This window comes from Tyto alba, unplaced genomic scaffold (assembly GCF_018691265.1).
Source record: "Tyto alba isolate M040663 unplaced genomic scaffold, T.alba_DEE_v4.0 Super-Scaffold_1000006, whole genome shotgun sequence".
In the NCBI taxonomy this organism is placed as follows: domain Eukaryota; kingdom Metazoa; phylum Chordata; class Aves; order Strigiformes; family Tytonidae; genus Tyto; species Tyto alba.
The window spans coordinates 8,204,260-8,437,832 of record NW_024881272.1 but is presented as its reverse complement, the minus strand read 5'-3'; the positions used below and the strand labels follow the sequence as shown (position 1 = coordinate 8,437,832).

Genomic DNA, 233,573 nt, shown 5'->3' with positions numbered 1-233,573 from the left:
GAAACCTCCACTGATGTTGTTTTGGCCAATTACCCAGTTCATAACCCATTTAATGTGCTATCTAAAATGATGCTTTTCCCTTTATTTTCCCCAACATCTGAACTCCATGAAGCAACACATGAAATTCCTTCTGGTATGGAATGGCCTCTTGCAGCCAAACGGCTGCTCACAATGAGGAGAGAAATCGCACTGGTCCAACGAGACCTTCGGCAAAACCACTCTTGCTAATGTGAACTGCATTTGCACTCTTTCCCTCTGGTTGCTGCCTCTCCTGCCCCCCACCCCCGTGCTGGGGAGCACGGCCCTTCCCGACGCCGAGTGCTGCATTAGTGTTCTCCCAGTCCCGCGGATCCTGGCTGCTGCTCCAGCCGGCCCTGAAAGGACCCCTGGGTTTGAGTTATCCAGGCTTAAGGATTTTTAAAATATCTTCTCTAGCAGCTGTTGTCTCACATCCTCCTTTGTTCCTAACGGCCTGGAAACCATTTTCCTTATCCCTCATCCAGCTTTAGCTCAGCAATCTCTATCCAATTCTTTGCTCTCCATCCTAACAGGTTTGGCATCTCAACACAGTTCTATGCCTTTGGTTCCCGACAGCCCACAAAGTCCTTTTTTATTGCTCAGAGTCTTATCGGACCTGGATAATCCTCTGCTGTCTTTGGCATCCTTCTCAACTTTCCATACCTTGCTGCTATCGGACTCTGTCTGGTCCCTCCATGACACATCGCTTGTCTATTTTCCTGTCCCCGCTGCAGTCTCTGGGCAGGAGGACCTTCAGCTGGAGCCAATTTCCTGTGTTTTCTTGACCACTCCATAAACCCCGCTCAAAGCCATCCCTGTCCCCACACACATTCCTCTGTCTAGGCCTTTCTTCCCCAGGGCAGCTGCCTGCTTTGCCGCTGCTGAGACAAGGGTTCTCCTGCAGCATCATGCACACACCAGTGGGTGGTCCTGCCCATCACCCCTTCTCTGGGCTCCTGTCCCCTGGGCCAAAATGCCAAACCCTAGCCAGCGAGCATCATCACCCATCGCAGGAGCGGCAGCTGGGGCGCACGCCACCCCAACACGCCAAGTGCCCCCATGCCGCCTCTCCATCCTGCCCCATCTCCAGCCCCACGGCGCCCTGGAGCCGGGCTGGCCGCCGTCCCGGCCAGTGGCCCCCGGTCCCTGTCCCCACGGCTCCCCCGGCACGCAGCTCCATGGGCGCAGCTGACACAAGACGCCTGGCGCTGCCGGGGGGTTGGCACCCAGCCACGGGCGAGTCGGACGCCAGGCGACAAATCCCAGCCTCTCCGGCGCGGCACAGCATGGCGGGGGGCTCAGTCCCGGCCTGCGAGGCCCCACTTATCTGCTCTGCCGGCTGCCTGGGCGGTTTTCCCAGGGTGGGAGAAGCCAATGGTTTCCTGCTGCAGGGACGGTCCTTGTGCTGTGGACAGATGAAGGAGGTGACGGAGTGACACCCCCCGGCGCGCTGTCTCGGGAGGGATGGCGATGCCACCCCCTGGGAGCAGAGCCCCTGCCCCGCTGCATCCAGGCCACCCTCACCTCCCCCGTCCCCAGCCCTGGTCTGGCGGGGACCCACAGAGGCAAACAAGCAATGGCTGGCGTGATGTCAGCACACCACACTGATGTCACCGCGTGCGGGAGGCCACAGGAGATGGGTGGGAGCCTCCTGGATCCTCCGTATGGCAGGGGGGAAGCGGGACGGAGCTGGCTCATCAGCTGCTCCTCTGGGCCCCCCCAGCTCTGCCCGGCACCGCGGCAGTTTTGGGAGGAGCCGAGCTGCGGGGTGCCCCAGCGGCGAGCGTGGCGGTGGGGACCCCAATGGGAAGGGACGTCCCGGGTGGATAGCGAGAGGCCGGGGATGGTCCCGCTGGGGAGAGGCCACCGGGCTTCGCCCTCTCGGTTCCCGGGGCTCACGTGGTGCGGCGAGCCCGCCGTTCGGCACCGTGTGTCAGCTGGGGACATTTCCGCCCCGGGTGACTCAGCCGGGGCCGAGGGCGCCTGTTTGCACCCACGCCATGGCAACCCGCCGCCGCGGACCGCTGTTTGCGGCCGTTGCCAGAGATGACGGCCGCGTCCCATTGCCTCATGCAGATCGTATGCGATAACGGCGATCTCCGTTCACGCCGGCAGCAGCACAGCTTCCTGATATCACCTCAGTCTGCCCTGCCAAGGGGAAGGTGTGAGCTCTCCTCCTGGAAAAACAACTCCTTTACTCTCTTTTTTTTTTTTTTTTTTTTTTTTTTTAAATGCTTTTATCCCCATGAAGGTGCAAGCAGGAGCCAGCCTGTCTCTCAGCCAGGTCCCCAGGCTGCACATCGGTGCTTCCCACGCTCCACCGCCAGCTCGGGGCAGCCGGAGCTCCTCTCCACGCTCCTCTCCGCTCCTCCCTGCAGCAGCGGCGGTGGCTGAACAACAGGCATCAGAGCAGAGAGCAGCTGCTCTCCCTGCCTGTGCAAGGGAGGCTTTGGGCAGCCGTAGCAATTCACACCCTGAGCAGATCCAGCAGGCTGCACCGTTTCCGATCGCAAATGTTTCCAGCTCCTTCCCAACACTCTCCTGGCTCTTTTATACATGCACTCTCCCCCCTCAATGGGATGCTGCGTTAACCCGAGTTGGAAAAGGCACGGCTAGACAGCAGGGAAAACATCACGCCAGGAAGAAGGAGCAGGGCAGCACGGGGGCTGTGAACACAGGCTGCCCGCGCTGCTGGGCTGATCCTGCAGCGATGCTTGACCCCAGGCAAGAGTCAGGGATCACAGCTCCCACTGGGAAGGAGCAGCCCCAGCATCTGCTGCTGCTGCTGACCCGTTGTGGGCTCGTGTCTCCATCAGCCGAGCAGCCCTCCCTGGCTGGGGAGAGGATGGTGCTTTTCAAACTGGCCGCCCTGGGATCTCTGCTGATGGAGTCCAGCCCTCAGCATGCTCAGAGCAGCCACGTCAGGTTGCAAACAGGCATCTCCTTGCCAAAGAGCAACGAGCTGCCTTCTGGCACCATCCTCACCGGTGGGTGCAAGAGGTGCTGATATTGCTGGCATGGCCAGCACATGTTTAGCATGTCACGTAACAGTTACAGATCACCGGGTCCCCGAGAGGGACCATAACAGCGACACAAATCCTCTAGTGCAGATTTTCCTGAGCACAGTGAATTAGTCTGCATCAGGCCTGCATGGGCTGTAGCGCCAAAATTCAAGCTCCTCTCAGTTGGATGAATATGATAGGCATTGGCATTTCAAGCCCTCTGATGCAGGGTCTGCACTTTCAGTATGATAAGTGAATTGGGAAGGATTAGGAAAAAAAGAGATCTGAGACCTCGCAATTCTCTGTTCTTAGGGGTTTCACCCTTTCCTTTTTGCTGAAATAGCCAAGTTGACATTCCTCTGCATCAAGGGAAACTCCCTCTGCCTTCTTCCCCTCCTGGGCTTTTAACACAAGGCTCACCAAAGAGGGAGGCTTTGGTGGGAAGCTCTTACACCCTTCCCTCTTGAAACCCTCCCTGTTTCCTTGAAAATAACACAAGAGGCATGAAAGTCAAATGCAGCTCTAGTGCCTGATGCCAGCTTTTCTTCTTGGGTTCCCTGCTGGGGAAGGTCACCCAGGACCTGGCAAATGTTGCCAGGGCTCTTCGCACCCAGCTCCTCTGCAACACCAACACTGGATCATCAGCACCAGGGACGGGTGATGGTGGAGCAGCCTGTCCCCTCCCCTCCTTCCTCCCTGGTTATACCTCACTCTCCAGTACCATGATTCATGGTCCCATCCACTACTTGATACACCCCTGGCCCTCTCCCTTTCCCACAGCCCCTCTCCCTTCAGTATCTTCAGCAGCCTCACTATTTGCTGGAGATGTTGTTCCCCATCAGAAACAGGTTTTGACCCCCTTTTTGCCACCCCTGAAAAGTTGTTTCCGCTGGTGGGACGGGGCTTCCCCAACTCACTGCTTTGCAGAGCTGGGCTGGGAAGTCCCGTCTCACCACATGAGCTTGCAGAGCTCCTGCCGCCCAACATCAGCTGCACGGTCCCTCTTACCGTTGCCCAGACAAGAAGGAGATTTCTGAGGTGTTAGGAGATGGGCAAACACTTCCTCGACCTGAAAAATATCGAAGCTCTTTGACCTTAATACAAATCAGTCTTTAAAATACCCAAAGCGGTGGTGAACTGGGTACCAGCCAGTTACAGAGCAGCTTCATCCCCACAAGCCCCAAGCAGCAAAGAGCAGGAACCCCTGCAGCCACAGCCCCGGTGCCACACTCCCCCGGCCCTGCCTGCGCCCTGCCTGTCCCTGAAGGGGACACAGCTGTAATTGCAGAAACATGGGCAGGGAAACAAGTCACTCACCACCCCACGGCAAGTGCCTGGTCCCACCCATGCCTCAAGGGCTGCCGTGGCCCAGAGGGGATGGATCCTGCACGGATGAGACACAAAACCACCACACTGGAGGTGTCACATCGGTGTCCCCATCAGAGCTGGCAGGGGAGGGTCGGTGGCCCCGCCAGTGTCCCAGTGAGGCAGCGTTGAAGCAGACCCCCAGCTCCCCAGGACGTGTCAGCCCAGATGTGAGCTGCAGCTGTGTCCCACGGCCACGCTGGCAGGACACAGCCCTGTCCCTGGGCTGTGGATGCTGCTTTTGCTAAGGACAGCCCTGGGGAGCAATGCTGAGGGCAGCATCCTGCTGTAAGTCTTCCAGCCTCAGCCATCCCCATTGCCAGCTGCAGGCTCAGGGACACATCTGTTCCCTCCTTCAGATTAAGGTCTGACACATCTATGCTGGGAGGAAGATGCAGGGCCAGGCGACCCACACCGGCCCCTCCTGCCTGCATTCTGCCTTCACTGGGGGCTGAAGCAACACCCCCACCTCTTATAGATCAGCTAAAGGAGCTCCCAGCCCCCTTCGTGCTCCTCTCTCCTTTTTTCTTCTCTACAGAAAGCCGCAGAGCCAGGGCGGGGAACAGCAGCAGTTGAGCTTTTGAACCCATCCTGTTTCCTGTCCTCTGCCAAAAACCTCTTCTGCTTCCCTACCCAGGGCGTTGGGGCTCACCCACACCCAGCTGCCAGAGGAACGGGTGATGTTGTTTGGTATTTTTTGCCACAGTGATGAAGTGTTTATAGCAACCATCGCTCTGCAATCCACAAACTTCCGAAACAATGGCAGAGGAAGCACAGCCTCTTCTTCCAGGGTCAGCAATGGTGATGTTTCAGGTCACCGAAGTGGGAGACCTTCATGCTGGGCATCACCGCGCTGGAGATCACCCAACACCTTTTGCTGTCCCGGATGAGCACCCTGGGGCTGGGGCTGTGCCCTGACCCCACCTACGATGGCAGCGATATCCCCGTGGCTGCTGGCTGGTGACCAGGCGGGATGTGGGGGCTGCCAGACATCTCCTGAGGCTCCGCTCCCTGCCTCGAGCGGTGGGAGCAGCTGGTAGGGCACACGGAGCCGTCATCCCTTGGCTGCTCCCCAATAACGCTGGGATTTGCCCTGAGGATCCTGCTCTCAGCAGCTCCCCTGCTGCAGGAGCAGCACAGCCAGGGCATCGCCGCACCAGGAGGGGAGGGACCGTCCCTGCCTGTCCCCAGCTCCCATGGGGGCTCAGAGCCAAGAGCATCGCAGATGAGCTGCGCTGGAAGGCGTGCTGATGCCTGTCTGTGCAGCTCACGCTCCAGGACACAGAGATTTACTGTTCAACGGAGAAAAGATGGTGTCTGCTGACAGCCCACCTCCCCGGCGCGCCGGCTGCTGCCGAGCCTCACTGCGCATCGGATGGAGGCGCTTGGCTCGGGCGCGGATTTCCTATCCAAATGCAATACAGCTGTTTCTGCTTCCTCTCCAAAGACCGATGCGAGTTTTAAAAAATCAATTTATCATGTATTTTCTTTGACCAAGGCTCCCTGTGGATGTGACCCCTGCCTGAACTGCCCAACCTCACAGCATCAAGGCTGGAGCAGGCGGAGAGCGTGGCTTGTACAAGCACAGCACTGGGAGGGGAGGATCCTGACAGCAAGTCCTGGGGCTAAACACCATCTCAGTGGAAGTGCCTGTTGCAGGGCAGGCGGAGAAATAGGATAGTCAGAGGGAGCTTTTGGGGAATCAATACCCAAGGGCTTGTCTCCAGAGCTTGCCTGAGGGACTCCCAGGTTTTACCGCCCCAATCCCGACGCAGCATGAAACAAGGCAGCTGCAGGATTGGGTTTCGCTTCTTTGCAGGTTTCCTGAGGCTGCACAAACCTTGCACAACTGAGTTCCCATGTCCCTTCGTGCACCCAGAGCAGGGAGAGCTGTCGCCAGCCACCACACTCACACTGCAAATCATAGAATGTGTTGGAAGAGACCTTAAAGACCACCTAGTTCCAGCCCCCCTGCCATATGCCTCACCACCCCCACAGTAAAGTATTTCTTCCTTATATATATATATAATCTAAATCCATATAACCTAATATAATCTAAATCTACCCTCCTTCAGTTTAAAATCATTACCCCTCATCCTATCCCCACACCCCCTGATCAAGAGTCCCTCCCCACCTTCCCTGTCCCCCCTTTAAGCCCTGGGAGGCCGCTCGAAGGTCTCCCCGGAGCCTTCTCTTCTCCAGGCTGAACCCCCCCAACTCTCTCAGCCCGGCCTCCCAGGGGAGCTGCTCCAGCCCCCTCAGCATCCTCTTGGCCTCCTCTGGACCTGCTCAAGCAGGTCCGTGTCCTTCTGATGGGGGTCCCAGAGCTGGACACAGCACTGCAGGGGGGTGTCACAAGAGCAGAGGGGGAGAATCCCCTCCCTTGACCTGCTGGCCACGCTGCTCTGGATGCAGCCCAGGACGCGGTTGGCTTTCTGGGCTGCGAGCGCACATCACTGGCTCACAGTCAGTTTTCCATTCACTACTACCCCAAAGTTCTTCTCCGCAGGGCTGCTCTCAAGCCACTCATCACCCAGCCTGGATTTGTGCTTGGGATTGCTCCAACCCATGGGCAGGACCTTGCACTTGGCCTTGTTGAACTTCACGAGGGCCTCATCTTCTTGATCTTCCTGGTCGGGTGGCCTGTAGCAGACCCCCACTATAACATCACTTGTCCCTGCTCTCCCTTTAATACAAAGCAAAGGGCAGCCCCAGGCAGCACACTGCAAACAGCAACACACTGCTTCCTGCCCCAGCTGTGGCCACTGCCCATGGAAAGGGCTTTCAGCTGGAGGCCTGCATTGCCCCAGCCTCTCCCTGTGCAGCACTTGCTTTTCCATACCTCTCACTGGTTCCCTGCTCATCCCCGTTGACCTGGCCCCTTGCACCTGGAATTAGCTGCTCCTGAAAAGTTTTGATGCAGGGCCCTGTTGGGAAAGACCAGGAACCCAATTCACAGGTCCCTTTCCCAGCTGGACATATTTACGCAAATCCAGAGGATGACGAGGCTTGTGTTTGCCATTATTTACACTATCTCACTGGCAAGGTCAAGGCTGCCAAGATTATATCACTAGTTTGCTTTGAAGCAGAGGAAGCCCATGTCCCAGTGCCCCAGGGGTGGGCTGGGTGCCAGCAGTGGTGTCTCACTGGCTGGGAGCCGTGGGTGCTGGCACCCTTGGAGCGAGGGTACTGGTGGGAATGGGAGGGCAGGGGGCCCTAGGAGCCCTGGCTGGCTGAGAGGCGTGGTGGTGGCCAAACAGCCGGGGTTTGCCTTTGACACAGAGGCCTGTGTTTGTTGTGCTGAGTGGGAGGCGAGGCAGCGCCGGCTGGTCGGGTTTGTCCCACTGAAGCGTGCCTAGGGGGTGCAGAGCCTTAGAGCCTTTTGACATCAAGCACATGGCAAGATTTAAGATGCTTATCAGATCGGGTTGCTTTTGTCACCAAGGGTTTTGACATTGGACATGTACCTCTGACCCCTGAGGGTTTTGGCCAAGTCCCAGGAAGGCTGACGTGACAGTAAGATGCAGAGCAGTCTCTAAGGAAATGCATGCATAAACTGCAGACAAAAATATCCCAGTGCGTTATGAAGTATCTCTGAATATGTAAATGGGGTGGTTCAGGTTAGGAAAAGACATGGTTAAGAAACCATTTTAGAAACATCCCTCAAGTCAGTATCTTTTACATCAGTCAGTGCTGTTCTTCTAGAGGGGCAAAGAGGTTGAAACACAAAAGAGCAAAGCACTTGCGAGCCAGCTCTCGGTTTGTAACACTGCACCTTTGTTTTCCCACCGAGGGAGGCTGGCCCTGCCTCGCCGGTAATCTCCACCTTGTCTGGACTTTTCGTTTGGCTGCTCAGAGTGAAAGCGGCAAATATCGGGTTTTCCTGATGTGACAGTCAACTGCCTCCCAGCAAAACACCTCTCTGCTCCAACTGAGGGCTGCAAAGCGCCATCTCAGATCCACGAGCAACGAGCTGGGGGCTGCCCACGGGCATGGCTTTCCAGCGGGCCCTGCCAGGGGCTGGGACACGGCCAGGAGGCTGCTGAATGCCACCGACACCTCAGGCCAGCAGTCTCAGACCCTCCTCGTCCAGCAGCACTCTCATGACTCTGCTTTAACCTTGTGACAGCCACAGGCAACAAGAGGTGACTCACACAGACCCAGGGAGACCCCAACCCTGTCAAGCACTGGCATGACACCCACCACCCCTTCCCTTGGGGCACACTCAGCCCCAGTGCCCACAGCACCCAGGGGCTGGTCTTACCCCCCCCAGGGCTCAGGCAGCTCCTGGGGTGGGCAGCCAAGGGCAGGACCCCACACACACCAGGAGCAAAAGCACACAGAGCCATTACATGGTGTGGGGCTTGATCCAGAGGCCACGTGGGGTCCTTAAGCAAGCGGCAAGTGCTTCACAAGCGAGTCCTGTGGGACCCCCGTTACAGAGAACACAGCTGCTACACAGGGGAAGCATCTTTCGGTTTGGGTTTATTAAAGATTGGGAACACAACTGTGGGCCCAGCCACGAGAGCTGGGTGTCAGAAGCAGGGCTGGGTTTTAGCTGGAAGGGTGCGGCCTCCTCCCCAGGTGGCCTTCAGCAATACTGGCCAAATTTCCTATCTGCCAGGGGATCCCAACACCCCCACCCTGGCAGCGCTCTATCTGGAGCAGAGCCCCTCTCCGCACCAGCCCCAGCCTCAGTTACTTATTGCTTTTAATGCGCTAGTCTAGTACAGAGTGAATTAAAAACAAAAATGCATGTCTGTCGCGGTGCGTTTGTGCTGTCTTCGGGCTGTGCTGGGAACCCTGGCCGTCAGACCTGGAGAGGGATGGAAGAGAGGGGCGGGTGAAATCAGGCTGGGCTGGGAGCGGAGACATCCCAGGGGCAGCCGTGCTTCAGGACAGACCCTGTCTTTGCCGACAGGCCACAAAGCAAAAGCCTTTGGTGCCTGCTGCCGGAGCTAAGCGGGTGCTGACGGTCACTTGGGGTGGCAGAGAGGAGGAGCTGGCACCCAACAGGTTGCTCCCAAGCACCGGCACAAGGGCTGGGAGTCACAGCCAGCCCGGAGAGATGCTGCCGCCGTGTGCCTGCCTTCCCCGTGTGCCTGGAGGGGGACAGCCCCCGCCAGCCCACGGAGCCGGAGGCAGGAAGAGAGCTCCGAGGGGAGGCACCAACCTGGGGTTTACTTGAACGTGTGGCTCTCGGCTCCTCCCCGGCCGAACCCTGGAAGAGAGACAGAGCAGGGTCAGCATCGCCATGGGATGGCGAGCGCACCAGGGAATGCACCTCGCCGATATGGGAGCCCCGAGACCCCTTCCCCTCCCTCCCACAACCCCAGCCATGGCGACCCTACCTTTGGGCCCAAACAAGGCGGCATAACAGGGGTGGTTGCAGTATGGCTTGCCGTCATGCTGCAAGGAGAGAGAAAGAGCATCAGCCCCAACCGCCCTTCAGCCCCACCTCTGCCCGTCCCACTCCTCCTACAGCCCCTAGCTGCAAGGGACAGGGACCTCCTGGGCAGCAAACCTCACCTCTGCATGGCCTCCAGACGTCAGGGTCTTGTTGCACTTCTCACATCTCAAGCAGGGCCGGTGCCAGTCCTTCCCCAGAGAAGTCACCTTCTCAGCTGCCATGGAAATGGGATGGGTTAGTTGAAGCACTGAACAGGGACAAGAAGTCGATTTTGGCAGGTTGTCCTCCCTTTCGTCAACCCTAAGGAGGACATTTTTGGGCATTTTCTCAAGTTTATTTGCCCAGAACAGAGAGCACTGTGTTTCAAACCCAAGCGCTCACTGTGCACACACATCACCGTGCGCATCCAGGCGCCTGGATCTGAATCAGCGGTGCCATGCCCAGGGTGAACATCATTGCATCCACGCAGATGGACCGACTTCTATCCATCTCCCAAAGATCTGGGGACCTTCCCGCTTTCAACATCAGCCTTCAAGGGGTTGAATTTCTCCCCAGCCAGCTGGAGTCCAAGCGATCACTAGAGTTGGCAGAGGTGAAAGGGGGATGCTGGCGAGGACCGGGGAGGCAAAGCCGTGGCTGCACCCTGCCAACGCAAACCAGTCCCCTCCCACAACCAGCACTCTGGCCACAGCTCCAGTTCTGCGTGCACCATGGCAAACTGGAGTGGGGCTGGAACTTGGCTGGGGTTCAGGCGGCTGCGGGGGACGAGGGACAACATGCTGCTTGCTGGAGCCGGGACATGTTTACAGAGAGAAGGGGGAATACAGGGTGGCTTTTAATTGTGGCATGGAGGGGGAGGAGGGTATTTTCTGCAGACACATGTGCTCTTCATATTGGCAGCTGCGCTCCTGAGGATTTATTAAGTGATAAAGCAGAGCTTTCCACAGGAACCCTGTCAGAGCCAGGTCTGAGCACTCTCCCCATGCCTGCAAAAGGAGGTCGAGCAACAGGACTGAGCCGCTGCTGGCAGCGTGTGCACCAGGGGGGGGCCTCGGCAGCCTGAAGCACCTCTTCTTTGGAGTCCAAATATGCCCACAACAGCTTACGCAAGGAGCAAGCTGGCGGCTGCAGAGGTGGGAGCGGGGGCAGTGCCCAAATGTCACGAGGCAACCCCGCTGCCATCCCCCAGTGGCACAAAGAGCCTCCTGTGCCCGCAGCCCGGCGGGGGCTGCAGTGTCCTCCCCCCCCAGCAGCCGAAGGAGCCCGAGCCTGGCCTGCAGCAGGGCCCTCCCATCACAGGGTTTCTGGAAGGAGCTCAGCCTCCCCACCTCTTGCACAAGCATTTGCACCAACACTTGGGCAGGAGCTCTGCCAAGGCTTGCTGCAGCAGGGCCCTCCCAGCTCTCAGCCACGCAGGTGAGATTCCCCTGGAAAACTGGTGGCAGCCCTGCAAACCCCATCCCCAGTCCTCGTGGTATCATCTCCTCCTCACCCCTGCTTTCCACAGAGACGATCTGGCCCAAAGCAGCCCAAGGCACGCCCAAGGAGGACCACCGGGCTCCGAGAGCCCCGGGGTGCCCTGAAGCAGGGATTGCTCTGCCTCTTCTGCAAGCACTCCTTATCTCCAGGGTCTGAAATCAGGCAGCAAGCTCGGTCCTCCAGCAGCATTTGAACCCTCCTCAGTCTTTGTATCAACAGAGACTGTTTCATAAGAGCAGTCTGATAAGGACAGGGCCAAACCTCTCCTTGGTCAAACGGCCCCGTCTGGCACCTCCGCAGCCACACCAGCGGGCATGGCAAACCCAGTTCACCCCGACTGGCATCAAAGCAGATCCGCAGGGACATGGGAAAGGCAGACACTGGAACCAGCACCTTGGAAGCTCATAGTATCAAGCCATATGGATAAATGAGGTGCCCTGGGACCCTTGGTTGTAGGAGAGACCCTTGAACTGTATTGCGCCAAAACTCCACCTCAAAGCCTGGCTGCAAGCAGTGAGTTCAAGTTTAGGCAGAGATGTTCCCGAACCATAGGAACCATATCCCGAGCAGCCCTCCAGGCAGCACCCACGCCAGCCCCAGCACATGTCCCCAGGGTGGGCAACACTAACAGGCACAGCTGTTTGGCAGGGAGAGCAGCCCCCGTGTTTGAGCCTCCAATTTCTTTGGCAGAGCAGAAGTGGCAGTTGGGGCACGCACAGAAGCAGAGCAGAAATAAGGCAGAGAGAGCAGAAGTCAGTGATGGCACTCAGGTCCTAGATCCCTCATCTCTAGTAAATTAAAAAGCAGGTACTGTGTATAAGCTGCTCCCAGCAAACCCCCCTCAAGTTCAGCTAAACTGGGGAAGTGGGGAGGTCTGGCAGCCAGAGCTTGCCTGTTCCAGCAGCTGCTGCCAGCAGGGCAAGAGGCTCAAACCCCCCCAAATTTCCTCAGGTGGGACGGTGGGACCACGGCACCAGAAGGGGCAGGAACCTGGAGCTTCTGTGCCCCAGCTCAGAGGGAGGACACCCGCCTGAAGCCCAGTGAGATACAGCAGCACGACAAGGCTTGTGGCTTGCCTGCAACAGCAGCTTAAAAATAACACCCCAGGGCTGTCATCTCATGGTGCTAAACCACACAGGACAACATGTGGGCAACCCACTGGCCCAGGAACGTGCCCGAGGGCAGGATTTGCCCTTGGGAAGGTGCTTGCTTGCCTGCCCAGGCTTTCAGAGCAGCGGGCTGCTCTGGCTGGGCCTTTGGGCTCCAAGGTGGCCCAGGGCTGCGGGCGATGCTGGGAAGGGGCCAGCGCTGAGCTCCTGCGCTGCGCCGCGGCCCCGTCTGCAGGCTGGGGGTACCCACCGCAGCCCCACCCTGCAGCGGGGCACCTGCTTGGGTGGATTTACAGGGCCACCCACCCGGGGAAACCCAGGGACCCACAGCGCAGGGGCGAGCAACTTTGGGGCACCCTAAGAATCTGCGTTGCTGGAGCGCATAACATTGGGGCACCCAGGACCCACGGCGCTGGGGCACATGGGGACCTGAAAGCAACAGGGTGCCCCGGAGACGTGCAGTGCCGGGGTCCCCTGAGACCCAAAGCCCGGTGGGGTGCAGCATGGGGGCACCCCGGCTTAAGCAGCCCGACAGCCCTGGGGTCCCCGCGGGGTGGAGGCGGCCGGGGGGGGGGGGGGGGGGGGGGCGGGGGGAAAGCAGGAAGCCCTTACCGAAGTAGACCTCCTTCTGGCAGCGGGGGCACTTGGGCATGGTGTCGGCTGGGCTGGGCTCAGCTGGGCTCGGCTCAGCTGGGCTCGGCTCGCCGCTCGGACCGGCTGTGGGATGCTCCGCGCCGGCCCCGCCGGAGTCATTGCCCGGCCGCCCCGCCCAGATGTGCGGCCCCGCCCGCAGCTGGAGGCAGCCGCCCGGGGCACAGCCCTGCAGGGGCTCCCAGGGCGGGGCCCCGCACCCATTCCACTCTTTGCACCCCTTGCAGCCCTACACACACACCCCCCCCCCCGCACCCCTTGCCCCTGCAACCCCTCCACCTCTTTCTCCCTTTGCACCCCTGTGCCCTTTGCATCCTGCAGCCCTACACCCCTTGAGCCCCTATATCCACTGCGCCCCACACCCCCTGCACACCCCACACTCTGCAGCTCTGCCCCCCGAGTTGCTGCCTGCTCCCTGCCCATGCTCGTGCTGTGTGGGTGGCAGAGAGCCCCACTCTGAGTGGGGCTGGAGGGGTGATTGGCACCTGTCAATTAACCCCGCTCCGATAGAGATTCACAAGGCACTGACCATCAGGGCTCACCCCCTCAGAGCACAGATCCATTTCTCCCGAGGGAGCGTAAAGGTCGACCCTCAGGCAGTGTCTTCTGCCCATGGGGAAGTTTGGGGTATGAGATGAAGCAGGAAGGAGCTATGGGGCTGTAACCCACCTCTTGCAGGACCTCGGGAATGGCATGGGTGTGGGACGTGGCTCTGCTCACCATGGAGAGCCAGCCCATCTGCATCACCCAACTGTTGTCATCTTATTAGGAGCAAGGACTTGTTGTTCCTTAGTGCTTGGCTGCGAAGGAAATGAAAAGCCTATCCAAAGGTCTGTTTTGTATGAAACAATCCTCCCCAGGGCACGTTGCTGTGCTGCAAAGGTCACGAGGGCTTGTGAAACCCAGCACCAGGACGCCTAGCGTCTGCCTCCCAAAATGCAGGGCACCCCTCGCCCTCTCGCTGGCACGAACAGGGCTCTGTTGACACCGGAGCCCACCCGTGGGTGCAGGAGGAGGGGCAGCAAGCTGAGCCTGGAAGTGCTGCTCACGGTTCAGCTGGGGTTGCTTTACCACCCAGCCTGGTTCCAGCCTCCCTTCCCAGCAGGAGCCCTCGTCCCACTGCTGCCCGTGGTCCCGGGCTCACCCCACCTTCTGGCAGCCCCAACACAGGCTGGGGAGCCCCTTTGGCACGCTGCTGCAAGGGACATCACTGGGAAGCACCGGCTAAGGCGTGAGTCACACTGAGACGGTGCCTAACAGCATGGGAGGAGAGAGGTTTTGTGTGAGGGCTGCTGCCTCCACCGTGCCTCTTCCCTGTCCTTCCCACCCCGAGGCACCACACACATCCAAGCACCGTATTTCAGCCACACCACGTCCCCCTGCACTGAGCCGCAGCACCCCTACAAGTGCCCGGCTGCACTGCCCGGACCAAGACCCCCTCCCTGCACCATGCGGGGTGCAGCTGACACCCTGATGAAATATGGGTGGCAGGGCATGTCCTCTCCCCTCTCCAGCGGCCCTGCTTCCCCTCCCACATGGTGCCAGGCTGCTTTGAGGCCACTGCCCGGCTAGGATGGCCGTCTTCAGCTGCGCTCCCTTTTAAGGCAGGTTTTGTGCCAGCGGGCAGCTGAAAACTGGCTTCTCACAGGTCTCCTCTAACTGGCCCGGCCCTGCAGCCGGTCCCCACAGACTGCTCAGCCTGTGGCAGGAATGCTCCAGGGCAGCCCGTGTCCCCTCACGGCACCGCACGCTGACTGACCCAGCTGAAGCACAGCCCCGCCGCCCCCCTCCCCTGGGTTCCCCCATGCACTTACCGGAGACTTGCTCACACAACAGAGCGGGCACAAAACCGGCGGCAGCTCCCACGAAGCCGGCACCGCCGAGCCGCGCGCTGCTCCCTGCCAGCCCTGCCTGAACGGGGCTTTACGCCTGGCAGCCACCCCCCCACACCCCCCCCCCCCCCAGGCCCCCCCTGGTTTAGCCTGGCCAGCCCTGCTGCGGGGCCGTGCAAACCTTGGGCTACCTCCAGATCTCCTTCACGGAGGGGTGAGCCAAACCCTGGTGTCAGCGCGTGGTGCGCCGTGCAAACCTATGGGAATTATGGACAGCCAGTATCGGGGTGAAGGCTGCCATGGGGCAGTAGCCCCAGTTTCTATGTCCCACTGGGGCTGTCCGTGCATCCTGCTCGTCACCGCTACCCAGCTCTCACCCCAGCGATCGGTGGGCGCGCACGGGAGCAGGGCAGCACAGCAAAGCCATATGGCAGAGGCCCCTGGCAGGGAGGGAGGGCTGCAGGTGCTCCTGGAGCACGGCAGCACCTCAGGAGCCTGCGGGATGCAGCCTCTTGCTCATTTTACAGGGAGCAAGTCCATAAACACTCCTAATGCCGGTGTATGAAACCCATCGGCACGCCGCGGCAGGGCAATAAACCTGTGCAGGAGGGAGCTGGCTGGAAACGCTGCGGCAGCCCAACGTTTGGGGCCACCGCTCCTCCTGCCATTCAGGGCCCCCCCAGGAGCCGAAACCATACCGCAACCATCTGTGAGCTGTTTTGGGGTGGCAGTGAGCAGCAGCCAGCTTGTCCCTCTGTGGTGGGACACTGGCGACGGACAAATGGGCAAGGTCTGGCCCTGGGCAGACAGCCCCCGGGAGCAGCAGGAGAGGGGCAGGGGTGGCATCTTCAGCAAAGCCAGGTCCCAGCCAGAGCACCCCTTCAAAGCAAGGATCATTGCCTGCCAGGGAAACAATCCAGCCAACACCAAGGGGGAACAGCCTCCTCAGCAAACCACAGCGTTATCTTATCTGGAGACCTTGTTCCAGCTAATTTAACCATTAGAGCAGAGCACGCCTCAGCCGTCTGTGCCCTCTGATAGGAATCTGTGGGTGAGGCTCCATCACGGAGCATCAGGCGCCAGCGCTCCCCCATGGCATAGCAACGGCCCTCGGAAAAATCTGGGCTGTCCCACTTGTTTGTTTGGGTGGCGTTGTTATGGCCAGGGTCCCCTCCCCAGTGCCTCAGCGAGCGCCGGCAAGAGCCGGCACCGGCATCCCCAGGTCCATCTGCGGCATATTTGGTCCAAGGTCCTCACAGCCCGCCAAGGACCCCTTAAGTTTCCCAAGGTCTTGGGGCAGGGTTGCAAGGAGAGAGCTCCCAGGCACGCCAGAGCTGCGGGCACACGCTGCCTGCCCAAATATGCCCCTCAAGCAACTTGGCCCCTGGTGATTACACCGGAGTAATGACTGGAAAAGTCCCTGACATTTTAGCAGGCAGGGCGGGTAACATAAGCTGATTTGGGTTTGTTTTGCTAACACAGCGAGAAAAAACAGCTATTTCCGTGTAGCATACCAGCCGATCTGCCAGGGCTGCAGCTCCCGGCTCCCCTCCTGCCCCCCTCACAGGAGCAGGGCAGGGGCTCCCACGCCTCTCATGTCACGGCCCCCCAGCATGCTTGCACAGCAGGGAGATGATGCACTGGTGAAGGCACCACCCCGGGACTGGTGGCACCCTGGCCCAGCGTCTTCCAAGCACTCGCACAACTGCAAGTCCTGCAAAATATCCCTCCCTGGACATATTTCAGCCCGCGCTTGTGCAAGTCAAGGGCCCGCTCAGCCAGGATGATTTGTTGTAAAATATGCAATGCCCAGCTCTGCGTGGGACTCTAATTTGACAAGAAAATTACAGGGTGGCTTAAAAAAGGCCCGGCAGAGGCTAGGGGGAGCTGCCAGATGTGTGATCCCATCAAAAGGCCCACAAGGTGCCAGCACCGTGGCTCTGAGAAGTGGGACAGGGTGCATGCGCCACGGCGGGGGGGCTGGCACACACCCCCCACCCCCCCCAAACTCACCTTCCATCACCTCTGGATTTTCAGGCAGCTAATCCCATTACTGGCCAGCCAGGAAAACAACAGCACGAAGGCGGCTGTCAGAGCAAATTACACCCTGAGGAAAAACTCTGGGGTACGTCTTCATAAAGCTGACAGGCGGCCGACGGCTGGGAGTAATTGGGAACAGGACGGCAGGGAGAAAGGGAGTGCGGGAGCGGGGGGGCTTGGGGAAGGGGCTCGGAAAGCTGGGGGATGCTGTCAGGGGAGCCCAGCACACCTGCCAACACGCTGCCACGAGCACTGTAAAGCCCCGAAGGGTTTGAGCCTGCGAAACAGGCTCACTGCCATGCCAAAAGCTGTGCTCGCTGCCCTCCTGAATGTGGTGCAGGGTCCGTCCCCGCCGCAGGCCCCGGCAATCACACGGCTGTTTCTAGCAGAAACTGTAAAAATATTTCCAGCCCGGTTAAGGGAGCTGGCTGCCCGCAACAGTCACTTGTCAGGTCAGCTCTCAGCCTCAAGAGCCAGGGCGTAAATGATTATCACGCGGTTAATATTACACTGCACGAGCAACAGCAAACAGGGGAGCCCCCGGCCAGCTCCCGGCTCGGCGCAGGGACTCGGTGGGGACGGGGTGAGCCCTGCTGCCAGGAGAGCGTGGGGCTGCCCACGCAGGGCCCTGCCGGGGATGCATCTGGGATTTCCATCTGTGGGACAGAGTACGGTAGCCCTCACCCGCCTCTCCAACCCCTCCAAGTCCCGGCTACATGGAAAATGTCCTCTGATTTCATCCAGGCACCGTTCCCTCGGACTCCCTGCGTACAGTCTGGCCAAAGTCTCCGCTACCATCTGCTCTTTTCTTCAAGCTTTCCATTAGCGGCAGCACAAGGAAACCTCCTGGCTAAATCCTGCCGGGGAGGGTTTGGTGCATTTTCCTGGCACGGCCCCAGCTGTTTCTGTTGTGGCTATCGAATCCAGCCAGGATCGCTGAGGAAGCAACGCCCGCCGCTTTGGGAAGCTGCCCAGCACCCGTGAGGCATCGTCTCTGCCTGCCAGGGAGATGAGATGCACATCCGTGATGGGGGCTGGTGGGGAGCGTGGGCGCTGCTCAGGGGCTGCTGGTGGGGGACCAGCACCAGGGATCACCTCCCCAGCCCTGCCCTGGCACCGGGCACTCGCCCAGTGGCACCATTTGCCCTGGGCTGGGTCTCGGCTGTCGACACCACACCTTTTATTCCTGGTTAAACATTCACTGGAGGCGAGGTGAAAGGGAAGGGGTGCAACGGTGTTTGTTCTCTCTGTCAGCACGCTGCTCAGCGTGGCCGTGACGTGGTGGTGGCGCAGGGAGGGGAGAGGGGTACAGCTGCTCCGCTCTGCCTTACCCAAGCAAGATGAAGGGTCGGGACAGAGCAAGAGAGAGGAGCTGCAGGTTTGCACACCTCTGTCCCACCAGCACAGGTATCCTTCCCCCAGCAAGCAGCCCCAGGGCACGCCGGCACCTTCCTCACCAGTGCCATGGCCGGAGCCTGCACCAGCAGCTCTCGCTGCACGACAGCCCGGTACGCTGCACTGGCAGGGGGATTTACAGCCCAAATGCTCCTCTGCTTGCTTTCCTGCTGTTCCTCCTCCCTCCAGTATTTACACCCTCTCCAATATTTACACCCTCTCCAATATTTACACCTAGTACCTTAACCTCCCCCCGGGGCCAAGCCAGGGAGAGCCACATGACTGACTTCAGGGAATATCGGAGCCGGTTCTTGGCCCTCGTGGAAACAAGCTGTGCTCACCGCGTCGCTTTTAATATCCCATTTTAAATCACATCTTCCAGCACTTCATCCCTCTTGGCTCCTATTCATTGACTTCCCAGCAAATGCTTTAAATCTGTCTTGCTTCGCTGCCCAGCTGTGCTGCTCCAGCCGCCGGCATGTCAGAGCTGTGCTGCCAGCCACAGCCCTGCTGTCCTGCCACCTCCCTGCATTTTGGGAGCCCCTCCACACTGTGACGGTTGCATCTCCCTTCCCTGCAGGGACTAGCTCAGATGTTGCAGCACAGGGCTGCCCTCACCCTTCCTACCCCCAGCAAGGCCCTCCCCGGTGTTTTTCGTGTGTGCAGCCCGCCGTGCCCCGCTCTTTGTACACTCACCGGTCCCTTTTCTGACTCACTAACGACAGCGCAAGTGATGCGGCCCCGTTTCTGGTGGCATGGGGGCCCTCAGCCTTCTGCTGAGAAGTACCACTGGGTGACAATCCTGCTCCTCCCACAGCTCAGGGCACCCATCACCCAGACTGCCCTCAGAACAGGCTGACCACTGGCACCTCCTGGCAGCTGGTGGGATCTCTGCCCTGCGCCCAGCGAGGAGCAGCAAGGCACGGCTCCCAGGAAAGCCCGCAAGGGTAATTGCCCAGGACAAGTTCACAGGGTTTGGGGGATTTCCAAGCAAAGCTGCATCCACTTTGTTCTCTATTTTCCTCTGTACCCTGGAGAGCATGTCTGCAATCACCAGAGCCCTCCAAGTTTTTTATCCCACTAGCAAGTCCGATCTCAAAAAAAAAAAAAAAAAAAAAATTGACATCCCCAAGGGGAAGGATTTTTTCTGAGACTCAAGTAAAGAAGCATTTTCAGCTCACATACGCCTCCCAAAAATAAATACAAAAATGCAGCAAGGATTAGAGGCCAGAGATGCTCCCTCTGCTCAAACAAAGTGCCACACTGCTGCGTCGGTGTCCCGGTCTCCACACCGACCTGGCTGTGCAGGGACAGCCCTGACGCCTCAGCACACACACAGATAACTCCACATGGGATCCCAAAGCCCTGCTACATCCTTCAGCTTCCCGGACTTAACACCTGACCTGTGGGTACCCACTGTACCTGAGGGGCCACCTTCAGCCTTGAGGGGTGCCCAGCCCCCCCATCACATCGAGGAGGGGGACAGTGAAGAGACATGACTCACCTGGAGCCTGAGCAGCCCGGCTGCCCACTTTGGGGTAGCAGGAAGCTGTGATGGATGCAGGCTTCCCAGCACGCCCATGCACAGCAGAGCTGAATTTTGTCTATTTTTAATTTCATTGCATTCCCCCAATAAAACTCTCATGAGGAAACGAAAATGTAAGCAAAAAAAGAAAGGAGGGGGAAGAAAAAAAAAAAGCCAACCCGAAACCAAAATAAAATCTGGTGGTTGATGGCTGCTGCCTGGGAGCGGGCAGCAGCTGAGGTGCTGTACCCGTATCCCTTCACACCCAGAACTAACCCAGGTATGAGCCATCAGGGCACCGTCTCCCACCCCTGCCACCCCAAATTGCCTCCCTCCCTGTCTCAAGGCCACTGGCTTAACTAGTCCCAGCAGCCCTGCACCAGCTCCCCACCATCCCACCCCGGCCACGTTCTCGGTCTCAGGTGAGGCCCCGGCTGTGCCCGGGTCCCCCCTGCAGCGAGCATCCTGCCCGGGGGCCTGGGGGAGGGAGCCAGCTGCTTGGCCCCCCCCTGCCCCGCATCGAGGGACCGGTGCCCACGGCAGGGATGCTGTTTGGGCTGCTGGGCCAGTCGGGGTGCACGGCACAGGGCCGGAGGAGTGCTGGGGAGGATAATCAACCTGTGCAGACTGTCAGGGAAATTCCCTGCTGCAGGAGATTGCTACAGGCTAGCAAAAAAGCTGGCACATTAATCTCGTTAATTAATCATGGTAAATAAGGGTTGCAAGGAGAGCTGGATTCATGCCCAGGGCTTTGCTGGCAGCTGTGCCAGATCCCAGATGGGCGATGGGGGGACCCCCACCCCCCCCTCCCCCCAGCACTGCTGCTGCTATGTGGGGCAAAGTTTGGCTGCGAGGGCCCAGCTCTCTGCTGCGGCTCAGGGAAGGAGCTGGCAGAGTGACCCCGCTCTGATTTACACAGCGGCCTCGTCCCCTACAGCATCAGAGGGGTCAAGTCTCTATAGAAACCCTGCCAAAACACAAACACAGAGCCCGTTCCCCAACCCCAGGAGCTGCGTGGCCGAGCCCTCCATGTCTGGGAAAAGGCTGCATGTCGCTGGGATCGCTGCCGGGAGAGGGAAAACCAGCAGCTCCTGAGCCCGGAGGATGCCACTGCGGCCCAACGCTGCCCGCGATGCTGCGCAGTGCCCGGGCGAGGGGCGAGGCCGGCGGCTGTGGCCGGTGCCCACCCACCCCACTCCTGCACCGTGACAAGCAGCTCTGGGGCTGAGGCTGCTACAAGGACGTTGCAGCGGGCACCAGGTCCCTGTTTTCCCCAGCAAACGGGGCAGGCGGGGGTGCCTGCGTCCCCAGGGGGGGGGGCCCAGCCATCAGGCAGCCCAAGGGGGCTCTTGCAAGAACCTGCCAGAGGGGATGAGCCAGAGCAGCGGTTCCCAGAACTGGTGTTTGCCTTGGCAGCCCCAGCCCTCGTGCTTTGCTTTCCAGACGCCGAGCTCCTAGGGGGAATATCTGGATGTCTAAAACTAGGCCTGGCAGCGGGGCTGGTATCTGGCTGGGGACATGGCAGCTCCCAGGGGTTGGGCAGGGGGGTGGCCCATGCCCCTGCACTGCATTCCAGCCCCACTGCCACCGGGCTGGGCTTATCCCACTGACAGCCCCGTGGCTGCTCAGCAAGCCCTGGCTGGGGGGAACAGCGTCACCTGCTACGTGACATCCCTCCCTTAGTTTTCCATCCTGCAAAGCTGGGGAGATTCCCATCCCATCCCGTCCCACCCAGTCCTGTCCCATCCCAGCTGCAGGGCCAGCACAGCCTCCTACAAGCCCATCCTGCTCAGAGCCCGGGGAGCAGCCGCGGCTTGTGCTGCACCAAGAGCAGCTCTGGCCTGGGCAGCTCAGGCTCAGCTGGGGCTAAGGCTGCTCTGCCCTGCCCCAGGAGGAGCCAAGCTGGGGCAGGACCATAGCGGCAGGGTCCCCGCACTGTCCCAGGACCAGAGGGATGCTGCGCGGCGCACACAGCTTCCCCCACCTCCTCCCAGAACTGAGCCACTCAACGCATCTCTCAAAACCTTTATTGTCAGCAAATAACAAAAGTCAGCCCCGCAGCAGCACAGGAAGCCTAGAGAGAGCAGGGTGCTGGCACCCCAGGGCTCACCGCCCCAGGGGGTCCCCTGCACCAGCCCCCTCCTTGGCCTCCTGGGCAGCAGTGGGGCTGGGAGTGCACGGGGGGGATGGGTGAGACTGGGGGGGCACATGTCATTCTCCAAAGCGAGGGGAACATTTACAACTGCTTATAAATAAACAACAACACTGAGAAACCTCTGGCTCTGGGAAGCAGGCGGGAGTCCCACTGCCGAGCCCCCAGCCCAATGCGCTCTGCCCTCCAAAGATGGGGGAGCAGCTCGCTCCCCCAGGGCTGTGGCCACCAGGTACCCCCCGCCCCCAGCACAGGCTCCTCCACCGTGGGGGGACCAGGCTGGGAGAGGGGGGACACACCACCAACCCAAACCAGCTGTCAGAGCCGGTTGGGCACCTGCCCGGGTGAACGTACGGGGATGCCCTAGGGGAGCAAGGATGGGGATGCAGTGTGATGCCAGACACTGCAACCCCGGCCCCGGGGAGAGCGAGAGCCAGGGCAGGAAGGGCCAGGAGAAGGGCAGCGCTGCCAGATGGGCCAGAGCCCTCAGGGGACCCACACCATCCCCAGCAGCTGGTGAGGAACAGGACTGGGTGCCCTGACCACCAGCCCCCAGTGCCGTGGGATGCCTGCCTGACTCTATCACCCACCGTGTGTGTGTGGGGGGAAAGCAGGGAGCACCCGCCCGTGGTGGGACTCCTGCCATCACCTTCCCCCCCACTCTCAGCCCCTTCGGGTGCCACCGTCCGTCCCCTGCACATGGTGACATCCCCACACCCGCCCCGCTGCCTCCCGCACTCGGGGGGGGCCGGTGGGGAGGGCTGGGGTGGGCAGAGCGCATTGGGAACTACCAGAGACACCTTCTACCTTTGCCTTTAAACACTGAAGCTTATATTAGAGACTATGATATATAACCTGGGGGAGGGCAAGGCCGTCCTGCCCGAAGTAGAGACAGCAGAGAGAGCACAGCTCCATGGCCAGCCTGGCGAAGGTCTGCTCCGGCCGTGAGCAGGTTAGTACGGGGGCACAGAGCAGGCAGGCGGGCGGGCAGGGGGACGCTGTCTAGGGCTGGTTCTTTGCCTCGGGGTCTTTGTCGTAGATGTAGCTTCCCACAGCTCCGGTGTTCACGCCTGCAATGTGGAGAGGGGGGTGGAGATGGGGGGAAGGTGAGGAGCTGGGCAGGAAGGTGGTATGCTCCGAGGAGATGTCCCCCCAGGCACTCACCCTTTGGCCCGAAGAGGATCCCGTAGCAGGGCTTGTGGCAGTACGGCTGTCCATCGTGCTGTGTGGGGCAGAGAGAGGAGAGAGTGTCACCCGGGGTGGGGGGGCCAGGGACATCGCCCTGGCTGGGCACCTCTCCTGCTCTGCTCATCCCTTGCAGACACCCCAGCACCCCCCCAGGCTGGGAGCCCTGCCCTGCCGTGCTTGCTTCCCCGGGGCTGGGACATCCTTACCTCGGCGTGGCCCCCCGGGGTCAGCGTCTTGCTGCAGCGCTCGCAGCGTAGGCAGGGACGGTGCCAGTCCTTCCCCAGCGAAGTCACCTTCTCAGCTAGAGGGGGGACAAGGAGGGAGGGTCACGCTGGCCCCCCTGAGCACACGCCGAGGGGGAGCGCACCCCGTGGGGACATCACCTCTGCGCACAAAATCCCAAGGCAACCCCACTCAACCCCAGCCTCCCACGTCTCTACTGCCCCACAGGTGACAGAGGGTGGCCGAGGACAGCTATTAAACCCACAGCACCCACCTGGGAGGTGACAGCAGGGGACACGATGCACATGAAGCCCTGCACCCTGGAGCTCCTCCAAGAGGACCCACCCCTGCCGGCTCCTCGGGGGGGCACATCCCTCTGTGCCCCCCAACACCATTTCTGAGCCAAATCCCACTCCCAGCCCCTTTGGACGCCCCAGGGGTCCTGTACAGAACCCCAGCACCACGGGGCCGTGCACACACCCGCTGCCCACTCACCACCTTACCAAAGTAGACTCTCTTGCCGCAGCGTGGACACATGTTGGGCTCCCCGGTGAAGGTGGTGACACTGGAGGCTGGAAGGAGAGAGGGCATGGGTGTGGGAAGCAGAGGGACATCTCAGCCAGGACACGTGGGTGCAGAGGACACCCCCCCTCCAGACACCCTGCACCCCACACCATCACCCAACGCGGTGGGCTCTGGACCGGCTGAACGCCACGGCGGAGGGCCGGGCTGCCCATCCTGCCCTGTCCCTCACCTTTGCTGGGTCCCTTGGGAGGTGCAGAGTTCACCTTCCTCTCCTCCACCTTCACCGGGTGCTCGATGGGTCCCGGAGCCGTCTGCCCCTCGATCTGTGGCTTCTCATAGATGTAGGACCCGGCCCCACCAATGTTCACCCCTGCAGTGGGGCAGAGAGAGGCTGTGATGGCCTGGGAATACTCGGGGTCTCCATCCTCCCCCCAGCCCCCTGTCCCACCTCACCCAGCCCCGCTGAGACACAGGGCCACTGCAGCACCACTGCATCTTGGCCCCGGCTTGCTTTCTCCTGACCCAGGCTTTCCCCAGCTACATCTGTGATAGGAGAGTGACACCACCTTCCGTTTGAATGGGAATTTGTTTTTTAAATATTAAAAAAAAAAAAAAGACAGCTGTCAGGATGAATCACTCCCTCCTTCCCTCTACCAGCTCTCCTCTCCCTCTGCACAAGGAGATGGCAGGGTTGGGATTGCAAAGTGCTGGCTTGATGCTCAGCCCCATGCTAGCCTGGCTCCTGGGGTGCTTTTGGGGCCACAGCTCGCTGCCAGTGGGGATGGGGGTACCTGGCCTCTCCTGCAGCCCTGAGCACGGCCGCACAGGCATGGGTGGAGCACGGACGTACCTTTAGGACCAAACAGCGTGGCGTAGCAGGGCTTGTGGCAGAAGGGTTTCCCATCGTGCTGGGGAGAGAGGGGAGTGTTAGGAAACCGAGCGGTGATTGCAGCTCCCTTGGGATCGCTTCCATCCCCACCGATGTTCAGAGACCACCGTGGCCGTGCCCACACCCCAAAACGCACCCACCGGACACCCTCAGCCTCCGGGTCTGCCAGCGACAGCCTAACCCAGCCTGAGCACTCGAGGGATGTGCCTCCATCGGACCCCCCAGCCACTCCACGCTCTCCGTATCGCTGGGGCCACCGGCATCCCGCGGCTGCTCAGCCGAGAGGCACCTCCGAGCCCCAACCCGGCCTGGCGAGGCATCGCTCTGCCCGTCACGCACCCTCTGCGCTGTCGGGCCATTCCTGGGTGCACAGAGCGCTGCGGCTTTCACTGAGCTTCGCCTCCCCACCCTTCGTCTCCCCCCTTGTCTTGGCCTGAGATCAGAGGCCTCGCGCGGGCACTGGTCCAGCGCAGCTGCTATCGGCCCCGCTATCGGCCAGGGGTGATTATCACAGGAAGGCATGAAGCGGGCGATAAGCCCTAGGACTCTCCACAGCTGTTTCTCACGGGCCAGCGGGAACGGAGTCCACGAGAAAAGCAAGAGTGTTTGTGGCTGGGGCAGGGGGCCAGCGAGGCTCCCACGCACGCCATCCAGCGTGGAAAACACACTGGGACCTCATCCTCGGGCACCAAACCACCCCATCGCCCGCTCGGCTCCACTGAGCATCTCAGCCTCGCTTCACGCCCCGTGCTCCTGCCCTCCATCCCCTCTGCTGCAGGGCAGGGACACCTTGCCCAAAATGGGCAGGGCGGCAGCTGAGCAGGAGCCACGTCCCTTCCCTCGCCCCCCCGAGTGGTGCCGTGCCGAAGGCGAGGGCTGGGGGCGGCGGGGGGAGCGGGCAGGCAGCGGGCTGGCAGCAGGCCACTGCGAGGTATCTCAAGGCATAAATATCAGTTGCGCTCGCAGTGTTACCGTGCCAGAGGGGAGGGTAAACATTTAGCTGGTCTCCCCGTGACACCTTTCCAGCCCAACTGAACACTCTGGCTTGAAAGGAGGGAGAAAAAGCAGAGAAGGGCCAAATCCTGCCATCGGCACAGTCGGTGGGGGCTTGGCTGCTGTCCCCCATGGGAGCAGAATCCGGCCTTATATGGAGAAGCAGCAAATCCCCTGGGCTTAACCCAGCCCGAAGCACAGATCCACCCGCGCAGCCCCATCCTCCCCATCAGGACCAGCCCCATTCCCCCCACAGGCTGGTGGCAACCAGCACGGCTGTCCCTGCCGCCCGCTCCCCAGCTGTGCTGGGTGCTAAAACCACGCTAAAGAGCTGGTGACACTCTGGCGTGACAGGCGCTGCGCAAAACCCAGGGCACCGGGTGTCACGCTGGGGCATTGCACCAGAAAAACACGGTTGCTCCCGGGCCTGAGCACCTCCCACTGCCAGCACAGCACCCTCGTGCACCCAAGTGCTGGGCGGCCGCGGTGGCACCGAGCTCCAGCGCAAGCCCCAGGGCACCGAAAGCATCAGTGCCAAGCTAGCATCTCCACGGCAACCCGCACATCCCCGGTTTTTGGTGTTTTCAACCACAAGCCGGCACAGGCTCTTGGCACCCACACGCCTTCAAAGTCAGCGTGATGCCCAAACAAGCCTGCCCGGTGCACGGAGCTGCTTCAAGTGCTTCCAGGGGTGCGTCGAGCCCTGCCACAGGCTCCCCGGGAGCCCACGCCGGGGTGGCACGGCTGGGGCACCGTGCGTGGTGCCGGCACCTCTCTGTGTCTTGCCCCGGCCTGCGCGCGAGAGCTCTCGAGCACCACAGGTTGCAGCAGCAACAGTATTTGAAGCCACACTGCACTCTCCTGGGCTTGCGTGCCGCAGGGAGAGCCCATCTGCATGGCATCAGGTACCTGCCCCGGCTCGACGGGTGCTGGAGAGCCCACCCCGGCACGGCAGCACAGCACCTCCCACCCCGTCTGCCCCAGCGGCTCTTACCTCGGCGTGCCCACCCGGGGTCAGGGTCTTGTTGCAGCGCTCGCACTTCAGGCAGAACTTGTGCCAGTCCTTGCCCAGGGAGGACACCTTCTCCGCTGCGGGGAACACGAGAGGGGGGTGAGCGACTGCCCCAGTACCTGCTAAATCCCCCGGGGAAGCCAGGCGCCGGGCACCCGGGGGGGGGGGGGGGGCGCTGCACATTGGCGTGCCATGCAGATCAGCCACGCTGCAGGGACGCAGCCCACAGGGTCCCCAGGGCCGCTCAGGCCATGGGCACGGGCCCCCCCCCCAGCCACTGACCCCCCCCAGCACCAGCTCTGCCATCGCACAGACGCCCTTTCCCACGCGCCAGTCCAGCAATGGCAGCGTTTTCCTTTCTACTCTCTGTGCCTATTTTTACCCGCCACGTTACCTGGAATGACCCCGCTCCCAGTTCAAATATTGGGTGTTACCATGCCCACCCCACTCATTTAATCATTACCCCCACACACACACCCAGCCTCTTGGGCTCCCCAGGGAGCCTCGGCCACAGTTCCAGCCCCCAGGACACCCGCCTGCCCCCGGCTGGGATGACAGGCAGCCTCCAGCATCACCAAGGATGGATGCTTGGCCCTGGAAAACATCTATTTCTTGGGTGTGCAGGTGCTCCCCCCTCACCCCCCTGCCCAAGAGCAGGCGTGACGTGCAGGCAGGTACGTGGGCACCATCCCTGCATTGCCCTGGAGCGCCACGAACCTGCAGAGCAACTCACCACCAGCACCAAAAACAGTTTCAAAGCATCAGTGGGCAAATTTAGGGAAGCAAAAATGCTTTGAGACCGGTTACACGAACGCACCTCCTCCAGCTGGCCCCGAGCTGTACGTCTCCAGGAGCACCTCCAGAGGTAGCACAGTCTGCCAGTCCTCATCCTGCATCCCCAGCCTCACACTGTCCCCCCCCTCCCTCCCAGCTCCTGGGGGGCCAGGCGCTGCCCTGTGCCCCCCACCGATTCCTGTTCACCCTCCCTCTCGCCTGCACATGTGCGGAGACAGCTGGAAAACAGTGTGATCCCGTTAAAGCCACCGTAAAACTAAATCAGAAGAGCCAAATAAAATATTTAACAAGCAAATAAAAGCGTAACCGGAGCCTGGCCCTGCTTTACAAGAAGACCTCCTCTGCGGTGGCGGGTTCCGCCCCCCAGGACCTCAGCAAATGTCACCTGTTTGCATCAGGTCAAGACGGGGGTCAAGAGCTCCCCAAGGGCAGGTCCTGGCTTCCAGAGCCACCCTCCTCCCAAGGCAAACAGCTGTGTCCGGGGCATGCCGCAGGGCCAAGACAACTGCCATCACCAGCCAAAAAACCAGCCCCGGAGCAAAGCAGGGTGGTGGGTGGCAAAGGCAGCACGAGGGGGCAGAGCTGGAGCCGTCGCACCAGGGTGCAGGGGAGAGCCCCGAGGCATCCCCAAGCAAGCAGGCGGAACGCAGGCTTGGGGGACCAGCATCAGCTGGAATCAGCTCCGAACCGACCTCCCAGTGATGCCACGCACGAGTCCAGGCTGTTGGGCCAGACCCCAGGCGGGAGCGGATGGCAGGGTGATGGGGTGCCCTGCCGCAGGCAGGGGTCTGTGCCTGCCTGCTCAAACCTGCCAGGACAAATCCCTGCTGCCCCGGGGCTCAGGAGGGCTCGTGCTTCCCCAGCCCCTCGCAGCGGGCAGCCCACGGGGAAGGGGCCAGGGCCTGACCCTGCCCTCCCCTTCCCCTGTGGCCACCCCTGGGGGCAGAGGACCAGCCCCCAGGGCACACAGCCCCCTCAAGCGCTCCCCAAAAGTGAGGGGGACACAGAGGTCTCAGCACCCTGCTGCCTTGGGGGTGTTGCTGGAGCCCTGCATACCCCCCCCCAGCCCTCCCCAGAAGGAGCGGGTGCCTCCCCGGGGCGACCAGGGAGGGAAATAGAGCGTGATGGGCTGAAAGCTGAGCCAGGGGCTTGGGGCCAAAGAGCCGCTGGGCTTTGTCACAGCGGATGCACAGCCAGGCCAGGCTGTGCTTCGGCTGCGTCACCCCCCGGCTCCCCCCCCGCTGCCCCGGCCCCGGGTACAAAGCAAGGAGGAAACTCCCGGCGGATGTTTTCCAGAGGCCATTGCAATTACAGCAGGCCATGGCCCACACCAGCTCCTTCCTGCCCCGACGAGAGGAGACGCTCCCCCAATGTTCCCCCCCGCACTGTAATATTTCAGGCAGCTCTAAATCCCTGCTGCTCCCTGATGAATGCACCCCCCCACCATGCAGAGCAAGAGCGACCTCGCTGACACCCGCAGCCCCTGGCAGGAGGTGGCCCGGTGCAGTGTCCCGCTCCCAGGGCAGGGGGACAGCCCAGGAACCGTGGGGGCTGCCCCTTGCCCATGGGTGGAAATGCCACGCAGAGGCTGATCAGGCATCCTCTGGCCGCAAACAAGGGCTCCCAGGGGCCGCGGCCGGGGCCGGCACAGCTTTCCAGGCAGCATTGTTCACGCTGAGCGGAGGAAGCAGCTTGGAGCCACCCCAGCCCATTTCCAGGGCAGCGGCGTCCCGCCCGGGGCCACGCTTGCCCCATAAATCACTGCGGAGGGAGAGCACCAGCGCCCAGATTTCCTGTCACCCGGCCACATCTGCTCCCCCGTCGCATCAGCTCCAGAGGAGAAGTCTCTGGCCACGTCCTCCCGCCGCGGCAGAGAGCCCCGGGGAGCCCCTGCTCTGCACCCCCCCCCGATTCTGGGAGGGCACCCCCACCATGAGCACTGCAAGAGCAGCCGGGGCAGAAGCGGTGCCTGGGAACCATCCAGCCCTGTGCAGGGAGTGCGGGATGGCGCAGGGCTCCGGCTTTGCTCGGCCAGACATCACACTGCACCCAGCCCCTGCCACCGAGCGCCGTGCCCCGCCGCGCTGGGAGGGGACCGGGCAGAGCCAGCGTCCCCCCTCAAACATAAACCGGCTGTGCAGCACCCTCCAGGAAGGGCAGAGTTAAGGGTACTCGGCTGCAGGAATTCGGCCTCTGCTAAACGTGCGTGACATGAGGTTTGCCTGTCCTGGGTTACCCTCCTCGCTGTGGGTGGGCACCAGGTGCCCATCGATAATTTCCAAGGGGAAATGCCCCCGCAGAGGAGAGGCGGAGGCAGGGCTGGGTACAAGGCCAGCTGCAGGACGTAGCCGCGGGGTGGATCTGCACCGCGCAGGGGGTTGCGGCCCATGCTGACGAGGGATGCAGCCAGAGCCAGGGAAAATCAGAGCCCAGGAGCCTGAAAGCACCCAAGGGGGCTGCCGAGGCAGCCTGCTCCCCGCGGCAGCCCCACCCCAGAGACAACGCGGCTCACCCCTTAATTACCCGCCGTGCCTGGGCAAGGCAGCTGGCACGGGCCAGAGGTGGGTGCATCTTTTTGGGGTGGGGAGGGAGCATCCCTCCTCCCAACCTCAGCGTCGGGGGCCGTGCCAAGCCGGCTCTGGGCCCTCGCACAGGTATTTCCACGGCCTGACGTCAGCGCTGCTTCCAGCCGGAGGCTTATTCAGCAAAAGCAACCATAGCTGCAGCCGCGTCTCTGCAAAGGGCTGGGCTGTGCCCCATCCATCCCACTGCAGCCCTGGGAGGACGCGGGGAAGGGCTGACAAAGCCCAATCAGGTGATAAAGATGGCAAATCCCCCCAGGGAGCCAGTGACAGGCATCTCTGGAGGAAAGGGATGCTGTGGGACCGACCGCAGATGCGCTTCAAAGCAGTCGCAGGCACAAAGGAGTGAATAAAAGGGATGAACACAGGGAAAGGAGCCTGGTAAATGGCTGGAAACAAAGCTGAGAGCCCAGGCAGCCGGCAGCTCGTCCCCTCCCCAGCTCCTCACAGTGTGGCCAGGAGCTGGAAAAGGCGGAGGGGCAGCTGGAGGATTTCCTGCCGTGCCGTGCCGGGTGGTGCCACCAGCCGTGGTGCCCCGTCGGTCCCCCGGGAAGGCTCTGCGCTGCCTTCCCACGTCCCCCACCCCATCCCCTCCTGCCCTCCCTGGGCATGGCCAGGCAGCTCCTCTCCCCCATCTCACAGCTGGTGCCGACGGTTACGCCGCACTGTGATTTTGTGGCCAAGATGTATATATTTAGCTCCCCCGCAGCAAGGCGAGGCAAGCCCTCCAGGCCTGAGCCGCTCGCTTGCTGGGCTCCCTCCAAGCGCACAACAAAGCCAGCTCAGAACCGCCTCGCCAGGGAGTGCAGCCGGGGTGGGGGAACGAGGAATACCCCAGGCAGGGGGTCCCACTTCCCAGGGCCTTGCTTCCAGCCGAGCAGGGAGGCAAGATCTTCCCCAAAACCCGAGCCCCCACGTAGGCGAGCCACTCGGGCACGAGCGAGGGTTGTTTGATTTCCAGCTGCAGCCCTAACGCACGGTGTGGCTCCCATCCACCCCGCCGCTCCCTCCCGACAAAACTTCACCTACTGCAGGCACTTTCCTGGCCGCGAGCCTTCAACCTCCCGCTCTGGTTCACGAGGCCAGGGGAGCCCTCCAGCAAGTCCCTCTCCATTTTCCACAGGGCTGCAGTACTTCACCAAGCAGAGCCCCCGTGGGACGCCTCCCCCCAGCCCCCAGGCCAGGTGGCCTGACCGTGGCTGCGCTGGGAGAGCATCACCAGTGCTTCTTGCCCGAGCTGAGCCCAAGAAACCAGCTGCTTCCTTGCTGCGGCGCAGACCCACAGGCGAGGCGTTGCAGGCAGGACACCCAGCCAGCCCGCAGCCCTCCTCTCGCCCTGCAGCACGGTGAGGGGCAGAGCGGCCAGCGGAGAGCCCTTTGGCGAGAGCCAAACCCCTCCCTGGGTAATCGCTGGTCCAAGAGCCGTGCTGCTCCTGTGCGCTGAGATGCCATCTCCGGCGGGCAGCGCTGGGAGGATGAGACAGTTTCCTGGCCCGTGGCGGCGAGGGCAGGACTCAGAGACGTGCTGGAGCAGCCAAGCCTGTCTCAGTGCCCCTCCGGCCCCACGGCTCCTCACCTCCCCACCCTCCCGGCTCCCCGCAGCCACGGGGCACAACCAGCTCCAAGCAAGTTTTGGCCCAGGGCTGTGGGCAACACAATTGTGAACAGAGATGGAGAGGGTGCTTGGCACCTCCCTGGGGGGCAGCAGCACCAGGGCTCCCCACCAGCAAGCGCACGGCAGGCTGGTGGGAGAGCTCTCCCCACCCACATGCCAGGACTTGCCCCCCACCATCATCGCCCCCCTGGTTGCTTCAAGGGCTCCCAGCCCACTGGCAGGAGTGATGGGTACCACCGCCCCCTCAGAGCCCAAAGCAGCACCCCAGCACACGCTCCAGGCTCCGTATTTGATTGCAACATCAGAGTGACAGATTTTCCATTACCTCTCGCTTGGGCGTTCCTGCTCAACCTTTCCTTTCCAGTCCCACCACCTCACCTCTCCCCATCCCCATGCTCCTGCCAGGGACAGTGCGGGAGGATGGAAACACAAGGAGCTCTGCCCGAGACCTGCCTGGGACCTGAGATACGGGTGCAGAGCTCCACAAACCAGGCACCAAATGGAGTCACTCAGGACCAGCCGGGCTTGCAGAGCGCTGCCTGCCAGCCCCAAGCCTCCAGCACCCACGGCCCCGGCAGCGGGCTGGCGGCACCGGGAGAGCAGGGCACCGGGGCTGGCCAGCACAAAACCCCAGCACAAGCCCTGTGGGCACATCCACGCAGACCCCTGTGTTCCACAGCAGCTGAGCCCCAGCTCCCTGCAAGGCAGGCAAACCGCCCATGGACGTACACACGAGATGTTGGTGCCGCACCGTGCGGGCGCCCCGGCAGCTCCAGCAAAGCGTGTGTGCTTCACAGCGTGCGGGAGCAAGGAGGCCGAGACCTCACACCGTCCCATCCCACCCTCCCACAGATAATTTTCTATAGCTCACTCTATTTTCCTGCAGGAAAAGTTAATGCTAATCAGCCGGTCCTTCAGCTCCCCACAGAGGCATTCCTCCCCCCCCCCCCCCCGGCAAGGCCCTGCGTGGGGAGCAGGGAACTGGTGCATCCTTAGTTACTGTTCTACGAGGTCCCCGCACGCCGCCCCGAGCCATCGGAGCAGGCAGTTATCCACAGAGCCCAGCCAGCCTTCGTGCTGGCAAGCCAGGGGCCGCGCCGATGCTACGCTGGCTGCACTTGGAGAGCTGCTTCCCCTTTGTGAGGGACAGTCGTAATCGAAATCAAGCCCGCCCGCCTCTCCTGCCCGGCCGCTGGCCGGCCACAGTCTCCCAACAGCCAGTGCCCAGAGCCAAGGACAGCGGTTACTTATTAATTGCAGAGCGGCTTCTGCAGCTTGAATTGCTGCTGGGCTGACCCACCGGCGCGGTGCTCGGCAGGGAGAGCACCCCACACCTCGCTGCACCCCGGGTCTTGCTGCACCCCTCTCCTCTGGCACGCCTGGGACGTCAGTGTGACGGTGGGGTCTGGCACCTGCCGCGGGCCCCCCCGAGCGTGCGAGGCTTGGATCCTCCTTGCTTCCCGGCTGGATGCGCCCATGTCCTTAATGCCCCCCCCCAGCTTTGCTGCTCCGGTTGCAGACACAGCCGGGACAAGCCCCGGGGCTACTGGGGGACTCCTACATGCTTTTAGGAGGCCCCTTCCCAAACAAACAGTGCAGCAGCCTCTCACGGGCCCTCCGACACCCCAGCACGTGCTGAGAGCTCCCCGAAAGCCGCCCGCCGGCAGGCCCCGCCGCGCGCGTGCTTGCCGCATCCCCCGGGGCTTTCTCCTGCCTCGCGCCTGGGATGGGAAAAACAGGAAACCTCCCGCCGCTGCCTCCGCGATCCCCCGCAGTTCCCTGGGAAAAGAGTTCGGGAGGCAGGAAGGCTTGGCCAGGGCTCCCGGAGACCCTGCAAAACTCATTTAAGGCTAGTGATGCAACAGGGTGCTGCGGGAACGTGCGGCTGCTTGGCTTCGGGTGACTCTGGTCCCTCTGGCGCTTCCTGCCTGAAGAGATAACGCAACCCCAACCCCAACCCCAACCCCAACCCCAACCCCAACCCCAACCCCAACCCCAACCCAACCTCAACCCCAACCCCAACCCCAACCCAACCCCAACCTGCCAGCGCGGGATGGGAACCAGCCCCGGCAGCCGCCCTCAGTGCTGCCTCGCCGGTTAAACATTCACTTCATCCCTCCAACCTCCCCAAAGCAGGAAAGTTAGCCCCAGCTGGTCCTGGAAACAATGTCACAGACCTCAGCCTGCTTTAGAAATAAAAATAGAAAAAAAAAGCCAGAAAACTATTTTTATATTTCCCTGTGCTTTTTAAAGGAAAAAAGCTCATTCTGTAGCTCAGGAAACGCCCACATCCTCCTGACTGCGCAGGGAGGAGCCCGTTGGATTTTTCCAGGGAGCATGAAGCAACAGGCAGGCTAGAAATGAGTTTTCCATCGGTACCCACGACTGTTGGCGCTGGTCAGCCGCTCAGGCACTGCGCGGAGCCGGGAACGGAACGCGGTGGCATTTCTCACACATGACCCACGGCTGCAATCCCAGGCATTCGAGAAGTTATAGTTGACAGCGTTCATTCAGCACAGGCGGGGAGCGCTCCCGAACAAGCGGGGCTTTATGAACCACCTCCCCGTCAAGCTTCGGGCCAGCCGAGGAATTCAGAAGCGTTCCCAAACCCCAGGCACAGCGTTCCCACCGCCTTCCCGCCCAACCACGCGGTCCGTCGGGAGGAAACCCCGGGAGCTGCGTCCCGGAAAGGCGGCTCAGAGGTTGCATCCAGTTCCTGTGCATTAAATAAACGGAGCCCGGTTTGTTCTGCCAGAGCCTGGGTGGCTCCTCGAGGAAAAGTTTGAGGCGTCAGCAAGGACACGCTCCTGCCTATCTTGGCTCCAGGCACAGAGAAGCTTTTGGCTCGCTCCCGTTTCAGCTCACCCCCTCCTCCCCGTCTCTCTTCGGGGCAGCGTGGTCCCTGCGAGGTGTGTGATGGGGGCTGCCACCCCTCCCCTGCTTCAGGGCACCTGCCTCCTCCTTGCCTGCAAGGCAAGGCGTCCCCCAGGGGGGCAGGAACGGGGAAGCCAAGGAGCAGCAGGGACCTGGACACAGACCACTACCCCTACAGAAACCCACCAGGGAGAGAGCGCCAGCACGAAGGTGGGGACATGGGGGACAGCACTGTCGTGTCCCCCCCTGCCAGACCACATTCCTGAGAGACCCACAAATCCCCCAGCACACGGGGAGAGAGAAAGAGCGTGGGCACTGCTGGCTGCTGGCACTTCACCTCCTGGTACAGCCTGGCCTCCTCCGGCAGCAAGGTGGGGGTCCCTGAGCCCAGCCCCAGCCCCCCCTGCACAGAGCAGGCTCGTCCCCGGGACAACTCTGACCCCGGGCCAGTGCCCAGCTGGCTGGCCGGACAGGCTATTTTCTGCTTAAAAAGGAAAAGATTCACACAGGGAAAGACATCCAAGGGGCCAAGCCCTTCCCACCCCCACACAAATAGATTTATTTAAAGGAGGAAGACAGCAAATTCCTATTTCTCCGTGTTTACTTGGAGATGGCCGGAAAGGAATGAAAGCACCAAAGCCTCAAACACTCAGGCACCATTAGGACCCCTTGGTTTTCCTCCACCAAACAAACACGCTGAGGCAGCAGAGGCTGGACCCTGGAGCACGGGAGGGAGACGGGCAGGGAGGGGGGGCGGGCAGGCAGTGCTGGGCAAGGCCAGCCAGCCCCCATGGCCAGCAGGTCCCAGGGGGCAGCTTGGGATGGAGTGCAGGGTCTGTCCCCAGAGCCACCCTGAGCCTGCACTGCGGCCCCGAGGGTGCCCACCCCGAGGGTGCCCACCCCGAGAGATGCCCACCCCGAGGGTGCCCACCCCAGGGCCAAGGGGGTCAGGTCACTCCCCGGGAGGCACAGGGGTGAAGCGGGCCGCGGCAGGCTGCTCGGGGAGCGGCGGCGAAACACCGAGGTAGGGGATCAGCCCTCGCTCCCACCTCCGCCCCCGGCATTTTCTGCAACCTGGGAGGCGGCGACACCCCGGGCTGCCCGACGGGAGACACCCCAACCCCGGTTCCCAGAGATCCTGACCAGCCACAACGCCAAGCAGAGCCCTCGGGGACCTGCAGGGACTCGTCGCTGCCCAAACCCAGCCCAGGCACGCCAAGGTGGACCACGGAGCCCAGACGCTGCCCTTTGAAAAAGTCCCGTAGGAACCCCAAAGCATTCATTAGCTCCCCGAGCCGGGAAGAGCCCGCAGAGGGCTGGGAGAGAGGCGAGATGGGGCGGGGTGAGCGGCACACCTGGAGCGAGGTTTGCAGGGAATGGGAACAAATTGGCTGGGAGAAGGTTTTGTTTGCACCTGCCACCGCCTGCTCCTCCGCACCGGGAGACCCCCCCCCCCGGCTCATAGGAGCCCCCTGCCCAGCACGCCGTCCGTGTCAGATGGGTTGGGTTCCCCTATGACCCAAGGACATTAACCCCCCCCTCCCCTCCCCAGCACCAAAGCAGGCTGTGGGCACGCACCCCAGCCCAGGCTCCTCACCCCCTGCTTCACCTCCTCAGCCCACGGAGCAGGAGGGGGTGCCCCAGACCCCATCACACTCCCTCCACCCACAGCCCACCTCCTTCCCCCGTGTCCCCTGCCCCAGGGTCAGCCGGCAGCATCCCCCGGCCCAGCCTGGGGTGGAGGGGGGGGGGGGGATCGGGGGGCAGAGCAGGGGGGTGACGGCCGCTGCGAGGGGGGCCCGGGGGGAGCCGCAGCCGCTGCCGGGCAGGTCTCCCAGGGCAGCGGGGCCCCGGGGATGATGTCCCGGGCTTGGGGACACAGCCCGGCGCCGGGCGGGAGAAGCGGAGCCGGAGATGCAGCGGGGACTTGGGGAAGGAGAGGGGGGGGGGATCCCGGGGACGCGCCCCGGCTCGGGGAAGGGGGATGAAGGGGCCGGGCCGGCGGGGGATGCGCTCACCGAAATACACGGTCTTGTCGCACTTGGGGCACTTGGATGCCATGGCGGGAGAGCGGAGCCGAGCCGTGCCGTGCCGTGCCGAGCCGTGCGCCCCGCTCCGCCCGGCCCCCGCCCACTGGCCCCGCCGCCGCCCCGGGGGGGGCCGGGGCGGGGCTGGGCGGAGCGGGGAGTCTGCCCAGTATGGCACGGCACGGCACGGCTCGGTATGGCACGGCTCGGCTCGGTATGGCACGGCTCGGCTCGGTATGGCACGGCTCGGCTCGGCAGGTGCACGGTGCCGGCCGGCGGGGTCCCCGCCCGGGGCTGCTGTTCCCCATCTCCGAAAGCCCAAAGGATGCAAGCGCTCACGCAACCCCTTTCCTGGGAAAAAGAGAAAAAGGAAAAAAATAAAAATATATAATAATAAAAAAAAATAATAAAGAAAAAGGTTGCAATTAAGCACTGCGAGCTGGGGGGTTTTAGCAGCTCCGTGCCCGGTCCCCTCCCAGCTCATGCCCAAGCAGTCCCGCATCCCTGTGGGCTGGCACCGACCCCCGGGGCCAGCAGGTCCCATGGCCACCGACCCCCAGCCCCAGAGCCCGGGTGAGAAGAGGAGCAAGTGCAACAGCCATCGTGCCTGCTCTTCTAGGGACAGCTAAGGGACACTTAGGCCCCACTTTTAGGGACAGGGGAGCACCTCGCGGGGGTCCTTTCAAACTCTGCACGCACGCACACAGGGCTGGCCAAGGAGATGGACTGTGCAGCTGCAGCGGGGCGCACGGCCGGGTGCCCTGGTCATTCGTGGTGGCAGACCCGTGTCTGAGGAAGCCCAGCACCAAAGGCACTGGCCGAGTGACCACCGGCTCATCCTGACAGCAGCAGCCGCCCGCAGAGAGCCCGGCCCCCCCGGAGCGCTCACGGCCACGGCCATGCAGGAGCTGGCTTGGTGGGCTGGCGGCACGACCGGAGGGGGTGGGCAGCAGCCCCCCGCCCCGGGAAGCATCGTGCCTGCGCTGGGTATTCTTAGACACATTTTTTCCAGATGGGGTAACTGAGAAACCCAGATTAAGTAGCCAGGACAACAGGCCTGATATGGGAGACCTTGGCGGGGGGACGAGGGCGAGAGGCTCTGGGGGAGCAGCGATAACAGTGATGGCCGGTGGGTGAGTGGAGGGAGGAAGACACATCTCCTGGCAGCCTTGCTAGCGCGGCACGGCACAGCAAGGCACGGCTCGGCACAGGCACGCCATGGCCCTGGGGTGTTGAGGGTGCTGGTCCTGGTGCCAGCCCCAGCAGAGGGGCTCCGGCATCTCCCATCCCAGCCGCAGGGTGAGCCCCGGCACCCTCAGCCCTTTCCCCCCATGACCCCGCTCCGGCAGCGCAGCGCAGGCTGCCTTGCCACAGCGCCCAGCAGCACCCCCCCCCGCCCCGGTTCCCGGCGCCATTTTGCTCCGTTGCCATGGAAACGCCCATGTCAAAAATCCCTCCGGCTGCAAAGGGATGCTCGGGGAGCCGTGAAGCAATGCCGAGACGGGAGCGCCGGCTTCGCCCACTCCAAAACGTACCCCATGGTGGGGAGCAGGCCCCCGGCACCAGGGGAAGCCCCCCTGTGCTCGGATGGCCGGATCCTGCACCACAGGCCTGCAGCGGGTGCACGGGAGGGGGCTGTCCAGGGGAAGGGAGGGGGGCGGCAGGGCCCTTGGCTGGGGTGCTCCAGGGGCTGCACCCCTGCACCGCCACCCCGCAGGCTCAGGCCCGGCGTTGGTAAACAGGAAATCTGCTTCTCCCGAAAGCGAAGCTGTTGCATTATTCATCAGCCGGCAGCCCAGCTCTCCTCCGTCGCCATTGTCATCTAATTCCTCCTTTCTCTGGCTGGCAGCTGGCACGGCTGCCAAGCGCCCGCCCGGCCCCGGGCATGGGGACACCCCTGGGAAGGGAACCCAGGGCCCTGGCACGGGACGGGGTGACCCCAGCCCTGGGGCTGGACGGGACGGGGACGCTTGACAGCAAGTTTCTCCATCGGCCGCGCCACCCCGCTGGGTCGGGAGGACCCAGGCGTCCCCGTCACTCCGCGTCCAGCTGCTGTCACAACAATGTGGCCCTTTGTGGGGTCCCCGTGCAGGGGGCAGGTGCTGGTGGTGCCCCCGGGACGCCCCGGCCCCGCACGGAGTCCTGCGAGCCCCAGGATGGAGCCGGCGCGCCCAGGCCCCGGCCGGCAGCCACCCCCGGCGCCGGCAGCGCCAGGGCAAGGCAGGACCTGGGGATTTGTGGAGCTATTGATTTCTGGGAGGCCAGCTGCCTCCGCCGGCACAGCCCCACGGGTGCTCCTGTGGGTGCCTCTGCAGTGCCCCGTGTGTCTGTTGCCCCAAAGCACCCCGTGGCAGCAGGCAGGTGCCGGCACAGCATCAGTAGCATCATCGCTGCACCCGCAGCGGCTCCTCTCCCGTTCTGCGAGGGACATCCTGAAAAGGGGCTGCTGTCTAAATCCTCTGGACCCATAGCAAATCTCAGCTGGTGTCCCAACCTTGGGGGCTGGGGGGGAAGGAGGAGGAGGAAGGAGGCTGCATCCACCTGAGAGTGCGTGGAACAGCCATGGGTGAAACCCCCAGCTCGGCCGTGCTGAGGAACCAGCACCCAGCCAGGCTCTCGCCTGCCAAGGGGCCTCACGCATAGAGGCTGGGGGGAATTCAGACAAATCACCTCAAGGCGTGAATCCCTGCCTGCAAACACGCTAAACCCCAAGCAGATACGCTCGTTCGGGAGCAAAGTGGCTTTAACTGGGTTGTGTCTTAATGTTCTCCGGTTCGGGCTTGGCGTGCTCCCGCACCGAGGGCAGGGCTGTCCCAGGGCCACGGGGACAGTGGCAGGGGTGACTCAGGTGGCAGCGGCTGAGCCAGCGGGGATGGCAGAGCTTCTCTGGGGGGCACGCAGGATGCGTGCAGCGGCACAGTGGCAGGGGGGACATCCCTGACCCCGCTGTGCCGCATCCCCAGGCAGCCGCATTAACGCCCAGCCTGGAGACACATCTGCCACCACACTGAGACCAGGAGGCACAGGCTGGGGGCCGGCCTGGGGTGCTGTCACTGGCGTCGCCTTTGGCGAATTATTCATTTTACGTCAGGAATTTGGGGGCTGAGCAGGGGTTTTGCTGGCAGTGGGCACCAAAGCCGCCTTTCAGCAGCCGGGGCAGAGGACAGCAGCGTAGCCCACAGCAACGCCGGGGGATGTCCCCACTGAGGGCACTGTCCCCTTGGCCCTCGCCCCGCAGCAGCGTGTGACCCGTTTTCCTCCAGTGGAGCCCAGCCCCACGCAGCCTCGGGGTTTCCTGAGCCGCTGTGACCAGCTGGCTGCCCTGGCCCCGCACATACCACATCGCAGGGCGCTGCTGTTTGAGCTTCGCTGCTCTGGCCAAGCCTGTAATTACCCACTTAGGGGTCTCGGGGGCCTGGTGGGGCTTTCCCCCACGGGGCACCTGGCAGCCTGGCATCCCCCTCCTTAATAAAGTGGGGACCATGCAGTCAGGGCTTTATAACGCCCTACACGGAGCTGAGCAGGAGCTGAGTCCCTGCAGCACCCCCCTTCCTGGGTGGGACTGAGACCGTAGCAAGCCCAGATCCTAAAGCTGGTGCCAGCACACACAGCCAGCCCCTGGGCAGCAGCAACTGCCCCTGGGCCCAAGGGGGGCTGCGAGATGGGGGGCTGGGGGTGTCTTTTGCTGAGTGTGCCAGGCTGGCCCCGGCCCTGAAGCAGGGATCCCCTCCAGCAGGAGCCTCCAAAAGGCTCAAGGCTGTTTGGGACCTCTGCCTAGGGCAGGTCAACCAGAGAGCTTTGCAGGGAGATTAAGGGAAAGTAAAGAATAAATAAGGAATAACTCCCCGCCAGGGTGCTTCTCCTTTGGCTCACCTCCCTCCCCCTCCCCATGGCTCCTTCTTCTTCCTTCAGACGCAAATACCACAAAAACTCACACACCCAGACAGGGCTGCTCACACGGAGAGCTGGGACTGGAAAGCCTCCCCCTGCTCACCTCTGCTTGCGTCTCATGTTTTGCGGCACCTAGGATCAGTCAGATTTGTTATAGGTCAAGAAGAGACTCAGGGCGGAAAATATCCAATAAAGAAGGTTAAGGGAAAAAACCCCATTGCTGGCTGGGTTTGCCCCGAGGACGGTTGTCCGTGCACGGCCTGCAGACCCTCGGCTGGTGCATCATGTGCACCCATACACCCACCCTCTCCGCCCCCCGTGTGAAGGTCCCCCCAGGGTGACACGCTGGGTCTTTCTGTCACCCCTAAAGCTTCCCGACCCCCGGATGCAGCCCGCGGCCGGGTGCTCGTGGTGACAAACGGCAGAGCAGCCGGCTGCTGCCACCGGCCATGGTGAGCGACGGCCGCCCCAGCGCTGCCTCGCTCCTCGCCGTTTGGCAGGAGCTTCGTGGCAAAACTGGTCGGGCTCCCATCCGTGCCCTGGGAGCGGTTCCTGGCAGGTGCTCAGGGATGTGACAGAAGAGCCTTTCACAAAACCAGGCAAAATATTTCTTTTTTTTTTTTTTTTTTAATTTTCCTTCTTTCTGCACTGCTCACCTGGATGTGCGGCGCCCACCGGCCCGGAGCTGGCCACGCAAAGCCGGGCTGTGCAAGAGGGCGAGCAGGACAGCACACTGCCTGGAGCAGGGGGAAACCTGCTCCCCAACACGGGGACCCGCGGGGCTGGCAGCCACATGCAGCGGGGACACAGCCTTGGTGCCGAAGGGTGGCCGCAGGATAAGCACGCAGCTCGGAAAGGGGACCCTCAGAAAGGATTAGCAAGAGAGGGGAAGACGGAGGATCAGAGCAAGAGCGTGCCGAGGAGCTGGCAGGAGCTGGGTCTCGTCAGGCAGCACATGCCGCTGGCCAGGGCTTGGCACGTCACCGCCTGGCCCCGGCGCCCACTATCGGGAGCTCCAACCATCCACTTGTTGCTCTTCTCCTTTAAAAGGCATCCGAACCCCCCGCCGTTATCAGGCAGGGCAGATAGCACTGTCACGCCTACGATAAGCGGGTTTACGGACATCTCGCTTGTCCTTGCAAGCGGGAACGGGTGTCCCCATCGTCCCCACATCCCCTTCCCCAGGGGCCGGGGCTGCCAGGCTGCCCAGGGCCGCTGAGCATCCCGGCAGGCTGCACGCGGGCACCGAGGAGTCAGATAATTGGGGTGGAGGCAAGTGAATCTCCACCACGAGGCTCCTGAAAAGAGGTGCTCCAACCAAAACCAGGCAGCAAGCCAGGTGGAGAGAGGGGAGCACGGCTCCGAACCCCTCCAGGGGAAGCTGTGGGAAGGGTGGCCAGGGGCAGGGACACTGGTGGCAGGACAGGGTGCCCCAGGGGACAGGCTGTGCTCAGAGCAGGTGGCAAAGTTCAGCTCCTGGCTGTGCAAGGCACCGCAGGGCAGTTGGTCATTAAGCTCTCCCTGTCCCGTGGCTCCTCCCGGACACCCTGCGGCCAGAGGTTGGGCCAGTTCTGGTGCAACACGGTTTGGGGGGGCTGGCATGGTGGCAGGATGTGTGTGGGCAGTGGCTGTCCAGTTTTCCGTGCTCCACCTGCACACCGCTTCCAGGACACAGCTCTCTCTGAGCTCCAGGGGTGGGGACAGGGCTGGACGCACGTAACCCAGCACCTCGTGGGAGCGGCGCCGTCCCCACGGCCCCATCTGCTCCTTCAGCAGCACCGGGGGGGATGACCCCCCCAGCAGGATGCATTTCCCCCCCCCCCCGGTCCCCACCAGACATTGTGGGTATCTCCCCGGGGGATGCAGGGAAATGAGTGAGCAAACACACCCAGCTCGGCTCCACGTCCACACCCTCCCCTCTCGCCTGTCCTGCACGGGGGCAGCCGAGGCGCAGGCACCGGGGAACAAACTCGCTCCCGCTCAGGCGGAAAAAATCTCTGAACGAGCGCGACTTGGCCGACCCCCTCTGTCGAGAACCTGGAAATCTGCTCGCTGCGACGCTGCCAGCATCCCGCGGAGCACGGGATCCAGGTGGAGAGTCCCCTTGCAGGCGGGAGGGGAGGAAGCTGTCTGCAGAAAGATGCTGAATTTATGTTACTCACGCTCGCTCCAGGAATGCGGTGAATGAACTCACAAAGCCCCCGGCAGGAATCAAGTGTGCTTCAGCCCTGCCTGTGCCTTTCTTCCAGGCTGAGGAGGAGATGGGGACAAGCCCCCAGCCCCACAGCCCATCTGAATTTACCCCGTGCCTTTTCTTGCAACAGCTTTCCTCCTCCTCGGAGCCTGCGTGGATGAAACGTGATCATCAGAGGCCGAGTCTTTCACCGGGTCTCAAACCTGACTGAGCAGAGGAAAACCCTCCGGTTTGGTCCCCGGGAAGGGAGGGCAGCAGGAACATGGGGCACACCAGCCCCTTCCCTCGGGGAGGGCAGTGGAGACCACACAGGCTCGAGATGTGTTCACATCTTGAAGACGGGGATCGCGGCAGATCCCATCACTGTGGGCTCTTGCAGGCTCTCCTAGAAAAGCATTGACTAAAAAGCACATTTACAGGAAAAAAAAAAAAACAAAACAACCAAACAAACGCTCACTAGCTAGAGAGGCCTGTCGTGCCAGGGCTTGTCTTTCTGCAGCGATGTCTCCTTTCTCCCTCTAGCACTGCTGCCAAGGCTTATTTTAAATTAAAGGTTCTTTTAAGCCTGTGCTCTCTTGATGGATCGAGAAAACCAGAAAAGATGCAGGGCCCAGTTTCTATGACTGTATGAAAATCCTTCCTCCTCCTCGCAGTCAAAATCTCCTAGAAGATTTTATTCTTGGTCTTCTCTAAATCCCCCAGGCTTGCACACCTCCCCTACTAGTCAGCACAGCCGGGCCCACGCTGTTGTTTGAGCAGGTAACTGCCCCCTCCTACCTCAGTGGAGGGAAGCAGCTCCACCCTGACACAAACTGACCATCCGAAGGAGACTCTCAGGCTTCCCAAGGTCTGGCTTGTGTAACGCTGCTCACACTGAGAGCCAGAGCCCGCAGCAGAGCTGGCACGGGCTCCAAATTTCCATTTCAAAGGGAATTTCAGTGTGTATTTTGCTTTACAACTCTCCAGTGGTGTCCCGGTTACAGCCCACCTCCCACGGCAGGAATGCCAGGTTCGGAATTGTTTGTTTTGGTCATGCTTTGCTTTTTTTTTCACACTATTTCAACAGTGCTGTTACAGACCATGTGCTGCTTTCATGCTACAGCATCAAAAGCAGAGATCAGAGGGAGCTGCTACTGACAAGCTGGTAAAATGCAAAATGCAAAGGAAAAAAAAAAATAATCTGTAACAAAAACGTTTTGTCATAAAGTATTGTAGGAATGTTTGGATTTTTGTTTTGTTTCTAAAAGACTTTCCTGACCAGGTCCCTGTTACTTTTAAGTCTGTAAAATCACAAGTGCCGTGATGAGTGTGGAGGCCAGCGCGCTCCATCCACGTGAGCACGAGGCACAGCCTTCTCCAAGGGACGGGAGCTGAGCCTGCGACATGTCTGCTCCCACGTCTGCAAGGCAGAAAAGCGAGCGAAGGAGGGGGGTTCCAAGGCCGCACGGCTACGGGGAACCCCCCAAATGCATGTGGCAAAACTCACGACAGGCTGGGGACACGTGCAGTGGCAATGACCTGCTCCGGGCAGGCGAGCGCGTCCACACGCCAGGCTCTGCACTGAGCTAAAGTGCCCAAGTGCCAGCCCAGCATCCCTCACTGTGACTCCCATCAGGATTTGTCCCCTGCAATCCCAAGGGCTCTTTAGGACGTGGGAGGGATGCTGAAAATGGACCACCACCCCAGCTGTACGTACCTTTAATTTTTTTTTTACGAGGTTCTACAGCAGGAGGGGGAATAATCAAAGTTAATCCCCGCAGAAACAACATCAGCATATGAATATGGAAGAGAGATCGGTGTAGGAGAGGCTCAGCGACAGCAGCTGGTTTAGGAGAGTAACGGCTTAAGAGTGTACAGCTCAGGCTTGGACAGGTCAGCCGTGGGACCTACCGTTCGCTCTGCACTTCCCAAGAGCCAGCATTTTTCCTTGGTTGCTAAAGGTATTTTCCAACCCGTCCTCCCAAGCTGGTACAAACACAAGACAGCGAAACACAGGGGAGTGAATTCTGCTACCACACGCCGACAAACGGCATCCCTATTAAAGGACACGCAAGGGATCCTTCAAAGTCAGGGCAGCAGAGTATACTCTCTCTACTTGCCTGGACTCATTCCCAGAGTAAGGTCTGGAGCTGCTCCAAGAAAGCTTTTAAGTTGCTGGAAACTGCAGGGCTGGCACCCCCAAGTGGTTACGGAGCTCTCTGTGCAGCCTGAACAGCTCCTCTCAAGTCTCACCGGCGGCTCATCCACCGCTAACCCAAGCGCCGTCCCCAGCACGCGGGGGTTTCAGAGCTCCCCCAGCACCCAGGCAGAGTTCGGCCGAGGCATCGGCTCCAAATGCCACTGCAGAGGGGCTGAAACCAATTCGAACCCAGATTTTTCAAAGTGATCTCTTCAGATTTCGTTTTGCAACAGGAAGGAATCTCTCCGAGACCTTTCTCTCACAGAGGGAAATCAAGTGTTACAAAACCTTCCCGCAGTCGGCAGTATTTCTTACGCACGTGGGGTTAACCCTACCGATTGGTAGGAGCAAAGTAAAACTGGCAACATCCCGCACCGCTGCAGGCAGCCCGGAGGCTTTCTGTCTAGTAAGCCTGGTGTCCTTCCTACAGAGCATATCCTTCAGGAATGGCTGTCCCCTCCTGCCTTTAGGTTATGGATAGGAAAACGTGACCAACAGTATGGGACACGCTCACAACTTCTGCCAAGTTGCACAGATACTCACAGCCACAGAGTCAATCTTACCACTCCCCAGCAGCAAATGAGGCCCAACAGTGAGCCTGCCCTGCTTGTCCCCGTAAGGAGCGAATGTAGAAATGAAGAAGTGCTTGAACGCCAGCGGGTTCGGTTGCTAACCCCCCGGGGGATTTCACTCTGCCACAAGCCAGCACCATGCCCCTCACCACGGACAAAAGGCTCATTCAGAGCTCCGGCGTTGCATCTGCTGCCGCCTTTGAGAGGAGGGAGGGAGGGAGGCTCGGCCTGAGGCGCCCGAAACGTTCCAACTGCCGAGGAGGGGAGTCAAACCACGAGCGACTCCGGCCCCGGGAGCACAGGGGCTGACACGGGCGGGCGGGCGGGCGGGAGGGAGGGAGGGAGCTGTGGGATGCGAGGGGAGCGCAGGGGCGCGTGCGCCAGCCAGGCGGCCCCCGGCCGGGGCCCTGGCAGCCGGCTCAGAAGAGACAAAAAGCAGATGTGTCACAAAAGCTCACTTTCCAGGTTTATTAAGTAAAGTTAACTGAGTTGTTTTCATTTTGTGGGGATTCCTTTCCGCCTAACCCGGTGGGTTAGCAGAGTTGCACAGAATCACGGTTGGACTGTGATAACCCAAATACAACTTTGGCTCATCTCACCGCTGACACATATGGAATGACTTGGGGGTTATTACATGCTGTGTCTGCTTGAGGCAGGTACAGGTACAGATCAGCACAAGTTGCAAATGATAGTTTACATCCTTTCAAAACAGAGCAGGGCATTCAACAAATGCACTGCAATGAGAAGACATATGAAAAAGAAATTGTACAGACTTGCAAATACATAAGAAGTTCAAGAGATGCAAGAAACCTCAAACACAAGAAATGTCAAGGGGGGAAAAAAACACTTAAATTTCAGACACAATGTGTTCAAATGATAAACCGAGCTGTAATTTAAATTCCCTTCAAAATGGGAAACATACAGGAACGCAATTAAAGAGAAACCAGGTCTCGTCCTGGAAGAGATGTGTCCAAAAACACTGATGCACAAACAGGTTCAGAGTTCTAAGCAAAATGTCCCTGGGCATTGGTGTACTTGACTCTTGGAGCCAGAGCAAAGCAATTCATTACACTTGCTGGACTGCTGGGCCTACTGCTGGGTCTTGGTGGTATAACAGCAGGTAGGATTCCAGAGAGAAGGCAGCACGCAAACTGCTGGTTACCGGGAGAAATGCACCGGGCCAGATCTCCCAGGACTGACTAGAGTAAGGACACCTAATTCGGGTAGCCTGGCCTCCACTGCACACAACGTTAGTGTAATGTTCTGCAGGGTTCTTCAGTTCTTAGCTCACTCCTTTCTCAGCCTGAGTTGTTTCTGTCTAGTGCATGAGCACAACTGGCCGTGCAAAATGATCCAAAAAACATAAGGGACAGGACCAAAGAAAACTGGCTGAACCTGGGGCTGGCTTTCAGCTCCTATTTCCAAATATCAGTTAAAGGTTGGAAATTTATCTACAAAAAAAAATAATATAAATGAAATAAAAAATGGCACCGTCCACAAAATTTAAAAAAAAAAAAAAAAAAAAAAGAGAGAGAGAGAGAAAAATGTTACAACACAGCCTTGTAAAAATGGCTTTGCAACGAGAGCTCAGTCACAAAATGAAGGGTTCTAGCTCTTCGTACATCGGAAGAGGAAACAAAGCTAAAAAGTACTAGTCCACATTCTCTTAATAAGTTAAACTTACTTTCCCTCCCCCTGTCTACAAAAGGGGTAGAAGCAAAGGGAAAAAGAGGCTACCAAAAATGAAAGAAAAACCAAAAATAAAAAGAAAAAAAAGAAAAGAAAAAAAGAAAGGAGAGAGAAGGAGAGAGCGCGCGCGAGAGAGAGCAGTCTGTGGTCAGAGGCTCAGAGCAGGGCTGAGTTCCTTTTAAGGGTTTAAAAGATGCAAAACAGTTCCTCAAAAGTTTCCTCTCTTCAACAGTTAGTTCAATGCTGTAGCCATAGAAACTCAAGTATATATTGGAGGAGAGATTCTTTCAGGCAGATCCACTGTCATCTGGAGAGCTGCTCGGCGTGTGTTAATCCTCAATGATTATGGGTTCATCATTCATGGGCTGGCGTAGCTGCACTGCCTGGATGGGCCGGAGGATAATAGGCTTGTAAGGGCGTCTGGCGGCTCGCTTGGCTTCGGAGGAGGAAAGCAGCTTGCGGATTTTCCTGCAGACAGTGAGGAAGAAAGGAACCCATTACAGAGGCTGGATGCTAAGGCACGGCAGGTTTCTTGATTTCCCCAAGGGAAACCAGGCCTGCACATGCCGAGGCTGCTTGCTAAGGGGATGGGCTGACACTGCTTATTTCAGCAACGTCTTCCCTGGGGAACTTTTGTTTTCTGATATATAAACCAAACAGTGGAGAGGAAAATTGCATTCTCTGTTCCAGAATCCTTCCCCTGCCGAGTAGAAGGCATTCTGGTCCAGCCTCATTGGACCAGGGTCCACCGCTGTAAATGTAACATGTGAAATGGTTATGACAGCCAGTTTCCCTAGCGCTGATTTCGATGCACGCAGGCACACCAGTTGGACATGCTGCAGGCAGCTCTGTGGGAATTCACAACTCCAAGTTACAACCCAACCTATCCTGGCCAACCTCGGCGACTTCCCCGCCCGCTAATCCAGCTCTCGCAGAGCTCCCTGGCATTCCCCAGCCCCAAGCAGGTGCACACAGCTGCCTCTTCAAAAGAAACCTGCCGCAGCCCAAGCCAGCGACATTTGGTCTCCCACGGGGCTGCGCCTCAAGGCTGAGCTGCTGCAGGGGAGCTCCATGACGGCCACTAACCAGTGCACCAACACTGGAGCCCTTCCCCTCGCACTGGGAACACTGACGGGGTGTCTCCCCCCTCCTGTTTCTCCTACACTGTGCGTGCCCAACCCAGAAATGGGTAATATTCATGTCGTGCATTTGTTAAGAGTTTCCCTACGTGTTACAAGACTAGCAACAAGTCTTATCAGATGCAGGAAGCAATTTTCCATATGGAAAGAAAGTAAAAGAGAGAGAGAATGGAGAGGTGACACGCCAAAGTTTTAAAATTAGCGAAGTAAGGTAGAAGGAGGCAATACAAAATGATCACATGGGTTCTTTTTGTCAATACCAGGCCTAGAGCTAAAGGAAGTACCCTAAAAAAACCCCTATCAAAACAAAAAACCCCATCAACAATGAAAAATGTACTATGCGGCTAAAATGAGGAATTAATTTCCAGAGGATGTTGCGGTGGTCAAAGGCGTACAGAGATTAGAAAGGGAAGTGATAAATACTCACAAGAGTAGTCCACCAGCACCCACTGTACACAGCCTTAGGCTCAGGAACCGGGGCAACAAGTGGGGTCTGATAAGGAAGCAGTGCCTACCCTTACAGCCTCCCACCTTAACGATTTTTTAACTTACTGTGAGACGCGCGATACTGCACTAGCGGAAGGGCAGCCACATGGCTTTACGATCCACAACTCAACCGTCTATCCCCCAAAGGTAACTTTCACATTTTTGGTTAGTTGACACTGCTGGGGCCAAACAACCCCTTTTTTGGGGGTGTGCTGGTTTTTTGTTTGGTTGGTTATTGTGGGTTTTTGGTGGTGGTGGGGTTTTTTTGTTGGCTTTTTGTTGCTGCTGTTTGTTTTTTTTTTAGTGGAAGAGATAAAAGTCTTACTGAGCTGATGTCTATCACAGTGTTATGATTTCTCTGTTTGAGATGTGCTGAGTGCTGAAGAACCTGGTCAAAACACATTCTCCCCCCTAAAATTTACCCATACCACCACCAGCACTGACAAATCAACAGCTTCAGGTGAAGACTTTGAATCGGCTCTGGTCAGATTTGGTCATCTCTTCACTTGCTTTTTTTGCCCACTGAGCAGAACAAGCCTGCTACATGGCACTTATGCACACAGAGACACGTCTTTTGTTTGCTCAGTGTCCCCATTTCTCCAGCGCCTTCTGAAGTCAAAAGGCCACAGGGTAGGGAGAGGAAAGAACAGGGTGGAAAAGTGGTGGTGGTGGGAAAAAACTAAAATCTCGATGTGATGCTTCTTCCAAGACTCGTTTAGCTGAAGTTAATCTACTTTTAGCCAGTGGAGCTTCACTGTATCTGCGTGTGCTCAATTAGACACGCCGCCATCGGAAACGCGTCTCGTAGCAGTTCTAGATTCTGATCAGGTCACTCCCTGCCTCCACTTGCATAAATTATAAATGCCAAGTTCCTTACTGTGAGGCTTGAATTCAGAAACTTACTCCTTTCAAGCAACCAACTTTTCTAACTGCTCCCTCAAAGATATCCAGTTTTCCAGCACCGTCCTCAACAGTGTTACACAAAAAGGGGAGGAGAGGGGGGATATAAAACTTTAGGAAAACCTACTTTCTGTGACTGAAAACACAGCCTGACCCTCAGCTGGAGGATAATATGCAGATATCGCTGCTAGATCGATTGCTATGGAGCTAACACAAAGCTCAAATTGTTTCAGAGCTCACAAACAAGTCTTACATTCTTGACACTGGAATGCAGCAGATGGTTCAGGGAAAAGTTAGAGGTGAAACGCCCGACAGAAAACCCGTGCCTCTTACAATGCTACATCGCTCAGGCTTCCCTGCTTTTCAGCAGGCTGCCAACCATTTCCTTTCAGCACTCATCAGTCAGCTAAGCAGAAAGGCTGTCAGACAAAGGCGGCCGTTCTTCTTTTTTTTTTTTTTTTTTTTTTTTCCCCCCCTTTAAATGGGAGAGATAAGGTCTTACTGAGCTGATGTCTATCACTGCGCTACAGTTTCTGTGTTAGAGATACGCTGGTTGCTGTGGGACTGATCTTTCCTGCCTCGGTCACCGGTTCTGTATGACCAGATGATTCTGTGCTTTTACAGTAAATTGTTCTTATGACCAACATCACACTTGATGAATATTCTCACTGTTCTGTACAGATCAAAGGGCAAGACCTTGTAGTAGTACTGACACATTACTACCACGGACCCGCAGTATTTCTTGTGGGTTGGGTGATAAAGATGTCAAGAAGTGCTTTGTAGATGCAGGATTATGAAATTAGCCTTGAGCATCTAAGGATTGAATTACAGACTGTGTACCCCGCATCCACAGTAGCACACGAATTCGCCAGAGCTGCAGGTCTCTAATGGGATCCCAGTAGCTCTTCACCAGACCAAGACACCAACAGGAAAAAGGAAACTGCTTCCCCTGAAAATTTTATACTTCTCTCACTTCAGTTTCAATTATATACAGGATACAACTACATACTTTCACAGCTTCTCACAGGAACAGAAAAGGTGAAGGAAAATACAAGGTAAAGATATGAGCTGGTGTAAAATGCACAGTTACATTAAAGGTGTCCATAGGAACAAGTCTGACAAGGAAATGAATTTCATGTTTCTTCTGCATTCTAACTGGGGGGTTTCCTGCACTGATATCCAATGAACCAATAGATCAGTGGCGTTAGTAACTTGAACGTTACCAGACTCATCATGTCTACGAAGCCCATCTTTGATACTAGGCCCACAGAACAGTCACTTGACACTTGAAATGCTCTGCAGGCTAAGGAGGAGGTTGAGGGTGTCAGGACTCTGACTATGCACTTCATGCTGAACAAGTGAATACTCGAGAGTAGTGCCAAATTTAGTAGCACCAGAGGAGATGAAGTACTCAAAACTCCTGACCTCCTTGGTCACGTGTAAGGGCTCAGACATCCAGTAATTCCCATGCCCATCTCTGGTAAGTACTGGAGGGAAAGGTAAGTGCTTCTCTGCCTGTTAGGACACTGATACTGAAGGTGTTGATAACTCCAGGCTTCAGAAAGACAAAAACCACAGAGCACCCCTGCTTGCAGAGAGGGCTGCAAAGCAGGGCTGCAGCTTTGCTCTGACCTTCTTTGAGGCTACCCAGGAAAGAGGCATCAAGTTCTTGGGAGGTAACCATACAAGCTCTGTCTCCAGCTTTCTCACCACACCTAGGAGCAGTCCTCCCTTCCTAAGAATAACACAGGACTGGGAACACACACACAAAAGCTTTGCTTTAGGGATCAGGCCACGTAGCTTCTACCGCTCCGTCAGCAGACTGTGAAGAGAGTTTAAAGTGAAACTCATGCAAGGAAAGTTTCTTTTACTATTTTTATCCTGTGGGCTGACTAAAAAGACGGACTAGCAGAAGCAGTACCACCAGAAGAGGAACGTGGACACTGAAGGGCTAAATCTCACTGCTACTGGTGGCAAATATAAACCACCAAAGAAAGGAGGCAAATCAGCCCCCAGAAACCGTCTGTCATTTGCAGGTTTCAGTACTCAGACACACGAGGAGATGTTCTGAGAGGTAATACAAGAGACTTCGGCATGCAAGAGAGCATGCAAGGCGCTATGTGTAGGTGGCTCTGTTCCTCGGCATCACCTGTGCACCAGAAGGCCCCTATCCTGTTATGAGACACTGCAGTGGGACCTCCAAAGGCATTTATGGGTCTGAAGCAGGTGAACTTCCCACCTTGGTCTTCCTGTCCTTTCTCCCCATCTCCTACAGGAACTGGAACTCTGGAAGAAGAAAACTCTGCTTTCTCTTAAATGCAAGTGCATGATCAGGCACATCAGACATGATTAGGTAAATCACAGCCTCTATCCACCTTGACACCAGCAGTGGTCTCTGTGTTCAGCTGGTAGAAACAGATCTGCTGAAGAGATCCCTGTCTAACCACAAAATCAGCTGCAGCACCCACAAGGAACACAAACCAAAAGATCTCCCCCTTAAATCCTCTGAAAGACCAAGTTTCCTACCTGGTTTCTTCAGTGGCCATGTAAAAAACATCATCTGGTGCATCAATCCAGTTCATCCTCCTCCTTTTCACTGGAGGCATGGATCCACCACGAATTAATCGGACTTTTGTTGGGTATGATTTCCCATTGAGCAGCAAGTTTCGGCTTGGTCCCTAACATGATATATAAAAAGGTACAATTATGGACTGCAACAAACCTGCAGTAGCATGTGATAAGCACTCAAAGGAAAAGAGATTTAAAGTTTTCATATCAATTGTTGAGAGATTACGGCAAATATTTCCCTTCTTGCCCATGACTGAACACAGAATTCACATAAAAGCAACTGTTCACAAGCAGTAGAAGTTAGGCACCTTCAATATACGATAGGACAGCAATACTTCAGCGACAGGACAAATATTAAATGGAAGGCTTTACCAATAATCTGTTGCTTGTGTCTGAAAGATGACATCTAGTTCGAAAGATTGAGCATAAGACTTAGATTTCAGCTACTACTGTAAACTCTACTGATTTCAGGGAAGAAAATCTAGCTACACAGTAAATCAAATAAAAAATAAGAATTTACAGTTATTTTGGGGTACCAAACTTACCCATATCCTTTTTGTTCTAGGGAGGTTTTTAATGAGGATGGTATATAATTACATCTGTTGTTGAAAACAAATCTAGTACTACAAAGCTTAGCAGCTTCCATAGTAAAATCCTTTTAGCATTTAACACCACAGATTTCCCATATATAACACATTTGCTTAGCAAATCAACACAGGTATAATTTTCCAGACCCACAGCAGCCCCCTTCCACTCAACTGGAAAAACATGAGCTGTTACTAAGAGAGGTGCAGATGAAAAGGAGCAAAGTATTAAGCTTCTCAAATGCAGCTGTCCTTGATCATTTGAAGTCCAGTTCTGCTGCCCCTCTTCCTGCTGATTAGCACATTGAGAAATCCCACTGAAATCAGTAACACTGGACAGTCAGGAAAAATGAAAAATAAAAGGCCCAGAAAAATTTGATATGAGTAAATTAAAGCTGGTCAGAAAATGCCCCAGTGGACATTTAATTCTGGTATTCTGCAGGCCATTGTCCGAGGTCAGGCCATCTCCCCAGATGCACCAAGGCTTCCCCTTCTGCCCACAGAATGGGAAACTGAGCGTGTAACATGAGGGTGTCTGGCCTGGGAGATCCACTTCAAAAGGAAAGGTGGGGACATGTGTTGGGTTATGGCAAAAGCTCAACCAAATTTTAAACATTTTGATTTAGAAAGGGAAGATTTCAATCTGTCAACCAAGGGAAAAAAATCCAACAATACCCTCTGTCTATCTCATTTTTATCTGAAGAGAAAACAAAAAATGATAGATGACTTTTTTTTTGACCAGCCTTAATCAACTGTGCTAGCAAGATCTACTTCCCGTAGAAAATTAGGGCTTTAGAGCTAAACAAACAAAATCCCACCTTTTAAAATCCTAAGCTCTTTAAAGCTCTTGTATACAAGTGCAATAACAATTTAATTTCTTGGTTGCCCAGCTCCATGTTACACAAGACAAATTCGGCACCACAGCAGACCACTGAAATACTTCAAGAATTGCTTTTGTATTTGATATTTATTAAGGAAAAGGTTTCAAATAAAAAGCTTTTCTGTTTTTTGTTTTGGTTTGTTTTTTTTTTTTGTTTTGGTTTGTTTTTTTTCCCCCCACCCCCCCCCATCCCCTCCAGATTTCTCCAAGAAAATCCTTTCATTAGTGTTGTGAAGGATATTTTCTCTGCATGTGCTACATACACAGGAAAACGACTCTGAAGAAAGTTCTTGGAAATACCTAGAAGGGGCACTCCCCTGTGCTTAGAAGGTTGCCTTTTCTCTACCTGCACAGAGCAACCTGTTTCAAATTGTACATCCTGAAACGTGGACCTTTAAATTTCAGGTTCAGTAGCACACTTTATCAAGCAACAAGAAATCAAGGCAGTTCAGGGATTTCACCCTAAAGCACCTACAAAGTGTTAGGTCATCACAGATTTCTCCCACTGCACTGAGTTGGTTTATTCAGCAGACACAAACAAGTAGCCAGTCTCCTCAGCGACAAGAAATGAAGCTGAATTCATGGAGGAATAGAATTTACCACTTTGGATCAGATGCTCAAGTGACAAACCAAAGGAATGCTTCGTTATTACAAGCAGACTAGCATGCTCTAGTCATAGCCTACCCTCACCACCCTGCACACTATCCGAGAACATTACTGGATTCGATAATGCTTGTGATCACCATTCAGTGACCATCAGCCGGCCCTGCCGCTGACTGACCCATGTCAGAGTGACTCTGCTGACACTAATACATTGTGGCAGTTCACCTAATGAGGCAAGCTCCACTTTATCAACACCAGAAGATCATTTCTGGGGAAAAGAAATTTATGCTAGAAGTTTTCTCCCACGAGTCTCCTCTAAGCCATGCGTGAGGGGGAGAAAATGATGCACGGCCTTTGCACTGGCCCCTTCAAACCAAGGTGGATTCCATGAAAAAGCATTTTGCCAGAGATGCATCAATCAGACTGGCTATTTGCTTCTGTCCTTTGATAAAACTCAGCATAATGGATGAAAGGCTAGGAATAATTTTTACTCAAAAAAAAAAAAAAAAAGGAACATAAACCAAGCATTCTCAGCAGACAACTTGCACACCAACTTCCTAAAAAAAAAAAAAAATAAAAAGGAAACTGTTTTCCACACAAACCCTTCCATCATTTAAACCTTCCTCCTCCAGGGAAACACATTCCAACTAGACACATCCCAGAACTTTGCTATAAACAGCTACTCAGTTTCTGTATGAGCAGAAACAAAATGTTCCATTCAAAACAGAATCTCATTTATATATACATAGGTAAGACAGATTTGAGGTTTAAATTGTATTTAACCACTTGGATGTTTCATATGCCCCAAAATAATTTTCTTTTTAAAAAATTTTTCAGTTAATTGGTAAATATGACCAGCTGCAAACAGCAAAGGTGGAAGTGAAACACTACAGTTTAATGGGGTATTCTATCTAGCGTGGGTTAATAATTCTTCTTTTCCCTGTTTTGGTTAAATGAACATTCTCTTACCATTTGTCTGGTTTGTCCGTGGTTAGGCAGACCTAACAAACAGGAAAGAGAATAGAGCTGGTAAGACCATTGCTTTTCCAAGACAGAAAAAAGTACAAAATCAAAACACACGCAGCTATGATTGCAACTGTGTTGTTTTGCTAAAACAAGAGTTGTCTACCAAACTAACTTCCTAGACAGGTAACTAAGAAGAGAGCTGCCTTAACAACATGGTTTGAAGAGCAGAGCCCCCAAGATAAAACACGTTCCATTTGCCCAGTCTTTCCTCCGTTTACTCATACCTTTCTTCAAGCTACCGCTAAACGTACACCTCCTCTTTCACATCTGAGGTTTTCCTCAAGTCTTGGGAAAAATGTGGCATTCTGTTTTAGTTTCAGAGGAATTTACTGACATCAAGAAGGAGAAAGTGGAAGGTATTATACACTGTCAAGACAGCAACAAATAAAATCTTTCCTATCGTCCTTGGATTCCCAGGGAACTCTTCAGCTCAGATGTCAGCTACAAGCTGTTAGCAAACAGACTGTATCTGCTGAACCTACCACAAGTAAATACTTCCAGAGGGGTAGCTCCTTCAGTCACAGAGCACAGTGACTCCAGCTATCACACAAAGCCCTTCCCCAGCAGCACAAACAGCACCGTAAAGCACTGAGCACAATGGCTTGATCTTACTAGCTTATTTGCTATACTATCAGCTACCCTATCGTTCTGCCATAGCATATGTACTGAACTGTACTTTACATATATGAGACCTTGTAGGTCACACAAAGGTCTTGGGACATAAGAGAATGACGTGTTGCTATAAGGCAGCACGTTATGGCACAAAATGGACTGGGAGACCTAAAAAAACCTTTTAGTTTTAGTTTTCTATGATGCATGCTCCCAGAAAATACCATTTCATTCACGTCAGCGCACCGAATCATCTTTCTCAGCCCCTTCTGGCTGAGAACCAAAACGTCAGTACATCAAATCCAACAGGTACTACAGGACAGGCATCAGCAAATGCTGTCGCTGGCTGCAGAAATTACCAGTGTGAATTCTGCTTTCACACTTATAGCAAGCTTCCCAGCTTGACTTTTGAAACTTCCCATTGCTAGTGAGTTAAGCTGTGATGAAACAGCAAAGCTTTTTAAAGCACTGGGCAAAAATGAACTTTTACAGCTCATGGTCCATATGCCAACAGATTCCTTGAGGTTCTCCTTGGTAAAACCAAACGCAGTGTACTGATAGCAAGTATGACACAAAACACATGGCACAGCAATGTATCAGGAGGGAGGAAGGCGGAACAGGGGACATTTTCTGAGCATTAAGTATCAACCACCACATTAAAATCAGCAATTTATATCAAGGGTAATTTCCATTCTGCATAGATGTATGATGTTAGCTATTTCAAACATGAGACACACAGTTTCAATTTTTTCGCCTAAGCATCCACAGAGATGAACAAATAGCTGTCAAAAAATTTCCATCCAATCTGTAGAACAGATGTACTAGGCACCAAGAAGCCCAGGAACAACCTTTGGATGTTGACAATGCCAGTGTAGGCGCCAGATAATCATTCCTTTTTACATGGGAGCTGCAATCGCATCCAAGACACAGCTGTGAGCAGCCGCTTGAGATGGATGGACAAAGGGCTCCACGGATGCTGGGAAAGAGCACAGCCAGCAGGACACAACCCGAATCTGTTGGTTTCAGAGCTAAGCTCTCGCACTTGTTTCTTCTTCCCCTTCCATAACAGAAAGATAACATTCTTTCCATTCACAGGAGCTCCGAGAGATATAAATCAACTGATGCAAGTCCCTGGACTGAAGCCACACATTTCATTTTAACCACGCTCCAGATCAGCTCTTTTCTTGTACCAAGAACATTCTTGATGCCAGAAAAGACTAGCTTGCAAGAGCAGCTGATATGTGGCTGCTGCCATGACTATTGCTAGGTGTACAACAGACAGTAAACAGGGCTGTTCCCAAGCACCAGAATTAACCCAAAATATTCCACGGTGAGATGCTGAGACTGATACAAACTGAGCGAAGGCTGAGCAGAACTGCCATTTAAATTATAGTTTCAATACCATTTATACTCTTGCTATCACAGTAATAAGATATCAATTAGCACATTACTCTTGGCTATCTGTGAATTTTCCCTTTAGTCACACTTTGGTAACTGGAGTTTGAAAGAATGAAAGCAGACACTAAAAAGACTAGCTTCAGTTTGCAATTAAGAAAAAAAAAAAAAATCACACTAAAAGCAGATACAGCTGAAGAACTGCTATTAAGGGAGCAACTTTTATCCGCAGTGGTCACCAAAGAGATGTGGAAAGACAGCGTAACATCTGTAACCCACTGCAGAACAGCTGTTAAGTCAACAGGATCCATCTGTACTGGAAACAACAGATTCTCACCCAAAAGTTTTTGGTGGCTTCTGTGCAAGAGATGTGGTCTGCGAGACAGGCACCTCTAAGAACTAAACCAACCCTCCGTCTCTGGGTAAGGAGTGGCACAGACAGGTAGCTCATCATATGAAACTTAGTTCTCCCCAAGGTGCTTGCTCCATTTTCACAGATCAAGGTTTGAAAGAGACTTCTCACACATGCATCCATAAGCAGGTTAAAAATATAAGACAGCATATGAACATAAACCAGAAGCAAAATGCCACAGGGTTCTGGCAGCTACTCTCCAGGAAAAAAAACTGCCTTTAACTTTATTTTAGGGAGGGATGTCTAGAGAAGCCACAGGGTAGAAAGCATGATTATTCCTTTCAGTGATATCTAAGGTCCAACTGCTTGGATTTACACAGATTCACATCAGAAGCATCACTAACCTCCTCCAAATGAGATGAAAAAAACAAACAAAACAAACAAAAAAAAGATGTTTTCAGCATTCACCAAATCTTTAAAGCCACTAAGTGTAAAGGTCTACAATGATGAATCTAAACAGGTCTTCCACTCCCTTGAAGCCAAAGAAATTGAAATATACTCTGAAAATTCAAGATTAAATGTTTTTTTTTTTTTTTTTTTTTCCACAGCACTGAAACCCCTCCCCACCCAGAAAATCTCCTAACATTCAATTCCTCTTGCCAGTCTCCTCTATACACTGAAATAAAGAAGTCCCAGAAGATAAAATTAAGACAAGGTAAATCGAAGGTCTATCTGCAGATCGGCATACATGTCCTTTGCCAGATGAGTCTACAATGTTTCTGAAATGGCAATAAAACACCTAATCACAGTACAGAGATTAATTGACACCCTCAGAGCATGCCTCCACTCCCCACAACTTAGTGACAAAGACCTCAGAACTGTTCCTCAATCAGAAACACAATTACAGAGATTTTGGCTCAAAACCAGTCACAGCAGGTTACTATATCCTAATGATCCTTTCATTCTTAAGTATCAAAGCTGCAGATGAATATACTTTCACCCAAAGAAATGCAGATGGGGAAGGACTATTACAAACAGCAAAACAAGTCTCCTATGACTGTTAACTTTGCAGCTTTGTTTTATCTTTTGGGCGATGGGGGGAACCACCCCAAGTTAACCAACCTGTTTCTGTTCCAACAATCTCTTATCATTTCAATCTAATGCCTTCTGATTTGTTAAAAAAAAAAAATAAAATGAGAGAATAGCTGTATTTCCAGCAGCGACTAGAGCACCGCCCCAAGAGCCTGCTGTGGGAGTAGAGATAGCTGGCACCTGACAACACAGAGAGGCGTGGGGGAATCTAATTTCCCAATGGGAAGCAAACCAGCACGTCTGGTCCCACTGGAAGCCTGAGAACAGACATGCCTGCTCTTTCCTGATCCAGTCCCATCCCCTGCAAGTCCAGCGAGAGGACCCCAGCGTCTGAATGGTAGCATTCAAAAATTTCTCCCACTGCTCAAACCCAGCCTGCTTTTTCGCCGACTCCCCACAATACACAACTGCCACGTCGAGGAGGAGCAGAGCCCAACCCCTCAGCAGCATGTCCAGTGCAGACACACGTGCAGGGATATTGCCACGAAGTTAATACAGCAAGCATCAAGAAGCTGCAGCGTAAGCACCAACCATGGCCAGTTTTCTACTTGGGCAGAAACCTTCCAGTGCTTCCCCATGCCTGAATGTACACACCGTTGCCTGTATATTTACAGACCATTTCACAGTTTGGCACAAGGAGTCTATACAGAGCTGATCCTACTACCAAGGAGGAAGAGGAGCCCAGCTTCCAGCTGCTGGACGTGACTTGGAGTTGTTGAATTTATACTCAGACTTACTAAATCCAATCTTCAGTATATCCACCACACACACAAAAATATAGGTTCTTCATCTCACGTTAACATAATTCATATTTTCTTTTCTTTTTTTAAACCAATCAGGACATCAAGCGATTAGTCACAGATGGCATTTTGTTTTTAACTTCTGTTTACCAAAAAGAAGTACCATGCAGAACATGCAATATGCAGTAACATTCATAAACACATCTTCGGTCACAATGAACATAGAGAATTTAACACACATTTCCACAACCAGCAAGTTTACTATACTAAAATACATTGCTTTCAAAAATCCATACACTCCTTTCATATGCATTTTCTTTTTCCAAAAGTAATTCACCTCCTGGGATTCCATCCTTCCCAGCAGTTACAAAAACATCAATAATACCACATTTGTGAGCAAGCTAGAAAAAAAAATACAAAAATTCATGCATGAATGAGGCTTGATGAACAAGGATTTCACTTCCAAGTTACTGGTTCACTTGAAGTAGTCTCTGTGTGTTGACATATACACAAATACAGTTTTTGCAAGCCTGTAAGAACGTTTTAGTACCCCTCTCTTTCTTAAACTGCCAAGAGTGTGTTACCACTGTTGGCAGATTGAGTGTCCACCTTCTAACAATCGAAGGCTGTAAACTTTCAGGAATGCATGTGCAACAAGCAGAACAGAGCATAAATTGTATCAAACTCCACCTAGACTAACATTTTCTTAACATTCTGTTGTACATAAAAACAATGTTAAAATCGCAATTTACTTACCTAAGTAAGTTCCTACCAAGATTGGCAAAAGAAAAGGAAAAAAAAGATTCGAGGTTAAAAAAAAAGGAAAGATTCACATAGGTCAGAATACAGTAGCCCGGCCCCATGCAACAAATACAGAAACACAGACTGTTTTGGTGGTAATGAAACACAGAAGTGATCACAGTTCTCTGTTGGACAGATAAACTCAAGACGATGTCAAACAAACAGCAACTCTAAAGGAGAGATTCCACAAAGAGGAGTTCTAATTCTGGACGATTAAGTAGTGGTTCATTACCCACCTCCTTCCACTAATCCCTGCACATTAACCACACTGGATTCAGAGAGTACTTCCTAAAATGCTTGGTCTAACAGTTCACATTAATTTGCTTCACAGTACCTCAGATGATGTGTTTGTTCATGCAAAGCTCTACCTCCTGCTAAGAGTACTTCAAGGACCCTACCAATACTTTCTGGGCAGTGACATCCAACTACAGTGAGTCAGTAGCTACTCTTGGACAAGAATGTTGACAATGGAGAGCTATCCATCTATCTTGGTGTTAAGCCAACCAATACTATACATCCACATTCCTAAAAGAGTATCACTGTATATTCTGTCTGGCTATAACACGCTTTTTAACTGGTTAAAACCAGAGGCAACAAAACCATGCACCTCAGTGCTTTAGGATTTGCTGATCCAAGCTATGTAAACTAGAAACCACTGACTTATTCACTGTTCTTAGAATTGGGAGTATTATAAATCACATACATATATGTGTGTGTGTGTGTATATATGGCATGTATCACACATGTAGATTCCACTTAATTACAAACTCAGGCTTTGTACTATTCAGGGCATTTGCAATTCTGCCCTTGCTTTGTTATACATTCATTTCCTCTCATACTAATTACACCTGCTCCCTATTATTGCCTTGGGATATGCACTCTCCTCTCACTCACTCAACATTTGCATCTTACTCCATGCCATCCCTCATAAATGAAATGGTTTTCACTAGTTGATCCGTAGAGCATGGTGCCCGTCTCCTGATTTAACTTCCAGATCTTTCTCCACAACACCACCAAAAGAAACTAATCACAGTATCATGGCTAAGGTGATGGCAAGTAAAAAAAGTTTCACTTAACATCTGAACACAAAATCATAAGTAAAATTCCCCCAAATATTCTGCACTTTTGCCCCATAATCTAAAGCAAGGAAGTTGCACAGGCGCACGGTTCTTGGGGGTCTCCAAAAAGCATTTCAAGCAACTTGCCATTCTTCCCAGCTGTGCTGCTGCTAGCAAGAAACAGTCATTCTTTTAAGTACCACTGAACATTTTTTCTCTTGATACTAGTCAGCATTACTCTGGTCTGGATATCAACAGCTGAAGCCAATACTTTTCCCCAGTACCCCACGTATCCCATTATTCATTAAAGGACCAATACTCCTTGGTTTCTACAGTCACTCCTGGATGGGTAGATTTCCTTTGGCTGGTTATTCTCAGCTTTGGAAGGGCAGCCAGGGCCACTGCTGATAAAGGCAGATTTTAAATGCAATTTATGCATACATTTAAATCCAAATTTTCTGCAAGGTCTAAGTCAGCCAGAAAAAAAACCTCTGAGGTAAGTCTGGTCACCTACATAGCTGATGTCAGAAAACCTCCTTATATTCCCACTTTGATAGTTGCTTTTGACCAAGAACAGTATTTCTACTTTCATGCTCATCTCTTGATAATTAAACTAGTGCCATGTTAGGCTGATGGATGCTTCCAGTTCTGGGAGTTCATTCACATTTCTCCAAATGGAGGAGAGAAACAATAAACCAGAACATGCTAAATTAGACTGACATTCCATTTTGGTTTAGAAACCCCCAGTAGCAGAAGCAAGGTATTCCAACAGTTAATTAACCTCACTCAAAAATTTGCAGCTTGTTTCCAGCCAAAGTTTTTCTACTGTACCTTCTGGCTACTGCAGCTCATTATTCCATTCCCAGCTAAACTAAAAAGCCCTCTATTATTACACTTCTGCTGCTCCTGTCAGCAGAGACAAACATCTACAACTTCCACTTTGATAAAAGCATTTTCCATTACACAGTGTGTTTTCCAGTCCCTTCACCGTTTTCATGGCTCTTCTGTAAACCCTCTCCAATTTTCAGCATTCGATCTGCTGCCATTTTAGCAACACAAGTTTGTTGCTGGCAAAAGCCTTCCCTTTATTTCAGCTACTCATTCATGTTCTTTCTCTTTCTGCCAATTTTAGAGTGCATGTGATGACCCTGAAAAACAAATCTGATTAGATGAAAGCTAACATGGTGTAAAAAAAAAAAGGGGGGGGGGTAGGAAAAAAAATCTAACAATGCTCCCCCTCCCTTCCCCCAGTAGGAATTTGCATAGACAAGTATCACAGACTCCATACTGGATAGCTGTAAGGAAGAAAGTAAACAGGGTCCGGAACATAAAACATCCTCTCTACCTCTCTAGAGGAAGTTTCATGGCAAATATCATCAGTCAAGCTCCAGAACATTAGTGAAAAACAATAAAATAATAATTTTTTAACATCTCACTGTATTTGACAGCTTATGAGACTCCATGTACTTTTCATGCTCCAAAAATAGGATCCTGCAGCAATTTGTCCATGCTAATCTAACGTTGAAGGAGAGCTGGGAATGACACTGTATGCCTAATGATACCTTCAATGCAATTTAAAGAAGAGGAAAACAAAATAGATGAAAGGATTATGCTCTTATAAAATAAAGTGGAGGTAGTGAGGGGAGATGAGATTAAGAATATTTTCCTGTTCTTGGAATTCAAGCACCAGTCAAAACTCTAGATGCCTGGCCAGACAAATTATATTCGAAGCTTGAAAAAGTTCAGCTCTCTAGGGTTAAACAGGGTTGAGTCAGAAAAGAAAAGTTAAACATACTTAGCTGGAGTTACAAGTAGCAAGAGAAAAAACAAACAAACAACAAAATTCCAAAGGACAAATCTGAAGTACTCTTAAATTCAGCAATTTCCAACATTTCCATAATTAGTTTTAACTAGTTCTGGCTGCAGCCCACTAACAGACTCCTTTTCTTTCCTGCCTTGATCTCCCACCGCCAAGGCTCCCCCCTTTTCCCAGCCTTTCCTCACTTCCCGTTACTACTTCTCTTCACAGAGTTCAACCTGACCAACCTGCATCTGCCCACAGACTAGGTGGTCTTCCACCTCTAACCCCTCCACCCTCAGTCATTGTTTGGGGACATTTAGGTATAGTGTTTCCATTTATCCAGAAATGTTCATCAAGGTGTTTCACTGATTAACTTTTATGATGGCTGAATTCTAACCACCAACTACCCATCTTCCTAAATACCAAGGGGTGGTAGAGACTCGGATGAAAATCTTCCAGCAGTGTTGCCTGAAGGAACACCCAAAAACCTACATGAACAGTTAAATTTTCATCAATGTTAAACAACATAATTCTAAATGATGGCAGCAGGATCCATGAGAATTTAAATGCCTTAGAAACCGGACCACCAATATATATGTATAAACACGGATCTTGCTTTATACTACGCAAAAATACAAGCTGTTACTTGGCTCATTCCCTGCAAAGCAATCTCTTGATTTTATATTGCTTTACAATCGGGCCATGAGGAAAGTCTTACAAACTCATCACACACAATCAGCTCAGCAACCAGCCATAATTTACCGTATACATATTTCTCCCATGAGTTTGGAAGTAATAGCCCAGCACCAAAACACTTTTATCACCACCAAAGAGACTTCAGCTAAAGCCCACAGTAATAGCTGTCCACTGCCTTATGTCAGAGACTTTCACACGGTGACCTGTCCGTCCAAACCATAAGATACCTTCCAGGTGCCACCAATGCAGCACATCAGCAAGAAGCAGAAAAAAACCCAGATAAGTCATATAACACTGAGGTTGGTTAACATTTCCTTGAAAACTATTTCAACACAGGTGAAGAAAGTGTCTTCCTGCATCTAAATTTGTGCAGAAATAATATTCTTCAGCCTCTGTGCAGTCATCTTAACAACAGCTTTTCTGTGCAGTACACTCCTACAATGACCCAAACCAGCCAGTATGCCACCATGTATCACTAAGGGGAAAGAAGAACATAAAAACAACAAAGAAACCACCCACAATTTCCAGTAGTATCTATAGAAGCTATATAAATGAAGAATCTGACTGGTTATAACAATTCAGTTTTACTCCATTAATCTTTTTCTTCTATTTTACATCAGTTATAATCAAAAAATCAGTCATTCTGGATAGGTGGGTTTATTTCAGTCTGTTTACATTAACTCACTGGCTCCTAAATTCCACTCACAAGGCTTCATCACTCTCACTGCCGTTCACCCCTTCTTCACAATGGTTCCAACTGGTGCTCTTCTTCTCTGACCTCCTCCTCTCCCTTCCAACCAGCAGCCCCCCCAACCTAGCAAGCCTGTATGACTCCATCCAGATCCAAGGAGAAGTCTCAGCACTACTTCCCAGTTCTGGCATGGCACAGGAAACCAGTGTTAGCCATGCCCAGAGCCAGCAAAGCTTACCACCTCCCATGCAAGGCAACTGGGAACCAGTGCAAAGTGGCACTGGCATATAAACTGGCTCCAGGCCAGAAATAGATCCAAACTTCCACCATCTGCTTCCCTGTTCCAAGTTCTTTAAACCTTGTTTCCCTGCAGATGGTTTCCTTCCCTCTCTGTCTTGGCAAAGCTTCTAGCAAACCGAGGTCAGAAAACATTCCAGATGTTGAAACTGAAGTGTGGCAAACATTTTCCATTCACAAATAAATATCAACCAACAAGTTTAAGCTGAACTGCTCGCAGAAATATCTAGTTAACACTCACTACCCCAGCAGGTAAACAGATTCTGGGACTGAATCGTACTCCGCTAGCTAGCGGTTATAGGAACAAATACTACTCCAAGTATTTCAGTGGCTGGCTGAGAACAGATCGAGCAGATAAAGTAGCAGGCGCTTGGTGAGAGCCAGTCCCTGGCAGAACTATGCACATATGCTTCAGAGAAACACGTATTCCTAAGAGACTGAACAGGTACTTCACCAAAATCTTCTTTTTGCAAACTGCTCCAGCAAGAGTTATGACTGAAATGTATCTAATCAAATCTGTGTACCAGCTGACAGACATTTTAAAACTCTAAAATAAGAATCCTCCATTTCCAGCAAGCAAATGGTCTCAGGTTATCAAGTCCAGTGCTCTATGCAGAGAGTACCTTCCTGAGGGAAGGATCAGTTCTTCTTTTACTTCCTTCCTTTAGGCCACAACATCTCAGAGCTTCAGAAGTGTGTCATCTGCTGAGTGACTCAGCAGTCCCCTTGATGATGAGGACATTTAGCAGGGAGCAGCAGGCATGCCTGTAAGCAGGTAGTCTCTAGGAGCTATGGAAATTCAGTGAGCTACTACTCCACTTCTACATCCCTCATTAGTGGACAAAGCTCCTGAGGAAGCCAAACTGACTCAGGCAGCAGGGTTTTGTTATTCTTCCCCAAACAGAAAAGTTAAAAAGCACATGAAAAACTCAGCAACACAATATCAAGGTATAAATTCCCCAAGACAGCAAGACAATAGAATGATCACTGCCCTCATTCTTACTGTATTCTCCACATGCACTTATACCTGCATGCATGTAAATACTGGTAACAGTCATCCACTGTCTCAGCCATTAAACACAAAGCTTAACATCAGGGCATGCAGTGTCAGCCATTTCATGGTAACACATAAGCTTAAGTTTTCATGTTTGCTTGTCTCACGAAGACATTGGTATATCCTAACTATTCAAAATCGGTCTGTTCCATTGAATTTGGTTAAGTGACATCATATGTATGTTTCCTGTATTATCACAAACTAAAGCTTCTGAGGTCCATTCAGTAGTCAGATTAATTTTAAACCTGTGGAAATTCCAAAAACCATTTCTACTGCAAGTAGAGAACGTGCAGACAGTGTCTCACCAGTGAGACTGTCCACTCACAGTGGAAAATAGAGAGGCTTGAACCTGGGACTCGATGTGAATACTGTCTTCTATTTCTTTCAGTTGAAGCATATTTGAAGTAGCTCAGGACGCGTGAAACTGATTTCTTCGAAGTCAAAGAGTGAAACAACCCCTAGTTTCAAACTAACCACCACAGCAGCTTTCAGCAGTTCCACAAAACTGCTGGAAAACTGTTCTGTCAACTTGAGGAATTAGTAATCAATTCTGAACACAGAACTTCGTGTCTTCAGTATGGTTGTATGACTTGTCTGCATGTGAAAAGCCTGGAAGGTGAGCAGCATAACCATGGGTGGAAATGGTTACCCAAGGAACACTTAGACATTACACAGAAGGTGCACACAGACTCATTAGCCACAAAGCACAGACAAGCCAGCAGATGAAACTAAGAATCAACTCTCCTAGCATAAGCTGAGCGCAGCTTCAAGGTCTTACCCCTGCTAGGCATCAACAGGCGCTTCTTCATGTTGCCTGATAGAGCACAAGTGAACAGAAAAGAGAAAAACATCACATCAGCAACCTGAACAGCAGCAATTTAAAAAGTTCTTAATGTTAAAACACAAATAATAAGATATCAAATGTCTGTAATTATACTTCAGATAAGCCACATAGAAAGTTAAAATTAAAGGTAAAAAATGAGAAGGATGCTCTGTATCTCCCTCCCTGCTCAGAGTCACCATTAAACCAACTGTTCTTTCCCCTGTTGAGGAGAGCTACCCTCCATGTTCTCACTCCTGTTAAGACCATTTGAACAGACCCTTTTATCCTCATCTGAGAAAAAGACTGCACTTTCTCTTCCCTGACACTCTCAGGCAAGAGCAACTCTTCAGAACAGAGCCCTGAAGTCCGTGGCAGGAACATCCCGCAACTATCTCCCACTTCAAACACCTTCCCCTTGCCTTTTATTCTTGAGGAGATGAAGTCCAAACTCCACTGCACAGAGGTGCTCAGTGACAGGGCCAACAAAAGTGAATGCCCTGGTTCTGCACAAGGCAAGAGCAGGTTTATGCCACGCCAGATCTGGCACGTTTGCCTCCCTTCGCTAAGCAGCAGCCTGCCTTTCTCAATGGCATGCAGCCTCTGGCAGCTTTGCTGAAAGCCAGGTGATCCACATGTTACAAAGCCACCTGGGAACGGCACGGCTACTACCTACAGGTTAAAAAGCTGTAAACCTCAACAGAAAAAGGAGACATGACTGGAAAAAACTATAAAGGTTTTCTTCATACTACTCACTTAAAATTTGAAGGGAAGTTTCTCCTTCACTATCCCATATGCAAGGTTGGTCAAGCTAGGCAGAGTTCCACTAGCACAGCAGCTTTACGTGCATGCACCACCCAGGCAGTACACATCATGTGTGTCACCCAGGAGAAGGAATGGGACAAGTGACTTTTGCAAAAGGAAAAAATTAGCCTCCCTCAAGAATAAGAAACTCGGACTTTATATAAAGGACTATACTTTTAAATAATCTCCTTGTATACCAAGAGGACAGAAGAAAAAGCCTATACAGACAATATACATTGCAGAAAAATACTTACCATCCATTCCATTGTGTTGTTCGTAACTTCTTTTTCCCAGGATAGTTGGGGACCCATTATTAATGACAGGCGTAAACTTAGCAGGAGTCAGATTGTTGAGAGAACTGGATAAGCTCTTTGCAGGATCTGGTTTCGGAGGACATGGATGAGACTCTGTTGTAAAACAGCAAGGTGTTGGGGTTTTTTTTTGTTAGAGAAGGTACTGGAATTGTAAATCTAAAAACAACCTGCAAACTTCCAAGGTGACTAAGTATATATCCCCTTATAGACAAACTATCTCAGTCGATAATTTTGACTGGAGATTGCTATTTATATAAAGCATTTTAAGTATATTTATGAATTCACCTCTACTGAAGATGTTAAAACCAATGTCACAATATTATCCTAAAATAAAAATTGATAACAAAAGCACTCTGTATCTATTTCCAAAAAGCTCTTCTCCAACAATCTGGGATCATTTTGGGGTGCTCTTTATTAAAAGCCATCTCTGAGCAGTCATGCAACATTTCTACACTCCTTACAGTTACAACTTTGCCAGTTTTGCAAGGTTTGTAAAAAATACAATTTCTAAACTGGCCAAACAAGTGAGGATTCAAAGCATCACCATAAGGAACAGACAGAGTCTGAATTCAAACTTTTGGCCAAGGCTGAGATCAAGCACACACTGTTCAACTTAAAAGATTGTGAGAAAGTTACAAGCAACAGCAAATGGGAGCTTCAATTGAGTTTTTCTCTCACAGCCTCAACAGCCGAGAAACATAAAACTTAAAGCACACTGAGCACATCACCTCCAAAAATACTTTCTCACCAGTCTATCAGCCTCCCTCCATTCCTTTCCCTCTTCTCCCAGCTCAACAGTTAAATGGTGACCCTGACACAGTGCTAATGAAATCTCAAAATCTACTGCTACATTCTGTACAACTATTAATTGGATTTTATCCAATAGCAAAACTTCTCCCTTTACTGGCTTTCTTTGATTGTACTATATGTATCCAAAGGTTTCTCAAACTGTGTATCTCATTAGTATACAGTAGAAGTACAAGGCTCAAAGAAGCAGTAAATATTCTCTAAATCCTGAGTCTTACAATATTTCATCAACAAAAATGTTCAAAGAAACATAAAATCAGCTCCAGCGTTTCTGATCATAGCAAAAAGGCAATTTCCTTGTTAATCTGGAAGCCTTCAAAGTACCACTGTCCAAGCTAGCTTCCTGTGGTTAGACTCAGACTGCTGTAACAACCTGAGACGTGTCTTCAGGGTATCCCTAGCAATTGGCAACACTAGGGAAAATGATTTTGCATTCATTTGTAGTCAGAGATGGCATGTCATGTAGCATCACTTTAGATGCTTCTAGAACCTAAAATTTACACCAAGGACCTGGACAGAGCTACTCAGTACTCCCCCATCATCGATCAGCTGATGAAGCCCAAGTCTTCAAGAAAACCATAACAACAACAAAAGTAAAGAATGGGAGTATAGTCCCCTTATTTAGATCCAGCACAGAACAGCCAGCAACTGATTCACAAGCTGTGGAACACAGAGCTGTCCTAAACCCAAGAGGCTTCTTAGAGGACCCAACTGTAAGAACTGGCTTCAGACAGCCCAAAATTTGCAACAACAGGCTGACCAATTGTTCCCAAAACATTATGTTCATGCCTCCATTAGCAGATGGTAACTCGTCTCCACATACATCAGAAGCCACAGCAAACACATCCCTCCCTTCTCTTGAAAAAAAGTTTCTGACACAGAGCCATGAACTTGGAGTAGACCGCTGAGCCACTAGGTCTGTCAAATTAAGTAGGAAAAGGAAAAAGGACAAGTTCATGGAAAGGTTTTCATGTTTTTTTTTTAATCCAGAACCAGCATCTAAATCCAGAACCAAATGGAAAAATAAATGGTTAGCAGAATTAGCTAGTAGCACTTTTTGTTTGGTTGGGTTTTTTTGTGTTTGGTGGTGTTTGTTTTTTTTTAATACCTAAATACCGGAGTACTGCTTCTAAAGGCTTTCGAACCACTTGCTTTAATAGCAATGGGTTTTCTGATGCCTCAGGTAAACGTGCTGTGCCTGTAAAACAAAGAAAAATAATTAGAGGGTAAAGACATTTAGACATTAGAGCAAAACTAAACGAATTGCTCAAGTGCCCTGAAAGAGCTTTCCAATTAAAAGAAAGTTTGCAGGTTGCAATGACAATAGGACACAAATTCAAGAGAACGTTGAATATAATAGCAAACATGAATATTTTAAATCAAACAAGTCATGAATTTTCAAAGTTATTTGTCTGGCCTACAATCAGAATGTTCTGTAAGTATAGCTAGATTTTGTGAAACCACTAGCTACAAGCAAGAGAGCATCTCAAGAAGCTGCAACTCAAATTTTATAGGAAAGGAATCTCAAAGGGCTCCTTTGCAAGTAGGTCCCAGCTGCATCACCACTCACATTCTGCTTTGATTGCTGCGCTGTTAATAGGCAGATAGGGATGTCTTGCAGCATGCCAAGGGCGCAAGATATCTCGACATAAACGTCTGGCAATTCTTGTCAGTTTTGTTGTATGGAGATAGAAAGCTTGTCGTGTCTTCATAGCAAACTTGGGACTCCCACTGTTTCGTACTGGCACACCATGAGGGCTCTAAAAGAAAGAAAAATATATATGGTTTCTAAAAAATAATTATTAGAAAGTATAGTGTTAAAGAAGATAAATAATATAAAAACACTTTCAACTACTGATTCACAGACATAAGAACTGAAGCAGTATTGCAGATGAAAATAGTTTCAGCCCAGTTACTCCCCATTTCCCAAATCTTACCCATCAACATTTGGAATTTTCTTCCAAAATATCTCAAAGGATAAAACCAAGGTAAACATTTTCTCTTCACATTTATTTCTGTGCTGTCCCAAATTTTAAAGCACTGACCCAAAAGCCAGACCTGGAGCAGTTACTGATGCTATCACATGATTTAATACTTAAGAGTCAACAGAAAAACTCTCCAACTTTGGGTGCTAAGAGTTGCTCTGGATATACAATTCTTTACTTCTTACAAATGATATAAATAGTTTGCAACATCAGAAAGTATCTGCACAGCTAAAATATACATCACACATGAACTTCCCAAAGCAAACTTACAGCATGCAAGAATGTTTTTGCCCCAAAGTTGCAAGAATATCTGTCTTAAATCTTACCCTGAACAATGAAAGCATTTACAGAGTTGTCAATTAGAGAGTTATTCACTTCATGTAATAAATAATACTACTGAAAGACATGTATTGACTACAGAGAGCCAAAGCAGTATTTTCTTCATGAAAAGTCAACCAATAGAATAAAAAGAGTAGTAGTACCTGATTATTTCACACCTGCTCATGGTTGGAAAACAGGAAGAAATTTCAGTTTGGGGAGAACAAGGCTTTCCCCTCTCTGACTTTTTGCATACTTTTTAATTAACAAATACGAGGTATAAGGCTTATAAAACCTGGCAGTTATCTCAAAAATCAAGTAGCTTCAAAGGGCAAAGAAAAGCCTAGAGAGAACAGAGGTTGAACGAAAGAAAAAGAAAGGGAATGACAGCAAAGACTAGGAAAGAGGAAAGACATAGTAATCTAAGACCAAAGTACAGTGTGCACTAACTATCCTTCTGCCCATTTAATGCAGCCACTTTTTCCAATCAGCTCAATGTAGGATGCTTCCAGATTGAACTTCCACCAAATTCAGAAAAATTCTGAGAATTTTGTTTTTTAAATAAAAGAGGAAAAATTAAACAGAAGCTGATACAGTGCTTACTCAAACCTATCCAAAAGAAAAGAGGATGAATTAAAAGGAAAAAAAAAAAAAAGATTAAGTAGAAAAACAAGATAAGGGATCTCTAAAAAGCCACTAGCTATTTGGGGTATCTAATTTTGAATGTGCCTTGGGAAAGGAAACAGGTTTCAGGAAATAATAAATTCCTTTATGGAAAAAAAAAAAAAAAAAGTTCTCTTCCCCCTACAGCAAAAATCATGGAAACTGAATACCAGAAACACTGGCTGGCATTATAGTTTTTTCCATCTTCATTAAGTTATCCCATGCATCTGATGGCTAGTTTGCTAAACAAATGATGGTTTTTTTTTTTTCTCAGGGCAGTACTTGGCAACAAATTACTCATAGCCAAAGTTAACATGCCAAATTTTGCAAGACATGAAATCCCAAACGCAAGGACAACAATGGAGGCTGAGGGCATTCTTCTTCTTGTTAAATATTTAAGAACAGCAAACAAGTAGTTAGATATCATGGCATCTAGCTTCCTCGGCAAGAGCACCGAGCAGTCTGTTTTGCAGATACCTACCAAATTATTGCGGTTTGGTCCTGGTCTCTCCCCATCTAACCGTGTTGGCATTTTCAAGCCACCGTATTTCTTCCAGTAGGTCCAACAGGATGCACAGAGGCGACACTGCATGTTAGGGGGACCCCAAGAATACCACTGGTAAGACTGTGTGGCTAGAGATAACAAAGGTGGAAATTATATATATCCTTAAACAGGATCACTTTTCAGAGCTTATTCTCTTTAGAACCATCACAAAAAACCACTCACACAAAGCCAGTGCAAAGCTCAAGCAGACCTTAAACACCTGATGATGGCTTCAATGTCATCACCACTGTTAAATATACATGTGGTTTCAACAGAATTAATTACAAATATAAACACCTTTTAAAATACAAACAGAAATAAACAACTAGTAGGATGGGAAAATTCCCTGCCGATGAAACTGAAAGCTCTCATTTTGCAAGACTGGTAGACAACAATTTCTGCAGAGCATGGGAGAGCAGGAAGATTGTCTTCAGGAACTCCCCCTACATTAATAAGAGTGTACAAAATCTGTGACTACTTCTCGTACAGTCCTACATTCCAGCATCTCTAAGGGCTCCCCATAAAGGAGCACAATCATTAGAACTCAGTATATTAGTATCAGGGAGCAGACCAAATGCAAGGATATTATATATTTTGAAATCTACGAAAAAATTATGAAAAAACTGTCAAATTCACACCTTGGCGATTTCAGTCTTTGCTCAGTAGCTACTTGCAATTACACAGGACATTTACTAACTCCCCCTTTAGTATTTCATAATTCTATTTACAAATGTAACACCAGTAACTAAAAAAAAAAAAACCCAAACTTTGCTTAAATGCTGCTATGTCAAATTCTGTCCCTCCACCCTTCCAAGGCTGCCTCTCCCACCTCCCACCACAACACAGCTTTTACTTTACTGTTCACAACGCAGCACTCACGCTCTCTCTGCACAACTGCCATACTGGCATGTCACTTACTATAACAGCTTTCACAGGCCCGTCCTGCTCCCGTGTTCTGTGCCTGCACTCCAGTACCATTTACCACTCCTGGTTTGACATTATTTACATTGATCTGGTTGGGGTTTGGCTTGTTACTTAAAACACAAAGCAAAAAGGAGGACAAACATTAATCAAGGCATGCAACTTCCTACTTGACTTTCAAAAGTACGGCCCAAAATGTTTGAAGATTCAAGTTTTGTTCATCGTGTGGCTTCCAGAATGAGCTGTACTTACCAGAAATCTGACTTCCATGAACACACGGTCTCCAATAATATTTAAATAACACTGATAATAAAAATAACTATAGTAACTGTTAGATGCCATTTTCAAGAGTCCAAACCCATTTAAAAACAATAAACCAGTGAGGCCAGACATTCTATCTAGGTGACAAAAAGATCTCACCTGCAGATCTAAGTCCACAACATGAGGCATATGTTACTTAAATCTCCAAACAGCAGGCTGGGGGGCAGAGCAGGAGACGTAGGCAGAGGAAGGGCAACCCCTGCCTTATTCAGGGAAATATAACTCTAGACTGCAGTCACAAATATTTCCACATTGCCTTACTGCAAAGGTTTGTATCATGTAGCCACAATTCACACAAACACACCTGACACATTGAACAAAATCTCTGGACAGTAGCGCCTATACAGAGATTTTCATGAAGATGAGACTTCTGACAAGTCTCTAACTATACTCTGTGCTTCTAGTAGAAAGCATTTAGGTTTCTACTAAATGGAAAAAGTCTGAAAGCCTAGCATCTGTAGAGGAAGAAATGCACTGATGGCTGTCACTAATACATTCTAATATATCGACATCTGAATCACCTCAGCTCACCCGTATACTCTTAAAAATGTTGACTCGGGGAAAGGAGAGGGGGAAGCTACTGTCAGGAGCTGAGAATGCAAGGGCAAACAAAACCTTGGCATAGGGAGTAGTATGGAATAGTACAAAATTGCTGCAGAGGAAGAGGTATCTGAGGGGGAAAAGGAGGCATTCAAAAAAATCCTTGGCATGGGAAGGAACAAGAAGGATAAAGAATCAGTATTGCAGGGCCAGAACTTCTGGGGAATGGAGGAAAATGGGAGAAGTCACACAAGAAGTTTCAAAGAAGAATACACCCAGAGCTTATAAAACATGCAAAGGCTCCTAGGTGCTGTTAGGAGCTCAGCTTACAAAAGCAACAAAAAGCAGGCAGACTTGTGCCAGTTACATTTCACCCATGTTCTCTTACCTGAAGACTGAAGAGAGTTGGCATATTCCTTTTATTTCCAACTAATAAACTCATGACTTGGAATCCACTTATTCAAGCAGAAATATCTTAAAATGGGCTTTACAAAACAGCTTTCCGAAAATGCATTTACTTACATATCACTTGCACACTGACACAGGAGTCACACTGATTTCAGTGACCCAGAATATTTATTACTTATCACTCCGGCTAGCGCTGCAAAAACAGCATTGTGGGAATATGGCCAAATTAATTTATTTCTAATGAAGCATCAATATTAAGTTTCATGTTCTCAGCAATGACCCCTGAAAGCAAAGGGGTTCCAAGTGACTGAACTGTGAAGAAAACTGGCCTTTGTAGCTCCAGAACAAACCCAAACGCCACTGGAAAGCTTATACTGTCCTCAAAGCCAGGAGGTCATCTTTCTCCTCAGCTGAAAATGTCTGATCAGGTATCGAGATACAGAGCTTGGTAAAGCCCCGTTTCTAAAGAAACAAAGTAGATTCTGCTGTGAATGACCTACAAGGACCACATACACATTGCATAAGGAGGTAAGAGTATTTGCTCAGTCCAAGAAAATCTTTGGATAGCATTCTGATGGTGCTCCTTGCTGTAAGTTCAGGGCTCTTCTGCAGAAGAGAAAGGCTAGGAGACTAAGCAGCACAGAAATACTGTAAATAGTTTGTTCCTTCAGTATGCTTAGCAGCCCATATGCAACCCAAAAGAAGCAGAGAAGAGGGGGGAAAAAAAAAACCCAAGGCATTTAGATTAACAAGCCTGATTAGGTTTTCTTCTTTTGCTTATTAATTTGCCTTGCTCTTAACAAGGATTAAAGTGTTTCGTGGTGTTTATCAGAACAGCACGAAGTTCTGACACCACAGATGGCAGGAGATCTGCACACACATTTAACAAAAGGAAAGTTGAAAGAAGGTACATTCATGCTACCCAGCATTTCACTCTGGGATGTCACTATAGTAACCTACTGCAAAAGAACTTTTGCCAATGATTCACTAGCAAACTCCATGTGCAAACATTACCAAGATGCTGCAAAACAAACAGTCCTCACAGATGCACACTGTTACAAGCAGTGTTGCTCAACAGACAGAAGTAAAGAAAACTAAGTCTCCACTCCAGGTCTTATGGCTCAATATCATGTATATTGTTTCCCTTCTATATGTCGGTTTATTCTCTGAAAAAGGCAGTAAAGCAGTCTGAAAATCCATCAGTAAGGCACACAAAAAGGTTTTGTTTCCTCTGAGCAGCATGCCAGGGAGCCCTGACGTGTCTGGTTGTAAACAGTTAGCTGAGAACAAGACTGCGTGCACTGGCACGCGCATCCAAAGTACTAAGATCATGTGCAGAAAGGAGGGTGATGGCCTGACTCTGCTGTCCTCTCTACAACTTTATTAAACTTGTATTTTATACACAAGTGAAAGGGATGCACGGGTGAGAGCTGATCACCACACCACACTGATCACAAAATTGTCATGCTACATTTGTGTCAGTAACTTCACTTCAGGATTCTGGAACAGTACAATTAACGTAGCTGCAACAAGCACCAGAACGTGCCCTGCTCCAAACCTAAGGTCGAGTGTCACAGGGGCAGTAACAATAAAATTTAGGCAGCTAATGCTTTCATCATATGAGAAGCAAAAAGCTCTTCATTGTTGATGATATGTTAATTAAACTTGTTTGATATCACCAAAGCCTACTACAGCTATTAAAAAGAGAATTAGATGAATAATTGGATGAATCATTAAGCAATTAATGAAGCTGAAGTCAAAGATGTAAGTAAGGTAGTGAGGATACTGATGGTGCTGTAAGATATCATTTCCAGTTCTTATATCAGCAGTGGAAGTCTTTTCAATGGGTCTCAACTGCGCTCGAGCAGTCAGTTATGCTGGAACAGGGATCATGAAGCACAGGTTTCTGGGCTGTATTCTTCAGGAGATCACTCTCAACTGAAGAGATTAAGTTGATAAAGCACATGCACAAAGGCGGCACGGGAAGCCAGCCATCATGGACTGAAGCCCCTGCCCAACCCGAAGTTAATCCTGAGCCACGCAAAACACTTTCAAAATCCCCTCGCTATAGACTGGCTAGCATTTGGACCGCACATAGCACAAGGGTAAAATTTTAGTTGTTAAAAATAACTATAAACTGAACACAATTGGTGAATGTTTCCTGTTATTGAAGAAACCATAGTGGTGCTAGATGCAGCAGAACAATTAAGAAATAAAGCCTCAGAAATACGAACAATTTTAAGCCTTTGTAAGGAACATTTATGCCATCTACCTCTAGTGCAAGTGTCCGGATTCCTTATTCAGACAACAGACAGGTGAGTTCTCCTCACAACTCTCCAGGCTACTGTAAATATCCACTTATTAGAAGAGGTCTAATGACTGCTAAACAATTCTTTTTGAAAATTAGAAGCCTTCTTCAACAAAATGTTGAAGATCGCTATTTTAGCTAGCACAGCTACAAAAGAAAGAACTGCATTGAACCTTTAAGTTTTCCACAGTGCAATGGACCTCTGCACAATTCAACAGAGAAGGCAAAGAGTCTTGCTCCTCAGGCAGAGGACAACCAAGAAACAGATAAAGGAATTATCTTCAGCTTGTTAAGCAGTCACCCCTTGTAATCATCCAAAGCTTTGTCCTATTCATTCAGTTTCCCTATTCACTTAAAAAAAGAGGCAGGGTAGACAGAATATTTCCCTACAAGTGTTTGTGAGGCAGCTTTTGCAGCTTTAAAAGTGCTTCAAGATTCTCAGATAAAATGCTGTAAGTAGAATGTATCAATTTACATTTACAGATATAATTTAAAATTTACATTTTACATCAATACATTTTGGAGACTGGGGATTGTGTGGAGCACTTCATTCTTCCCTTTCTATTCTTACCCCTTCTGATATCACTTGGATCAAAGCAAAAGAGAGAAAAGCCACACAACATTTTATGTCTCAGCCTTTATGATTTGCAGATGTCCTAATCCCAAAAAGCACCATCTATACAAGCAGATTGTAATCAAAAAAAGCAAGTAACTAGTACATATGATGGCTGTAAGACAAGTAAAACCAGAAAGTAACATCCACAACAGCCTGAAGAATATGCTTGGGTATGCACTAGAAGGAGAAAGAGACTGAGACTACATCTGCAACAAGAAAGGTCTCCGCATTCACACTGGCGGATGGCATGAAGTCTGCAAGAACATGGAATCTCTTCGTGCGTTCAGGCTTCCGCTGCTGCTTTATTTAACACCATTCCCACTGACAGCGTAATTGCTACAGAAAACAATGGAAAGACTTTTTTCAGTAATTCCTTAATGCAGAATTCAACTGATTTCACTTTTTCCTTTCACCAGGAAAGCACATTAGAGCTCTTCAACCTAAGGGTTGCATACAAACATTGGATTCAGTCGCATCAACTACAGACGTCTGTCCCGAAAGAAGGGCTGGTCTTGGAAGGAGCACATAAATATTTGTCCAATATCTAGGACGGAAATATTTTTCCAATATATAGAATGTTGGTTTAGGACTTGATAACCTCACATCAGTTACCTGTATGACTCTGCATGCCTCATTTATCCACTTACGAAATTCTGGGCACAGTCTCAAGTTAAAAAAAATACCAACTATAAAGCTTCATGCAGAGCTGTTATTTTTCACTGTATAATATGTCCACAACATGAGAAATAACCTTTGAAGATCACTTCTATTGTTTTTCTTATTATTTTCCTCCCTTCTCCCTAGATTTTCCTATTAACATCACAGAACAAACGAGAGTCCTAACAGTGGAAGGCTGCCAGAGACCCAAAAAAAAAAAAAAAAAAAAAAAAAGTTTTAGTCTGATATCCTCCCGGGTCTCTCTTTGCAAACAATTTTACACCGGTTATTGTTAGAATAGGCTTCACTCAATCAGCTGATATGCTTCTGCATAGGTCTTGTGACAGCCTACATCAAGTAATTTATTTTCGAGGTGACAAGTGGATCATTATGGTTCAAGCCTCGAAACAGGAATGGGCTCAGTAACATGATAAGGGCAAATCAATAACATCGATATTTAGATCCTTACACCATGTATTGCTATTACAAGCCAAGAACATAATCTTCTAGGTCACAAGATAATGCAGATGCAATACATTCCCTATGTGCCAGACCTTGTACTGAAACTGGAGTAGAAACAATCCAAAAATCTTAGAATAATTAATTGTTGCCACATTTGGAGGTATTAATAGCAAAAAAAGCTGCAGAAGCATTTATGTAGGATTAAATAAGTCACGTATGCAATTGCTACTTTTGCTGATTGAAGAAGGAAGAAAATTTGACACTCATTTTATCAATTAAACAATATGTAAGTTAAGGTATAACATACAAAAATCAACTGTGACTGGAAATCAAAGCCAGAGATAAAAATAGCAACCACACGGATGGAGACAGAAGTCTTTTCCTGAAGTAGAGAGGTAAATTGCTGATTTCATTATATTCTCTAGATAGCAACAAGAATTATCTTGCTGAGATACAGTGTTGAGGGATAAGATACCACTCCAGACAGCCATTATCAAGCGAGTACCACAACCTTTCAAATACAAAGCACAGCCTACACACATTATAATCCAAGAGCAACAGCAAGACTACCAGGCTCTCGTCTGCAATATCCTTTTGCATTTGCAGTCTAAATTACACTGGATTTTGCTTTACAAGCTTATCATATTGTGAATTCATGTTTAATTTGATGTCCAGTGTCCCCCTGCAGAGTAACACCATCCACAGAAAGCAATACTATTGAAAATTGCACGACAGGAAATCTATTTCGTTTCCCTCTAAATATTACACCTAATTTTTAGTAAATTCACCTGAGAGATATCTACATATTGCAAAGCAAAAAAGAAATCAGGGATCCACTATTTTCACAAGAAATAAGGGACTGTCTTGCAAGCTAAGTATGTAAAACTTAGTTTTGCGTTAAGTAATAGAATGCATGGTAGAAGTTCTAAATATTTGAAAGGAGATAGCATAAAAGAGTAAGAGTTATTTGGGGTAATACACATGGGAATGCATCCGGGAGTGAAAGTTGAAAAGAAAAAGGACAGGGGAGATTTGATGTTCCATACTGTAACAACTGTTGACTGGGTTATGCAGAAAAAATGCAAGAGAAGAAACACATTTTACTAAGATTTTAAAAAATATATATACACACACGTATTATATATCATTATATACTACTTTTAATGTACTTCTATATATACATTTTTACATATATCAAAATGACATGGGGAAACAACCGTGCACTGATGATCCACTGATGACAAAAATTAATAAAAACATATATTACTGAGCAGTTAATTAGCTACCCTTTTGTTCATGACTGTGCTGACCCGCTACCAAGTCCCCAACTCCCAGTCCGTATAAAAATAAAATTAGAAGATAAGTAACAGTTGCTGCAGGATGGGAACATTATACAGGATGAAGGAAATGAGCTACATGACAGCACAGCATCCTAACCAGGAAAGCCCCAAAGGGAAAGTCCTCTGCTGCCCATGGATGAAATACCCTGTGTTGGAGAAGCGGAAGGTCAGGGTGTGGGAACAGCTTTGTCTTCTGCACACCCATAAGCAGCAGCATAAGCAGACTGGGAGGAGTGCTGCTTTGTTCTAGCCATCTTTGAACTACTAAAGCTATTGTGCTTTCTTCCACAGGGCTCCTAGTTGTTTATTAGCATCAGGGAGGTTAGCGTTAACTTGGCTAAAACACAAAGGAATTCAAGCATCAGCACAAGGTTTGTTACATTGGTAACCTAATTTAATAGTTCTCTGACATGTTTGTTCAACTATGTCTCTCATTTTCTAATTAAAGCAAATATATAATACTGGCAGACCATGGATATTGCTACACCAGACCCTCTACAATGAAATAGAAAACAAAACAATACAAAAATATACTTACTAGTTGGGTATATACACTTGTTTTAGCTTGCTTTCTGCTTCTGCTGCTTTCAATCGTTTCTTTAAAAAGAAAAGAAGAAAGAAAGGAGTTAGAACAAAAAGAAAATAAGGGCTATTTCATCTAGGAGACAAGTAATACACCTGTAAAAACTTTATTGCTTTTCAACAAACAATGAAGTTTTCCTTTCACAGAGCAGCCACCACAGAATCCTTTCTCAACAGGAAGATATCCACTGAAAACAATTGCAGGCATCAAATGACTATGTACACAGCTTTCCAAAAAAGTCAAAGAGATGACAATCTATTTATATGGACAAACTTAAATTCCCATTCAATACAAATTCATGCATTGTTCCTCTCTCAGTCTTCTTTTTTTTTTTTTTCTTCCTGCAGAGGAAGATCTGGCACACCAGTCTGTGTTTGTTCTCCATGATAATATTCACCAATTGGAGAGTAACAGGTATAGTAAGGCACCCTCCTCTCCACCCTATTTCCTCAGCAGCCGAACCAATTCAAAGGGTTTGAATGAAAACTTTTATGTTGATAGTCCACACTTCCGAAGACTGAGTGACACTGTAGACCTTTAAAAGTTAAAAAGGCCAAGAGTTCAACTCAAAACCAATGCAGAATCACCCAATAGATTTTTTTAACTATGCTTCATCATCACTTCTGACTAAACATCGGCCATGGGCAACCTGTACATTTGCACTTTCTAAAGGTGAGCAGCTCTAGGTACACAAGCACTACACATTTATTCCCTTTTGAGACAAAAAGGAAATAAACCCCAGGCAGATGTACGACTCTCAGGGGACAGGTAGCAAAGAACATGAAGGAAGTGGGGTAAAAAGGGGAGAAGCTAACTAGATCAACCAACCAGTCCCTAATGAAAAACACCATTGCCAGGAGATATTAAGAAACACAACAGAGATGCAGTTCAAGGGAAAATACATACAAAAAGCAGACTTTCAGAGCACAGGGATGCATGTTTAGAAGTACATGCCATTTGTCTCTTCACATGGCACTACTTCAGTAAAACCATCCATTGACTTCTGACCACATTTCTGGAGTAAATAGATTACAGGATCCTTTCAATGGGATGTATGGAGTAAACTCCCCCAGAACAGAACTACTCCTTTTTTTTTTTTTTCCCCAGCTACATCTGTGAACTTGCCAATAGCCCACAAGAACATGGCAGAGGTAAGCAATTAGCATGAGCTTTACTAACTGGCCAAGAATTCCTATTGTAACTCAAACCTTCACACCATTTAAAAAGTAAAAGAGACATTCTGAAGTTCAAGTTTTCTCTTTATTACATAAACTAAATCGATTTAGGGTGAAATCTCTGGAGGCCTCTAGTCCAACCTTCTACTCAAAGCTGGGCCCACACCAAAATCCATGCCGGTAACAGCAGTCGGCACAATGTTTTCCAAACAAACCAGCAGCATAACGATATTCTAGACAGATTAACTTAACATTTTCTACACAGCAGCCTCAAGGCACAGTTGAAGAAAATAATTATAAAGCTAAAGTCAGTATCTTCATAGACACAGGAAGCACCAGAAAATGTAATAAAACTGAAGAGTGTCACGGAGGAACTAGACAAACATAAAGTTCTTTTTTACAGGAACACAACAGGCATATGTAGAAACAGTGAAGCAAAAGTTTCCCATAAGCATAAAGCTTCCTTTGATCAGAGGGACAGTCTTAAGCAACAGTTTTCCATTTGACAGTCTGACAGTTCCTCACCAAAGCTCTCTCTAGACTCCTGAAGAATTCCCCTCTTACCTTTTCCTGCAAATAAAAGTCAACTGATCTTAGAAATCAAAGAATGAAGTTGTCAGACTAGAGAAGGACTGAGAAAACAGAATTTCTTTAAGTTATCCAGAGACTGCAGGTACACCTTCAGAGAGCTGCATCCAAAAGCTGACTTGTTTCTGCTGGTGTAAGCAAGTTTTCCAGATTGCTTCTGTTAAATCTCATCTAGGGCAAGAACAGCTACCTGAAAACTGTCCTCAAGAATACCCAAGTAAAGATTTTGTGGAGACAATCCTCATCATCATCTCAAAGACTTGGAGGAATCAATAATACACATTTGTACAAGCAGTCAATGATGGAACTCAAGAGCTTCTCCCTCTGAATACAAACAGCAAATTCGAAGTTCCTTTTTAAACTACCCTGTCCAAGTCTTTTTACATAATAAACCAAAGCATCCAATGGTGGCCCTCAAAAAGTGCTGTAACAATGGTTCTCCACCAGCATCAGAAACCCTCCCGTACCTTTCAGAGAGACACTACCCCAAAAATTGCCCTTCAACAAAATGCACGCTCTCAGGTGCATTTCTGCTCATGAAGTGAAGGCTGTTCCACCCACAGCCTGGACTGAAAAAGACGTCTTCTTTCCCCAGGCACTGACAACCACGGGCAGTCATGTCAGCCAACAAACAGCCACAGAGCTCAGGCTCTCCCCAGGAATTACGAGGATGTCCAACATCAGATACTGATAAATAGCTTAAAATACTGCTTGATGAACTTTGTACAAGAGTCGTATTTCCTTGAGACTTAAGAAGGAAATTCAGGGAACTTCCACTGATAGAGAACTATTTGTTGGGGTTTTTTGGTTTTGTAGGTTGGTTTTGTTTTTTGTTTTTTTTTTTTGGTTTGGGTTTTGTTTGGGGTTTTTTGTTTGTTTTTGGTTTTTTTTTTGTTTTTGTTTTGTTTTGTTTGTTTGTTTTTGGTTTTTTTTTCCCAATTTCCACTAGATTTCTAGATTGTGGGAGAAAAAAGCTGATGTTTTCTTGTCAAAAGTTCCCAAGGGGACTATCTACAGTCATTATGACAGTTTTGGAAATCTATGAATGGAAAAAGCTTCATGCAAGCACAACACATTCCTAACAGCTGAAATACTCTACTATCCACAATGTAAAGTTATTTGCCCTGGTGAGATATGGTTAATTTAGGGTATTAAGCAACATTTTAGTAAACTGGTGATGAATATCAACCTCACACCACAGATACTCTTTGTGACTGATGACTGTGGTGCAAGCTGAGCTAACAACTGCCGTGAGTCACCTGGACCTAGCAGCACCCTCCTCTCCTACAGCCTGGGGATCAGCACAGAGCATGACATACAGCTTACACCTTTATTACAAACTAGTATACCAGAAAAACTGAAGATTTTCAGGAGGTACCACAATGTACTGGATACGAAGAAGTTGGTTTTGCACTAAGTACTTGAGGCTGTGGACAATCAATAGACCAGATATGATGAGTTTCCTATTTTCTGACAGTGACTGATACCAGAAGGTACAAAAGAAAGGTGCCTGAAACGTAGCCATGCAGAATTTCAGAATAATCCCTTCACAGAGAAAGTGCTTTGCTAGGTCCTTTGCCAGTTATTAATTGACTTGTGTCTGACGCATATTTATGCTATAAATTCTTAATGTTGTCTGATGTAGTTATCAAAGCCCTCATCCACAAAAAAGGCCCTGATCATTTGTAACTTTTTATTGTATTTTGGCCTAAATGAAATCTTTTGTCTTTGAGTTATTTATATATGCACATCTTAAGTGTATCCTCTTATTTACCTCATCATATTTTCCCCATCTATAAACGGAAGATATTACCAACTTGTCTACCCCGCAGGGACCAAGGGATTAAAATACTAAGCACTGTACATTCGAGTTGGTGCAAACATTTGTCCTTTATATATCCTCTCCATAGATTTGACATCTTTCATTCTACCCACTGAGCTTGAAAGTTTTATAATATGTGACATATAAGAGCAAATGTTTGCAGTCATTTTCTAAAGAGTGAACATTTAAAGAGGAAGCAATGGAAGAAATCCAAGAACACTGGGGCTATTTCAAGGTCCACAATGTAAGAGTTGGGTTGGTAGACAGCACAGGGACACCTCAAACATCCTCTTTACTAGTTGATGATAGGGAAAATAAATTGTATGTTCTGGATTTAGAGGAGAACTCTCACACTGCTTATTCTTCTTCAAAACTCTGAACATGCAAGTGCTGCTGGGAGGTAGGGCAGATGGGATGGAAAAGGTAATCAGTCCATGATGCATTTGGGAGAAGTGTTTCCAGCTGCTTGCGCTCCAGCAACACATCTCAATGCTGATGTGTGGTACCTACGGTCTCCATCACTTGCTTGCCAAAACTGCCCTAGTTCCACGTTACTGTAGGCTTAACAGGAGGTGTTTGGGGATAAATGTCCTACACATGCAGAAAAACATTTATTTGATGTTATTTCTACTTTGCTACCACACAGTACTTTATGAAGGCTAGTGCATTAAGATCTCACTCACAGGTCTTGGCTAGGTACAAAGAAGGCTTGCTTTCCCTTAACAGAGATGTTTTCTGTCCACATCAAGATTTGCCCAGAGCTCTCTCCTTTCAGCTCCCCACCTCATGTAGTCAAATATAAAGGCATTTTCACTTTCTCCAGTATCTTCTCAACACTGTGCACGTCATTGGCCACTGCCATGTCCCTAGCTCTTCTCAGCTGCATCTCAACAGTTGGAAAGTGTTATTTATGTTTGAAAGTTTTCAGGACTTCCCCTCATGATATGCAAAACAGTAGAAGCATTTAAACATCTTTAAACAAAAAATCACCCTGGAATTCACAACTATTTAAGATCCTCAACCTTTAGTTTGAATGAAAATGTAGGCATACCCAAACATCACACCAGAATAGTTTTGAAATCACTGGGGGAAGCCACCACTCAGTGGATGCCATTTCAAACCTTTCTGAATCAGAAATAGATGCTCTTGTGATCTGACACAGGAAATCTGTCTCAAGAAAAGGATGCATTCAAAGGAGACCTGGGATACTGAATTTGGAATGCATCTCCCTCATTTTCTTCAGGACAACTCTGAAAGGGTGTCTTTGACAGGACTACTCTTGGGATCACTTTGGACAGACATTCAGGAGCCTGCATCAAACCACAAATTCTGCATTGACATTGCAGTAGAATTACTCCTAGCAGCTCTGTTCTTGAAGGGTCAAGTCTTCCTCTTGAAATGATTGAACTGCTAATTATGATGATAACCTTCAAAAGCATAGTATAGCTGAAGCCAAATTAAAATTACTGGATAAGAGATCCAAGTGCATGCTCCAAAACAAGTCCATTTGCTTCTGTCTCAACCACAGTATGCTACTCACAGGTGCCTTTCAATCTTAGGTATATCAAACATAACTATACCATATTGTTCAGTTCTGAGAAAGGGTCTTTTGTTAAGTCAACTCAAAACTTAGCTTCTTTGATGACAAAAAACAGATGGATTCTGCTTCAGGATTATGACAGTGCTTTCCTTCTCCAAGAAAATCTCCAAGGAAATACAGAAGGATGTAAACAGTTCCCAACTAACTGTTTTTCATCAAAGCAGGCAATTGGCTGATGACAAAAAACTTCATTACTATGTTGTGTAACTTGCAGAAATAGACAGTTTAAATGGACATTTTTATGTTCATTCAGCCAAAGATTCTGCAAGAATGAACAAGTTACCAATAGTTTTTTTAAATACAATAACATACAGTCTTGGAATATAAATTAATCACTCTCTTAGAAGGAGGGCAAGTGAAACAACTTGGGATACACACTTTTCATATCCTTACTTAGCACATTTTCAATATCTTATAAACAAAAATGCTATTAGCCCCAGAATAATCTTGTGGTATTAGACCGAGGAAAGAATCTACACAGGCAAAACACTATGAAGAAACAGCCAGAAAAAGTGGTGAGGGATGTGCTTTGCCAAAGACTTTGCACACATCAAGTAAAATATAAACGCAATACACCATTATTTCAACTACAACTTCCTATGCTTTCTTTGTGGTTATATATAGATAGTTCTCCTAGGCTTTTTATAAATGTTTAATACTATTATTTGCTTGTACAAGCTGAGAATTTGAGATGTCTTCAGCCCAGTTCAGACTTAATTGATGTGGTATCTCTGTACTGCAATTTCTACCTGTTTGGCTTATACTCATGCTGTTTCCTAAGTGCAGAGCCTCTAATTAGAAGTTTTCCCCAAATCCCACTCCTTGGTACGCTGCTGGGCAGCACATGTAAGGTACAGTATAACCATGACAGAAAATCCACTGCAGAGAAATATAGCAAAACAGTACAAGAAACTGTAGGCTTGTTGGGCTTTTTAATTGCTGCAAGAACAAATAATCAAAGTCTTTCATGTAACTATTCCCTCTGCAATTTTGTCTATGTAATAAGAAAGTTCAAGAAAGTGGAAAAAGAAAAAGAATTTAATCACTTCCTAATCAAGGCACAGTTTCTCCAGTTGTTTTGCCTTCCCAGCACATCGGCCTAGAAGCAAACACCCAGGACACTATTCTGATTGATCTCCTAGGATATCCAAGAATAAACACCCAAGAAACTGCTTCCTGGCCCTTATTCCCACCATCACCATCACTGTTACATACCTCACGAGGGGCAGAAATAGAACTTCACCATTGCAAATGTATCGTGGACTTTTTGAGTAGTATAGAGGTGCTTTTTGCTTTATTTTTTCCCAAGACTTCCTACTGTAGTTTGCTGTTCTGACTGCACATGGATGACATTTTCATGCAACAGCCTAAGATTCTAGTTTTCACTGACTGATAAAATAACTTTCCTCACTTTTTCTGATACCTACCATATTACTAGATGGATTTCTATCACTGAAGGAAGTGAGGTGAGGTAAGATGCAGGGAAGAAGATAATTAGATTCCTCTCAGGGCAAATATTGAGAATAGTACAGGCTGAGTACACTCAGTTATCATCTCCTGAACAGCTGTCAGACAGTAAAGTAGCACTCACTATATCAATGATAGACACAGTTCAGTGGGGAAGGAAAGACCACAACCTCACTTCTCCAGCACCTTTTTTCCCTGCTATGCCAGCTTCCATCACCATCCCACTTTCCTACCACCCATTTCCTTAATGGAAGGAAAAGTTTCAATGAAAGAATGAGCCTGCAGAAATATTGGGATGAGGATGCAGTTAATAATATAAAAAAGTAATACCGAATTGATGCAAAAAAGAGTTCTCATTTGTCCTGAGGATCCCTCTGTAACTTAAACAGTGTTTCGATCAGAGAGAAAGTGGTAAAAAAAAATAAAAATTAAAAAAAAAAAAAATCACATTACAGACCAAGGTGCCCAAATATAGCACATGCCAAATATTGGTCAATGCCTCAGGCATCTAGTCTTTATCCCAGGCTGAATTTCCTATGAAGCAAGTTAAAGCAAGACATTTTTATAACTCCACTTCTTCTAATACTTCAAATAGGTGCCTAAGCATAATACTGATAATTATAATGAAAAATCAATTATATATTTCTCTCTTATTTTAATTAATTTTCCCATTAAATATTGTAAGTAGCTTTCAGCAACTGATACTCTGCAACATTTTGCATGCTGCTTGCATTGTGCTTTCTTTATTTAAGGGAACAAGCAGCCTTGGTATTTAAACAAGTAGAGATAAAAAAATGATTGTAAACACTAGTCAAAGCTGATTCTCAAGTATAAGGAGTCTGGGAATTTGAGCCATCAACACTTCCCAGAAAAACACTTTACTAGCCTCCATGCATCTGCAGTTGAAGTCATGGGCAGGCAGAGGTGGAGAATTAGCATGGGTGCCTGCTGTACAGCAACTGCCAAACCCTGCCATAAAAAGTAAAAACTGAACATAATGCTGACCTTGAACTCTACAGGCAGAAATTAACTGTATTACCTTCCTCAAGCTACTGAATTCCAAACCAGACATTTGAAAGCTCCAAACAAATAAAGTAGCAGCGACATGAGGAGAAAGCACAATGCCAATGTTACATGTTTCTATCTACAGAATGGCTGATGAGTTCAGTAACAAGAGATTGTTCAGTGCTTCAGATCATTACAGAACCCACCTATTGGAAAGGCTGAACCCCAAGAGGGAGAATAAAGCAACAATGCTTGGTTTCAAAGGCAAGAAAAACATCTTTTGTTAGAATAAAAGAGGTGATTCTGACTCTCTTACCTGCTGAACGTATCTGTCTGTAGTTTTCCACATATAGTAATATTCTATTATGCTTGTTAAGGACTTCCATGGGAGCTAGGGACATAAAGGAAAAGCAGCAGTCATTGCATGGAGCTGGCACACAGCCTCACTGAAACTCACAGGATTCCTTTGACAGACGGTTTATAGCAGAGACTTGCAACTACTAACCCTCCTAACAAAAAAAGACAGTCAGTGTCTGAATCTCCTGAGGGCATTAGATGCACATGGGACCCATGTTAAATTAAATGCCCTTTCAAAAAATAGTGCTTTCAGTGTAGAAGTAGAGCAGGTTGCAGGTAAATCTTCACGCTGCATTGGCTCCACAGTAAACCATTCAAGAGAAGCACAATGTGGGAGGAAGCCCACTGGCTCAGACCCTCTCCACTTGAGCAGCGAAGACTCAAGCAAGAGCCACAACTACAGTATCACAGCTCTGATTTGCTTGGCTTCTATGGAGCTAGCCCATTTAAAAAAAAAAAAAAAAAAAAAAAAAAAAGTAGCGGCTACTAACAGAATTGTGCCCTGCCAGCTCTGTTCTCTGCGTGAGAAGCACAAGGATTTCAGCAGGACCACAAAGAGTGTTGTGCTGTTTCCAAATCCCTCTGTCTAAAAGATTAGAACACGGGACAAGCAACACTGAAACTACTTGTTTTGTTCCAGAGGACTCGAACAGCGATACAGTGAAACTTGGCTCTCTTTACAGTGCTCCATTCAATCTGCAGGCTGAGCACCTAGGGTGGAGCTTTGGCCAAACTACAGGACACTTCCCTTGGATGCCCAAGAGTCCATTTAAAACTTTCAATCAAAAGGCCCTTTCTGAAATCGCATTATAGAAGTGACTAAATTTTCATGTTTTAGAAGGCCCAATACTTATTTTCCTTCAAACACAAATTAATCTACAGCAGCTAGGCTGTCACAACACTTTCCTAAATCCTCCCTCAGCTGTAGTGGAGCAGATGATTTTGAATTAACATCTCTAAAGGAAAAGCTATCATCTGTGATTTGAAATTCTAACTGTACAACAGGCTGTCATCAGTATGAGGTCTGCGTTTCCCCAATTTACAGCAAGACACATGCTCCAGTTCAAAGCCCTCTTCTTCAACATGAAGGAAAACAGCAGTTTAGACAAGCTGTGAACCAGCTCTGTCTCTGATCAGAACTGGTCACCATGTGGGCCCTCATTTTATATACTTACAAAATCTTGCTGAATGTCAGTGAAATCTTTTCCATATTTTTCTAGCGCTTCCTCAAAGAGGTTTGCCTCTGAAGCAGACCACTCCTCCATCTCATCTCTGCACAGGACTGGCCCGCCTTGTGGCACAAGCGCAGAGATTGCCTTGGAAATGTCATAGACATTTTTGTGCAAAGTGTCCATAGCATGGAACTACAGGGTTGTAAAAAAGAAAGATAAATGTAAGGACAAGCATCTAGGGGGGAAAAAATACTTAACGGTGAAACAGCAATAACAAGAACTCTGCACCAAGATTTGAGGGTGCAGTATTCTATCTATACCTAACACAAAGTCAGTAAAAACTTGTTCCAACCTCAGACTCACTGTGACTGTCAGCATACAAGTCTAACGTTCACTAACAATAGTGGGGTTTGTGGAACACAATCCCTTGCATATCAATAATTCCTATTTAGCTACTCACCATCACCACCACTGTAGCAATACTGTTAAGAAAATGCACAGGATAGAGACCCACTCACCCCAGCAGTGAGCAGCCCTGTTAGGTACCATCCACAGATGGGCCTTGAACATAGACAAAGGTCCAAGGGCATATTTTCTAATAAACTTAGCCATTCACTTTCTTTGTCAAACGATTCATAAAAACTGCATATAAGAAACATATTTAAGAGCAGCAACACACGCATACAGTCCTCCCAAAGGCCAGAAATCCCCCAAAAAGATTCAAGTTAAGTCACACATCACAGCTGAGTAGGAAAAAAAAATTACTCCCCCGAGCAATTACTCCTCGGAAAGCTGAGCTACGAGTGTCTGCAACTTGTGATTTACAAGGGCTGAGAGCACACTGTGATGGAGGAATTGATATTAGTAAATGAAAGCTTGGCTTTATTTCCTTATTTCTGTAGTTTTAATCAGGATATTTTTTGCCTTTCATCATACCAGTCTTGTGCACATGCATAATTTATTGACAGTGTTCTATCCTAGAATTTGTTTTATATATGATTTCACATTATTTCAGTTATAAGGTGAGGCTTTGGTAACAGTTCTCTGGAGACTTCATAAATTTTATTCAAACTTTCATTAAACTTTCTCTAGCATAGAAGTTTGAGTTTTCCCTTTCCTCTATCTACTCAGAATCATTTACGATTATAAAATATTAACAATGTCACCACTCCTCAGGTACGCTAAAGTGGAGCTCGTCACAGACAAGAAATGGATCGACTCAAATTTCTTATCTGACCACAAGTTTTTTGCCCAGATGATCTTGCCCAAGGATGCCAATGACAGTCTGGTGTTGGAGAAGTGATGAGGAATGGCACTCTGACGTTATAACACTGCAGACAGGCAGATAATCATTTGCATTCTTCTCAAGACAGTTACTAAGCCCATGCAAGAGATGGGCTGTGAAGCATGTCATCAAAACATTGTAATAAAGCAAAACAAAGATAAAATTATCTCATAGATTTATCCATGATGGATCACAGGAGGCACAGGGCCAGAAAAACTTACTTCATATGTAAATAAAGGCTTCTTTTACAAAGGCAGGATCTGCTTCACAGCAGGCCACAATTACAATCCATCTGCCCCTCTCTCTTTGCCAACTGTTATTGCTGAGGTGAGTATTTTGCATCTCTCAAAACCTTAAGGTCCTCTTAAAAATCTTACCAGTGTGATGTCCCTAGAGGCTGCTGCAGCACTCATGTGCAAACTTGGCTGTCTGACAGAACTACTGCAATCTAGCGCTCGGGCAAAAGTACCAACAGACCTGAAAGAAATTAAACAGAGCATTAACTTTGCATGCAAAACAAGCATAAATATAAACACCCAACCAACACTTTTTGAGATCAGCAGACTCCATTTCTCAGTAACAAGATTACATGGTTTGGCACTAGTTCTGAGCCAGAGACCGCTCTCTTCAGATGTGGTTTGTTATTATGAACACTCTACTCTACTTAGTTCATACGACCAAAGAGGCTTAGGCATAGGAGGGGAAACAGTACAAGATGCAAGGATCACAAGCAAGGAGTTTTGAACGATTCTCTTACCCCTTATAGAATCACAGAATGGTTTGGGATGGAAGGGACCTTAAAGATCATCTAGTTCCACCCCCCTGCCATGGGCAGGGCCCCCTTCCCCCAGCCCAGGGGGCTCCCAGCCCCGTCCAACCTGGCCTGGAACCCTGCCAGGGAGGGGGCAGCCACAGCTGCTCTGGGCACCCTGGGCCAGTGCCTCACCACCCTCACAGGGAAGAATTTCTTCCTTATATCTAATCTAAATCTGCCTTCTTTCAGTTTAAAACCATTACCCCTCATCTTACCCCTACACCTCCTGATACACAGTCCCTCCCCACCTTCCCTGTACCCCCTCTTTAAGCCCTGGGAGGCCGCTCTAAGGTCTCCCTGGAGCCTTCTCCAGGCTGAACCCCCCCAACTCTCTCAGCCTGGCCTCCCAGGGGAGCTGCTCCAGCCCCCCCAGCATCTTCAAGGCCTCCTCTGGATCCGCTCAAGCACCTCTATGTCATTCTGATGTTGGGGACCCCAGAGCTGGACACAGCACTGCAGGGGGGTGTCACAAGAGCAGAGGGGGAGAATCCCCTCCCTTGACCTGCTGGCCACGCTGCTCTGGATGCAGCCCAGGACGCGGTTGGCTTTCTGGGCTGCGAGCGCACATCACTGGCTCACAGTCAGTTTTCCATCTACTAATACCTCAGAGATCTTCTCCGCAGGGCTGCTCTCAATCCACTCATCACCCAGCCTGGATTTGTACATGGGATTGCCCCAACCCATGTGCAGGGTCTCTCAACAGACTTAAGCTTTAACAGAAACTGAGCACAAGCAAGCTTTATGAATGGCAAGTCTCCTCCACAACAGCAAGAGCAGTGCTGCATTGTCCAAAGGTAGAGACAGATGCCAAGACCAGACAGAAAAAATGCAGTAATACAACCATTTTTCTAAAAGTTTTGGTAAAATAAAAAAGAATCTTTATTTTATAACTTAATATTGTACAACACGTACGTATTATATAGCCTGCCTAAGAATATAGCAATTCTCAAATACTTCCCAATGCCAGCCATTCCTGCATCTGAGGCCACAATCCCCCACGCTTCTCATTTTACTCCTAAAGAAATTAGTTGGCGAAACTTTTAACAGGAACATCGGTTCCAGCAATTCCTACTCCCCTTGCTGCTTGCTACATCACATGGATGAAACGCTTGTGCTCCTGCACAGTGAACTGGAGCTGAACTCCTCTGGGCAACTACAACAACAAAAAAAAACAGTGGGGTGTCTTCCCCATGAGTGGGGGGCCTCCACTCAGATCACTTCCAGAACTGGTTGAGCACACAGGGGAACAAACTAGTGCCAAGCAGTGCAGGAGTAGGATAGGTAGATGCTTAAGCAGTAGTTGTCACCAAATATGTAATTGTGGCCAAAATCCAAAACAGCCACCCCCACCCAAGTTTCTGTGGCGATTCACACTTCACCCTCCTCCCGGCCTCCCAGTCACTGTCCCCATCCCTGCTTCACAACTCCCACGTCCCCAGCTTTAGCTGAACGGATACTTTTTGTGTGTGTGTGTGTGTGATCTAATTATAAACTGGATCACTTTACTGATTTCAGACAAAGCAATTTTCATATTGATCTTTTCAGTGATTCTCGTTACATCACACAACCTCAAGCAGCTGTATCAGCAGTGAATAGCCAGGAAGAACCACTGAAACCACCTTCGCCACCAAAAGCCTACACAAGGTGGAAACCCCCATCACAAAGCAGCTCTATGGTCACTCAAAACCAGCTCACATGCAAACCCCCTTCTGCCGGAGCACTTCTACCCTCTCTCTTCTTGTTGGGTCTTCCTGACACCAACACCAGAGCACTTTGTGGCTGAGTGGCAATTTGAATCAATCCTGCTGAAAATTAACCCAGAAAACAAAGTTCTTAGCTTTTTGGTAGTGTCCTGTACTACGCTTGGTTAGAAGCAACTGTGAAACTGCAGCCTTGTCAAGAAGGATCCCCTATAGAAGCAGGAATACCCTTTGCTGGAGATACTCCAGCTCTCCCCATCACTCCTTCATCTGTTCTGCACCATCGCTGGTGGAGATTATCCTCTCCTCATTTTCATCCATTTCCCTATGTCCCTCTGATCAAGCAGAATTAATCTTCTACACATAAATCACTTAGCCAGTTAGATTGTAATGTTGGCACAGGTCAAGGGTAACAGCAATATATCATGTAAGCAGCACAGCGAAACTTCCAAGAGCCTAAATTTTATGGTGATTCTTTAGTGTAGTCAGAACACTATGAACTTTATGAACCTTAAAAAAGTCTATATAACAAAAAACACATGCTTAACCAAAGCCAAAAATGTATTAATGGATTCTGAACTGTGATATTTTCGTCAGTCTGGACTGCAGTTAACATTTTCAACTTTAACCAACCTAGTTTCACTCTTGGCTACCTGTTACTGGACTCACACACAAGGCCCAAGCAGCCATGCAAAGGTTTTTAAGGTGCTGCAATTCAGAATAGCCGTTTTCAAAAATTTTGGCCAAAGTTCGTAATAATGGCAAATTCTATCTTCAAAGTACATAGAAAAATTGATTTGGGTTTATTTCTGAGTATGCACACTTTTCATCTTGGGTACTTAAAGCACTGCATTTCATCATCATCTTCGTTTTTCTGACCAATTCAACAGAGCGTCTGAAACATGGGCATAACTCCCTTTTGGCAGGGCAAAACCCCACAGCTGGAGCAGGCTGCCCTGCAAGTCAAGGTCCACGTTTATCAGATACCATGGCCAATGAGCAGAACTCTCAAGACAAGCAGACCAGATACCACTAGCAGCTTGTAACTTTACACACCCCTTTCCTAACCATATCCAATGATAACTTGCTTCACTGATTGAAAACATCAACTATCCATCTACTCACGCCACATTCCTCCCATAGAGTCCTATAAACTTACCTAAAAGACAGAATTTGGAGAGTATTATCTTTTTGTTTTTCCCCAAAATTATCCAGTCACCAGTTGCTATGAGAGCCCAAAATTTAGCACAGACTTCTGTTCATATAAATGCATACAAATGAAAAAAATTCAAGAACATTTTAAAAAGCAAAAGTTGATCAAAGATTGCTTTGGACTTAAATAAAAGCATGTATTTCACCATCTGTACAGACCTGCAGTGTTTTACTTTATTGTGCCTACCTATTGGAATCTAGGTATTAGAAAGCATCCACACTCCATCAAAAACACTTTACCAGCCTTCTTAGCAAACTATTAATGGATGCTAAAATGTCACTGGATTTGAAAATGGGAGAAAACAGAGTAATGAACTGTCAAGAACTGAGTTCATTCACTAAGCCTTCTGCGTTCTGGCCGAAGAATCTGAAAAACCTCACCAATTACAGGATAGTTTTTACATGTCATTTGCTTTTGTTTTATGGAAGTGATTAATTAGGTTGTAAATCTGAGAAGCTGTTCCTAAAGTCATGCAATTCCCAGGAAGGCATATAGAATGTTCATCATTTCAAAACAGAGCAGATGAATCAAGCAACCAAATACTAGTAAAGCAAAAAGAACATAAAAGGCACTTGGAAAAGAAGAGTTATTAACATTTACTTATTCTAGAAGAGGTAAAATGCTCTTACCGTGCTACTACCAGGAACTGGTCTATCTGCTTGTCTACTAGTGGGTTAAAGGCTTCCCAGACTTTTGTCTCAAGTTTTGACTGATCTCTTCCATCATCCTCACCTGGTTGAAAAACACATTAGAAATGCTCAGTATGGTCATTTTAAAAATAAATTAATAGTTTAGATTTTTTTAGCTCACAATAAGTTAACTGCCAACCCATCTCAGTTACTCTAACAGGCCTTTGTGAAAATGTCATTCACTCATTTATCTGTAGCAATTTCAGCTCGACAGACACAGCAACACAGCTCATCTGAATCAAGGAATCGGATTTTGAAGAACTGGTTTCAAAGGACACATGTAATGGGAAACAGTACATCCTTCTCCCAACCAGGCAGTCTCTCTTTAGCACCCAGCTTCCTTCTCTCCTTTATCTTGCAGCAGTTCCAAGAAAACAGACACACTCCCAGCTGCTCTGAGCAGGCAAAGAATAGCTGGTTCAACTTGCATCAGCTGCTTTCTAAGGGGAAAATCATGGCATGAGACTCTCTTGCTTTTATTTTCCTGACTCTACACAAACCAAAATACCCTGGAAAAATACAGGAGCTACTGAGAGGTTTTTTTTCTTTTTTCTGCTCCCTTTAAAGCATCTGGAAATTATCCTTCTATGAAGCCCTGTGTTGGCCAGCTGAGGGAAGAGAATGCCTTTCAAATTAGTTCATCCTTGCTTAGGAGGCTTGCCCAGCTGCTGAATAAATACCAGTTTCATAGACAAATTAAACAAAAGTCCTGACCAATTTGTTTGCCTGTTCAAACATGAGGCTAACACTATCAGCAAAGCTGCTAAGCAAAGATAGAAGCATCTCACTGCTTTCACATCTCTGTCCATACAGTCTGCAGAAGGTCCTTCCAACATAGGTCACAACCCCTGTTCTCTTAGAAGAAGCATACCAACAGACATTTCCCCATGCATGACAAGGGTCTCAGAAAGGAGCAATTAAGATGCCAATGTTCCCCATCCCTCTCAGTTTTTCCACCCACTTTTGGATCTGGAGGGTAGCACAAAGACAAATCTAAAGTCAGTTCCTCTTTGGTAACTAGTATCGATTACGGCTTCCACTCCCTTTTCTTTGGACCAGGGTCCTCATGGTTCTACTGCTCCATGACACAGTGAGTGCAGGTTGAGGCCTCGCAACTGTTTCAGGCCAGCAAATTCTTCCTCCTGCCTGTTCTGCAGGTGAGAAGTCTAGGCTGGCTGGCAGCCAGCACTTGGGATGGGGAAAGGGCTCCGAGGAAAAGGCACCCAGCAATAATGGGCAAATTGATGAGGGGAGACAGCACTTAACTGGCAGTAATTTGGGAGGGGTTCTCACAGGGAAGTGAGGCTTGATTAAAAACACAAAAGGCTTTGCAGGAGTGATGGAAATTTGTGTTACCCATGGAAAGTCTGAATTCTCTTAAAAAAAAGAGTGCAAGCTCTGAGAGCACCAATTAATTCAATTTGTTTCAACAACTTTTATGATTTGGACAAATGCCCATTTAAAGACTGGTTTGAGACATAACTAATTGTGTTCAGCAGGCAACAGTTTCGGTCACCAACAAACCAGACCGTTGTTGTACACATGTCCTGTCAGTTGAAACCTCCACTTCCCACACCTCTGCAGGCCACACACATAAAAGTGGCCACATTTGACACAACTTCTTGACAATTTAAATAAATTATGGAAATTACCCTCTTTTAGTAAGTCTGTTATATCTGCCTGGTATCTGTTTCCAACTCGAATCTCTCCTTTATCAGCAAGTAGGGTCTTTTGTTGAGGATCATATACTAGTGAATAAAAGAAGAAATCCTAAAAATAAAACAAAAGCAAAAAAGTAAACAGTGTTATTTTTTACTTTCAACTTTGCATACACACTAGCAAGCATTTACATTCTAAATCTGGCTTTATTACCTATATATATATTTTTAAATTGGGTGAACAAACAATAAATGAACCACCAGTTTTAAAACCCTATGTTAAATGCTGCCACTTTCTTTTATATTGTAAGTGTGATAGCTCTCCTCAAAAGCAGACCATTCCCTCAATACACAGTCTTTGAAGTTGAAGAGAACAAAGCTCTTCTTGCACAAATAAGGCTCAGAAGGGCCAGGAGGTATTTTTTTAGTAGTATCAGCTGTTTCAGAACACAAAATTGCACTTTCTCATATACCAAAATAGCAGACTAGATGCTAGTGACTTATCTACACAAAAATATTGGTACTAACTAAAGCATAACTGCAGAGTGTTACAGCCATACCAACAAAACACTCCATAGAGACATGAAGTCCCAGACAACCTCCACGGCCTCTGCTGGACTTGTGCCAGTATGTCAACATCTCTTTCGTGCTGGGAGGCCCAAAGCTGGACACAGCACTCCAGAAGTGGTCTCACAAGTGATGAATTGAGGGGATGAATCCCTTCCCTCCATCTGTTCACTACACTCCTGCTAATATAGACCAGGATGTCCTTGGCTTTCTTTGTCCTAGGGATGTACAGCTGACCAACTTCTTGTCTGCTACCACCTAAGCTTAAATGACCATGTTTCCTTCTGCTCATTATTGGGAGATGGGTAGCAGATTTGGCAGAGGCAGTAATTAGCTGCAGGTGGCAATACATTAATTTGTTGCTTTTGTTCAAGTAGATTAGAAAAGGGCTAAAAAGCTGCTTGGCTTCCTTTACCTGGGTGTGTAAAATTAAAGCAAGAAGTTTTACCAGAATGAGAATGTCCTGTCAGGGTGGAGAAAGAACACAGCCAAATTTTAGCTACTTAAAACTGCACAGTGGAAGTAATTAAACTTTTCTGCATGGATAAGTACTTAGCTATAACTATTGAGTGACACATGGGATACCAGGTATGCTCCATCAAAGTATTGTGTGGGATATGGGGCAGGAAGAGAGCTATGGTAGGACATGAAATAACAGACCTTTCCTTTCATAACCTCCCTCCACAGCAACACCGTCACAAAGAAAGAGGAGTGTTTCTGAACAGAAACACAGGGTGTGCGATGCACCATTTTTCACATCTCAGGTTTCTGGCTCATTTTCCCTTTCCCCATATTTCTCTGTCAATAGCAGGCACCCTGCTTAAATAAATCTCATTTCATGCTCACCTCATTTTCCCTTTCCCTATACTTGTATGTGTCAACAGCATGCAACAAAAATTAGGACAAAACCAGCATCAGTTTCAAGCCCTGTTCATCTTCATGAAGAGGTGGCAAGGGAAAAGAGTCTCCCAATCTGTCATACAATCCCAAAAAAGGAAGAATCACTGTGAGTTTCCCCAGTAACATGGCAAAATTTCTGTGGGCTAGGGCTTCAAAGGTACATACTATTTCTGTTTCCCAGATCAGCACATTACACATATTAATCCAAGATTGATGCCACAGAGGTAACGTCTCTTGTGTTTTCTTTAAATGTATAATGCATCCAGCATCCAATTACAGAATTTACGAGTGTTAAACATGGTAACTTCTTTATTTTCTGCTCCAATTAAAAAAAAAAAAAAAAATCAGCATTTTTCTGGGAAGAGATCAACATCTACGGACGGGAGGAAAAAAGCCAGAAAGGAGCCAAGCAAGGGAGCCAACCTGCTTTGCTACCTAAGAAAGTTACTGCACAAAAAGGTATCACTTACGCAGCACAGCACAAGAGACAAGATGGGAATTCATACCAGTCTCCTCCAGCAGAAAATATACCTTTTCCCCACTGCAAAAGCATGAACTCCAAGGACAAGAACAACCTCATGTTATGTCACGATAACTGGATAAAAGTCATAGCTAACACTTGGCAAAATGCTGTTCCAACATCCAGCCACGTAAACTGGAAGTGCTGTCTGTGGTTGCGTTTGGGGTGAGGGGGATTTGGTTGCATCCTAAGCGAATGACACTTCTGACAGAATTGATTCCTACTCCACAGCACCAGGGTCAAACTACGTCAACCTACCAACAGAAGGGAGCTTCAGAGCATATGAAAACTCATTTATTTTATAGCTGTGTAAAGAAATCTGGATCTCGTGCTCCCTGACATACACAAAGTTCAAGATATTGCAATATACTGAGAAAGTATTGTTGCATAAATAAAATGTAGGAAAAGTTTTTGTCTCACAAGCTTATATGTTATAAAACTAGTGTTTTATTTGTTCCAGTTCCAAAATACCTAACTGTAGGACAAAGTATATGCAGTGCAACATTAATGCTTTTCAGGCATGTTGCCCAGCAAATACACAAACCAAACACCGCAGTATAATAACATAGTGGGCCCCAAGGAAGGCCAATTCTACAGGCAATTTCTTAACACAGTCTTTCTTGGCCAGGGAAAGCCATTCATTGTGGAGGGGTTTTCTCCCATGGTATTTGACCGTTAGGTGCCCTACTGCTTTTCTTCTATTGATTATCACTATGAATTTTCTCTACAAAATAAAACCCATTCTTCTTTACCAGTCGCAGGTCATCTTTTTATATCTTGTCCAGTTTTGTCTTGAATCAAGCAGGTTCCACAAAAGAATTAAAAGCTCTGGGCTCCTCTCCCCAACCACACCCTCCTCAACAGAAAAAAGATGAAAGTTTAGGGCCTCAAGTGTGACTACAAGACAGACTGCAATCCCCAGAGGTAATGCAATACCACTACAATCTTCCCCCACAGAACCGTGAAATTCAGCTCATGCAAACTGAGTGGGATTTCTGAAAATATTTAATAAATGTCAGTTTAGTGCCAATGCAAACTATAGTCTAAGAAACAAAGCAGATCCTTGTATACCCTAAAGAGCGTGTGAACTCTTGATCACCACTACACGATAGGCACAATTTTTCAAAGGGTTTCACAAGATGAGTGATGTTCACAAGAAAATAACACGGCTCTTCAAAATCATCCATGCTCATTTTAGCTGTCAAAACTGTGTATGCTGAGTTTACAGCAGTAAAGAAGAAGTAGGGTTTTCTCTTTTAATTTCAGATCCCAGAAAACACCCAACATGTTTGGAAAAATTAAAATGACCTGCCAAGAGTTAAAATTAAACCATGACTTTCTACTTCTCCAAAGCGTTAGACAGACACATACAGACAGACACATATGCTCAGAGCTTCCCCACCCAAGCCCCTAAACTACCTATAGCTATAGCCAAGAACCAAAGCCACTAAGAAACTGCAAAACTGGAAAAAGAAAACAGGCTCAAAGTGAAAGTACAGTACGGAAATAGTAAAGAAATAGCTCTGTGAATGTAACATAGCAATCTTCCTGAGGAAGATTACAGAGAGAGGGTGGAAGGAGGAAAACAGAGATAACACAAATGTAATTTTGCTATGCTTACTATCTCCCTAAAATTTTTGGTCTGCATGTTTAACCTCCTTCAAGGCAGACAGCCTCAGGCTGAAAACCTACTTTTAGTGGTCATAACATATAAGAAATCAAATGACAGATTCCCTAGAACTGCTTAGGCTTTATTGACAGAAGCCATGTTAAAAAAAAAAAAAAAAAAACAAAAAAACATTTTGAGAGCAACGAATGGATTAAGAACAGGGCGGGGGGGGAAGAAGAAACAGTTCAAAACAATACCATCCAGTGCTAGGAATTCACCAGGCAACAACTATCTCCTTTTCTTAATCTCTTTACCCTCCACCCAAGCACATTTGTCTTCCCGAGCTTTTAATTTCTTTACCATCTGTCCAAGTTAGTTTGCACCACAGCAAAATACCACGCTAAGTGACAGGACACATTCAGGGAACTCTCTCATTCTGTGAAATCTTTAAGTGCCTGTTCAGTTTTAAAAATAACTTGCACCACTCATCGTGCATTTTGAGAGTTCAAAAGGATGAAAAAAAGAAATCTCTTCCTATTCCTACATCTGCAACTGAGCAGTTGCATGTTTAGAAGATGACAGCTCCCTTCTCTGTCAACATACCTCCCCATAACATTAGTGATAATAAAGAAAATGTACTGGGAGCAATCGAGAACGAACGCTACTTAAAAGTTGGGTACTCATAAATCTAAAATAATTTCAGTCTGATTAACTTTTGCTATCAAATTGGCATATCCTAGGCTGCTACCTGGTTACAAGCATTTCTGAATACAACGGCCCTTGCTTGATGCGCTGCCATTTGGCAGCCCTGAGCAGACTTGACATGTTTTTGGTTTCACATTCCAGAGAGAAACCCAACTATTTAATCCCTGTGCTTCGTTTAAAATTCTCTTAAACTAGAGTATCCGATTAAAATTAATCTTGTGCTTAAATAAGTACTAAAGAAAGCTAAAAAAGCATTTTAAAAGAAAGCCCAACTAGGAGAAAAGTCTACAGTATACTCCTTGCAAAAAGGGACCTGTTTTCTCCTTGTTTCTTAAAGGCCAGTAATGACTGTTATCCTACTGTTTTTAATTACAAGATTTCCTCTCTTGTATAACATTCTAATGTTTTCAAATGTAAATGTAGTAATGGTTGCAGATATATTCAGACAGTAATATACTGAAATTCTTTGCTGATCTCACAAACTAAAGCTCCCAGATTGTCAAATTCCAAGACTGTCTATAACCCAGCTGGAGGCCAGAGGTCTAGACACAATTAAAGGTATATAAATATATTTAAAATAATTACAATAGTAATTTTTAAAATCCCCAAATACCTGAAAAAGTAAACCCCAAGATTTATATTCTGAATAGTGGTTAACAGTGCAAGACAATTCAGTTTCAAGTGTTTGCTCTGAGATACATTTAAAGAGCCAGATTTGGTACATTTCTGCAGGACCCAACTGATAAGCAGTTTTGCAAGGATCTAAGTGTCTGTGGTGGCATATGAAGGACTACAGGTAAATATTTTGAACAGTGAACTCAAAAAACAGGGAACTAAGCTCCTCAGAAATCTGAGGCAAGATAAAGCTTAAACCATATTAGCATAAATCAGTAAAATTTTAGAATAAAGCAAATAAATATGTAGAAATACAGCTTGCTGGCTTGCCCCTTCTTCTACAGTTACTGCATCTCCCACCCTGTCTTGTCTGGGGTGTGAGCTTCCAGGTTTGAACTTTCGGACTGCCAGGCTGATGAGCACGTAGGGCACTCTCTACAGAAGGAGAGACAGCTTACTGTCACAAGAATGTAAACAACAGGTCTGGCCTCGAGATCCACCAAGTTTTATATCAGAATGAAAACTGTATGAAGCCTAAAGCCTCCCACCATCAATGCCCAGTACATGTAGAAATAAATAAGAGAACCACTTTTTTTTTTTTTTTTCAGAAAACTTGCAAAAAGCCACAGATCCAAAATTGTGCCAGAATAAACTGTTCAAGCCTGACAATTCACAAAATGGTTCATACCTCCCGTTCCAGATATGATTTGAGGGATTCTGTCTCATTTAACAGAGTAACACTGCATTTGCCTCTAAAAAAAGAGAGAAACACATTTTATGAAAAACATCTTAAATGCTCATGTGATTCACAAGATGGTATTACTGAAGTTGTACACAGAATTTAATCTTACATTGAAGAATATCTGAATAATAATAATTCTATTTGGGTTTTTTTAATAAAAAGCACCAGAAGAAAACAGTCATTACCTAATGTGTGTGGCTGGCAGAGATTCCAGCTGTCGTGAGAGAAACAACTCACGATGCCGTAGCTGATGCTTCTGCTTCTCTGGTAAATCAACCATTTCTGGATTTTCCATCTCTTCTTCCATTTCTCCTAGTTATAAAGACACAACATTGATCACCATGAACACTGCAAGTACTGATTCCAAGCCAATCAGAATAAGGTGCTTCAAAACCTCTGCAAAATAATACACATTATTTAGATTAAATCTAACTTCATCTGAATCCTTGCTTTTCAGCCAACTGAACAATTAGATGATTAGTATAGATCCTTTAAATGATGCCTGTGAAGAACTGTACTTATTCACAACTGGGATTAAAGCATTCCAGGTACACATAGATCACACTGGCTCACCAAGCTGAAAGTCACATAAATCTGCTACCAACAGACAAAGCTCTGAAAAGAGCTGCTCTTGGAGACCATCACTGCACTGTTAGATTCATCAAGAAGCTGACACATGATGAGTGAGGCAGTAACAGCAAAGTCTTTCCTCTTTGCCAGGCATCAACTATCTTAGACCCTATTCCTCTTTCAGAATATCATGCTGTCCCATCCCAACTTCAACAGCTTTTGCAGGAAATGCCCACTGAAAAGGTTATTTATTTAGTGTATTTTTTAGTGTATTTTATATTCTTCACTCCAACCACAGCCAATAGATCACAGTCACAAGATTAACTGGAATGTAACTAAGTGCCTGAGGCCAGTCTTGCGACCTGCCTTAACCTAGTACACCACACAAATTGGACTGCAATACTCCTGCATTTCAAAAGCTTTCTTTATTCTGCAGTCAAGATCCACCATCTCTGGCTTCAAGCTTTCCAATCTCTATCTAACCAGTTTTTAAATGAATGCTAAAGTAAATATATGAAATCACATCCACACCAATACACACCTGATCCAAAACATCTCTGGACACCTTTCTTGTAAGAAACTATTAGTATATTTTGTGTTCATTAGCAAGTATACTGTCAATTATGCAAGATAAAGCTCTAAAAGGCAAAATACTCAAAAAAGAAGAAAAAAAACAAAGCTTCTCTATGATGAAGGACTGCAAAAGAAAACATTAGACTTTTTCCTTCCCTAAGAAATTAAGGCAGTTACTGTATTTTCCAAAACCATGGGAAAAGTTTCCCTGAGTGTGGTAGAATGATCTGTAAAATCTCATACATGAATCATAAAACTCCAATTTTACAGCAGCAGTATTCTCAAAGAGCAGACTTATGCCTGCAGCTTAATTCAACAGTTGTTGCCAAGAAACATTTCTAGTCAGAAACACATACAAGCACAGTTATGATTTATATGCCCTTAAGATTAGTTAACTATAATCCTCACAGCTATCCCAATATAAAGCAAGCAGAGAGGAGAGATCTCCATTTTATAAAACACTAAAATTGCATTTAGTTTTAAATAGGCCACCATTGTGCCAAAGGGGAGGTGACAAAAAATTAAAGTACCCTTCAGGTTCCCCACAATTTATCACTGTTTTACTGTCCTGGAAAAAGACCTGTGGTTTATATGCCCCTCAGGTAAGCTGCTCCAGAGAGGAAGGAAAAAAAATAGTAGCATAATTAAACCAGACTGCAACATACAATAGTTCCTACACCACATGAGCTGTTAAGCATACAGCAGCATGCACCCACATTTTAGTATTTTCCTAGGAACTAGAACACCAAATTTACATTTGTGTCACAGTTTCATGGTTCTGCAATTTATTTACTGAAGTGGATTCTGTTTTAGTTGAAAATTAGTATTGTGGCTGCTGACCTACACTATAAATATACCAGCAGCAATCCGCAAACAAGTCAGCAGTTCCAGGCTAGCTTGCCTAAAAACTGAAGGATGCACAAATGAAAAGGCATTCATGCCTGCACTTACAACAGTTTTTGGAGAATGAGAGTAGTGCACTGTGTAATGCAGGAAAAATAGTACAAGGAGCAACCTAAAATACTCAGTATCTTCAGTATATTTAATAGCCCACAGCTTTTAAAGATTACATTTTTTAAAAAAATCAACCACTATGTGCCAATCAAAGCTACAAACAAAATGAAATCACCCAGTACAACCAAGCAGATCTCAGGAACTGCATCCCTTCAGGTAGCCTTGTCTTTCAGCTAGTTTTATTTATGTGTCTAGCTTTCGTAATAAAATAAGGAAGGTGGGAAGCACACATTTTCTCCTTATGCCAGCTCTGCTATGCAATCTTTCAAAAGAAAAAAGCACAATACTTTTTTTCTTAAAAAAAGATATACATTTCTACACGTAATGAACAATTCTCCCCCCACAGAAGTAAAACTATCATAATTCCCAAGACAGAGGTAGGAATATTCCAAAAAATAACAAATCTACACAAGCATCGTCCCTCCTTTTTCACAGCCATGATGTAGTACTGAAGAAAATGAACCTGGCAAATGCATTTGGAACCAAGGGAAGAAGGAAACAATACAGGGCTGGATCCAGCACAGGAATCCCTCTGCCTCCGTGAAGTCACGCGGAAGTGGCTTTGACAAAAACTAACACCACCTCATCACCACTGCACAGACAGCAAAGGCTGAAGTCAGGCTGTAAACCACAACAGGGGGTGGCCCAGCCTCAGGCTCCGCGACAAGCCGGTCTGACACATCTGCGTTTCTCCCTCCTACAGCTCAAGCACTCAAGCTCTAAGTGAAGCAGGCTTCATCCTCAAGAACCGTGGCCCCTGAGAAATAAGGGCCATGGTCGTTAAAAAATATAGATACAGATATATAAAAAATATATAAGAAGTCTTTTCAGAAAGGCTTGCCTTCATTTTTACAATACTGCAGAAGAAGTGGTATGGGAATACAGTAGGTGCAGTATATTGGGACTTCAATGCTCTCATAAAGCCTTGCTTAAAAATTAATCTCTCTGCTTGATAGATGTGCTCATGCAGATTTAAAACTAAACATTTAGTCTTAATACAAACAGTAATATATCAGTTATGCAGGAGTAGCCCGTGGAATGCTGCAAGGAGTGTATTAGATTAAGTATTATTTGATATTTGATGACAGTATCATTAATAGCACATTAACAAAGCCTGAAGATGACTTATATTGAGAAGAAGAGACAAGCAGATTGGACACAAACAGCAAGACTCATGTGAAAGCTAACACATATGGGGAAAAATAATTAGAAAGAGTAAACTTTGAGTTGGCAGGAGAAACCCAAGAGGCAATAATTGTAATTTAAAATGACTGGGTGTGTGAGATGCGAAATTAAACATCAATATTTGCTAGACACTAGAAAGAATAGCAATTTGCTAAAGATCAGATTGGGCTCTCTACAACATCAGAGGTAGAAAGCACCAGCCCTTTTTTTGCATTCTGGGTGTCGTACAAGTAGCTACATTGCACAATTCCAAAATGCACAAAGGCAAACAAGATACAAAAATTAGATTTAGAGAGTACACTAGGTTGTCCAGCCTGGGAGACAGACTGTGTTAAGAGAAGAATTAGTTAACATGGTTATCACTAACAAAAACATGTAAAGAAAACAAAAAAAAAAATGCGGCCAAAACATCAGGAAACAGTAAAGCCAGTGGTAGGGACCTGCACAAAAGTTCCTTCAGCAGCAAAGGAACCTTCAACTCTTGGTGCTTTCACAGCTCAACTGAGCAGCTTGGAAGGACATTACAGAAGTGTTGCATTTGAAGAAATGAACAATATGGTACCACATTCCTCCACTCAGGTCCAGTTTCAAATGGTCTGTATTAAGCCTCAGCCTTATTAATTTTCTCTCTACCAAAACCCAGATATTGATTAGTAGCTATAGAAAATATGGTGAAAGTTTTACCAAATAGAAATCCTTACACCTTGACACTTCAAAAGGAGTTTGCCACATTATCAAGACATCCCACTATGATCCCTTCCAAAAACTTCTTGTGATCACATTTTGTAGCCATGGCCACTATTATAGGTAGGATACAGAGCAAATAGACACTATTTTGGACACTTATCACATCTTTCCTCACTGCACCACCCCCAGAAGAAAAAAGCCAGCTTCCTCCTCTTAGTAACAACAGAGCCAAACTGTCATTAGTGGATTAATGAATTTGGCTCCTCTTAAATCTGCATGTGTGGTTTTGGGAGAAAATGGAGGACAAGGGGAATAAAATGGAAGAAATAAATAAAAAGAAATTATTTGTGAGGCTACTGTCAAACTGCATTTAGACTGGTGTTATCTAAAATATATATATAAAAAAAAAAGCTCGATAGACCCCCTACCTGACCTGTTTAAGCACACAGGTCTCATGCAACTCAGTGACTGATTGAGCAATGACACCTCACCACTGCAAGATATTTATTTTTAGAAGCTTTGGCACATACAAAACCACGCTGGCATTCAAACATCAGCTGCTGAAATCTAACCATAAACCTGCCAAACCGGCCAGCACTAACTACTAAGTTCTCCAACCACTACCAACTAGTTACTCATTGTTTTACAAATCAGGATAAACACTTTTAATGCAGCCAATACTGTGGTCACAAGACAGGTCACAAGTATCTGCAGATGGTTGGGGGCGGATCATTAGAAGGGAGGCTAGGAGGTTGCATTTCTGCTGTTAGAAATATTTACTTAATTATACAAGAAACTGTGTAAGACATTATAGAGAAACTATATGTAAAGAAAACATATAGTCACAGCATCCAACGGTACCTTGAGGAGTAAACTGCCTTTCTCGCTTCTCTGCCATTAAGTTCTGCCTGCAATCTTGTTTGCATACAATACTATCTTAAACCACCACAAAGTCTCTGGGCAAGAACATTAAATAGTCTCCTGCTGGTGAAGCCAGTTTGTTTCAGAAACAGGTGGAGAAATTCCCTAGAATAATTTGTGAGGTGATTAAAAAGGCTTATGAATAAAAAGTGCTAACAATATATGGATGCCATTGTAAGGCTGAAAGATTTATAGAATAGCCCAGACAAGATTTAGATCATGACAAAACCAGAAGGATCACAGATCAAATCCAAAAATCAGGTTGAATACATCAGGTACTAATTTACAGTCACCAACTACAGAATAAGGTGATTCCAATTCATTTATCTTTATAAAAAGAGTTATGAGAAAAGACAACGTATCTTAGACTTGTCTGCTTCAGATACCTAACGGATAATACAAGCTAAAGCGTAAGTGGTTTTGGTTGGTTTGTTTGTTTGTTTTTAAACTTTGCAACATTCATTTCACAATCACATCTTTTTCCTTCCTTTATCGGAAAAAATAAATTACAAAACATACATATACTTTTTCCATTTACATTCTGGCCATATCTACCCATCACTTGGCGCTCTGGCTGCACTGATCTCAACAGTAGGTCTAAAATAAAGGCATCTTAAACAGAAGACTGTGTGAATCCAGAAATGTCTGCAGTCAGAAAGCTCCATTAATCAGCTGAACAAAGGCAGTTAAAAGATCAGCGATGCAGATACGTACATCTACTGCAAATGCATCAAAATGAGGCAACAGGAGACTTTATGGAAATGAACTCAAAGTCAGTGACAGTGTTGAGTATCTGTACTAGAATCTTAACATCCACAAAATTTAATTTCATTATATCATGCAGGTTGTAGATATTTTTTTTCAGAGTAAAGAACTAATGGCTGTCCAAAAGCTTAATTTTGCTCTCTTCTCCCTCCATAAGAAGAATGCAAGTCACACAACAGCATATCTATCTAAATAAATGGAAGTCATTTAGTAGCAATTTTCTTCAGCAACAGAAAGAAACATACTGGAAAAAAATGTTAGTTACTAATGAAATTTAAACAAAGTGACAGCATCAGTTGTCTCTGGTGGCTCTATTAATAGGATTGTGGTATAGAAGAATTTTCATGTCTTTCAAACACATATGAATATGAACAGTGATTTATTTGTTTGCATTTAAAAAAAAAAATCTTATACTTCTTATCACAAAAAAAGAAATCAGCCTTTGCAGGTTCAAAGAGCATTTATATGCTTTCAAATATTTTTTATTTTCAGCCTCAGATATGCGTTTCTTTGAATCATTCCTATCTGCTTACTTTACTAAATCTAGTGAAGTGAGACACTGATGAAGGAATCAATAGTCATGTTGTTTACGGTGAAGCTCCTATTAAGCTTCAGTATGCTCAGATAAAATGAATACTGCTGCACTGTAGAGATATCAAAGCAGCTTTGCCTGCGAACCACAATTCTGCAACACAGAGAAATCTCATCTCAATGCTACGTGACCTTTTTTCCAAGGTATGGGTGCAATGGAGGGACTTATTTGGACTTAAAGCTACAACAGAAAATATTCCAATTTATCAATAAGGGGCCAGTTTTGTTGCATGTTTTCTCCAATGGCTCTACAGCACTGAGAACACAGCAAGACATTACATTCATTGTTAAAACTGAATATCTGATTTAATCAATCCCTATGCAGTACAACTATGTAGATCCGTATTACATATACATCACAGTCTATTCACATATACACCAAGAAGCACATTAAAAGACAATAATGCTTGGCAGCTAAATCATAATTTTGACATGCCCAGATCTGATTGCTTCTTTTTCATTTATGTATGTGCCTTGAATTACAAGGATTGATTTGGCTGTCCATGCTTTTTGCTAAATTTTAAGCAATCTGAACAGCTACATCTCATATTCTCCATGGTTTACAAGTAAAAACAGTTTAGTAACTCCACCTGCTTAGTCTTTTTCTCCCTTTCAACACATCTGTTTTGGTAACTGTCTGTTTTGTTAGTACTGTGTCCATCACCTTGCAAGGATGGGACAGGACAAGAGGGATGCTGAACTGGCAGAGGAAGGCATAGTGAACTGAAATGTAATCCTTCACTGGCAATGAGAATGGAGACAAACAGGCTGGCAGCACCTCAGACAAAGTGTCCAACTTCATGTAGTATGTTGCACTATTTCTTCCCCAGAGATGGATACTCCTCTTGATAGCCAGCTAGTGCACCATGCTGACACCTCCTTTCGATTTTAGAACACACAGATCTCCAGCTGCTTCTCAGCTGTTCTGTCTGTTGTGTTTTGGGTTTTTTAAACCACCTGGTATTTTTTTGCAGTACCTTGCCTTACAGATTTATATAGGCAAGCATCTAACCTACACTGACACATAACTATTTTTTGTATGCACTTCTTAGCATTTTAAAACTGCTTGTATAATTGAGGGAGAACTGTAACACCAAATTTTTCTTTAGAAATTATCTCACATGCCTCTGATCTCCTTGGGAGAGAAGTAAATGCCAACGTAAGTTAGCACAACATTCTGTAAAATAACAAAAATCAAGAAATTACTTAGTTCATACATGCAAGGGAGGCCAATTTAAGGTAGCATTAATTGAATTTGATGATAGTTTAGCTTCATGTTTTTTCTTTTTTAATCAAAGTAACTACAGTACTCAAAAAAAAGTTAGTTTTCAAGTCTCCTCTCAGCATAGACATTGTTTTTTTCCCCCCAACAAAAGGACTTGAAATATTAAAAATAGTGATAGGATGTCCTAAAATTCAGTGCTTTTAAGGTGTATTTACTGAGCGTGTTCAGATGAAAGCTATGCCACTACAAAAAATACTATTAATATTGAAATTTAAAGGGACTTTCAGTCAGCCAAGTTTCAAGCTGGCCATGTTTCAAGTCAGTTTCCTATGATCAGTCTATTTGATTTACTCATAAAGAAAGTTTGAGGGTTTTTTTTTTGGTTTGTTTTTTGTTTTTGTTTTTTTTTTTTTTAATCTACTAACCAAACCAAATGGGAGAATACTCCTTCTCAACCCCAAAATTATGAAATTCACTTCTGTGGAGGCCATAAGATGTCTTTATTCAGACATAATTTAAAACCTCAGTCCTCTCCCCAGCATAATCAAACCATCCACCAAATGAGGTTTTAAAAGATTTAAGGAAAGGGGAGGGGGAAAAAAAGGTGGGAAGGAGGGGAAAAAAAAGGTGGGGAGGGAAGGTGATAATGAGAAAAGTCATCCAAACAAGTAATGTGGATTGCTCTAGATGAGTACACAAAAAGGACATTTAAGAATAATAACACTGATACTTGTAATTGCAATATCAAAGTTCTGTCCAAGTTGAGCCATTTTGTGTAGAAGCAATCTGAACACAAACAAGCTTACTTGCGTGTTTGTCTGCCAATACAATAAGTGTACTTGATATGTCTCGTCTTCTGTAGAAACATACCACCTTTGCTTCCACATTTCCATTGGCAGTCTGAAACAGGAAAAAATAATAATAAAAAAAAATGAGCAGAAATAAAGAACTGAACTGTACACACTGAACCAGAGACTTCAATAATTTGGAATTTTGCACAAGAGCGACATAGCATCACTTTTTAGTACCCTCCCGCTGCACCCACATTATCTAACACACAAACTCTAGAGTGATCCATTCCAAGGTAGGGAAACAGAATTTGGCCCTTCCCTCCTAACTGTTTCTGCAGGATCACCATTTTTAGCAGTTACAGATATTTCAAGGGGTGAGAAAAAAACACTTTGCTGCAGCTACAACATATTAACAAACCACTGCTACTTTTCAGGTGACGCCTACACTAAGTAGAATTCAAAAACATCTTTAAAATCCTCATAAAAATAACTGTGAAATGTAACAACAGAATTCAGGTTTAAGCTGTTCTCCAAACTCTGTAGGACAGTAGGAAAGCAAGAACCAACTCAGCCATTATTACTTTCACAAAAGAAATCACATTATGTTTTATTTCTCTGACTGCATTGGTGAGCTAAACAAGACTCCCAGAAAAAAATAATTCCAAAAGGAGAACCAAGGAAGCTGCACCAGCCAATAAACTCTACACCAGTTACAACGTACAAAAAAGTCTTCATTTTTGAAAGGTTTGGATTTTTTTTTCTTAAAACTCTTATAATGAGATAGATGTTCAATCGCTTGTAAGATGAAACCTGCCAAATTGTGAAACTGGCTTTATACAAACTCTAGGGGAAATACACCTATTGGTTTGTAACAGCCCTAGCCAATCTGCTGCCTCTAAAATGAATCAACAAATAATGCAAATGTAACTTAAAAGAATTGTAGACTACTACTGAAGCATCCTTGAAAACCATAATGATGGCACACAGTTTAAGAAACTGTAAGACTAAGATACAAATTCCCCGCTGGGATGTCTCCAAAAAAGGCAGTGCACCAGCAATCTGTCCACACGGAAACAAAATAAAAACTGATATACATGCTTGTTGCTAAGATGTGAATGGAGGAAGTTTCATCTTTTATAATACCGATATTCCTAACACAAAGGAAAAAAAAAAAATCAGACAATACAGGCATGCATAAAAACCCCATCCTTGCAGCCTACTAGTTTTTGGTACAGAGCCTGCAGAACTTCTAACCCTTCTGTTAAATAATTCAGGACTTTTACATTTTGAGGAACTAAAATACAAAGGCAGGAACCATCTTGTTAAAACAGAGACAGCTTAGAGTGTAGAATTATCTATTTCATTTAATTGGTCAGGCTTCTTTTACACTCAGTGAAAAAAAAGGGAACACAAGATATATGATTAATTTCAACGTGGAAGACCCATTTCAAAGAGCAATCGGAGAAGTTACAGCCCAAGCAAGAGCTGCAGCAAGATGAGAGACCCAGGCTGAAAGTTTGTTTTTCAATGGGGGGGAAGAGGAGGGGCAGAATGAAGAGGGAAAGAAGAAAGGAAAACAATACTTTTATAGAAAGTTGATCAACAGATCTGCACCCTATAACTGATGGAATACAGCTGTTGATATCTCATGGCTATGGATGCACTGGGAACATTTTAAAGAACTCGCTCTTGTTTCATTACTGGAAGAGAGAAAATATTTCTGCAGAGGACATCCACTAAAAGGAGGGGTTACAAGGATGTCCTAGCTTTCAGATTCTTTATTTGTCATTATATTGATACATTTTCTCTTCCTAGTAACTGTTTTAGAAAGACATGTTTTTCCATCACTGGTGGCTGAAAAAAAGATCTAATTTTAGTCAGTTAATTTAAATTCAAATCCAAACCAGGGATGTTACATTCCTTCTATATGGGCTGCAGTGGACATGCTGGTATTAAACCTGAGAAAGTGACATGTTCAGAACACAGCTGACGACTTCAGAACAGTCTTCCCTCCTCAATGAGGTAAAATTTCAGCATCAAGGACTTCAGCTGGCTTCCCACATACAAGCTATCATGCTTCCCTTTTAGATCCAATGAGAGGGAAATTTGGCAGATGAAATAATACACTGGCCCAAAAGACAACCAGCAAAGACAAAGTCTGAGGAAGCAGATAATAGCTGCAAACCTTCCTATTGAGCAAGAGTCTCCCCCAAGAAAGATCAAATTATAAAGGTCTCCATCCTCTAGGTAAACTGTTATTTTGTCTTTACATCCCATGATCCTGGCACAGAACTGAAGAACTGCAGAAGTCTCCTGCTGTACATGTGGGCATAATCACATTGAGAATGACCCACCCTTGTTGCTCAGTCCTTTCATACCAAAGGAAAACAATCTAGCTGGTCTGAAAGCATTCCAGAAAATTATCAGAACAAAAGTTTTTTTAAGCTTCTAATTACCAGCGTACTGCTAAAGAATTGCTTTGATTTTAATCAAATCAAATAGATCATAAATTCAATTAACTTCAAAGACTTGATGGAAAAAATGTTTACCTTATTGAGCTCTTCTATTCTTCGTATCAAATATGGGTTACTTGAAGAATTTTCGAAGTAGACATAATCTGATAAAAAGAAAAAAGATGATTTAAAATATGCTAAACTGCTAAAGATCGAATCAAAACCTCACATGTATACCTGTTAGACACATCATATGAAATTAATTTCTTGGTACAGGCAGTATTTCAAATGTTCCTACTAAATCCAGGATTTTAAGTGAGGAAATACAAAATCCATGCCAGTATGAGGAACATGTATGAGCATAATCTGAAGACAATAAACTCACTTTCAGAAAAGAAAAAAAAAAATGGAGCTCAACTGTCAGCCTGAAAAGCAAAGCATATCATCTTCCTTCCCTCTCTGATCAGATTATTTCCACTTTGATTACATTGTTGTCTTTACTTGCTTCCTCTTCTTATCAAAATCCAGCCACTTCTCACCAGCAATACCTGATTTCTCCTCTTCCCTCACAGCTCACTTTACACTTACTGCCCATTAACTTAGAATACATATGGCTTCATTCTTTCTTTCTCTCTTATCTTTTTCTCTACTTCCTGGTCTTTTACACCTATATTATCCTAGAATACCCTCAACAAAACTCCATACAGTAAACCAAACAGGCCAGTAATATTCATTTCCAAGCAGAATAAACAAATTACAGGAAGAAAATTAGTCCTTTACCCAAAGTTGTGCCCTCAAAAAAATCAGGAGCATCAAGGAGTGTCATATAAATTATTTGGTAGCACTGAGCTCCAAACTTAAACACTCATTTTTACAGGTAAGGAAACAGAAGCTCAAGAGTCCCGAATGTATTTGGCCTTTATCTCCCAATACTCCGGAAACCAAACCCTGAGCTTTAAGTGAAGCAAAAAGAGGGCTGATTTCACCACCACCCCCAATCCGCCCTCAGGTGCTGACCTTGCATGCAGGTCTAACAAGGATTCCAACCAAGACTATCTACTGAATTTAAGAGGATTTCACTCCAGATTTCCCAGCTCATTTGTGTTTGGAGCAAAGCACCCATAGCCCCTGGGCCAGAGTCAGGTCATCTTCTGCAATGAACACATTAGCATGATGCTCCAGCAATAGCGCTGCTAGCCTTTTGTAGAGACAACTACTGAAGCTGTTAGCCTCAATCACCCTGAAATGCTGGTTGAAAGGGCAGTCACCATCAGGCAGTTACCTCCTCCCCAGCCCAGGGGAAGGAAGACACACACCCCCCCCACCAAGGGCCTGAAAAGCTGCACCATGAGAGTTAACTCCTTCCCTATTACCTCCAGGGTGGCCAGGGAGACACCAGAGCGTTCACCCATCACATCCTACAGCAGCCCTTCCAATCCCCGTGTAACACTACTCAAGCTCCAGACAACGCTATTTTCCGAATGCTGCTGACAGCTCCCGTTATCCACAGGTCTCCCCGGAGCTAACGGCACAAGCTACTTGCTGCATGAGACCGAGGAGCAGAGCAGCGACCGCTGAGCAAATGACCCAGCAGGACCTGCAGCTTGCACTGCCTGCAAACTGCTCCAGTGCCCTCATGTCCCTTCAACAGGGCTGGGCTGCCTTAGGACAGTGGTCACAAATCAAGAATCCCAAGGATTACAATCCCAAGAGTGACAATTTTAAAAGAAATGGTTTCCAAGCTCATTTTTCAAAGAGATGTGTTTACATGCCAGGAGTTGCAAAGACACCTTGCCAATGAAGTCTCAACACAGACTTGAAGTGACGAGTGGCAGGGCTGCGATGCCAATATTCAAACAGTGCACATCTTGGGTTACCTAACCATGCATAGTGTCTCCAGGGTAATAAAGTATAGAAATACTACACCCAGGTTTTTTTATATTTTTGTGCATTCTGTGCTCCAGACCTCTCATCAGCTATCTTCACACTAACATGCACCTGAGCGACTCCAAAACTTTCTTCCCAACTGCAAGAGTGGATTCCTCTTAAATGTCACTTGCCTGCAGGCTACTGACTGGAGAATGATTTCATCTAAGGAATTCAGTCTGAACATCCGCTTCATAGAAAAACAAAGTTCTCAGAAATGGTTAAAAGACCCAAATAACCAGATCCTAAATTTCCACTCCCAAGCACCCACACTCTGTGCAGCACACCAAACCGGAGACAACAGGCTCAACATTACTATGACCAACTCTACCAGAAGTCACAAAACCAAACAGATATTTGGCAGCTTCAGCAATAACAACTGCTGACTGAAATAACAATGACAGGCATTAAGCAATTTACAGATCAGCAGAGTAAAGAGAAATCTCTTCTCCCACAACAGAACCACCCATGCCCTACAAGGGTCCTGCAGTGGAGGACGTGGAAGCTTCGAGGTGCCTCCATGCTCAGTGGGCACCTCTCACTCACCTCAGGGCTGCACCACCTGAGGAAAGGACGAGTTATTGCCCTTCACCCCTCTCATTACTCCCAAGACAACCAGCTACCCCTCATTTCAGGTACTTTGGCTGAGGTCAACGCAAAAAATCTTGCGTTTGTGAACACTGTAATTGAAAACTAAAAATGAAAACTAAAGGAAATGTCAACCTCTGTTTTGAAAATATAACTTTGTCTTTAATTCCATGATTTTCAGGTGACTGTTAGAAATGTTCATAGTTCGCATCATTTTTCTAGCAGCTTTTTTGTGTACACATATCTGCATATACTCTCACAGACATGTTTTCTACCTCAAGTGAACATTAGCTCAATTTTTCAAGTAACTACAGTTTATTGCTTGTAAAATCTGTCATGGAGTTAAAGAAAGTGTATCACAGATGAAACGTTTACCAAAGAATAGCTCATGCTGGTATCCAACAGTTTTGAACAATAATGTCCCCAGAACATTGTTTTACTCAGCAGCAAGAACATTCCCCAAGCCCACCCTCCCCGGTCAGCACAGCCAACCGCAGGCTGCTGGCAGAACCCAAGCTGTCCCACCGATGCTACAAGAGCTGACACATGACACAGCAGAGAGGTGCACGCTTAGACCAGGGCTAATGACTTCATCACAGCCCAGTACATCTCATCCATGTTTTAGACTAATCCCACAACTATGTTAAGAATTTCACCAGTAGCTATGCGACTAATGGAGACCTATTTCCCATCTCAAATTACCTGGAAAAGGGTTTCTTCATCTCTGCAAGTAATGCAGAGTGCACTGCAAATCACATGAAACAGAACGCAAGCAAATCAGAGGGGAGTCATTTGCACTTTTCATAGAGATTTTAAATGCTTTAACTAAAATTAAAATGCTGTCCTGCACAGAGAAATGCTCGCGTTACTGTTCTACATGTACAAAGAAATGCTAAGCTCAACAAACCACTCTCCAAATCGATGCTTTAGCAGGTGAGAGCACTCCTCTAAAATTGTTCACAAGCAACAAAATCCATGAAGGCTGGTTTCCTGCACAGCGGGTTCAAAGGAGGTACAGCACCATGCCCCGTTGACCCCTATGCTCCAAAGCAACTCCTTTCCCCTTGAGCAGCACCTCTCCAGCTTCCTCCCATGCCATGGAAGTGCATCCTTCTCATACTGCCTACCCAACTAATATTACTCCCAGTTTGCTTTCAGGACAGTATCAGACTGCATATCACATAACAGAAACCCTTTACAGGCCCCCAACAATCCAGTTGTCAATGGGAGACATCCTGTGTGTGCACAACTGCCAGAGCCTCTGTGTTGATAGAGAGGATGGGGAAAGAGACAAAATTAACAAACCTCTGAACAACAGGAAGATATGCATCTCAGCTCCTACCACAGAACAGGAAGGAAAGAGTACACTAAAATAAAAAATAAGGCCTAGGGACAGAAATGTAGAGCCTGATAGTAAGCAAAATTCAGACCCTACAAACCGAACAGGCTGTCTATCCTTGCTTATTCATTGGCTTTCCTACAAGCATGGCATGTCTCCTTACAAACAGCAACCACCATAAAACACGAGGCTCACCCCTTACCAACCGACCGCCTGAACCAAGGTTGGAGAGACAATCCCATACTCTCACAACAGTTTGAAGCTTAAACTCACAATCCTCAAATTAATCAGCCGTGCATCCACATCATGATTATAATTAACAGCATCAGTCATGCACATTACAGAATTATCTATGATCAGGCTAAAATAATGACTGAGGAGTATGGTGATATCACAAGACATTAAGGACCATCATACATATCACCATCTGCTGACTCAAACTCAAGATTTGTTTCTTCCTCTTGCCTATGCTGCTGTAGAGCAGAAGTACCCACATACATAGATCTATCTCAAAAGCCTTTATATCCTATAACATGTATTTTCTGAAGTTGAGAAAATGCACAACTTACCAGAAAGCAATGCTGTGTTACACAGGTACTGAACTGCTAGAACACACAGACACAAGCATACTTGCAACAGTACAGCAGCTAAAACTAGAATGACAGCCTCCAGACCACAGAAGATGGAAATTTTCCACAAAGGCAGTAAAATAATTGTTCTTAATTAGCAATAAACATAACAGACTTTCTTTTTGCTCTCATATGCTTTTAAGGCATTATTGCAAAATAGTTTTCCCCTCTGCCCTCTTCATGTCAGCTGATGGTCCATGGAAAATAAAATCAGGAGAGGGTACGGCAAAATAAAGAACATACACTGTCTAGAGGTCATATATTTATAAGATCAGACATGTCTGAGCTACCTAATAACCTTATGGGCTTTTAGGTGATCAAGTTGCAAAAATGCCCAAAAGTATTTTTATCCTTCCCAACTTACATTTGCCTTTTAAGTTACAAGTGCTTTCTGAGGACTGAACTCACTGAATACTCCCTACCTCACCTCCAGAAAAAGTCTTACACACTGTGTACTGCATCAGCCTACAAATGTATTCAGGACACGAGGGAGGCTGAAGCCTTCCTCTTCCCACACTCACTACCGAGTGTGCATTTCCAGACATGTGATAAAGAAGTAACTTCACAGTTGCAAATATTTCCCCTGCCCAATCCACAAAGCTGCTGCCCTGAATTAAAGATGAGTGTCAAGAGAGTGCATAAACTTACGATGACCTGCTTACTTTATAACTTCTCTTATGGGAAGTCATACTCTGGGTTTCCAATTCAACTTTGGGCCAGTTTCTTCCAGTAAGCTCCAGTTTCAAATTATTCAGCAGCTTGATCCTGAAACTGTCAATCACTTTACGTTTTGTATAATACAATCCCTCCTGGTCTATGTTCCTTTGAAAGAGGAGGCTGGAGAGGCTACATTGCTTTCAGCCTCCAAGTCAAACAATCTCACCTGGCAGAGCCCACGTCCCATTGCCCTCTGGCTGTTCAAAAAACAGCAACACTCACAGCAGCTGTCACCTGATGAAATGTTTAGTTACAGAACAGATACAGTTTCAACAGAGAAAGCTTTACAAGCATAATATTTTCATTACCAGAAATGCAAAACTGAAACAGTTGTTTCTATTGCTGAAAGACTTAAGAGGTCCAATACACCTAGCAGTACACATGAACAAGGTATTTACAATTAATGCCTTTCACAGATCAACAAAGGTACTAAAGACACACTGCCAGCACAGGTTCAATTTGTATTAACTGGACAGCAGCATTTGTGGCTACTGCACACAGAGGATACATACTGCCTTGTCCTCAGCTTGCTGTGCTACGGGCAACACCAGTACCACTCAACTCCTTAAAAAAGGAGTGGAAATGGAACAACCACCCAAGCACCTGAAATACCTACAGCCATTTAGTGAGGGACATGGCAAAAGCAAGCACCGTCTCCTGCAGAAATCTCCACCCCACACTTAACAGCAATCATCACTAAATTTAGTAATGATAGGATGAGGTACCCCAGTTAAATCAAGCTAGCTTTGCTCTTCTGAGCAAACTGACCAAGCCAAAAGGCTCATGAGGATAAAGATCAAAACAAATAACCCTTGACTGAAATCTTTAACCGAGACACACGTCTCAAAAGGGACAGTGCTTGCGAGAAGAATCCACTGCTCCCACAACACACTCCTGAGATTAGCTGCCTGGTCTCAATAAAAAGACTTAGACACAACAAAACATGGAAAAAAAATGACCTAAGCAACAAGTTCTCACTGCTAAGGCAGAAAGCCTGGTTTTCACCAACAGATCAAGATTAACACACCACTGCACCACTTCCTTAAGCACAAAGCCTGCAGTAGACTTCCCAGATATAAATTTACAACTACAGCCCAACTCAGTGCACGCACATTCATCCAGAACAGCGACTACTCTGTCTCTAACCACACAGTGAAAACAGTCCCGAGTCAGGTAAAAACAGACAAGGCTTCCTTCATCAAGGAAGGCTGCCATCCTAAGGAGCTACTGGTCACAGGACCCAGCAGGCTCTGGCAGTCAGTCAAATGTTTTAGGTCACCATCAGGTCTACAGACATCACGAACTCCATTCAAGGAAGGTGGGATGGCTCCACGCACAAGCAGAGTAATCCACAGCCAAATTCTCCTGATGTACTTGCAGCTTCTCAGGCTGGAGCCAGAAAACACTCTTAAAGGAACTGTTGCAGCCCTACCCTTCCCTTCATGATTTCCTACTTCAGCCTGGCAGCTAATAGTCTTTACTTGGGAGTTTCTACAGCATGACTCCACTGCTAGCTCCCATAGCTTTCCAGGTTCAGTAGATGTTGAGAGAGTTGACCTACACAGAGGGCTATATGAGCACACTCCCTCCAAAAATAGCAGTTATATCTAGTTAATTACATGCTAAAATTATATGTATAGAAAATCTTAATTTACAATGCTGTTTTGTAATCATGTAGAACGAGTATTTCTCCAATGAGACCAGCCCTTACACTGAAAAGTGGTTCTTTTTTTACCCTCCTGGAAGACATGCAGACAGTGTAACAAGGGTGCCTATACAATCCTAAGCCTATGGGGATGTAGTGGGAAGAAAACATCCTAGATATTAAAACACCAATACATCATCATAACACCCATGTGCCAAGCACTTTAGTGGTGAGCAAGCATACAGCTTCTCCAGATTCTATCAGCCCTTATAATATACTGTAAAACTCTAAAAAAAAAAAAAAAAAAAAAAAAAAAATATTATAGGTGTTCATATACAAGGATATGCAGTATGTTGAGCTCAACTTCCCCTTTCTACCCCTTCTCCAACAAAAACAATATGACTTGAAAGAACCCTGGAGCTGTAAAGTGAAGAGTCCGGATACGTGCAAGGAAAGGACAACTCTGTTTCATTTAATAAACCAAAGCCTCTGTAACGACAATCAAATTCCAAGCATGCATCTACAAACATATGCATGCAGTAGCACTGCTCAAGATTGCATTGTACTAAAGGAAGTTCAGCCTCACATATTCAAAACTCATGGCAGAAGTCCATGTTCTCAGTTTCATACCAGCTTCTCTTATTTTCAATAATAAAACATAGAACAAGATGCCATTCCAGTCCCCAGCAGTGAGAAGGAAAACAGAGTGGCAAAATCAAAAATATACAAGTGAGAAATCCATGTACTTTTTGCCAAGTCCCCATGAAACATGCACCTGTATGAAAATGAGTAGAAGCTGATAATCAGTGCAATTATCAATACCTTATTTTATCATACTTTAGTATCAAACTTTAATTCGAGAGTCAGCATGCTTGTAAGAAACAACTGATTTTCTTGAGTTTGTTAATTCATTTCTTTTTCTAATGGCTAAACTCTTATTTCTAAAGGTGGGTTGTCCTGAAGAATGTGATCAAAGCCATTAACATAAAGAAGCAGGAATAGGCTCTTATCTCACCTTAAAAATTCCCAAAGTGTAAAACACTCAAATTCCTATGGTAAACAGAATATTCATGTTACATTTTCTCCCAAATGTGCAGAACTTGTATCTAGAAAGGGACAGCCAAAATAACTTGGCTGTTTTGAGATGAAACCTACATATCAGTTTTTGTGACTTGCCTCCAAAAATTCAGGTTCAGTATTCCCCAAACAGTAACCTTAAAGTAGAAGCAATTCATGGCAAAATTCATGTAACTGGACTACAGATTATGCATATATCTATAAAAAAGGATGATACAAGCTTTTATCAGTGCAAGCTCTTCTCATGTAGTAAGAGATACTACAAAAAAAACTCCAAATAAATCCAAAACTAAAACTATGAAGGGCTTGCAATGCTTACAAACAAAATCTCAAATATCTACCACACAGAACTCCACCCAAGCTAGGAAATATTCTCTACCTTTTTGAAGCAAAAAAAAAAAAAAAAACGTCTAAGTTAATGACACGCAACTTGCTTGGACAAACTGAAGGTTACTTGATCCAGTTTAAACGCTGAAACATTAAGGGATTTGGAACTTCCCAAAGGTCTTCTGTTCTTTATCTTCTATCATGTCAAAGGGAAGAAGAAAAATTCCTGTCCAGCTACCTCATATAATTTTTTTGCCTGATTCTTACTGAAGCAAGGTTTATGCAACTCCATTATCCATGCATTAGTTCTTCCCTATTAACTCCTGAACTCTTTGTTTGATTTAAAACATTTCACAGAGGGACAGAAGTCTCAAAGATAATTAAGTACTGATCACTGTTCCCTATCTTAAAAACATAGATACTAAAACTACAAGAGAAAGTGAGAAAGGTAAGACAGACAATTAGAGATATGAAACGGTTCCCATTTCAGAAACAATTAATAGACTAGGTTTTGAAGCAAATCACTGGAGACTCCACCGTGTTTGGGGGAATTATTGGAAGTGCTTGCTTTCTTAAGCACCTCCCAACACCTCTATTGTCAGTGCTGTTCCAGGCAGGCCCCCGGCTCGATTAACTTCCGATCTGATTCCATATGACCAAGGGTCTTCCCAAACGTTTACCCTCTGGTGGGGAAGAAGGCAGGTATTCTGCCTAGTAGCAACAATCTAGAGACTCAAGATCTCAGCTCTGTATGAGGCACAGAATTCATACATATGGTACCTCTCCCAGTAAAAGTGCAAAATTACAAAGGAATGGGAGCAGAAGAAGGAGGAAGAACCATCTCACAGAAGAAAGAACATGAATTTTAGATAAAGTCAAGGTCCTTATTTCTGGTCCTCACAGCATTGCTGGCTGTTCTCAGTTGCAGAAGTTCTCTGGAAAACCCATAGGACAGCAATATTCTGGTACTTGTGAAAAAGAGGTTATGGGTGTCAGCTGTACTTCATGTGTCACTCTTCTTAGATAAGAACTATGCCACACTGAAGTAACTGCTACCAGGGATGCCAACTTAAAGGTAAGGTAGGGAGACTGTGTACAAACAAGACTTGAAAAGAACATTTGTGACAATCCCAGAAATAAAATTAAGCTTTCAAAGTACTACCCTGAGGATAAAGAAGCAATTCTGCTGCTAGAAATCAATTATACAGCAGCTACAAGGAAACCCATTTCAATTAATCCACTCCCAATATCCCAGCTATAACTGAGGCAAATTTGCATGTGGCACTGACCCTTTAGGTTCACTAAGTCAACTCCCTCCAGCTTCCTGCAGGACAAGCATACACTAAATATTTCTGGAGAATCACTTTTTTATTCTCTGCTTTACATGAGATATCTAAGCATGATTCAAAGTCCTCTGGACACAAAGCCTGTTCTGTATTACCTCTTCTGCCCTTTCAGCTCCCAAGGATGTAGATATACAAACATTTTCTGCAGTGGCAAAGTCGTGAGTCTACATAATTTCAGCTGGGCTAGTACGATTCTTCATGGGGCAATAACATGAGCCAGCTCATAGAAATAGTCCAGGCTTAAAAAGAAAAACCTTTCCCCAAAGGTAGGTTGTAACAGAAGACTAGGATGGTCTAATTTACAGAAGAGACAGAGAAACACTTGAGCAGCTGAAGAAACTAGTGAGAACTCCTTAAATCATGGGGGACTGTTGCGGGGGTGGGGCAGCTTGGGAGAGAAGTATCCTCAAACTGCACCCTAACAATTTTCTTCTCTAGCAGCCAAGAGAACAGCCTGTTCCATTGCAACTCTCATCGCTAAGGACAGATAATAAAAACATTATTTTCCAAAAGATATTTAGGTAGCACAGAAGAGGACAAGATACCAGCTTCATATTCCCTGCAAGTATCTCAAGTTGCAAAACAAGAACCTCTAAAGTACTCAGACACCAAGTTTGGTATCACCGTCAAGAAACAAACAAAACAACAAAAGAAGTTGTGGTTTTTTGTTTGGGTTTGTTTGTTCAAGAGCAATGTTCAGCTTCAGTGAGTCAATTCAGTGTGAATTAACTGCTTAGGCCATGGTATGACAGTATCTTAAGTCCAGACGTAGGGGTTTCAGTGCCAGATCAAAAACATCACAGCTTCACAATGTAAAACACAGATGAAGTATAAACTCCTGCCATAGTTCTGCAGATGTTTCTTCAAACAAGAATGCCAGTGAAGCTGATTCATCCCCCGCCCTCTCATACCACCCCCTCAAGTTGTGACAGCTTCTTCTTGGATGGGAGGAGGCAGGCACGTGGTAAACCTGATTAGGAACTCACCCAGGTCAAAAAACTGTCTCCCAGCCAACCCGATTCCCTGATCTGCTTCGTTGCACAGCCACGCCGAGCTGTGTTAAGCCCAGCTGAGGAAGCAACCTGAGGACAGTAACAAGTGTCTGCGAGCAGGCTACCAAAAGAAACATCCACAGAAACCGTCTCACTTGGCTGGTTCAAATTTGCTCAGATGTTGACAACTTAACTCTGTAAGGACAAGCTCTGTGCTAAATCCGGAATCATCTGCTCACACCACACTAACTTTATGCTTGATCAAGTATCGTCTGTCCTCCTACATCTTGCATAAAAGCATAAAGTCGCTGAATTAACCAGAGCACATCATGTGCACTTTAAGAGAAACATCACCATGGCCACATCTGACACAAATCACTATTGGTGATCTGGCAATGCACAGAACCAGAGCTGTGAAATCCCAGGCGCCACGAAGACTAAACAGCTTGCGAGTAACACACGTGTAAAAGACTGCAGAAGCCTAAATTTTTTTCTTTCACTTGCAAACTCACTTTAAAGCTGCCAACTAACTTCTTCGCTTTACTTCATTGATCAATGTCAAGTAAAATTTATCTCAGGAACACTCCACTCCTCCTTCCTAAAGATGATCCAGCCAAAGAGCTGGAAAATGAGAGCGTGTGCATGGTTCCTTCTGGACTGGGCTACACAGTCTGAAATCTTCACTGGTACTTCACAGGTCCTTCCCCTCAAAGTGGCTCATCTGCTTCTTCACTTACTTCAGCAAGAAGATGCTGAGGTTTAGTTAGGAGTGATACACCAAAACCAAACAGATGTTTAATTCTGCAGGAGACCATGAAGAAAACCTCATTCTTCAAGACTTAAGTCTTCCCTTACAGCTTAAGGGGATAACAAATTGAGGAAGTCTTGCATCTCTCACAAGACACACTACTCATGCTCACATCCCACAGGCGATGGGAGCCGTACATAAAGGACAAGCCCCCACACTGGCAGTAAACTGATCACCCAAGATACCGATCAGAAGCTTTGCCTGAGGGGTCTGTTGAGCCAGGCCTAGGTCTCATCCAATCATCAGAGCCTGTAAGTAAACACAAACATTTTTCACAGAGGTCAGGCTGAAATTTCAAGGTTTTTTGTGAAGCAAAGAAGTAAAACAGAAGTACCCAGGCTATTGCCTTTATGGGCTGAACTCTTCACTAAGATAAGAATGGTTTCCATGCATCTTGAGGCATCAAATAGTGTTTAATCCGCTAAAAAAACTTTCCAAACAGACCAGTATGCAAGAAGTGGAGGAGCAGCATGGGGGAGAAGACAAGGCGTATCCTGAAGCTTCCAAAAAGAACACTTTCTTCCTTAAATTCATCTTAGGCTTTACTGTGTATTTTAAGAAAATCTGTGAAATATATGAACATAAAAAAAAGGCTGCCAGATACATTTAAAGCTTAAATTTTGTTATGTTTGAATATCTAGCACCAACTCTGAGGACCTCGCAATGTATTAACCTCCAGAAACAGCTGTATCCCATAGCCTAACTGGACATGAGAAACTTGCCATCTGCGATGGAGAATAAATTAAATTATTCATCTACACACCAGGGTTCAAATCCCTTTGAACTGTGGCATAACAAAGTTCCTTTTAAAAGAAGGTTGTGTCTTTTTTAATGTGAAAATTCCTCGATGTCTTTTCCTACTGAAATGCTTTCATATGCATTAAATAACTACAGCAGAAACTCATTACTTCTTGTTAACAACAGACAATCCAACAGACCAAATTTGGTTTTACAAGTAAAGAGGAGAGGAGGAATCATAGCAGACTTTAAAAAACACTTTGAAGCAGGGCCCCTCTATATATTACATCAATGGCAGTGAGCCCTGAGATACTAAAGACCTAAAACTGTAGTATCTTACAAGAGCACAGTTCCCAACAGTTCCGGTTATCTAAACCTCATGGGAAACTCAGGTAAAGCAGCTGAAGGGCTCGGGCAGTTACTTGTTTGGGGATTTTAAAAAATAATCTTGCAAAGCAATAAGATACAGTGTAAAAACGCCTTAAATGGTGCAGAAGGAACACTGACCTAACAGATTACTTGCTGCCAGATGTGCAGAACCAGGAGCAGGCGACCTCCAACAGGTCATACCCATGCTATCAAGTGACCCCAAACTGCTCAGGAGTACTTTATACATCGAAGTAAAAACAGTAACAGCAACCACCTTATCCTCTTCTCCTCCTACTAGGGAGAAATTAAGTACTCTATTTATTTAAAGTTAGGATGCTTAAACATCAAAAGTTGCTTGAAAAGCAACAACTAGATGCAAGTAAAAGGAAAATCTCTTACTTTCCCCCAAAATCTCACTAGTGAAACAAAAGGAGATAGATGCTTAAAGAGTTTAAAAGTCCCTCTTCCACAATTTCTTATCAAGTGTCTTTTATTCACCATCAATGAAAGGCAAACCACACAAACAAAACTGAGAGGCTCCAAGGGCCACCAAGGACTAAAACAGCACGCGGGCACTGCTGAGGCTTGGTTCAGCTGCCCACCAAACCAAACCAAACCAAACCAAACCAAACCAAACCAAACCAAACCAAACCAAACCATGGGCAGCCCCTGTCACCCAGCCTCTGCCCCCCCGGCAGGCCGCCCTGGCACAGCCTACCATGCACCAGCCCGGGAACTGCTTGAACTCACTAACCCAGCAGAAAACCACCTCCACCCCCGTGCTGATTTTCTAACGGGCCAGCAACACCAACCTGGCCAAAGATGCAGCCAAGACAATCAAGAAAGGGCCCACCCTGCTGGGGATAAGGAGGGGGGGAAGCCAGATATCCCTCTAGCAGAAGCAAGTTTAGTGCTTTTGCTCCATTTTGCCAGCTGCAAACGGCTTTACAGCTATTACCAATCCATGGAGCATCTATCGACACAACTGTTATAGGTCAAGCCCTCAAACACACCTAAGCTGGCTGACACCACGATCCCCACCATGTGACGTTTCCCAATAAAAGGCGAACGAACACTGAAGCAGACTGATATAGAGGAGAGAGCAAAGGAAAGAAAAACAGCAAAACACAAGAAGATAAAGTTGTATAACTAGAAACAATGGAAGGATGAAGAAACCCACTGCCTGGCTGTCACTGAAAGGCGATAAGCTAGAAGACTTCCTATATTTATTAAGGCAAATGACCGCAGAAACCTATTAGTAAGTTGCAAGAATAAACTCTTGTTTTTATTGTCTTTACTGGTTATTTAATACCTCTCTCCACTAAACCCACTCTCAGCTCAGGTTACCTTCAAATACTCCACTTCAGCTGAAAGTTAATAAACAAAAAAAAAAAAAAAAAAACAAACACAACCAAAGCAAAAATATTGTGTAGTGGCCCCTCCTGCAACCCAAAATACATACATACTGGTAAGAAAGCTAAGGCATGGGAGACAGTTTACACGTGACCCTGCAGTTAAATTATCTGAATTACATGCTCCAGATCTGGACTCAACAGCATGCTTCTGTGCAAGCTTCCTTAATAGCTCTGTACCTCAGTTTTTTAACAGGAAAAGCACAGAAAATTATTATTGACATCACTGTGATGTCAAGAGGACCAATGCACCCATCTGCCTGCAGCTCTTTGGCAGTAGTATGGCTATCCTGAGTTGTACACCAGCCTGAATGCCAAGCAGAGGTATGCAATGGGATGGGGGGCAGGTCAAATCACTGGTCCCAGCCACGCATTAATAACAACCTAAAATAACAGAGAAATTATGTCATGCTGCCATTCTTAAAAACTTTGGGGATGGCTATGCTGAAATGAGAAGTATGACTGGAGCACAGACAGGCGCACCAATACCAGGTCTAATCTAGGGTGGGAGAATAACAGCATCAAGTAAATTGGGGAGCTTCAGTCTCCAGCATACTGGAATAAAGCCGTTGGGAATCTTAGGTGTCCAGGATAGGTGCTGTGGGGTCATAATTTCACTTACTTTAAACATGTTAGATGCAGCTAGTACATACGTGCCTGACTGACCTGTGATTGTACCTCCCAGTACCATTTAAACATACCTTAAACATAACATAGACTCAAAAGGAGTGGTAATTTTGTAGCTGAGTATGCTCCCAAACAAGAGGGTAACTCTTAAAAGTCGAGAACATATAAAAGCCTTTTCATCTAAAAGCATAAACTGACATTTGTCTCAGCAAAAATGTTGGCTTCAGTTCTTCCATCCTTCCTCTCCTTTCTTTCCCCATCCCCTTGTTCCCAGCCCTCCCACTGAGCCCATTCAGCTGTTCACACAGTCCCACAGTGAACCAGATCGGGTAGCTGATGCAGATTAAAAATAATCCAGGAAAAAACAAAGAGTGAGGAGGAGGGAAGGTGGAAAAATTTAAGTTCCTCAAATCGGTGCAAGATGGAAATGCAAAAATCATTGTTTCACTGCATCGAGGGAATGCCACAGGGCATAAACCTGAAGTGGGGCTCAATCAGTTACCATCACTGAAGAAATACTTGTCGTACTACAGTTAAACTCTCCTGGAGAAGGTGGAGACAGAATAGCTGTTGGAATGTCTCCTGATACTGAGATGACCTGTTCTCTTCTAGGCAGCTGACACAGCACTCCCCTGAAAGCGGAGCCTGGCACTAGCTAGAACAATGAACATCTCTCTCCCACATGCATTTTTTCATCAGAGGCCCCAAATTCCAGCTCAGAGGTCCCAAGCTTCTCAGATCTGGTGTTTATCCAACATTCCCATACGGTCTGTGACCGTGCAGACTGCCAGTCCGCTCCATGAAGCGGCAGGCCAGCCCACCATGACTCCTTCCAAGCAAAAGCAGCCCACCCTCATCATGCTGCCATTTATTTCATGGCTGTATGGCAGCTGTTAAGAAAATCTTCACTTCTGCTACACTGGAGGCAGGTGATTCCAGGATTTCCTTCTGGATGAGTAAGATCCCATACTTCATTCTGGAATTTGATACCCTGGCATCTTCCCTACACACACATGTAAAAAGTTTCACCTCCTCCATGAACAGTGCTAGCTTATCAGAGTCCCATTTGAATTGGAAACCAAACCCCTCATCAGAAATGTACCAGCAGAAACTTGGCAGGAACCAGGAGAACCAGTTGCTTCCTCTAAGCAGCTCCATGCCACCGGTCAGCTTGCCCACAGAGTCTTACAACCACTCAAGCAGCAGCCCCCAACGCACCACCCTCCCCCCCCCCCCCCAACATACTCACTCTGCTACACAACACTGAGCAGAAGACTTGCATGCCACCTTCAGCCCCCATAGCACTGGCTGCTCAGCTCCTCTATCCAGGAACTACTGCATGTCACCGTTAAATGAGAGCAAGATATTTTATGTCCTCTGGAAGAGCTGTCAATGATGCGTTTAAAATCAGTCTTTATCAGAGAAGTGCAATCCACCTACTGGTTTTTCAAAACAAAAATTCACTGTATCATGATTAGGGCCAGAAGTGATGTCCATCCTTTCTGAGTCAACATATATACTTCTAGGAGAATTATTGATCTAGAGCGAGCAAGTTGCTTTTGGCAGCTGTTAGGTCTGGAGTTCATACAACACAATTTGGTAGCCACAAGAATAATAACAGATTATCTGCTGAATGTTTGTCTTCCAGTGGGAAGTGTATGAAATGACTATGCACAAATCCCATTCAGGATTTAATCCTGCCCTGGAGTTCACATACAACTTCAGTGCAGAAAACCATTAGTGGGAGATACCAGCACCAGAGGTCAGAAACAATTCAATAATACAAACTCCTCTGGCTCAGGCCGAACAGAGCGCTCATACAGAAACAGCTGCATCCATCCATATGTTGATCTTGGTAACATGTCAAATCAAGACTTCATCCATATGTACTCTAACAGAGCACTGTAACCTCGGCTATCAGCCAGCTGCCTTGCCCTCTGCCCAGAAAGGTTACGGAGCAAGTCCTGGACACCATTTCCAAGTACAGGAAGAACAAGAAGGTGACTGAGACCAGACAAAAAGGATCTACCAAAGGCAAATCACGCCTGACTAACCTGACTCCCCTTCTGGGATGAAAGACTGGCTCTGTGGCCGAGGGGAAGAGCAGGGAGCGCTGGACACCTTGACTTCATGCCAAAGGCCACACTAAGTCTCCCATGGCACACTTTGAACCAAAGTGCTGAGATGCGACCTGGGTAACTGGATGATAAAGGCGGGAAGAAAACTGTACGGAATGCCAGGCTCAAAGGATGATGGCCAGCAGTTACAACCTTCACCTGGCTGCCAGTTACTAATGGCATCCCTTGACGATCAACACTGAGGCCAACCCCCCTTAGAACTTTTTCTAATTACCTGTATAGGGACTAGAATACACTCTCTGAAAGTTCAGGGACTTGGGAAAAGCATACCACACGCTGGAGGGTAGGGCTGCTATTCAGAGGGACTTCAACAAGCTGGAAAATAGGCTGACAAGAACATCAGGAAGTTCAACTATGGCTAGAGCAGAGCCCCACATGGGGGGTGGGATAACTCCCTGCAGTGGTACAGGCTGTCGACATAGCATCCCCGTAGGAAGGCACCTGGTAAAACAGCAAATTGTGCAGGAGCCAGCAGCGCTCCCTTGCACCAAGGGCGGCCAGCATTGCCGTCTTAGGAGAGCAGCTGGCAGGGCGAGGGGACGGATCCTGCCCCTCTCCTAAGCACTCGGGAGGACATCTGGAGAGCTGAGTCCAACTTGGGCTCCCCAGAGCAAGTGACATACAGGAAAGAGTCCAGCAAAGGCCACCGAGCTGGTCAGGTGGTCAGTGCTAGAGCATGGGCTGTGCAAAGAAAGGCGGAGAGGCGGGTTAGGTTAGCCCAGGAAGGAAAAGGCTCAAGGGAGATGCTACTGCTGTCTGCAACTACTGAGTGGGAGGTGTAGAGCAGACAGGGCCAGGCTCTTCTCAGAGATGTGCAGAGGTAGGACGAGGGACAAGAGACACCAGCTGGAACACAAGAAAATCCAACCAGGAATACAGAAACACATATTTGCCGTAAGCATGGTCAAACACCGGACAGGGCCCAAAGTAAGGGTGGCATCACCATCTTTAGATGCTCAGAACCAGCCTGGACACAGCCCCGAGGACCCTGCTCTAATGGGACAGCTTCTAGCAAGAGGTTGGCTTAGAGATCTTCAAAAGTCCCTTCCCACCACCCATGGGGTGCACAGCACAGATTCTGCCACACAAAATGTTAGAGATGACATTCCATACAAGACTGGCACCTGTAACATTAAGTGCCAAACAATAATTTCCAGGAAACCATTCCCTTCACGGGGCACACCAGGAACCGAGCTGTAAATTTCCACAACTCATCTCGCCTTTCATCTTTCCACTCTCAGCATCTCCAGACCGACATAATGCCACATGCACACTATCAGCTTGTAGCAACCCAAGAAACAAAGCCGGGACAGCCAAGAGGCACACCGTAGCCCTCTATGAAACCATGTGCAGCCAGAAAAAAAGTACGAATGTGACAAAATAAGTGACATTTTTCAGAGCACAACGTAAGGGTAGGCCAGAAAAGCGGAAAGAGCAGAAAGTAGTTGTTGATGGAGAAGAGCCAGACAGGATGGCTTAGCCACCTTTGCTGTATTTTTTCCCTTGTTTACTTTACTCTGGTTTTACAGAACTCTACAAGAAAACAGGCAATTTTGAAAAGGAGGGGACCCCACAAAAACATCTTCCCGCACATCCTCTAGTCCTGGGGAGAAGGAAGCTCCACAGAACGCTTTTACAAGGGAAAATGGCTGAGCACAAATTCATGCCAGACCACCCTCAGTTTATATTCCATAAAATGCAGCCCCAAACCCTGTTGCCTCTCCTTTCTCCTCACATGAATCAAAACAAAGGACAATCAGACAGGAGCGCAACCCCGAAGAGAAGACTAATGGGAAAGCGTACAACAAAACAGCAAGAGTGGAAGGGGAGGCCAAGATCTGCAGGACGTGCCTCACGCCAGTCCCCCGATCCACCAGCGGTCTCTGCCCATCTTTGTGCTCCTCACGGCAGCAACCCCACCTTGGTCCCCGCCCCTGCAACCTCGCCTGACCCCCCATCCCAGCAGCCACCCCACCCCACCCCAGGCCGCATCCCGGGGCCCGTCCCGGCGATACTTCCTCTCCGCTCTCTCTTCCCCAGCCCCCCTAACCCACCTGCCCCCTGCCCGGGCCCGGATCTGCCCCCCCCGCTCCCCTCTGCCCAGGTCCCGCACCTCACACGCCCCATCTCCCCGCAGCCCCCCCCCCCCCCAAGCCAGCACCCCTCCCCCTCACCCCAGCCTCCCCCCGCTGCGCCCCACGACCCCCGGATCAAGCCCACCACCCCTCTCCCCCGCCCCACAGCCCGTCACCCGGGCTCCCCGCGGCCCCCCTTCACCCCGTTTAACCCCCCGCCACCCCTTCCCCACAGCCCACACCAGGCCCCTGCCCCGCTCTCGCCCCAAGGCCGCCCCCCAGCCGCTGTCCAGACCCCGGCCCCCCGCCCGCCCCAACGTCCGTGTGTCTGTCTGTCCCCCCCCCCGGCCTCCCGCCGCCCCGCCCCGGGCCTGCCCCGCCGCGGGCCCGCCGGGCCCCCACGGGCGCCGCTCGCACGCCGGCGGGAGCGCGGGGAGGGAGGCGCGGCGGGGCCGAGGCCCAGGGGACGCTTACCTCCGACCCGGTACATGTTGGCGGCCATGCCCGGGACGGGGCCGGGTGCGGGGCGCGGGCCGCTCCCGCCGCCGCCGCCTCCAGGTGCCGGATCCGCTGGAAAATGGAGGCTGGAGCGGCCGGGCGGGGGAGGGGAGCGGGGGGAATTAAAGGGGCCGCGCCGGCTGCCGCCCGGCCGACGGGGAGAGATGGGGGGGGGGCGGGCGGGCGGGCGGGAGGCGGAGGGCGGGGCGGCGGGTGCGGCGGAGAGGAGCCCGGCGGCGGCGGGAGGGAGCGGGCGGGAAGGAGCCGGGCCCGCCGCCCAGCCCGCGGCGTGTGAGGGCGGCGCTCCGCGGCCTGCGCGCGGCGGGAGGGGAGCGGGCCTGCTGGCGGGATGCGCCGCGCCGCGCCTCGCACGCCGCCCGCCCGTCCTCGCCCTCACGCGCACACACACACCGCCCGCCTCGCCTCGCACTCACACACACACACACACAGCTCACCTTTCCTCACACACTCACACACAACCCGCCAGTCCTCACACACACGCACAGAGCCGGCCTTTCCTCACACACTCACACACATCCCGCCTGTCCCCTCACGCTCACACACATCCCGCCTGTCCCCTCACACTCACACACATCCCGCCTGTCCCCTCACACTCACACACATCCCGCCTGTCCCCTCACACTCACACACATCCCGCCTGTCCCCTCACACTCACACACATCCCGCCTGTCCCCTCACACTCACACACATCCCGCCTGTCCCCTCACACACACACATCGCGCCTGTCCCCCTCACACTCACACACATCCCGCCTGTCCCCTCACACTCACACACATCCCGCCTGTCCCCTCACACTCACACACATCCCGCCTGTCCCCCTCACACTCACACACATCCCCTGCCTGTCCTCTCCACACACACACACACGGCCTGTCCTCATTTACAGCCCAACACACAGACACTCAAAGCACCACCCGTGCTCACACCTATCTGCCTGTACACAGCTCTCCTCACACAGGCATCTGCCTGTACTTGCGCACAGCCTCCCTCAGAGCACCCCACCTGTACACACAGCCCTACACACATGCATCTCACTGTACTCACAGCCCTCCTCATGTACACACACTGGGTATACTCACACACACACCCCCTCATCTGCCTGGTTTCACAGCCTCACACACACGCTGCCTGTATTCACACACAGCCTCCGTGTACAGGCACTGCCTGTACTTGCTGGCAGCCCTCACGCTGCCTGTCCTCACACACAGTCTTCCTCATGCATACTCAGCTACCACAGGCTGTACCCACCCTGGGCAGGAGCAACAGGCCACACCACAGGCACAGCCCTCCTTGCACACCCGCCCAGCCTGCTCACACCATGTAAGACACCCCCTCACACCTGTAGCTACACCCATATGCTACCTGCACCATGTGTACAGCCCTCCAGCCCTACACACACACACACACAAGTCCTGTGCCCTGTGCACACCTGCTCACACCCCTCCAACACTGTTTTGGAACCCCACGATGGCAAGAGGGTGGCTGGCCCGTCCCCTCCCCACTTGTGTCACTTGCTGCCACGCTGGGGCTTTCCCCCTTCCTCGAGTGTCAGCCCGAGAGGTGAAGAGTGGGTGACAGCTTTAGTTCTCCCATACCCACTGACCTGGGGGTGTCGTGAGCATACCAGGGGCTGCTCCGAGCAGATACATCCCTCCTCTTCAGGTGCCACCAGCCCTACAGCAGTTACGTGGTTGTTGAAAAGTCGCCGGCTCCAGATCTCTCTGCAACTTGCACATTGCCACTGCCATTTCCTCTCCTACAGGAACTGACAGGCTGGCACCAAAAAACACCCCAAGAAACTGTCATTCTTTGGTACATAACACCTTTACAGCAGGTCCCCCAGCAAGGGCTGACACGGTACAGCAAAGCAGGTGACGGGCCACCCCCCTGAGGGCTTCTCTATGGCCAAGGCTGGATGGTGAACCCCAGTGAGGAGCTACACCTCCCATGGTCTGCACAGGCGGACTCGGCAGGATGGCTACGCTCACTCTTCAGCGCAGAACTAGTGAAACACCTGGTATTGCCTAAGCCAGGTATCAGCCCAGGACCCCTCCTCAGAGAGGTCACGATGGCCAAAAAATATCTGTCGTGAAACTCTTTGCTGGTTAACGGTGCAAACCGTCATACCCTTTACCAGGGCTGGGCACGGCCCCTGCCTGCGCTCTCAACCTTGGCTCTCAAAGTCCTGAAACAGCTACACAAGACTGCCCAAAACCTTGACATCTGCCAAAATGCATCTATTTGAAAAAAAACAGGGCTTCTGTTCAAATTTGCTTTGCCTGTTAGGAGAGAAAAAAAAAAAAAAAACAAAACAAAAAAAACAACAAATTTCTGACAGTCCTCAGATCGCAGTAGGGCACAGGGCTCTGCTTTCATGTTTCCAATGTGTGCAAAGAGCGCGGCTGAGCGAGGAAAGCACTTCTGGGGGTGAAAATTGGTCAGCCAAAAAAGTTCAGTGTGCCGAGGGGGCACCACCGTGGTATTTCCTCCTTGCCGAGCCGGCCGGGGGAGCGGGTGCCGGTACAGCCGTCGGGGACACCGCTGGACGCGGGGGCTGGCTCGCCCCGGGCTGCTCCTGTAACCGTTCTGCAGAGCAGAAAATAATTCAGCAGGACACACAAAAATTATCCAGAATAAATATTTACAAATCACATCGTGGGGCACTCAGTAGTTGCACATGAAGAAGCGGGCAGTCACGTGGCGCTGACTGCTCTTTCCAGATGCTAGGTTTTGTTTTAAATGATAACAACAAAAACATATTGGAACTTCCTTGCTGTTCCTCTTCCAGGTTGTGCAGTAGCTGTGGTCACCGCCGGGGCATTGCGTGATGGGAGGGAGGGGAGCTGCTGCCCGTGGCCACAGGGAGCAGATTCTTGCAACGCTCCACCTCCCACCACCAATCCCAGCTCCCACCGTAGCAAACCCAGTCCTTCCAGAACGCTTTCGGTGCATCTCCACAGGGCATCACTTGCATTTGATGCCTCTCACATGGCGGCGAGGGTGCACCTCTGCCGAGAAAGGCCACGACCTGCAAAAGGAAGATTCCAGCACTTTGAGAACCCAGTCCGAGGTTGCCTGGCAGAAATAATTTTTTTTCCCCATTTCTTTTTTTTTTTTTTTCCGAGGGTGAGGGAGGCTCTCTAGGCCCATTGCGCCTGTGACCTGGCACACCCCAGCCCTGAACCATCCTTGCTCTACCCAGCTCTTATTTCCTTCTCCTCCCTTCCAGAAGACAGGGGAGTGTGCTCATGGCCCCACCAGGGTTTTGGCTTGGCGTGGAGAGCTCACACGTGCTCCCCACTGGTGATGCAGGGCTAAGCCTCTGCCCCCTCCTCCACCACCACCCGAGCCTTTCCCCACCCCGGTCCCCTCCGCTTGCACCCTCCTCCCCATGCCAAGACGAGCTCCTCCGTGGGCTCTAAAAGGCGAAGCTTCCTCCACGCAGCTGGGCCCTCGGTGCAGGATTACAGCTGAAACTGTGCAAAAAAAACACGTAGCCAAAACACAGCTTTCACCCACTCGTCTCCCTTATTTGCCCCAGGGTGCTCCCCCGCATCTCACCAGCAGCCAGGCACTTCTCTTGGTGCTGTCTCTGCACTCGAGTCCTGCATTTTCCCCACTCCCGAGCTACGTACCTTCCTCCTGCCTGGAGTTATCCAAGCCCCACTCTGTGCCACCTGGGTGGGACTTGCGTCCCCTCCTCCAGCAAACGGCTCAGGCCATAAACGCGCCTGGCAAGCCTGGCCAGGCCCTGCAGAGGAGCTGGGACACCCACCAACACCCGTGTGCGTGGAGAGCAGCCCGGCCCGCTGCGAGGAGCTCCCTTCACCCCCAGCTCCTTGCTCCATCAGCAGCCACCCCTCCCGCCCCCACCCTCGGCACAGGGGGAGCACAGGGGTGCAGGCTGCTGCGGCTCAGCGTTCCCACTGCTGCCGCCAACGTCCTGGATCCTGGGCACCATGGCCATGGGCCCACTTCCCAAAATTGCTTCACCTTTGTGCCTCCTTCCCCTTCTTCCCACCTTCCCGCTCCCCAGCACCAAGCCCAGCTGCTTGCTGCCCCATGCGTCCCCCGGTCCCTCTCCCACTGCACACACAGCTTCAGGCTACTACAGCCTCAGTCTTCCGCCACTGAGACACCCCCCAGTGCCCCACCACCACTGCGTGCATTCAGTGCAGCCCCCACACCAGAAATGAGCACCAGCCTGGTCCCTTCTTGCTGCGAGGGGGTGAGCACCGGGTGCGAGAGACAGCTGTCAGATCCAGGAGAGGTGCAGGAGGCCAGCAGGTCCCCTCTGGGAGAGGAGGCATCAGGGCTGCAAAAACCACAGGAGGGCTCAGTGCGGCGGAGGACGTGCCGATCCGCCAGCTCTGCCCTGGAAGTGCTGCCGGGAAGCTGGATAAATAACACAAGAGATCCCCCCCATGCCAGAAAGCCACGCTGCTGTCTGCTGCTGGAGACAACGGCCCCAGTCAGGCCAGAGCAGCCCCTGCTGAGAGATGACTCAAGGTACGGGTGTGTGCTTTCATGTCCAGTTTTATTAGTGTTGCATTAGTACCATAAAATAGTTGACGAGGTCGAGCACGTTGCAGTTTGTTCCAAAAAAAGGCTATTTACATTTAATCTGTCTTCATTAAAAAAACAAAACAAAACAAAACAAAACAAAACAACCAACCGAGAACCCAAACAATACAACAGTGAAACAGATGGACAACTCAGGAATCTACAAAGTGGTAACGTCCCCTGGCAGGCCGCGGTCCGGACAAGGCTGGTGCCCCAGCTCACAGGGTGCTTCCCCGCACCCGCGGCACGTACGCAACCCTCCGGCCAGGGCGCAAAGCAGCAGCTGACTGGACGCGGCCCCAACCCGGTGCTCTTCCTTAAGGAAACCAGTGACCTGCTGCTTTCCAAGTTGGCACGTCCCCTGCTCCCCCAAGTGTGTCCCAAAGCCGCTGAGTGAGCCCGCAGGAGCCGGCCCTGCCAGGAGCATCTCCCCTGAAAAAACCCCGCTGAAGAAGCTCTAGGAAACCTCTGGGAGATGCTGCTGCTCGCTTCTGGCTTTCCCCCTGCTAGGTAAGCCCAGAGGGTGTGTCACACTGAAACGCTACCACACAGCTACCCCCCGAGATTGAGACCCCCTGAACCAAGGGGACAGAGGCACTGCATCCAGTCTAGCTTCAAGAAAGCTCCAGGGCTCCCAGCCCTTTACCGCTGCACGGCAGGACTGCCCTAATCCCAGCCTTCCCGATCCCTCAGCGCACCAAGCAGCAGGAGAAGGCCACCAGCTCTGCTGCCCCTTGCTGGGATTTTCTTCTTAAACCTGGAGGTGGCAAGCGCAGTGCCCTCCACCCCAGCTCTCAAGTGCTCCCTTCAGCATACGCTGCCGGTGAGAAACACAACGGGGCCTTTGCTGCAATTGCAGGTTAAGCGCAGGGCAGTGTGGTTTTCGGCTGAATCTGGTGATGGAAAGGAAACAGGCGCAATCTCCTCCAGCCCTAGAAACCTCCCAGCTACCTACCCCTGCCCTCTCTGCAGGATAAAGCCACAGGCACACGCTAATTAAAGCAGCAAAACACAGCCAGAGAGACAGCGGCTCTCCCCAAACTCATCTGTAATTAAGGAGCACTCTGCAGTTACCACTGACATGTAAACGGTAACAACTGAACTGGATGGAAACTGCAGTGCTGAGCTCAAACAGCCACCCAAGATGTCCACCAAGTCGCCAGCGCCGCGGGAGAGCCAGCCCTGACTGAACACTGGCAGGGCCCAGGTCCAGCCTTTGTCTCCAGGAAACTCAACCCAGAGGACCAGGAAGCACTCAAGGTGCAACATGACGCCACAAAAACCTTCCATCTTTCATCTGCTCGCCGGCGCTGCTAAACTAGGTCAGCGTTGCACAGCCCAGCCCAGCCGTGAGCCCGTTCCCCACACCTCACCTCTGAGCGAGGCGGGTGCCTTTTGCCCAAAAGCAGCTGGAAAAAAAAAAAAAAACACCCAAAAAACCCGATGCTTTGAGAAGCCACAGGCAGGGGAGTGGGAGATGTGAGCCCTGTGGGGAGCTCTGGGACACAAAGGGACAGGGACACCAGGGGACAGTGCCCTCAAAGCACCTCCCGGCCAGCGACCAGCTCGGGTGCTGCCCGCTCCAGCCCCTGCCTCCACTGCCCGACCGCGCCGCTCCAAAGCGAGCCCTGCCTAACGCAGGCAGGCGAGATAATGCCACTGCGTCCCCTCGAGTCGCACCTTCCTCGCCAAAACTCTCAAGCACCGGACGCAGAGCGGCGCTGCCTCTGCCCTGAGCCATCATCCTTCGGCACTCACCGACTTGCACGCAACCACCGAACCCCGCCAGGCCGGTGCAGCTCCGCAGGCACGGGCCCACCGCCGCCCCGGCCGCTCTCCCTCTGGCCGTCGGGGCTTGCTTGCAGCAGGGTCCCTCAGGAAACTGCTGGGGAAGCTGGGAGGGTGAGAGACCTGAGATCAGTCACTCGCTCACGTCACCGGGTGCAAAGCCTCTTCCCAAAGTGGTCTGAGCCACGCGCGTGCTTTGACACTTATTTTCCTTAGACACAGAAACCGGTTTCTCCTCCGGTCAGGGAAAGAAACAGCTGCACAAAGTGGCTCCACGCAGTACGAGAAAAACAACAGAGGCACAACACCCTGACCAGAGCAGCACCACCAAACTCGCGTGCCAGCCCTTGCCTCCAAGGCTGGGAAACACCCCAGGCACCCCCTGGGCACACGGCCTGCCACTGCCACGCTCCGGGAGGACGAGGCTGAGAAGCCAGGATGTTTCCTTGCACGGAAGAGGCATTTCACAGCAACAGCAGCTTTCCACCGGGGAAAAACCCTGCGGAGAAGCAGGCCCTCGGGTCTCAGGTGTACAGAGAGTTTCCTGGTGAATTCGCTTGTATAAAGCCAGAACAAAACACAAACCAACGTGAAATGCAACGAGCAGAATTGTTTCTCTCACACATACACACACATACACAGTAGAGCAGGGCAACACACATTTGATAGGCAGGACCCTGGAAATCCTGTCCTAGCTACCGTTTGTTTCTTTACAGTAGGTTGAAATACAAAGAGGAGCACAGTGATGGTTCCCCCCTCACCCCCCCGAGTAAACAAAGTTATTGCAGTCGCTCAGTCCACCCCACCTCTGCAGCAATAACACACTCCGGCACCGAGAATTGCCCAGGCTGCTCGCGGCTCCTGAAGCTGGAACCCAGCCCAATCACTCTTGTCACACCAGCGTGAGACTCGAGGAAGAAATCACACATTGACTAATTTCCTTTAAAAAGCCTTTTCTTTTTTTTTTTTTTTTTTTTTTTTTTTTACGCAACAGCCTCAATAAAGAAAAAGAAGTGATGTGCTTATACACCATCTCCCACGCTACTGCTGCTAGGCAACGCTATACAGTCCCAGAACATCAGCTCAGGTCAACCGAAAACGCACGAGCTGACGGACACGACGACATTCGAACTACAGCTGAGCTTCTGCCACAGCCAAGAGCTAGCAGACGGCAGGCAGACCTGCCCGCAGGACTGCGGGAAGAAACAAGAGTATTGCAACTAGACAATATGTCCTGCCCAGCAGCGTGCCCCCCGGCTGTGGGACCATGTCATCCTCCCCTGCGTGGTTTGAAGGGAATACCCAGTCCCTGGCCAAGTAGGTTGCGCGAGTGCTGGGAAAGGGTTTAGTGAAATTGGAGTTGGTGAAGCAGCCCATGCTGTGAGCTGCGACAGGCACTAGATCCAGCAGGGACCATGCTCTCGCCTCGTAACCCCTCGCTCCCCATCAGCAGGAAAAGGCCTAACAGAGCAGCCCACCACTGCCCTGCCCAGAAGAATCTGGGCAGTCCCTGCCGAGCAGGGCACAGCGGGTTCCCCAAGCCTTTAAAAAACCCAAGGGTAAGGGATCAGACAAAAAAAAAAAAATTCAAAAGCATCACTGCCCTCGGAAAGTGCCTTCTGGAAACACTCACAGAGCCTGACCTGCCCACATGGGTGGGACCCAAAGGGACCTCATCAAAAACTTCAGTTCCTTATCCTGAAATGCCAGAGATTTCTGTTCTCCCACACAGCAAGCACACCCTGCTCCCCAAATCTCGTCTGCCACCTGATCCCAGGCATGCCTCAGGAAGCCTGGAAAGCGAAAGGCCACATCTGCAGCACCCAGAGCCACCGCTTGTCACGCTGCCTCCTTGTAAGAGCACGCCCTTGTCGTGGCACCCCGCGTGCCCCCGGCGGCAGTGAGGTGTTCAAAGGGAACACCAGTGCAGCCAGAGCCAAGCCAACGAGTGCGAGACACCCAAAGATCTCACTCGCCCATCTCACAGGGCGTCTTTGCTGCCCGAGGTGGACAGAGGACCCGGCTGGCTCAATCCTCTCTCATGTCCCAGCTACAGCTTGCACCGCACTTTGGGTCTGAAATCCCTAGCAAAGCCTGAACCCACAGGCAGCGCTGCGCCAGGGCAAAAGCAAATCCTGCTGGGGAAGGGATGAAATCCACCGAGAAATGCCTGTGGGGAGGAACACTCAGGAAGCAGAAGGGCAACATCCATCTACAGAGCAACCTGCGAGGGGCTGCCTACCCCCAGCACCCTTCATTTTTGTTACAGTCTCTCAGACCCTGTTGAGGCGAGGTGGTTCAAGGGCACGGCCAAAACGCGCTCCTGAAGCCAGGCGGTGTGCACCCAGCCCGGGGAGGTGCACGAGGGAGACGGCAGCAGGCTCTGGGGAGCCCAGCACGGTCAGGGCAGGACAAAGGCAGCAGCTAAAGCAGCCCACGCTACCTCACGTGTGCGGTTTGACAGATGGACAGGAAGGCAGCTGGACACGCAGAGCGCCTGGCTGGCTCCCAGTCCAGCCACTACAGTGATGTATCTCTTCACAGGCAACGGCTCATCTTCCTGGGTTTGTGTTTTTGGCAACTGAATTTTTTTTTTTTCCTCTTACATTTTGTTTTTATTTTATTTTATATATATATATATATTTTTTTTTTTTTTAGAAAGCATTAAAAAAAATCTGCAGCTGTTAAAAAAAACCCTTTCCCTTTAGAGGCTGGACGAGGTTTTACTGACAGGTAAATAATCGGTGTGAGTATGTAAATAGCAGCGACCCCACTGACGCGGCGTCCCTCAGCAGCGCAGCCAGCTGCGGGGATATTGTGACTGGCTCGGTTTGGTCATTGTCACAGACCTGGGACACTGGAGTTTCCTTACACCTAGTGTTTCCCCAATTCCTGTTCCTGCCCAACCCTCCTCGGGCATCACTTCAGCACAAACACCGGCCCGTCCCCTGGGGCGCACTCCACGCTCAGGAGCGGATCTCCTCTCCAGACCTCCCTAGCTACGCAAGTGGTTTGTTTTTCAAACTGGACAGTTGAACTCCCTCCAGACTCGCTGATCTCTCGTCCTTTGGCAGCAGGAAGAAAGACTGGCCGTCTTTTTTCTCCTAGAAATACAGAGGGAGGGGGCCAAATGCACCGTAATGCGCGTGATCTTCCGCAAAATCCGTTTGAGCTGATCCACGGCTCCCCCAGCCCACTCACACCAATGAGGTCTCAGGTTAATAAGCAGTGCAGTTATTCATCTATCTGCTCGTAAGTGGTAGGTGTTCTTGGGCAGGTTGCCTGCTCCTGCCAACTCCCCCACGACTTCATGTTGTCAGCACATCTATATTTAAGACGTTTTTTTTTTTTTTTTTTGCCTTTGTTTAAAGGGGTTTCCTTCCCTTGTAGTAAACTTAAGAGTTAATAGAAAAAAGTAATTCAAAAGTAATCCAAGCACATCTGTAATTAATTCTGCAGGAGAGGGCAGAGCGATGCGAGTCAGAGTTGGCACGCAGTTCCTGGCTCCTGGTGTGCAGTCCCCGGGACGGACAGAAGGTCCCTCCGCCGAGCACGGCTAGAAGTTAGATTTGGAGTGTCCAAATATGCAGATGGGAAAGTGCTTGACATGGGAGGACCACTGTGCTGCCAGCTGAAAGAATTTGACATCGTTCCACTCCACCCCATCGATCAGGACTGCAGGGGAAGGTAAAAAGAAAGGAGAGTTAGAAAATGCTGAGTGGAAGCAGCCGACCTGGAACAGCTTTGTTAGAAACCTCCCTGCAGTCGGCAGGGGGAGGCCCGGCCCCGTTCCGCGCTCAGGGCACGCACTGCTCTGCCTGGCCACCCCACCGCTGTACACGGCTGCACACACAGGGCAGGAAAGCCTGAGAGCACACCAGGTTTAGGAAGAACGGCTCAGATTGTTCCGGCATCGCTCCCTGACACCGGAGCTCCCCAGACTGCTGATTTGAGCGTCACCTGATCCGATTTCTCGAATTTCCTAAACACACTCCATTTTCTTTTTTGGGCAAATGCATTCTTGCAGAGACAGACATCAGTCTCTCCTCACCGGCACTCTTAACCGGGAGATCTGCGTCTCCTAAAGAGGTGACGCATGTTCCGTGGCCACTCCTCACTCTCACCAGTCTCACAGGGACTGGGCCAGGATTAAGGAGGTGACCTAAGCAGATCCCTCTACTGTTAACAGCGGTGGGAATTATCAGCTGAATAGGCTGCAGGGATACTTTTGATACTGGAAGCTCATCTCCACCGACAGCCACTTTAGGTCCCCCTGCAAGATGCATAGATGGCTCCCGCTGTGGCGTGCCTTCGTGCCAGGGTCCTGCCTAGAGGAGCAGCCCCACTCTCACCGCTCTCCACCTGCACTTGCACCAAACGTGCAAGAGAAACAGAATGACAGGGAGGGGAACGGAGCCCAGCCCAGCCCAGCCCTCTTCCTCATCTAGGGCACTGATTCAGAGGAGTTCCTAGGTGAGGGAGGATTTTCCCGCATCCCAGACCTTCCAACACATTCCCCCGTGCTGGACACATCCAAGCTTGTTGCCCAGAAACACCCCAATTACGCGGGCTCCAGGGCACGGGGCAGGACACCGGGTCAGCCTTTTGCCTGGAGGACAACGCCAGCAGCTGTGCCCTGCCCAGAGCCCGGCGGGGCGCAAGCGCTGCACTTACCGCGCAGCATGTTCTGCTGATGCTTCGCTGTGCAAATCAACCTGCTGATTCCTTCAATGCACTGGCTCTTTGACTCAACCTCCTTGTCTTTTGTTTTCTTGGGCAAAAACATCACTGTAGGAAAATCAAACCAGCACACAGTGAATCTCTGTCGCTCACTGGAGCTGCACCAAGACCTGTTTGGATTTTTACATTTAAACATTCATGTGCGAAAATTCTAACTCTAATTTTAGCTCCTAAAATCATCCCTGCTCGGCAGGAGTTTGACTGCATCGGTGCTCAGCACCATCACCTATAAACATGGGCATCTTAGCCCAAAGTGTCTCTACATGAAGCATTCCCAGCTCATAACCCAGGCCCCAAAGGGAACCTTCAGGGTAACTCCTGCTGCTCTGTTGGGACACCAGGGAGAAAAGCTGCATCTGTAGCAGTCCCTGTGCTGGGCTGAGGGGATCTGCTGGGCAGCCGCACCACCTAGGGGGAGTCCCACACACTGCACACGGCTGCTGGGCAGCCCGACACGGACTGGGCTGCACGGACACCTGGAGAGCCGGAGAGACTACAAACTGTGGGCAGCTGGTGGAGAGGGAAGGCATTGGGAGAGCTCAAAGGGGTCCAGTTCTCTGAGAACTGGCTGAATGAATGAGCAAAGATGTACGAGCTGGCTCCACAAAAGCTGGTGGTGTTGAACACCACTGCTCCAGGATGGGCCAGCCCCACTAAAGAACATTTTGAGCGTCTCAGGATTGCTTCTCCCATAGGCATGCCACTTAAAAAGAGCATGGTCAGGGGGTGGGAGCTCTGGGGCCAGCAGCGCCACAGCTATGTTGGCCTGCTAATGACCTGGCTTCAGGGTTATAGACCCATGTCCTGCAGACACTGTCAGCCTTCCCTCAGAGCCCCCAAAACCCCTGCTCCCACCAGGAATGACTCCCAGGCCCATAGGGAGGAAGATGTCCAGCAGGACAGCTACTGGCAGTCAAACACAAATGCAGAACTGCATTGCTGCTCCCTTGAAAACACTTCACTGCAGAGCTGTTCTTCATTTCTAACATGTTTCAGACTACCAAAGCCAGGAACAAATACAGCATTACTGACATTTAAAATGCCTTTTTTGTTTGTTTGTTTTGAGAAAATAAACTCAAAGCTATGAGTTTAACAGCAAAAGATTAAAAAAGGAAAAAGTTAATATCAGGCTTTGTGCTGAGAGCATTTCTCTTCTACCTCCTGTCCCACAACGCACTCTGCACAAGAACATGAGCTCCTGTAGAAGAGCTTGCATCCCTGCGACCCTGCTCTGCGGGACACCACCTCCTGTACGCACAAGCACACCTGGCAATGGCTTGGCAGGTCTGGCTGGTGCGTTTGTCCAGCTGCCACAGTGGTATTTTACCACGAGGACACCACATCAAATCCAGCAGAACACCTCTGCTGGGGCTGCTGCCATATGGTGCAGGATGATGGGATGCACACACGCCTGGCCTCTGTCTGCACGCCTGTCGTATGGCAGGGGAGAGCCCAGAGCACGGAGCTGTACAGGTTGATGGGTCTGCCCTGACGCCGGTGTTCAGGGCACAAGCTGCCTCTTACCTAATCCAACACCCCAAACAGCACCAGCAAGCTCACAGGGAACACAGGGAAGCCGCCCAGAGAAGCGTAACTCCTGGCTTTCTGCACAGACACCCACAAATATCCTTGCTCTGTCCCTACCTTTGTTCTTTTGGGCTATACCATTCCAGCTGTTCAGCTGTATGGGTGAACACATGCCCTTTTTACAGGACAAAGAGGAGCCACCCTCTCAAACTCTATCACCTTATGCCGTCACTTCTCATCTACAGACAGACTAGGATTTTGGGGATAAAAAGATGACTAAGTTGCTGTAATGCAGGACTGACAAGTCAGGCAGCCCTGGAGTGGCAGAACAGGGAGAGCAGCATTGCATTCTTGGCGTTTGACAACAGTAAGCATGTCCACTTTACCTTTCTTGTTCTTCTCTTTTGTCACAACGGTCATGGACATCGTTGGAGTGGTGGCAATCTCACCGCTGGCAGGTAACCTGCTGACCTGGAGGGACCGGAAAGTGCATTTCAGTGTGTTTTTGGTAGTGGAGGGGTCCTTCTTCTCTGGGTCTCTCTTTCTGTCCATGGGTGGAGCTGCAATCCAGTAATCCACCTGCAGGCCCATCAACTCAGCACCAAGGCTCTGGCTGGAAAACAAGAGAAGAAAGTGATTTCTGTGCAGCACTCAGCAGAGCTCCCCCATCTGTGTTTTTTCAGAGTGGCTGATGTTTGTGACCAGATGGTCAGGGGACAAGTGGCTGGCTCTTTGGGAAATCAGGCAGCAATGTTTCATAATGAGACCCGATAATCACAAAAGCACAAGAAGTCATCACTGAGCGATGCAGCCTGGGTCACATTCCGCGGTGGCATTGGCTTGGCAGCACAGAACTGCCATGAGCTGAGACAAGCTGAGCTGCTGCGCAGCCACAGGGACGAGCAGTGGGAAAAGGAGCAGACAAGCAGTTTCCTAACATGATTCTGAGTTCAGTGACCCAGCCAGAAAATGCAACCCCTAAGGTGGCCCAGACCACTTTCAGTCTTTGAGTGGGGAGGAGAGGCTGTAAGCACCTTGCTGCTGCCTCCTGAGCACTGATGAGTGAAGGACTCTGGCAAGGTTCACCTCTGAACTGGGGTGAACAAGGAGTAAGTAGGTCCCTGAACATTAGGCACCCAGTTCCCAGTCTTCCTTACTTGTTTCCATCTCCTGTGTTCATGAGCTCTTCCTGTCACCAGCTGCTTCCCTTCCTGTCCAGATGCTCCACCAGATCACACATGATCTCTGCTCTCCCCAGGACTCTGTAACAAAGTTGGCGTGGGGCGACCTGCCCCACAGCCCTGCTGCACAGTGGGGAGTTCCAGTGCTGGGAAAAGGCTCTGCCAGTCCTGTGACGTTTGCTAAAGAACGGCAGATCTCCGGAGATGATCTGCTGTTGAAAACTCCCGTGCATCGTGTGGTAACAGATGTGCGTCACCAAACATGCTGCCAGCCTTTCTTGAGCCAGAAAAGGGAAGATGAGCAGCCTGGGAAGCTCACCCTTTGCCTGCCCCTGCCTCTTGCTAGCTAACCCTGAGTGGAGCAGGGGTTTATCATTCAGCAGACCTACAGCTGGCAGCCTGTACTTCCTACACAGTGACAGAGTGTTGAATAATACACAAGTACTAGACAAAAAACCTAACAATTTATCTACGAGTCTCTGTCCCCTGTTTGAGAAATGGCAATTGTTAAGGAAGGCGAATCTGTGATCTTGAATGAAATATGCATCCCCCTACGCCACCTGTCTAATAAGAAACTCTCAAGGTAAAACGAGGATGTCCCATTGTTAAAGTCTTCTCACCATATAATTTCTTTTTCTTTGCTATTTATTCAGCTGAAAGCCAGACCGCAAAGCAGAATTATCTTTGATCACCAAAACCAGGGCAATTTCAGAAGTGAAAGTCTTTAAGGATGATGCTTTGGAGATGCAGCTTTGGATTTTAAGGCCCCTTTGCATCACATTTCTCATCTCGGTTGTAAAGACAAAGCATCCTTATGTTCACTGCGCCCAGGTGGTATTTTCTGCTCCACTCCCAGTTAAACATGTGGCTTAATCTTTCAGTCTGGGTCACCCTCCACCCCCTGTACTGTCACATACAGACCAGCAGAGATGAAACAATGTTGAACCTAAACTTCCTCGTTTCTTGAAACCAAGAAGTACTGGATTCATAGAGCCTGGGTGTTGACTTCAGATATATCACGTCCACGGCTCATGACTTTAATAGCCTACACGCTTATAGGCACAGGTTCCCCAACAACTTCCACCTTTGGAAATCCCACACAGAGCTCACACATGAGAAGTCAGCTCTGCTCTCCAGAGCCTGTGCAGCCCCCAGCTCCCAGTACTGCCAGCCAGCTGCCACTGGCACCAGTCTGGGGCAGACAGGACACTCCTGCCACCAAATGACAGGGCTCCAACAGGAGGGCCTTGGGGAATTGGGCCTCTTGGCACAGGCTAATGGCCACTAACACCTTCCAGTTGCTGGACACCTGCTACACGGGGACTTTCACATTTCCATTTCCTCTTGTTAAAAGGGAACTCTCAAGCCAGTTTAAGTAGCCAGAGGTTGAAGGTCTCTGCAGGGCGCTCTGGGGTGGGCAAGAAAGGTCTCCATTCTGTCTCCAACGGGGACAGAAGGAGATGCTGCTTAGGGAGATCACATGAGCCCAGTCTCTCACTGCAGAGCATTCCCTTGGACTTCCTTGGCCTGACAAACACAGAATTAGGGATATTAGAAGGGACACCCCTGAATCACCCTTTAATATCCATAATGGATCTGCTGTCCATGAATTTGCCTAACCCTGCTTCAAACTGCTGATCCTACTGCCACAGAAGTAGCAGAGGCAGACACAGTTCCAATATGCCTTTCCTGGTACGTGTGCAGAAATTCCTTCCTTTCTCCCTATTACTTGACCTCTTGCCAGTGTCACTGTGTGCCCCCAGATCTTGTACCACAGGTTTGGTGAACAGCAGGTCAATATTTGACAAACCCACCACCACTGTAATTTTGCAAATCGAGTGGCTTACCGCCTTCCCCTCCTCCCCCAAACCACAGAGCTCAAGCGCTTGTAGTCTCCCCTCACAAGGTTGCTGCTCTATCCCCTCGACCTCATTAACTCTCCTGAACCTTTAACTTCACCACGTGCTTCTGGCTACCAGAACTGCACACAAAGTGTTAGACAGCTACCCCAACGGTTTGTGCAGCAACAAAGTGAGAGTCTTGGCCAGGATGAATCTTTACCAGCAGTTTTCTAGGTGTTTCCTCCCTTCACCCCAAAAAATATCAGCTAAGCCAGAGCTTCACGTTGCCCAGAGGTGCTGTCTCCTTGCTATTCTGATATGCTTTCAGGCATATGCATGAATGGGAACTGAAATTCCACCATGCCACCTTACATCTGTCAGCTCTCCTTTCACAGAGAAAAAGCCTGCTCCTTCCACAGAGTCACTCTAACCTTACACTAACTTGGTCCTCAAAAACATAAGAATCATGAGGGCTTAGGCTAGCACTCACATGTAATTAGGGCCAGTATTTTATTTGGCTACATATCTTCCCCAAGAGAATCCAGTCTCAAAGGGAAAATACCAGCAGATGCACAACACAAACCTTCTCAAACAGGCTGCCACAATGGCTCATCAGAATCAGGGTTTCTGCCAGACTACAAGAAACAAGGCTGCCCTTTCTAGCTTAAACATGTCTGCCGCTGAGAAGTGCAGCCTTCTCATCGGGTGTAAGATCCCCTCTGCCCTCTCCAGCTCCTCGTTGGCCAGCAAGGACACAGTCACTTGAGAGGCAAAAGAAGTGAAGGGGGAAGGTGACAACTGCAAGTGTTTGCTAGGCAGGAAGAAAGCAGTGCTACAGGTTCTGCTTTAGAAGAGTTCTCCTCTCTCACATATACGTCAGATAAGACAGTCAAGAGAGCTGTAAAGGAGACAAAACAAGCTTTACCTCGAGGACGTGAAGCTGCCTGTGACAGACGGTGAGGAAGGTGGTGTGGGGGAGGCTTCTTTCACAGCAGGAGACACAGAAGGTGGGGTAGAAGAAAGGACACTGGAGCTTGAGGGAGCTGCGTCATCAGAGTCACCTTGCGGAGAAGAAGAAAAACTGTTTGACTGGGTTTGTCTCACAGCCCAGCACATGCGCGCTGGGATCACTCAGGCTTTGCCACGCTCCTGCTGCACAGGTTTTGTTCAGGCTCGATCCAGAGACCAGCTAGCCCATCAGTTTGGACTGCCTCCACACTTAAACCACGGGATTCTCTATGTCTGATAAGAGGCAGGCACGTTCACACTCCTCTGGGCTCCCCACCTGGCACCTGCTCTCCTAGGGTTTGCTCCCAGCTGGTTTTGAGCCTCCTGGGAAGGTCGGAGCCCAGCCCATTGATCCCTGCTGGGGAACCTCCCCCTGCCACCACTGCGGGGCAGCACCACCCCGAGACTCTTGGAGAACACCCAGTACCTCTGGGCTGATCACAGGGACCTCCGCTTTGCTTCCACCCTCCACATCGTTCCCTTCACGTTGGCCCTTTAGGATGGTGGCAGCACAGTGGCAGCAAGGAGTGACCCACAGACGGGCTGTCTCCACACACAAACCTGTGTGTAACCCAGGCCACGGGAATCTGGGTTTAACATTGAAACAATATAAGAAACAATCCCAAAAGATGAAGAAAAAAAAAATATTCCTGACTAGTACTGCATATGAAGGAGGAGAAAACAAGTTCACTAGCACTACGCCATGTCCATGTGTGTAAGCAGGCAGTATTGTGTATATCAGCTTTGCACTTCCCCATTAAAAAACCTGGGTCTGAATTTGTTGTCAGATTGGCAAACTGGTTGCTGATGCTGGAGTTCCCAGTGTTAGGCACATGTTTGAGACTGATTTTATTAGGCATTTGAGCCCGGTGTAGGGAGACAGGCATTAACTTCCGATGAACTGTGTCCCCAGTTTGGAGCAGGAATCTCAAATTACCTCAGCGGTGAATCCACCTCACTGAGAACACACGTAAGAAAAATGGGTGTTTGCACATATATGAGTGAAGCTTCCCTGGATGAGGGTGTGGGAATTTCAGCTGGCCTGTAGCTCCTCGTAAAGAGACAAGAAGAAGGGCCCCTTTCAAGAGAGAGGCCTCTCTTTCTGTGGGGAGCCACTGGGAGTCAAGGCAGTGGAACTGGGAGCTAATAAAATCCAATTCCACTACGGAAAGCACACAGAAGATGGTTGTTACCTGATGTTGCAGAAGATTGTTCCACTATTCCAACCTTCACCACCTAGAGGGGGGCAAAACAGAAGAGCTCTATGAAACAGGAGTCCCCTGAGCTTTGGGAACCCCCAAACTAAGCTCATCCCTACAGCCCCCCTCGGCACTGTCCCTGCAGTCAGAGTAGTGCTAAAGTATGTTAAAAAGTGGAGTCTTCTAAGACCTGGGCAGGTCCCAGCAGTGTCCAGCTGAGCAGTACCAGCTCACGACCCTTCCCTGACCTATACAAAAGACAGTGCAGACCCCATGGAGCTGTTACAGACCCACGCATCTCTGAATAGCCCATTGTCAGCCCCAGGCTGTGGTAACTACAGTGGCTGTCTGTGACACCTGTGGGAATAGGGCAGGGAGGAGAAAGGAACATAAATATCCCTTTAGCATTGCTTTGATACACCTGCTAATTACAGACATGCTGCTTCCACCGCACAAGTGCGGCCGCTTCTAGAGCGCAGCATAGTTGGGGTTTGTTAGGAAACCGCAAAAGCAAAGTACAGTTTCTGATCAGAGTTTTCTAGTCTCCAAACAGGAAGTGTCCGTCAAAGAAGATAAAGCTCCTAGCAAAGCCTCTGGGCACAGACATGGACAAACCACCATAAGGACAGGCCAGAACGATCCCAATCACAATGTCATAAGGATACAAATGTGCTCTGATATGGGCAACCACCAGCTAGTACGTTTGCATTAATGATAAATGCCACTGGCAATAATTAGTGGAACACAGTATGCTACAAACACAAGCTCCCAAGAACATACTATGTCTAGAAAAATAAAATGACCTTTGGTGATATAAAAGCAAGGACCTTTCTTAGTGATAATCTGCTAATCATTACTCTTGACACTGCAGAGGAGACACCCTTGTTAAGGTCCTTAAGAAACTTATATCCAGCGCTAACATCTACCCTATATAAATGTTGATAAACCGGCAAGAGCTGCAAAGGGATCTCAAGTCAATAAAACTTGCTTTAGAATGAGAAATGATGTCACAGAGTCTATTTAGTTGGAAAACAGAAGATCGTTAAATTCATACATGACCATGTCTAGATCACATCTCCAGGGAGCGCATTTCTGTGCACTGGGATCAAGAAAAAGGACCTAGTCATTAGAAGCAAAAAACTTTGCACAGTTCAGAGTGCGGGGTGTGCATATGCTCAACACTAGATCCTGGAGAGCTTTCAGGCTCTCTGGTGGATTCTCTGTTTGCTCCAGTCTTGGAAAAGCCATTGCGAACTCAGCAGTGTGTGCAGAGGCTCCCTGAGGGAGCACTGGCTTGGAGGAAGGAGGCTGCAGCTCAGTTTGGCCAGTCTGCATCCAAAGGGCAACAAATCAGGCTCTGGAGTCCAGCAACCTTTTGTGCTGTATGTGTTAAACGCCAAGAGGATGTTTTGCAGACTGTAACTAGCTGTGAGCAAGAGGAGGCGAGGCAGAAGAGTTAGGGGAAGAACAAGCAACACAGAAAACTGCCTACAGACACCTTGATCTGCAAGCCAGACAGGAAATCTCTTCTGGCCTTTTCCCCCTTTCTGGCTGACCGAAGATGCTCGAGTGCAGACACATGGGAGGAAGACAAGGTTAAACACTTTCCCTTCCCTCCACTCAGGGCGCGGCTCGAGGCTGCCGCAGTCCCAACAACGCCTCCATCCAGGAACACTGCAGCAGCCAGCCTTCTTCCTCTGCAGAAAGGAGGCACATCCTATTAACTCTCCTTGGCAACTGGCTGTTGGCACAGGGCAGGCACACAACCACGTGGCCTCACCACCAGGCTCTGGCTTTTGTGGCCAACTGGCCCCTTGGCTCCCATCACTTCCGAGCCTGGCTGAGCAGCATGTCACTGCCCTGCTTGCTTCTGGGTCAAAGACTGAACAACCCAGCTGCAGCACACCAGTTTTTGCACCCTAAAAGCCAACAGAGTCCAGCCAATGTCACAGGTTGCAAACGCAAATGTCACTGGCTCCCTCTTTTCCTTGGCCAACAGCTCCAAGTAGGCTGCAGCTGAGGGAAAGAGCTTTGGTGTTCATGTTCAGCCTCAGACTTTGAGACACACACAGCTGGCCTTTTAGAGTCTCTTCAGATGTGTCTCACGGGGAATTACTGTGTCAGTAACACTTGAGAAGCAAGAACAGGCAGCATAGATTTGATCCTCACCACCAGCTGACATAGGAAGTAATTCTGTGCTTTTAAGGCAAGTCTTTTGAGGGGTTGGCAGCGTTATGCACACAACAGAGCTGTTCATTCTTCCCACTTTTAGACAATCAAATCCAGACTGGAAGCACATTGCTAAATGTCAGGACAATAATTGTTTTAGAGCAACTGGACAAATGCTCCGAGCCCCATTTGCTTGCACTTAGCACTGAACTAAATCAGCCCCAAAGAAAAGCTGTGCAGAGCCTAGCAGCTATACCGAGACAAGTCAGTAGATTTGTTAGACGTGTCAGAGTAGATGGTTATCTCAAGAACACTGCAGAGAGACTCTCACCCCAAAGAGACACCAGAGTGAAATCAGGGTCAGCCTGAGGGCAAGAGAAACTAAGCTCTTTAAATGCCTTGGGATTTCAGATTAGCTCTGACGCACTGACAGGGATACAAACTACAAATGGGAATGCACACAAGTCATCTTAACACAGAGAAGGCAGAACAAGACAGCCAGCATGCAAGAAAAAGAAATTGCAAGAGAGCAGGAAAAATTGTGAAGAGGACATCCAGTAGCTGAAGAGTAGTCAGAGGACATCCTTTTGGCCCCAGATCAATTACTTTATACCTAAAACTTAATGAATTGAAGAGCATGATCAAATAAAGGGAGGGAAGCTCGAAAAGGCAAAGTACACAGTGCACAAAATAAACTGACAGAAGCACAAACGCACCCCTGACTAGATACTCTGCACTTGGCCACCTGAGCTGGGAACATTTAAAGATAAGGACAGGAAGAAAAGTCAGGGACTACTACCCCAAGTACATATTTACATAATAAAATGCATTGCATAGCTACTGCCCCAGACTCAAATTTAACAGTTGTAAAAATGATCAACCCGGTGGCATGTACCCTCCACTTCCCAGGAGTGGACAGGATATCAAGAGGACTGAAACTGTTCACGACAAGCACACAGAGGACTGACACTGGAATATCAAATCTGGCCAAATCAATCACCCAGGGCAATGCTGGGCACAGCAACCCTGAGATCAGATTTCCAGGAACACACCATCTTCCTCTGCACGTGGCCCAGCAGCAATTCTCCGGCAACTAGGTGATTTGGTCTGCAGCAAACACAGGCTGTGGATCAGAGCACTTCAAGCGTCACACCTTCCTTTCTGTATTGAATGAACAAGGCAATAGCAAGGCTATGGTACCTGCTTCAGTGCTGGCAGGCGTGCAGCACAGAGCTGCCTGGAAAGTAAAATGCACCCTGTAGTTTGTTGAGGGGTCTTAGAGGTTTGCTTACCTACCAGGCAGCTGCATCCAGCCATCAGATGCTCGTGCTGACACTCTACCTTAAGGCACAGAGTACTCCTGCTGTACCCCATAAAGCAGGTGAATTTGGGTTAACACTTGTGGGCATATTGTAGCTGGCTTGAGACAGCGTAACTAAGAAAACACTCACCCCGACAAAGGGAATGAACTTCTGTGAAGATTCTTCGTCAGGGCTAAAGGCAAAGAGAAAAGAGTTGTTAACAGCTTGTTTCCACACGGGCACAATACTCACTTTATAAGTTGCATTCAAGCATGCAGCAGGGACGGACAGTATGCAAGCGCCAGTCCAATGTCTCCTCTCAAGGCCCCCTGCCAGCACGCTAAGAATCTGCATGGGTGGGGAAGAGCACGCAGCTTATGGCACATCTCTCAGGGGAAAGGGCTCTTCCTCCCTCCCTCACGCTTGACAGAGAAACATGCTTTAATGGCATGGCAGTCAGTACAGACACACGACCTCCTACTGCAAGGAAACGGATCTGTGCCACAACAACACGGAGAACTGTGCGTTACTTACTAGTACCTGAAGCGCTCTGCACGCATGGCCTTCACGCGTCCCACCTTTGGAGTCATGTGCCATACCTTGCATATCCCAGCATCGCTAAAGCAGTTAGCCTGCCACGGGGTTACAAGCCGTGACACGTGGTTATTTGTATAGCACTAGCAAGTATGTACACACACACACACGCGCACGCACGCAGACAGATACACGCTCCCGGCCACCGGGAGCTTGCAGTCCCTTAGACTGGCACACTAGAGAGGTCGGACACCAGAGCACACCGGGTAGATCAGGACACCAACTCAAGAACAGCAAACGGCTAAACAGAACCAAACAAAATGCACATCGTGTCCCAGAAACAGCTGAAGACAACACTATACACGTTTTGAAAGCAGGAAGGCATCAGCTCCTGTTCCGGCCCTGCCCAGGATTCAGAAGCCAGAGGGTGGAGAAGGGCCAGCAGTGAAGGCCACAGTCAAACCTAGCAGGAATTAGGGAGAGACTGAACAAAGACAAGAGAGGGAAGACGCGAGTGAAGAGGAAGGCAGGCTGGCAGGGCCTGCAGAGCCACTGCTCCCTTCAAGGGCAATGGAAAAGAAGACGGACCCACAGGGTGAGGAGAGGACTGCAGGAGCATATCCACACGTTCGGAGGAATTACAGTTCAGCGGTGGAAGCGACTGCATGGGCAAGACACACAACGTTTCTCAGTGGCCAAGCACAGGAAACAGGCAAGAAGCAGACTTGAACACCAAGATTTCTCATGTTTCTCTTTTTTTTTTTTTCCCCTCAGTGCTTGGAGCACTGCAACATTCAGAGAAAAACCATCCAGCATTGCCTTCATCCAGAATATTGCTGGGTGCAGCACAAATACTTCAGGAAAGCAGGTATTTCTGTGCTGTTTCCAGCAGTGAACTGAAGTGAACACGACTCAGCCAGAGCTCCCGCTTGGTCCAAAGCAGAATGTGCTTTTGCAAATAGCCTCTTGCTTTGGCTCAGCTCTGCTTACTCATCTCTGAGGCAAAGCCAGGGGCTTTGCTCCCTTCCTACCTCACAACCCCCAGCACTGCATGTTCATTCTTCCCCCAAAGCACGAGACAAAATGACCGAGTCCCTGAATCTGTGTTGGAAGCCAGAAAGGTCACATCTTTCCAAACATGACTGCAGGCCCCACAGCAAATAAATCTCCTAAGAACATGACGTCTCCAGCTCCAGTTTTGCAAAGGGAAATAAGAAACCCAGAGAGCTGTTGGGTGAAGCACAGAACAGAAGCTCATCTTTCTTCTCATTCCTTCAGCTCCACGGGCTGTGAAGCAGGCAGAAGTGGGTCCCGCTGACCAACTGAAGGAAGCACAATAGTCACCTGGTCATCTGTCAGCTACTGGATGGCTTTGCTCTGAGCTCTCAAAGAACAAACCATGCCCAATTCCAGCAGAAAACTCATTCTTGTTCCCCCTAGGAGATCAGACTCCCACTGAAAAGAGCTCAGGGGCAATTCTGAAATAAATAATTTGCTTCATTCCCCATTTATCACAGCTCACAGTGATGCACAGACTGTTCCTGAAGCAATCCAGCTGGATTTCAGCTCGGCTAGCCTAGTCTTGTCACACGTCCTCTTGGGATTTCTGATCTTGCACATGTGCCTCTGAAAACGCAGTTTATCAAAACAGCTGCTCTTCATGTGGATGAAAGAAAAGATGAGATGACCATGCTTGCTCTCCACTTCCTCTTTCATGCTCTTCCCCGATTCTTGTGCTTCGGGACCCCAAAAATATTAATCCAGAATCCTTTCACCTTGATAAAGGTCTCTTCTATTCCTCCTACCACAGCCCTGCAACTAAAATATCCTGTCCCTGGAAAGGCAGCTCCCCCTTATTACCTAGGTTCCCAGGCTGCAGAGGTTTTACCCCCATAGTGATGTCCAAGGTATTGGTTTTATCCATAGCGCTTCTGAAGGCCCTGGTATCTCAGATATAATTTAAAACCAGACCTGACACTGGTTTCTGATTTAATAGTGTTGATTCTTCACCTCTGTAATTCTGAGGAGAAAAAAAAACAAAACAAAACCCAACCAGCCAAAAAAAACCAACCAACCAAACAAAAAAACTAAACCAAATTATGGGGGGAAACAAAAAAAACAGACCTATACAGAGAAGCAAGGGAAAAAAAAAAAAAAAAAAAAAAAGAAAAAAATCTTTATCTGGAACAAGTAGCTGTCTAATTGTTATTTTTGCTTGGGCAAATTCCATCCACCTGCAATCAGCCCTTCAAAGGTAAACTGTCCACAAATGGACTTGCAGGCTCCCTCTCTACCCCAAGAAATTAGAACAAGAGATGGAACAAAGACATACAGCCAGATTTATATCTTTTAGGGTTCTTAGAAAGGAGAAGCTGCCACCTTACCAGGAGTCACCCACCTGACAAAGGGAAGGAATAATCTCTCTCACTTCTGAGGCAAAGTACAAACTAAGCTGCAAAGCACCCAGATATTACAGTAAGAGGGAACAGAATAATCACTTAGAGCAGTTATGCCAATTATTAGCCTTTTAGTAAGATTTCATTTAAAATTTAAGCAATCCAAAACAGATTCAAATGAAGCCAAACAGCTGTGATTTCCTAGCAGAAGGGTCTCAGCTACTACCTTTATTCCAGGCAAGTCCTGCAGGGCAGGCAGCAGGAAAGAGGGGCCGAAGGACTAGTAGACCTCTAAGCCATTTCAGGCCAGGCACTGCCAACAACTCTCCAAGGTTCATCTTTGGTAGGAAGCATCTGTCCTTCCCACTGGGCAACTGTAGCTGTTTGCTGGCTAACACCGTCCCTGTTCCACCAAGTCTTCAGTGGACAAACCAAAGGGACAAAGAGACTCTAAGGCCTCATGACACGTCAGATGAGTCGCCCCTCCAGCACCTTTCATGTTCCTACAGCGGGTTGGACATCCTCAACAGGACATCCAGCATTTCTTGAGCCTTGATTCTCCTCTGCCGCGCTGCTCTGCCAGACAAGGGGCACAAGCAAACTCCTGTTACGTCTCCACCAGCTGCCGAAGGAGGTTCATGCAGCAGCCAGATGACATCGGCACTGCTGAGACAGAGGAGGGACCGGCTCCATCTTCACCAGCTGCGTTCATGTTCAGCAACTACTGCAGGGTGTGTTTTAGAAGCAGCGCTCAAGAGAGGTGATCTGGACTCTGCCTAGCCACTGCCCTGCAGAGCCTCAGAGACATGCAGCAGGCAGAAAATGGTGTTACCCCTGCTTCCTACTGCCCAGGAACCCACCAACCCAAGGCACTCGTGCTTCAGGAAGCAAGAGTCAGGGAAGTGCTCTACAACACACGACAGCAAAGAGTTTTGGTAAATGTGTAACTAGGTAGGGAATGACCCAGCCCTCACCTTGACAACTGAGCAATGCTTTTATTTCCAACAGCTAAGCTGCCCCCCAGATTCACGCAAGGGCTATATTGAGAAGCCCCATGGCATAAGCTGCGCTAGACACTGAATTACAGTGGGTAACACCAGCCCAGGTTCACAGAATTGATCAGGAATCCAGCTACACTGGGAATGAGCATCCGTTGAATATTAAATCTCAAATACCACATGGTTTCAGTTCAAGAAAGCAAATCAGAGAGATAGCAACATCAATGTTATACCCCTCCTAGTGGAAAGCCCGCCTCTGCCACCATGGTCTCAGCTCCCCAGATGTTGCCTTGTCTGCAGTGTTTCTTGACAATTCAGTAACTAGCAATTCTCCTAGTGCTCACAAAGTCAGACACCCGGGGTAATGCAGAGGAGCTGAAATGATAATTATTTTCCTTCCTGAACCCCCTCCTCATGGACAGCCCCCCCTTGATTTCAGGTAAGGTCAGCAGATGCTCCAAAAGAATGGGACAAAGCTTTTGCACCATTGCAGTCCATCACAGGCAGTACATGCGCCAACCTTTTGCCATGACAAACAGAACAAGGGGACATGAAGGAGAGCAGAGGTAAGTCGAAATAGGGATAGCTGGCAATAAAGTTATAAAGCAGCTCACCACATATAGCTATGTCCTAAAGACTGACTTGGCTTTCCTTGGACCACTAGGGCGTGTTTAAGAGAGCAAATGCTAGGGTACTGGGAGATTTGTCTTGCAATGAGTTTGTAGGTAGCACTGCTGTTTCTACATGGACCACTGCCTTGAAAGCTGGCCTTGGAGAAGCCATTTACCACTGGCCTCAAGGGAGAGGGAGTTGCAGTCACTTTGTGAACTGCCAACAAAATAAACAATGTCCAATAATCATATGATTCAAAGCCGGGGACCCTGCAGAGCAAGAGGGTTTTGGAGGCAGCTCAGAGAGCACAACTCCACTGCTAGCATACATTTATCTTCTCTTAAGCTCAGAGAAGTCCCATACGTTTGGGATATCCTACCAGCAAAAGACTAGTCCTCAGTTTTTTGATTAGAGGGAGATTTGCCGTCTGCACTTGGACACTGCACAGCTGAATCCCCACCCTGAGCCACTGAGTGCCTCCTACAGCACTCCAGTTCCAACAGATGGGAAGTGAAAAGACTTTGCTCAGTCCTGATCCTTTTGGAGTTACACTATATCCTCTGATGGCTAGGAAGAAAAAACCCTACCTTCTCCAGGTTTTACTGCTCAAAGCTACTCAATAACCTCTTCATTCCCAATCCATCTACATCCTGGGAACCCGTATGCGTGGTCCAAAGGCAGAGCAGTCATTTCCAACAATGCATTCTGCCAGCATATGCCATAGTTTCAAAGCAGCAAGCAGAATTTAACCTAAAACACAAACTGTGCATCCCAGACCTGCAGGAACTGTTAAACAAGGCACAAAAGACCAGTTCATGAGGGAAAAGAGAGAGGAGATGAGAGAGGCAACCTAAAAGGAACTGATACCTTATGGTAAAATCAAAATGAAAGCTCTTTTTCCTTTTCAGAAAGCAACCAAAGAAAAAGATAAATAAGTTATTACACTTACAAAAAAGTGATGCATTCATTTAGATAGAGCTAACGGAAACACAATTTCTGTGTTGATTCTCACAATACCCTCCCCTAAGTTGCTGCCAATGACAGAGAGCTGCATTTCTAAAGAAAGTCACACAGGGAGATAACTGCCCACCACTCCATGGGAGAGCTTGTTCCTTTAACTCTCCAGTTTGCTCAGGGTGTACTTAGATGAAACTAGAAGTTATTTTAAAGCAGATACAACAGAGATACTAAGGAACTGCAGGCTATGCCACGAGTCCGACAAAGTCTCGTCAGTCTCTTCCAAGTAACCTTCTGCAGGGTTTGAGCCTGATTTAAACCTATCAACAGCTTTAGGCACGGCACCACCAAGTCCAAAGGGTCTAAAATCCAAATGGATCAGACCAGCTTGGTGAAGTGGTCATGCACAATGCTGCGAGGGCTGAGTGCATGTGTTGCTGAAGTACATTTCAGATATTTTTCAACGAAGAACCAAATGGACCTATCTGGGCACATTAGAAACTCAAAATGATTAAATGTGTGTAAATGATAAAAAAATGAACCTGTAACAGAACGGAGGAGGCCGTGGAGACCAGTGCAAAACCCAGCAACCGAAGGGTGCGGAGAAAGAACAAGCAGCCATCAGAAGGGGTTCACACTGCACTAGGGGTGTCTGAACTCAGTGTTGGTAACTAAGGTAAGTCACCACACTAAAAACAAAATAAAAGACTGAAGCTAAGAGCTTTGAGTACCCTGTGGCTCTCCAAACTTCACCTTTATCTGGTTATCATTACAGAAGTTCATTAATTTATCAGTCCACTCTTTAACGGACTAGTCAGTCTGGAAATATTTTCCCTTGGAGAACATGAAGAATGGGCTAAATTTTACTGAATCATTTCTGCAAAGCAATGTGGAGCAGACACAGGAATGGAAAAGCAACACACTATGAGCATTTCCGAAAAGAGGGATAAGTGACTTTATCCATGCCTTTAATCCTTCCCAGTTTTTATGCAAAGGAGGCACACATGAAGGGTGTTAATGGACCAAAAACTAAAGATCAGATATAATGTGGGAAGGGTAGTAATGAACAATCAACATCATCTGTGCCTCATATGAGATTGCTAGTCCCTAATCAAGAAAAATTAGGTGAGTGCTTGTCCTGCTTTCAGAAATTATTGGGATGTGAACTGGAGTCTACTATGCCTCATAAACAATGCATCTCTACCTTTCAGTGACAGCTACTCTTCTTCCTGGACCACAGCCACAAGAGGCTCTAGGTACTTCTGAATCTTGTTTTCACACCCCAGTCCTCCCCCCTACAGGCTGCTTATCCCTTAAGAAAGGTCGAAATAAAACCTGGTGAATGTCAGCCCTCCCCAGTAGGAGTCATGGTAGCCTGCAACTGCCAATCAACAAGGATTTTGTCTCTCCTGCAAGAAGCCCTGCTATTTACACTCCAAAAAGAAAGGGTTTCAGGTCTCATGCTGCAGTCCAATCTTATACACCTAAGGTCTCTGTGGTAAGAGATCTCTGGAACTTAAGCAAATATAATCTGTCCATCTCCCATCCTGCCTAGTCCTCACTTCTCCAAACCTCTCAGATCTTCAAAGAAATCACTGCACTTAAAGTAACCACACTGTTGTAGATTCACTGTTATCTAAGTAGGACACATCACTGGGTGCAGGCTACCATAAGGCTCCCAAGGTGTTTGCAATTCAGAGTGATTTTAACACTGCTGGCATTGAAGATGAGAAAAGCACATTGCTTTGAACCTGATGGTCACTCTGGAAAGTCAGTATTACTTTAGTGACATACCTTTTCTGCTTGTACGTCAGCATCGCTTCAGCAATGGGCAACTGGTGCGCACAGTTTGCCCCTGCTATATACTGCGTTATCCGGGAGACAACGTCAGGCGCTTCTGGAACTGCAACAGAACAAAGAGAGATAATAACTTAAGTGACTTCTCAGACCATCACCAGCACTGCGCTCCAGATGCTTAGCCACGCAGCTGATGGTACCCAGCCAGCTGCCTTTGAACTGCGTTTCCAAAGGAAGCTCTGCAGCCTACCTCAGAGCACTGTAAAGCTGTCTGACCAAAAGCAAACATCCCACAGGAGCACAAAGGTAAAAACATTAGGAAGGCACACTAGGTACACAGACAACTGTACACAGCATTATTAAGTATTGTGGTTATTTTATACTTGTTAAAACACTTTTCTTTGAAAATGCATACCTGCCCAGAGTCAGCTTTAGACTTTTTCACACCTTGACAGTAGGTATCTGCTGAAGAAAGTGCCCAACCATCTCTCCCAGGGCCTTGGCGAGCTGCTCTGCTCACATCAGCATTTGAGTTACCTGATTTCCTAAAGAACTAGCAGCCTTGCTGAGCCAACTGAAAAGACCGAGAGCCAGGCAAGGGTAGGAAGAGCACAAAGATCATGCATGTAGCAGGAAGTATGCTTCAGATCTGTGGGATTGTGTTTAAGCTGACAGGAAGCCATTTCCATATTTCTTTGCTTTCAAGCGAAGACCCTCAACTGTGAGATCAAGGGAATGCAACTGACCTTCACCAGGCACTTGCATACCTTAATGGGCTTTTTAACCAAAACTCTCTATATTTAAACAGCGTACTGTGAAGAGCCATGATTCTCTAGCAGATCTTCTTATGCCATCACGGGGTTTCTGTGCAGTTCTCACTGCACAGATGAAAACGGAGAACCTACAAGGTCTGGACTGCAAAAAAAGGGACTGCATTTTCCTCATAGCACGCAGGCAAATAAATAAGGGCTGCAGCATACAACCAACTAAAGAACAGATATGGCTCTTGAGCTCGATTTCTATAGCTAATGAAGTATTCCTAACCCAGACACAAAACCCAAGACTGTATTGACACCTTTGTCTGCATTTTCAAATACAGCAAGGAATTAAAAGAAACTAGTTCTAGACATGTTCTCCCACAAGCTTAGAATCAACAAAAAGCATAGGTTGGGTGGAACATTAGGAGATGTCTAGTCCAGCCTCCTGCTCCAGGCAGGGCTAACTTCACCTTCAGAGCAGGCTGCCCAGGGCCTTGCCCAGCCAAGTTCCCATCTGCTGGAAAAGGCTCTGAACAATCACCTGCAAAGAGGTCTCTCTCTCCTCCTCTCAAAGCTAGAGGACTTCCAGGAGCATCCTGGGAGCCTCAGCCACTCTGCAATTCCAACAGGAGAACCACACTGCAAACCTCCCCACCCTCATGGTGCTCCAAGAACTCCAAAGCTTTTTACTTCTAGTGAAATTTCTGTATGGATACGCTGCCATGAAAGCATCATTCCTCAGTCAAGTCTCAAGCCTTCATGTAGCCCTAAATGTCAGATGCAAATCCTCCTTTCTCCTGTTTCTTTCCGTTCTTGAAGGAAAGGATGGAAAAACTGTAAGCATTAATATTTTAAGCGAATTAGTACTTTAACACACAGTAAGGCTTTATCCTGACCTAGAGCAGACTCAGATCAGAACAGGAACTTGTTGATCTGACCTAGGGCAGCTCTCACATGTTACAACACTGGTGAAGAACAAAATTCTTCCTTAATGAGAAAGATCCTGGCCAGCAGACTTCAGAAATGTCAAGGTCATTCTCACACACAACTAATAGAAGTTAATCTTCTCAGAGTTTCCAGTTTTCCAAATCTCTTAGGCTGGACAGTTTCTGAAGGGCCAAAGAATATACTAAACTTGGTAGTGAGACCCCCACATCAAAGAATATAGCTGAGATCTAGGTAAAAACAGCATGACTCAGAGACAGCTAGTGCCTCTGGGAGCCCACAACTGTTTGCAAACCACCACGTGGAGAACATACAAAGGTCAGCATCTGAAAAGGGAATGTGGTGGAGTGAGGAGAAAAGAGGAACAAAACCATTTGTCTGCTTCCTCTTGTATTTACTTGACCTTTGCTAAAATTACTCATTCAAGCCTTTTATCCCACACAGGCCAGACACAGACACATGGTCTTACCAGTGGTCTGTGCTTCAAGTTTGTTGAACAGATCTCTCCAGGCTAGATCTTGGAAGAAGTTGTTGTATCTATAATCTACAGACCCCAGATACTTGGCCACTGGATGGGAGCCTAAGAAAGAAAGGAAAACATGACAGTTGTTCTTCCCAACACACAAGTGTGGTTTTTATCAGTAAGGTATTAAATTCCAAAATAAAAACTACACTAGGCACCCCAGAAATAAATTTCTTCAGTTATAACCAAGTAATTTAGTCTAGCTTATCTCTACAAGAGCATGCAAATAGACTTCCCAGCAGAGAGATTGCTTCAACACCACTTATATCTTTCAGTGACACCTCCTCCTTCCCCCCCGCCAAATTAAATTTTAAAAGGCCAAATAAAACAGGACTGGGAAACTGCTGAGGAAATAAATGATTTGGAAGACACAGAAGCCCTATGGCTCTCCATCTCAGTCTCTCAGTTTTGCAAGCAGCTTTCTCAGCAGCCCTTCCTGCCCACAGGCTGCACTGTGCGCACCGCAGCCGGGTCACCTCTGCCAAGAGGAGTCGGATCCCTTCCTCTCAACACCATTCCCACACCGTGGCTGTTTTGCAATACCGAGAAGAGGCAATTGTCCCCAACAAGGAAAAACAACCCAGGGAGGCTTGTTTAATCAGTGGAGAAGGACTACAAGTTCAATAAACAGGCTGCAATTAAAGACAAAAGGCAGAGTCCAAGGATTACAGTCCCCACTGAATGCTGGCATGTGTCAGGTCCCTGCTTGCTCTAGCTAAGCCTTGCGGCTCCTCTGTGAACACGGAAAGACCTCCTTGCAGGAAGTTTGTGTGTCCAGCCTCCAACTTGCAGCCCTGGACGGAGATCTGACTTCTTATTTATACTGAGCAGTTGAGGGAAGGCGTTTAAGTGACAAACTTGCCCTGAGAGGTGGTGAAAATTTGCCATCTCCATCTTAGGCCACGGGTGTCTCCAAACCCAACAAAATGGCTCGTGCAACTACCTCTCTAGTTTTTCAACACAGGAGAAAAGGTGTCAGGGCTGCACTTTCCAGCCACCACATTTCAGTCATGCTCAGCATGAGTCCCGTACATTTACAATCAGCCATGAAGGAGTCTTAGAGTTCCTCCTAATCAGCTTATTTTAATCCTTTCTACATACTGAATTCTCACATCAAGCCACACCTCCAGAGACTGCAATAGCAGTCATCGTCTAGTAACTGGTAACATGACAACTCCTTCCAAGAAGACCTCAGTTGCTTAACTATACTCACCATCCTCCAGTAAAGCTCATGGTGGAAAAAACCCCAGTGTCTTCTCTCAGTCCTCCAAACCACTGCTAACTTCCAGACTTCCAGGAAAGGTTCAAGCAGACTGTCTCTCTGAGGTCTACCCCCTGTCATTAGAGACTGGGGCCTAAGTTCTTTCCTGGACCCTCCTGATCACGGCTACTTTCAGACCCATCATTTCTTTTGCAGTGGAGTTTTAAACAGTACGTGTGGAACTGCTCTGCACCATGCACTGGAGGAGCTTTCCCAGATGCTGGGAAAACACATAGCAGGTGCAGTTGAAAACAAGTACTAAACGTGAGGTGTCCCAAGAGGTTCTACCCATGGGAGATAAACAAAATGCTAAAAAACCCCAAACAGCCAAAATAAAAGGGGCAAATAAAATAGAAAAAAAGGTTGGGGGTCAAGTTGTTCCTACACTGGTTTGGACATCAAAGGAGTCTTTCAGTCATAGAATCAGAAGCATGAAGCAGGACCTAATCTCCCAGTATGGATGCTTACAGACATTAATCATTTCTCATTGTTAAAAAACCACTGCAGGTTAACTCTTCTGTCATTGTAGTACGTAGTTGTGGACTAAGAAGGTAAAACCATCCTACTTCAAAGGTGTTGCTAACAGCAAAAATTCCTTCCCTTTAAGTCGTTTATGGCATGGCCACCATTTGGTGCTTTTTCCAGCTGTCAGAAAAGAGAGGTTGCCCCTCAATCACTTTAATGAACTGCCAGAAATCTGGCCAGAAATAAGCACTTGATCCAATCAGGAAATACTGCAGACTTCTATGGGAAAGGCCATGTTAAAGAAGTTTCTATATTTAAAGTACATTTAAAAAGCATTCACAGTTCTGAAGCAGTTCCATTACCGAAGTGCTTTTTTTTTTTTTTTTTTTTTTTTTAATTACCAAATAAAGTTTGAAGATTAAAAAAACAACCCAAAAACACACTAGCTAAATCTTGTGTTTCACTTTCAGAGAGAAACATTTTCAGATCATTAAAGACTGCAGGACAGAAAATTCTTCTGAGGCCAGGAGACACTCAGCATATGAAGACCAAAGTCCTCAGTCACAGATTCTCATTCAACGCACATTTAACCTTCCAGAAATATTTTTTTTTTGTTTTTACCCCCTAAAGGGTGCTTTCTCCTCTTCCTGCCAACCACTTTGGAAACTAAATGCCTGCCTTACAGAAGGATCCAGCTCTTTTACTCTGCATTTTTCATGTGATTTCTGCAAATCCCACTACTGAATCAACAGGCCAAACCAGTGCCAGGCAGCAGCTTCTGACTCCTACAGCAACTGCCATCAGCTGGTCTCAAACCTAGAAGACTGGAAAATACTGAGAAAAAGTGCTTTTCAATTTTTCTTTTGCCTACATCACTTAAGTGCCGTGTTCACACAAGCCAAGCCTCAGGCTAAACCACCTTCTGGCATCACAGCCTTACAGCACCAAGGTGGCCCAGATGCCCCTGCCTACAAGCATCAGTGGCTGCCCAGCTTCCCAGGCCTCGCCGCTACAACACTCCTCACGCTTCTGACTACAACAAGAGCTCTAGCATTGTTATCTGTCCACTCTACTTCCCCCAACACAAGCGAGCCAAGCCGGCCCGCTTTCCAGCCAGGCAGGCTTGTTTGAGTTGCTGTAAGGGCAGAGATAAGGTCCTGGAAAACTGAGGGAAAAACCCAAGGAGAACAACACTTAAAGGAAAGGTCAAAAGATACATGTCATTTGAATAATTTAAACTCTCAGCAGTTTCAGAGCCTTTCAAAAATTTTCAACCCCCTCTCCTCTATAACATTTTCTGTGTCAGCCTCAGGGAGGCCAGAACAGTTATTGCTTTGGGAAACATGGTGCCCAAGAAATTTAAGATCTCAGCCACTGAAAGGGTTTCTAGAACATCATTCTATGCATTCATTGTACCACAATAAAAAGATATGTAGGAGCCTCCCTATATGGGGAGGACATATTCAACCCCTTGCTTCAAATGAAAGGTTTACAAAGCAGACTTTGGCATCAGGAACATAAAGATGAAATTCACTCATGCAAGAGCAGCAACACAAGCATTACACAACACAACAGCATGATGTTTGCCTCATCTAACAGCCATATACCTAGCCAAAGCTTCCAGGAGGGCTTCTCCTGAGGGAACACACCACATTTAACGCGTTCACCTTTCCATGAAGAAAAATTGTTCCTTATTTACCTAGAGGGATGATCAAAAATCTCATGTAGCCAAGCCAGTCTGGGGTTTTGTGAGACAGCTGCTCTACAAAGAGCCTCAATACAGCACTGAGGTAATTCTGGGCTCCGGCCACTGCAATTTTAATTGGGTTTGGAGGCTGCGAATTGCAGTTACAGCTAGACAGAAAAGGAGGAAACATATTCATAATCATACCAGCTATTTCTGAAGAAGTTAAAAAAAATATTGGTTAATAACAACCATGGCAGAAGAGAGTTCATTCATTACACAAGGCAATATCACAAAGATTATCAGCAGCTAACAACATTATTAATAAAATGCAACAATGTTCAGTACTTTCTTAATTGGTCTCCTTGCTCCTTCTTTCACACATTTTGATAATCTAAAGGGCTGGACTCAACTATCTAGGTTAGGATGTACCTACTGCAACTAACTGCTGTATCAGAGAACATACTCAGATATCCACAACCCTCACTAGGTATCTAGAGAATGCCTCGAGGAATACATCTGGGAATTACTTGGGGGAGGGAGGGAGCAAGAACTATTTAAAAACCCACCTATTAGCTTTGCAGGCTTCACTGGTTGCTAGATCTGACTTACAAGGCAGCCTCCAAAGCACAGTTTTTTAAAATCATCAGTGTCAATGAAAGGAGATTTGTATCCCCACTCATATACAGCAGAACAGCAACTTTGCAGGGCTGGCAAGTGCTGAGGAGCCACACAACTCTGACTTCAGGAGAGCAGATCGGGGATAAGTTTTAGAAGGGAGAAGTATTTCCATATGGGATGAAAATCTCCCTGGGCACTGGGGCACAGGAGCCGAGACTCAACAAACAACACAAGCAAGGTGAGAACTTACTATCTCTGTATCCTGGAGACAATAGTGCTGAAAGCTGCCTGAATATCAGCTGAAGAGCATGTGCAGACCACTGGCAAGGTATGCTTTTGCAAGACATCTGATAGGTACTGAGAAGAGAACAAAACATTTTATAGTCCCTTTTTTGGTACAGTTTGTCACAAGAAGAAAATCTGCCTCCCCCAGCCTCCTAGGTATTCGCACACCCAAGCGTGGGCAGTCTCCCCATGTCCAATTTGTGAGTGATATGGCTATTTCCCAAAACCCTCATCCTTGTGCAGCTGCCACAGGAAAGCTCTTCCTCCAGAAAAATGGAAACATTGCACCTTCTTGACAAATACCAACACTACATCCAAAACATAGCAACGACAACCCTAGAACAGCAGGGTTTTTATGGCCACAGAGAGCAGGGCAGCAGCAGAAGGCTGCTCACCTAGCAGACAGCACTGGGTAAGAGCAGATGCTGTCTACTCACCTGCTTCTGGAACTGCAGTTGCATCTCCCTCCGACTGCAAAAGGACTTAAATGTTCTGCCTACCCTCAAGCACTAAAAAAAGAGAAGGGTGCTACCAGCACACACGTTCTTCATGAAGGACTGCTTCCCCTTCATGCAGCTAACAGGAAACAAGTTAACGCACACCTCACGTATACATGGACATAATATTGATGAGACTCAGAAATTATCTCACACTCTCAAACTCTGCACCACTAACCTACACCTCAGCCAATGCTATCTTCACGTCCTCTGATACTGCAGGTATAAGCTGCTAAAACTACTGGAAGACAACCTACAAATGCTTTCTGTCCATCTCTACAAGGCATTTCTCTATCTTCCAAGCACAGAGAAACCAGAACTAGTAGCTCAGCTGGTATTTTTGCTCTCAGATATCGAGACCCTGGTTCTTCCAGAAGCAGAACACCAAACCAGACAACATAACTCCACAAGCCTGGCACAAGTTCTACAGGTGACAGTCACCCAACACATGTTTATTGGTCCTCTTCCTCTACACATTTTATTGCTTCCTCAAACTAAGGTTCCAAAAGGAGCAAAATTTGTTCCAACCCCATAAAAAAAAAAAATCACCCCATGTTGCCAGCATAACAAAGCACTGCTCAGGGTTCTCCTTAACACAACTATCACTCAGAAAAGATGGTGTGACGTACCTGCAGGCAGGAATCACAAGTATGTGTGTAAGGCAACAGAGCTGACCTGAAATACTTTCTCTCCTGCGTTCACCACCTGTGCTTAGAAACCACAGGTCAGTCCTCCCTGCTTCCTTTGTCCCAGTCTACCACAGCTGAGAAATAGGCTCTTGAGTGCAAGGGTATAGTCATTCCCAGCATACTGCTAACCAGAAGGAATGGCATTTTGTAGAAGAGAGAAAACCTCTGTGGAAAGACTCAAGGGGCAAAACTTTACAAGATCCACAGCATCTTCTGGTCAAACGAAATCCAATCTGTAGGCACTGAACACTTAGTATGCTGCCAGCCCCCACGCACCACCACTGCTCTTCCAACCAAGCAGCAGAACCTACTTGGTTAGTGGTAGAACTCAAGGCCTGTCCATTCCTGAGGAGGAACAGTGAAGGAGAACTGTGCTTCAGGTAACACCTCCTGCCTTTACCTGGCCTTGCCAGTCAGAAGTATTGACAAGAATAATGTTTTCTGGCAGCTGGTCATCGGAAACCAGGATGTGATTTAGTTGGTCATACACTGTTTTCCTGGGGATCTGGAAATAAAGACACAGAGAAGATAACAGTAGGAGATGTCAGCTCTAATCATTGAGGCACCAGCTCCAGCTCTTGCAATTCATGAGAGGAGGTTGTGCACGGCTGGCCAGCAAAGGCATGCTAGCAGCCACACTGGCTGCTGAGACTGACACTTATCAGCTTCTTCAATACTGCAGTACTCTGCACTCCCCAGTATTCTGCAGGGTCCTTTATTAGCAACCTTGCCTTTGCTGGCCATTATTTCTTCTGCCATGCACTTTTACTTACATCACTTTATACCAACTAACAGTAGCCCAAGGAATTTTGGATTCATAGAAGTCAGGAACAATCTCCTTCAAGAAGGGAGTTAAGTGAGTCCCCACAGCTAACAAAAGCATGGCACATATGCTCAAGTCAGTCCCCTTTTGCAATCCCTAGCAATTTGCCTTACTTCAAAGGAGCGATTCCTCAACACATCTCCATTCATTTCTCATCATAACAATCTGTTCCAGTGTTTATGGTGGGCTGACAAAATCCAGCAGACTGGATGGAAGATACAGTATCAGCCAAGATATAAATTCCCTCCTTCCCGAAGCCACAGGGCCCAGTTCCTTTCCAGCAGGGACGGCACTTGGATCAGAAGGGAAGGGACCACAGGAGACAGTTGGAGAAGAGAAAAAACTGTGAGTGGCTAGAGAGAGAGCAATGTTTTTCACACCTGTAAGTGGTGCCGGGTGTCTGGAGAGCGTTCATTGTCCAGACTGTTCGCTCGCTCGTTCTGTGGCCTCACTGGCTGCCTCTCCTTCAGAGATGTGCTCCTTCCCCGACGTCCCGTCTGCTTCCCTTCAGACCTGCTAGAGAGATGTGCTTGCATTCCAGAGCTGGCTCATATCTGAGTGAGATACATCCTGCAAATCCCAGATCACCCAGTCTGGCCAACTCAACAATGTGAGTGGAGGAATTGGGGAATCATGTACTTAGATCTGAGCTAGCTTGGGACCTGCTACTTCTGCTTCTGATAGTGCAGAGCACACAGTTCAGCTACAGAGCATGTTCCCAGGAGTCCCAAGCAGACTTCCACAGCCCAGGCTAAGACCCACACCACCACTCAGCTATTGCTACACCAGTGTAATAGGATCCAGCCATGCAAACTGCAGCCACACACCCAAAAGCAGCACAGAAATACCTCTTCAAGCAAACATCTATTTGCTTGCAAATGACCAGAGAAACTATATGGTGGGGTTGCTGAAGCCCACATTCACTACCCTGTTTGGGAAGGTTTAACAGGACAGAAGTCAGAACTGACAACCACCTTTAAAGCCAAAATCTGCATCAGGTATTGACATAGCAACAGTATCTTTGAGTAAGAAGCTCCATAGTTTTATGGAAACTTCCGTGGACATTGAGTGGGTGCAACACAGGATACAGAAGCAACCTCCAAGCAATGCTGCCCTTCAGGGTTCTGAGCATTCACGTGTCAAGTGCTCAAGACCCGATACTTAAGTGCCTGTACACTCCTTGCAGTCGGTGGCTTCAGGCCATCCTGAACAAGTGCTAGCAAGCTGACCACGAGCAGCCTTGCAGCAGGCACAGTGCTGTGTGACTGCTCTACCTGGTGGATGGGATAATGAGGGACTCCGTCTTAGTGATCTTCCCGCTGGGTGGGAGCTTCTCGACAAACACATCTGGTGTGGGAAGCTCAGCTTCCTGGACCTCAGCTTGCTGGTTAGACTCCTGCAAAAACACAGGGAACCGAGTTATCAGGAACAAACCCTCCCCTCTGTCTCACAACCACAAGGGCTGGCAGGAGGCACCCCAGCTTTGCTCCATCTGGGGCACATTCAGTCTGCCTCTTCCAGACATGCTACCCCCTGCCAAAAGGCAGAAGCCAACACTGGCTATCTGGGGCTACCAGTTCCCAGCTCTGCCTCACAAGGAAGCTGGAGGCAGGAGAGGTGCTCAGATGCCAGGAACATGCCTCCTCATGAAATACAGATCAATTCAGTTTACCCAAATGAACTAGCAGAGACAAAGACACGGGAGAAATGTTACAAACCGCATGTCCCCAGTAGAGCAACTTGAGCTTTGAGATTTCTACCCCAGGACCAGCTTGATTTCTGCCAATTCTGCTTGAAGTAATACTTCTGTCCGATAAAATCAAACAGCTCTGAGAATACTTTTCAGGACAATACACATGCTCAGCAGCATACATTGGGCCAGCCTTCCTCAAACCAAGAAAAAGGCTGTTTAAACAGGCAGCCACATAAAGCATTTCAGTTTCAAAAGGCTGAAAGACAAGAACCTCCGACAACTAAGGTCAGGAGGAGAGCTCAGCATTATCTTCACTGCAGCTAATGTTATTTATGTAAATTGTGCTGCATGTGCAACTATATGAACGGACAGACGCGTGCCACAGAATGCAGTTCACAGTTGACACCCGAACTGCTGGGCGGAACGTTAACCAATGCATTTCCAACTTACATAAGAGACAATGTCAGAAATACTGTCGCCTGCATGTTTGGTTCCAAGACTCTTTGTCTTTTCAGGCACTTCTACCTGCTTGAAAGGAGAAAAATCATTAGGAGGTATGGCACCAGCACAGTTTTCACTCACGCTCTGGATCAGGCTGTTCAAAAGACACGCTTCTCCATTTAAAAATTGCACAGCTCTGCAGGACGACTGGGCATACACCAGGACCTAATACATCAGTGTGGCATGTGGCAAAGCAGTAGCTGATGCACAGTACACAGTAGAGGCAAAGAAGTGCCCTGAATTGGACTGATATTCTATGCACCTTATATGCCCATCCACAAGGGGATGGGAAAAGGGGGTGAGATGCCCCTCAGCGTCAGCTCCCAGTCACCATGAAAAGTATCCCAACAAGGGATAGTGAAGGAGGTAAAGCTTCCTCCAAACAGCACCAAGGAGTCCCTAAATCTCCCAGGCAACATGTTATTTCAAGTACAGAAGAATCTGGAGCTATTCACACCATTAGCAAGTGTCCAATACATAACCTGAAGATGTCCTCTTGAGTTAACACAATATTTGGTTTTGAAAAAACAACCAAAAAACCCCCAAACACACCACCAATAAACCACCCCACCCCCACCCCCCAAAAAAAAACCCAACCCAAACAAACAAAAACAACCCCAAAACAACAAACATGCTTCCTTAGCACAAAATTCATATCTCTATATCCAAGTCTTTGGAGAAGGTCAGAGAGAGTGCTTTAATTTACACATGCAAATAGAGGAAGTGCAGGTCTGCTATATTAACTGCAGATAGATAACTGTCTTAAAACATGACTTACAGGACTTGATGGCTCTCTCTGGCTCCTGATGCTGTGGATGCTACCAATTTCTGTCTGAGAGCTGGAGTGTGACAGTCCTTCAAAATATGGTCTGAATAAGGAAAGCAAAATCAGTTTCTTACTAGCCCTGACACCGACTGACCAACCTTCATCTAATGGATCCCACATGTCACCTGCCACACAGCAGAACACTAATTATAAAGTTCTTACTAGGAACATTTGCACACTCTCACACTACGCACCAAGCAGCAGCTTTTGTTTCCATAAAGTCCAGGGTGGGCACGTGAGTCCAGCATTTTCTCCCAGCAGAACAGAATGCATATTCACCCCACACAGCAGTTGTGTCCTCACTACTCCAAGCACCAGGTGCAAAGTTTCACACTGCAATTCTTGTTTCAGCTTTCCAAATGCTGATTGAACTACATGCCATTCCAGACAGGGCCTAGCTCTTGACTGAAAGACAGCAAGTTACTGCCCCTCACTGATACTCTACTCCTGTGGGTAAGTGAGTCTTGGTGCTAATATGCATTTTATTTCCAGCTTGCATCTGGATTTGGCTGCCAGCCCTAGGATCCAGTTACACACTTGCTCAATCAGATAAGGTAGCACATACAATCAGATTGTGCTTCCACATAAAAAGACAGCTCATCACACCAGGCTACAAGACTCAATTACAATTTAAGAAACTGTTGGGTTTTTTTGTTGTTGCAGCAAAAATTGGACTACAAGCATTATCATTTATCACATCCCTTTCAAGATACAAACACAAGAACTGGACACAGCAAACCACAAAGTGTCTCCTCAGGACCAAACAGGCACAAAAAGTTCTTGTTCCAGCAATCCCATATCCCAGAACAGTTAGCTCCTTGGCTCCAGGGAACAGGACACAAGCTCTCAGTGTGTACAGTACATTTGGCTTGTTTCAAAGCAGCTGCTTACCACAACACATCTACTCCCAAATCCCTTCAAGGCCGGGCCTACCAACTGGCAGTATGTTGGGTCAAGCTCTAAATGCCTTTATAAGCCACCAGCCCCATCATTTACCACTGCTGCTCTAGTCTATCCTTGACATCTTCTGCCTCACTGATAGGGAACAGGTCACTTCAGACTCAGGATCTATTCTTAGCCCAACTAGGTTATTCTACGTTAATTAGGATATTGACACCTGATAATTAGCTGGCATTTAGCAGATACTGTACCGACCAACTGCAGTGGTAGACTTTGCTTGTTTCAGAGCCATTACAACATTGAAAGCCTGAGCATGCAACCACATGTCAGTCAGAAGCATGAGCACAGCTCTAACAGTCTCGTGTTTTCAATCTTAATTCATGCAGGGATGTGACACAGCTCTGTTAGGTCTGGGTTCTGCATCTGCTCAAGACCCTGAGCCAGCGATCCCCAGCTCAGCTGCACAGTGCTGTGATTGCCTATACGTCAGTGCCTACAACAGCTGGTTCAGAACAGGCTTGTGTGTATCTACGTGTGCTTCAGTCAGTCCCCATGGGCCCTGAAGAACTCCTTTGTTTCCCACAGTTCTGCTTCCGTAATCCCTGCAAAGACTCTCTCTCCACACAGGGTCTTAGCAGCTTTTCCAGAAAGACACAGTCTGCCTTGTCCATCCCTGCCTCTACTTCTGCAGCTTCCAACCACATCTCCTTCTGCCTTCCCATAGATTTCCTGGCTGTTTCTACCACCTCTTCAAAACACCCGTGTATGGCTTAAGTCTACTGCCTGCATGTCAGCAATTCCTACCCCTGTGCCCAGGTGGCATGGCAGGCAGAACATCTGCAAAAGGAATAAGGAAGAAATGACACTGCAGGGAAGTTATATTTCCCCACACTACCCCCAGCTCACAAGCAGTCATTCACATCATAACAACACACGCTAGGGCTCCGACACCAGGTCAAGAGAGGGGGAAAAAAAAAAAAAGGATGTAGGGGTGGGAATAGAAACATCTAATCTGTGCTGATACCATGCATGGTCTCTCTCTAACCCAGCAACAACCACCCCACACTTACTTTAACTTTGGCTTCGGAGTGCTCAAGACACTGTCATCATCCTCCATTTCTGGCCCACTGTCACTGGGGTTCTCTATATCCAGTGTGTCATACAGAAGGTCCAAGTCCTCCTCCACCTCTGGAACGTGCTCTGCTGGGTCCTGCTCTGAATCCAGAACCTACACGCAGGACAAAAGCAGGCATTGCTGACTGCTAGGAGCCAGACCAATCCCACATCACCTGAGCTGCCCTGAGGAGTGCAGCACAGCAGGTTTAGGCAAGGATATTATATCCAAAAGAAACACTAAATATACGAGAAGTGCTTGTTTTGCGTCAAGCTTGCCGGTGTCTGGTTAAGCAGGAGTTACCTACTGGACTAAGCACCCACAAATAAGCTGTTAATCATTGATTATGTCCATTATTCAACCCCATTCTATAAACAAAGCTTTAAAAAGGCCCCCAGTGGGATCCCAGTATTCTTAGAACAAGTACAGAAATACAGTACTTCCATCAGTGTAACCTGTCCTGGGTTTTACGGAAAAAATTGCCATGACACCTCCTGATTTGATACCCAAGCAGGTAGAAATGACAAAAACGTCCACAAGAGGCACCTGAAACCTGGACAAGGATCAGCTGCCACCCACATGCAAAACCAAAGAGAACAGATATCTCACACAAAACTTCCATGGGTTGCTTCACATATACACCAGAGTAAGCTGGCAGCTGTGGACAGTTCTGAGCTTGCTTTTTGAATGGCAGCTCCAGAAAAGCAGCAGCTCAGCTGGCTGGGACCTCAACTGTGGGTGCTGACTCTGCTGAGCTAACTTGGGAAGAACAGCAAAGCTAACAGGACTGTTTGGAAGTGTAACAGAAGCATGAGGACTTACTCTTCATCAGAAGCCACAAAATGAGCACACAGCCAACTGAGATGTTAACTGTTTTTATACTGGCTTCTTAACATTACACAGGTTTCTTGGGTTCTGGATCTCTTTCATTTTCAGCTCTGACCAGACAGCTGACTCCTCTGTGGATCTGCATTCCCTATCCAAGTTTTTCATGTCTTGCCTGGCTGTTCTAGTAAGATGATCAAACAGGCTGGGATTTAACTTCACAATCAATATAGACCGTTGACTGCTTGCCTTTGAAAGGGTCAAAGATAATTTCAAAACAGTCTGCAAAACTAATGGGTAGACACATGGTTGCCAGAATCTACTTTTGATAAAACTCAATCTAGAAAATGTTTGATGACATTTTGAAGTTGGCCCTCAAGCCTCCATGCAAGGCCAGGGTGTAAGGAAAGGCCACATCCACTGCAGACTTGGAAAAAAAAAAATGAAAGGAACTAAGGGGAAACAGGAGAGTGTTCCTGAAGACTAAAGCAAGATGCACCAAGCAGAGGGCAACACACAAGACAGGAAAGCTTACAGAATTAAATACTTACCTCATCAGACACTTTAAACCTCTTCAGCAATGCCACAACCTTCTGTTTGAAGTTTTGTTGCTGCAAGTCAAAGACACTGTTACATAAGTAAAGCGTCAAGTGAACGGTTTTCTCCCAGTCTGCAAGAAGCCCAGACACATCTGACACTGGTGCTCTAGCTGCTGCTTCAAATCAAACTATTCTTGGCTCCACAAACTCAGTCTCTGATGTTCTTATGTTGAAATTGGCTTTTCCACACCTATGCTACCTTCTTTCCTGCATTATAACAAACTAGGTCCCACTCCACCATCATAAATCTTCTGGCCCCGAAGGATGGCACACCACTGTTGGTTGGACACACAGCAGATAACAGATTATTTTATCTGCCAGATCACCTCCTCTACCTGTTTGATATATTTCTGGCAAACACTTGACAGTCAAGTTTTCTGATTCTTAACAAGGGTGAGCCACCATAGACATCTACCCACCGACCCAAAGTACAAACGTGTTTTCTACCAACAAAGCAGTGTTTTCCCCAGGAGCTTGCAGTTCATCCTGTCAGGCTCATTTATTTGACTGGCAGCACTGTAGAAAAGTTGTGGAGCTTGTCCTTAGCACTTGCCTATCAGAAAAATGCTTTCTGAGTCTGATACCCTCAGATCCTGGACACAACATGCACCAAGTCCAAAACAACACAAGCTAAACTGCTGCACTTCCTTTGTGTTTACTTGTCCCCAAGAGCCATCTCTCTCTTGCATGACCAAACAGTTGAGATTTGCCATGACCTGCCCCGTCCTCCTCTGTCTGTCACTGACCAACCTAATATGAACACTCCAAAGTAAAGGAAGATGAGAAGAGCCCAAGCATGAGTGTAGGTACAGAGCATTTGAGGGGGCATCCCTGCGTCAGGAGGAAAGGGAGGAAAAAAAGGCTGACAACAGGCCACTCAGAGCTGAAGAAAGTAGCTCATTTGCTGGCTCTCCTGTATCTCATGCAAGCTCTTCCTGCAAATCCAAATGCATGCTCCCACTGTGGCCTATGACACTTCACACTGCCCAATGCCTCCTGGCCCTTTACTTCTGAACTCAAGTCCTAGGAGCTGCAACCACCTTCTAGACAGTTGAAGTTTAGGTGAAATAAATCCACCAGGCCTCACATAATCTCCAAAGACTGCCCTATTTCTGTCCCCAGTGCACTTGTGAGGCCGAGATGTTCTCACGATAATGAGAGTTGTCCCCTGGCTCAGGCTGCTGAGCAAAACCATCCATCACACAGAGCACTTGGACCAGCACGGCCGTCTGTGGAGGGAGGGCACACAGCAAACATGGCAAGAGCTGTTTGCTGGCCTGAATGGCCTGACAGTTGGTGGACAAGGTGGCTCAGTTTGGAGCTGGGCTGATGTTAACTTAACTGGCAGCACCAAACCCAGTTTTGCACCAGTCCCACATGCTGGAGATTCAGTATCAGTTCAGAGATCAGGGCTAGAAAGACATTATTCTTGTTGATTATTAAGCAAGCAACTATCTCAAGTGGTGAGTTTTGTCCTGGCTGGTCACCAACTCCTGAAAACAATGCTAAGGGCACCAAGGATAAGAGTTAGCATATTCCTGGTCTCACTGAGAGGATCTTTTTAGTATCAGGTTTGGGTCAAAATAGGGTTTATTTCAGACCCTATCAAAACATGGATTTCAGAAATAGCCTCATAGGAGGTACAATGATCTCCAAATTTACTAAGTACAAAAAGAAACCTAGCTTATCCTGGTGATTCTGAGGTGTTGTCATCACAGATATGCATTAACACTCGCGTAAGCAGAAATGGCGTGGTCAAGCACAAGTCATTGCTCTGCGCAGAAGTGCAGCTTTGCAGGCATACCCATGCTTGCTGTGAGAGGTCGGATAGCTGCGTGCGACTTGCCAAAGCTTTCAATATCCAGCTGCTACTTTTGCCTCAGCACCACGTGCACCACCTCAGGTTTATCTGTCAAGCTCCAGCCTCTGACTGAGCTACTTCATTTGGAAACCTTCCCACTGGCCTCTCCCATGCAGAGCACAAACAGAAGAGATTCCCTTCACTTGAAGCTACTTTCAGGACCTACACAAGCATGGATTCTGCACTGGCTTCATTATGGGGGTGGAATTTCATACACTTACGTGATTTTTGAAGCTCCTTAACTTTCCAGCCACAGGACACTCAAAACACCACATACACACACCTTGGACAGTCCCATTCCCTGAACTGGCTGCTTTTGCTAGCTCTTCACATGCTGTGACCATGCCCCCAAGCTCTCTGCTGGGCCAGCATGTCTAGTACTGCTGCTCCCATAAGCCACGTGCACCGCGCATCCTGGCCAAACCCCATCAGTGTTAGTAAAACTAATTTCCACCGACCCTGGTTATGGACGTCGTTCTTACTATCGATCTCCGCTGCTTCTTGGGCTTCCCCAGCTCGTACTCATCATCATCCAAATCCTGAATAGAAAGAGGATTCCCATGTTACTTTTGTGATTTGGGGACACTTGAGCATTTAAGTGCTAAAAATGTCCCTTCTATAAAGATAAACCTGCTGCTCCATCTTCCAGGCTTTCCGCATTTGCCTTAATTGCAGTTATGATGGCAGATGGAAAAGGAAGTGAACCAGGAATAACAATCTGGAGAAGCAAAACAGCCCTAGTTCTACATTCAAGGAACAAGGATAGTCACAGCCCCACATTTTGGTGGGTTCCTCTCTCAGTGCCCTCCAAGAGGTGGAAGGCAGGTGATGCCACAGTCTGAAGATCCAAACTCAGAAGCATCTCACATCTAGCCAGGGGATTCTCTGTAAGGACCTATTTTGCAGAAGGTATTACAGACTAAAGACTAACTCGGACTCCACTGGCCCTTTGATTACAACTGGGGAATCTAGTTGGGCTCTTTGAATCCAATCAGCATGATGCCTTGACCATTAAGCAGAGAAACACACAAGGATGCTAATGTTTTATTGTTTCAAGGGAGCTCAAGTCCAAACACATGAACAGATAAATCACAGCATGGTGGAAGAAATGGGTTACTGTGCAACCCTTCTGCCACTGCAGCTAAACACTTGGTGACAGTCTCCCACTGTCATGGCTTTAGCTAAAGACATAGGCTTTTAGTTTCAAGCACGAGCTGAAAGCGTACACGCTCTACTGAAGCTCTCAGAGGGAGAAGCCATGCCCTAAACAGTAGTACCTGGCCCTGCACGGCATCATCACTGGCCTCCTGCTCAGAAGAGAAGCTCTCGTACTCTTCCTCGGAATAGTTGTCTGAAAGGCAAGGAAAGGGGAGAGATCCTGTGAAACTCCTTTAAGGTGAGGGGACAGTCTCATCTCATGAGCAGAGAAGGCAAACTAACAGTCACAAATCATGAAAGGAGGCACATACAAGGAGATGCTTGCTAGTTTATCTTCTATCTGTGCTACAAACAGTGAGATAGGAACCACCTGGAGATAAGGAACAAGGAGAAACACATCTAATGGGAAGGAAGGACCAGCACGCAGATAGGGCTCCTTGAAACACCACCCCCTTTTACCCTGGAAAGAACCACCTGGTAGACAGCAGCAAGTAAAGAGGTTTTTCCACAGGGGAAATTACTTTTCCCCCTAACATGGGCATAACTGGCTTAAAGGAGCAAGTAAGACATGCCAGGAGTATAAATCCTTTATTGAAATGAATAACACCTCAGGTGAGCTGTCTGGCCTCAGGCGACAACACACCAGCACCTGCATGCGCTGCCTTTAACAGGCCACTCTTCTAGCAGTGAGCAGAAGGCTGGTACCACATAAGAAGACTGTCATGAGTAGAAACCTAATCACTTCCCTATACAGTGCACAACACCATGGATTTATACTCATTAAACCAGGCCATAGTCCACAAAAAAAACATGTTTCAGGTTTGCAGGTTTCATCTAAGTTAATGAGATTTATTGTAGGATACGCAAAGCAAAAAGTTGTAAGAGTAGCTTAAATGTGGATTTCCTGAATACTGCTGTTAGCCAGGTGAGAAGCTATAGGTTCTCAACACACCCACCAGTAAAGCTGGAAGAATGCTGGTGAGAACACAGCTAACCCTTGTTGAATGGCTCACACCTGGCGTGATACGCAGGAGAGGCTTGGACAGTTCAATCCCCCGCTCCCGTCACACTCCCTGCTTACACAGCAACAGGTTTGTGAAGTGGATTTTCTTTGCATTCATCAGTTATAGAAACAGCAACTTGTGCAAATCAGTTCTCATTTGTCCCAGGAAGCATCTAAGCCCAGGTTGAGTTTAAGTCCAGCTGGTTCAGGAAGACACTGGTCCTCAGAGAATGTGGTTGTACTCTTACCTGTAGACTTGATTTTCTGGCTGGCCTGCATAGTGCTGTCTTCATGGTCAATTGGCTGACTTGACAAGGAGAAAATCCATATTTCTGCTACCTTCACTGCAGCCTCTTTGATGTTGCTGAAAAGGCTCAGGACCTGGCCACCTTCTGTTGGGTGCTGCATGACCTGGGACAGAAATTAAGCAGTACCAATCTGCATTTAAATGTATTTAAACTTGCATCATTTGCATTCTACAAGAGTTATTTATGTTAGAGTTATTTCACATTTCCAAGGACAGAAGCAAGCCAACAGCCTGCAACTGCAGGAGTCACTTGCAGGCAATACACACAATGCTGGTTGAGATTTTATTTAACTACTAATGGAAGTGACAGAAGGAAAGAAAAGGCATTCTGAGCTTGGCAGTTGAGTAGCTCATCCCTGAAGCACAGTACTTGACTACCTCATTATTATGTATTTGCTTCCACGCACAGTACTTATTGAATTATCAAGTTACCAACCTTCTGAACACCTAATTAAGGAACTTAATTTTGTGTTAGAGCCCAGCAGAAGGGCCAGTAAAAGCAAAAATTCTTCCTGAGATACAGATGCAAAGTGCTTCCTAAAGCAAAAAATTCCTGCTCCAGAGAGCTGGCACCTGAATCTCAGAGGAGCTGGCCACCCCAGGATAATGAGGCCGTGGGTCACAAAAGACAAGATAATGCTGGAGGTAGGACATCTCGGTGTGGGTTTCTTATTTCTTTGCCACTTCCAGCTCACAGGGCTCTCCCCAGAGCCTAAGACTTTATCCTCTTGTCTTGCCCCACCACACTCAGAAAGTGCTTCCCCACACCTGCACCTCAGCTTTCTAACACTCCAGGCTGCTTTGTCAGCTCCTCACATGGCTTTAAAAAGACCTGAGCTGATGAGGAACGTATGCCCCTCCATTCTTAAACTCTGCTCAGACTCAGAAGTCCAAATCATTACTTTGTTTCAACAGCTAAGAGAATGGGATTTGGTTGTTTTCTTTTTTTTTGTTTGTTTGTTGGTTTGTTTTTTTGTTTTTGTTTTTGTTTTTTTTTTGGTTTTGTGTGTGGGTTTTATTTTGGTGGGGTTTTGTTTGTTTGGTTTTTTTAAAGAAATGTGCCAGTGCTGTTTAGGGGTCATTATACTATAAGCTACAAAGGGAGGGGATGGACCTTGTAAAATTTGTTTTCCTCAAGTCTTCCTTTTTCAGAAATATTCCAGATGAGCTGGAGAGCAACGATTTCCTAACATAGTGAACCTTTGAAAATTTCTGACCTTCTAACCTCAGTCAGCTGACATTACAAAAAAGCATAAGAGAAACCACATGCAGCAGCAGCAAATGCCCAACACTTAGAAGTTTACTGATGGGTCTAATTAAGGGGCCCACATGTTTTCTGCCTTACAGCAGTATTTAATTTCTAGTTCTTAAACAAATCCAACACAGTATAGGAAAAATGTTAGCTCCAACACCACAAATCAGAATTTGGCTGATTCAAATGGGGAGTTCAGCATTTACTGCATGTCTAAGGGAAGCTGAACTCACACACAAGGAGTGGTCTTTATAATGAATTATTTAATATAGTAATAACTTACCACAGCATAGCGCTAGCTTATTTTGGATGGAAATGATTTGTTGACAGAATGCAGTTTGATGAAAAATACTGGTGTTAGGCTGAACTTGCTACTGCTAAACCCATCTCTAAATACTCAGAAACAGAAACAGCAGAGATTAAACAGGGCATGAAATAATGAAGTACGGAGCTAAGCCATTCAGTAAGCCTTAATGAATAATTCACCCATACTTGATACCAGCATTAATTTTCAGATGTAAATCTGAAAATTTTATCATTTCCCTCTCGTGAATAGAACTCAACGTAAATTACCAACAGCCACGAAATAAAAATTCCAAAAGGTGTTTCAAGCAAAATGACAGAAAATACTTGATCCTGAACTCTCATACAGTGCCACAGAAAAGGACAGAAAACCTTGCTTTAACTTTAACATTTCTTAGGGTTGGAAGGTTTGCTCGAGTGACCCTATCTGTCTTGTTCTACACTTATGATCTGGACCTCCTAACACTAAAAAAAAACCAAAACACATACAACACCACCACCACCCTCACAAGGTAATAAGCTAGCCTCATGAAAGCTTTAGCTCTCACAATACTATCCAGAAAATGTCCAATACTATTACTAAGTAGTAAAATCTGTTTAAAATATTGCCCAGTGAATATTGATTACAGCTAAAACAGCTATATGAAATCCCACCAGGTACTTCTCAACGAGCAAGTGAAACCACTGGGTTTAAAGAGAAAGGAAAATGTCTACCTTTGTAAACAAAGATCACATCAAATGCTGCTCACCTCAGCCATGTTGATAGACCCCACAGCCAGTGTCTTGTAGCCTAAAATGGTTCGGTTCTTGTACCGTTTCCGCCGTTGCAGCATGATCTGGAGCTTGTTGCCTTCTCTCTTCAAGAAGTGAGGGTACTGTGGTTGGAAACACAATGGAAAAGTTTATTACATCTCTTGACATTATCTTCTAAACTGCCTGCTTCACAAGTAAACTCCATTCCTAGGGATTAACCCCAACGCTTTTAGAAGTGCCTGCAGCTAACTCACACCCAGTGGACAAAGCCTTCATTATCCCAGGGAAGCCTTCATCTCTGCCCAAACCCCAGCCGAGCCCACTGAGAACACAATCCAGGGGCACAGAGGAGCTGTTCAGTCTGGGAAGGGCTGAGCCCAAGCTGGGTTCCAGAGAGATGAGGGGCCTCCAGGAGACCCTTGCCCCAACAGCTAAATGGAGGCTGCCTGGAACTGGAGCCCCAGAGGTGCTGCCCCTGCGCCGACAGCAGGCAGCATGCAGTGGCAGGGACAGCCACAGGCTCCTGCAGCTCTTGGCAGGACACTGCCTTCCCTCCAGCACAAGGACACCTCTCAGTGTTTGACCCTCTACTGCACACATTTAAGAACCTATTGTGCTCTGAATGGCAAGCGGAGAGAGGCACAGCTGTGAAGAGGCCAAGGATTTACTGATGTCTCTTTTCCTAAAGCACGAAGATCTACATGGTCACCAATGATTCTCTCCAGGACAATGCTGTCTCCTTCAGGCACTCAGCTCTTGCAATCGTCAGTGCTTTCCAGCATTAATACACTCAAACTTCTATTGCTCAAAGCAGTTGTATTTTAAGTAATTAAGTCAAGACAAACCCTGTCCTACTGCCAGACCATGTTCCAAGACATGTTCCAGTCAAGAAAATATCTTTGTTTATATCTCCCCAAAAACTCCCCAAGAACAGAGAAGCTGTGAAGACAAACAGAGACAATTAGGGAAAGAGTGGGGCTAACCACGCTAACTCAGCTTGCCCTGCTCATCTGCACAGATTATTAGTGCAGTCAGGTCCTGCTTTCTGCCACGACACTAGCTATAGCACCAACACTCCCCAGGGCCCAGCTCACCAGCTGTGAGAGGAAAAAGCCAAACAATGGAAGAGCAATCTTCAAGATACAGCAGCCACCTGACCAGTCTCATCCCGAAAAGAGAGGTGAACGGGACACATGCTCCAAATACACGAAGTACATTGCATTAAGTAACCTGCAGACCGGAGCATCTAATTGCAGGGACCTCAAACAGGACATTCCCAAGTGAAGGATGCTCCTCTTACAGGCAAGACCTAAATACTTTTTTTTTTCCTTGGACATTATGAAAGTAACTTCCTGCCAATCAAGACACTTCATCAATACAAATGCTGAGTGCCACAAGAAACTCCAGGATATTAATTTGCAGTCCAGAGCAAGCCTGACTGCTATGTAGAGAGCTGGGAGCAGTGGCCACACAAACAACCAGAATACTAATTAACTGATTGCTCTGCAAGAGCAAGGCCTGCTGTGCACTGCACAAGGAAGCGGCCCTGCAGAAGAGAGAAACAGCAGTCCACATCATTAAAAGACAACCTCAAAACACACCTGCATCCAGACCCAAGTGGAGCCTGTGACTTCACAGACACACAACATCCCTAAACAAGGATGGAAGAATTATTAGGGGGAAGGGGCAAGAGGGGCTCAAAAAGCCTGAGGCAACTTTTGCTTTCAAAATCTACCATCTCCTTGCCTCTGGGGCCCTTCCATGTGTTGGAAGGGCAGCAGGGGAGAGGGACTCCTTGCTCTCAGCTCAAAGCACTTGGACCACACCAAGGCTGCTTAAGTACAAGCCTGCAGGTAAAGTCATGCTTCATCCCAGGCCAGCTTGATTTCAATGCGTACAATTTTCAGGGATTAAACTGGACAGCTAATGTTCATACGTGGGCAAGTTTCTGTTATTCAAAGGTGTGTTGCCTGGCCACCTTTGATGAGTATTCACAGAGATGATAACAGGAAGGTACCGAGAGACTCAGGCCACTCAGCTCCTCTGTTAAAAGTAAAGGCCTCTAGAAGGAAAGCCGAGCCATTTTCATAGTACAAGGTGTTTTTAACACCAGCCATGGCTGATCAACTCTACAGAACCGTTTTGAGCAAAACCTCTTAGTAATTGTCAGTCCATGACAGACTGGAGAAGAAAACAGTTTGGCTCAAAACATCTGAAAACAAGACTAAGCACCCCAAGGCACCTCTGAGGGGTGAGGAGGCCATCACACACACCAGAACAGCAATAGCCAGGGCAAGACATTTTTTCTGAAGCCCCGGTGATGTAATCCCTTCCATTTGGAAAGGGTTATTAGATTAAACACAGGAATTAAGTGCTCCAGAGAGCTGCTATGATGTGCTTGGAATATCTGGGCAATCTCACTTGATCCTGCGAAACCCAAGGAGGGCCACAACAAGGAGGCCTTCCAGCAGTAAGGGTGATGGTAGCTCACCTGCCAGAAAGGCTACTGCTGGTCTAGCCCTAGCTAGCAAGGCGAAACAGAATGAGACACAGCACTAACTCCAGTCTTACCCCAGCTGTGTAATAGAGCAACAGGAAACTCCTCCCTTCTGTTTGAACAGAGGCCTGCCAGACACAATGGGCTGCTGCTCACTGTTATGCCAGCCAGCACCTCCACGTTTCCAGATTAGCTCTGACAAGGAAACGCTCTGTGCAAAGGACAAGAATTTCACCCAGGAGAAGCACAGCTGAGGAGGCAGTGACTGTGAAGATACGAGGGGCTACAAATCCAGGCAGCTAGCACAAAGCAAGTTTGAAGAGTTGACAGCGTGATATGGAGATACTGGCTGCTGCAAGACACTGAGACCTTCTTGTGCTGTGACATGCACATGCTTTCACTTTGTGTCCCATCACCACTCTCAAACACATCCCAGGCACTATATTCAGACTGTATCTGGCTTAAGCTGCAGTTGTCAGCTAGGAGTAGCTTCCAGCCATTGTCCAATTAAGAAACAATAAAATCTGTCATAAAAATCCTGCTGTGCCATTTCAGGAAGGCTTCCCAGGCCTTACTGCATCCAAGACCACCAATACTTCCTGCAGTCAGAGACCAGCAGCACATCTCTGCATTGAGCTTGCTCACCTCTTCTGAAGTCTCAGTGTCACAGACATTGCTCTCCCCTATTCTGGCTCAATTCCCAGTCCCTTCAGGTGAAACTGAGTTAAAGGCAATGCCCTGTGTTCTGCTGCAGCATTGTTCTGAGTCCCAGAAAAAAAACCAAACCAAACATACTCCCAGTTTATTCCAAAAAGATCTGCAGAAATACCTGCTCCTTGCTGACACAGGATTGGCAGAGGGACACCTGGCTCATCTTACAGCTCTGCTCCCAACCATGGGAAAGCTGCAGCCCCAGGACCTATGAATTCCTGGCACATGGCTTTGTTGTTGCTGTTCACAAAGGAGGGGATGCAATGCTGCAGTTAACCCAGTCCGTGGGCTGCATCAGGACAGAACCAGAAGCATCAGCCATCTGTGTATCTGCCCGGGCAGCCGCAGGGTTATCATCCATCTGCAACGAAATCTTATCTGTTTCAAGTCTGCATAGATCTGAGTAACAACTGGTCTGCCTCACATCACCACTTGAGCCTTTCTTCTTGCCAGATCAAACTCTTCAAGATATAACCAATAGTCCCAGAACACAGATAATCCAGATATAAATGCTTCTGAGTGTCTGTCTGGCTCTGCTCTAGGCATGCAGGATCCTCCCTCTTGCTTGCAGCAAGCCAGCCCCTATTTACCTTATTTCCTTTCTCAGGAGGTAGCAACAGGACAGCATGCTTTGAGGAAAAGAGGAACCAATAAAATACGGTTGCTCCAATGCCCAGCTACTCCTATGACTCTAGAGCCAGGAGTAACTGTTTGCATACTGCTCCTGCTTCCCCAAGTGGTGCCTCTCTCAGCAACTCCAAATCAGACACTCACCTGTCCCATTCCTACTACTGCCTTCCGCCAGCCTGATACTCCATGCCACCCTACAAGGCTGCCATCCTCCAGTGCCTATTATTCATAAGGCAAGAAAAGGCAAAAAAGAGCCATCCTGCTCAGCTTCAGTTCCTGCCACAGCCATAACATTAAGAGGACAGATTGCACAAAGTCCTTGTGTTCCTGGGCTCCAAACACAGGATGCACAAGGAGGGTTCCCTAACACTGCAAACCAGCCCCCTGTGCTAGGCCCTGAATGCTGAGAGGCAATCCAGACTAATTTGTGCTGTTGTACTGAGGACATGCAAACTGCTGCTAATATCTAACTTTCCTGTTCCCCCAGGATTAGAGATCTGCCTTCCATGATGCAGGGTTGGCCCTAAGGACAAGTCTAAGGGTTTATATGGCAGCTTTCCTAGCAAGCTTCCCTCTTCCCCAGATCCTGGAAGCATCTTGGCCATTTTGCTCAAATTCCCCAGAGTTGACTGCCCGAGACAAGCTAAAAGAGCTCAGATAGCTCTTCAGAAATTGCTGGGACTTACTTAAGCCCAAGCATCCCTGGCAGCACTGGAAGGATCTTCATCTCAGACCCACAGCATACCTCTGCTCACTGTAAAGCATCAAGTCCAGCAAGCACACGTGCCCCAGGGCCACCTTACCTGCAGCGAGAAGGTCAGCGCAAGCTCCGTCTCCACGTGTCCACTCGGGGGCAATACAATCTCATGAGACCTCAGGATGCGCTTGGAGCCCTGTACAGAAACAAAGTCCACAGGGTGAATTCCCTGGAAGCCATCCCTCGCATCCCACCTCAGTCCTATTTACTGAAAACAGGAAACATTGTCAGGGACTACAACAGAGAAAGTGAATGGATACATCTGACCTTGCACTTCTGTGAAATATTAATGAGATGAAAGGGAGATATTTGACTAATAAAGATTTGGGCATATTTACTGTCCCTAACTGCAACAAAGCAGCTTTTGTTCATCCAAACCCCAGCACTCAAAAGCTATGAGTCAAACCGCCCCCCCCCCCCCCAAGTTCAAGTATCATATTTTTATTTCAGACAGTAGGTACAAGGCTCATCACCTCCTGGGTTTGGAAGCTGCGGTGCCGTGCTTACATCTCTGGCGTTAGCCATCACGGACTAGTATCTTTTTCTGCACGCATCCTTCCCTGGGGAAAGTGGAGATATTAACCTATTGTTTAAACAACTGCAAGTTGTTGGGGTCATAGAAGAAAAAAATCCACTAAGCATTGCAGTGGAGTCTGGAGACCTGATAGTATTACAGGGCAACTCCAAATCAACACTGTGTTTGGGCTGCTGTACACTGAGTTATTTGGCTATTTACTGTGTGAGCATCTCATTTCAGGGAATGTTTCAGAGAAAACTTGCAGGAAAGCATGACAGACTGCTGCCTAGCAAATCCTTCTGCACTGTTCAAACACAGCGGCAAGTTTCAGAGGTCTCTGGCTCAATATTCTGCTGAGGCTGCAGATCTGGCTTTGTCCAGACAGGCTGAACCCCCAGAAGCACAGAATTGTAGCTCTCAAAAAAGCAGCATCTGGGAAATCAGAAGCAGACTGGGGGGGCAAACACCTCCCAGATACATCCAAAGGAAAACCTGGTCTGCCTACATCAGCCCCAAATAGCATCTTGAGATGGGAGAGCAGCAGAGACTCATTTACATCCCTTCCTCCCCAAACACATCACTCAGGCAGGCAGAGCGAATGCTGTGCTTTGCAGCGGTGCCTCAGCTCCTGCACAACACAGCGCCAGCTGCTCTGTGAAGAAGCCGTGGTGCCTAAGCTCCAGCAGATCAGAAGACAGACAGCAGAGCAGGGTGAGAAACCGAAGTGCTCCCCTCAGGAAAAGCAGCACGCGTGCAAGTAAAGCACAGCTAGCTTCGCTGCTGGCAACAGCGGCATCTGTTCCGTTGGTGCAGAGCTCCTCAGAGCAGCAGTCTTGCTTTACTTGTTATGCAACTTGGAATCTAATGAAAGGCCAAATATAGTTGCTTTTAAAAGACCACAGCAAATAAATAGAGCAACGGCTTGGGAAATACAGTTGACAACTCTTTGAACATCACTGTTCAGGAGGCTGCAAGGAGACACGGGAAACGCAGGTAAGATGCTCTCATTAGGTCTGAATTCAGTCATCCCCTCTGGAAGGACTCCAGTGTCTGACACCTCTCTTGCAATTCCCCATACAAAGGCAGTGAGTCATTTGACAGAGATCATATATTTGATGATCCAGTACCACCAGCCTCAAACAATAGCCATGTCAGAAACCCGAGTGCTGGCAAATTAAGTGTCCCTGAAAGAGCTTGTCAGCATCATCATCATAACCTGCAAGCTATAAAGGGACTTTTAATAACAGGGCTTCAAATCTGCCTGCGTCCGAGACATCTGTAGTGCTACTGACCCGCCAATAAATAACACATCACATAGAAATATGGGTGCTGATCCAGCACAAGGGACACCCAAGGTGAGGCACTCTCTGGGACAGTGGTCACTGCAGCCACTGTCACCTCTAGGTCAACTGGACAGACATCTCAAGGGCAAAATAAAGATGGGAGGCTGGGGATGCAAGCTGCAGTCTGGGACTTGGCAGACGAACATCCCAAACAGTGTAAGTCCTTCTGCCTCCCAGTCCTTCAGGGTTCTGCCCTGGTGTAGAGAGGACTGCAGGAGAACTGCTCAGGTTCCAGCATCTGAATTACTGTAGCAAGGCAGATCACAACATGTACCTAAAATAGACAAGGAAGTCGCATGTGTTAAAACTCTCTCTGGACTTGCAGGTCTGGGGCAAGCTTTCACCCATTAAAAGTGTAAGCAGTTAGAAGTAAGCTGGACAGGAAAATAAGGTTTTGCTCTAGTAAAAGCTACTGAATTCTTCAACCCAAGTCTGACACACTCTGGGCTTAGATCACGCACTGACAAGCCTCGGGCCCTTACAGTGATGCATCCACCATCTAGGAGTATAAACAGATGGAAAGCTTTCAGCCCTGATAAGCAGTATCTGTCAGCCTGGGAACCCACAGCTGTGCTGCTTCTGAGGTTCCCACAAATCCAGGTGTGTGAAACGATTTCCTGCCTTTCTGCTCCCTGCTGTGGGTACATGAATCCCCCTCCAACATAGAGGGACACAATTTTACCCCAGTTGGACTGCTCATGGAGATGACAGATGCCTGTTAAATCCTCGGCTGCATCTTCTTGCACCACACAGCCTTTATGATTTCATCTTCCAAGCTAGATTTTGTGTGCTTTGACATAACCAGCTCCTTGCAGGGGTTTGCCTGGTTCTTTATTTGAAAAGCAGCTGCTTTTCAGCATGGTTAATGGTATTTTTTTTACTTACAGGTCTGCTAGGCTTTTACTCATTAAGTACTTCAGCACTGACAGTGGTGGGAGCACATGAGCTGAACTGATGCTGTGACACACTGTGGAACTGAGTCCCCTTCCTCCCAGCCTGCCTCCAGGCAGCATGACCTACATGTAGGCACCTAATTAAATAGCACAAACGTATGCTGTAAAGCGGGTTATTTACCTAGGATGACAGCTGTATTTTATGGAAACAAATTAAAAAGTACAGGCACCCTACAAATCCACTGACAAGAACCTGGCTACAAAATTACTTGGACTCGATAGCTGAGCTGCCCATCAAGAGAGAAAGGCCCAGACTCCAGACCCCCCAAACCAGGACCAAGTTATCAAAATGTTCAGCCCTAAAATCAAGCTGAAGCATGTTAAATAGGGAACCAGGCTTGGATTTAGTGACAGCTCAGGAAAAAGAGGTGACAGTATATGATCTGTAAAGAGCATTTGTACATACAGATAAGCTCATGCTGAGCCCTCAAGAACAATATTCTTCGCTTACAACAGTGAAATATAGTAGGAACATGGGGGAAGGATCAGAAAAGGTGCTCCACACATCCAGAATGCCCTGATGCACTTGAGAAGAAGCCTGTGGCTGCAATGGACCCCTACTTGGAGGTGAAGCTCAGTTTAGGCATCTGCCAGTATTTTTAGCCAAACAAAACATTTAATTCTTAGAACTGAGCAGCAATTACCTGCATTTTGACAGCAATGACCCCAGAAATAAGCTCCTTATCCAATTCCTTTAAGACTACCAGTTTCTTTAATGTCAAGCTGCACAACCTGCAAACAGGAACAGAAGAGAAACAGTTACAATCATGCCTGAAAAAAGGAAAAGCTCTGAACAGCTTTTACACACAGCATTATTACACACACCCACTTTGAGGGTGAACAGGCTCCAGACATAAGCCACATACTGATACAGACATAAAGATGGCAGGAATGTGTGAGGCTTCCCTGGCTTTTTGCAATGAATTTCTCCAACCTTTCACAAATACAAGGAGGTGGACAGGAGGTATGTCCCTCTGTGATACAGACCCATAGCCACATGAGAGCGCCTCACAGCATGAACTTCTACTGACCACAGCCTGGGAACTCTTGCTCTGAGTCAGACCGAAAGTTTTAGGGTCAGAGGAATTAAATTCCAGCAATATAAAAGCACAGGGTCAGTCTAATTTTAAACTTGTCTACAAAGCTTTCCTAGATTGTTGGCTTTTTCAATTTCAGGCTCCTGGCTCCCAAACATCTCACCCCCACCTCCTCTTTTCAACCCACACATTCTCCTCCTCACCCCCAAACAAAAGTGCTAGCAAGTGGCTCAGGCATCTCTAATGGGAAAGGAGAAAAAAAAAAAAAAAAAAAAAAGGAGAGGACTCAAGCAGTGCCCTCTGGCCCTGTCGTTCACATGCCACACATATGCAAGTAAATCACATTCCTTACCCAGCAATGCTACATTGTTCTGGTTAAAGCTGTTTGCACTTCTGCCTTCCAGCACAGAAAGCCTGGGAGGGGATAAAGTTTGGACTAGGTGCAGCAGAGTTAAGGTTCTGAGGTAATGGGACCACAGTATTGGCACTGTCACAATTCCACAGAAGTCACCACCAGCTGGTGTAATTAAGAAGGCATGCCCAGAAACAAACTTCAGGGAAAGATAAACCTGAAGCAAAGAGAGCTCAGCTTGAGGAAAGCAAAGGCCAGAGAAAGCTGTGGGTGGGCTCTAGTGAGTAGACATCATCCTTCACACTTGCCAGGAGCTGGTACTGCCTTTGTGTCAGGTCCCTACCCCACAGCATGAGCATCTTTGGCCTCTGCTATGGAATGTTAGCAAGCCTCAGCATGGCTTCTCTGTAACCCACTGCAGACCTCTTTCTCCCAGATAAAGTATAACATCAGGGCTGTACATGAAGGGGCCAAGTCCAGCAGTAGATGGAAAGGAAATAGTTGCTGATGCCAGATTTTGGTGCATGTCCAGGCAACAGCAGCACATGTGCCACTGACTGAAGCCCACACTTGAACTACAGGACTCCACGCTGGTGCCAGGAACCCAACAAGTCACCACTGCAAAGGTGACTTGCAGTTCCACCACCTTCACCACAGAGGAAAACTGAAACGTTGCTTTGCTGAAATGCCAGAAGGTAGACACGATCCGCCTGGGTGCAAGACTGCAGGAGAGATGCAGCTAAAGGCTCTTCCCTACAGGAGCAGTGGCAGATGTTGAAGCAACTGCTGCCTGCTGTATCCAAGAATGCTCCGTGGCTCTTGTGCAGGGCTAGGAATGGGGAAGAGCTGGCCTTAGCTCTTATGGTCTTTACTCAAGCACCTCTCCAAACCTGCCCTTGCCAGCCTCTTCTCCACCCCAGCCCATGCTATCTGCTCTCCCAACTCATCTGCAAAGCACCAGTTCCTGCTGTCAGCCCCCCAAAACGAAAGAGATGGAGAACTAAAAGCTCTCTCCTTTGCAGAGTTTTGCATCAGAAGACAGCGCAGCCAGAGATGCTACAGAAATTACAAAGAAGGTGGAAAAACTGAGTCTGCCTGAGGCTCCATTCCCCTCTGTCACACCACCAGCTGCTGTGCACAGTGGCATCGAGACAGACGTGCTAGATGCGAGCCTGAGGTGGGGTGGCAGAAGGGGGCAGGACAGGGCTGGTGGAGGGGAAACCGAGCACACTTTCACCCACGGGCAGAGGCTCCCCAAGTGAAGCAGGCACAGGAGCACTGGCCAGGGCATTTCACTGCAAGCACGAGTGACCAGGGTGCACTGGAAGCCAGGTAAAGCTGCATCCCTCAACTCGGAATGCAGGAGAGGCCGCCGGCCTTCCCGCCCCATCCTCAACAAAACAGCAAGCAGACACACATGCGGCTGCTGCCAGGAAGCAGCCAGGCCAGGATCTGGAGGAAGGAGGCTGTGATGCCATTTGTTTTCTTTGTAACATTGTAGCCGGAGGACAATTGCACCCGGCTTGCCAAAACCCACAGAGCTTGGGCCAGTCAGGTGCTGAGAGCAGAGGTAGGACAACACACTGGCATTGTCTCAGCTGACAGGCAAGGAACAAAGGCCTTTTCTCTCTGGCCTGAGCTCGAGGATGAAAAAGGTACGGGAAGAAACAATGGTGTTCTCAGCACACACAGCAGAGCACAAGGAGGGCGTTCTGTTCTCCGCCGGGCATTCCTTCAATTCATCATTTATGAGCTTTGATCAAGCCCTGTGGAGCACTTGACGCTTGGAAAAAAAAAAACAAACAAAAAAAAAAAAAACAAAACAACAAACTAAAAGCCTCCTTTGCAGTGAACAGAAAAACAAAAGCAGTTAAAAAAGACACAAAATGCATCTGCTTTCTTTATCCCCCATTGCTGGGCCGCTGGTCCTAGAAAGCGCTTCACACAAAAAACAATGAAATGTTTATATTCTCCATTGAGGGAGGGGAAATAAAAATCAGAAAGAGTTTAAATCCCACCAAATCACTCATCCTCAACATGCTTATTGTTCCAGGTCTTCAGTCTAAGTATGCAGTTTACAAATCAAAGCAACCTTCAGAATATGTGGCACAAAGGGGCCATACCTTACTCAAATAATCATGAAAAGGCATATTCCAAGCATGTCACTGCATCCAGAGACAGCATGGTGCCCCCGCTGCCAGCACAAGGATCCTGAACTGCTCACACCTGCAGGTACAGCAAGGATTTGTCTGCCATAACTGCCTCTGATAACAGTGGCACCTCCTTCCATACACTTATCTTTTGACTAGGTTTTGCTGTACTTCCGTCAAGTCTCAGGGACCAGGAAGGGAACCGGTCTCACAAAACGTTTCAATCTATGAGCCTGTTAACATTAAACATTGGTAAGAAAAACAGGGTAGGCACAGGTGGACCTGGAAAGATCTGAAAAAAGAACAAGGCTACATTTGGAAGGTTCTAATACACACATACAAGATCTCTGTCAACACAGAGAAAATAACCCAGCACACGCACACAAGAACTGAGGAAGCCTCATGTCTGGAGCTGAAAAAGCCTGAAGTATTTTGAGCAGTCTATAAAAAGCCTGGGACTGCAGTACAGGAGGTGCAGACAAACCCTGTCTTTGCATGTTTGTTTCAGCAGTGACCTATGATTGCACATGGAGAGTTAAGCTAGCAAAAGCACTAAATTAGCCAAAGCAGTGTTAAATAAGGGCAATCAAAATCTGAGAGCCAGGATTTCCACCCTTTTTTGAAGATTCATAGTAGACCCCCCTGCTAGGAGCACAGCTGGGTCCCACACAGGAGCAGGCAGTGCCTGCTGAGGAGCCTGCATCCCCTCCCATCACACGTCCCCCCCACGGCGAAGAGGCACAAAGTACTTGCCTGACCCCATTCTCAGGTTAACAAATCATGAGACAGCTTAATGTGTTCTACAAGAAAGAAAGTCTTCATCTTTCTACATCACTGCTGCAAGAACACAGTTTTAAAGAGGAAATCTGGACCTGACCCAACAGTTTTGACTCGCCCTGATAATGCCAGTTGTACTAAATAGCTTCATCACAAGCTCTTTGCTCAAGGAGGCAGTTATCTGCAAAGAACATAACATTTTGGTAACCAAGATCCAGCAAACATGTCCAGAACAACTAGATAAGGTGTCACATTCTTTACTCACCAGGATGTTTTGCTTTTGCATCCGAGTAGGAAGATCAGGAAAATAAACCCCCTCTAAGAAAGAGCCTGCCTCACTGAATTAAATGTCTGTTTCTCCACAGGGAGCACAGTAATTGCACTGAGACTTCACTCATGCAGAGATAGTCAAATCAACAGGAAGGAAAAATTAAAAATTAAAGACCTGTATTTTAATTAAGCCCCACAGAAGTCAAGAATAATAACAGATGCATCCACAGCTATAGGGGACTCCAAGTGCAAAATGGGAGCCAGGGCAGGAAGACTCTAGCTCTAGGGAAAATGTTTCATGGCAGGAGCACTCTCCTCTGAGGTCTGTAAACTTCAATCAGCCAATGGCTGTAAGGAAGGAACTGGTCTCTGTTTGGTCACCAGACAGTTTCACCTCACCCAAATCATCTCAGCATTTCAGGACAGCCAGCAGCCTCCTACCCCAGTGCTTTCAACCTCAACTTTGAGTGTTTCGCTCTGAGCTGGCACTGCACACCCAAGTCAGTCCCAAAATAAATCGCGAGCTACTTGAAGGAGAAGTGGAGGGAGACACCCACCTACACACATGCTTGCCCAAACAGAGTCATTCTGCACATAGCTCCAGGGGCATCTGTGCAGAAGAGGCTGGAGTGAGAAGCCCTGCACAGCATTTTTCAGAGACAGCTGTTTAAGTAAGGTACAAACGCATGCAGCGCACAGCCAACTGTGCAGGCAGCTTCTTACACCTGCTTTGCACATGCCCGGGAAGAAAAGACTACCACATGGATGTACTCGTTGCTTTATCACATAATGTACAAGTGCATTACATGATAAAGGCAGGGCTCTGTACTGGCCTAGGAGAGTTAGCCTGGGGAGAGAGCCAGGGAGAATTGCTGTCCTCTAATGTCACTGAAGCATCAGAGTGGGGTCTCTGGGCAAGGGTAGCAATGGTAGAAGATGCAAGAAGAGTGATTCTTCACTTTCCAAAGCTTACAAATTAACTGTCTCAAAATGATCTAATCTCAATCCCATTCTCAGGTAAACTCCAAGGCAAGAAGAAATTAAATGAGGAGGCAGAGGTCAAGCACCCCAATTTCTGTCATGCCAGAAACATAACCTGAGTAACTTGCAAAAAAAACATAATAGTCCTGTATTAGTCTCTGCTTACTTCTCCTTCATTCATATTTACCATCAAACTAAATAGCAACCTTTAGCCAGCTGTTCCAGCTACAGATCCATTCATGTAAGCTTTAAGAAGCCAGGAAACAATTGCAGAGCAAGTATTTTCATTGTTGTTGTTCTCAGGGATCTCGAAATCCTCTTCCCAGCATTGATACAGAGAATTAAGTTATTGAGATTCTAGATCCATAAAAATGCTGTAACAAGCAGGTCTTGGACAGACAGGTAAGAGGATGGCAGCTTATTTTAGGTGACAGGCTCTACCCAGGACCTCACAAGGGCACACATGCATAGCCAGACACTATATTTTTACAGCTGAAATACTGTCCTGCTCATTTCAAATATGTTACAAACATACCTGCTTCAAACTGAACATGCAAAAGGGGTGGGGGGGTGTCAAAATTTTTCAGACCTGCATCATTTTTAAAAGATCCTAGAATTCTGCATGGGCACGGTTGCTATTTGGGGAGCAGCATGCAGTTAGTATGACCAAGGATTAAAGCACATCTGAGCTTAAATACTCCAGTACAACGTGTCAGTTGGAAAATGCTGAGGTGTCTTCCTTCAGTGGGACAAGACATTGCTGGCTGGTTCTAGGGCACTCACCCAGGGCAGAAAGGGATCAGGATTCCTGTAAGCTAGATAACTCTGGCTCACAAAACAGAGTTTACATATTCCATTGGCACTTCTCATTTCTTAGAGTTTCAGTAGTCTGGAAAGGAAAGGGCACCGCTGAAGCACAGAGATGCTGGTGAAACCCACAGGGGTTGAAGCTAAATCTCCACATACTCTTCAGGTAGCCAAGCAAAACTTCTTGTTCAAGCTGGCAGCTGTGTCACACCATATTCTGACTACCTGGCCGAGACCTGATGTATTCCAAGTCACACTGGCAGGAAATCAGCCTGTCTGCCACCAACCACTCACCTCCAGGTACATACTCCAAACTGTGTTACTGAGAAACAGCAGCTTTCTCTCCCCTGAAGAAGTCATTTCAGCAAAAGCAGAAGCAGCCCTCTTCACACATCAGCTGACCTCAGTCAGGATCTCAATATTTGCACACACTGCTATATATTTGGCTTCTTATTCTTCATTTTGATGGTTGCAAACCCCTTCACAGGGTGGATTAGAGGGTAAAAAATAAACCCAAACCAACCACGAAGTGGGGGTTAGGTCTGTTTATCAGACAGGCAATGGAGAGCAAAGGAGCTAGGCAAACTCATCTGTGTTTTTAACACCATGCTGCCTGGAAAGCCAAGCACAGGCACAAGTCTAGTAAAACACACCTCTCCTGGCTTGCCTCTTTCAAACTCAGCAACCAGAACACCAGGACTGCATGGCATCCTGACACCAAAGTGAGCTCAGCGCAAGAGCCAACGGTACTGGTGGATTAGGTTTGATCAATGTTTTTAAAGTTCTGAGGCAAGAGGAAGGTGTTTTATTAGCTTTAAAGACCCAAGTCAGCAAATAATGAAAAGCTGATTCACAGTTAAGGTTCTTTGACAGACCACCAGGAACACATTTTCCGTATTACAGATGACACAAACACAGCTGATATTTGTTGTATTAATTTACTAGTAGCTGGAGTAACCGGAGGCACCACCATCAAGGAAGGAGCAGCAAGATGGAGACAGCCCAGGCATGGCCGCATCCATCTGACCAAAGGCCAGTGGTGGGTATGGTTCTAGCAAGCTTGCAGGAGATACCCATGCACTGCAGTGCAGCCTCTCACCTAGAAAGCCTCGCAGCACTGAAATGCCAGTTTCCCATTTGAGCACCTAACGAGAGCAGTCAAAGTAGCACATGGGGGGTGGTGGTGGAAGGGGGAGCCTTTAGGGTGTGGGCTGCTCAAGCCATTTCTGTAGCTAGGGCTTCATTTCTCAGCTAGCCAGCAAGAAAACAAAGGCACAACCCACTAAGATTATGTGAGCTAGTGAGGGTGGAGGGCAGCTCCCACCACATGCCTTACAGATTGGCGCAAAAGCATATACACAAATGAGCAAATTAATCCCACCCCAAACCAAAAGGAGGCTCTGGGAGGAGGAATGTAAAGCCAAACTGGGGGATAGGGGATGAAGAGGAGAGACCTTCACAGCTGGAACAAACCCAGTAGCTCTCCTTTCCCTAGCTCACACCTCCCTTATGCAACCTGCCTTCCCCTCTCTGGCCCCCTGCCCCGGACAGCAGCGCTTGTCACACAGCAGGCTGATCACTGAAATGGGCTATTCCAGGCATGCTACAGGAACGCTCTCTCCCTGCCTGCCAGGAGCCCGTCCCATCTGCCCCTGAACCCTCTGGGACTAGGGGGAGCTGCACAAAGTAGCCAGCAGATGAGAAGGACCATCAGAGCTAAAGGCTTCCTGATCTGTCTGCAGCTTGCCACCAAGCACGGAGCAGCGCATCTTTGCCTTCATTTGTACCAGCATCCCCCTCCCAAGCTGACAGCGCTGCAGCCGGCTGCAAGAACAAAGACAGCACCCAGCCTTCTAGCACACACCCAAGGAAATCCTTGCAGCAGTAGCTAGCTCTGTTACAGGCACCAGTCAGGGAGATGAAAGGGTTAAAGATGCCTCCAGGCACATGTTTTCTCCAGCATGTGCCTTGCCTGGATGATAACCCTCACTCTCTCCCACCACACCCATGCCCCAACCCTGAGCACAGCATCCCCAAACACAACAGCAGGTTGGGAGTTGTAATGTCTCCACAGCAACTAGGGATGTCACAGCCCACACGCCACCAGCTCCCCAAAACCACACAACAAACGAGACCAGCTCCTCCAACAGCCTGTTTGATCCTCCTCACTCCCCTCCAGAGCAGTGTGATGGGCAAATCCTCCTTCACTACTGTGTCAAAAACTGTGTTCTCCAAACAACCTCTTCCCCAGCAGCTCCCCTGCCCCATCCCAAATCTGTATGCGCTTGGCAGCGAGGAGCCAGTGTGCATCTGAGCACAGGCAGGTTCAGAGGGAAGACCTGCACCGATCAGTCTGGTTTAGCATTTAGTATTTCCTTTTTGCTAATAGGAAGCAGAGGTCTCCAAGCTCTCTTGCACTCACTTTCAAAATGCTGGGTGCTGTTCTGCTTTTCATTCCCACTGCTGAAGGGCCCACAGTGACAGCTTGCTGCCGTGCCATCTGGTGCCGTGCTCTCTGCGCACTCCTGTTACCCACTTGGTGCCCGGGGGAGACACCACAATCCCAGCCACAGCACGAACTGTTCCTAAGGCCTGCAAATCATCAGAGGCCAGGACTCAGCCTGAAATATCCTGATCTCCTCTATCTGTAAATCAGCCATCAAAGGCTCCCATTAAGAGGGAAAAACTATGCCAACAGGAGCCTTGACTTCAGGCCATTGTCAGAAGAGCTTGTAATGAAGAGCTCAGTTCTGCTCAGGTTACCTGTCACTGTGATCTCTTCATCATGAGAAATCAGGACTAGGAAGCCTCCAGCTAAGAAAGCAGTCAAGGAAAAACAGATGGCTTTTTGGTATACCCAAATCCAGGCCTCCTGTCAGGGCACAAACAATTTGCCATCTCTCTGCCTTACTCCACTCCGAATAGCTTCCACGACACCTTCCGATGCAGAGGCAAGCTGAACAGCCTGTCACTCCAGAGACTGGACAGGCTCACACCATGGGTCGCATCAAATTACTTCTCACTCAACCATCTCCAAACACTTTGCAGTTCACAAACAAGTCAAGACACGTGGCCCTCCTAGTCAAACACAAGATCCTGATGGCATGTAATTCTTAAGACTTGATGCTTCTCTGAAAGACAACCACCTTACATCACTCTGAATAAATAGGCTTTCTGAAAACTGTTCTTTAAAAAGAATTTTGGAGGTGGGTTTTTGTGTTCATTTTTAGGCTTGCTTTTCCCTTGCTGACCTACCTGGATTCAAGGCAGCAAAGCCAGGGCAGGTGGCCCATTCACAACAGACCATCATTCTGTAACCTTGATTTAAGTTGCATCAAGGGCCAGGTGAACAGGGTTTTGTTTGTGAAGTTTGCAATATGGCCCAAAATAAACAAGATAGGAGAACCACACAGGCAAAATTTAGAGCCCAAATGGCTGTTTGCTTTTCTACTGAGAACTCAAAATGTCCTGTAAGGATAAAGGCAGAACAGCCAGCAGCAGTAAAAAAAAAAATTGTGAACTTTGATGGTACGTTTGGTATTAGCCAGCGTAGCAATCAAATATGCAAAGCATCTTGCTGACGGGCTTGCTTTCAAACTAGAACACTTCACAGATCCCAATGCTGTTCTCACTGCAGCAAGTCTGTCAATGTCTGCCATTCTGGCCTTCTTCCACATTGGCATGTGTAGCCAGTCACCCCAATACCTCGCAGAGCCAATGGTCCACACTGTTCCTTTAATTGCCCCATGTTTAATCTCGGCTCACTCCTCCCCTGACTCCAGAGATGAATGGCATGACAATCAAAGAAATATCAGAATTTGTTACCTAAGTCAGAAACAATTTTTTTGCACAACTCTCATCATGCCTCAAACACAGGAGAACTATCTAGCACCCTCCAAAGTACAATTTCATTCTAGCATGCAGAGGTTCCAAAAATACAGCACCAGCAGCCTGAACTATGGGGAAGGAACAGCAAAGGGAAAGTTCCAACTCCAAACCCCAAGGTATTCAACAGCAGGTTGGAAGGTTAGCCGTTTGCTCTGACAGCACTGTGGCTGTCACACAAGCACCGAGCTCCTCCGAGCCCCACAGCACCAGCTCATCTGTGCACAGGTGCTTTGAACAGGGGACTGCAACGCTGACAACCGATTTGCTCCCCGGCCAAAGCTCAAAGGATGTTTCCAAATCAAACACATTAAAATAGTTATAAAAGGAAGGTTCTTCTATCCCAGAAGCAATTATTTAGATTTGAATGGTGCCAGTTTTTACAAGGCAACAACACACAGCTGACAAAGCAGCCTCCATCAGCACTAAATATAATTCACAAAGAACTCCGGATCCTGCCGCTAAAGCTGGGGAACTCTATTCAACATTAAACACATTGGGAACACTGGTTAACATCCCTCAAACTGGAACAAAACATGGAGGGTAAAGCAGCGGAAATGTACTATCCCTTGCAGATTTGCCTTCCCAGAAAGGAAGGGGCAAACTGAGAGGAGCTTTGCAATATTAACAGTGGTCAAAAAAGGTCTGAAAATGCAAAAGTGTTCAACACTCCTTGCAAGGAAAGAAATGCCTCTCTTGATGCCTTTGGTTGAAGCTGCATTGTGCTCCCGTATCTATCCCTTGTGTTTCTTCCATCAAATATTCTGGGCAGCGCTTGCTCATTTGCACATTGTCTGCTGGAGTGCTCAGAAGAGCACAGATAAGCTGGGAAGGAAAATCACCAAATAGGAATAAGGGATGTAGTGAGATTCTAAAAGCCAAATAGTTAACCACATTACCCAGGTCGACGCAAGAATGAGATGGTTGAAACAAAACTACCACCACTACTGCCAGGGATGGAACTTCTGCATTAACCAGAAGCAATATTTTAACTTCCAAAACCAGCTGAACTGGACTGAACGGGCTTACAGAGTGCAGTGCCTAGCGTGCTGTCAAGCATAACACAAGCTCTTCACCAAAGGCCTTGAAAACTACAGAACCCACCAAAAGCGCACTAATAAACAGAAACTAGGATCCCTTGTAGTCTTCAAAGCTGACCCACGGAGGTTACTTTAGGGTGGAAACAGCAGCAGATTCTTCATTGACAAAGACTAACCCTACACGAAACACCTTCCCGCCGCTCTGAGGAGATACCTGAGCGGGTGGGAACCCGCAGCTCCAGGCTGTCTGTAGGGGCTGGGGGACAGCCAGGAGACACACAGACACACTTCCAGACCTTGCAGCGGGGCTGCAAACAGCTCAGGTTTTCAGAGCACTTCTGATCCCCTCTCAAGATAAGCATCTTCCTTTAGGGAAACTCCCAATCTCCAGGTGATCTCAAAATGTCTCTCAACAACACTTTAAAAATGTCTTCTCGGCCCCCCTGCAATCTTTCTCTTCATATCTAAATATACTCTATATGTTCTATTTTAAAGAGCTGCTACTGAAAAAGAAAGCACTTGTTTAGAAATATCTCAGCACGAGGTTTTCTACTTGTTTTATTTTCTGTAAAAAAACCCTTCATGACTGAGATTTCACTGCATTTCTCATGGAAAGGGGAGAAAACCTGGCAACTCAGACTTGGCTTACCCTCTTTTCTGAAAGCTTATGTTTATCAGGGAAAAAAAGGAACTACAATTTTTACTAAGGGAGTTCAGAAGAACCATCCATGCCAAACACTTGCAGTGGCGGGCACAACACAGTGATTTACTCCAGAGAAACAGTTGCATTTCCTTAATACTCTAAACCTCTTCAGCAGCTGTCAGAAGTGGAGCTGGCAAGCAGAGGTTCAATATTATTTAGATACTACATTTCTTCAGCATCATTGCTAGTGATATTTCATTCCTGAAAGCAATAAGGGAGCAGCAAAGCAAACCAAATGCCTGAACTTCTTAATTCAATTTGTCAAGAATATTTATTAAAATATCAGTGACCTGTGTAAACCAGCAAAACAGTAAGCTGTGCTAGACACAGGGTGCTCCAAGATGCTTGTCTTCACTGCTCAGAATTTGTTTCAGACCCCCATAAGATTTTTAATGCTGAATATATACAATAAAAGAAAAAGTAATTTATAACAATCATAATCCATTCAGTCTCCACAACCTTTCATCAGGCCTACGAGTTCCCACTGAACACAGATTTTTCAAGATAGACTGTAGATGCTCTACAGAATAAGCAGATGGAGGTAAATGAGGCATGAACAAGTAGAGGCTGGATACGAGGGAGCTCTTCCTCAGCAGGTTATTAAGGTTCACTGCTGGGAGGGATTACCGAGGAGTCTATCCAGCATTAAGACAGAGTTACTCCATTTGTGAACACGACCACACCATTAGATCACCCATTGAGACCAAACTCTACATCCAGACCAGTCTCAGCTCCCTGAAAACATTCTCTTCCAACACCTTTGCCTGATGCAGTCAGCTAACATTCACACGACGGTGATGCTAAGAGCAAGGAATAGGTACCAGCATCATCTTGTGGTCAGCACTCCCGTTTATGGATGAGGCAAGAGGCATCCTGAAAGCACGTGCACATACTCAGGCTGTCAAAGAGCATTTCTGTCACAGAAACAGTTGAGGATCATCACTGGGGAGGAGAGAGGGACAAGTACCGTAACATTTTTCAACCATCAGGATGGGATTTATCTTTAATTTTATGCTCTCCTCACTCAGAGGACCACATTCAACCTCCGATTTTCACCACATGACTACAGCTAATACCAAGCACATCAAACTCTGCATCTGGGCCTGTGGCTAGTAATACATTAAATGTATTTATGTACACTATATGTTTCTGACTGCTGAGATTTTTCACCAATAGCCTCAAATACACTAACAGGCAAATGATCTACTAAGTACCACATTTTCTAAACCTGATAAATGGTCCACAGCTAGCAGATTGAGCTGAGATTTTAAAGGATGATGCCAAAAAAATCTCTGCTGGGGTACCTGTAAAACATTAAACCCCCATCTCTGTGCCCATCTGTTACAGGGCAATATAAATCCAACAACCCTCACGCTCTTTTCCTTTGGAGCCTGGGTACTTACACTGAAGCCATGATGAGAGGGGCCATCCCTACCTTTTCACATCTTACAAACAGTAGAATAATGCCTCCCGCTTTAAGATTTTGCATGCAATTTACAAGAAGTCTCCCAGGCCATAGTTTGTCATGATAGTCAGCACAGAGGCAGTCAAATTCACATCGTTGAAGAAATATTTCCCTACAGAAACAGAGAACAAGAAAAGTGTTTTTGGGGTTCCCACAATCCTGGTGAGCCCAAGCTCTCCAAGGAGACAGCACAGATTTGCTACTACTTCCCAGGTGTTTATTTTGAGCCTTCATTTCTACACCGTGAAGCAAAGGTCAGCTTATCAGCAACAAGAAAGCACCTAACACCTGCTGAACACTGGAGCCAAGGAGAGTCCATGCTACAACTGTTTCACTAAGAGATTTTGCGTATGTTACATATATGAAAGTTCTAACCACACAAATATCCACATTGCTACAAAGTACTAAATTGTCCCTCTGTTTTTACACACGAATCAGCAAGAACACTGCAGAGACAGGTGCCCTCCCCATGACCAATACTCAGCAGGGTCCTCTGTTTGCAGATGTACCATCTCAAACACAGATTAGCTTCTACTCAGAGCAGGACCTCCTGGAGGGCTGGTGGAGGGTGCATTCACTCACAAAAGAAAAAACCCGAAGTTACCCATGCAACGGCTTGGAAAATCTGGTGATAATTCTGGAACCAAGATAGCCCAGGAGACCATCAGCAGGAACAGCAGCAGCCTGCTGGCAGAGGACAGAGAACAGAGAAACAAGAGCTAGAGAAGGAGCCTGTTCATGAGACAAGAACTGTGGGAGACAGGATGAACTGTTGAATTTCCAGAGGTTAGAGAACTGTTCACACTCAACTAGACCAAATTCTGCCTTTAAACTAATACAAGCCTTCTGTAATGTCTTGGATGTCAATAAATCTACTTCAACTTACCTATAAACAGACACTGGCTCTTGGTATGGCTGTGATTCAGTCAGACCCATACCAAATCCTGGCACCCTTGGGCCATAGTGACTGTGACAGAATACTGTATGCCTGCAGCTTCCAGTTGCTGGGCTTTGTTATACACCATACAAAGCAAGAAATCACAAAAGCATCAAAAGTCCGATGGATCCAAAGAGGGAAGAGAGTTGCAAGATCTCTCCATTCAGTGGGAAGGTGGAAGAGAGCTGCAGCACGCAAGGCTGGATATTCCTGATGCTTCAAACATCAATAAAACTTTTGTTTAATGTGTCCTTTATTGTATTCCAGCTGTCATATGATTTCTGCAATACAGTATGAGGAGAGCAAAGGAAAACTCAACTACATACCCTTATCTCAGGGACACATTTAATGTACTTCCCCGCCCCCTGCCCGTGAATCTACCCTGATCCAGATACTTCCTATCTGCACTCAAAAGTAAAGAGTGGTCAAAACATTCTCAGAGCTTGATAAAAATCAAAGTCAATGTTTTCAACAAAATGCTCTTTGTTACCACATTCTGATCACTTGGCTACTGGAACTGCAAACCTGTTCAGAGAGATGCCTTAACAATGAAGTATCATTTAAAAATGCATTTGCAGCTGTGCATATTTCACTTCAGTCACATGATTGTGAATTATACCTCAGCATGTGCTTGTAGAAAAGAGGTGGGCTGCCAGGGGGATGGGAAGGGGGAGAGAAAAGAAAGGAATTTCTACCAAACAAAAGAGCTCCAAGAAACGGATACAACTTTGCTGGAAGCTATTCCCAGCCCACTCAACATTTTTGATTGTATACAGACATACCAGAATCCCAACAAGGGGCATTTTTCCCAGCTAAAATATGAACCATCAGCAGATCTGACCAACACCAGAGAAAAATACAACAACCTAGTGGAAGCAAAGAAAAGCTGAGTGAAATCATCTTATGGTTGTCCTAAACCAAGAGCTATCTCTGAGAGCTCACTGTGGTAGCAGCCTCGAACACATGCCCAGCATCCAGCACGCTGATAGTCAAAGCTAAGCAAAGTAGGATTCCTGCACAGTTGCTTGCTTTACTTTCAGAGTCATTTCCACTGCACTTAAAAGTACACAAGATAAAGCACCTTTTCCCCACCTCCCTAGAGGCCCTGTGAAGAACTGTATGACTTGACCAAAATTCACCATATAGTTTTACAGTGATCCATTCTGCAGGAAAGCATGCCCCGACTCCAAGTCTGCCGAGGAGCCAAGCACTGCACATTGCTTTCACAGCTTGAAACCACAACAGCAGCCGGTGGCAACGCTGAGAGAAGCCAGGGGAGAAGAAAATACCACGAGAAGGCAGGAAGCTGCATGCAGCTGGGACATTGGTGAGGCTGGGCAAAACCTACTCACAATCCAGCTCTGGAGCAGAGCCTGTACTCAAGCACTTGACTGCAACAGGATTTTCATCCTCTCGAATGCTAGCGCTGTACAAAGGCAGAAACACCAGGAATCCCAGACCTGCAGGAGACCAACGCTGCAAAACAAACCTAAGCATCCAAACCCAGGCAAGGCAAATGCACCTTCAAAATGTGGTACCATCAGCATCTGTGTGGGGCATCAAGAAGAGCTGAGCACTTTGCACTCAACACGTGCGTGGCAAGGGACCAGCACTAGAAAGCCAGCCTTGAACGCAGGTGCAGGAGGAACATAAACAGAGCTGCTCGGCACTGCCAGGCTGCATGTATGTTTAGGTTATGATCCTGGAACAAGGAAACAATTGAATAAACAGCAAAAGCTTATCATAAATGTTTTCCTAAGGACACCCAGCAGGACCTGCCATTTACGTGTCAGAAAAACAGGAGCATGCTGACCAAAGGCTGAACTGAGAAAATCCACCTCTGAAATCCCTGCTCCCTGGAAAAAGCTCTACCTGCTTGCTTGGACTAAGCACTGGCCAGGCTTCTGACCCTCAAGCACATCTCCATAGGCCAAGGGTAGAGAACCACCAGAGTTTCATCTCAGCGAGCAGCTTTACACTCGAGCTGCTGAATACTACATGTCAGGAGGAAAAAATCCTCTGATCTGCTTTGGTATCTGTAAGTAGCTGTCTCAGATCCTCACTGGGACTGAACACAAGCAGGCAAAGCTTATCCAAGTACCTGCAGACACTCAAAATCTATTTGTGAAGCAAGGACAAAGCCTACATTAATGGTCTTCAACTCTATTAAGCAAAATAAAGCAGAATCCTGGCAGAAAGAAGATACAGATCCTGCCAGCCTGAAAGAGAAATCGGAGCACCTTAAATTCTGGCACACTCTCAGGCGCAGCATAGGGAAGAGGTAGAAGAGCAAATAAAAAGGAGCTCAGCCCCTAGCAAGCCACTAGCAACATGAAATATATATGATCCAGTTCTTGCAGTTCTCAGCTTTCCTTGCAAATCCTTCATTTTAAGGCAGTGGGTGCAACTTGATAGGGAAAGCAGCATATCATCTTTCTACCAGTTAAAAAGCATGCAGGTATATTTTCCTGAAAGAGGACATTTTGCAATGATCCTTTTGACACTGTAAACTGTCTGAGAGGAAGAGACCAGAGAGGAAGGCTGCAAGACAGCCCTAAGAAACTGCAAACTGTAAATCAGCAGGCAGATGGAAGGGTGGAAAGGGCCCTGGGAGGGGAACAGGATTAGAAGTACTAGAGATTTACGGTAAGTGATGCTCTAACAATAGCTTTTGTTTAAGAAGGAAGCTCTTCCTGCTGTAGTTAATCTATTTAGTCTAAATATAAATCTATACACTGAGGAAGGACCGTATACAGGACAACTTCTCGGTCAACCAAAACCAACCGTTTTAAAACTCTGACAGTATCTACCCAGTAACATGGATCATGGCAGAGCAGCAGTAGTCACGCCCCCAAGTAGCTGTCAGGGGTTGTTCAGTGGAGCTGCTCCAGCCCTTACATGGGCCAGAAGATGATCTAGGGAAGGTCTTTTTCAGCCATGTTTTCTATCTTTATAATTTCTCCCCCACCCTGAGAGGTCATGCAGATGAAAACACCAATTTAACTAATGCCAGATGGGAGACAAGTTAAGCCATATGAATCTTTGCTTATTATATAATTACCTTCATTTCTGGTAGAAACATGGAAATGCTTACAGTCACTGGCTAGATATTTTGTACATAAACAAACATTTCTAGGCTGTTTATGTTTTAAAGAAATTAAGCCCACATGGTTTTGACCAACTACTCCATTACCACATGGCACATTTATGTAAAAAAACAAGCCTAATTTTGAAGCTGTGCCATGAGATTGCAGACACCAATCCCCCCCCAGGAGCCCAAAATAATCAAATGTGCTCATCAACTCAGTTATAGATTTACTGGGTAGAAACTTAAGATTATTTGCACTCAGTGTTAAATACCCCAAATTTTTTCTGCAGAACTCAAGGTCATTTAACTTACCTTCAATCAGCCCCAACATGTCAGCAAAGAAAACAGCACTGAAATGTTCAAGTTTACTTTGCTACTGAACCACAGCAGTCTGGCAACGGACAGTTTCAGCAGCAAACACACCAAACAATGTGGCAGAACCTCCACAGGTCACTTACATAAAATCTACAGAGCAACTTCATGTGTACAGGTAAGAGCAGCACTGAGAAACTGTTACAGATGCAGCTCTGCAAACCATACTCTTAGTATAAAGTCATTAGCAATTAAAGATCCAGTGCATGGATGCAGAGTTATGAATGGAGCCAGCTGTATTTGTAGGTGTCCCATTAGAAACCAGGAGCATATGTTTGAATTTGCATAAGAATCGGTGTGAAAGATTCAGTTACATCCCCAACAATCTCCAGTAGCTTTGGTTACAGTGTCAACTATTCAAGTTAGAAAGCGCCTGTCTGAATCCCCTTGCAAAGAGCTTAGCTCTCAAAACCTTCTTCCCACCAGAGACCTCCCCTTAGAGCCCAAAAGAAGGAAAGACCACCTCCACTCCAACCACCTCTTCCCCTTGACCCACTCTGCAGCTCTGACAACAGCAGCCCCGAGCTGGAGAACACACACAAGACTTTGGACCACCCAGGATTTCTAGCACACAGCTAAAACACAAGCCTCTAAACAAGGGGCTGGACTTCTCCTCCCACAGTTATTAAAAGTCATTTCCCCAGCCTAAAGCGGAGCTCTGCTAAATTAGAAATGTGGTACATACATTGAGAGCATGCAGAACCACTTATTGCTTCCACTTGATGACTTTCCAGCAGCAGCGCTAGATTAAAGGGGTAACCAGCTCCATCCTCATCATGCAGCAAAGCACAGCAGAGCACTGATCCAACTGAAACACAACCCCCCTCCTCACCTCTACCCCCCCAAATCCTGCCCTTGTCCGCTTTACCATGCAAACTCTCAAATGCTTGCACTGGCAGAAGGTGCTGGCAAGCAGCAGCCTAAGCGGGTAGGTTACAAAGAGCCCCCAGACACATCAGCCTGGTAAAATCTAGCTATAACCTTACCCGAAGCATGTCAGGATGGTACACACAGCTCTATGCACACCTGAGAAAGAGCTCTTCAGTGAGGGAGCTATTGGAGCTTTGCTGTAACATGCAGAGGACTGGTAAATGCTTGTGTCTTACACCCACAACTACCCACTGCACAGATGGAATGGTAAAAAGGTAGAGAGCTCTGATGTTGGCTCCCCATGGCCAGGTAACAGGTACTACAATTGCTCTGCTGAGAATGGTAATGTCCCTGTCCCCGTTATAAACCACTGAGTTCACATGGTTGAAGTAAAAGCAGTGAAATCAGGACACACGTGACAAGGTGAAATAAAGACTGCATGCATATCTGATGAGCTAGAAAGTCTTGCAGGATTGTCTTGAGATTAGACCCCATGTTACAGACACCCATTTTCATAACAGTCCCTCCAGAGGCAGTCAAATCTAGCTCTGGCACAGCCTCCAGCTGAAGTGTGCTCTCCCTGAAGAAACTCAAGACTGAGTGACCTCAAACGATCCTGCTATATTTGTAAAAACGTGTATGAGATGTCCTCCAACAGTCCTACAACTTTCATGGGCTCGGGAAAGGCAGAGCATGTCTTGTCGAGGTTCCAGCCTGAACAGGGTTAAGAGTTATGATGCCAGACCAGCTCCCTAAGAGACAAGAGAAAGGTATCAGCCTCTCCAGTGTAGAAAATGAGGCTGCTCTTTAAAAGGAAAGACCTAGACAACAGTCCCAGAGCCAAATGCATTCAAAGAGAAGCCGTGCCTCCAGCAGGTCTAACAGAACCTTGCGAGCTATTCACAGACTAACATTTCAAGCTGGTACAAAGCTCCCCAAACTCTCACTTCTTTGATTTCAGGATGCACTGCAAAAATGTTAAGTGGGCAGCAAACTCTCCGCAGTAGAAAGAAGGCTGTGCTCCTCCACGGCTGGCCCTCAGCAGCTGCCAGGACAGCTACAAAACTTGGTGGTGCCCCAGCTAAAGAAAGTCACTTACAATATGGAAAGGAAGGCTGGCTGGGAATGGCCTCAGACACGCTGTGAAACTGCACCCATACATAAATTAATAGGAGACCACACTGCTGTGTGAAAGGGCAGCCTTGTCCATCTCCCTGTGTGTTCCCACTTCTGATCTAAGCCACCTGCTAGTGTTTTGGTTTGGTTTTTTTCCCCCCTGCATTAGGAAGAAGCAGGTGGGCTGAGCACTGCAAATTATTGTTTCTCATTCCAGAAGCAGCAGTATGTCTATACAGGTTCCTCACATGGCACGCCCTGGTAAGCAGCTGGAAGAAAGGGAATTACATCGGCGTAAAAATCCCATAAGAGCTGTTCCATGACAAGTCACTGCCAAGCTACGATCTCACCACTTGGATGAGAGCACCCAACAGACCAACATGCTCCAAAGGGGCAGGCAGCATCGGCTCTGCATGGACCATGTGCCCCAGCCTTCGCAGCTGTTCCCGGCGGCTGCTGCGTGCTCCCGTGGAGGATAAGCCTAGCCGGCCGCAGGAGCGTGTCACCAGCTTGCCACAGCAGCACGGTCACAGCACAGGGTAGTGCAGGTGGGGCCCTGGGCAGAGAATTCCCCACTGCAACCCACTGCAGCAGGAGCCAGGACACGTTCGGGATTGCTCACGCGGGACGCAGCAGATGTGATACTTGTGGACCTTTGCCTGGTTCGCAGAAGCTGGGGTATATCTGCATTAATCACGTTCCCCAGGCAGAGATTGTCCTCTCAGCAGAAAGGGGATACTGACTTATATAGACTATATATAGATGAGGCTTCCTAAGAATCTCTCGATGGGGGTTATTCTCTGCTCTAAATCTAGATCTGGCCTAGTGCCTGTTGGGAAACATATCAGGCAAGTGTATGTGCAAACTGCAGCTCATTTTGGCCATTAATGAGAGTCCTGCACTAGAAACCCTGGAAACACAGGCCAGAACCACATCGTGAGCTCCATGGTTTTCCCACGTCTCCATTTGCAGCCCCCCACGTGCGTCCCTGCAGAGGTGAAGATCCCTTTAGAAATCTCTCTCCTGCACATGAGACTTCTTTACCAACAGCAAGGAGCAACTCCAAGCCCTCACATAAAAAAAAAAAAAAAAAAAAAAAAAGATATAGACTAGAAAAATAAGAAGAGCAGGGAAGGATTTTTGAACAGTCAAGCTTAATAGAGCAAAGGGATCTGATGGAAGGAGATAGTGTCTTTCTTCAGAAGATTTTGCTTAACTTTTAAAGTACTTTGCTGAGAAGTGAAAACATGTTTCACTTCACCCTGTATACGGGCACACATTTGACCCCCTTCTTCCTTTACAGCCTCACACCTTCAAACCTCCACCTCTTCCCAGCCCCAGCAACACTTAAAAAAAAAAAAAAAAAATCCATCCTGTATGACCAGGTTTGTTCCTTTTTAGAACAAAAAAACCTACCTCCCCAGGGCCCAGGAGGTTCTGCAAAGTGTGTAGGTTTTGGTTAAACACCAGTGTTCCCTCTTCCCTACTCCTTTCCACTTACCTCCTACAAGCTCCAGAGCACCTGACTGCCAAAAAGGGTGAATGAACAGGAGTGGGGAGTTGGTTTATCTTTAGACCAAACTAGAGCTTGCAGCCGGGGGGGAGGCCCCACACATAGACCACTGGCAAAAAGGTGGCAAAACTACCATTTCCCAGCAAGGGCAGAGCAAGTACATTTATTTATTGCACTTTAATATGGTTCGGATGAGCTGCCACAGGGGACAGGGTGAGTTGATCAAAACCTCCCAGTGCCCAGGTGGTGTTCCCTGCCCAAATGGCACACACCATCCTTGGGGGCATTTCCCAGCACGATTAAACATCTATGAGAAAAACAGTTGACTCTCTAAACCAGCACAGAGCCTATGAATAAGAAACACACAGCACACAACATCGAGGTTGATAATTTATGCTAATCTGCCTGTTTACAGGAGAACTAATGCTATTTTCCTTGACAACTCTTCTGAAATAAGATCTGAGCAACCATGCAGATTTCAACCTCTTTGGAAATATCAATAAAATAAACACTCTTACTTTCAGTACAAAAACTCCCACAAACAGCCACTCAGCAGTTCAGGCAGACAGTGACTTCCACAAAGCAGAGAGCCTTCAGGAGCTGCGCCCAAAACACAGGTGCTGCAAAGGTGCAGCAGCCACCAGGCACCACCTTGAGCCAGGCAAGCAACAGCACACTTTCTGGTTTGCAGTCCCCAGCTCTAGTTCATATGCACGGGAGCCTCCATCAAGCAAACTTCACAGCATACAAGCTGATCTGGTTTATATTTTTGCTGCACACTTCAAAATTAGATTGCATTCCCACTGGAGCAGGGGATGTCCACCACTGGCATTTGAGCTCCTGATGAAAAATACTCATTGCCCTGGAAGACACTGCACTTGAAGCCAGACTGGCCTGCAGACTCACAGCTGCTAGATGAGAAGGAACAAGCAGGCCACCTCAGAAGTAAAGCACAGTTCCGTGACAAGAGACACAGTCACACAAAGCACTGCAGGAAAGTCTGAAGTGGTTCTAGAGGAGGAAGAAGGTTCCAGACTCCAGCACACAACAAGAGAGTCTGCACATCTACTCTTCCAATCACAGGGAGCTCGTCTCCTCCCCTTTTCCCCAGACTCGGGCTCACCAGGCAGATCTGCAGACCCTCTGCTACAGTTGCACTGACTCAAGGACGGGGTCTACATGTGCATCAACGACCCACCCTCGTTTTTGAGGAATCCCTCTTCCAGGGCTGCTGCATGCCCATCAGAGGTCTCTAGGCAATTCATTGTTTTAAACAAATGAGTGATTAGCAAGGATCCACTCTCTCCTTGTGAAGCTGGCTGCATGCCCTGCAAGCCTCCGCATCACTGTACAGTACCATAATCCAATTAAACCTCACCATGAGAGGAGCTTCACGCTATCACATTCAATTAGACAGTTAAGCCTCTTATCATCTGCAAGTTAGAATCCATTTGGACTAAGACTCCCCCAACACTGTCTGGGAGGTAGCATGCTTCGACCAAGCAAGGACACACAGATGTCACATCTTGAGCCACGCGAGGACCGTACAGGTTAGGAGATTTGTATTACTGGCTTATAGGGAGGTAGAAACACAGAAAAAAGAAAATACAGTGACCAGTTCCTGCCCACTCACACGCTTGCTGAGGGTCCCCGCTCCCTCCTTGTCCTCCTGCTCCCTGGCTTCCTGGAGAAATGGGGCAGTTCTGCAGGAACACGCGGGGCCCAGAGGAATTTCACTCTCTATTAAGTCAATGGAAAGGCGAAGGCTAATGGAGGACCTGGCAATACAGAGTTGTTTGGCAGCCAGCCACCAATTCCATAGGAAATACCCTCCCTAGAAGGTCACCATAACGGTGGCAAAATTTGGCCCAAAAGAATTAGAAAAAGCTGCCAAGATGTGACGCAAATAAAGCCAGTGAGCAGGCCAGCTTCCTGCGCAAGGCCAAAACACGGAGTGCTCTTGGAAAAAGAAAGATTAAGGGTTGCAAGGAACATAATGGCCTCTTGTAACAGCTGAGTTGTTGCTTTTCTTTTCTTGGCAGAAAAGAGGGATGTTTTGTTGCTGGTTGATTAATCTATTATGCAAATCACTTCATAGCTAATTTGATACAGCCACAAGCTTGCCACAGAAATCATCCCCGTGCTCAGAGCTGATGAAAGGTGGAGTATCAACGGCTCCATTCGACAGAGCTTTTATTTCCTGGACAAGCAGCTGCAGGGTCGCCTCCTGCCACCGGGCTGCAGGAGCACGGGCCAGACCTGCAGGGAACACGAGGGGAAGCTCCCTTGGGCACCCTCACTCGGTGGAAGGCAAGGAAAGAGGCCCTTTGAAAGAGCAGCCCTTTCCTTCCACCCCTAATACCCTCTTGAACTCAGCAAGTGCAAAGCATCCAGACGAAAGCCACACACAATTCCATCCAGCGGCGTTTATCTAGCAGCTTTGAGATTTTAAGACTTCTTCAGAACTGTTCTTGATAGGCACAAGCTTCACCAGCTAAAAGCCAACTCAAAATAGGTACCGCTGGAAGCTTGACTCCAACAAACCACTCAGACTCCCGACAGAATTTTTTTTCCACTGAATACAAGAGTCCAAATTACATTCAATAGTATCATACAAAGTTACAAACTTAGTAACTGCTGTGATAGGATTTACACGGGGAGCACTAAGGGATCACTTGATCTTGCCTGAAGCAATGTTATTTTGGTCTTGATATCTTCCACGAAGATTAAGAAGAAGAAATAGGATCTCCTGGCTCCAAGAGTAAAGGGGTTGGTTTTGGGCCACTGCACTTTACCCCAAGAATTTAATCTCTATTGCTCAGTTGTGGATGCTTTTCCTTATGCATCTCAAATATTCAACACTGCCTTAGCAATTGTTTTTTAAAGCCTATCCTGTGCGCTCATTTGTATTCAAATTCCTTCAGTAGTAAAATGTTAGGCATTCCATGCTATTCAAACAAAGTCAAAACAAAGCCTCCAAATAAGCACTTTTGAAACGTACCTAGTCATCTGAGTAATTAGACATTTTCCTAGTTCCAAATGTACCAAAAATCTACAGTCAGCTCCCAATGAACATGCCAGCAGTTATACTAACAAACAAGAGCTCCCTCCTAAATGTTAGCATACCAATAGATCAGGAGGGTAAGATACATTTAAATTAACATCTCTCCCTACCTGAAGTAATCAGCATTTTTAATTATGTAGCATCACCTGATCATAATTATTACTCTAGCAAGTTGTCCACCTTCCTCTGCCGATACTGCACGTAGTTGCCATTGCTCAAGCCAGGTCAGAACACGCTCTCACTGGTCAAGAGAAGTTCCCATTCCCAGCATAGGCACGCATCCTTCATACCAAGAGGCAAAGCCTCTCTCCCTTCTGAGTGCATTTGTGGCAAACCCTCATGGAGAACAGCCAGACACAGACTTCGCACAGGTCACAACTCCCTCGGCACTTGGCCGAGCGGGGGAATTAACACCATGTAGGGGTGCAAACATGCAGATTGCTGGAGCGGCTCCATGCCCCAGCAGTCCTCACCGTGTCCCTCCTGGTCACACATCCCTGCTGTTACCTCTACATGCTTGCAGACCCCTATCTGCAAAACACTGCAACTCATTAACCTACAAGAAGCCAACAGCGAGACAGGTCAGTGGATGAAGATGGGAGCTGGCAGAGGGAGAGGAGCACACAGCCCGGGGCATGAGCAAACTGGTAGGATCCACTCAGCTGCTGGGAATCCGCAGCCCCACCCCAATCCGTTTCCACTGCCCCCGGGGATGTCCACACCAGGGCTGGGGTGAACGTCTGCACGCTGTGAGGCCATCCCACAGCACGCTGAGCAGCAGCACCCCCGCACCAGCAACCTCCTGTTCGAGTCCAGGGGACACGCGTGAATTCCCTCCACGTTTCCTCACCCAGCAGGCAAGCTACAGAGGCGAGTTCATATGTGAAATGCTCAGGCAGTGCGTGGTAAACAACCTCGGCTCTCCAGCACCACCTTTTCCCAGGTCTGTTCCACAGGCTTCCTTCGTATCTCCAAGGGACACCAGCCCACACTTGCTTCATGTGCAGCTCGGTCTCAACACACTCCACAGTTCAAAGCTTAGGAGGGACTTTTTCAAGTATGTGACACTTAAGGCCTATAACAAAACCTATTCTGAATGGGAGCACTGACCCTCACCCTCTCTTGCTCCAGCAGACTTCCTTCCAAAAAAAACCTTCCCCTCAAGACCACTCTTCCTATAGACAGCCTCCCCATGGTGCTGTCTCCTCATGAGGCTTCTTCAGGATGGGATGGCATCCTGCCATTCACACCCACAGTGTCATCAAGAGATTGGAAAGACAAAAAAAAAAAAAACAAAAAAAACAAACAACAATCCACAGAATAATTTTTACTTTTCAGTGTGAGGAAAATGAGGGAAAAAGTGTTGATTCTCTCAGAGCCATGCAGCGAGAAGATCACTCTTAGTTTTTACAGGTGGAGGAGAGAACTTTAAGTAATGTAATCTTCCTCAAAGGAAAAATATTTCAATGCACAGAAGAAACTGCAGAAAAAGGTAGGCATCTCTCCCTTCTGGTATGTAGTGGTTACGCCCAGATAGTGAGACAGTTTGAGTCACATTTCTGGGATGACTAAAAGAAAGCGCTTGCATTTCAGAAGCACAATGGTCAAAACCCCCAGGAGCTACATGCGCTGAAGAAAGAAATCAGAAAATCATTTCTGCAAATGGCAGAAGAGAAATGGAGACCAGCCGAGGTGCAAAACACCACATAACCTTGTGTTTCTCTCAAAACACACAATTGCAAAACAACACTATGACTCTTCACTATTATTCTTCCTTAAGTTTAGGCATAGCCTTTTCACACAAGGAAACTCCATGGACACACGAAGGCAGCCTTCCAGATTTTACTGACACCCCACCCAAGCTGAACGGGCTTTCAGTAAATCGTCCGCCAAAGAAGAGTGCGTTGAAGAGCAATGCTTTAGAGATCTCCCTCCCACAGTCCAGTTCTCAGCCATCATCTGGGAAGCATACACCACATCCGCATGTGGCCTTCCACCTCAGCACCCACCCACACAACCCGGGGCAGTGCAGGCACAGCCCGCTCCTGGCCCTGCTTACAGCCAGTCCCTCCTGCCCCAGCTTACTGCAGGAGAAACAGTTCAGAAATGAGGTAAGATTTATTGTACCAAAAAGAAAGGGGAAGAAAGAAACACTCCCTCCCCAAACACATGCCCCTCTTCCATGAATCCTCTGACTTTCTGCCAAGTTCAAGCCTCCTCTCAACTAGCAAGGCCCGTCTTGTCAACAGAAACCCAGAGGGGAACTTGTAACTCGTGGAAATCTCAGAAGAGACCAAGGCAGTTCCACAGTACTTGACCACACACCAAGGCTCACTCTCCTCCATATCCTCCTTTCATGTCCTAACAGATGTCTGCTTGAACAACAAGCTCATTTTGAATACTCTTTCCCCCACAGAAGTTTTCATCCCAGTCTCTCTTGCTTTAACATAAAGAATCTTAAACACCGCTGTGCCACAGGAAAAATCATTACAATATGAACTTATAATACCGAGGCAGTAGTGCATCTTAAAGGTTTTCAAATTCCTGCCTTCTCTGACCAAGAGGTTTGTTGCAAAGACTGTAATGAAGTGCAAGGCATGGACCCAATGTAGCATCACAAGACATGATGTTAAATGATTAGAAACAACAGAATTGAGCACCTAGGCTCTGCACCTCCGCTGCTGCTACAGAATTCAGCGTTTGCCCAGCACAAGCAGCACAGCACACACCTCACCGGGCAATCAGACTAACGTTGCTGCAGAAGCTGCAACCTCAGCTGCTCCTGACTTCACTTCAGATTAACAAAAAACACTTGGCACTCACAGCTACAACTGCAGACAAGCCACTCGTTGCACTCTGTATGCAGCCCTTGCACGCTTTCCCAGCTCACGTGGGGCAGTCCACGTCCAGCGGGGATGTGGAAAGACCTGGTCATTTGGTCAGCAGTGGCAGATGCAGCAGCCGGCTGTCCGCTTATCCTTCTGGGATTTAGGAGAAAAGGGGACCCAGGAACAGCAAACAAAGGCTGATGGCAACAACAGAGCTGAAACTAGAGGGACCCACCGCTACACGCAAACTCCCTCATACAAAAGCTCTGTTCCTAGAAGGTCCCAATCACCCCAGTTCCCTCACTGATGCCTCAGGCCCCTGGGCATGCAACATGGGCACTTTCACTAGCTCCTGCTTCACAGCTTGCTTCAGTGACTCCAAAATTTCTCCTTCAAGCCCCAGTTCTGCCCCACCTGCCCAGATACCCACCTGTCATTTGCATCACCCAGATTCCTCCAGGCACCTTGAACACCTGCCTGCAATCTGCTTGCTGCCCACCTACCCAAAGCATTTCAAGCACCCAGAACCCACCCAAAGTGCCAAGTCCTGTGCAGATGCACCCCCATCCCCTACTACTACATCATGGCAGGGCCAGTGTCCTTACACTGCATTTTCTGGTCATCTACAGATTTGCAAACAAGCAAGCTATGTTGTGAGCTTGTTTTCAGATCTGCAAGTATCAGCATAAATGATAATGCAGAACTAAAAGTCCTTGACAGCAACGGACATTTGTTTTTTTTTTTTTATTTCAGTTTAACAGGCACTGTTAACAATGTTGGATGAGATGGAAACCGAATTGCCCTCCTGTAGTCAAGGGTGCAATGGAGAGAACAGTTTTCAAAATGGTATTACAAGAGGGCCTCCACGTCCTCTGTACACCACTAGGGTCGACGCAAACCACGCTGGAACCCAGTGGAAAAACCAAAAGTGCACCAACTGTGCCCCCAGCTCCTCCCATACAGGCAACTCCTTCTGCAGCAAAGGGACTCCTTGAGGAAAGGCACATTTCCCTTGGTGCTAGTTCCCTTCCAAGACCTCCCGCTGCAGAGAGGAAAGGCTGAACAAGACACAAGCAGAGAAAGTTGCTGCCCAACGGATACTTCAAGGTGCTGTCAGCACAGATAAGCTGTTACAAACCAAGATCATCTGCAGCTGCAGGAGGCAGGTTTTCTGCTCCACACTATCTTTCTGCCCATAATGTCAAAGCACTACAACTGTGGACAACGTTTAAGCTAAGATAGCTACTGGTCCCAGGAGCAAGTGGCTAGCCCTGCCAAGACAAGGGCATGGCCATTAAGTCCAACCTGCTATCTGGGTGGCACAGAAGACAGAAGGATTTGGGGGGTTTGTAAAGCTTGCAAAGCTTCACATTCCTGCGAGGTCAGCCTGATGACTCTGTTCCCTTTTCGCTCACTCGTTGCGTCCCCATTTAAAAAAATAAGAGGAGGAATAGAGGCGCTTCAGAGATTCATTTTCGGCATGTTTAAATCCTCAAAGGCGGTCTGTTAAAGCCAGACTTGAAAAAGCGCTAATTTTATAAAAACTAAAAGGGATCCCTCCAATGCGGGCTAAAAAAAGCGCAGGCAGGGATGGCATCCGTGTGTTTATACACACACACCAGAGACGGGAAAAGATTCGAGGCTGAGAGCGAGTGAAAAAACAGCAGAAAAGAAAGTGATGCCCCCACCTGAGGCAACTGACATGGGGGATTTAGCAGGCAAAGCCCCCGTCAGCGGGACACCCCACATGGGATGGTGGGACACAGAGAGTGCAATCTGGTGTGGGGAGCTGGACACCCAAAACCCTCCCACCAACACACACCCCATGCCAGAGATTTTTTTTTTATTTTTTGGCGCGGGGGGGAGGCACTAAAACACTGTGAGGGTGATCTCCCCCCCGACCTGACAGAGAGGGCAGTGCTCCTCCCTCCCTCCCCCTTTTTAGGGTCGGGGGGGTCCTTGCACCCCCCCACCCACCCCAAAAACCACTGAAGGGATAGGGGGAGCCCTACCCATCTCTATGGTAACGGCGAGGGGTGGGACAGCCCGAAGTGGGGAGAAGGGACCCTAAAATTAAGGGAAGGGCAACGAAGCTGAGGGGAAAGAGGGCTTGAGGGAGCAGCCTCCGGGGCCTCCGCGCCCAGCCGTGAGGCCCCGGGGGGCTGCCCGCCTGAGGGGAAGGGTCCGCCCGCCGTTACCTGGGCACGCAGCTCGGGCTGGAACCGTCAATCTCCCAGGTAGCGAAGAGGTTCATGGGCACGGGCCGCCCCAGGGCCCCGGTGCCGCCCGGGAAGCTGAGGCGGCTCCGTTCCGCCGCCGCCGCCATGGCTGCCGGCCTGGCGCGCGCCCACCGGGCCGCCGCCGCCGCCGCCGCCGCCGCCGCCGCCGCCCCGCCCCGGCGGGGGGGGCGTCACGTGCGAGGGGGCGGGGCTCGGCGGGGGGGCGGGGCAAAAAAATCACTGTCTGGGGCTCGGGTGGGCGGGGTCGCATGTGGGCGTGGCTACATGGGGGCGTGGCGTGGCGTTCGGCATGTGGGCGGTGCTTCGGCGCAGGGGGGCGTGTGCGTGCGCGCGGAGGGGGGCGTAGCCAGGGAGGGGAGCGCCCGGTTTCCATCCCCCGCTTGCGGCCCTGAAGCGGCGGCTCCGTGTTCCCGCCCGGGCGGTTTTACCGGGAGTACGGCCGGAAGCGCAACCGTAGGACCGGATGCCGACGGCGGCAGCTTCCGGGCGGCTCCGTGGCAGGGGCGGACGGCGGGAGGGAGGGAGCGAGCGGGCGCGGAGATGGTGCTGCTCACGATGATCGCCCGCGTGGCGGACGGGCTCCCCCTCGCCGCCTCCATGCAGGAGGACGAGCAGGTGTGTGGGGGGGGGATGTGTGTGTGGGGGGGGGGGGCCCCGGTGTGTCGGTGAGGAGCGGGCGGGGGAGGGAAGCGCCGGGCGGGTTTTTCACAAGCGTTTCCCGGGCGGTGGTCAGGGGTGGAGGGCGGCGAGCTGCCCCTGTGCTGCCTCTCCTCCTCCGCGGGCCGAGCCGCCGGCGTTTCCCCGGTGGCCGCCGCCCCCAGCAGCCTGTCCTCCCGCCCTCAGTCAGGCCGCGATCTGCAGCAGTACCAGAGCCAAGCGAAGCAGCTGTTCCGCAAGCTGAACGAGCAGTCCCCCACCAGGTGCACTCTCGAGGCGGGAGCCATGGCTTTCCAGTGAGTACCGGGAGGTGCCGGGGGGTGGGAACGGGCTTCTGCCGCCACGGAAACGAGCGTGGGCACTTCTGGGGCGGGGCGGGGGTTTGTTAGGAACCCGGGAGAGGGTGAGTTACCGAACGGGCTGCCCTGTTAGCCGCAGGGCAGTAGCTGCTCGAAGGGGACAGTGAGTTGTTCCTGCTTGGCACCGCTGTCTGGCACTTGTCTTTCAGACAGGTTCATGGCTCTGCCTTTGCCGAAAACAACGTAGGTTCTGTTCCTTTGAAGGTTTTTCTGTTTGTTTGCACTTTCTGCAGTGCATCTTCCATATCTCTTGTGTCTTCTCTTTTTTGAAAAAGAGATGTCCTTGATGAAAGCAGTCTGGGGCTACCACTGTGAGCTCCTCTCACACAAGGTTTTCCTCTGTGTGTATCCAATGAGAGCAAACCTTTTCGTGCTTTAGCTTCATGTGTTAGAAGCACATGGAGTGTCTCTGACTTTTTTTTTTAATAATTAATTCTTTAATGTCTGACAAACTTTTCTCTCATCTTGTAGATTCAGTCTGATTGTTCCCAAATGTGTTGGGTGTGTTTAATTCATTTCCTAAACTGTTGGGAAACTCTCAACTTAAAGCACTTTTGGCTTTTTTTTTTTTTTTTCACTAATGAGGGAACTTGAATGTAAAATAATGACAATTTACAGAATGCTCAGGTCAGACATCCTTACTCCTTAATCAATAGAAAGGGAACTGGAAAGGCAAGTAAACAGCGGAAGAATTGACAGTCGGCAAAAGGCAGGAGAGCAAGCTTATGTTTGATAAAGCAAATGCTTCTTTACATGGCTTGTAATTACCTAGCAGCATAATGCTTGAGAACTTAATCGAGCCCAAGCTCTTGTCAAGAATCAGCATTATGCTGTTCGCAGCAGTAGTGATGTTAGAAGTCTCTGAGATGGGGTGCCACGTGCGATCAGCGAGGTAGAGCCGCGCGGCTTTGCCAGCGCCGTGCCAGCATTTCCCACACTTGGCGCAGCAGCAGCGGGGACCCTCTGGTCACCGCCTGCCTGGTTACAGCTGGGTCGCTGTCTCTGGGCGCGAGGCAAGGCTGGCTTTAGGTCTCTGCTTCTGTAACAAGGGCCCTTTAGCAAATCTCTTGCCCTGCCCCTTTCTTCAGAGATTCAGCGACATGAAAAGACAGGAACGGGAGTTTTTTGAAAGGCAGTCTTTGACAAAAGCCGTGAAGTTTTGAGGCAACTTTCCTCGTGGTTGGCTTACATATAGTAACTGCGACAAGATTTTTTTTTTTTTTTAATCTTTTTTTCTGTTGACATTTGGTTGCCTTTGATAGGGAGTCATAGCAGTCAGAGGATGCTCTGATTAAAATAGTCCCTCCATCCCTATCTCCTGTCAGGTTTGGGTGTTGTTGCCAGAGTTAACTGCAAAGTGCTGCTGTGCCTCATTTTTCTTCTGGAAGATAAAACTTTCTAGAATTAAAAAACTCTCACATTTTAAATGTTACCACAGCACTGCACGGGTGTAGCTCTGGCAGTGATCCCATGTAGATCCTAGTAAATCCCTTCTTGCTCTGCTTCCATGATGCAAGCAGAGCGATGTCTGGGAAGGCTGTGCCACCTGCAGTGCCCGGGAAGTCAAAGCCTCTTAGCAATGGCAGTAATGTCACCAGTTCTGACAAGGCAGGAGGACTTGGGCAAGCTCGTGTTTTGACAAGTTGGCTGGCTGGCAGATAGGCAGGGAAAGGAGCATTTCTCCCTAGTTAGTCCCTAGGCGAGTTCCACAGGAATTGACAGCAGCTACTGCAGAGAACTCAACTGCTGCCTCTTTTAAGGAGGAACATTAAGGCAGGACCTTTATAGAAAGAATACTTTCAGATCTGAAAACCTCCTGTGATAACAGTGCAGGAAGGGGAAGAAATGGCGAAGTTTGAGATTTAGTCTAAAATAATGCTGACTGGTGACCCTGCTGCTTATTGACCCCGCACACCATTTTTTCTGCAAAATCAAAGCTCTGACTGCTGAGGGCAGCACAAACCAAAGTAGAGCATTTTGTGGTGCGAGCATAGTAAGTGTGGGAGTTGATGTTGAGCGTTTTTAGCTTGATCAATTTGGAGAAGAGCCTAGTCTTACTGAAACAGGAAGCTTAAACTATGACCGCTGAGGTGATTTCTGTCTGACTTCAGCTCCAAAAGCTGTGTCACCCTTTCAGCTACAGCACTCGGTGTACACGGCTTGTGCAGGTGCAGAAACACGTCTGCTGTGCTGTCAGGCAGTTGACCTTTGGCTGGTGAATGGCTGAAGTGGCTCTTACCTGTCGTGTTGAAAACAACCCTTGGCCTTTGCCACTGTTGCCACGATAAGGCCTTTTTCTCTCAAAATGTCCAAGATAATAAGAAACCTGGTGGCTGTGTAGTCAGTGTGCAGCAATCCGGAGTACAGGAGGTAGCAGTGGCAAACGGCGACGCCTGCCCCTTGTGCCCAAACCCTGCCCGAGCAGTCGGCGTGATCGGGTGCGGTGCCGAAGATCGGAAGCACGCACGGAGCGTAAAACCGAGAAGCCCAGCTGTGCAGGAGCTCTGCTCTGAGGTTGAACTGAGGTTGACAATATTGTCTGAACCCAGGACAGCATGAGGCGCAACTCACTGTCTGCGGTGGTGACAGATCAGCTTTAAATCCAACACATCTAATGTCACATCAGGAGAAAAGCAAGTGGGAAATACAGCCGAAGAGCTCCAGGCAGGACCGGCTGCCCTGAGCAGGCGTAACAGAGCCGTACCGACGGGGTGTGTTCCTCAGGCTGCTCTTGTCTGAGGGTGCTGCTCTGGCTCTTGAGAAATGCTGTCAGAATCCCTCTCCGATACAAGTTTTCCTTATTTTAAAAGATCTTTTTGAAGTTTTGCTGTTCACGACAGTGGCTAAATCGGGTTTCGGGTGATGATTTGTAGCAACTCCAAGCTGTCAGGTAGGTCTCCAAGCGTAAGGGAAGAAGAGAGACATGATGTACTGTAGGATTAGTCTTACGCACTGATGCAGTCCAAGCTGTGTGACATAAAGTGGAATAAAAGCATGGGCTTGTGGGGACACACTTGTACAATGGATTATAGTAACTGGAGTTTCTTGCTTCTGGTTGGGGTGTATCAGTTGTTATGTAAAGGCTGGTGGGATTTGCACACAGGCCATATAGAGGCAGGAGAAATGGATACTACTGAGCCCAGAAACAAGTTGAGGATGGTTAATTCAAAGCACTGGACCTGTTGGGGTGTCTGGAAAAACGGTGTGAGGGGGAAGTTGCGTTGCAAGCCTGATGCAGCTATTAACACAATTTTAAGCTGCTTATTTAACTACAGTACCCTCGTGACAGGATCAGTTCTTTAATACACTGTTAATCTTTATGCTAACTAGACCACTACATAATGGTATTATGCAGAAAGTCAAAAGAAGGAACATAAAAGTAGCATTTAAATTCCACCCTGAATTATATAGATAGTTCAGAAGCATATGCAGGGCTAGCTACTGTCTTTGTTCCCTTGGTTTTGGTGGAAATATGGTTGCCTTTATTTTTCTATTGGCTAGGTGAGGAGGAAAATGTAGTTGGGAATGTGTGGCAGCACACAGTTGTAGTGAACCCTAAATAATCTCAAGGCTGGTTCTGTTTTATCCTGTATTTCAGCAGGCTTTTTAGCTGAATTGTAATGAAAGGCTCCTGTTCTCAGTGCTGACAGAGGCAGTGGAGCTCACACTGAAACAGGGTCAGCACTAAACCTCTGTGAACAAATACAAATTAGATGCAATGGGGATGAGGTGGTGGGAGGAGGAGAAGAGGACCTCTCTGTGCATTCAGCTGCGGAACAAAAGAAACGACATTTCACAGCAAGGGCAGCTCCTGTTCCAACGTACATTTTGGAGCTCCAACTGAAGAGCTGGTAGCAGAGTCATCCTTACCCATGGCAAACCTGTAGGGAAAGTCACCAGAATCCATCTAGCACCAATATTTTCCCCCCATCTGCCTTTGAGGTCATGCACATCGATAGCAACACCCCACGAACAGGCAGATGTCGGAGGGAAGGAGATACCCAGCTCTCTAAAATGGAAAGCGAGAGCTGGCAATCACTGGATGGCTTTTTAGCACTCTAAGATCAAATTCTTGTGTGTGTCCTAATCTCAGGGCAGAGTTTCCCATTTGTGGGTCTCGGGTACTTGGCTGTGCTGTGTTGTCTTGAAGCTGTGCTTGGCCACCTTCCCCTCTACTCTGCTGGCAAACTTTCTTGTGCTCCCCTCCTTCCAACTGCAGGAGCGAGGGTGTCCTCCCTTTTTTACTCCAAAATTATACTACTCTTGTTGCTGGTATTTTGTTACACTAATGGTACTCACAGGCCAACTTTTGTTCCAGTGAAGTCAAAGTTCAGGGCTGTTGGCCCAGCTATAGGGTGTGAGGCTACAAGAAAGTTTATTTTAGGTAAAGAAAAAATAATCCATTACTTTGTAGAAAGGTCTACACCTGATCCATACATGGCAAACTGAAAGCTCCTGTAACCAGTTCTCATTGTCTCATAGGAATAAAGGTATGCAGAGTAGTGTTTGATAGGATCGGGCAGGATAGGTAGGGTAGGTTTGATAGCAGCCCTGTAGAGAAGGAGTTGAGGGTATTAGTGGATGAAAAACACTATGAGCCAGCGATGTGCACTCACAGCCCAGAAAACCAACCGTGTTCTGGGCTGCATCAAGAGAAGTGTGGGCAGCACGTCAAGGGAGGGGATTCTCCCCCTCTGCTATGCTCTCCTGAGACCCCCCTGCAGTGCTGTGCCCAGCTCTGGGACCCCCATCAGAAGGACACGGAGCTGCTCGAGTGGGTCCAGAGGAGGCCACGAAGATGCTGGGGGGGCTGGAGCAGCTCCCCTGGGAGGCCGGGCTGAGAGAGTTGGGGGGGTTCAGCCTGGAGAAGAGAAGGCTCTGGGGAGCCCTTCGAGCGGCCTCCCAGGGCTTAAAGGGGGGACAGGAGAGGTGGGGGGGGACTCTTGATCAGGGGCTGTTGGGATTGCATGAGGGGCAACAGTTTTAAGCTCAAGGAGGGTAGATTCAGATTAGACATTAGGAAGCAATTCTTCCCTGTGAGGGTGCTGGGGCCCTGGCCCAGGGTGCCCAGAGCAGCTGTGGCTGCCCCCTCCCTGGCAGGGTTCCAGGCCAGGTTGGACGGGGCTGGGAGCCCCCTGGGCTGGGGGAAGGGGGCACTGCCCGGGGCAGGGGGGTGGAACTAGATGAATGAGCTTTAAGGTTCCTTCCAACCCGAACCATTCTGTGATTCAAAATTGATTAATCCTCTGTCTGCTGTTCTTTTAGCTACATCATTGAGAAAGGAGTGTGTTACCTGGTTCTGTGTGAAGCTGCATTCCCCAAGAAACTGGCCTTTGCGTATCTGGAAGACTTGCATTCAGAGTTTGATGAGCAGCATGGCAAGAAGGTGCCAACGGTCTCCAGGCCCTATTCCTTCATTGAATTTGGTGAGGTCCCTCTCCTTGTGGCTAGTTAGGAAAATTCTTGCTGGGTGGGAGCAGCAACCACAGGATCCTCTCCAGCTTGGCCTACTGAATTAATGTTTCAGCATCTTCTTGGCACTAGAGAAGTGGGTGTTTTAAGCAAGGGAATAGAGAAGTGGTAGGGAAATGGTAAATGTCCTTTGATTCAGATTTCCTGCTTTAAGTCTCTTGGCCTGGCTCCAACAAATATTTGCACGCAGTCTGCTGGCTGTCTCAGCAGTGCTCCCACTCCTTCGGCAGCCGCGCTGCTCTGTGTTAGGTGAGACTCCCTCTGATAACCCCCTCCTGTTCCAGATACCTACATACAGAAAACCAAGAAGCTCTACATTGATAGCCGGGCGAGGAGGAACCTGGGCTCCATCAACACAGAGCTGCAGGATGTGCAGAGGATTATGGTGGCCAACATCGAGGAAGTCTTACAGCGAGGAGAGGCGCTTTCAGGTACAGGGAGTGTCTGGAATTTGGCATATGGTTGCTTGTCCCCTTGGTCAGCTGGGCGGGTAAAGCATACCGGAGGGAAAGGCTTGCTAATCCCTGAGCCTGATATGAGGAAAACAGTGGGCTCCATGGGTGTTTCAGCTGGATCAGTTGCATCCTGAAGCACCTGGCAGGTACTGACTGGTGCTTTTTTTGGGTTGAGACTAGGCTCTCGCGTCTTGGCTGGCTTTCATCCCCGCAGGACAAGCACTAGGGCACTGCAGATAGGCACAGGCCATGCTGCCATGTGAAACTGCTGTGCTTTCAGCTGCTCCAGAGAAACTTGTACAGTTCATGTAACCTTTGGGGAACATCGGTTAACTTTGATTAACTTCTCTCCCCTTTCCCTTTAACAGCTCTTGATTCCAAGGCCAACAACTTGTCCAGTTTGTCCAAGAAGTACCGTCAGGATGCGAAGTACCTGAACATGCGTTCCACTTATGCCAAACTTGCAGCTGTAGCTGTGTTTTTTATCATGCTGATCGTCTATGTGAGATTCTGGTGGCTGTGAGCCAGCTGCAGTCACGGAAGAGGGAAAGCCGGTAGCCTGGCAGGTGTATGTGTGCAGGACACTGTTCACGGGGGATGTGCATTAGAATCCACACAGGACCATCACCCTTAAGGGAGTGTCCTGAAATTGTTAGGTGACACCTGACTACTACACCTCCTAGTGAAGCCTAACAATAGGTGTGAAGGCTTGTTGACTACAGGCTTTTCCTCTGAGGCAGTTTGCACTAGGGTACTGCAGAGTTTGGCCTCCCACAGTTCTGCCCCCCTTCCCTGGGGGCACTCTCTGGGAACAATCGGTGCAGTTTAGCATAATCACCTTGTACTTCCTTCTGTTGAGTAGCTCTAGTGGGAACTGGACTCTAATGAACATTCCTTGTGTTGGCAATGTTTGCTTTTTTAGAATCTGGGTCTGCAGGTTTTTTTTTTTTGTTTTGTTTTGTTTTTTGAAGATGAGACTCCCCTGTTTGAAGGCAAATACTGCACTGTACATATAATAGCTTTCACCTCTGTCAGAATAGCTATTGTTGAGTTTTCTGTGTCTGACATCTTGGCTTGTTACATTTTAAATTGCTTTAGGAAGAAATGGATGTTAAATTATGCCTTAAAATACATTCTGTCTAGTACGAGAAGGGGCAATGAAAGGCTTCTATATTACCAATTCCTACAAAATTAAACTACAGGTTAAGTGTCCACTTCCCCTCTCCTGACAGCTGTGTATGACAGTATGTTTCCATGTGAACAGGGTGTGTAATTCAATGCTGTTGGAGCAGGCACAGCACAAGCTATCAGCACTCTAGTTTTCTGTCTGCAGATTCTCACTGCATTATTTCCTTCCTTTTTATAACTGTGCTTTCCTTCCAAAATGTGTCAAAGCTGCCAGCATTTCATCTCTGGGATGCTTGTTTTCTTCCTCACCCAAAACAACCAAAAAAACAAAACTCTGAATGTTGTTGTGAAGAAAAGTCAGTGTTTCCTTAAAGAACACTTTAACTTTACATGAAGGATTCAAAAGGATGACTTTAAAATAGTGGAATCCTTTGGAAACACCACCTTTTTTTCTTGTGGTCACCCTCTCCCTACCTCACTCGGGAATTTGAAACTGTAGGTGAAGAAAAACACATTATGGGGCAATAGTATATAGCTTCTTTCTTATGGGCCAATCTATAGATTTCCAGTGTAATGTGATTTTTTTTTTTTTTTTTTTATTATTATTTTATTTTTTTTTGGTCCACCTGGGCTAAGAATAACATTTTACCAGTCAGCTTTTTTTTTTTTTTTCCTTAAAAAACAAAAAAGAGAAAGAAACCCCACAGCTCAGGCACTCTCCTGCACTCAAGTGTCTGCTGCTTGGTGGGAAGCGAGCAGTGTCACAGAAGGAAGCTTCAGGACTCCCCAGCACCTTTTACAAGCACATCATCTTGTGTAGTTCTGGAAGTATAAACTGTGACCTGGAAGTGTTTCCTGCTACTGGGTAGGAAACCAGGGAGCTGTTGTCCTGTCTGGGAACAGTACCCAGCTTGGCACCGTGTTGCACTGGCAGGGAAGCAGTTAGCACTTGTCCACCAATAAACCTAGCAAACCTGATCTGCCGCGTAGTCTAAAATCGTCTGGTTTCTGCATGATGCCTCCAAGTGTTACTTTGTAGGTTGCTTTATTATTATCATTATTTTTAATCCTTTTAAGTGGTGTCCCTATCGGGTGAATGTCCCAGTGATGTAGGTCTGTGTAATGTCGGTGCTGAAAGGTGAGCAGACACCGACCGTACGTGGATTGTTGTGGTTGAGGGGAGTGACGTTTCTGCAGCGAAGGGCAGCTGGGTGAGCAGTTGCCTCCTGCAGCCCCAGTGTCAGCAGTGAAATAAACGCTTCTGAAAAATCCCCTCTGCAGCGTGGAGTTTCCTGTGTCTTGTTTCTGTGAGCTCAGAGGATGCTTTCTTTCCTGCTAGGGACACAAGAGAGTAAAGGCTCCATAGCTGAAGCCACCTGGGATAAGGGCTCCTTTCTGGGGGCAGATCTAATTGAGAAAACATGACATTGGCCATTTTCTGACTATACTTTGGTTATATCAGGTGATTCTTTCCTGCTCTGTGCCTGTTGGATGCAGGCAGGCAGCCTCCTCAGCCTGGGCAGAGGCTGGCAGGTGTGCAGGCAGATTGTTACGGGGACAGGTGTGGGGCGATGCTGTTCACCTGGGGCACCCATGAAGCAGAACAAACTGGGAGTGGGGTGGGCATCCCCCCGGCCTGTGTCAGTGTTAACAGGGCACAGTGCTGCAAAGGCTGCTTGCTTAAAGAGGAAGGCAAGGAAAGCTCTCCCGTGGGGCTCCAGGGAGCACTTTGTAAGCAATTCAAATTACAGAGCCCCTTTTCCTGCCTTGCACAGGTCTGAGGCGCTCCTGCTGCTCTGCGCGAGGGAGGTGTAGGCTGGGTTTTGTTTTGCCGGGGGTTGCCCGCCCCTCCTGAGCACCCAGGTGTGAGGTTAGTTGCTTGGGTCCCGCTGCTCAGGGCAGAGGGGAGAAGCCAAGAAACCAAGAGCTTGCTCGATAGGATGCTGCCAGCCCCGGCGTCACGGTGCTTGGAGCTGGCTCTGGCGCCGCTGCCTGCAGGTGGCACTGCCTGCGCGGCGGTGCGGAGCTGTGCCCAGAGCTGGGGGGACCCCCCCTCACCTCGTTGCAATGCCCTGGCCTCCCCAAGGACCCTGCAGCCTCGCTGGGCCTGGGCTGCCTCCCCCGCCAACCCGGGGATCTGCCTGCAAGGGCTCCCAGGCTGTGCCACGCCAGGCCTCATCCTGCCACGCAGCTGGGCTGCTGCGACTGAGCTGGATGGTGACGCTCCCCAGCAGGGCGTTCGCCCAGGTTGCCTGCTGCACAACACCCATCTCCTTTCTGTTTCTGAGCTGCCCTCTCTGCCTCCCGAGGCTCTGGAAGCAGACTTTGCTTGCTGGGTTCCCCCCACCGGGCATCCCCCCCCCGGTTCCTGCGCCTGGTCCCCTCAACCTGGCAGAGGCCGAGGGGGTTTGTCCCACACAGGTGGATGTGGAGCAGAGTGGGAAGCAGGGCGTGGGAGCAGGGCAGAGTCCTGGCACCTCTGCAGCACCTGAGCCCCTGGCACTGGGGGGCTTGGGGGGCAGAGCCAGGCTCTGCCTGGCCCCACGGCATGCCTGTTGTCACTGGGAAACCTTTGTCATGGGGGGGGGGTGGGCAGAGAGGAGCAAGGTGTGAAAAAAAAAGAGGATGGTGCAAGGTGCCCCAGGAGCAGCTCTGCTCATCACGGGAGCACAGAGGTGACAAGCATTGTCACAAGAGTGATTGTTCCAAAAGCTGTCATTTTTGGCTGTGCCTGAGGCTGCCACTGCTCAGCTCAGGTCTGGGCACCTCTGGGTGTCCTTGTGTCCACGGGGCCAGGGGTGCTGGAGGGACCGTGCATGGCCATGCCAACCCTGGCCCACCACAGGGCCGAGCTGGGTGACTTACACTGTCGGGCATGCTGGTGCTGGGTGGCAGGGTTTTTTCCCAGAGCATCTGAAATATGAAACAGTAAGATCAGACAGGCAGAGCTGGTTCCTGGACGCTGCCAAACCTGCCATGGGTGGGGCACAGCACTGTGGAGAGGAAGAGTGCGGTGGGATGGCGAAGGCTGGCAAGGGTGCTCTGGCCACCGTGTCAAATATAAACCAGGTCTCACCTGGCACAGGCTGCGGCCACACTCTGAGCCGTTCACCAGTCCCGGGAGCAGCAGGGTTTTGGTTTCTGTGTGTACTCGGGCACCAGCTGCTTCCTCTGCTTTGAACCAGCTCCTCACACTCACAAACCCCTCTTTCAGGTGAGTTTTCAGAAAAGCCCACTTTCAGCATCTTTCCCTCTGGGGCTCCAGGGGAGTTTGACCCCGGGTGGTTTCTGGCAGCTGCTTTGCCATGGATGAACATCCCAGTGACGCAGGGGGCTGTGCCGGCATCCCTGCAGCAGGGCAAGCACCAGCCCGGGGTACCTGACCCCAAATAACCGCCTGGGCAGCAATGGCCAGGGCAGCAGGGCTCAGAGCTCAGCCTTCAAGCACCCCAGTCCTTGTCCTCCCTCCCTCGGGGGCTGCTGGGGGGCCACAGCAGCTCTGTCCCTCTGGGACGCTCTCGGTCCCACCGGGGCCCAGGGAGGGGTGCCCCACAGAGCCAAGCTGGGGGGCTCGGGAGGTCACCTTCCCCCCCCCTTCTCCTCCCGCTTTGCTTTGCTGTGTTGCTGCCACGGTGACCTTTCGGAAGGGAGTAAATCGATTTTCTGCTGCCCCCAAAATGAAGGTTTTTCAGATGGCCGGGTGCTGGGTTTGGCAGCTGGCCACGGGCAGCTGACTGCCAGGACCAGCCCTCCCACACAGGCCTGAGTCAGCGCCACGTCCCCTCCCAGCGCACCCCCAAACCGTCCTGTCCCCTCTGCCCCAGGTGATGCAGCTGGGCTGGTCCCCAGCCCCGAGCACTCAGTAAGCCCCAGGGCAGGGTGCGGGGCACCCGCCCAGCCCCTGGCAGCCTCCTCGCTCTGTCCCTGTTGGCAGCCCAGACCTGAGCCCTTTGGGGGTCCCTGGGGGTCCAGTTGCTCCCGAGCCCCTGCAGCCAGCACAGAGGAGAGGTGGGATGTGACCTCTCCACCATAGATGCTCTGCCTGTGCTTCCTGGACAGCCTCCCACCCAGCTGCCCACACACTTCCCTGGCTCTACTTCCTCTGTGGACCTCTCCTCCACAGCCCATCCACCCTTATCCCCTGGCGAGGGCACTATCTGAGTCCCCTGCGGGCACAGGGGTGCCCTGGGGTTTGCTGAGGCCGTGCCCACAGCACTGAGCCTCTCAGCATCTCACATGGCTGCTCCCCGCTGGCTGCAGCCGTGCCTGAGCTCACAAACCCACTGGAGCGGATAAAGCAGAAGTTAGGGACTCCCCACTCCCCGTGCCCACGCCAGTGGGGCTGCCAGACCTCTGCCATGGGGCTTCCTCTGGGCTGACGGCTGCATGGAGGAGCCCAGTGTGGTTTTGAATCATGGCTCAGAAACCCCTCTGCGGCTGAGCCCCGGCACTCTGCAGAGAGATGATTAGAGAGATGATAAACCTGTTTCCTTTGTCATTGCTTTTTTTTTTTTTTTTTTTTTTTTTTTTTTCATTTTCCTTCCCCCAGCACCCCACCAGCAGCACCCTGGCCCTGGGGGTGCTCCACGGAGGCAGGAAAGGACCCAGGCAGCCCCTGGCTCAGCACGGGCTCGGAGCAGGATGCACAGAGCAGCACGAGGCTCCCGCACGGTGCCAGGAGGGATGGAACAGCATGGCCTGGGACTGAGACCAGGCTCTGGGTCCCACAGGAGCAGGAGGAAGCCTCTGTTCTGCTTTCCCATGTCCCTACCTGCGTGGGGACCCCAGGTGATGGGGGCCGTGCCTGGGTGGCCAAAACACAGCGAGAGGTGGCCGGAGAGGTGGCTTGCATGGGCCGTGCATGCACTGGGGGAGCTGTGGGGTGCTTGCCTGCTGCAAATCACCGCTGTAGCTCCCCAGCAGCTGCTGATCAAGAGGGAGAGCTGCAGGCTCCCATCTACACAGCCAGGCCCGGGTACAGACCCGAAAAAGGCAGCCAAAGGACAGATTTGAGCAGCTGCCCCTTCCTTGAGCCGCGGCTGTATCACTGTGCCAGCCGTGATTACAGCCCCGGCTGCTACCTGGAGGATGACCACCAATCTGTGAATTCTTGCTCCATCGCATGCCCAGAATCAGGAGCATTTCAGGAGCTGATGTACGGCCACTCTGTACATCAGACCAACTTTGGTAAAAGCTATGCTGCTCCATCTGCAATATAAATACTCCAGGGGCTGCTGAGAGTGAGGGCAGCGGTGGGGAAGTGGGGAGTACAAATTCCCCGGGCGATTAAGCAGGACGGCAGAGGCGACTCAGGGCGCCCGGCGCATTCCTGCAGGGCTTGATGCAGGAATGCCTTTGCACTTCTCTGTTTCTTTTTAAGAGGAGACTTGCTGGCAGGTAAGGTAATCACGGCGTAAGCCAGGTCATGTGAATGTTAAGAGTTAGCAGATGAGCCACAGGACAAGTGATTTGCAGCACAAGCACAAAGCTGCCAGCCCTGAGGATTTTGTTGGAAGCCTCTCTGCCTCCTGTTTTTCTTAAACCTCTTGGTTGATGACGTCCTGTAACTATGAAATACCCTCATTCCATTTTAATGGGTTTCCAGCTCTCCTGTTCACAAAAGAGAAAGCTGGGATAGATGACTGAAGCTTGTCTTAAGGACCCCAGACCAGGGGCAGGTAAAA

The 233,573-nt window shown here is 48.5% G+C and overlaps 5 protein-coding genes across 17 annotated transcripts; 1 reads left to right on the top strand and 4 right to left on the bottom strand.

Annotated features, from left to right (window-relative positions):
• Positions 1–8,849: 8,849 nt before the first annotated feature.
• On the bottom strand, positions 8,850–13,121 carry CRIP1 (cysteine rich protein 1). Its single transcript, XM_042785126.1, has 5 exons — positions 12,996–13,121; positions 9,915–10,009; positions 9,737–9,794; positions 9,559–9,606; positions 8,850–9,201 (listed from the first exon to the last, which is right to left on the bottom strand). Exons 1-4 carry the CDS (start codon positions 13,033–13,035, stop codon positions 9,566–9,568), a joined length of 234 nt encoding a protein of 77 aa, XP_042641060.1. The 5' UTR covers positions 13,036–13,121; the 3' UTR covers positions 8,850–9,201; positions 9,559–9,565.
• An 8,718-nt stretch (positions 13,122–21,839) lies between these two features.
• Positions 21,840–36,838, bottom strand: CRIP2 (cysteine rich protein 2). The gene is made up of 8 exons (XM_042785118.1): positions 36,692–36,838; positions 26,790–26,884; positions 24,764–24,821; positions 24,143–24,283; positions 23,892–23,960; positions 23,373–23,467; positions 23,143–23,200; positions 21,840–23,048 (listed from the first exon to the last, which is right to left on the bottom strand). Exons 1-8 carry the CDS (start codon positions 36,732–36,734, stop codon positions 22,981–22,983), a joined length of 627 nt encoding a protein of 208 aa, XP_042641052.1. The 5' UTR covers positions 36,735–36,838; the 3' UTR covers positions 21,840–22,980.
• A 9,152-nt stretch (positions 36,839–45,990) lies between these two features.
• Positions 45,991–132,806, bottom strand: MTA1 (metastasis associated 1). Of its 3 annotated transcripts, XM_042806824.1 has the most exons (21): positions 132,614–132,806; positions 113,483–113,550; positions 110,949–111,042; positions 102,797–102,923; positions 102,558–102,621; positions 96,948–97,065; positions 95,236–95,338; positions 91,257–91,356; positions 89,598–89,786; positions 88,382–88,456; positions 80,364–80,422; positions 73,171–73,286; positions 72,190–72,341; positions 70,313–70,502; positions 69,851–69,940; positions 67,876–68,028; positions 66,776–66,811; positions 60,356–60,367; positions 55,355–55,386; positions 52,277–52,428; positions 45,991–47,693 (listed from the first exon to the last, which is right to left on the bottom strand). In XM_042806824.1, exons 1-21 carry the CDS (start codon positions 132,639–132,641, stop codon positions 47,555–47,557), a joined length of 2,097 nt encoding a protein of 698 aa, XP_042662758.1. In that variant the 5' UTR covers positions 132,642–132,806; the 3' UTR covers positions 45,991–47,554. The 3 variants fall into 3 exon arrangements, with proteins under 3 accessions (XP_042662758.1, XP_042662765.1, XP_042662771.1); XM_042806831.1 differs by lacking the exon at positions 60,356–60,367; XM_042806837.1 differs by lacking the exons at positions 55,355–55,386; positions 60,356–60,367 and having other exon boundaries at positions 47,582–47,693.
• A 4,370-nt stretch (positions 132,807–137,176) lies between these two features.
• Positions 137,177–219,962, bottom strand: PACS2 (phosphofurin acidic cluster sorting protein 2). Of its 11 annotated transcripts, XM_032998646.2 has the most exons (26): positions 219,777–219,890; positions 203,761–203,902; positions 190,968–191,055; positions 187,557–187,646; positions 182,912–183,037; positions 180,549–180,711; positions 179,417–179,490; positions 178,598–178,678; positions 176,231–176,290; positions 174,811–174,968; positions 172,793–172,883; positions 171,964–172,041; positions 171,095–171,216; positions 170,201–170,336; positions 169,398–169,502; positions 167,777–167,883; positions 166,921–167,075; positions 163,442–163,552; positions 161,267–161,375; positions 159,383–159,415; positions 154,126–154,168; positions 150,500–150,542; positions 149,224–149,359; positions 145,663–145,889; positions 143,684–143,797; positions 137,177–142,684 (listed from the first exon to the last, which is right to left on the bottom strand). In XM_032998646.2, exons 3-26 carry the CDS (start codon positions 190,971–190,973, stop codon positions 142,566–142,568), a joined length of 2,487 nt encoding a protein of 828 aa, XP_032854537.2. In that variant the 5' UTR covers positions 190,974–191,055; positions 203,761–203,902; positions 219,777–219,890; the 3' UTR covers positions 137,177–142,565. The 11 variants fall into 11 exon arrangements, with proteins under 11 accessions (XP_032854537.2, XP_042641537.1, XP_042641546.1 ...); XM_042785603.1 differs by lacking the exon at positions 203,761–203,902 and having other exon boundaries at positions 219,777–219,962; XM_042785612.1 differs by lacking the exon at positions 203,761–203,902 and having other exon boundaries at positions 170,201–170,333; positions 219,777–219,962.
• Positions 219,963–220,193: 231 nt separating this feature from the next.
• On the top strand, positions 220,194–229,169 carry SEC22B (SEC22 homolog B, vesicle trafficking protein). Its single transcript, XM_042785139.1, has 5 exons — positions 220,194–220,433; positions 220,662–220,771; positions 226,100–226,260; positions 226,591–226,737; positions 227,130–229,169. The coding sequence occupies exons 1-5, from the start codon at positions 220,359–220,361 to the stop codon at positions 227,282–227,284; spliced, it is 648 nt and encodes a 215-aa protein (XP_042641073.1). The 5' UTR covers positions 220,194–220,358; the 3' UTR covers positions 227,285–229,169.
• Positions 229,170–233,573: the final 4,404 nt, after the last annotated feature.

Bases quoted from the DNA above. Each gene is read 5' to 3' on its own strand.
- MTA1 (XM_042806824.1), bottom strand. From the start codon at position 132,641: ATGGCCGCCAACATGTACCGGGTCGGAG. The intron at 102,622-102,796 runs GTAATGACTGTT...CTCTTTTTTTAG, and splicing joins CTGCCAGCCACACACATTAG to AGGCAAATGCAGTGTTACTC. The intron at 70,503-72,189 runs GTAGGTATCTGC...TCTTTCTTTTAG, and splicing joins GACCAAACCGCAATAATTTG to AGCCCTCATGGTGTGCCAGT.
- PACS2 (XM_042785603.1), bottom strand. From the start codon at position 219,904: ATGGCGGCGGCGGCGGAACGGAGCCGCCTCAGCTTCCCGGGCGGCACC. The intron at 169,503-170,200 runs GTGTGAAAAACA...CTTTATTTCCAG, and splicing joins ACACCCGGCACCACTTACAG to ATCCCCAGGAAAACAGTGTA. The intron at 161,376-163,441 runs GTAAGACCATGT...GTTCTGTTGCAG, and splicing joins ACTTGAAGCACAGACCACTG to TTCCAGAAGCGCCTGACGTT.
- CRIP2 (XM_042785118.1), bottom strand. From the start codon at position 36,734: ATGGCATCCAAGTGCCCCAAGTGCGACAAGACCGTGTATTTCG. The intron at 24,822-26,789 runs GTAAGAGCCGCT...CTCTCTCCCCAG, and splicing joins CCCCGGGTGGGCACGCCGAG to CACGATGGGAAACCCTTCTG. The intron at 23,201-23,372 runs GTAAGGATGTCC...TGCCCCACACAG, and splicing joins CCCCGGGGGGCCACGCCGAG to CACGATGGACAGCCGTACTG.
- SEC22B (XM_042785139.1), top strand. From the start codon at position 220,359: ATGGTGCTGCTCACGATGATCGCCCGCGTGGCGGACGGGCTCCCCCTC. The intron at 220,772-226,099 runs GTGAGTACCGGG...CTGTTCTTTTAG, and splicing joins GCGGGAGCCATGGCTTTCCA to CTACATCATTGAGAAAGGAG. The intron at 226,738-227,129 runs GTACAGGGAGTG...TCCCTTTAACAG, and splicing joins GCGAGGAGAGGCGCTTTCAG to CTCTTGATTCCAAGGCCAAC.
- CRIP1 (XM_042785126.1), bottom strand. From the start codon at position 13,035: ATGCCCAAGTGCCCCCGCTGCCAGAAGGAGGTCTACTTCG. The intron at 10,010-12,995 runs GTAAGGGCTTCC...TTTCCATGGCAG, and splicing joins CCAGAAGGAGGTCTACTTCG to CTGAGAAGGTGACTTCTCTG. The intron at 9,795-9,914 runs GTGAGGTTTGCT...CTCTCCTTGCAG, and splicing joins CGTCTGGAGGCCATGCAGAG to CATGACGGCAAGCCATACTG.